The 277,687-nt window shown below is 50.4% G+C and overlaps 11 protein-coding genes across 25 annotated transcripts; 6 read left to right on the top strand and 5 right to left on the bottom strand.

Moving 5' to 3' along the window:
- Positions 1-40,042: 40,042 nt before the first annotated feature.
- On the bottom strand, positions 40,043-62,739 carry SUDS3 (SDS3 homolog, SIN3A corepressor complex component). Its single transcript, XM_035556797.2, has 12 exons — positions 62,469-62,739; positions 60,878-60,947; positions 59,842-59,897; positions 59,352-59,423; positions 57,811-57,830; positions 57,096-57,252; positions 52,305-52,400; positions 50,705-50,766; positions 49,788-49,809; positions 48,913-49,018; positions 44,798-44,882; positions 40,043-41,534 (listed from the first exon to the last, which is right to left on the bottom strand). The coding sequence occupies exons 1-12, from the start codon at positions 62,635-62,637 to the stop codon at positions 41,436-41,438; spliced, it is 1,014 nt and encodes a 337-aa protein (XP_035412690.1). The 5' UTR covers positions 62,638-62,739; the 3' UTR covers positions 40,043-41,435.
- A 3,358-nt stretch (positions 62,740-66,097) lies between these two features.
- Positions 66,098-150,785, top strand: TAOK3 (TAO kinase 3). 11 transcript variants are annotated; one of them, XM_035556942.2, is made up of 23 exons: positions 66,098-66,217; positions 66,420-66,489; positions 80,978-81,151; positions 81,942-82,053; positions 100,213-100,311; positions 101,533-101,743; positions 106,741-106,812; positions 107,826-107,927; positions 108,390-108,435; positions 109,309-109,405; positions 112,977-113,090; positions 114,169-114,260; positions 116,279-116,372; positions 117,825-117,906; positions 124,027-124,194; positions 133,700-133,834; positions 140,877-141,113; positions 141,755-141,883; positions 143,232-143,435; positions 146,065-146,304; positions 147,278-147,490; positions 147,589-147,771; positions 147,920-150,785. In XM_035556942.2, the coding sequence occupies exons 6-23, from the start codon at positions 101,624-101,626 to the stop codon at positions 148,079-148,081; spliced, it is 2,490 nt and encodes an 829-aa protein (XP_035412835.1). In that variant the 5' UTR covers positions 66,098-66,217; positions 66,420-66,489; positions 80,978-81,151; positions 81,942-82,053; positions 100,213-100,311; positions 101,533-101,623; the 3' UTR covers positions 148,082-150,785. The 11 variants fall into 11 exon arrangements, with proteins under 11 accessions (XP_035412835.1, XP_035412825.1, XP_035412824.1 ...); XM_035556937.2 differs by lacking the exons at positions 66,098-66,217; positions 66,420-66,489 and adding exons at positions 72,060-72,122; positions 127,112-127,318 and having other exon boundaries at positions 80,978-81,098; XM_035556932.2 differs by lacking the exons at positions 80,978-81,151; positions 81,942-82,053 and adding an exon at positions 127,112-127,318 and having other exon boundaries at positions 66,420-66,482.
- PEBP1 (phosphatidylethanolamine binding protein 1) lies at positions 150,570-153,225 on the bottom strand. The gene is made up of 4 exons (XM_035556948.2): positions 152,994-153,225; positions 152,616-152,725; positions 151,913-152,013; positions 150,570-151,465 (listed from the first exon to the last, which is right to left on the bottom strand). Exons 1-4 carry the CDS (start codon positions 153,126-153,128, stop codon positions 151,248-151,250), a joined length of 564 nt encoding a protein of 187 aa, XP_035412841.1. The 5' UTR covers positions 153,129-153,225; the 3' UTR covers positions 150,570-151,247.
- A 2,843-nt stretch (positions 153,226-156,068) lies between these two features.
- Positions 156,069-165,080, top strand: VSIG10 (V-set and immunoglobulin domain containing 10). Its single transcript, XM_035556947.2, is given in 10 exon segments — positions 156,069-156,080; positions 156,202-156,231; positions 156,233-156,371; positions 157,667-157,951; positions 160,951-161,232; positions 162,035-162,322; positions 162,869-162,979; positions 163,362-163,374; positions 164,225-164,376; positions 164,517-165,080. Coding segments are annotated over 10 exon segments (1,383 nt in total). The 3' UTR covers positions 164,588-165,080.
- Positions 165,081-165,468: 388 nt separating this feature from the next.
- CFAP73 (cilia and flagella associated protein 73) lies at positions 165,469-168,781 on the top strand. The gene is given in 9 exon segments (XM_050714272.1): positions 165,469-165,504; positions 165,960-166,147; positions 166,581-166,689; positions 166,907-167,011; positions 167,088-167,288; positions 167,491-167,712; positions 167,909-168,121; positions 168,153-168,343; positions 168,754-168,781. Coding segments are annotated over 9 exon segments (1,293 nt in total).
- On the bottom strand, positions 168,713-174,752 carry DDX54 (DEAD-box helicase 54). Its single transcript, XM_035556946.2, has 20 exons — positions 174,638-174,752; positions 173,981-174,107; positions 173,808-173,878; positions 173,543-173,728; positions 173,399-173,448; positions 173,245-173,286; positions 172,998-173,093; positions 172,775-172,896; positions 172,459-172,520; positions 172,189-172,320; positions 171,663-171,873; positions 171,057-171,191; positions 170,634-170,855; positions 170,474-170,547; positions 170,194-170,391; positions 169,922-170,067; positions 169,723-169,836; positions 169,419-169,523; positions 169,134-169,237; positions 168,713-169,042 (listed from the first exon to the last, which is right to left on the bottom strand). Exons 1-20 carry the CDS (start codon positions 174,707-174,709, stop codon positions 168,819-168,821), a joined length of 2,493 nt encoding a protein of 830 aa, XP_035412839.1. The 5' UTR covers positions 174,710-174,752; the 3' UTR covers positions 168,713-168,818.
- A 2,924-nt stretch (positions 174,753-177,676) lies between these two features.
- Positions 177,677-220,360, top strand: TPCN1 (two pore segment channel 1). 4 transcript variants are annotated; one of them, XM_050714201.1, is made up of 28 exons: positions 177,677-177,717; positions 178,802-179,042; positions 196,020-196,144; positions 198,168-198,344; positions 199,731-199,844; positions 200,091-200,221; positions 200,364-200,452; positions 200,876-200,910; positions 201,553-201,611; positions 202,388-202,487; positions 203,494-203,610; positions 204,507-204,631; positions 205,606-205,654; positions 205,852-205,915; positions 206,910-206,954; positions 208,034-208,090; positions 208,181-208,234; positions 208,920-208,992; positions 209,201-209,308; positions 210,543-210,614; positions 211,426-211,515; positions 212,271-212,386; positions 213,104-213,150; positions 213,699-213,767; positions 214,193-214,277; positions 215,651-215,787; positions 216,641-216,721; positions 217,894-220,360. In XM_050714201.1, exons 2-28 carry the CDS (start codon positions 178,931-178,933, stop codon positions 218,014-218,016), a joined length of 2,454 nt encoding a protein of 817 aa, XP_050570158.1. In that variant the 5' UTR covers positions 177,677-177,717; positions 178,802-178,930; the 3' UTR covers positions 218,017-220,360. The 4 variants fall into 4 exon arrangements, with proteins under 4 accessions (XP_050570158.1, XP_050570157.1, XP_050570159.1 ...); XM_050714200.1 differs by having other exon boundaries at positions 177,709-177,766; positions 217,894-220,349; XM_035556814.2 differs by lacking the exons at positions 177,677-177,717; positions 178,802-179,042 and adding an exon at positions 192,714-193,287 and having other exon boundaries at positions 217,894-220,349.
- An 835-nt stretch (positions 220,361-221,195) lies between these two features.
- Positions 221,196-225,632, bottom strand: SLC8B1 (solute carrier family 8 member B1). The gene is made up of 15 exons (XM_035556815.2): positions 225,471-225,632; positions 225,081-225,233; positions 224,947-224,999; positions 224,779-224,835; positions 224,571-224,677; positions 224,320-224,487; positions 224,137-224,244; positions 223,994-224,050; positions 223,758-223,888; positions 223,504-223,645; positions 223,038-223,159; positions 222,727-222,880; positions 222,531-222,611; positions 222,117-222,181; positions 221,196-222,043 (listed from the first exon to the last, which is right to left on the bottom strand). The coding sequence occupies exons 1-15, from the start codon at positions 225,630-225,632 to the stop codon at positions 221,846-221,848; spliced, it is 1,758 nt and encodes a 585-aa protein (XP_035412708.1). The 3' UTR covers positions 221,196-221,845.
- Positions 225,633-227,887: 2,255 nt separating this feature from the next.
- Positions 227,888-232,009, top strand: PLBD2 (phospholipase B domain containing 2; the record flags this gene model as incomplete). The annotated part of the gene is made up of 12 exons (XM_035556737.2): positions 227,888-228,012; positions 228,846-228,939; positions 229,014-229,172; positions 229,268-229,368; positions 229,506-229,720; positions 229,808-229,902; positions 229,987-230,147; positions 230,248-230,343; positions 230,654-230,725; positions 230,868-231,020; positions 231,142-231,304; positions 231,386-232,009. Coding segments are annotated over 12 exons (1,602 nt in total), but the record flags the coding sequence as incomplete, so codon positions are not given.
- A 1,336-nt stretch (positions 232,010-233,345) lies between these two features.
- On the top strand, positions 233,346-235,764 carry SDSL (serine dehydratase like). Of its 2 annotated transcripts, XM_035556774.2 has the most exons (8): positions 233,346-233,429; positions 233,538-233,699; positions 233,841-233,880; positions 234,134-234,273; positions 234,467-234,555; positions 234,649-234,876; positions 235,099-235,223; positions 235,303-235,764. In XM_035556774.2, the coding sequence occupies exons 2-8, from the start codon at positions 233,547-233,549 to the stop codon at positions 235,494-235,496; spliced, it is 969 nt and encodes a 322-aa protein (XP_035412667.1). In that variant the 5' UTR covers positions 233,346-233,429; positions 233,538-233,546; the 3' UTR covers positions 235,497-235,764. The 2 variants fall into 2 exon arrangements, with proteins under 2 accessions (XP_035412667.1, XP_050570127.1); XM_050714170.1 differs by lacking the exons at positions 233,841-233,880; positions 234,134-234,273.
- A 2,458-nt stretch (positions 235,765-238,222) lies between these two features.
- LHX5 (LIM homeobox 5) lies at positions 238,223-244,304 on the bottom strand. The gene is given in 6 exon segments (XM_035556853.1): positions 238,223-238,529; positions 238,531-238,591; positions 240,015-240,180; positions 240,909-241,186; positions 242,212-242,435; positions 244,132-244,304. Coding segments are annotated over 6 exon segments (1,209 nt in total).
- Positions 244,305-277,687: the final 33,383 nt, after the last annotated feature.

The following is a 277,687-nucleotide window of genomic DNA, read 5'->3' as shown; positions in this document are numbered from 1 at the left end:
GGCACTCGAGGAGCGCTGTCGTCCTTTATCAGGCTGAAAGATTTAAGCCACGAGATGATGATGCTAACTGTAATAAAAAAGGAGCGTGAGAGGAGCGGGGACAGCGTTGGCACAGCAGGAATGGGGCCGGGACCCTGACCCAAGGACACCGGGTGCAGATGCGAGCCTAGCCCTTGCTTTTGGGGAGCAGCTCCCCATTTCCAGCAGCGATGGGGCAGAGGCACCTGCAGTCCCAGGCCTTGAGATCAAACCCATGGGACGTATCTGGCTGCAGTTTCCCATGTGCACCAGGTTTTCCCTGAGCAAAGAAAACTTTGAAAGAGAAAGAAATGAAGCTGCACAGGGCGAGGAAGGTTTAAAAACCAAAAAAGCAGCCCCAGCCCTGGCCAAGCAGCAAGGGAAACCATAAATAGGAAGGAGGACGGGGTGGGGGCGGTGGGAGAGGAGAGGAGCCTGACAGACCTCGGTGAGTACTAATTATTTCTGGCATTATCTGCACAGACAGATAAGGTTTTCATTAATAAATGTGAAGAGGAACTGAGCGGGGGGGGGAGGTGGAGAGGAGTGGAGGGGGGACAACACAGAGAGAAGCAGCAACAGCTGAGTGCCAGACGAGATCTGCAAATTAGCCACAACCACCAGCAAAATGCAATCAGGTACAGGGAGCAATTAGGGGCCCAGCCAGCAGCGGTGACAGCACAGGGGGACGTGGGGGACAGTAATTAGCTGCCAAGCCTGTCCCCACTCACCTTTGCTTTGCAGGCTACCTCATAATTCCCGACACGTTGGAAATAGAATCGTTAGTAATCTTTCATACGCAGGGCCTTATTAAACCCGCTATCTGTGCTTATTTAATTGGAAGGAGATAAAGCCAGGCCAGCCCGGGAAGCAGGGCTGGGGTGATGCATCATCTCGCTGCAGCCTTGCTTTTAAACCCAAATGTGCAGGCACACGTGCGTGCACGGGGTGACAGGGGCTGCAAGGATGCCAAAGCCATGAATTCGGACTTTTATCTCTGGGCAGGCTGTGACAGTGCTGAGAGGCAGGAGGAAAAGGAAAGCCCAGCTCCCCCGTGCTCCCTCGGTTTGCAGGCAGAGCATACCTGGGCTGAGGAGCAGGATGGGGCCAGAGCACCATGGGGCTGGCTTCGTGCAGCGGGGTTTGCAGCCAGGTGAAGGAGCTGCAGCAATTAGCAGAAGCACGCCGGTCCTCTCTTGGCCTTGGTTCTCATGGCAACGGGGCGTTTCGGCACATTTCTCCATGCACAACCTCACCGCAAAGGTCAGCATGGGAGAGGAAGATGTTTGGTCCAGCTGAAACAGAGTATCGGGTAATTCATTAAAACCCGGACAAACCAGAACACCTCCCCCCAAAGCCCACCTCTGAGCCATCCCCAAACCAACCTCCCCGGGGTGTGTGCGCCAGGGCCACGGCTCAGCAGCCACCCCCAGCTCACGAGTGACGTTTCCATCAGCCCCGCTGCTCTCCCATGGGAGCTGCTCCCTTTGATTGAGAGGAGACATCGTCCTCCCTGCTGGGCAGACCTGCGGCTCTCCTGCCACAGTCCCTTCTTTCCAAGAAGGCAGGGCTCCAGGGCCTCTAGAAAACTTTATTCACAGAGTGGGGAAATGGAGAGAGAATTGCTTTTCTCTGTTTTATTAGAAGCAAGTCTTCATACGGCTCTCCTTAAACCGTGGCATTACAAAGGAAGTGAGAGCCATGCGTAGGTGAAAGGACAATTTTTCTGGAGGCAGGGCAAGGTGCCGTCACTGTAAGCACTTAATTAGGAGTCGAAGTGCTAGACCAAGGAGTTTTGCCTGCAGAGATTTACCAGACACAACCACAAGCTGCTTACTTCTTCAAACAGCTGAGCAGGAATTGTTTCTTTCTGCTTGAAACTAGGAGCCTGTGTCCAGGTCCAGCCGCTGAAAGGCAGCAGAGCCACTGCATCTCTTTGTGCCACTCCAAGCAGAGATGATACAGGCTCAAGGATGGGGGCGTTTTCTGCCCTGGGAAGAGAAGATGTTCTTAACCAGCAGATTTAGATCCCCTCCCAACAGACAGCACTTCCTTCCCTCCGAAACAGGGCTCCAAAGACCGCTGAGCAGCACGTGGGTGAGCAGACCCCATGAGGCAGTGCAGGAGAAAGTCAAGGAGAACAGAACAAACACAAACCCCGCTTCAGCAGGCAGAACTTGCACTACAGCCAACCCAAATCAGGCTTTGGCCACAGCAATGGTGCTGGTGGATACGGGGCTCATCCCCAGCCAGGGACCAGCGGTCGTCTCCTAACCAGTCAGGCCCGCAGGAGTCTTCCAGATGTCCACCAGCTCTTGGGAGCCAGAAGAATAGCGAGGATTTCAGCCAAAGACCTCCATTTAATGGGCAAGAAGGCTGAGACCAAGTTTCACCTCTTTGAAATTTAAGATGAAAACTCCCCGTGTTAACAGCAGCTTTTCTGGGGAAAGTTAGCAAAGTCTACCTGCAGGCAGAAATCTCCTAAAAGGAGCAATTATGACCAGGACCAGAAGAGAGGCTTTGATCAGTTAAAGAGACATTTTTCCTGAGACAACAGTTCAGGATGGAGAAGCATGAGCTGCCTCACAAAAGGCACCCCGACCAGCACAGTTCCCCTCCCCGGTGCTCTGCAATACAAAACCCAGTGCCACGGAAGAGGCAGAGGCACCAAGGAGGCGAAGCACGCGCTGTGCTGGGACGAGCGCTGCGCACAGGACCCACCAGGAAGGAAGACAGCACCCACAGCACCTACCTGGCCAGAGGTGGGCACACGGACCTGCCATTCGACCCACTGCTAGATGGGAGGGTTGAAAATACTCTTTGCTTCCTCCAATAAACAGACAGCACGACATGGGGGTTTGGTTGGGAATCTCCCCTCGCTGGCACGGGGACAGCAGCAGGTGTCACGGGGTGAGCTGGGCGCAAAGGAGGCATCAGTAGTTCAGGATCCGAGGAAACAGCCCAAGATCCTGCCAGGAGAAGGACACATTGATTGCTTTAATACACCTGCAAACATTAAGCTTGCAAGCCAAGCCTGCATTCAAGAAGTCTCTAACATTTAAGGAGCTAAAAACCCAGCGTATGACTGATGGAAAATTGAGAGCTTCTCTACATCAAGCTGTCTGAGCTGGGATGTGTTCCCCAGTGCCCCCAAAGCATTTGCAATGCAGCTCAACCGGTGTCCTAGGTGGGAAGGGCTGCAAAGATTTATCTCATACCTCTCCTCTGCCCCAAAGCCCATTCCTCCTTTGTCCTGACCGTGCTGGCAGCAGTCAGGGTCAGCTCTGCAATCCCCATTTAATGCTGCGGGGAGTTACTGGTATCTCCTTTTGTGAGTCTTCTCCCCTCTCGGTCACTGAAGCAGAGGGAAGGTTTCTTCGTTTCCTTCCAGGTGACAAAGCACTGCTTCTGCAGCACTTCTTCCTGAGAGCAAACCCTGTGCCCCAAGCCCAGGGAGACCTAATGAGAAAGCAGACAGCCAGAACAGCCTTGCTTCTCCGTTTCCCCTCCCCGCCTGCTCCCTGAAAGCGTTGGCACCCAAGGTACCACCTGCAGCAGTCAGACAGTACTGCCCCCAGCATGAAGCAGAAGGGACAGCTCTGGCCTCCCATCCAAGCCTCGTCACTCCAGCCCAGAAGTGGCCCTTGAGTCAAGTCAAGTTCGGCCCCAAGTTAAGACTAAAAACCTCTCCAATTTCACCTCATTGGGAAAAAAGGGTTGGGAGGCCAAGTTCCACACCAGCTCCTCTGACCTCAGACGAGGGCAAGTGAACTCCAGGCTAATTAATAAAGAATTGCAGCGCTCGAAGGCTTTAGCGCTGTCATCTGTTGCTGCAGTTCAAGTCCATTAAGCACGGCCTCGCTCCGCTAACGCCGCCAGCCACCCATCACTTCCCTGCAGCTGGCACGAACCGAGCCCGAGCGCTGGGCACTGACGGGAGCTGAGCACCCAGCTGCACAGGAGGGGACCCGAGGGTGCTGAGCTGCTCCACCAGGCAGAGCTACAGTGCCCCTGGGTTCGTGCTCCGAATGGAGCAGGTGTGGGGGGGATCCCATCCCCTCTCCTTTTAGGATCTTTCTCCTACCTATCACTCAGCTTTTCAGTGACATAAAACCTCCTTTCTCCAGGTACTGGTGGTAACAGTAGAGCCAAGCAGGGCACATCGCTGATCAGCTGCAAAATCACCAAATTTTCTTCAGCTGTGCGTTTCTTTTTTTAAATATCAAAATCTGGAACTGAGCTGGAAGAAAGTAAGCAAAATCCACCATGGCTAATTATTTGATCTTAATTGTCAAAAAAAAATAGTCGGATTGATGAAAGGAGTCGGTAAGCAGAACGACAGCATGAGTGTCCTCAAAGGCAAGCACTGTAACAGGATCCAAAAGCAAGACTTTTCATAATCCTTGGGCTGTTAATTATCTAAACACTGGTCCCTTGGAGCTGCCTGAGTGAGGATTAATTAGTTTGTGAAATAATAGCTAAATTGATACTGGGAACGAGTTTGGGTTCCAAACTAATGGCTGAAGATTAGCCAGCCGGTTTCCCCATTTCTCTTTGTGATGTTCAGAAGGACATTTGTCTCTGCTGCTTTTTCAGAAAGGGGCCATTAATCAAACCAGCAGACGGCCCTTCCCAGACCTGTGATGTTGCGAAAAGACAAAAGGAAGGAGGAGGAGGAAACAGATCACCTACAAGTGTTAGGAAAAAGAAGTCCTGAAACCCAGTGATTAGCAGCTACAGAGACCGTCTCCCCAAGGGGGCTAGATCCGTTCAACCAGAGCAATTCTCCTGGATGAAGAATATCTTCCGTGAAAGGCAGGTACCTACAGGAAAGGGATTTGACTGTCTCTAAAACAAATTACTTGCACTAATCCCAGCCACCAGGATTTGTGTCTCCTGATTCAGCCAAGTTTGATGTCTACATTGTCACCACCTGCCAAAGCTTTCCCCATGAGCAGGCCACACAAGCATAAGGATTTGTAGGATCAACCCCTCTCACCTGGCTGCACACCTCACAGGACGTGGAGGAACGTCTCACATCAGTGTCTTTGACACTGCCACACGTGGCTGAAGCCACCTGGCAGGCTTAGGAGGTGCCAGAAGCAAAGTGCACAGAGGTACCCACACATCCTACTTCCTCGCCTCCTCCAAACAGCCCCACGACGCTCCCCCCACCTCCCCAGGGGATGGCATTTGCAGTCACAGGACGGTGAGCTCAGGGCACGCAGCCTGCTGAGCACAGCACCACCTACCTGGAGCAGGTATCTGCACAGCACCAGGGACCCCGCTGCCTTCCCGAACTGCTCAGCCTCCTGCCAAAGAGGAGGCACGGAGCCTCTTCTCCTGGCCCCTTCCCCTCTCCCAAGCTCCCTGCCACCACACACACATTTATGGAGCACTCTGGGAAATCAACTTTGCGTTGCAGCAAAGTGAAAGAGCAGCCAGCTGAAGGCTGCAGCATTAATCACACCAGCCTCTCACTCACGGAGCCTGTTGTCTTGAAAGTGTGTCTGCTCCATAAAATATGCACAGCTGACACGCATGAAGCCCTTCGCAGCATTTATTGATGTACATTACCTTGGCTTTTACAGCATAATAAATAACGGGAGAGGCAGACACCCGTCCCCTAATCAGTCTGCACTGCACTGCCCACCCTCCGCGGCGTCTCAAGCTGAGGTCTGCAGAGAACATCTCCCCTGGCATAGCATTGCTCAGAAACCCCGCCAGCAACACATGTCCAAGCCCCGGAAAGGTCGTGCTCCCAGGCAGGGAGGCCAAGATCGTGTTTCCTTTCCTGTGCAGGGGCCTTTAATAAGCAGGCACCACCAGCTAGCGAGAAAAGCGTCCTTCCAAGCTGTTTGTTACCTTTGGCATCAGCTATGGGCAGAGGAGGGGCAGTGATGGTTCTGCGCAGGGGGTTCTCAGCCCTTGGGCAGCGAGGAGGGGAATCACGTTTGTCTGTAGGAAAGTCCCTCCAGCACCTGCCAGAGCCACACTGCAAAGTGCAGACGCTCTCCATGAATGTCCAGCAGCCCTACTGCAGGCCCCGGTGCCGCTCTGCCCCTGAAGCAGACTGCTGGCAGGCAGATCTGCTCTCAGTTTACACCGCTTCTCAGCAGGATCAGACCTCAGTGGCTCGATACGCTACAGAGGAGGCTTAAGCAGAGCTCGGAGGAGAGATCCTATTGGATAAGAGTGAGCGGACAACAGTCCCGTATCACTGGGAAGCCACTCCATCTCCGGGAGGCTTGGTTTATCATCACAGGTCTCAGACAGCACAGGGTACCTACCGCAGTGTCAGACAGCGAGCAGCAAACATCCCATTAGTTACAGCAGGGCTCCTGCTGCTCCGCCAGCCTGGGTTTAAGCAGCTCGGAACGGGGAACAAAATTCCCCTCCTGGAAGCAGATCAAAGGCAGAGCAGCGCGAGGGGAGGAGGAACGCACCTTGCGGCTGCCGGTCTAGCAGCATCCTCCAGCTCCTGGAGCACGTAGGCTTCGGGCTGCGTAACCTTGTGGTCTCACTCCGCTGCAGCGCCTTCGCTAGATTAATCACTCACGCCATGGGCAAGAAAAGTCAAGTGGATACCGTCTCCTCGGCCATTACTCTGATTTTTCATCCTCCGCTTGCTGTGAACAAAACAAAAATGACAGCGAGAGTGGCAGCTCACCAGCCTCGCGCGGGCTACAGCACACAGCCCAGCACCCAGCGTCCCCGCGCCGTCATCCAAAGCAGGGCATGGAGCACCCACCGCTCGCTTCGCCCTTCACTGTCCAGCAAGCCACTGATTTATCTCCAGGCGCAAGTTATTTATCTCCACCCCGAATTGGGGAAGAGAAGGTACTTCTATTGTCAAGTTTTGGGGGCCTCCACCAGAAACAGAAGTGAGGGGAGCACCAGAGCCCAAGGGAAGAGCTATTTTTTGGGGACAGTTACAGAGCTTTGAAGCTTTGATCTCACAGCACCCACGCTACCTCCTCCCTGCAAGGTATCGCAGCCCCCGAGAGGGAACTCTGCATGCTGAAGTGGTGGGAGCAGCTCCAGCTCTCATGCAAGAAGCTGGGGGCAGCTCCACTTGGATCACACTCTGTTTTCAACACGGGCTCTTCTCTTTGACCCTCTGAATTCCCCCTGGCCAACCTCTTGCTGTCTGCAGGCACCAATACCAGCCAGCCTGGGCTTTGCAGCCCAGCTAGCGCCGTGGGGAGAACACACGGTTCTCTCTTCCAGATTCCCTTTTAGCTGTTTGCTAGCCCCAGGGGGAGGAGGTAGTTTTTTCATCCCTTTTTACAAGGTGATTAAATGCTGCATTTGTAAAACACTTCATTCTGGGAAACAAATTATGTAAAATGCACTCAGTGGGACCTAATAGGAACTGATACCATCAGCTAGCAACAGGGGCTCCACTTCCAGGATTTGCTTTCCAGGGGCACCGACGAGCACTGTGGATAACCTGCTGTCCTGCTCCAGCCCAGGACAGAGTCCCACCAGGCACAGAGCTCTGATCTTGCCCTGTCACAGTCTCCTGATGACCTCGAAGCCTGCAGCTCCTGTGGAAAGAGCCAGCTGGCTGCAGGCACCTACCTTCCAGGTCACGTCCATGCTGGGTGAGCCCTGGTCAGCTCGCATGCCGAGCAGCGCAGTGCAGGGACAGGCCAGCCTGGACGAGGCTTGGGCATCGCACAGGGCGGCTGTGGAAAGTCCGGATCTCCTGCTGCTGCTTATTTTAGCACTCACAAGGGGTTTTCAGAGCTCTCCTGTTGCTGCTAGCTCTGCTGTGGCACTCCAGGCACGGAGAGTTGGAAGAAGAGCAGCTGGATGGGGTTTCACTCATCTCCAAGCAGCTCCAGGGGATGCACTACCTGCCCCCAGCCCAGACCAGTGACTACCCAACAAGAGACAAAGCCAACTGGACCCAGCTTTCCACGTCTCAGATCACTAACGACAGGAAACGACGCTGCTTCCCTGAGGACAGGCCACTTGTCAGGGCAGGTGGCTGCAGCAGAGGAGAAAGGAGCTCTTCTTCCGGACAGGCTTCCAGGGGATAGCACCGCGGGCAGGTAACGTGCTGGATTAGAAGAGAAACCAGTCTTAGAGCCTGCCTCGGGTATATTGCTGATGAAAAAGGAGGAAGAGCGAAATCAAGATTTCCTGCCCCCAATTTGCTGACTCAGTAATGACTCAAGTGACTAAATTTAGCTATTGAAGTGCTCAGCAGCAGGGTGAGCGCCTGCTGGCCTTTCCTTAACCTTATTATGAGACCTTTCAAGTAAACCCTTCCCTGGCTCAGAAGGGATTCTGCTCATGCTCCAAGGGGATTATAAGCCACCTTTGAAAGCTGGAAAAGAAACGTGTGTATGTACATAGGTACACGCACGGCTTTCTGGTGGCGATGCAAGACCTGGGAGCGGAGAGACAGCACTTGAGTGCATCTCGCTTGTGGAGTCGTCATAGCAACAGGAAATTTTTAAAAGCAATTAGGTGTGGGTTCATCTGCATCACTCAGAGGATCGCAGAGAGCCCTGCCTTTCCTCTCTGCAGCTGCTGCGCGCAGGCGGCGGGTCCTTGGGGCTCGGGGCTCCTCCGGTTCAGGCGGATGCGGTGGTTCTGGCCAAACACCTGCGGGCAGACCCACGAGGGCTTTGGGAGCCAGCCCCGTGCTGGTACGAGCTCAAGCTGGCCGATGGAGAGGGAGATGCCCCACAGGAAAACAGCCAAGATCCAGGTCTACGTCTGTAGCCGGGGCATAACAAGGCAGAGCCGAAGACTTTCCGACCGGAGGAAAGTATAAATTCCTGACAGCAGCGGTACCATCTCCTGCAACACAGACTGACCTGGCTGCAAGCTAAGCTGCCCCCGTGTTTTAATAAGGCCCATTCCTGCGAGGTCAATCATTACCTAACCTCCCATGAAACCTTCATCGACCGTTCTCCAAAAAGACAGGAGAGCAGCTCACTGCCTGCGCTGCCCGGCAGCTCCGGATTCAGCATGTGAGACCCACAGAGCTCCTCTCCTCCACAGCCCCAGGGCAGGAGCCGAGGGAACCTGCTGTTGTGGTTTAACCCATTTTTAGGAGGAAAATTAACTCTATTCCAGCTGAAGCCACGCCACCTGCCTGCCCCGAGCCGCCCACGCCTCCCAAAGGCTGCTGACTCGACCCTCGGCTGCTGCAGGAGTGGGAACAGATTGGTGCACGTTCACCTTCACGTGGGCACGGCGTCAGCCCTTCTCCAGATAACACCACGTGCTCTACTTCTCCAATTCCAATCGCATTGCAAGGGCTTTTTTCTCTTTTCTAAAACTCAGTCCCTCCTCCTCACTGCTAGAAATCCCTCTGAAGTTTCTCTTCACATCTTTTCGTTTCCCTTTGCGATTTCCACATTTCCCAGGCTCTGTATTGGATGAACTGCTATTCCAGCTCCCCACCCCACTTCCATTTTCCTCTTATTTTTCTACATTGTCTGCTCCCGGTGGCCACTCTGGCCACCAGCAGCTTTTTGGCCGTTTGATGAAACAACCCTCACTCCAGCGTGTGTGTGAGTGTTTGCTCGTGGCTGATCCAGCCCCTGCCTGAGCCCAGCCACCAGCACTCGTGCATCTTAGCACCGAAGAGCTTCCAGGAGGCCCTGAGAGCTGCAGAAGCACAGGTTTTATGAGCTAGAAATGGAGTTTTAGCTTCTACCAGAGCAAAGCCAGAGAGCAAAGAGGTGCCGCAGGGAGCCCACGCGTGGGGCTCTCATCACGCCAGCAGCATGAGTCAGCCGTGCCACAGCCCCCCCCCTGCAGCAAGGAGCTGCAAGGATGAGCACCAGCGTGAGGAGAGGGGAGAGGAAACAGGAAGCTTGTGCAGAAATGGCTCACAGCATCCGCTCCACGCGGGCAGCTGGGTGGGAAGCCGGCTTCCCTCTCTGTTCTTTCTGCCTTACAACTTGCCTGCAGGGCTGGAGAAGGCGGAGTTGCTGCTGCTTTCTCCCAGGCTGGCTTGCTTTCAGGGTGAGAGGGGTGGGTAGCGTACATCTGCAGAGGGGAGATAAGGTAATCAGGCACCTTGAATGCCTGGGATCTTATTAAAGAAGGGCTGGCTGGCAAGATCTTATCTCTGCACAGAAATATCTGCAACTTTATCCGCAACTGTAATGTGAACCAAAACAAATTGGATGACCAGCACGGCCAGTTTGGGCTCTCTTGCATGGCAAGGTGGGCAGGGAGCAGAGGGGAGGCCACCCCCGCACAGCCTGGGCCCTGGCAGAGGGGCAGAGCAGGCAGACAGGAGGCAGCAACACGGCAGGATGCTGCTGCAGCAGGAAGCAGCAAGGGTGTAAATGCAGGAAAGAGGGAGACCTTGTGAAGGACAAGGGAAGGGCCCGGATTCAGGCTTGTATGCCCAAGGGTACCACAAAGGGTGTGCAGCCCAAGGGAGCACTTGATAAAGCAGCTGGCTTTAACGTGTCTCTTGGGAGCGCCTCTCTCCTAGGGACCCCAAATCACAGCGTGTCCCCAGGGCTGCCCAGCGAGCCCACGTGCTGACGGAGAAACATGCAGCAGCAATCTGATTGCTAACAGAAGCAGCAGAGCCCATTCCTGCTGTTCATAACACCAGGAGTGCTGCGAGGAGCCAGAGCAGGGCTCAAAGCTACAGAGCTGGGTTTCAAACCCACTGGTCCCAAATTCATTCAGGGACACGGGAACAGGGACTCTTGGAAAGCCATCACGTCCCCACTTCTCCCCAGCTGCAGCCCCACCTCCTCCCAAGCAGGTATGAGCCCAGCAGGTACAGCTGGGGAACCCTGCCCAATTATTTTTCCACCCTAGGCTGACCCCTGGGGACAGCACAGTTGGTTTGCCAGGTTTGTCACTCACCTCCCACCTCTCAGCTGCAGCAGAGGGAACCAAGCACCACACGCGGGCTGGCCACCAGCCTGCTCTGCAGGAGCAGATGAAGGGCTCCTTTGTTCCTCCACCTGGAGCACGCAGCCAGCCTGGTTCTTGTGCGTCTGCAGGAGCCAAGGACATCAGGAGCAGGGTCTCTTGGTGCAGCTGGGCTACAGTTGATAGGGGGACCTTTGAACGCTCTTTACAGTGTTTGCAGGTGACTGCGTGCAGCTTCCCTCCTTGCTCTCCAGCAGAGCTCTTCACCCCTGCTGGCAACCTGGGAAGTGAACACAAAGATTGATGCTCATGGGAAGTGTGAGCCTACCCGTGCTGACGGTTTTGGCTTTAAAAAACACTGAATGTCCTCCAGGGAGGAGGGACCTGGTGCCGTGCCCACTAAACCAGGCAGAGCAGCTGCATGGAGCCAGCTCGTGCCCCCACCAAAGCCGGGGACAACATGCGTGCAGACGAAGCTCAGATCTCCATCTCCTTTCGTTGTGCCCAGGAAATGTGTCCTAACTGCTCCTGCTACCAACACCTTGCCACAGTAACCCAATAAAGTGTGTCAAAGCAGAAGGTACAAGAAAGCTTCTGTCAGCTCCTCTCCACCCTCAAAACACCACAGTCAGCTGTGCACTATGCTGGAGGGATCACAGCCTGCCAAGAGGGGCACGAAACCATCCACGGGACATAGAGAGATCTAGGAAAATGTTGTGCAGCAAAGCAGGCAGCAAAGTGCACTGTCAGCTGGCATTTAGCAGGGGCTGATGTCTCTGCTCCCCACAGAGGATAACGGCCCGTACACTGCCAGGGCGACTCCCAGATACCAAAGATAAGGTGACCAACATATCTGGGGAAGAAGTCCCGCAGCCTGAGACAATAATTCGTGCTTTTCGAGATGGGATTAGCCAGGGCAAGAGCCTCACTTAAAGCAGCCCTGCTGTTCTGGACTCCACGCTTCAGATTTAGTTGAGGCATTTCTGCATCCTACTGTGGTGGAGACAAGGAAGCCCCTTTGGGGGCAACAGAGACTGGAAAATCTTCCAAGAAGATGCAGAGAGGACGTTACTGCCTATTACCTGCAACTGGAGATATGCTACCTGACTTATCCAGGGCAAATAAAGCTTGTCAAGAGCAATATACTCACTGGACTGCCAGATGGGTCAGTCTGTGTCGACAGTGGTAGTGTATGAGAGGTAATCAAAATGCTGCTGCAGACCCAACATGTAGCAGCTCTACCCAAGCTCTCCGAAGCCGATGGGAAAAGGAAGGAGGCAAAAAGTGCTGACAAGCCAGCTTCGTCTGTAGTAAGCAAGAACAAGGACTGACATACAGCTTAAACGATGTATTAGTTAACGCAATGAAGGAACAAAAAAAGTTAAAGGGTGAAGGAAGAAAGCTGCTTTCCCTATAAACATCCAGAATGTGATGCTCCTGGACTTAATATCACCAGATTTGTGACGGGGGGTGCACCCTGTGCACTCAGATCCTTAGCACTACACTGGTTTTGATTAAGGAGAGAGAGCAGCATTCAGATGAAGTCATGAGAAGGGGCGTGCCAAAGGGCCAGGGCTACTTCCTGGTGGGCCAGGTCAGGCTGTCACCATAACACTGGGCAGGCCAGCAAGCTGCAGGTACTTCTCAGCTCTGAGCAGTTCTGGGATTCCCTGGACAGATCCCAAGGCAAGCACCAGTGACCCAGCTAATTACTTGTATGGAATTACTCCGCAAATGCTGGCTCATAGTAAACGATTGTGCTCTGTAAAACCCTTTCTGAACCAGCTGTGTCACACGGATGTCCTCAGGAGTAAAAGTGCTTAGCAAAAGCAGCGTGAACTTGGCACTAGAGGTGAAAGCAAGACCCTAGGTGGCAACGCCGACTTTAAGACGATGAGGAAACATCCCAAAAGGAGCCGCACAGGACCATCACCCCATTGAGAGTCTCTTCAGCAGCTCTGAAAAGGGTCTGTCAGGAGATTTGGTACTGTGTGGGTTGGTTTCCCTCTGGTCAATGGGAAAGGAACACACAGGAAATTCCTATTTCAGCAAATTCGGAGAAGGAGGATCTCACATCCCATGTCACTCCGGCTGCCTTCCTGTAGTGGTGTTCTCTCTTCTTGGGTTAGCAAATACCACAGAACCCAACCTCTGCGGGCAGATGGCTCTGTGCCTTCATAGCAGCACGCTAATAGGAAAGCAGGAGGGGACAGATGCTCCTGCTCTCCCACGTTAAGTGAGAGCAGCAGCGGCATTTGCTCACATCGGCACCAAGAGCCACCGAAGGCAGCAGGAAGCAACGGTGCCAGCGCTGACGTTCAGCCAGCGATGCTCAGAGCCCTCTGAAGCACTCTTGGAGGGGATGTTATCCACTGACCTGCTGGACCAGACAGCCCCTGTCCCTCTGGGGCTGCTTGCAGAAAGCTGGAGGCCTCCCGAGCACCAGCTACACCTCGCGCCTGGCTGCTGCGGCTTCCTAACGCAGTCAGACTGTGGAAAGCGCCCAGGCAGGGCAGCCTGGGGCTCACCCCGGCGGGCAGCAGGAGCTGTCCTCTTAGATTTCAGCAGCCCCACAGCTCGCTCCGCTCCAGCAGCGGGCACGGGGAAAGGAGCTTCACGTTCATTCCCACACAGCGACAGCTCTAAACTCATTGAAAGCCGCTGTCAGACGTTGTTTAAGGCCCACAGCTGCCCCCACGCCCCAGTTTGTGCCCCGGGAGCAGAGCAGGGACATTCAGCACACTGAGGGATTACAGCAGGCAAGGGGGTAGCAGGAGAACGTGGCTCTGGCTCGGTAATGAATTTTGCATTGTGCTGCATTAACCCAGACTAAATTATCTTTTATGCTGCGATGCTTTGGCTAATAGAATAATACAAACCAGCAAGCAGCAAAAGATAACTTCGTCCTTCTGACAGCTGTCAAGGGAAAACAGACCCTTTGTTTTCAGCCCCCGTGCTGCTAACGCGAGGGCAGGTTTCTAGATACTCCAGGTGCCCCTGGAAGGAAGCTAAGAGTTAAAGCTGGCAGCATTGCACTCCCTGTGTCACGAGGACCACGACAGCCGTCCTCGCTAGGTGGAAAGGAACAGCAAGCGCTCCTAATTGAGCTCCTAGCTGGTTAAGGAAACACAAGTCTATTTAAAGGAGTCAGAGCCTTTTTAATCTTCCTTCTCTGAAAGGAAGAAAAGCCTACATAAATATATCTAACCAGAATTAGAGCTTTTAACCCCTGGAGAAAGCCCTGTTTGTCTCCTTCAGCCCACTGTCCAGCACAGCAAGGGCTGTTTCTCTGGAAAAGGCAACATCAGCCAATTGCTATTTGAAGTCTTCCCTCCCACAGAGCGGAGCAGCAGCAGCCTAGAAGCCACAGCAGGACCTGCCCGTGGGGCCAGGGTTGTGCCAGCGCCCCCCACGGCACCGCTATCAGCGGGGCAGGGAGCGAGCCCCATCTCACGGGAAACGCTGCAGGAGCATTTCTCCGCAGAAACAGCTCGAGAGCGGGTGCAAAGGGAAAGCTACTGGAGACAGAAAGGGGGACCAACACATCTCCCGCGGAGCTGGAAGGGGCGGGGTGGAAAATATCTCCCCGCAGAGAGAAAAGCCTGCGGCCATCGTTACAGACGATGAGTCAAGGCAGCAAGGCAAGAGAAATGTAAATAGGAGCACATCCGACTTAAAGTTGGGCAGCGTTAGGGATGTGTGCTTTTGCCTGAGCTGGTGAGAAAAGCAGTTTGTCAGAAGACAGACCAGGCATTTTAGTGATGCTTACTTGCAAGATGGTTTGTTTGTTTTTTTAAAGTAATTACTACACAGAAAAAAATAAAACAAAATTGCCTCACCATGAGCCACGACGATTTTCCCTTAAGAAATCTTTGATACTCACTGTTTCCATCGAGCTCTGCAGAGAAGAGAGCCCTTCTCTGGAAGAGCAGAGCACAGCCAGGGCTGGGGGAGCCACTTCCTAGGAAGAGAGAAAGGCTGGGGAGGAACATGGCACGGCACTGCCCTCTTTGGGCAAAACCACCCGCTGATTGCAGGCTCGCCACTGTCTTTGCTTCAGATGCTGTGCAGAACTAATTCTTTTATTTGCATCCTGGTGAACACGAGTGACGTTGTTCCCCCACTACAATAAGTGTGGGGTAGGAGGCGTACATGGAGAGCTACTGCACGGCAAATAACAGGCAGCTGTTTGCTCAGGCAGCCTCGCCCTTACTAAGGGATGGTCAGGAGATGCTCTCCTCTTCCAAAACTCACCCAACCCCGCTCTCTACCCAAGCCACCAGCTCGCCGAGCCTTGCCACCACTGCTGGGGGGTTCTGCTCCTCAGCGGGAGAGCGCCAGCGCCGACTCGTGCTCCCGGTCTGCACCTCCAGCCCTGGCTGGGAAACGAAACCCAAGCAGAGCAGGGTGGGTGACTGCACGGGTCCTTTTGCCCAGCCCAGCACCGAGATCCCTGCTGAGGACTGGGGCTGATGGCAGACAGTTCAGGACAAAAGGCTCAGAAAATCCCGGCACTGCAAAGGGCAGCTAACTGAGTTATTGGTAATGCAAGAATTGGGAAGAGTCTCCTTCCGTTTCATACCTCTTCACAGCTCCCCTGAGAAGCAGTTCTGTCTTCCCAGACGGGACAGTCAGCGGTGAGGACAGGCACCTGCCTCCTCTCTGCTAGGTTATTTGCTAAAGGGGCCACGGAACCAGAGGTTTGAGCTCTGCTGCCTGCTGTTTGTATGCACGATAAATTGTGGAGCTTTCTTTTTCCTTTTTCCCCTTCATAGGAAAAAGGCTTAGTAAACTGACTGCAAAAATATACGGTAGAAAGAACATCCTGGAGCATGGTGGAAACAAAGAGTGGAGGATGGAAGAGAACAGCAGGTGATTTGGTTGCTGCAGATCTTACCTTCATGTGACCATGCAGAAGAGGATGTGTTAAAGGTGTTAGGCAACTGTAAATGTGGCGTGTCCTTATCTGGAAGCACAGGATTTCTCCAGATACCTGTGAAGAAAGAGAAAGCAGATGAATTCATTGAAAGAATTCCCTTAGGACCTGAAGGAAATAGCTGGGGAGGAAGAAATCCATCCGCCTCCCCCACACTAGCGTGCAACGCAGCAGGGTGCAGCTCAGGAGGCAGGCACGCTGCCAGGGCACTGCCACTCACAAAGAAAACCCTTCAGCCTTTGCTACGGCGCTCGGGGATCCCACCAGGAGACACTTCCCTGCTGGAGCAGAGGATGCAGCCCCGCAGCCCCCTCGGGTGAGGCAGCAGCTCCTGCAGCATCCGCCAGCTGGCTCTGGAGCTAGCGGACAGCTCTGATGCACCATTCCCAAACCACCACGGGTGTCATCAGGGACTGGGAGCTGCTGGTTTGTTAAAAGCAGCCCTTTGGCAGCGCCTGCTCTGGGTAAAGGGCAGAGGCTAGCAGTTCTCTCCAAACTGGGAGCCCGTGGGTGCAATTCAAAACCTCTTTTCCAGCGCTCTGTGTACCCGTGGTACAAACACATGCATCCATGCCCATATGGGACCCAGAACAATGTTCCAGCAGTTTCAGTCACGCTTCTGTGCAGTTAATAATAGTTCAAACGTGCTCTGTTCTAGCCCCTCTCAGCAGCAGGCCTTGCCAGGCTTTACAAAGAGGGGGAGCCACATGGCTTCTTGCTGCATTTGGATGGAGACTATTTTTGGGCTCTTTGCTGGCACGCAACACTGCTGTAAGCGATCACCTCCGAGGTTAATTAGATGAGATGCTTCAGCAAGGTCTCTGGAGGTGCAGGATTTCCTTTTCTCCACAGTAAGCCCTTTTATTAACACTTCAATAGATCTTGACATCGCGGTGCCCCTGCTACGTTACCTATCACACTGCTGGCAATAATGGCAGGACTTTTGCTGGGGATTAGGGATAAGCTACAGAGAACAGCAAACATCAGAGAAAGCAATAAGAGCAGAACAAGTTTAGAAATTGGTGGCTATTGCAGCAGCCCCAGAAGTCACAACTGTGCTTGTCCCCACTGCAATCAACCCAGTACTGTGAGAACATCACACAATATTAGAGTCACCACAGTGCCCAGCGTTCTCTCTGGCTCGTAGCCCTACAAGTGTCACGGGAACTAGAGATGTCTGGAAGCTCCGAGAGCCCTGCAAGAAAAGGACAGCGCTCTCAGTTCAATACGTGCCTAGCTGCTTACAAAAATGACTTGGCTTCTCTGCCCCCGAAGCTTGCAGGTGTTTGTTTAACAGCCTGCATAAATTGAGGCTAATCACAGCTCCGGCAGCTGCTGAGGAGTCCGACAGCCGGGAGGACATGGCCCCGTTATCTCGAGTGCAAGCTGAGCAAGCTGCTCCCGAGGGGAGAGCTAATCTGTGCAGCCCCGAACAAAGCAGCCGGCCTCTCACACCCGCAGCCTTGCCGGGGAGAAGTGGAGGATGGGGGCTGAATTGGATTAGGACTGAGCAGAGAGGGGATGTTCGGGGCCATGCGCTGCCTGCTGCCAGGGAAAACGCCTTCGCCGTCCCCTCTGTGACGAGGGCAGGCTGGGGGCCAGGGCTGGTCTCCCTGAGGTGGAGCAGACTCATTGCCCAGCCTCGTATCCCTTGGGACCTCGGAGCAGGATGCTGAGGGACGTGGGCTCCAGAGCTCACCAGGCAGCAAAGCGAACATGCAGCCCCCCTAACATATCTAGCATTATGCACCCCCCTCCCTCCCGACGTACGTAAAGACACAAATAATATCAAACAAGCCAACAAAAGCAATTCATCTAAAGCATGCTTCTGTCAGGAGCCCAGACTTCTCCAGAAAGTGGGACAGTTTCCAGAGTGTGCTATTTCCTAAAAGCACGGCGGGTTTCCTGGCTTCGCTACACCCCCCTGGCTTCATTCACACGCCTTAGCGGGCTGGGGACAAGAGCAGGGCAGGGACTTGGCAGCAGCAGGTCCTGCTGAACGCTTGCTTTTGTCTCACCTTGGGGACCCAACAGGATGGGGCAGCATCTCCCAGCCAGCGCCGATCCCTTCTAGGGGGGCAAAAAGGGCTCCCTCCTTCCATCAGGACACAGCACTGCACCCAAGGGCAGGAACGCAGCAAGGGGGGGGCGCTCCCAGGGCTCAGTTCAGCCACGCTCCCAGCGGCCTGACGCAGGCTAGTGGCCACAGCAGTTTGTTCCCTTTCCCTTCCAGCCGGTCCCCATGGCACATCCCAGCTCCATTCCTTACCTGGGCAACCAGTGGCTCCGTGGCTTCCCCCAGGCTAGCACGCCCCAGCAGCTCTGCTCAGTATCCTGCGACGAAATGAGGCCGTTAGCCAAGCACAGGACAGGCTTGGGCATAAAACCCCGGACTGCACATCCTGGAGAGCTCTGCAGGGACAACAGTATATGTGAAATCACATAAAGCACACATGAAATCCGCTTCCCCACGCGCCCATACGTCCATCAGCAGGAAAGCAGAAGCGACGGACTTGTGCTCCTGGCATGGCAAGGGCTAATGATTTCCAGGCACTCGTAATCGTTTCAGATCAGACCGACATTCACAATGCCTAACCCCGTAACGAGGCCACGGGGAGGCTGCTGTAAAACACTAATCACACGCTCAGCCCTCGCTCGTTAGCTAAGCCCAGAGCCTGGACTTCCCAGCAGCCGGGACAGCCTGGTTCCCGGGGGAAGGAGGCCCGCCGTGAGGTGGGGAACAGCTCAGCACCGTTAGGGACCAGCCCAGTTGCTCCCCGTGTTTCAGTTTATTCCAGTCTTGTGCTCCCTTGTTATCCTAAGTGCCTGCCTCAATTACAGGCTTTATTATGCACATAGCTTAAGCTGCTGAAGAACACAGTGCTTAGAGATTGAAAAACCAACCCTAACAGTGGAGGTACTTATTCCTGCAAAGTACAATGGTCTTCAGAGGAGGATTTTCATTAGCCACCCATCTTTAAAGCTAGGCTCCCTATCACGGTGTTAAGAAGCAGCAGCACTGTGACCACTGATCCGCCTTTTGCTAGGGAAACCTCCCGGCACTCGAGCAGGCTGCATGCCCCTTGATGGCGGCCAGAAGGCCAGCTCTTGACTGTGATTTCGTGCAGTTCACCCCGGGTGATTTCAGAGGATCCTGCAGCCTGAAATCAGCTCTCAGACCTCAGAGAAGCAACGGGGACTGGGCTCAGGACACAGCTTGGCTGCAAGCTGTGGGATCAGGTGAGGCTGGGACTGTGCAACCCTCCAGAAAGGGGCTGGAGAAGAAGAAACAGTGAGAAGGGAGTGATGGTAGGTCCCTACCTAAGAAACAATAAAGACCTGGTCTGTAAACAACCCGGGAGCTTGGGAGCACCCAGCTGCACCCATTACCCCCCTACCCATAGGGCCAGCCACATTCACCATCACCAGCTGGTGCGGGCATTGCTCAGCTCCACTGCCCCCATTTGCACAGGAGAGCAGGCACAGTGCCTGCAGTGCCTCAGCTCCAAAATGCTTGGGATGTTCCCTCCCCCTTTCACTTTACGGAAATGCATAATAAGATCTTGACGCAAGCTGTGGAAATTGCATTCCTTTATCCTGCCAGTGCCTTGCCCGTGCTAAGCCAGGAAGAACACGAGCAACAGCCAGAACACTATTCTCCTCCTGACAGCGGAGGTCGGCAGCAAAGAAGTCAGCACCTCCCTCGCCCCTCAGCTCTCCACTGCAGCTGAATTTCCATTTCTGGAGCTGCCCGGCCTGATCTCTGAGCACAAGCCCTGCAAAGGCCAGGCAGTGCTCCAGGGCTCGATTCCTGCTACACAGGACAGCCACAGAGAGAAAAGCCAGCAGTGCCCTGCATCACGAGGCATCGCCAAATGGAGGAGGAGGAGGTCAGGCTTAAGGAAGGAAACCAGAAGCCCCTCGGGGAGCATCCTGGCACACTCAGCCTGGGCAGAAGCAGGTCGTGTTTCTCCGTGGATACCTGGACCAGAGCAACGGCTCTCCTCTCCCATTCCAGAGGAACCACACAACAGGCAGGCAGCGGTCCAAGCTCTCTGCTTTCAGGCACTCGAAAAGCCAGGACTCCCACCCACACAAACGCACCTGGCTCCCTACTCAGCGGTCTGTGAGCTCCCAGAAATTAGCCTGAATTCCCTACGGCATGGAGGACACTACGGCCTCAGAGGCTCTTCCTACAGGAGCCTCAGTAACAAATGGCCCAGCAGAATGCCAGCTGGCTAATAAATCCAGCCTGAACACACCACCAGCTCATGGGAGCACTGAATACTTCCAGTGCCTACAAACAGGCATTATAGATCAGGCTCAACTGGAGACGCCGGCTAAATCCATCGTTTTGAACAACTGCTGTATTAGCAGGCTGGGCTAGGTATGTGGTCAGGGAGCCAGGGCCTGCCAGAAGATAAGGCTATTTTGCTATTAATATATTATATATTTTATATTATCCAGCTCTGCATGCAATGTCAGGGTTACAGCAGTGCCTCTGGAGGCCAACCAAGACAAGGATCTCGTCGCAGGTCCTCACTCACCCTGAGGTCACGCTGCCACAAGAGCTCGTGAGCAGTCTTCTGAGCCCCGCGCAAGGGCAACGGGGGCAGCTCCACTTTGCCCTTTTCAAGTTGTCCTTGGGAGGCACAACAAGGTGAAGCCGGTGTTTTGCCACCGGAGGAGATACTTTTTTCAGATGTTGATCTGTCTCTAACTTTTCTCCCCGAAGAGCCATCCGGAGACTCTCCTAAAGGTGCAGCTGATCTAGATGACAAGAGACAGTCCGTCAGCATTGCATGACTGCAGGAAACGGGCAAAAGCAAGGGGGCTGACAGAAGGAGAGCTCCTCCATCCCCAAAACACAGGAGCCTTCTCTCCTCTCCTTGCCACTATCCAGCCCCAGCAGTCACAGGTTGTCATAAATGGAGATAAAATAGGACAGAGGACTGCAGCAGTTAAAGCCTCTCCTGTCTTTGTCTAGACACTCTCTAAGCATGCATACAAGCCCCTGACAGCTGAGAACTGATGATTACAGAGTGAGCGGGGACAGCTCTGCTCCGATGCCCACCTCACCCTGGAGGAGCTGTCTCCAAGTTGACGGTGCAGCCTGCTTCAGAGGAATCGGTCGCAGGGATCAGCACGTCAGCAAAGCTTCAGTACAGCACCTCCAGAGCTCTCAGCAACAGCTCATGCTGGAAGAACAAAAAAATAGCCTTGAGCCATCACACTGCAAAGATGCCATCCCTTGTGCTGGCTGCTCGAAGGACAAGCATATAGTACCCAATTTTCTTTTGGCCCCGTTGATTTTCTACAGCCCTGCCTCCAGACGCACACACACAGGCCTCGTTCAGCCTTGCAGGAACACCGGAGGAGGATGAGGATGCCTCTGTCCCACTGGGGGCAAATGAGCTGGTCTAAGAACAGACAGCAAAAGGCATTGCAGGACCGTTGGGTTACTACAGAAGAGGGAACGGGCACAGCCAGGCATTCCCACTCCTCGGCCCGCTCCCACCCCCCAAGACAAGGACTGCTTTAGGCAAGAGCTTCGGTGCCTGGGTCAGAGTCAGCTCCTGGGTGAGCTCCTTGGATTCCCAGGTGACAAAATCCACCCTGCAGACAGCACTGCCCGCCTGGCAGCCACGTTCACGGGCTCTCAAGCCTCTCAGTCCTAGGCTGGAAAGCAAACCATGGCAATTACCAGCACTCACTGCTGGGAATAGGAACACTCTGGAAATAAATTGCACCTTGGAAATTAATCTGTGTTGCCTAACTGAGGGTTAGCACCTCAAATTTGTAAAAAAAAAAAAAAAATCTCTTATGAGTCAACAGAAAAGGAGGGAAGGAAGACATTACTTGGCTGTAGAGCCCTAATACAGAGCTAGCAGCAGGCGAGAAACCTGAGGAGACTCACTCTTGCTGGATCAGGTTGCCCTGCTCCAAAAACCAGGATTTTTACATCCTGGGGTCAGACTAATTTCTACTGCCATCACAGCAGCAGTATTGTAAATGGCTTTTAAATGTCAAACTAGCACTTGAGTGCTTCTAGGGCAATGCACAACACGCATCAGGGATTATGAAAAAATCAGACAGCATTAGTCAAGGCTGGGCCTTAGCACTTTAGCCAGAGATGACTTTGGCATTCAGCATTTACAGCGCACGAAGCTCAGTGTTCCTCTCCTCCTGCGGGCTGCCAGCTCTTTGGAGAGCCTCACAACTCTGGTGAGAAGCAGGCACGAGCATGCTTCGGTCACCTGGGAATTTGCAGAGCCTCTGGTGCGACGCTTTGGGAAATCGTTCTGCAGCTGAAGTCCTGCAGCACGCCGTGGATCGCACGTTCCCAGCAGACTCCTCTGCCACTGTGCTGGCGACTTCGTTCTAGCTCCAGGCTCTCTCGTGCCAAGTCTGCACTCCATCCAGCCCCCAGACAATCTGTCCCCGTGGAGGGAGCAATGTGTTGTCCAGATCTCTCTTTTTTTTTTTTTTTCTCCTGGAGCAAGAGTGGACTCATGCCCGCTACAAAGCAAATCCGGACCCGTACCGCTGTGTGGTACTGGTATTTCCATCTCTTCCAGGTTACTCCCAGACACCCCAGGGTACCCAAAGTGACTTCACCTTCCAGCCTGTTAACGGGAGTCCAAGAGGCAGGTAACTGGGAACAGGAGCATCTTCCAACACCTCCAGCTTGCTGGGGCTTTCACCCCCAGCCCTCACCGAGCATCCCTCAGGGCAGGTGGCTGGACACGTACCCCAGCTCGCTGTCTGTGCACACAGAACAAGCATTGTTGTGGAGTCGGTGTCCTCATTCCCCCTCCACACACGTGTATCTCGAGGGTTAAAATCAATAACCCTCTCTTCCTCTACCCATATCATTAACACATCCAGGTAAGCAGGAAAACACAGCCCCCTGACAGAGCATTGTTTTTTCTCTTCACTAACTCCTGGGGCGCTGGTAGGGAGAAACCTTTAATGAATCTGACAGAACTCGTAGCACAGAACAGCTCTACTATTTGATGCAAAGTTTAATTTGATTTCTCACTTGAATAACTGAGACATCCTTGACATGCTTCCTTCGGCTTCTCCCCAGATAGATGCGCTGCATGCAATTAGCACCAGGAGTCACCTGCATTTCACCCTCTGCCTTTGCTCCACTCTGCTCCTAACGCTGACATCCCTCAGTACCTCCCAGGGCTGCAGAGCTCCTGCTCCCAGCCAGGCCCTGCTCCCATCCAGGCGAGCAACACCAGTTCTTGTCTTTGGAAAGGGTTTTCCATTCATCCACCCTCCTTTAAGCCAGGGGAAACCTGAGGTTGAACGGTGGCAGCAGTTTGACCCCAGACGATGTTGCAGGCAGGGGCCGAGGTAGGAACTGCAGCAAAGTCTCCCAGCTGAGGTCAGGACCAGCGATCTCTGCAGAGCAGCAGCCGTGGGAAGCAGTAATTCCTTCCAGCTTAAGCTGCTGTGTTCCTCCACGGAAGCAGCTCCATTCCAGCAGCAAGGCTTGCATCTATCTGTACAGCACTTCAGGAACAGCTCAGGTACAGTGCTTTGAAAACAGAGTGAACATTGTGATTGCTATCACAGTATGAGAAGTACGGATGGGAACATGGTGGTGGTGTGGGTTTTTTCTGCTATCTGTTGATGGGACATGCTGCAATGTCAGCCAGGTGCCCAGGGACCACCGACCTGCTGAACCAGACTCACTCTTGACACAGGAAGACCCCCAGCTTCCCAAAGCCCAGCAGAGCAATGCAGCCTCACACCATGGCCGGACACAGACAAAGGTCTTCCTGAGACCTGAGAGCCACCATGACCTAGGCTTCTGTCTGGTTCAGAACTCACTTGTAAGCCAGCACAAACAATATTGGTTTAACTGAATCCGTTCACTTCCAAAACCTCTGAAGCACTACAGTCAATTTCGAAATCTTAAAGCAAACCGTTAGGGAGTGAAAGATGTATTTGCAGGCATTAAAGCCACAGACGAAGGAGCAAACAGCCACTTTTGATTGAGAAATCAATGCCTGGGGTTTACAACATTTCACACTAAGGAGCAGCAGAGACACCTCATCCCTCCAGGGCAAGGGAGGAGACACTAGCACAGAGCAGAGAAGTGAGACAACCTCATGTTTCCAATAGCTAAAACAGGCTTTGCGTACCTTGAGTCCATGGGGTATGACATGTTTTCAAAAGAGACTCCTCTGATCAAACTGATCAGGAGAGAGTTCATTCCATACCTCTTTTAGACAGCTCATGCCCTGGGTACAGCTCAGGCACAACAAGTGACCTCCAGGACAGCTTTGCTGAGGTCAGGGAGCATCCGAGTGAAGCACCGACTCACAGGGAGCACCAGATGCCAAGCTGCTGCTAGTCTGCCAAGCAGCCCTTGATGCAAAAAGGTTGTCCTAGAAAGGAAAAAAGAAGTCCAGACTTGATTGATCAAGGTGCCAGAGGGAAGGAGCAAGTCACGAAGGAAAAAGGAGGAACAATCCCTGCACCCGACAGGGGCTTTTACAAGCAAGAGAGACATGCTGACAAATTGCAACAGACCGCTGGAACCCCTGATACTTTTAAAAGCACTGTTTTCCTCTCAGCTTTCTTCTCCTTTGTATACTGAAACCCCATCCTCAAAAGCAATCACAGTGCCTCCAGAGGGAAAAATACCCCAGCACAAGGCAGACTTCCCTTTAGGCAAAGTGAATCTGCGTTAGCTGAGCAGAAAGGCTTTCATCTCAAAACCATTCATTTCCAGAGCACTTGACCCAAAAGGAAGTCTCCTTTATTCCTTTAAAAGTCACTTTCTTTACCCAGGTCCTGTGGCCTCAAAAGGGAGCTATTATGCAGCTTTCTGCTCTCACCACTGCCTGTTCGGGGCCCTTCTCTCCTCCAGCCTGCAGCAGCGGCGGTCCCTGTGCCACGCTCCTCAGCCGCCTGACTGCTCTGCCCCCAGGAGGGCAGGCAGCACTAACGCCCTGCTGCTGCAGGAGCTGAGAGCTCAGGGTCCCCTCTGCTCCCCAGAGGCCTCCTGCACCCCTGACAGGCTCCACAGACCCCCTTTGCCTCGAGGTGGTGCCAAAGGGAGGGGGTTCTCCATTGGAACAGCCAGATCCGACTGTTTCTGTCCTTCAGCAAGAGCTAACACAGCAGTTACAGCCGTTAGTATCTGACTTGCTTCCATCAGATGCTGTAAGCAAAAAGTTCTTTTGCACAAGGCATGGACAAGGCTGTAGCTACAGGGCCTGGGTGACTGTGAACAGCTCAGCAATGCCACCAGACATGCTAGACAGAAATCAGCTTGTGCAAATCGTGGAGACGGGGCTCGAGGAGATTATTCCTCCTCAGAGAGCTGTGGGAGATTGTCAGAGCTCCCCGAGAAGCTGGCTGTGATCTGCACCTCCAGGAGCTTGCAAACCGCACGGCTGACCGCAGGGGTGTCCCCTTGTGGCTTGGGACATGCACCCACCTCCAGCACGAGCAGCTCCAAACACCAGAAGATCTTGCCTGGAGGGGACACAGCTGAGGAAAGCAATTTTGTGCTCAGTCAAGTTCTAGTCCATCAAGTCGCTGTTAATTTTGCAATAGTTGATATCCAGCTTGAAGGCCCAGCCTCAGGCCAGGGAAAGACCAACAAGACTCTCGGCTCAAAATTAAAATGAATTTCTACCCCCTTCAAAATGGGGAGAAGAACTTGGACCCCATTCCCCAAAGCAGTGAAAAAGCTCAAGTACTCCAACACTGCTTGCATGAGATCTCTTAATTCCATGTGTTGGTTTTTTTCGTTTGTTTGTTTGCTTTTAAACCAGCCACGTGTAGTTTGAGCGCGTGCCGTTGTGAACCTGGCAAGCGGCTCCTGAGCACGAGCTCTGCTCTCTCCAGAAGAGCAGCACTCTGTACACGTGTGGAGGGATCTGAGGGATCTGGCTTACTCACCGCGCTTGGCCATCCTGGAGGGAACAGCTGCATCAGGCAGGACTGGCAGCAAAGAAAACTGCACTGGTGATGATTCCTTAGGCTGCACTGCTCACCGTGCACGGAGAGGTGACAGCCAGCATAAGCTACCTACAAGGCTTTATGGAATAAATCCAACGTGCTTCAATTCATCCAAACCATCTCTGCAGAAGCACTAAAACCTAACAGGAGGGCATAAAGGGGCAGGAAACAGGAGGCAGGCTCTCTGAATTGCCTTTCCAGTGAGGATGTGATCTGCTGGAGGCACTGTACGTGGAGCCTGTGAGGGCAGCACAGACAGCGCGGCACGTCAGCAGTACATCACCCAGGAGATGCAGCAGCTCCAGCACCAGAAGGGGATGGTGGTGTCTGCGTAGGCGAAGCGCCCTGCTGACACAGTCCTGCAGCATCCCAGAGCAAGTCGCTGAATCCAGCCCCACCTTACACGTGGGGGTAGCGCACACAACACTGCACGGAGCAAAACAAATCCATCCTTTTGCTGGCACAGCCACGCAGAAACGCGGCTCCCACTCCCCTTCCATGTGGAAAGTTGCCCGCTTCACACCACTTTCCTCCACCAGGCCCCCAGCACCTCATTTCCACTGCACAGGAATCAGCAGGAGTTAGAAACAAGCCTGCCTCCCTCCAGGCAAGACCCGCTGCGAGATGCGGGGCTCACACCTGCCTCTGCCATAGCCCCTGCCTTATTTTCTTCTTCTGAGCAGGTAAAACACCCTCGTACCTGCTGTTCAAGCCATGCTATCTCCAATCCTTTGACAGCAGCACCGAGAAGCAAGATGCTCAAAGGCAGAGGTGATTTCTGAATCTGCTTGGGTGACTGCTAGCTATTTCAAGTTGGGCTGGCTTTTGCTTGCCTTTAGCAACACTTTCAGGGGGCTTTTTTGTTGCTCTTCATTTCCCTCAACTGACCATCTCTCCAGCCCCCCTTTTCCGCACAACCCCCCCCCCCCCCCAAAAAAAAGCCAATGAAAGTCATTAAGGAAAATACTTTCCAAAGCTTGCAGAGATGAACAGGTTCTATTAGACTAATTTTTAGGACAGCAGTGGAGGCAGGGAGAGGAAAGCTTAAGACTTCCTACAGCGGAAAAATTGATCTATTAAAGCAGTGGGTGCTATCAGGGAAGTGACCAATTTCTTGCAAACCAGCGTAGCCAGACATTTCTTCTAAAACAGATCTGTCTTGGCTTCTCCGTAGCATGATAGCTTTCCCCTCTACCTGCCTGAATTGCAGCAGCCTAGTTTGACAGCTCTAATAGTGCAATTCAGTTTATTGACCTATTAGCTGCCACCTGCTTGGTACACAGCCACGGCAGATTTGCCATTGTGTAAGCAGCAGAAGCAGCAAACATAAAACCCTAAATAAATTTTCAGAGGCTGTGAGCAGTATAATTAATCATATGGTCTTTCACGAGGCAGCAGCAGCAGGGAAGCAGACAGGGGAGCACAGAAGGCAAAGCTGCAGAAGGGGGACATCAGGGCACCCTTCTGCTGCCTCCCCCCTGCTGCCAAACATGAGGCACGAGCCAAGAGTTAAGAGGCAAGGCTGGAGCCTAGGTCAAACCCCATTTCACTGTTCACCCGTTTCTTGAACCTGAGCAAGCGACTGTCTCCCACAGCACGCTTTATTCATGCACATCCTTGATCAGCAGATAAGCAGCATTCACAGCGTTTGCTGTTTTTAAGAGAAGAATGCTCCAAGTCCACTTCCCGTTATGCTGAACTTGCATCTTCTCCTTTCCCCCGTGACCTCTGAATCTGGCACAGAGCAGCTAGCACAGAGTGAGAGCAGAAAACAGACATCAGAGAAAGAAACAGAAGGGAAAGCTTTCAGCACCCTGAACTTGGTTCCTTCCAGCTCTTCAGTTGGCAAAAGCACAGAGCTTGTCTTCCTCACTGCCTGCATCTCACTGCAATCTCTCCTTTTCTACTCCCCTGCCAGCGCACCTTTTCGGGATGCTGCTTTCTGCTGCCTACCCCATGGCTAAATTGCTCCACGAAGGCGCACACACAGGCAACTGGTTGGGAAAAAAACAGGACGCCCTAAATTATCCTGAGTTTAGGACATGGCACATCTCTGCCCCAGGACCTCCTGCCATGCTACCTGACAGCAAGGCCCTCCCTAGACAACCTGCCCTTAAATTCATCAGCAGAAGCAAATGGAATAGCTTGGCCCTGAGAGAAACTTCCTATGATATCCACTTTCAAAAGCCTTCAGGGACTCTTGGTGACACTTGCACTCCTCAGGATCCCAGAAGCAACAAGTTAGGAGCCAGCAGTACCTTTCTGAAGGGAGATGACAGACATCTTGGCTAAGCCCTCTGCTCCTCCTGCCTTGCATCCTCCTTAATCCAAGCAGGGTGGTCAACACGAAGTCCTTGTACTGCAGACAGAGAGCATGGTTCTGATCTGTAAAGACAGAGGCGAGAAGATAAGTTTTTATTTCTTGCCACTGAAGTGGAGCCAGGCCCCGAGCTCCAAGATCAGCCCATCTCAGACACGTCTCTTCTTCCGCCCTTATTTCAACCCACTGCCTGCTCACTCTGGGTGGCTGGCATCCCTCCCGCTCTGAGCGGCTGCTGTTTCTCTAAGCAACATTGATGCACCGCTGAGCAAAAGCTCTCCTCAAAGTGAGGGTAAAAAAAAAATAATAATAAAATAAAATAAAGATATTCCAACCTTTGAGCCACACTTTTAATGTCTTTTTTTTTTTTCCTGCCAGAAGAAAGTAAATTCTTTATGCCAGCTGGGCTGCAATCTCACCACCACATATCTCTGCTTCAGCCCTGGCTGCCAGCCTCTCTGCACAGATGGCAAATGCAAGGCTCGTATTCCCTCCACACCACCCCTTCTGCTTCTGCAGCCCTCGGTGGTGGCCAGGCAGCACGGTGGGCACCAGGCACTGAAGGGCAGACAGAGCTGGGCCGACCACCCAGGAAAGAGCAAAATTCAAAACAGATCCAAGTGTTGTGCATGAGCACTTCACAGATCCACCTGGATGCCTTGGTAGAGCTGCTCTGGTGGCTGGCACCACAAGGAGGAATTGCAGGTTCAACGTGGCAAGGCCCTGAGCATCTCTGCTCGTGGTGAGAACCAGGGGAAAGGGACCTGGAAGCCCAGGACTGCCTCCGTTCTTGTGTTTTGGTACGAGGCAGGTCATACTCCTACACTTCTCCTTGCCTCTGCGGATTTCCAAGCAGTTTTGCTCCAGAAACGGAGAACACCTTTTATCTGCCTGGCAGAGGAAGGGCCTGGGACAAGTAAGGGCCACAACCAAGACCCCAGAGCAGACCTAGCACAGCTCAGAAGGCAGCGCACGCGCCCACGCTGCCCGATTCAGAGGCACAGAGCAACCAGCCCTGGCCAAAACACCCTTGCTTGGCCTTACCAAACTGAGCTGGAGTGGAGAGTGTCAGACGCTGCCATGGTGTGGCAGGGAAGGTGACAGTTCAGCAGCCACCAGGTCACACTGCCTGTCTCTGGCTGTTGCACACAGGCAGCTGAATGACATCTGTCAGTCGCCGCCCTCAAGCTGTGTCTCAAAGCCAGCTGCCATCCCACTCCCACCCAAACCATCCATCAAGCATCGTCTGTGTCAAGCTAGTTTTTATTTTAAACTTAACGTCTGTAAAGTGTTTTGCCTTTAAATTATTCTGCAGACTCACTCAGTTAAACAGCATTTCCCAGTCTAGACAGAACAATCTTGTTGTCAGTGAAACAGATTCACCCTGACATCCCCACGGTGCGTGGTGATGCGGTTGCTATTTTGGAAAAACAGAGAGGGCTAAAAGCTTTTTCTCTTACGGTTTTGAAATGATTCCTGTCCACTCAACTTCAAACAAACACCTCAATAAATGATCCAGCCGTGTTTGATCTCTGTTAGGAAGCCACATGGATGGAGAAAGGGGAAACGGTTTGGCATCTCTGTGATCCGACATCTAATTGCTTCCTGCAAGATGCCTGCCCTCCTGAAAGGGAGGGATTCCCTCTCCTGCTCTGGCTTTCAAAACTGGCTGCTTTGGCTCTTGTCTCCAGATTGCGGGCCAAGGACTGCAGTTTGGAGATCTCAGGTCCCCCCAGTGTGATACCGAGGACTCTGCTCCCAAGCAGGGACTTGCCTGATTCTCCGTGGCCGTGGGGTGAGCCGCAGGTGATCGGCATGAAGATGCAACCGAGGCATCAGCAGCCTGAAAGAGACATTAAACCAAGTCAAAATACATCCTGCATATCAGCTTTGCCCCCATGCCTCTTGTCAGTGCATGAGAGACGACAAACAGTTCCTTTACGTTATAATTAAAAAAGCACTTCTCCCCCTCATGAAAAATCTGCACAAAGGAAAAGGTAAAGCAGGCAGAGCGTTTGACAGCACTTCACGTCTAGTCAGCTCTGCTGTAGCCTGCGGAGCTATGAGAGCGAAAACAGCCTGATCAAACCAAAAATAATATTTTCCCCTTTTGCTCTGTCAGTGACAAATCCTTGATGTCTGCAGTGAGAAGTAACGTATTCCAGCTGGGGATCTTTTCATCTTCTCCTGCAGTAATACAGCTACCTGCCCAACCTGGCACAGTGGTGATATTGAGATATTACACAGTATCAGATTCACTGCAAGCACCAATACTGATGTCTTCAGCTGGCTTGAGAGCATCCCAAAGCAACAAGGTCCACCTTCAAACCTGATGCTACATTAAACAGTCCTTCTGCTCTTGGCCTTCAACTGATCCGATCGCTGCAGAAGCCATCAGCACGTGAGAGGTAACTGTTCTGTAATTGCCTGCTCTGCGCAACTTGAGGAACTCAGACATAGCCACTGCAAGCTCCGGGACACTTGGACTGACCCTTCCACTGCTGAACGGAGCAGCGAGAGCCCCAAAAACAACAACCAAGCAAATGCCTCAGGAGACATGAGGCATTTAGCAGGTCCTGGGTCAGCAGAGCGCACCTCACCAACAGGAGCTAGTGGTTGCACATTAAAGCACTGTACCTGCTCCATCTCGTGACACTTGTGTTGAAAGGGTTTGATGACTCCCAAGAAATGCCAAGCCAAGAAGCTTTTAAGAACTACTGAACTGCCTTTTGAGGAGGCAGGAGATACGTGTACTTAATCCAGTCTTAAAACTAATGATTTAATTTACCTTATGTGTACCAAGCCAGCATTAATGAGCATCTCCCAGTAGTATAACATATGAATGTTTTATCTGGAGATTATGCTGATTAAATCATCAAGTGCCTTAATCTTCCCTTCCCATCTCAATAACAGGAGTAAAAAAACCCTAAAAATATAGACATAGCCCTCTAAGCCACAGCAGGGAACTGCACATTCGAGCGCTCTCCTCGCTCAGCAGAGCGTGCCCGTGAGGCTCCCCACCCTGGAAGAAGCTGTTCTAGCTGGTACGGCGCTCGGAGGGAAAACGAAGTCACTTGTTCAGAACGGAGGAGATGCCAGGAGACACAGGAGGAGCTTTGAGGTAGTACAGGTGTTACACTGGATGCACAGCTGCTGCTTGAAGCCACCGGGTCACTTGCTGACGGGATAGGAGATGAGGATGGCCTTTCAGGTCACAGCTCAAGGTTCCTTTGGTTGGCTGCACAAGGTAGCCAAGCTTCCCAGAGCTCCTTCAGATCTCTGCATCCCTCAGCCCTCCTTGCCCCACTCCTCGAGCACTCTCTCCTTCATCCCTTCCCTTCTCAGGGAAGCGTTCTCCCTCCCTAACTCCTGTTCTCCAGGTGGAATCCCAGGACCCATCTCACATCCAAACGCCAGCCTCCCCTGCCACAGCCCACCAGCACGCTGGGCCCGAGCTCCGTGAAACACTGCACACTGCACCTCGTCCTTCCATGCAGGGCTGCACTGCTCTGAATGCAAGACTGGTGGGCACCGTCCGCAGAGCAGACACCTCCCTCCACCTGCCCCAGAAACCTGCCTTTTTACCGAGGTTTCGCCCTGCAAGCATCACTGGGGAAATGCGATGGGAGCTCCTGAGGCTACAGATCTGTTTGCAGGATACCAGACACCGCGGCCGCTGGTCATGCAAGCTGCAAAGTCAAGTGGCTTAGATCCCTCGTGCAGGGAGACAACGCCTTAGCAGAGTGGGAAAAAAAGAGAAGCCTGCTGAAAACATCTCCATTCCACCTCTCTCATTCCCATTTCTGCCTGCACCCACCTCTTGCTCTACACCGAAGTGAAGGAACAAACCACCTACCCTGACAAGTCAACGAGACCTACCTTGACTTCTTCAGTTATCGCCTGCTGACGGTGGTTTTTCAGACCCAGCTTATTCCTTTGGGACTCGATTGCAAACACTTTCCGGCAGCTTTCTGCCATGTAATCATGCTTGGGTACTTCACGTCTAACGGCTTTGTCTGCTGCCTGTTTGGATTGCACAGAGTGCTCCAGAGCCCTTGGGCAGGGCACTTCAGAAACAGAACACCTTTTATTTAAAGCCAATTTAAAACCGCAGTGGTGAGTTTGAAAGCTTCCCTGGAGAATGACAAAGGATCTTGTTAAGTTTATAGCAGAAGAGGAGGGGTCCAAGGCCAAAACGAGACCCTACAACAGAAAGCTCCCTCTGCAAAAGCAAAATCCCAGCGTTGTTTATACCGACCTCTGGCACAAACAACAGGTCTCGAGTAGGCGATCTGTATCTACAAGGCCAAACCTCAATTTGATCAGTATTGACTCACCCTTCCTGCCAGTCGTTACGCAAGTCAGCGTTAGTGTTTATGAAGTGAGTGGATTTTGTGAAAGAAGGGTGCTTAGCAGATGTCGTTAGATTTGCTTATTTGGAAGTTGGGTCAAATAGCAAGCTTTTGCCAGCAGTTCTGAACGTGGGCTGCGGCAACCACATACCCCGTCTCACTTTCCTCATAAATGTAATAATTATTCCACTACTGTAAAAGCTTTGAAGCCTTCAGAACAGAGAAGCATTATCTGTAAGTTTGATACCAAAATGAAGTTTTCAAGAGGAACTCCATCCCACTAACAGTGGCCCAGTGGCTTGTGCAGAAAACACAGCTCCATTCAAATGCCCTGTCCAGACAAGGAAAAAACTGGTCTGGTGCAAAGGATCCACACTTACAGGCTCTGTAACGAGGCATTTTCTCAGCAAGAACTCTTCTGACAGACGAGAGAAGGAATGCTCTGACTTGCAACTCCACAGATCTGCAAGCTGTAAGAATTCCCCCTTTTTAAAAATTATTATTATTCATTCCCATGGTCCTGTGAGCCTGCATGACGATTCACAAAGCAGAGGATGGATGCGTTTCCTTCCCTGAATACCTTTCAAATCACAACTCGGACACAGGCCCTTTCTCACCTAGAAGCAAGTCATCTAGTCTTACCATATAAACCTGGACTTCCCCCAAACGATTCAAGTGGAAAGATGTCAACTCAGAACAATTCTTCACACCCTTCTGATGTCTTTTTACAGTAGAAATAACCTATTCTGGCCCTCTCTCTCTCTCTTTGCAAGTGTCTCTGCCTTTCTGGTGTGAACAGCATTTCCCTTCTGGGCTTTGCATTACTTTTAGTTCAATTAACGTGGCCCCCAAAAGGCTGAGGACTTCATCTCTTCTAAATGAAACGCCTTCAAACTCTACTGCCACTTGTCTTTGGCAGGACCCTTGTTCCAAACTTGACATTTTGACAGCATCTTTACATTCACTTTCCCTGAGCAAATGCACGCTACACAAAGTTGAATTTTTGGAGTGGGGAGAAAATCTCTTCCTCTGAGTAAGCATCAGACAAACATCTACACACAGCATGGAACTGCATGTCAAGCCACTCAATAAAACCACCTGGTCTACCAGGAAGAAGCTTGATAAATCTTTGGTACAGATGCCTTCTCCTCCCTCCTTTAAATTGCATACAGAGTCCTCAAAATCTAGAGGAAGGTTTCCAAAGTCACTGATCATCCTGCCAGCACCACATTCACTTGTGCTTCACCCTCACGGCTGAGACAGCTGTCTTTGGAAACAAGGATCTGGAGAACATACAGAGAGAAAAGCATTACAAAAAGCCACAGAGGTTGCTTTCCCTCTACCCTCACTACCAGAGCTTGAAGTATGTCATGGTAGAGAGAGCGAACGCTGTCTGCAAGCACTACCACTTTCACGTCTTCACCTCTTAAAACAGCAGGCAGCCCTGCAGGTATGACAGACCCGGGGACGACGTTTGCCACCTTGGTGACAGAGGCCACCAGAGCCCTGTCATTCTGCTACTGCTCACTCACAGCCGCTCATTCTCTCCTAAGGAGAAAAGTCAGCTGAGGGACTTACTCCTTACTTCAACACTCCTGACAGAGCAGACTTCCAAGTGTCTGGTTATTATTTTTTTTTAATATATTCCTCCTCTCCACAAGCTGGAGGCAGAAAACCTTCACAGCAAATCAAAGCCCACAGATGTCAGGCTGCTTTTCTTCTCCTTTACCTACGTAATGCCACGGAAAGCCAGAGGCAGAAAGCTGCTGGTCCTCAGCAAGATGGATTTCCTTGTCTCTAACCAGTTAGTTCCAGCTTGGAGGGAGAGATCCTCCTTTTAGCATCACATTACGTGGGGCTCACGCTCAGGTCCCTTCTGCGTCACATGAAATCCTCCTCTTCTGCTAGCATCTTTGCAGATCCTGTTGTTACATACTCAACATCCTGCACTAGCGAGAGATTAATTAGCCTCTGTGAGTTACCATCTGTCAGCTGATCCCATTAACAAACCATTCCCATGTTTTCCACCTACTGCAAAGGAAAAAAAAACACTCACAGTTCATGCTTTTTTACTTAGGAATCACAACCAGCTTCTTATAGTCAACCGCCAAAGGGCAGCTGATTAATGGTAAGTAACTACACAGAAATCTGGTCCCCTGCTCCGGACTGAGCCTTAGCCCATCCAGCTGGACAGAGACAAGAGGGTAATACTGGAGATTACATGCCAAGAGGTGCAGATGAAGTTCTGACATAGCTGAAACCCTACAACAAAACCCTACGGAAGATTAAGTTGCCCTAAGACCCGGAGCAGAAGCTAAGCTAAGGAAGGAGAAGGTGACCCCCAGCTGGGTCCCGGACACAGCTCAGTCTGCAGCAGATCGCTGTGCTCCTGCACCTCTGCTTCGCCACCCGAGTAATCACACATCCTCTTCTACTGCTTTCTGTAGTATTTTTGATACACAAATCTCAAAGATTTCTATATGGGGAAAATCACTGCCAGGACAGATAGCAGCATGCGCTGGATACTCTTCACAGCACTGACCATGCAGGAAAGCAGGATGCTCTGGCACTGATGCTAGATTCTCCCACCTGTTTTGGTCAGTAGCAGTCAAGATTGCCACAGCAACAGGAGACAGAGTAGAAAACTATTTCACTGGAATGTATTTGGTTGCTTTTTAGCGGATTGACATAAGAGTTCGTTTATAAATACATCAAGAGCATGTCAGTGTGAAATTGGAAATGAGAGTGGATGGCAGCACTGTGAGCAAAGTACACGGGGTGAGAAGATTAAACACGCAGGTTAACCCGAACGAGTTACAGACTGAGAGACCTGTGGGAGAATGCAGAAGCTCAGCTCTTATCAACTCCACTGATTGAGCAACAGAAACCCTTCTCACTAATGCAAACTGCTTCGTGATTGCTTGCCTCCGTGCTGTCACAACCCTGACGAGCTTCTGCCTCCAGAAGGCCCGCCGTCAGCGAGCAGGGGCACTGCACGGCTGGGCTGCAAACGTCTGCTTTTCCCCTTGGGAAGGGAGAGCCCACAGTGCTGGCGCTTGCAGCAGGCTGCTCCGCTGCCAGCATCACCGCTGCTGTCAGCCAAGCCACGTAACAAAACAGGAAACAAAGAGGGCCAGGGAGGTTGTGCTAGAGGCTGAGGTCTTCCCCAAAACAATTTAGGGGGCTCATTAAACCAGTTAACAGCACAAGAGCAGCTCTGACATGAGAAGCAAGCCATGGCATTTCCAGTTTCCTTTGCAACGGCTTCCCAAAAGGCTTCAGCATTTAGCTCAAGAGGTATGCAGTAGCTCAAAGGGTACGTTCAACTATTTGTTTCAGCAGAAATCAATCATTATACATCTACTTTCCTGAAAAAAAAATATACAAACTAGAAACTCCACCTACCTTTCCATTTTATGGTGCAAGCAGAAATGGAGCTGCATCCATGTGTCCTGATCCAATTACTCTCCAAACCCGTGGTGAGTCAGTGCAATAAATCTGTTCGCTTGGACACACTTCAGTCACCAATTCCAAACAGGACTTAAATCAGCACGTAAAAACCTTAAGACATCATTTTTAACCTTGATTTGCATTTGTAGCCATTTTAATTAAAGATCACTAGCTTTCATTAACTGGTATAGCCATTAAATAAATAGGAAAGACCCAAAGGCAATCACTGTCAAAAGAATTCTAACTTGATAAAAATAAGGAACATCAATCAAGTGAAAGGAAAAACGCATGCCTCATCACTTACTGTTCAGATATTTTTTCCTCTCAGGATTTGGGACAGAATATGTGGATGAAAATTAGAATTAATGGAAAAATGATGAAGCTACCTCAGGCACAGGGGGCAAATTCAAGATTAAATAAATCAGTAGCTGTTTCTAGGGGGATTAAGTCCATCGGTTCTCAAGCCCTAAAAATGACTGGCTTTGCTTAAAGCCTTGCTATTTACTGTTCAGTCTTGTTTACACGATCGGCGTTCGGACACCTATCCTGCTTTGTGGTGGTGAACGGAGTAAAATCCAGCTGGTGACCGGTCACCAGTGGTGTTCCCCAGGGGTCGGTGTTGGGGCCCATCCTCTTTAATATCTTTATTGATGACTTGGATGAGGGAATTGAGTGCAACCTCAGCAAATTTGCAGATGACACCAAGCTGGGGGAAATGTCGATCTGCTGGAGGGTAGGAAGGCCCTGCAGAAGGACCTGGACAGGTTGGATCGACGGGCAGAGGTCAATGGGATGAGGTTCAACATGGCCAAGTGCCGGGTCCTGCACTTTGGTCACAACAACCCCATGCAGCGCTACAGGGTTGGGGCAGAGTGGCTGGAAAGCTGTGCAGAGGAAAAGGATCTGGGGGTGCTGGTCGATGCTCGCCTGAACATGAGCCAGCAGTGTGCCCAGGGGGCCAAGGCGGCCAACGGCATCCTGGCTTGCGTCAGGAGTAGCGTAGCCAGCAGGTCCAGGGAGGTGATCGTCCCCCTGTATTCAGCTCTGGTGAAGCCACACCTCGAGTGCTGGGTTCAGCTTTGGGCCCCTCACTACAAGGACATCAAAGCCCTGCAGCGTGTCCAGAGAAGGGTATGAAGCTGGTGAAGGGCCTGGAGCACAAGTCCTGTGAGGAGCGGCTGAGGGAACTGGGGGTGTTTGGTCTGGAGAAGAGGAGGCTCAGGAGAGACCTCACTGCTCTCTGCAACTGCCTGAGAGGAAGGTGTGGGGAGCTGGGGGTCGGCCTCTTCTCGCAGGTAACCAGTGATAGGACTGGAGGGAGTGGCCTCAAGTTGTGCCAGGAGAGGTTCAGGCTGGAAATGAGGAGACATTTCTTCTCAGAAAGAGCAGTCAGACGTTGGGACGGGATGCCCAGGGAGGTGATGGAGTCACCGTCCCTGGGGGTGTTCAAGGCGAGGTTGGACGTGGTGCTCAGGGACATGGCTTAGTGGGTGACATTGGTGGTAGGGGGTGGTTGGACCAGATGATCCTGAAGGTCTCTTCCAACCTTAATGATTCTATGATTATATGATTCTAAAGTGTTCTTTACGCACATTTATTAACTAAACTGAAATCAAGAATATTTAAAAGTACTCCTGAATAGAGAGGAAGAATCAAAATACCAGCCTTGACTCCACTGCAAAGAAATAGGTCATGTATAACACAATATTTCAACATTTCAAAAGTTTAAACTGATGTTAAACATTAAGGGTTCTCAAACTCAGTAGAACACTGGAAGAGTGGAATTATTTGACTGCATGAAATGCAATGTTTCGGTGACGTTAAATTTCATTAAATTCATACATGACACCTGCTTTTGCTTTCTAAATACTTACAAGTACACTAAATTTTGAGTCTTAGAAGTGGACAAACTAAAACTAGGAACAGCAAACCTTAAACACTGCTTCAGATTTTCTTAATCATTTCATGTTTGCTATTTGCTTCTGTGGAACAAGAACCCAAAACATGTTTTAATCTTTCTTCTTCTGAAAGAAGAAGAACCAGTTATTCAAAGGTCACAACAATTTCTTGCTCTTTTGGGTTTCATTTTTCTAAGTACCCCAGTAGCATAAGAAAAATTGCAAACAAACAGGGCTTTTGTTGCTAAACCACTTTGTCTCTTTACAGACTTCCAGATAAAGCACACGAGCTGAAAAAGAATTTATTTTATTAGCATTCTTCCTAGTAAAAAGACTCTTCTGAAACGTTTCAGTGAGCATGATGTCAAAAAGCCACTGGAAGTTAGTTCACTGATCAGGCTTTCTGTACATTTGAATATCTAATGGCTGATCGAGTGCAAAATAGTATTTTTTTTCCCCAGCAGATACACAGTCCATTTCCCAGGGTAATGAAAAAAGTACCTAACATGAGCTAACAGCCAATTACAATTTAACCCTCAATAAGTCTGGTTTTGGCAGAAGGTTCACCTTTCTTTAAAAATATACTATAACCAGCAGTTAAAACATGTTAAATTTACTTTAAACGCTGTTCATAATGAAAATTAAATATTTTCATACCTGTAGCAAAGCCATTTCTGTTCGCCGAGGGTTTGAGTTCTTCACAAGACTGTTGTTATGCAAACAGCAGACAGAAAAGACAATTTTCTCCTAGAAGTTTAGCAAGACCTTGTCCATCTCCTTGAGTAACTGGTCTTTTTTTTCCCAACCAGTGGCAGGAAATCCTCATTTCTACAGCTGTCTATACACTTGATGACCAAATGGCTCATCCTCACAACACACTTTGAGCACCCTTCTAGGATTAAAAAGCGTACTGCTTCCCTGCGTTCACAATCAGACACCGCATTTTTATCATCTCCAGCTTTGTAAATGGCACAGGCCATTACAGAACAGCCTGCTTGAAAAAAAGAAATGATACAATATTCATTTGCTTTGTTAAAGGAGAAGAATTTACTTTTTTTTTTTTTTAAAGGAGAAGAATTTACTTTTTACAATGATCAGCTATGGTAAGAAAGACTTTCATTTCATTAAAATTAGAAACTAAGCATTAAGCAGCTTTAAAACAAAATACCTTCAATGTAGTAGTTAAACATTAGCAAAAAGAGGGCTATAAGACCACACTCTGGGCTGTCAAAAGCAGATATAAGCCTTTCAAAGGCTGATTCAGGGGCACTGGGGAAATTGACAATGGACAGGGAACAGAAGGGAGTTACCAAGAACATCATACCTCCTTTCTGAACATCCAAGATCAGTGCCAGAACAGAGTAAGAGGTTTGGTAGGGTGCAATCTCAAGAACTCCTCCCTCCACCCCAAGTCCTGCAATTTAAGGCCACAGCTATTGGAAAGACGAGTTTTGGGCTGTGAGAGCAGCTGTTGTTTCCCCCTCCCCTGCTTAGGGATAGAAATGGTGAGCTGATGGTGATTCAGATTGAGCTGCGGTGTCGAAGCTGTGTAATTAAGCTTATATGATGTGCACCTATATCACACCTGGCTCTAAGAGGAACTGCTACATGTCTATGCCTCTACCAATACCTTTAAAGTTACCCTAAAACAGGTAACAAATTACAGCAGTAGAGAGATTGCCTGCTGTTAGCAGGTTGGCGAGACATCTTCCCAAAACTGCTCCAAAGTTTCCAGCTATTTCCCAAAACATATGAATTAATAAAATGATATAAGCAGGAAATAAATCCTGCTATTTACCTAACGCTTTTTATTATAAGAACTACGATGATCATCTCAAGGCTCAGTGACAAATCCTGTTTGGTACATCATCATCTTATAAAAACCTGCCACACACAGAGAATGTTAAGTTATATTAAGTATGCTTTTAACCTGACACAATACAGCCTGCTGCTTTCCACCTGGCTAACTGCAGCAAAGATGGCACGTTTTCCAGGGGTGGGAGGCAGCCATCGCCTCCTTTCCCCACTGCAGCTCCACATCTAGTTCAAACTCTAAACACAGTAAGAGTACATAAGGTGTTTCAGCCAAACAGGCAACGCATCAGAAGCTCAGCCGTAACACTCGGCTCCAGATCCACGTATGTGCATTAGTTACTGGGATGTGACTGCCACCCAACTGCAGCAAGTAAAAGAAATGGAAACAGACGTTTAAAACAGTCATTTATCCAGATACGAGAAAGGCTAGACTGATGCTGAACGAGAATGCAGTTGAAAAACAAAACCAAAAAGATGCCTCACAAAGTAACAGATAGAGAAAGGCAGAAATCACAACTTTTTGTCCAGTAATCGAAAGAAGGAACACAAAATTGATTTGCACAGAAGGGAGAGATCTGACAGTGCTGCCAGGGTGCTGTGGAGTTCATGCCAATACGGTCACACACGGTACTGGTAGTTTCAGCCATCAGAGGCAGATCTTTAAACACCTTGGAAGGGAGTACATTCATCATATAAACACTTGAACATTTTAACTCTTGTGTTTTTGGAGGGTAAGTGTAGAAATCCAGTGTTATCTCCAGTAATTAAAACACCCTTCAAAGGGAAACCTTTGTAAGATGTTTTAGGGAATGAAGGTTTCAGGTGTACACTAAGAGCATGTCAATACAGCTATCCACTCCGTACCAGACTTCTTTGGAGGACACCACAGATCCAGTATCTTCTGTCAGCATCATTTCAGCACAACCCACTACTCTCAAGGCATCAGTGAAGAAACTGGTATTTATCCTTCATTTCTCTACATGTACAAATGGCTATCCTCACATATTGTTTCTATAGTCTTGCTACGTGCAAAGCCCAGTTAATCAATCCTTTGTTTTATGCTCATCTGCCTATTTCAGGAAATCTACTATAGCAGTATAGACATACTCTCTGCAGGTTCATTGAAGGGTGTTTTAATGTGAAGAGAAACGGAAGCTTCAGATTAGCCACATGTGACTGCTTAACTACATTAAAACCAACTGGATTTTCAGCCGTTTCTAAACTGATCAAACTTTCCCAAAAAAGCCTCAGCACTCGAGTCTTTAACCAGTTCATCCCATAAAGCTGATGTTATTTACCAGATACTACAGATGCATCTCAGCTGCAACTGAACCTGACAGGATTAGTCTCCTTTTGCTCAACATCCTGAGCCTTGCAGGAAAACAATAAAAAAAAAAGCCACCTCAGGTCTTGACAAGCAAAGTTTCTTCCATTGGTCTGATTCAAAACAGAAATGTTACACTGTCTTCAACATACAAGTCCAATCTATGCACCATAAAACAATGGTGAAAAAAGTATGATGCAAAGTCTTCTTAAATAGTCACCCAGAATATAAAGAAAACATACAGAAGCCTGATGCAAAGTCCAGAAATAGTCCAGGGCAGTGCTTGGGTATCACTCAAGATTTTAGGACTACTATGGATAACGTGGCCAGCCACAAAGTGTCTCATAAGAGGTCATGACAGTGTTCTCTGTTGCTAAGATGAGAGTGAACAGACCGCCATTCCCCATTAGATGTTTGTCTATTGGTTTTAATTAAAAAAAAAAGAGCAAGGAAGAGCATACAGTCATGCAGCTGATCGTCGACGAATCACAAAAACACCTCGCTGCAGCTGTCCCAAATAGATTCGCATCTTTGTGCTGTCACTGGTTTTCCTCACCCAGATCTGCATAAAGGAGAGAGAGAGGGGCAAGGGGGAAAACATTGGGGAGAAAAAGGGAAAAATCCCACAGTAAGTAATATGCAGCCAAATAACTCCAGGTGTTCAGATCTAACAATAAGGATCTCTGTTACTCAGAGTGCACAGATGATTCAACTTAATTCGTTTTCCCTCCCCACATCAGGCATCTGCAACCTCAGTAGAAAACCAAGTAACACTTCTAACTTTACCAATTTAACTTTCCACTCAAAACAGTCATCAAGAGTAATTACTTTCCCCAAGCATCACCATGAAAGCAAAGTTTGCTTCTGCTACAGCTCTTACCAGAACTCCAGCATTAAGCTTTACCTAATCAAGAATAAGTCTCTCTAGATCCACAGATCATAAAAATGACCTATCCTGGGATTTGTTCAGACACAAGTAACTATTAGTCAAATGAAAAGCTTACTCTTAATTTTGTTCAGTGAAGCATTTCTCACAATGTATTAAATAATCTGTATCTGAAGATAAAAGGGTCTCTTTTTTAACTACCTGCCTGGAAGAATTCACAGAACTTGCAGATATATAGTATGTTTCAAAGGACAAATTGCTTCCATGGAAGCAGCCATTCAGAGAATTTAAAAAAATAAAGTAACTTTCAAGAAGTTTAGACCCAAATACTTGTACTTTTAAAAAAATCAAATCTGAACAAGACTCCTCTGCATTTTATTATTCTAATGCATTTACACGTTTAAATAAAGGCATGGAAAATATGAGTTTTCCAGCTCTTAATACTAGAATATTTTAGGACAAAAGCCCGGTATTTCCCACTGAAAAGGCTTATAAAGTTAGTGCCCGAATGCTATTTATCCCAAACGGTTTTTTGTAGATATCGTATTAGCTACAAGCCTGGCATAGTAGATTTATACAGTTATTATTTTAATTACAATTTGACCTTACTAGGAGAAGCCCTGAATATAAATTTAATATTTGCCTGCATTTGTGCTTCAGTTATTTCCCCAGAGAAATTAAAATCTACCTTTACTGATAATCATCTCTATTGCAACATTTTCAAGTGTTTGGTAAGATTTGCTAACCAAGAGGATTCGTACATCTAGAAGCTGAGTGCCTGCATAGAACAGTAAACACGGACAGTTTGCATTCTATCACAGCATGACGGAATGGCACGCTACTTTTGCTAAAGTTACAGTTTTTGTTAAGCTTCATTTGGAGGAAAATGAAAATTCCGTTTTCAGTGAACACAGTGAAATTACTATTAACCCTAAAACGTGCCACACCGTTAAGAAAACTAAAAGAATCAAGACATATTCTGAACTTAAAACCAGTGTTTTAGACATACAATGTATTCTGCCATCAGAAGATAACATCTATTAATTTAAAGAACTGAAAGGACATAGCAAACAGAAACAACCAAACCCATCCCATAATTTCTTTTATTCCTAAACTGTAAAGAAAAACAAGTTTACTCCTTTTTCCAACTTCCAATAAACTGATATTGCTGAATATACTCATGGGAAGAAACCTCTTTTCTGTACCTACTGAAGAGGTCATTGTAAAAATTCAAACGTTGAATCGGTTCCATGTGCTCGGCCAATGATTTCCCACCAATGCAGTAATTTGACTCAGTTTCCAAAGAAACCACATGGGATTATTTTTATTTATTTATTTATTTAAGTTGGATTGTCATAGCTCAGACTGTTGGAGAGGCCCACAGCCAATTCCAAAATTCAAACCCAGTTTAAGAGAAGTAATTTAGACCTTCATATGAATAAAGATGCCTGATACACTGTTAACTACTTCCTTCTTTTTTTCAGCCACAAGACAACAATTTTATGTCAATATTACGTTCCTTAGTTAGGACTTTTTTTTTCCCACTTTGAACTTTAATGGAAGTGCTGTTGGGGAGACAGTCCGTGCCTTTACCTTCAGTAAAGTTCCTTTGAATTGACTTGACTTCCTTTAGAAATGCTCTCAAGTTATAACTCTGGTCTACAACTGGAGATCTCAAATCCAGATTTGCCTTCTAGCTTCTAAATTTATACAGAGCCCAGAAAGATTCAAAAAACAATTGCAAAACGAAAATGAGTGATGTAATCAGGGCTGCATAGTGCACTCTTAAGAACACTCCCTCATTTCAGTATTTTTTTCCTCATCTCCCCTGCCTTTACATTGTTGCAGAGACCCATCACAGGGAAATTAACTGCCATGCCTTCTCCCAAACCTTCCTCAGAAAAAGGAAACGAAAGAAATTTCACTTTTTAAGTGACTAACTAAAAAATTGCATTTTCCTCAGGTTTCAGGTAAGCTGTTTCCAAAAGATTAAGAGTTTTATTTTTATAAGTTAATAGCAATAACTCCAATCAAATTAGCAGCACTATCTTCGTACCACATCTGTTAGCACACTACTACATCTAAATAAACAACCATTGAGCATAACAGAGCAAGGAAAACAGTTGTGATACAAAGCACATCCCATATGCAACTCATTTTGTTGAAACCAAAGTGTTTTCCCTTAAAACTGCCAAAGCAAATTAAAGCTACTTTATTGTCTGATTGAAGAGAAGTGCATTCAAGTCTACTATTTCTTTCCTTGAAGTGTTTGGAATCTGCAAAGAATAAAGTGCTCCCGATGCCCAACTAATGGACTGCTCAAACAGTAAGATTATATTGCAACGAGATTCACATCAATCTTCAGCACACAACTCTCTCTTGACCTGCTTCTCTAAGTCTTAATCATTTGGCAACAGGAAATTGTCTCTGACAAATGATTCACCCCCTCCATCTCCCGTGTAGGTGATGAACGATGCCAGCTTACTTCACAGCATAAATACTCATGTTAGCAGGAAGAATTTTCTCCCCTTATAGGAAGTCAATTTGGTGACAAAGTTTTTCCTTATCCTGTCCTGGTTTCCAAATGGGGTTTATTTTTATTTTGCATTAATAGGAGCTGTAAATATGTGCTTTAAGTAACAGAAATGGAATTTGTCAGTGCAGCACCAAGGAGATGCAACATCTCAGTTCTGCCCATTTTCCTGCCTGCCAAACTACTATTTGCAAAATGTAGGATCACTTTTCAGAGAGCAACAGCAAGGCTCTTCCCATCTCAGATCTACCCCAGGATGAGATCTTAATTCAGTTTCATCTTATATTCAGCTTCTTTAGACACCAAACGACTACATCTTCTCTGAAAGTAGTACTTGCTCTTAGGCCCTAGTAAACTGCTGTCTACCTGCCTGAACCGACCCATGAATCCCGGAGTAGCCACCTACCTCGTTGGCGCCCACAGAACTGATGACACAGCTGATCTTAGTGTTCTCTTTAGACTCCAGGTAAATGGCCTGGCTCTTGTGATACCTGCAAAAATAAAACAACAGACAATACATTGAACCCTTAACTGTCCGGAGACTGAGAAGGTAAACAACAGTAAGATGGATAAAGACAGGATTCTAAAAGTATTTGAAGATAATAAATACAAAGTTTTTTTTTCTTTCCACACCACTTTCCCTATCTTTGGGGCATAGCTGTGATCTGATCCTCCACACACACTTGCATTTAAATGCAGCTTCAGAATGCACGAAGCACTCTCCATTTGAATTCAATTCTCAAAGCAGATTACTAAAAACAGATTTAATATCTGAAAGAGGCAGAGCACCAAGACACGAGATGGGACACTGATTCACAATAAGCCCATGCTTAGAGTTAATCAAACTAGCTTTTCACACTTCAGACACAGGATGGATTTTAGACAGCAACTCCATATTATGCCTGATAAAATCTGACAAACCAAATCAGCTGCTAAAGGTTTATTTACATGCCCCAATAAAAAATTACTAGAACACTAGCGCAACAACAAATTTGAAGTGTATTCAATCCAACTGTGCAGTCTATTGTTTAAACAGAGACCTCAAATTTCTAATAGTCTTACTTTGTGAACACATTGAAGACTATATCGAAGTGATAGGTGTGACTCTGTGAGAAGCTATATTTGCCCACAATAAGCACGAAGTATCTAAGCATATTTTTAACTTTTACATCACATTTTAATCGTACTGTATGTGTTTTATACAAAATGCCCTAAGAAAAAGTAAAAAGCCTTCAAAATTCATAGCCAAATTACTTGGTTTCATGGTCTTGCCTTCTTCACCCACACCACGTTTCTGGTAAGGGCTGCAAAGTATGCTAGACAAAATTCTGCTTCTGTTTATTTTGCTTACAAGAGTTCTGTAGGTAAAACCAGTTACACTGAAACATTATTTGCAAGTAAATTATCTTAGTCAAGAGAGCACCAAAATGTTTTAGTTATGAAAGCATATCTGTATTTCAGCCTTCAACCTAATCATGATGTGCTTCATATTTATCAGGGAAATCCAAGCTGCAGACTCACCAGCATGCAACTCCCCACAGCCTGATGGGCTGACAGCCACTTGTCAAAATACATGCATTTGCATAATCTTTGCAGTTATTTCTACAATAACCATACTGTAAATATGGAAGTCTTCCAATAGTCTATTCCATAATCTCTTCCTACTGGCTCATGTACTCAGAATTTTCAAACTGCTTGCCAGGAACAAAATGATAGCGGTGGCTTTCGGCATCCCAAAAGTACTAACTATCAAAGGGCTGGGTGAGAGAATTAAAAAAAAAAAGAAAAAACAACCAAAAAACATAAGAAAAACATTTCTCCAACGTTTAGACACTTGCGCCCAACCATTCTTCTTTTTCCCTCATTTTAACAGAAAGGGTATCAGCAGGTTCCAAGGCAATGCAATAGCAGCAATGATACAAGCCAAAAATCCCAGTTAATCTAATTTATTGATTATCATTAATCGATGTAAGGGAAACCATATAAGGTACTACAAACTAGACCTTGCTCTGATAATGTATAGGACACTGATGGACTGGTATTTCTACTATGACATGTTGTGAGTGCTTAAGCAAGGAGAATTGATCATCTTGATACTAGCAGTGCACGAGCTTCAGAGTGCAGAAGACACCGCCACAAAAGAGAACTCTTGAGTGAGATCAGCGCAGGCACAGATGATGAAATCGGTTTCACTCAAAGCTGTTTGTTTCAAATTTTTAATTATCAATGAATTGCAAAGCTAATGACACACATGAAATTGGCTCCAGGCTCTGGATTTTACTTCACAAGTTGCCGTCCATCAGGAAATTTATGTTAATTATGCACAGAAAAGGTAAGATAAGGTAAATCCAACACTTTTTCATTGAGTAGGTCTCAAACAGCCTCAAGCCCCACACATACAGAGAGGCAGGTCAACCAAAGTAACCTTGTGTACCTCAGCAACACATTCACATCTCAGCCTTTTGCAGCGCTTATGCACCCACAGGGGAACAGAGGGGTAGAACTTAACAGGAAAATAGATGAGACTAAAAATACAGTGGAATTTAAGTTGTCTTTCAAGAGAGAATGAGGACTGCCAGACACCCCTTACTTTTGCAGTAAGTAAACCACACCACTATGACAAGCGAGGCAAGCAGAAATAATTCCGCTTTCTGCTACAAAATATTTTGCTGAAAGGCTGAGATTTTCAGCTGCATGTCCATTAGAAGATTGAAAAAAAAATCACTGTACTATTGTATGCAGGCAAAGCTAAAAGCAAAAAGAAGATGGCTGTTTTATAGAGAACTGCATTTTAGGGTCTGGTGGGGGTGCGGAACAAACAGACTGAGAATAAAAAAAAAACTGAAGTCTAATTTCACATTCCGAAATTCCCCACACTAAGCCTCCGCTTTGGAGATATGTTTTTGAAATACCTCTACAAGACCTTAGGGAGGCCACTACTTTAGGTAATGGTCCTTCATAGCTACTGTCAGGAAACAGAGAAAGTCACTCCCAAGCTGTCAGATTTATTATTTCTGCACATGCCAGCAGCTACAGCCTTAATACACCTTAGAAACAATTACCCTCCCACTTATCAAAAGTTTCTTCATTACTTTAAAATACCAGCTGCTTTGCAGAAGTACTATTACTATCAATCAAAATCTAAAAGCAGGATCATTACAGTCAGAAACCATAAAACACTTATCTTAAACCTGCATATAAGAATAAAGAAGAGGGGACAGCAACAACTAGGATTCCTGACGGTGAGGCCTCTGTGACTTTCATCTTGCTGAATCCAATTGTATCTGTTAACGTTTTTCATCCCAACTGGACACCTTTCAGAGAGACTGTGCCTCTGAGATTCATCTGGGCTCCCAAGTTTAAACTTGGTAAGAGTTTTACTGACTGATTATACCAAACTCCATCTTATTTTTCTTGTTATACAACACTACAGTCATCTGCATGGTTGAAAATCCTAAGGAACAGTTTATTCTTCCAAATATATCCTAGAGGACAGTAGCTTTACACAAGAAAAAAAAGGAACTTAATACATTCGTGAAGGAACAAGTAGCCCGTTCATGTCTGGTTTATGCTTCAAGGAAGTTTAAGCTGCAGGCAGCTGTTTTTATCAGAGCTGTATGCATTGAACCCTTGATGAAACTTCACTACCCGAAGACTACCAAAAGGAAAAGCTGTAGAAGAGAACTGCCGTGTAGAGAACAAATTCCATGCTTATTATTGACAGTGAGAAGATTACAACCCCAACACTAGTTATTTTGAGCCACCAGAACACCAAAGTAGGCACACTACTTGGAAATTGCTTTCTGGTTAAGGAATACCAGGCTGTTCCCTTGATTATCTAGTTTTGCATGTCTCCGATTAAGAGCTACTAAGATTCCTGTGAAAATTTTAATATTTTCTTCACATTTTGTAAGGCTTCTGCAGCTAGATGACCATAAAACTTACAGTGATAAATCCAATCAGCAATTCCGAAGCTGCCTCTCTTGTGTGGATTTGATCTTTAAAGGTTATTTGGATTTGTTTTTAGAAACATTTTTCATTGTGAAACAACATTTCTTCTGCCACCTTGTGGAATGATGGGCTAGTGTGCTACAAACCAGAGCACAAGGACGGTGAACACAGCGGGCAGCTGCTGTACCTGAGATCCCAGCGCTTCTGTATCCTAGCTGACAAGCTGCACCGCTACATCAAACTGCATCCATTGGTGGCTCTCTTACATAAGATTAGGTTTGACAAAAATGTTTCCCAAGTGTCACAGTGCACAAAATTGAACAGAAGGACAGCTAAATCATGGAGTCAAGCCAGTAGTTACTCCAGAAACTCTGTGTGGCCTGAACACTCCGTTATCACTTATCATTTACCAAAGTCATGTTGCTTAGCCCTTGGAGGAAGATGGCTAATACCTGCCCAAAGGTGTTTTGTCCCCGAATTCTTTCAAAGAAGCAATTCCTCTTTGAAGTCTTTGTGTCTACAGAAAACAAGGCTAAGACTGCTTAAAAACAGAAATTTACTGTGACTCACCATCTTTTATCATAGTAGAGTTTTCCATCTTCTATCCGGGCTTCAAACCGCTGTGCTGGAGACTCTGCTGGTGTCGCTGGGAGGTGTTCAGGGGAGGAGGGAGAGGCTGAGAACAAAAGAGACCAGTTAAAGAGTAGCTTGTGTCCACCATGCAGCAGCACTTCTGACTCAATATAGCAATTAATAAGGTCATGTTAAGCAGAAAAAAAAAAACACAGAAAAGCTACAAACTCAAATTTCCATCACAAAAATACACTCTATGGGGATGAATAATTCAACCTCTACCTTGTTTATATAAATCATAACATTTACTGAAATAGATCAAACATCTGAAGAAGTTTTGATAGGTAGGGGAAAGGCAATACGTCCTCAATTTGTTTTAAATTCTAATTTATAATGAAGTAGTAAAATAGGGTCAGGATTACTTACGCAAGTTAGTACTGCTCTTTCTTGAAATAATGTGTACAGACCCATCTAGAAAGGCTGAAACCCTAAGTTTTCAAACCTTTATTTACCATACAAACAGCTAAGCTGTCCAGGTGCATCTGAATATTATGAAAAGATCTTTTAACACAGCTAAATTGTCTGACAATTCAAATTGTCCCAAGTTGTTCAAATTGTCCCATGTCACCCAAATGCTTCAGGCACCTCTAAAGCTGCATATTGCTGCTTTCCCATCCCCAACAAGAGATGAAGGGACTCCGCACAGCACCCCAGTTTGCCACAGTAACTACCCAAAGAACAGCAATTACAGTCAAAACATTTATACAGTCAAATTGTGGAGTCAGAAATTACACAATGAAGAAGTCTACAATATAAATCTCTGTTCAAAACAACATGGTTGTGAACAAGTTCCAATGCAACCGTTAACTCACCTGGTCTCTTGGGTGATTTAAGCTACATGGAAAGAGAATAAAGAAGTGTTACAGATCTGACACGAGCCAAGAACAGCTATAGTAATAACTTAAGATGGTCTTCCTTTCCATATGGTTCTTATTTTTAAACGTACAGTTAAGCGGCATAACAAAACCAGAATAGTATGCCCTAGACACTTAAAGGTGTAGATAAAGAGTTTCATGATACTAAAGGTGTGGAAATGGAGCTTTCTCAGAGCATTCAGATAGTCCACCAAAACCAGCCAAAACCAAATCCATCTCACACACTTCATTCTTTGAACACGATCCAACTTTTTTTCGGGCACACCAAATACAATATGTAAATTATTAGAGAGACCTCTACAGCTGCCACAATAGGCATGCTCCATTACCATCTTCAAAAACCTCAGTGAATAGCCATCTAGTATGAGAAACCATAAAAGCCTCCAACCATTTAGCAGGAAAGCAGTAGGAAAATGAAATCTAGAAAAAATTCAAGTATAAACATACACACTGCACCCCAACCAGTCTGGGGAAGTATTGCGAGACTGGGGAGGGGGAAAAAAAAAAGGAAAGCCCACAAAGGCACCCTGTGATCTCACAGAAAACAGCGTTAACATCTGTTCAGTCATGAGGAAGAAGAGAGAAGCACTCCTTAAGATAGCTTATCACTTGGTTCTGACAAAAGGTAACATTTTTACATGACAGTCATTTTAATTAGGTTAATTAAGCTTATTACAATAGAAGGGAAGAGATATCATCTTGCTGAATCTTTTATTGTGTTATTTTAGAAAGTCTGTTGGGGCGAAACAGTCCCACGAGTCAGACAGTAACATCAGACAGACAGCTCTGTGCTCTTCAGGGAAGAACGTTAGCTTTCTTTACAAAATAAATACAAATCAAGCCATAATCCCTACCTTATTCAGGGTTCTCAGGTCCTCCATTATTTGCTCATCAGTCAACAGGTAATTTAGCTGAGGTATCCAGAATTAAGGTTCCCATAAGCTCTTGACAAGCAAAGCTACAAACTACAGGTCAATGACATTTCACTTCACTGAACACAAGCCAGAAGGTTTCTGTAAAACTTCATCAGATTTTAATACGGGCGTTACACTAAGCTTTCCTTTGTCATATGAATTAATACAAGTCAATCTCCACAGTCTCATCGTTAGCAACAAACAGTGCCAAATCATTTTAATTTATTCACATATAACCATCAATGAAAAACCTTTAGTGCACTGACATTTACTTCATATAGGCAATCAGTAGCATTTTCAATGTTGTTCTCTACAGCAATGCAAGAGGAAAAATCTGGAAGCTGAAACACAACAGACTCGCTCCAAGCTTTGTAAAATTAAGCTGAATCTCACCTAAATCTAGGAAAAGAAAGTCAGCGGTTTGCAACTCTGTAGGAGGAACAGAGAGAGAGAGGGATGGATCTTTACTCCAGTGCCAAAAGGCAGAGAGTTTCATACTGTGGCTGCTCTATCATGCTCAATTAATAGGTCACGTTTGCTATGAAACTCATTTATTTCAGGTGAGATATGAGTGCTAATAGATTTTATTTTTATTTTTTATTTTTTTAGAAAAAGTGAACAGAATCTCCAACTAAAAAGAGGTTAATTAAAAGTGGAGATGCTCACGACTATCCTTCATGAACCCTAGAATTTTAAGTTTTGATATTGCCTTCAGAAAATGTGAGTCACTCAGGAGTCACAAGATAAGTTTCTTTAATCTAAGCCAAACAAGTCTGGAATCTAATAATAAACCTCTGCAAAGCAAATATCATTGCCTCCCTTTCCAGGTGAATTTAATATACAAACAGAGAAAGTGCCCGCTGTCATATATTTCCAAAAGCCAAAGAACATTTTAATTATAAAAAACATGCAACGAGGCAGAAGAGAAGGATTACATATACATGTTTTACTGTTTCTTGTGATATATGAAGACAAGATGGATTTTCATCTTTTTATTATTCAAAGAACAAATCTAGCACTCCTTGCTTTTGCTATGCATCTTTCTGTATCAGATATCTGAAGCCTTTATCAGAAATGGAAAAACTAGTTTGATACGACAAATATGATCTTTCTGGCAAATGTCTTGTCACATCTTGAAATGAGAAAAGCTTTGGCTCATGGAAAAAGCCATTTCCTATCTATGGAATCAATTGCTTCAACATTTAGGTAAAATGTTCAAGCTTTTCCTTTCTGAAAAAATTACCAGAGGAATTCAAACTGATCTTGCTGACAAAAAAAATCACCTATGTCATCTCATGGCACTGAAGTTTAAGTGATTACATTGTCTTAGCAAGGGATATCCAGGGACTAGCTGTACTATATTAGTTTATCACACAATATACCGGAGAAGTTGTGTTTCAGTATTTCCTAGATGAAAATCAGATTCTAGCACCTCACCTCATTTTCTTTCCTATACATAACAACACTGATGCATTTTGCCTCGCAGGCAGAATTCTGGCTTCAAATAGAAAAGCCATCCAACGACTGTGTAAAAGGATATCAGGGGCAGGTTTCCTCCTCTTGTCTGGGATGGGAACTGGATCATTTGGTCGTCGCCTCAGTTTCCTCGTCATGATAGGCTTCACTTCCATAGAATCTGTAGGGTAATGAAGTTGGAGAGCAGATAAGACCACAGGGAGAGACATAAGAATCAGAAACTTTCTACACAGAGCACACGGAAAACAACGTCTCCTCTCCTGCACAGAGAATTGGATTTTTTTCATGATAGCTTCCAGCATTCAAGCTGGAAGTGCTGACAGTGAATACAAAGTCTCTTTTATACGAGGTCACTGTTCAATATCAGTGCTGTGATGCCATGGTTACAGCTTTCGCTGTCTGGAAGTTGCACAGTTATTTCAGGGGCATTCAATAGCTCCTTCAGGTGCAGGTAACTGAAGTACAATGACGAAGCACAAGGGTTCAGGGATATTTTTTCATGCTAATGCCAAATATATGCTTGTAAATAGACCACTTAAAAGGCAGGGTTCATGGAGGTCTTTGCTAGCAGAACTTGAATAGGTAATAGCACACAAAACATCACCTACATATCAACTGTTCTTTTTTGTGCCTTCAAGCTGGAAAAATAGGTTTGTCCAAGCAATACAGATGGTAAATGCATTCAAGACTGAGACTGATACAAGTCTGGTGGAACAATTTTGAACACAAACAGGATTTAAATCCAGATGATCGAAAAAAGTTTCAAATTATGTTTTATAAAATGAACTTAATTAATAACTCCCAAAGCAACAGTTGTTAGGAAATAAGTTGTAGCTTCTGCACCGGGGAAAAAGCCAGAATCTGTCTAAAATTGAAACATCTCATCATTATCTGCATTGCAGTTTGTCCAAATATCTACAGGTCATCTTAACTGCCCTGCTTTACTCTGAAACTCACACAAAATATTCCTCAATTTATGAGGATACCTTGAACTGGCAAGGAAGAGACCACATCTTAAATGCTAAACCATCATTTCACCTCTTCTACGTGCTATGAATTATTTGCTTATCTTTAAGTACACATGAATCACATCCCAGATAGCACTTACGTATATGAAGCTTCTGTGGCTCCCTCTAGGTGCTACATCCTTGAGCAACAATACATCAACGTTCTGATGTGTTCAAAACACATCAAATTACCTTTCTCCTTATCTCAAGGGTGAACAAGGATGGCCATTCCGCACATCAAAGGAAAAGATATTATGATAAAAGATTAAAAAAATGAAAAAATGAAGTGCCACCCACCAAGAGCATGCCAAAGGAAACCTCTCTGCAACTCAAAGCCGACTGAAAAACACTGAACCCTAATAGCTCTGCAGACACTAAAAACAGAAGTTACTGTGCTGAATGGAAGCCATCCTTCACATTTGTTATGATTGATTTACAAGAGCCTCAAAAGAGGAGTTTGAAGCACTTGCTCAAGGTGATATGCAGCCAAGCCGAGAAGGCTTTTTCACCTTTTTTAAAGAAAAATTTGAAATGAGTCGTCACAGAGTTGGGATTTGTATTGCTTAAAATGTGAATAAGGCAGAAACATCATTTTTGTTCTCTCTTTATCTTAGCACCCTGTATATTAAATTGTGACAAGTCAGCTGAAAGTTAGCACCAAAGAAAGTTTTCAGGAAAAAATAGTTTGAAAGTATTCCATTTACCACGAAACACGTGAAGAGCTTCGACATTCTTGAGAGATTCATGAAAACTTTCTAAAGAAAGCTGCTAAAGTACCAACAGATTTAACCTGAAATACAGGCTTGCGTGAGGCTGAACAGCTGAGCCCCACACCATGCAACGCTCCAGGAGACAACAGCTGGAACCTAGAGAAACTGCAGGTGAGTCCTAGCACTCAAACCAGACCATCATCAGGTTGCCAACTTGCATTCTTGCATGCACTGAGCTTCCATAGGTTTTAAAATTCACCAAGTCCACACAGGCTCTAGGGATCTCATTTCTTGGCCTCCTGCATGCATTCAGAACAAAATCTGCTAGTTCTAAAGGAATCAGATTGCATTCCTGCTAGTCTGGGAGGAAGGAGGTGAGGGAGGTCTAGCACATGCACCGCAGAAGGGATTGATTCTCCAGTTATTTATGTGCCTTCTCCCAGAGTTGTAGCTGATGAAATATCTCACCTCTTTGGGACATACAATGGTGGGGCTTTCCTGAGGATAATTAATCCGGTCTCCAAACTGGACACATTACTTCTAAATACCTCTTTTTACTCCTGCTCAGTCTCCCTTCAACTCTGCAAATCTCCTTCTTGATGTTAACAGCAGTCCCACCGACAGAGAAATTGGATTCCTTCGGATTCTTAGGACATTGGTACCCAGATTTTCCAGAGCTAAGACCTAGTCAGATCCTGATTCCCTAAGGAAAATCTGCTTGCAACATTAGCACTGTATGCCAACTTAGTAGTTGGCGAACATAGGCAAGGGATAACAGTAAGATAAGACTAAGACACAGACAGCTTGTAAGATCAGACTAGACTTCATTACCGAACAAACTAACAAACCAAAACACCACTATCGGGGAAGCAGCACAGCACAAGGTGTTTTCCAGACCAGATTAGCACTAACAGTTTGTACAAAGCCAAAAGCACTCCAGTACGTCCAAATAGGTTTTATTTCTCCCTTCTGAACACTAATTAAATTATCAGCTTACATAACTTGTGTAGCTACTAGGAAAGGACAAAAAAAGGTCTAATTCATGGACAGGCCTCAGCAACACAACCAACGTTATTGGTCCATAAAGTGAAGGAGTTGTTTTTTGTAAGGAAATCAAATCAGACCTTGGGTTCAGCACCACAGCAGCACAACCTGTGAAAAAGGCTAATTACCACTATAACTCCACCACGACCATTATTGACAAGAGCATGGCCGAGGCATCAAGTGGCTTTGTAAAAGAAGTGTGTCCATTTAGTGTCCATTTTCCAGAGTCTGGGCAGAAATGCAGCTAACGGACATCTATTTTACCAGCTTTAAGTAGCACACTTCAACCCTTATTGTTTGCCTGCCTTTAGCTTCTTAAACATCTGTTACTGGAGGGAAAAGGACAGTTTAAAACCTGGTACCACTGATTAGGTCATTATTGCATTATTTCTCAGTAGTTTTATTGCCAGATCACAGGGACTAAAGAATCCCTTCTCCCTGCATATGGAGTAAGGTATCACGAAAATACATTTCACACCAGCCTAATGAAAAAACATGAACATCTGGTAGGTGTTCACTGGAAGAATTCAGTTACAAAAGTAGTTAAATTGCATTGACTCCAACTGCCATCACAATTTAGGGAAATGATGTTACTGCTAACATTAACACTGCATTCTTCCTATAGTCTGAAATACACGACACTAGCTGGGCAAAGTAAATTCCTGCCTTGAACCAGCTGTAGGGAGGATACCAACCCCAGCCTGGCTATGGTTCTGCTACACAACTGAAGGACTGACACAGTCCTTTCAAAGCCAACTACCTGCGGCTTTCCAGAATCAGTAAAGACCTCTAAGCTACTAGTTACTGAAGTGATAAGGACCCTTAAGGATTTGGGCCACACACACGCAAAATCCACTCATTCAAACAGTAAAGGTCATTAATTATAGGAAATCAATTTGTATACAATGTTTTGAGCTAACTTACAGTTACATACCCTTCTATTTTGGAAGAGTTACAGCTCCCTTCTGGTAAAGGCACATAATTAAGCAATGTGTCCTGGTTTCAGGTAGGACAGAGTTAATTTTCCTCCTAGTAGCTGGCAGGGTGCTATGTTTTGGATTAGGATGAGAAGAGCGCTGATAACATGCTGATGTTTTAATTGTTGTAGAGCAATGCTTACACCAAGCCAAGGACTTTTCAGCTTCTCGCTCTGTCCTGCTAGCGAGCAGGCTGGGGGTGCAGCAGGAGCTGGGAGGGGACAGACCCAGGACAGCTGACCCAAACTGGCCAAAGGGGTATTCCATACCATCTGACGTCATGCTGAACAATATATAGGGGTGGCTAGCCGGGGTGGGGGGGCCGGCTGCTCGGGGATAGGCTGGGCATCGGTCAGCGGGTGGTGAGCAATTGCATTGTGCATCACTTTGTACACATTATTACTATTATTATTATTATTATTATTATTATTGTTATTATTTTCTCTGTCTTAATAAACTGTCCTTATCTCAACTCACAGGCTTCACTTTCCCGTTTCTCTCCCCCATCCCGGAGAGGGAGGGGGGAGGGTGAGCGAACGGCTGTGTGGTGTTTGGCTGCCAGCCGGGCTAAACCACAACACAATGAAAGTGTATTAAACTGACAGTAGTAAAAAAGACATCACAGGCTTTACAACACGCACCATGAAGGGAAAACCCCATGACCAGGTACCACCAGAGGAATTCCCAAATATTCCAAAAAGAAACCTACAGAATAGAGACAACCACTCAGATACAGACGCACCATGCTGCTAGCCTAGCATAACGTTCCAAACCCAAGTGACTGACTGCAGCTGTGCAACAAAGTCCAAAGTTTCTCAACAGTTTCTTCAATTTTGAAAGGAGAAAAAGTAAATAAGAAAGCTTGTCCACTCTGTTCCTTCGCTGACACTATGTTGATTTATCTGTTAGTAATTCAGGTCACTGAATTTTATTATGAACTGCACTCCCCACTAAAAGACTACCAATTCGTGTTCTACATCTGTTGACATTTGGAAAGTTTTAAAGCCAGACTAGCTGTCTGTATAAATCAGCACTGCTATTTTTTTTAATCTTTTTTTTTTTCTAAGCAGTACTGAAGCAGGGAAGACAAGCGACAAATGCCTATCTTGTTTCTTACCTCCTGTTAATTCCATGGTTAGCTTCTCATTCTCAATCATCTTCTTTTTCTCTTCCAACTCTGCAATCAAGTTTTCTTTAAGTTCAATTTTCTTATCTTCAAATTCCTTTGCTGCTGCCTTCTTTTCCTTGACATAATTTTTTTCCACCTGATCTGTCTAATGCAAACCAAAAGATAAAACAGTTAGCTGAGGAGCCAATGTCCCAAACCAATGATTTAGAAACACCTTCTTTCAACCGCTGTGCTTTGATTAGCTTTCCGGTTCAAAGCTATAGCTAGTTCTACAGCTTATCAATATTTAAATAAAACAAACAGAAAACCATCTAAATATGACTAAGCAAGCAGAGCTATTATCAGCAAAAGAATTAACTTTTTTAAACCAATTTTACTGGTGCATACCTATCAAGTCTCTAGCAGAAAGCTCTTCAGATTTTAAAGAATCACTATCATTTATCACCTCAAGCAAGCTTAAACAACCATTTTAAACCATCAAATACAAAACCAGCGTATAGCAGTACAAGAAAAGATTATTTTTTTTTAATTCTATTTTAATGGCGATCTGGAAATTACTTGAGGTAATACCATCAGTATTCTATATTCAACTGTAACAACACTACAGGAAAAAAACTGCGAAAACAAGTACTAGTTGATGAAACTGCAGGTTTAAGTCCTTGTGTACAGTTAGCATGTATTTTGACAAATCAAGAGTACTTACTTCCAGCTGGAGAAACAATTCTGAAAGACAAGACAGACTCAATTTATTATCTTGAAAGATGCACAAAATTATTTAACATTTTAAGTCATTTGATACTGCAACAAAAGCGTATGTGCTCATCCCACCTCTACCCTCACTTTGCAGTTATATGCTGAAAATAATGTAGCCATGGAAAAGCGACAAAAATATATTGTTAGTTGAAGTTTTCTACAGATAGTCAAGCAGATTTGCAAAGCTTACACAGCAGTAAGCCATTCTTTTCAGATCAGCTACTAATTCCATCAGTAAATTAGTAAATGGGTCAGTGGGTAAATCGTAACCATTACTTTGTTATCTGCATTCTCAAAAAAAAAGAACAAAAAACAACCCTCAGCATGGGAAGGATAAACACAAGACCATCCTGTCATACTAGGCAGTCGGATTTTTATCATAAAGTTCAAAGTTATCACAATCTGCCCTCCTGTGGAAGAAATATGATGCTGCAGCACGGCTCCTTGCATTTCTGGCTGGCAAGTTTGCATTTAGTCTTAATTTTATCAAAACATCCCAATATTATTGGAATGCCACTGTAACAAACATGAAATTCATCTCAGAAGACAGATTCCCGTCAGCAAGTAGTAGTTCAACTAGCTTAAATTCTTCAAGCAAATCCTTTACCATCCCAAGCACTTTTAGAAGGAGATAGCTTGCCCTATTGAAGAGTTGGAATATATTAGGCATCATACAACTGCCACTGCCTGTCTTATTTCCCAGTATAATGGCCCAGGCGTTACAGAATTCACCCAACTTTTCTAAAAGAAAATTACATTTCCTATTTCCATATAACAGATTCTGTAAGAGGCCCTGCTTCAGTATCCAAGATTACAAACTACTGGAAAGAGAACAAGAAGGAAGGCAAGCAAATCAATCTGGTTCCCAAGCCATTTCTCTGCAGTAACACAATAAAGGCTACCCAGAAGGGCTGAGAGCTAAGCTCTTCAAAAATTAACTTGGGCCTGCGCTCCTGAAATAGAGAGCCAGAAGAGCAAGTACAGGCAGCCCGCTCAGTGTCATGGCTGCGCTGAGTAACACCTTCAGCAGCAACCCCTCTGCATTCGCTGTTCTAGGGCACAACAAGATCTTTGAGAAAACAGGCAGTCCTAACTTTCTATTCCTGCAAGTACAAAGAAGTACACCTGGAGGTTTCACGCAAGCTACACGAAAGAACAAACCAAAGTGGAAGACTGTGGGTTAGTCACGATGCCAGATATATGAAACATTTTTACTTGCTCTATTTCACACAAATGAAGAAATGAAGACTAGAACTGTTCATTGGCACTTAGTAAACAACGCTGATCAAGGAAAAAAAAAAAATCAAGAAAAAATCCATCACACTTCACGTACCCAGAAAAACCTACACACTACCCTTAGAGAGGGAACAACCCTTCATCGCAGCAAGTTCCCATTCTTTAAAGGGCAGAATTACCATTATTTTGCTTCAGGTGTTACAAAAATTGTGCATTTATGGTGCATGCATCATCTTTGAAAGAAATCCAGCTTACCTGCATTTCGTATCCTTTCTTTATACTGCTGGTCCAACTTTTTCATTCTTTTCTGATATTCCTGAAGAGTACCTAGTTGAAATAAATTGGGGATTTCAACTGCAATTTTAATTATTCCTTGTATTCAGTGCTCCTCAAAGGGCAATACGCTACCTGACATACAAGTAGTAACATCTGAAATCAGGAAACTACAGTTCTGGCTTATTTTGATAACCATTTTCCCTGTTTTCTCAGAAAGCAAAAAGACTGCTTTTAAGAAATGCTCTCCGTACTGCACAGAGGCTCAACTATAAGCACGTGGAGGGAAGAAGGATGGAAAGCAGCTGATATTTCTCCATAAGCAGCAAAACAGGGAACCAATATTCCACCAGTGAAGAATCTAAAAATCCCCATCCTTCTATGACCTGTGCAATTGTTCTCCAACCAAATAGTACTTTTAAAGAGTGCTGAAAATTGTTTAGAAAAAAAAGCTACCCCCTTTGAAGCTTACCTTCCTGCAATTGTTGCAATTGCCTCTTAAGAGATGCCAGTTTGTCCTGATACATCCTGCAAAGTTCGAGCACACACAACTTTATGTTACAAAGCAAACAGGCATGGTTTAATTCACCCTCTCCTTTGGTTACAATGTGTTTACGCTGAACTAAAACCTTTTCAGAAGAACTTCAGGAAACAAGAAAGTAGAAGAGTATTTGTCAATAGAATGAAAGATCATCATTCATTCATTCCGCCTAAAAAGTCTCCAACCCCATCAGTCTTACAAAGCAAACAATTGTTTCCGTAACAGGTCAGCAAAAATAGGACTTATTTTTAAAGTGAAAACCTGTCTTGACATTTAGATCTACAGACACCAGAAACTTTACAACAGAATCATTCTGCTCCTTTGTCAAATCTTGAGGTGTGTAAGTTTCCTACAGATAAAAGAGAAGGCATTTCCAGACCTTGACGTCATCTATTTAAAAAAAAAAAAAATCTCCACCACACACACCAAAAGAAAAAAAACAAGAACAAAACTAAAAGCAAAGTCTATTCCTGGTTCTGTTGCAGACTCTCATTTCCTTTCTCATGTACCTGTGGTTTAACACAGGCCAAGTCTTCCTCAACTGTATAAAAAAAACCATCTCCACCAGTAAGAAAGAACACTAAATGCTCCAAAACATTAAGAGAAACTATTTCAAGTCTCCCAAAAGCCACCCTTCCTGGACAAGACCGGCATTCTGTTGCTTAAGGGATGTGAACAGACACCTTGCTTTTTGCATGGCTTGTATCAAGTAGATGCTTTGTTTTCTTTAAAGGATCTGCCTGCAGAGGGATTCAATTGCAGGAAAACTGAGCTGCTCCCAGGAACCTGTACCTTTGTTCCTTGAACTGAGAAAGTAATTGAGAAGAAATATGTACCCATTAGCTATTACATTGGTGTAGAAACTTAAAAACACAAATCTTAGCCCAAAACATTGCATAGCTTATGCAAAAGACACGCACCTGCCCCGCTCCCCAACAACAGAACTACTTTTTATTAGGTTACTTACTGTTCTTTCATTTCTACATAGTCCTCTTCCTCATGTTTTGCCAGGTCAGTCTCGCTGGCATCCTCAGTATCTAAGTGATGTAAAGAACAATATGTTAAAACTAAAGCAGCATTAAAAAAAAACATAGTAAACAACTAAAAAAACCCACACTCGGGCAATTTAACCTCAAATACATAACCAAGTAAGCAACTGCAGAGATAAGTTCAGAATTGAATCATCTTTTATGCAACCACAAGTTATCCCAGATAAATCCTCCAGTAGATTTGCAACAAAGCTCACATCACGTTCAAGCAGCAATGACTTAAGACACTCTAGTAATTTCTTCCTAACTTAAGATTCAACATTAGTGCTTACAAATACTAAAGTGAGACGGTAACACAACCCTAGGACCCCAAAGAACGTTTTCCAGCGTCCTTCCTATTGTTTCACCCAGGAAATAATCTCCTCTGTGGAAGGCTATGACTGAAACAGCTCTAACTGATTCACAATGCCCCTGCACCTCGACCTGAAACACTCCAAGCAGAAGATACTACGACTAGATGCTGTTATGATTTACTACAAAGGCCTCACTAAAGATAAGTTACTTGCTACGATCTGAAGTCGACTTCTCAGCTACACATTGCACAGAAGTATTCTGACATTCATGCACAGCAAACACCAGCACTACTAAAGACAGCCCTGACCTTATAGAGAGATAATATAAACTACAAAATAAACCAGTGCAGAGCTGCTAGTTGTTGGCTACTTCTTTACACATTTATTAGCCGTAAGACTCGGGTAGCCAAGAATGAATAAATACCCTTTCCTCTCTAAGGAGAAGTCAGTTTCTCTGGGCTGGGGTTGTGATAGAAAGGGTACAGCTGCATAGCCTAAACTGCAGTGATATTCCCTAGGTATGGGCAGGGCTGTCAGTCTCTAAAAGGAAAAAAAAAAAAAGGAAACAAGAAAGATTTGATTTAAGCTACAGAGAAACACCTTCAGCTTTTTTTTTTCTTTTTGAGGCTCTCCAGGCTTGGCTCCAGCTCCTCATTCACAAAGACACAGACCTGATGGAGGAGTTTTGCTGACAGAGCACTTGGGACTGTCACAGGGCTGTTCTTCACCCCCCCTACTTATTACTTTATGCACCCTGGACCCCAGGACACTCTGGGTTTCACTTTGGCTTCCCTTCTGCGTTGCTTTCCCAATCCCCCCACAAACCCTCTAACCCCTCCTTGCACCCCCTGCCTTCATTCCCCACATTCTCCTCCCTCACCTCCACCCTCCCCCGAGTCCCCGCAACCCACAAGCTCTCAGCAATCCCCCCACCAGGCTCCAGCACATTCCCCCTGCCCCAGCCGTGACCCCAAACCCCCCAATCCCCCTCCCGGCGCTCCCCTCCTCTGCCCCCTCACACCCGCACAGCAGCCCCAGTTCTCCTCACGTTTCCATCCTCCCGCGGGAAACTTCACGCACTCACAGACCCCTCATTTCCACAGCGTTTTCCTGCAGTTTCAGAGCCCTTCTCTCCCCCCAACCCACTCGCCCCTTCCCCCTCCCCCTGGCCCCCCGCTGCCCACCACAGTCCCGGCCCGGCCGGGCCGCCCCCAACCTTCGTCCGAGTCGCGGGCCCGAGCGCTCCGCTCGCCGTCCTCCTCCTCGGCGCTCTCCAGCTCCTCCTCCTCGTAGTACTCAGGCCCGGGGGGCATGGCGGGGGCCGGAGCCCCGGGCGGGGTGGCGGACACCGGCGGCGTGGCGGACACCAGCCCGGCCGCGCTCATGGCGCCGGGACGCAGCGGGAACCGTGCCCGCACCTCCGCCCGCCCTGCCGCCTCTGCCGGGCTGCTCGGCAACCGCGCCAGGACCCCGCCGCCACTTCCGCTTCCTCCCGGCCTGCCCTCGCCGCTGCCTGAGCGCCCAGCGCCGCGGTGCAGGCGAATGCGGAGGGCACCTAAGGGAGGGGGCTCGGTGGCCAAGGTCGCGGGTTCGAATCCCCGGCACGGCGGCAGCCGCCCGCCGCGGGGGTTTGGCCTCGCCGGAGCCGTGTGGTTGGGTTTTGCCACAGAGATCCCCTGTCCTGCCGGAGAGGGCCTGCCCAAGGACCTGCACGGCTTTCCCACTCTGTTTTTTCCATGGACAAACAGTTTCCTTGTTCTCCATGCTCTAGTCCAAAGGCCAGCACAGCACTGCAAGCACACACGCACCCAGGTGAAGCAGCTCCTCCATGCCAGCTTTCATAAAACTAACATCCAAACCCACCATGAATATCTTACGTTGGTCAGAGATGTTATTCTCCTGACTGGACATTGCTATGAAATTAAGGACCCAGAAGCGAGACTCATATGCAGGAACCGCATCAAATACATGGCCAGTTGGAAAAAGCCTGGCGTTGGTATTTCAGGGAAAATGTGCCATTTGGCTCCTTCCTGAAACTGCATGCCACCTGGGAAGCACGGACCGGTTACTCTCACTGCCTCTAGCAGATCTGTACTAAAAACTTACCTGAACAGTTGTGAGGAATGTTTTGAGGAACAGTTGTTCCTCAAACGCACAGCGTGTTGGCTCACTGAGACACTACAAACATCTAACAAGGGAAAAGGAAATACAACAGAATAGGTTTTATTTAAAGGCCTGCACTCCCAAACACTGCAGTGCTTTTTAGAACCAGCTAAACCAGGCCACCGGCTGCCAAGAGGGGCACCAGGTCATACTCTTTGTTCTGGGACGAACGGCAGGAACGCAGCACGTGCACTTTGCTTTTCTGTAGCTCATCCCGAAGAGCTGTTTGCACTGACTGACAATTTTTAACTTGGAACACCCATGCAAAGCATGCGTTATACCTTTTTACATAAGTAAATATTGCCTTTTATAAGAGATGAGGCTGAGACCTGGCTAAAAGTCAATGCCAGTGAGAGCAGCTCCCAGATCTGTGTCCCATTTGAGGGCACCTGATGCAGAACATCAAGCCGCTCTCCATCCCCCTGCTGCCAGGGGCTACCAGCAGTGTCAAGAGCAAGAGCAAAGCTCCCACAGTCTCCTTGATGGACGTAGCAGTAGCTGGGACTGTGAGTGGCCACAGGGCAAACAGGAACAGGGCTGTGTGCGGCCACAGGGCGAACAGGAACGGGTGCGGCAGCTGCTGCCACATCCTAGGGGCTGCATGGCTGGTTCTGTGCTTGGGCTGCTCAAATCGCTTTCCCAACATCACACAGTTGCAGATAGATCAGACCGGCTAAAAACCTTTCTTAGGACTAACCAACACTTCCCCAATTTCCTTTCTCTCTTCCATATGTCCACACAGTTCACCCATCAGCTCCCCAGCAAGCTTGGCTCACGCTGCTGCGGACAGCGGATGAGTAAATACGTTGCAAGTGTGGCTGAGCCAAGGCCGCCCTTCCAAGGTTAATTCATCCCGTGTTACACTGCCTCAGCACTTTCTGTTTGTCTGAAGCGGATCTACCCTTTAAGAGAAGCCTGCCTTTCACACACCACACAAAGGGCAGGTGCATTTACTAATGCTAGGACACACAAGAATCCTTTGAACAGAAGGAGCTGTGTATAGTGAATGAGTAAGAAACTGGACAGAGTTGCTGATGCAAAATTTTTTTAGCTTATTCTGTGGTCAAAACTGGAATCTCGCTGCTTGCTCCCTCCGTACCAATTCCTCATGTTTAATATTAGCCTTCTGGAGACACCCTATACTGTCATCTCTCAGGCATTTAGTGGGAACCCAAGGGAGGAGGTTCAGCTTTAAGGAATGCCCTGTTTCCCTTACAAACACAGAAACTTAACTGTCTACGCCCCAAAGAGCTATCAGGGAAAGTTTAAACTTCTTTGTCAAGCTGTTGTTCTTGGCTCACGTTTCCATCAAAGCTGTTTTCCTCATCACAACTCACTTATTGTTTCACATACATTCACTCAGTTTGAAGGCAGATTTCTGCATCCTGCTTTGTCAGCATCAGCTATTCATAGAGGAGCTGACGCAGAAGTCACGCTCAGTGTGTTTTTCTTTCCGTTTGTAAGAAATGGAGAAAAAAGTCACAAAGCTGTAAACAGAGGGCATGGCAACCCATTTCTTGGGTGAGTTAGAGGAATGCAGCTACAAAACCTGTAATGTAGTGCCCTGGTCTGTGAGGAGCAGGACGTAGAATCATTAAGGTTGGAAAAGACCTCCAAGACCATCTGGTCCAACCATCTGGCTACTACAAACGTCACCCACCGAACCATGTCCCTAAGCACCACGTCCAACCTTTCCTTGAATGCCCCCAGGGACGGTGACTCCACCACCTCCCCGGGCAACCCATCCCAACGCCTGACTGCTCTTTCTGAGGAGAAATGTCTCCTCATTTCCAACCTGAACCTCCCCTGGTGCAACTTGAGGCCATTCTTGAGGCCAGTAGTTACCTGTGAGAGGAGGCCGACCCCCAGTTCCCCACAGCTTCCTTTCAGGTAGTTATAGAGAGCAATGAAGGCTCCCGAGCCTCCTCTTCTCCGGTCTAAACAATTCCTTTTCCCTCAGCTGCTCCTCATAGGACTTGTGCTCCATTATGGGGGGTTGGGGCCTTATAGGGCCGTGAGAGGTCGTGAAACTAAAGGTGCAGAAACTTGAAAGCCGGGTGTTTCCAGCCAAGGTTGTTGGTACAAAGCTGGTGAAGGGCCTGGAGCACAAGTCCTGTGAGGAGCGGCTGAGGGAACTGGGGGTGTTTGGTCTGGAGAAGAGGAGGCTCAGGAGAGACCTCACTGCTCTCTGCAACTGCCTGAGAGGAAGGTGTGGGGAGCTCGGGGTCGGCCTCTTCTCGCAGGTAACCAGTGATAGGACTGGAGGGAGTGGCCTCAAGTTGTGCCAGGAGAGGTTCAGGCTGGAAATGAGGAGACATTTCTTCTCAGAAAGAGCAGCCAGGCGTTGGGACGGGATGCCCAGGGAGGTGGTGGCGTCACCGTCCCTGGGGGTGTTCAGGGAAAGGTGGGACGTGGTGCTTAGGGACACGGTTTAGCAGGTGACATTGGTGGTAGAGGGATGGTTGGACCAGTTGAACCCAAAAGTGTTTTCCAGCTTTAGCAACTCTCTGACTCTCTCACCGGGGGTCGGGCTTTCGTAGCGCGAGGGCAGACCCCGGCCCTCTCAGCCCGCCCAGTCGCCCACCGATCCCCCCCCCAGCCCATCGCAGCCCGCCCCAATCGAGCCCCGACCCCTCCTCATCGCTGCCCCGGCTCCACCTCCTCCCCGTACCCCCCCACCCCGAGCCGCCAGGCCGCGCAGCCGAGCGCCGAGCGAGCGGAGGCAGCCGCGCCCCGGGCGGCGGCGGGGCCGTGGCAGGAAGCGGCGGGGCCGGGCCGCCCCCCCCCGCAGGCCGGCACCGGGTGAGCGGCGGCGGGGCCCGGCCGCCGGGAGCCGCAGGGACCCGGGGAGGGGGGTTCGGGGCGCCCCGGGTCCCCCGGGAGGGAGAGGGGGGCGCCGGTTCCCTCCTCCCCCCTCCCCGTGAGGGTGGTCCCGGGGAGTTTTTTGGGGCGCGGGGGGGTGTTGTCGTGGTCGCGACATGGTCGTGACAGGGGTGTCTTGTAGGTGCCGGATGTCCTCGAGCAGCCCGTGGGCCCGCCTGGGAAGGAGGAAGGAGGAGGCCGGCAGGCAAGTGGTGAGCCCCCCAGTTTCATTCCGTGTCCCCCGTCCCTGTGTCGCCTGTCCCCACGTCCCGTGTGTGTCCGCATCTCCCCCCGTCCCCATCTCCTGTACCACTTTTTCCCCCTCTCCCCCGTCCCCATCTCCCCCGCCCCTCTCTCCTGTCACTTTTCCATGTCCCCATCTCCTCCACCACTTCATTTCCCCCTCTCCTTGTCACTTTTTTGCATCCCCATTTCCTCCACCACTTCTTTTTCTCCGCAGACCCAGAGCTCGTTCCCGTCCCGTGCCGCCCGGCAGCGTGCAGGTGCGCCTGGCCCAGCGCTGGCCGTGCTCCCCGCAGCCACGCCGTTGGGCTCCGCGGGCGAGCGTGGTGCTGTAGGTGCGCCGAGCGCCGGGGCAGCTGCCATGTTTGTTTGGAAACAGCCAGACAGGTGGTGCTGGTCGGGCTTCCTGCGGTGCACAGGCAGCAGGACTTACCCCAGCGGTGCCACGGACCCATGTCCAAACCCAAGAGGGTTTCGGGTCGCGTTGCCCACCTTGCGGGGTAGCGAGCTGGGCAGCAAGACGTCGGGGCGCAGTGTGTGCCATGGTGGGGCACACACTCCCTATATCATCCGCAGGAGCTGTTAGGTAGCACGGTGTGATTAGGAGTTAACTGGATGAGAGCTCAGCAGGGGTATGACACCCCACTGTCATTTACAGTACTCATATATGGGGGCTCCAATCTGTTCCCAAGGTCTGCTTACGTATTTTAAGCAAAGTGTTGATGCCTGTGAATTCTACAGTGCTTACAATCACATAGTTTATTTCACTACTGGTTGTTAGTTTAATGAATCGGGTAGAAGATACACTAGAGTACGTGGGTTGCTTTTCTGTCGTGTAAGGGATTGTCAATATAGAGAAATAATACCGTGCTCGCTCTTCTCTTTTTTTTTGTCTTCAAAACTATAATTTCTGGTAGCTGCCTAATTCAAAGTTCTCAAGGAGTATTGAAACAGTACAGGGAGTGTTTTAAATGTAAATACCTCTTCACAAACTTTAACGTTAACGCGTACCTGACAACTTAATGCTTTCTGGACCTTCAGTGAGGCTGCAACCTGTTCATAACTATTAATGTATGTTTTCTCGGGTTTTGTCAAATCAACATTTCTTATTTACCCAATAACGAATCGTACATCTTATCATAGAGCTCATCAGATAACTTCCTCTAGCATCTGATTTGAGGGAGAACTTCAGCTAGGCCGTTTCCATCTTTCCTACCCAATATGAGGGTTTGCAGATGGTAAACTCATTCTTTTGTGTGTGTGTTAGAGTGATTCCCTGTAGGTACTTCCCTCTCAATTTGTTACCTTTTGTTAATTAAGTTTTGAAAGAAACCTTGCTAGTCAAAACTTTTTATGATGAGATATTTCTGCTTATGTGTGTTCTAAATATCGACCTTTTCTCAGCAGGCTTTTGTTGCTAAATTTATTTTTCATAGTGTGTTGCATGGTGAAGTGGTCTCTTAACAGAACTGGGCTCTGTCTCTTCTGATTAATCAGCTGCCTTCCCTGGGAGAGAAAACCCTGTCAATTTGCAGCTAGTTTGGAGCTTGCTGGGCTAACATGGGCTCTTCAGGAACCCCCTGTGGCAGGGGAGGAGAAGGGTAGCGATGCCTGGGAAATTCCCTGCACAAAGCAGGGGGATTGGGGGGGGGGGGGGGCTTGGAGCAGAAACAGAATCCGGCACTTGCTCAGCTTTTTTAATAGCTGTGCTTTTACACAACAGGAAGAAAAAAGTAGTAAGCCAAAAAAGAGTGTTTTATTTTATGCTTATTATTTTCAAACTACTTCCTTATTTGAAGACCATTGATTCAACCAGAATGATTTGATTGCCTTTGGCTTGGTGCTGTGTAATAAACATTATGCAATTGCGTTGTGCCTGCTTGTTCGTTAGCTCTTCCAAGGGTAGCTCAGTGAGTTTTCCTGACGCTGTCTCGTTATCGTTCTCTGGAATCACTGTGGTAGGTTTGTTTTAATTTATCGGGTGAAGCTTTCTTTAGAAAGTACTGATCTGATTAATCTACAGCTCCGTAGGTATTTTGAGTGAATAAAAGGGAAATCTGTTGCACTGTGTAACCTCTTTACCTAGTTCACAGGTAGCAGGCACTCGGACTTGCTCATTTTGATCTGCTGTGGCTGCGGTACAGCACATGAAACTCGACTGTATGGTGTGCGCTGCTTAAAATCATCATCGGTATTGCGTGGCAGGAGCTGTAATCTCCGTGAACCTCAGCTCCTAATTAATGAGGAGGAAAGTTGAAATAGAAATTAAAGTAAATTAATTGGGTGTGGTCGTCCATCTCCTGAGTTACTGAAGGATGTTGGAAATCCGAGCGCTCTCCTTGTTATTTGCAATACCATGGCAGCTTCTGTTGAATTTTTGTGAAGCCCCAATTCCCAGCATTAAGGAATAATGCGTCTGACGTGGTGTGTACTTATAGTGTCAAACTATACGAGGATCTTTATTTTTTACTACATGTTTGTAAAGATCAGTAGCTTCTGCTCTCAGATTTAAAAAAAGATTACTGCTAGTATTTAAAAGAAATTGATTGAATTCAAAGAGATTTTTGAATTATTTTGTCTTGGCTAAGCCTGTTCATGCTGAGGATGGCAAAAGAATGCGTTTGATTTGAGCAGTTTGGAAGTTTTCATGTTTGTATACAGTCATCCTTGTGTTTGTGTTGCCTTACTAGACTTTCCCCTTGTGTAAGAAATTGTTAGTTTGATTTGTAGAGACGGGGAAATTTCAAATTTAATATAGGGAGCTTACAAAACAAGTTTGTCGGAGTTGTTAATGAAGTAAGCACTTATTCCCTTGAACAGGTAATAGCTTGATGTTGATGTAATTACTATTTTTTTTTCCCCACCCTGAATATTAGGTCAAAATGGACTCTGGTTTATTTCAAATTTAATGAAACCAATAGTTATGTGGGAACGCGCAGTTGCATGCCTCACTACTTAGCTACAGGAGGCTTTCAAATAAGGACATTCTCACAGTTTGTCTGGTGTATTAATTTCAATCAGTCTTTCTGAACGGTCATATAATTAGGCACAGCTGGATCATGGCGTTAATTGGGCAAAGTTAGAGAGCCCATCTGAATCAGACGAACTAATCTCCAGCAGCAGCACTTCCTCATGAGTAGTGAACTCGCCTGGAGTTGCACCCCCTTCTGCTGTTACTTGTTAATTGTGATACTGAGGGGAGACAGAGTAATTCCTCAAAGAAGGGCAAAGGGTGACCTTGATGTGCTATAGTTTCAGACCTTCGTGGCTCTGCTTCAGTACAAGCAGCTTTTGTGCTGCTGGTTGTACTGTCTTTGGGAAGGGAGAGCAAGCTGTTTGTATTTAGTCTAAGAAATTGTCCCTGTAAGAGTAGAGACGTTAACCCCATGATCCTGGATAAATTCCAGTCTAGGAAACTCTGTGCTGCCTACCTACATTGGTTTGGTTTTTACTTTTCTTGCAAACTGCTCTCCAGCATTACTGTGTGTGGCAGATGCTATGGCCCAGAGTAACTGTTTTTTAGCGCTGGGGGGAATGAATCTCATGTGTAGTGTGCGTGTTTTCGTGTATGTTAAACAGTTTGGGATGAAAGGTGTTATGACTACCAGATACTATCACCATTTTATGAGCAGGATGTCCTTATTAGATTGGAATTGATGAACGCTTGCCAAATTTTGTGCATGGTGAGTCTGCCTCTGTAGAGATGCAAATATTGTGCTCAGTTTCCACGTTAAACCTCTTTTTCCCTTCATTTCAAGTTAGTGATCTGAGATTTTGTTGCAGAGATGCTGGCATAAAACTGAGCAGATTTATTTAGGGTGGCCCTTGCACATTTTAAGTGTTTAAGCCAGATTTACAAGAATATAGTCACTGATGATTCATGTTGAGATGATGTTTTTCTTCCTTGTAATGGAACATATGGGAGTACGTAGCATATGGTACTGCTGAAAAATGTTAGACGCAGAGCACTGATTTGATTTATTACACAGCAAAAAGTTTGGATTTTTAGTCTAACGCTGGGCAGAATGCTTTGTAAACAAGTCAGGCTGCCGGTTTGTATTGGATGCACTGTGTTGTAGTGGTAAATTTTCAAATAATGCCTTTAAATGAAAACAGCGTTCTTACAAAACTTGGGTTTGTTGCTGTTGCACTGCAGCAAATGTATGAATTCAATGGGTGTCTCATTAAGAGAAGCAATTGTTTTTTTGAGACTAAACCAGCCTTGAATTGTATTGCCTTGACAGTTCACCCAGCCTTCTAGCTGTCCAGGGGGTGTTTATCTTCTTACAGTTCAGTCTTGTTCTTTTGGACCTTAAAAACTGAAATCTGGTGTGTCTTATGTGGGGAGTAGAGGTGTTAAGAACGTGTAAAGATATGGTTTTCTTCCTGTCGCAGTAGCCAAAGCATCTTCCTTCTGGTGTTCTTGGTTTTTGTTTGGTCTTCTCATGACTTAGGGAGGTTTGTTTTTTTTCAGCACGGTGGGTGGTGGGAGTAAATGCACACCTTGATTCTTCCAGTGCACAAGGGAAAGTGAACGAAAGTGCAGATGGAGAGATCGTAAATTCCAGTCGTGTGTTTCCTGGTGCTCTCCTGCGTTTCTTAACTATTCATTTTTCAGGTGATTATAATCTCTTCAGAGCAGGCAGCACTTCTGCTGTGGCTTTGTAGCTCTTACTACAGTGTTACTGGAGCTCACAGGTGCTGTAGTAATATGGATGATAATAAATAGTCGGTCCTAAGTGTACATTAAGCTTTTTCAAAAATGATTTGAGCAATAAACAGGAACTTTAGAATGTTGTTTGTGTTTATTTTTTTTTCCCAAAAGAAAAACTTAACTCTAACTTGTAAACATTGAAGTACTGGTTAAAACAGACATTATGGCAAATTTGTACTGCTTTTATTTCTTGTGCATTTACTTATTTTGACTCGTTCAGAAGAAGTTTCAGTATGCTGTAACCATGAGGGGGGGAAGGTTTGACATCATTTAAAAACTGATCTTATTTAGTAAAAGGAAGTATTATCTATAGTTGAGGGAATTAACTAATGACCTCTTGTTACCATCGCCTTCAGGATCTTAGATCCTCCCTTTGCTTGCCTCATTCTTAGTCATAGATTGGAAAAGGAAAACAGGCTTTTTTCCCCTCCCAACTCTTAAGTAGTTTCTCAACTTCAGATGAACTGATCGGTGACCTAAACCATGTGCATAAACTCAAATCAAGAAAATATTCCCTCTTCGCTTGCAGAACATACTGCTTTTATTAAAACTTGCATAGCACATCGACTAACTCTGGTTCCCAGTTTTAACCTGTACGTAGAGTATTTTTAAAAAGTATTGCCTCAAATTTTAATTTGTAACGTTTTTGATCTTAATGTTAGTTGGGGTTTCAATTTGAACTCTAAGCTTCTTTCAAAAGAGGGGGGGGAAACATTTCTTATCTGGAAAGTATGCGAGTGGCAGAGCAGATAAGATAATTGAGACCTAAATGTGAGCTGGGATGGAAACAGTCTCTGTTAAGAGTCAGGTCTCATCCACTTTGCCACACTCAGGCAATGCTTTAATGCATACTAATGCAATGAGTTTTGTCATCCTGTGGAGAACTCAGTGAGTTTGGACTCTTCTGCTTTTGCATTAAGAGAGTTGAGCCTGTAGCTGAAGTGTTAGAGGCGTGTGTTTTCATTTTCTCAGAAATTTTGTGTTCACCTGCGTTGCAGACAGCCAAATAGGAGGGTTTTATGTTTCTCCTGCTTGTAACCACATTTTCCTCCTAAAGTGAGGAATAGAAACAAAAAACGTTCCAGCTTGTTGTTCTGCTTGGGCAGTTTTTTCTCATAATTGCTTGTGTGAATTTGTGTGCGGCTTTCTCGGTGACAGGATCCCCACAGGAGATGCCAAGCTTTTTATTTTTGTTTTTTTCCCATAGAGCAAGAGCTCCTGTTCTCGTGTGTTCAGGGCTTGATGGTGGCCCAGGTGGGTAGGAGGTCGTAGTTACCTAAATTCAGGAAAAATGAGTAACTACTGGAATGATTTTGTTTGTTTTACAACACAATGTCTTATTTTTATTTTAATTTAACTCTGCTTTTGCAATTTTCAACTTGGTATTTCAGGGTTGTTTTCCCCAAAAGTAATTCCAAATTCCAAATCAGGATTCCAAATCAGGTTAGACTTGTATGGAAGCAGTGTTTAGAGGCTTTTTTTGTTGCAGAATCATGATTGGGCTTAGTATCGTGCGTGAGAAATACAGTCTAGGAATCAGACCTGCTGCGGGTGATAGAAGCTGTAGTCCAGAAAAGGCCCTTATTCTTTGTAGTGTTGTATTAATACAAGAAGTGAATGTGTGATATACAGTAGGAGCAGTTCAAATCCTAAAGGATGACCAAATATTACCTCAGATGGGTGCTCCAAATTTCAGGTGTTGTCGTCCATTTCCCGTTCAGGGTTCGCAGGTGTGCGCTGAGGTGAGGTTTCTGTCAGGCATCGATTCCTTGGCACCTCAGAGCACAGCAGGAAGAAAGTCGCTGGCTAAAGCTTGTTTGTTGTCCCTTTTTCCTGTCCACAGGGTGATTTTGGAAGAACACATTATATTTTTCAGCAGTTTTATTGCTTGTTGATGTGCTGAGCCCAAGCCAGGTGGAGGTGGCCGTATGAGAGCGATGTCCAACATGCCGGGAGTTGGAGGGACCGGGCCCAGGTCTGCACCAGCCGGTCAGTGCCTGTGCAGCTCTGCTGGTGTTTAAGGTCAACTGCCTGCAAATCTTTTAGGAAGGCTTGTATTCAAATGCTATTTATAAGACCAGACTAATTTCTTTCTTCTTAATGATGGCCTTTTCGCTGATGACAGGGCTGGAATCCGGAAGGTCTGGATTCTGAATGCCACTAGTCAGCTGCGTATCCACAGGGAAGTCATTTGCTAGATTTCTGCCTCTGTTTTTTTTATCTGTATTTAAATGGAGGGGGAAAAAAAAAAAAAGATTGACTAATACTTGCCTCACAAGGCTGTGAGAGCGCAGTCAGTAGCCTCATACTGTGAGATCTCTGGAAAACGCTGCAGGAATGTGCAAGGGGCTTATTATGGCTAAAGCCCTCGCGAGGAGAGAACTGGTTCCACCTGGGTTATTGTCAGACCATTCATTAAGGAGTCTTAATAGCCGAAGTGATGATAGTAGCTGCTCCTGGCTTCACCCTCAATTACCCTGGGTAGGTGCAGGCTGCTGCAACACCAGAGTGCTGCGGTGGTTTGGAGCAGGACCGAAGCACACGCGTTTATGTTCGAGTCTGCCCTGAGCTCTTCATTTCTGTTTCACGGCTGGATTTGCATGCAGGTCAGGCCGTAGCCTAAGTGAATTTTGGCAGCCTGACATAGCAATGATTGCTTATTCTGCCACTAGTGAGCCCTTAGTGCCTTCTTGCCAAAAGAAGTCCTATATATTCAGCTGAAACTTAGCTTAGTATCTGCCTAACTCTTAATTTGCAGCATTTTCACTTTGTAAATTGAACAAAACATAGAAATATCAGGAAACAGAACTCTTAGTAATCAATATTAAAAGTTGTAAAGCAAATATAAAAACCTCTTAAGATTTGGCAACCTTCAGGCTCAGGTTGTATTCTGACAACCTGTGACACTTTTGTATGGATGATCCCGTTGTAGTTTTTAATTTATTTGATAGACTGTTTATAAAATATCTGCCAGGATCTTACCCCTTCTGGCAAGCATTGTAATAAGCAACTATGCAGGAGAAGGAGAAAACCTATTTTAGGAAAGACCAGATACCCTTTTTTTTTTTTCCCCAAAATGAAATCATCGTGTCAGCTATTAACAATTGTATCTTATTAAAATTTAATAACTTTCTAAAAATTCACTAGCGCCATAGTCTTGAAGGCAAGAAAGTTGAGGCCTAAATCCAACCTTATTTGTGTTTGTCTTTGGGGCTTCATCTCTTCACGATTATGTGTGTAAACTGTTTTCTGTGACTTGACAGACTTGAAATGTATTGATTAAAATATGAAGTCAGGTTCCTACTGAAACACAAGGCTCCAGGAGCTAAGGATCCAGATTTGGGGAGCATCAAACTGCGAATTTTAAACAGTAGGACTACAAGTTAATATGAATTTCAAGCCACTCTCGGTGCTGATGAAAAACCAGCTGTTGCTGCAGCCTCTCCTTTCTCCCACTGAGTCGTGTTGGCACAAACGTGGTGTTAGGAGCTTGATGTGGATCAAGAAGCTGCTGCCACCGTGGGATGACCGTGCTGTGCAGCAGGTCCTCGTCTGGGCATGGAGAGAGGACAGGGCTGGAAGGCTGAAACTTGCCCTGCTGCAGGGGCAGTGCTGCAGAATTAGGCTGGCAGTGATCTCTTGAAAAGCAAACAAACAGAAAAAGCCCCATGCCACTGTTCAGTTTGACTTGCTGAGTAAATTGGGCAGTTTCGCTTTCCGTTTCTTGTGCTGCAAACTGCACTGGAAGACTTGAGTCAGAAATCGCTCGCCTTCCTTTTGCTCGTGCTTTACCTCGTTTTCTGGAGCTTTTTCTACGGAAGACCAAGTTTGGAGGTTTACATATTACTTGAATCTGCATTTTTAGAAAGGATTTTATGCTCGGATTTGGAATATAAACAAGGAAAGGCTCTCTTGAGAGTCTGATGTGTTATGTTGTGTGTTAGTTGTTTATTGCTTTATAGCCTACATAGAAAAATATCCCTGCTGTAAAAAGTAGGGAAAGACCACAGCAGAATGCTTGTCTCATGAGCACTGGCAATGCTGACTGGAAGGTGATGACAAGAAAGCAAATGGGTGTTGCCAAACACAGTTTTATTTCATGCTTCAGGTATACGATGGCTTTCTAAAATGTTGGGGCCTGGCACGATGTGATGGAAATTGTGTGACAGGTGAAGTTATTTCTAAATATTCAGCCCTACATGTTCTTGAAGGGTGAGAATTACTTGGAGTGCACAACCAACAGCCTAAAATTAGGAAAGGAAGCACCAATACATATTAATTTTCAAATAGACTGTTTGTTTTATTTGTACAAATGAGGACAGTTTCCTTGCTGTTTTTCCTTTATTTTAGGTAGATGCTTAGTAAGCAGTACAGCACAACAGAAACCTTTCTGAGCACTGCTCAGCCCACCTGGCTCTCGGAGCCTTCCAGGGAACTTGCGGCGGCTGCGTGCAGCGTGAAACCTCTCCTCTGAAGGCTGCTGGGCTCCTGGAGGCAGGGCCTCCCCTTCCACAGGGCGTTTGCAGCTGTTGTCAGTGAAGCTGTGGGTGAGTCTCGAGGGTGCATAGAGAGGAAGTGGAAGAACTTTCGTATTTATGATCTCTGTCTTCCCAGTTGCCTTAAACAAAAAGGACGGCTTAATTCATGTCGCCGTTTGTAAATTAAGGACTCCTGCAAAATTGGGTTGAAGGCCAAGCATCTGGATGAATCTCCCTTGAGGTTTTTGTGTTCCTGCACCTGAAAAGCCATGTAGGAGCTGGTGGGATGGTAAGCATGTAGTTATTGTTCTTGACTTGTCTGCCTGGCAGAAGGAACTTCCTAGTGCTGACTGCTAACGTCACCCAGCCGCAAGTGTTCGCTGGTGCTGTTAGTCCACAGGGGGGATGCGGGGCTGAATCTACCCCCCACCCAGGATAATTTAAGAAAACTGTTGCAAAGCTCACACCGAGTTGGTTTAAAATAAAACAAAATAGGTATTTAAACCCAGGCTTTGCCCTTGGGTGGTTATTTCGAGGCTGATGAATGGCGTTCAGCCACGTGTGGGTGCTGAGCTCTGTCACACAGAGCCACCCCTGGACCGAGGTGGGCTGTAGGGTCTGCTTGTCGGTGTCAGGGTACCGGGTCAGTAGCTGTTACAGGTGAGTTCTTCTGTCTCCTCTTCTCAGGGGGTAAGCTGCACAACGTGGAGGGATTTTTCTGTTCATAAAGGTGGATGCGCTGCATCTTTGTTGAGAGGGCAGAGGAGCGTGTTGCCTTTTTGCCAGAAGTTGGCAAAGATTTTGGAGAGCTTTTACTTGTTTTATACTTCTACTGTGCTATCTAAGACCTCCTTTTGAGAGTGGCGTGTCTCCTGCACAACTGAATTTTACTTTTGCATTATCCTAGGTTTATTCTGGTTTTTCACTACCTCACTTGCTATCCTCCCTCTTCATGTTTTATGAACAAAATGCGAAGACAAAATACATGTAAAACATTATGTGCTCTTGAAAAGATTGCACGTTCAGGAGAGTTTGATCCCTGTATTGGCAGAGCAGCAAGCTAAATGAATGTGCTTTGGTTATTTTCTGTTTTGTTGTTTTCTTAATGAGACATCCAAGGGGAGGGAGCAAGCCTCAGAAATTAAAACTGCTTTTCTGTTCTGTGACCAGTCAAAATATTCTGGAATTAAAAGCAATACTGGAGTAAATTGATTTTTGAGCCATTTGTACGAAGAGCTTATTTTATGTAATTACTGGGGCGTAACTTTAAATTCTGGGCAGGACTTTGTGGCTTGGTAGCATCCAGTTCAGCTTCTGGTGTTGCAATGAAGAAGGAAGTGAGCGTGTGTGTGCCAGGGGAGGGGGAGAACGAAGCACTTCTGCCTAGCCACATAAGGTGGGAATTGCAGCTGGCTGGTTATTTTTAGCTGCTGGCTATCTCATTGTGAATGTGAATCTCTTTATCAGACTGTTTGGTAAATGAAGCTCTCAGTTTGTTGTTTTGGAGATTTTTTTTTTTATAGCAAAATGCACTAAGCCAATGACTTCTTCACCCCAGTTTTATTCATTAGACCTTTAAGTCTTTATAAACCTCCAGTGCTGCAGGACTGGGTGCGATGCATTTTGCAAATATTTCTATCTGTTGGTGATTTTTTGCAGTTGTACATCTGTAGCTAGAGGACACGAGCACAGTAGGGGCTGCGAGGAAATATGAGACCTTACAGATCAGCCTCTAGTTGGAAAAACACAGAAGCTTCATTGAAGGAAAAAAGTAAAAATAGTGGATCTGATTTTGCTTCCTTCTTGCAAAAACATGCAACAGTGTGGTTGCAAGGACTTTTTCATGGGGAGGAAGGAAAGCAGAAGATACCATCAGTTTCCATCAGTGTATTTTCCAGTCACTCGCTGTGGTAGTGATTCTTTTTGGTTGCTCATCCTGGCCTGAAAAAAGACACATGGGATGTTTCCATTTCAGGCTGTTCAGCATACTGTATGAATAAATTCACCCTTCCTATGTTGCTTTTGCCACAGTGGGTGAGCTTTCCTGCCCGGGATCAGTCTGTTTGACTGTACTGGCCTAAAATATCCGCCCTCTGAAAACTCTGTGTGCTGTCAGAACACAGGTGGAAGATGATGTTCTAACCACTTTGTTTCAGGGTTGCTGGTCTTAAAATGCCTTGGTAATAACACCAAGTTCTCTGAACAAGGGGGATGCTAGGATCCTGGCTGGCCCTTGGTCTGCAGCTAGGCTGCTACCAGCGGGGATCGTGCTGCTGCCCTCCGTGAGGAATAGCTGTGAGACCATCAGCTCTCATCACAAAGGCTAATAAGCATCATTTACACTGCCTCTGTCTGCTGCCCTGTCACAACAGCTACAAAACAGCCATAGTCAGAATAGATGAGAAGCTTTCTGCATGCAGGGAGGGTATCCTGCAATAATTTTGGAAGCCGAGGAGCAGAGGTAGTGAGGGCTCCCGCTAACCTTTGGTACACAGCGTGGTGCTGACATGACGGGAGAATGCTGCCCTGCTGGGGCACCAAGTAGTTTCTGTTGCCATTTACTTTCAAACCAAGTGTTCTGAAATGATTTTTATACAGCTTTAAACTGTCTCATGCTGACTCAGATTGGCTGGGAATGTCTGAAGGCTTCTAATCAGAGCATGGTTTCCTCTGTCAACAGAATGGGTGTATCCTGGGTATGAGTTTTGCCCTCTGTTACGACAACATCTCCTTTCATGTTGATCTTGAAGGATCTGCTGCTCTTGCTATCTTTTTCTTTTCCGTCAAGACCAGCTCATTCACTGAGCTCGTGGTAGTGCCCTGGCTACCTGTTTGTGATGGTTCTTTCACTTCTTTTTTGCTTAAGAAGCAGCGTTGAGATCTCTGGTGTCTGAGTAAGAAAGGCAAATGGTAAATGCTTTTAGTTTTTGGTTGCATAAGTCAACTCTGAATGGAAGTACAGGAGGTAAATGACATTTCTGGGAAGTAAAGGCAGAGGTGTATGTATAATGGTGGCTAAACTCCTTGTAGCTTTTCTGGAACCTTTGTATAGTAATCAGGGCACCGTTTTCAGCTTTAATGTTTTATCCTCCCTCCTAAATTACGTACCAAATAATGCATTTACGGAATTGAATCAAGAAACTGGTGATTCAAATGGAAATCTTGAATCCGTGTTTGCTGGGGTGTGTAGCTATAGCAGGTAATCAGAAGCTCTGCTGTTTTTGTTGGGACTGACTTAAGCACGCATCCCAAACCCCCAAAACTTCCAAGGACAACTGCATGCCAGAAAACAGATAGGATTTTGCTGTGGATTATATTTTAATGGTTTCTGAGCATCAGAACGCTGCTGGCTTGCAATTAATTTTAGTCGTTATGTTTCGATTGGCTGTCAAAAATGTGCTTGGATTGAATTTGGTGCAGCGCTCTGTGCTGGTTGTCCTGTTCCTTGCCCTTACAGCACGTGTGCTCCCTGTCCCCGTTGGGGAAGGTAGGACAGCCCTGTGAAGGACGCTGGTTTCTGCGTAGCCTTTAACATCCGTCAGGTTTGCTTAGCAGCGGACCTGTTGCTCTTTGAGATCCACAGGGCGTTTTGTGTTTGTTTTGGCTGTTGGCTTATCGCGTGCTCTCAGTGAGGCCGGCCTCTTCTGGCGGTGGCTGATAGAGGCGTTGGGATGCTCTCAGCGCGGGTGCTCGGAGGGCTGCACTTGGGTCCTTTTGCCTTTGGGTCGAACTCGTGACTGAAAGGGCTGCAGACTTGCTGCAGTGATAGAAATGAAATAAATAGTTAAATATCTGAATGGCTCGGACATGGAACAGGCTTACTGCTTGTACTTCCCTTAGTGCTTTGAGGGTATTGGCCCATCGCTGATGACAAAATGCTCCAGGGGTTCTGCTCTCGTGTAGAGGTGGGGCTTCCTCTGCTCGGCTCGTGCATTAACTTTAAGCTTGATCTTGCCTATTTCACGCTCTGCTGGCATAAAAACTTCACTGGTTGTATTTACAGTGTAGTAGCTGGTTAGCAGGTGTGCACGTGGCAGGCTGTGGGATAATTGCCTGCAGGGCTGTTCTTTATGTGCCGTGGAAGTGGTCTGGTCTCCCTGAGTGGCACTGAGATACCAGAAATGCACGTGGGATGGTTTTGAAACAATGGTTTAAAAAGTCAGCGCTTGTTCTCAGCTGTTGAGCAGAGGAGTGGATGATGCACAGTGCTGAGAGCTGGTGGGATTTAAAGCCAAAGATTTATGCAAGTTGCTTTTTTAAGAATCACTTTGTTTGTGTTCTGCATGTGTATAGCAGCATTGTTAAATCACACTCTGTGCAAAAGACCAGTGTAAATCTGCGTATTGATCTAACACCAGCACAGGTGTCTTTGGATCCTCCTTTCATCCACAGTAGGTAAATGCAGAGCTCCAATATGAGATTCCTAATGCCCGTTAGAAATTCAGCAATTTAGCCTGGACTTACGGGTGCTCTGTGCCGTATGGAAAACAGCCGAGCTCTTACTGCATCCTGTAAGGGCACCTCAGGGATGCTGTGCCTTGAGAACACTGCCGACTGAAAATTGAGGCTACCAGGGCATTGCACGTATCCCGCAGATGTTCTCCAGGTGGAACTCGTGGTGGTGCCTGGCATCACGTGCCCAGCAGTCCTTGACGCTTGGAGATGCTTCTGAGTCCTAAACCTTGTCAGTTGTGGAAAATCAGTTCTCTTCTCCTAAGTGAGGGGAACACGGGTGGTGTACTCCTCTCTGTAAAAGGAGCTAAGCTACTTACAAGACCAGCTTTATTCTTTCTAAAGAGGAAACTAAGGTATTGTTGCAGGCAGACTTCACATAATACATATATATAATTGCGTTTCCATGATGCACACTTCTTGTGTTAGCACAGTTTTTATGCACAGTTGTCACTTCACTAGAAAGGTGGAACACAGACACGTGATGGCCTTCTTGCTGAGTGTGTTTCCTGTAACAGCTACCTGTTAGCTTTTCTTCAGGCTGCCAGAAATCTGTTTAACAAGTCCGTGTTTTTTCTTCCTTTTTTTTTTTTTTTTTTTCCCTCTAGTGTAACTTAAACTGTGCTGGGGTGGGCTTTTGCCTTTGCATGCCCAGGCTGCTACCCCCTTCCCCATCCAATGCACTGTCCTGTTGCTTCAGAGAATTTGGATTTGGGTTTTTGGAAAGCAGGGGGGACCTGGGATTTGAGTGGATTTACAGAGGTAGCAGTGTTATAATATTCAGATTTTGTATCTTCATCTCACCTATGGTAGTACTGACTGCAGCCAGAAAGAAGACATTGGGTATATTGATGTCCTGTGTTGACACTTCTTTGATCTGCTTCGGGATTGAGTGAATGCTGCTCTGCATGCGACACCTGGAAGAAGCGCTGCTGTAATTGATGTCTCTGTCAGAACTGAAACCAGCCGTGGGTCGCTGCGGTGCAGGTCTGTGCCTTTGCTGCGAGCAGTTGTAGTGGTCTGGCACAAACCCCTCATTTACTGAAAAGGTTTGGACAGGACTGCAGCTGCTTTAAATCAAGTGATTTCTGAAAATCCCCTGATCAGAGATCTTTTAAGGAAAATGCAACAGCTAAAGAAAGTCCTGTTAGGCTGCATCTGATGCTGGCAAGGGGGTTCTGTGGGTACGGAGGGAAGGCACGTGTGTTGCAGGCAGCTCTGTCACCATAGATAACGTTTACTTGTTGTGTTGATTTCAGAATAAGCAGCTTTTATAATAGAGTGCAAGTTTCTAGTTACTTTTTTGAACTTGCTCGTATACTTAGCATTGCTGTGCTGCTGCTGGCCTAATTAAGCACTCGTCAACAGCCAAGCACTGTTAGTACTTATCTTTGTCCTTGTTGATGTGCTACTGCTAATTTATGACATCAGCATTAAAAACTATCCGGCTGTAGGGCTGCATTTAGCTAAGCTATTTAGAAATGTGCATTTTTAGCTCCTGCTCAGAAAGGTTCATAGATAATACAAGTACTGCAGGTAATGAGGGAGGGGAAATATGTTCCCGTCTTACAGGGAGCATCCTGGCTTGGGAGAGCTAACTGCTGTGCCGTGGTCGTACAGGGTGCACGTGTGAGCCCAGAAATTAATTCTGGGTAAACCCATCTTGTCTTCTGTAAGCAGCCGTCCTTCCGTGTAGTTCAGCTGGATGGGTTGGGGCGTTGCTGGATTTCCTTGGGGGTGGTGGATGTAAATAAACACAAGTTCCCTCCGTTGACAGGTGAGGATGTAACTTTGAGGTGTTCAAAAGTGAGGTGGAATTTCTCCTTTGTCCTGCTGGATTTTTATCGGAGTCCTGGTAACTCAAGAAGGCTATCTTGTACTCTCTGAAGGTGAGACTACTACAGCTCGGTAATTAGAGCAGCCCAAGGGCTTACCTGGAAGCGTTATTAGTTTGCTCCTTGCACACAAATGTTTGAGTTCTCATTATCAGATTAGAAGACAACCAAAAATGTATCTTAGCTTGACGAACACAACCAGTGCTCCGAGAGCGCATGAATCCTCGTGGAAGTCTGATGGCCTCCCTGCTTCCTCGCAGCTGTACAACTGCTTTGTTCCTTGCAGCTGTAGAATTGACCACAGAGCAAAAATGTTGTAATGGTCACAACCATACAAAATAACTTCACAGAAGTTTGACTTGGTCTTGAATTCATGGCTAGCAAAGGACTTGTCTGCTTAGTATCTGTGAGTCGAAATTAATTCTCCATAGATGGTGAAGTTGCATTCCTTCATTAGAAGGTCATCCAGTAATTTGAGCTTCTAAAACCTGCACGGTTCTGACTGACCGGTCTCAGACCTAGAACCCAGGTGAACTTAGGTTTTGTGCATCGCAACCCTCGTTCCGTAGAAACGTGTGAGGTGGTGACAGTCTGTTAGGGAAGTAAGGGAGGTGAGCGTACCCGGGGCGCTTTTAAGCTGAGAGCAGATGGGGGCTTGTTCCTGAGGCCAGCGTGGAGGCGGCTGCTGCTCTAAATTTGTCCTTGGAGAGGTTTTTGGGGTCCTGTTGGGCATCGGAGGGGAGGAAAAGGCTGGTGCCTGCGGTGTGAGGGATCTCGCTGTCAGATGTGAAGTGCCACCAGGATGCTCTGCAGGCTGGGGAGGGCAAGGAGGGCGTATGGAAAATGAGGCGTTTCCAGTGTAGTACTTGGGAGAAATCGGAAGGTGAAAGGGCGTTTGGTCTGTCCTAGCTTCATGTAAGCGTGGAGCTGGGGGCGGTGAGCTGAGATTATTCAAAGTTTGGGGAGGGACAGGCTTGGCAGGAGATTATATAATCAATAATGCAACACTTGACACAAGCAAGTGCTGTGGGGCATTGAAGTTCTCCTGGACATTTACTTTCCTCCCTCAGAATGTCCGCAAATTAATTTATTTAAATGAGTTTCTTTCTTGCAGTCTCTTCTGTCCTTAATGTATTGTGCCAAAATTTATGCTGCACGCAAACTAAACTCGACAAATATTTTCCCAAAGTAATTCTTCTAATTGTAATCTCCTATTAAATCTGCAGCGTGTCAAATATAACGTGCATTTATTGATAGAAGATACTTCTGGTGATTGGCGTGGGTGTGTGCGCGCTGGGATCGCTGCTCCGGTCCTTGGCTGCCTAACTGGTTCCTAGAAAATAGGGGGGAATTTCTGACCGTGACTCGTCGTGGAAGCAGCAGATGCTACCTGCTCTCGGACTGATTCTGGCAGTTCCCGGAGCCTCCGTAAATTGAGTGGTGGGGACTCAAAGGTATCTTGGGGGTGATGTTAATGATTACACACCGTTACTGTTTGTCTCTTTTAAACGAGGATCCTTACGTGAAACCTCTGTGAAAGTTGCTTTGTCCCGTTTCTGATCAGTAGCACTACCCTGGAAGTGTGTTTCTGCTCTGAGGTTTCATTTTCACCCTGCTGTCAGCACGGAGTGGCTCCAGTTTTAGTCCTCACTAGGTCTGAGAAACCTTCCCTGTCTTTTTTTCCTAATTTTCAATTTTGAAACTGTATTCAGCTTTTGGTTTTTTCCCAAATACATATAAAAACTTGCCTGAAGAAGTATAATCTCTTGGCTAAGGTATGGAATTGGATTCTTCCGTAGTTTTGCTGCTGGTATCCCCTTAGGTTCACAATGCCTTGGATACTGAATCCACAACATAGGGCTATTAATATGTAGATGAGGCACCAAGAGCTAAAACAGTGCTGGAGACTTTCAGAAACCGATAATTCCTTCATTTATTCATAAAGCAGGCAGCGTAACTCTTAAAAATTTGATCAGATGCCAGTTCCTTCCGTAGCCACTCCATTCAGGAACCTTTTTATAGCTGTGCTAACATCTCTGAAGACTGTTGGGCTTAATTAATGTGTAAGGCTCTCAAACAGAACGTGTCGTAAAGAGGGAAGCTTTCTGAAGCTGGCAGAGGGAGGCAGGCAGGAGTTTTGCTTCAGGGAGCAGGGAGGAAAAAGGCACACAAGTGGTTGAGTTGGGTAATTTTGTGTCTGTTCTCTCTCTTTAAAAATATCCCGTTGATTGGGCTTTTTAGAGATGGACTGTGCTCAGCACGCTGAATTGGCAGGCGTGTGTGTAGAGCCCTTCACGTGAACTTCCTTGTCAATGCTTAAAAACAGTTCCAGTACAAAAAAGAAAGGAACGGCATTGTTAAGTGTAAACCCCTCCAAAAAAAGTGCATTTCTGTGGTGTGAGTCTGGGTAAGCTTGGTAAAGTCATCGTGAAAATGTTCCCCATCAGGCATAACAGTTCCATTTCTCACCTGCAAAACCAAATAGGATTTGTATTCTCTCAAAGGTGAAGCCCAGAGAACCTTTCTCTGGGAAAACGAGCATCTTTCTTGTGTATAAGCCTGTTATGCAGCCTAAAATGAGCGTTTTCTCATCAACACTGACCTCTGCCTGCACAAATTAGTGCCTTCAGCGCAACTCAGACCACCGTCAGGCAGCACAAACCTGTGCCTGGTGGGCACATTCAGTGCTTCTGCTGCTGTGGTAAGGTTGTGTGATATTCTTCGTCAGTAGGTGGCTTTCATGTATTGAAAACATGCTTAACAGATGTATGTTAAAACCAAAAAAGCCATAAACCCCTCCTGTCCCTGTTGATCCTCCCCAGCATGGACTTTCTTCCCCAAAGTCTGAATTATTAATGGTAAAATGTTAAGCGGAAGGGACCCTGTAATAACAAGGTAGGAAAGGTTGCCTAAGTGATTGCAAAAATCTCCCAGGGTGGAAAAGATTGGATTGTTTCTGAAGATTTATCTTAATCTTGTGAAGGATGTGCTTTGGTGGACGTCTTAGAAGATCCCTGCATCTCAAATAGCTGAAATCAGACTAAGTTATCCATAACTTAGGTTAAGGTCTGGCTTGGTGGGTCATTATTAGGTTATGTGAACAGAGAGCCAAATGAAAAGTGGTAAAATAGCAGCTTTTAATCAGCGCTCATGATAGGAAAATGACTTTGTTCTGTCTTCGTAGAAAGCAGAACTGGAACAGACTGACAGAAGTGAATGACTTTTCCTGATTTAAGTCCAACAATGTTGCCTGCAGGGGAAAATACTTCTGGCAGAGGAGATGCTAGTGATGAAAGCTTTACTTGGAGCAGTTAAGCTTTAGATAAAAACCTCATGTATTATTTAATCTCCATTTAGGCTTTTTTTTGCCTGGTTAAAAAGGTAACAAGTAGGGTATGAAGATCGTATCGATGAATGAGCTTTAGATGCTTTATTCAGCGGAAAAGACCATCTTGGTTTCCTAGAGAAGTTTAATGCCTTAATGGCAGGAGATTTAAGATTGCTCCGATACTGAAGATACACTGCAGCCTTCACAAATCGCTTTGTGTGCTGCTGCTGCCAAGCCAGGGTTTGCAGAAAAGCGTAGTGGAGGATTTCTGAGTAGAAAATGGGGGGGGTTCTGTCGAAATCAAGCTCTTTAGAGATATGTAACAATGCCCAGCCGTATGTGGTGCTCTTGGTCTCTTTTAGTTCCCCTCACAGAGAAAGCCTTGTCACAGCAGAGGATATGAACAAGTGTGTAACTGAGGCCCTGCGCACACAGTAATGCTAACTTGCAGCAAGTCCTTCTAAATATCCAAATCATCCAAATAAACAAAGCCTTAAGTGGTCAAGCGATGCCTGGACGTGCCTCTTGAAATCCCTAAGCCGCAGCTACTCCCCCTGCTGCCCTTTAACACACGAGGACGGCAGGGCTCGATGTGGTCTGCGGGCTTGGGGACCTTGCCGTGTGCCCTCATCGAGGGAGGAGGAACCTGGCATGCTGCAGCGAGGCTCTGGGATGCAAGTGGTAAGATTTCAAGCATTCAAGGTTTCGATTTCGAGGTTTTAGCATTGACGATGGTCACGGGCAACTGTTTGCTGGGGGGGGGGACCAGTAAGGACCAGTACTGAGCTGCAGCATCCCAGGGTTGCTGGGTCACACGCCATGCCCTTGTTCCATATTTTGAGGTACTTTGGTGTATTATCCACAGTGACCAAACTTCAGGGAATAACTGTTACTCCCGGAGTATCCTGGCAATAAGCTGGACAATTCCAAGGAGCTTCAGAAGGAACTTGTGTGCTAGATGAAAACAAAACTGTGGAAGGAAAAAGTAGTTTTTCCTTTTCTTGAGTTAGTAAAAGGTGTCACCCCAGGAATTTATCACAGAAATGAGGAAAAAGACTCTGGACCTATTTCCTGTCTTCATCTATTGGTCACTGTGGGTGTTGTTGGAGTGCACTGAAGTAAGGTGAAACAGAGCTGCAGTATGTGGCAAGGATCGCTTCTTATCAGGAGCAATAAATACCTCGGGCAGTCCCAGGTTGCTTGAGGACTGAGGTGGAAGTGTTCTCTGTCTTCCACTGTAATTGTCTGAGCTTTTAATTCGGGTCAGCCTTGCATTCGATATTAACAAATTACCGAGTTTGTTAATTGAGAAGGTTTTGTTCCTGTATTCAGTATTAAAAAAAACCACCACATTTTTCTGTCCATCTATCTAGTTTTGCAGCTGCAGTTTTGAGCTGAAGCTTGTTACCTTTTGGTTATGTTCCACTGCTCCAGCTCTTCTCAGAGGGCAGAAGGAAGAACAGCTCTCCTGTTTTCCTATTTTGTTTAATGCATCATTGTCCCATATTTATCTCCTGTGTAAGCTGGCTTTATTTTCAGCATACCTTCATGTCGATGCCTTCCTCTGCGTCTGATACTGTCTTTTCCTGCTTTATTTCTGCTGCTTTCTTCCTGTAGCTGATGTGGGTACTGTATTTGGGTGATGCCATATCTTTGTTCCTTATTTTCTGCTGTGACATTAGTCCTTCTGGCATGGCTCTGTCGTTGTATTCATGCGTCCTGATGCTCCATTTGCCTTTTCGACTGCCTCTGTGCACTGAGCAGATGTTTTCGTAGAGCGCTCTGCGCCAACCCCCAGGTCTTTTTCCTCTGTGGTTACACGTAATTTAAAATTCAGCAGTGTGTGCGAGGAGCTGAAAATATTACTACTACTGTAACGACCCTGCTTTTAGAACGTGCATTTCATCAGTCGCTGTTCTGCTTCTGTTCTGCTCAGACTTCTCAAGTCTGAGCCAGTCGAGATGGTCCTGGCTGTGGTTTTGATGTAATTTCATCACCTCTGCCATGAGGGAGCGTTATCTGTAAGTGACCGAAACCTATGCATTGTTGTTAAATTTAATAATCCCACGTCTGTCATTGCTGTAGATGTCTTCTGAAAAATACCAGCCAACTAAATGGCTATTTTGGTGACAATTCACAGTGGTAAATTATCGTTAGAGCAAAAATAACTATATTTTACAACAGTCTCTAAATGGTCCCTGCGCAGTGCTCACCATGAAGCCTGGATTTTGTGGCTGCTCAGGCACTGGGACGCGCGCCTGCCAGCATGGGCTGCAGTTCCTTGCTTACTGCTTACACTGAAACACAGAGATTTCCAGATTCATTTTCTTTGATGTCCTTTGTGTAATATTTTCTCATTTATTCATGTCTCTGACCTGAACTCGTCTGTTCCCTCCTGCAGCAGGACGTCCCATTGCTGCCACGCTGTTACCAGCGTGCCTTTGTCCCTGCGGATGCCTTCCCAAATCCTGACACCTTTCGCTTCTGTGCAGGCAGGAAATAATCTGAGATTTAGGCACTTCCTGTACAAGTTGCGCCGGCACTTAATAACTTTCGACTCTCCCCTCACAATGCCTTTCTGCTGTAGGTTGTGGAGGTTTTCAGATGTTTCTGCCAGGCCACTCAGCGACCAGAGAATTCAGCTGAAGATTTGCTGATAATTTATCGGTATCCTTGGTGTCTCTGGGACGTGGGTTTGCTGTTACTGGGAATTGCAGCGCGCAAATGCACTCCTTGTTCTTGCTAAAAGCCTACCGACGTGATCAGCAGGGCAGCTTAATGTTCTGAAACATTAAGGCTTGGTGGTTTGAAACCCAGCTGGGGAGATGTGTGCCCGTAAGGATGCGCTACGGAAACTTGCATTTTGAATTTCAAGGGGAGAAAAAATGTAAGCATAGGTCATTTAAAATGAGAAGTAATGTCAGTTGAACTTGACTTCGTGGCTGCAGTGCTTAAAATAAAAACAAAAGGAGGGTATGTTGAGGCAAAGTGCTTGGCTCCCTGCGTGCACCGGTCTGGGTGACAGCTCCTCTTCCCTGCCTGCTGCTGCTGGGCTCCTTTGGCTGGAGCCAAGCCCGCGCTGGCCTGGGGAAGGTTGTGAGCTGACCTGCGGCACATTCAGCTTCAACATCAGACTCCAGTGCCTGCTGATGCAGATGGTTTTCCCCTCCAGTTCTCATTTAGATTTTTTTTTGTTTCAGTTAAAGCTGCTAAAGGTCAAAAATCTGCATTAAACCAGCACTAAGGGCCAGCTTTGACCTGATTAATCCCAAGAAAATAGGAGTTAAGGCTAAAATCACAAACCTGGCTCTACCCGTTATCTAGGTATCGAAATTTAAGCCTTAAGGTGCTGTATGTTCTTATATAATAGGCATGACGGCATGATGTGGTAAGACGTAATTTCAGCGTTAACTCAGAATTTTTGTTTGCTAAAGCAAAACACTTGTTTCAGTGCAGCAGTCTTCTAGATGTTGAGCTTTTTTCAGTTTTATTCTGGAACTTGTAATTGATATGGTTGACAATATATTGAGGTTTTTTTCTTGTTTTTTTGGTGGCACGTGTAATCTGCACCGTGCTCTCCTGCCTGGTTAGGAGCCATTCATCGTTCCTGGTTGTACCACAGGCTGAAAGCCGATGCCATTCACTGTGGGCTTTGCTCACTCTCTTTCTCAAGTCTGAGTGTGAGAACGCAGGATTTCTGTCTTCCGTGGCTTTGAAAGAATTAATATATCCTTAAGCCTTATATTCTAACATATTAACACAATTATTTTCTTAGCTTACTAGTTAAGTACATTGAATTAGCAAAAAGGTGGTAACTGCATACTAATTATAGGAAAACAAGGTGCAGCTGTAACACTACTGGGGAGCTGCCAGAGCATTCAATAACCAGGCTGGAACCTGCTCATGGAGAGAAAACTGTGCATAGGCTTCAGGATGAGGTACACAACTCACTGTATTTGGATAAACAGGTTGCCTAAATTTGACACTTCTCGATGGATGCAGTGGTATGGAGTAGTATGAGCGGCTGTGCTGGCATATTGGGGGGGGAGGGAGGGAGGCCGCTCGGAGCGATTCACAAAACGCAGATAAATTTCTGTCCGAAAGTCCTAGGTGCTTCTCATGCCTTGCTGAATTAAGCTGGAGGTATCCAAAGCAACATTAGGCAGGGATGGACATATAATTCAGTTAGGTTACAAGGTAAGTTTTTATCTGAATTAGTCAAAACTGCTTAACTTGCTGCAGAGCTGTGCTCCACAAGCCTAAACTTCAGCCTGGGGAGTGTGAACTCCCGGGGCCGTACCACAGTGTTTCTGTAAAGCGCTGGGTTGTGATCGGATGCAGGGCTTGGCAGGAGGTCTGGAGCAGTTTCAGGAAGGGTGGGGGTGTCAGAAACTTGCATTAGTGATGCAAGATGCCTCCGATCTGGATGAATGTGCACATTAGCATGCCCGTTGCATAATGAAGTCGCAGTGGAAACAGCTACTGTAGTGTCTTGAAGTCCCAAAGAAGAAACAAGTTGATGGAAGAAGCCTCCTGCACCTATTCCAATGCCTGCGCTCGTCCTCCATTCACCCAGGCAGTGTGGCGTTTTTGTCCTGCCCCTTCTGGAAATAGTCTGCGTATGATGCATGAGTTTGTGTAGCAAGAGAGGTGAACCGTGCTGTGTGTGTATTTCTCTTAACTTGTAAGTCTCAGACCGTCGGACATGTCCTCAGTTTCTTCTCCGAGCTGATCTCCAGATGGTTGCTTTCTGAAGAATATAAAACAAATGCAGAGCCTTCCTGGAGCCTCTTCTAGTGCTGTTTATTCAGAGAAAAGCATGAATTTTATCCTGCACCTGAAGTGGAGCAACATTCCCTGCCTTCTGTATATCCCGATGTGAAAGCACCTGTATGCCTTGGTATTTTAGTGGAGTTATTGAGGGAGGGGCTGGATCAAAGCAAGCCCTTTTCAACCTTTCCTCAAATGCTTTTTTCGACAAGTACATTTGCGCATGTGTTAGTGAAAGGTATTTTTCGTGTTGAATTACCTTCAGGAAAGAGCTGATGGAAGTGCCAGGAGAGATGTGAATTTGGATTGGTGACCCCAGCAATATAAAAGTTCCTCCTGGGGTGCTAGTTCTGTGGCACAGCTCTCCCTCAAAAGTTATTGCCACAACCGAGCTGTGTTTGTGTTTGTGCTTTTCCTTACGTGAACTTCTGAGAAGACGGAGGAAACTTGTCTGTATATTTGTTCCAGAAATAGACAAAGCCATGAAGAATCCCTGGAGACTCCGGAGCAGCCATGGCACAAACTCGCCGAGTAAGAAGTGGAGCAGCAGTGCTGAAGAGAAACACCCGGCGTTTTTGCTGATAGTGCTGTGGTTCAGGCACCACGCCCTCGGGCACAGACGGAGAACGCAGCCTTGGGACAGGAAGCAGAGAAACATGCCTGTTAAAATCATTTATTTTTTGTTGGTATGGCCAAGCGTTGTCACTCGCATTGCTTAGTGATTAGTTCCTAACCCTGTGAGATAGGAGAGGGCTTTGGCAAGCGACGAGGCTTTTTCTTTCACGTGTCATCCCATCCCAAGGGCTTAGTGAACCCAATTCATGTTTAGGGTGATGTTGGGATGAAGGAGGCAGTGCAGCAGCATTCGTCTGGCTCTGAGGGCACTCAGCGATGGCTAAATCCCCTCCTGCTCGTAGTGGTGAGGTACTGCAGAAAGGAATACCTTGGAACACCTACATTTGTAAATTTGATACCTGTTTGCTTTTATTCAGATCTTAGGGGTCTCAAGTGACTTATTTTTTGGATGGTATCCCTGTAGGTATTCAGAAGCCGTGTAGCTGTGGCGCTTGGGGACGTGGTTTGGTGGTACATTCGGCAGCGCTAGGTTAATGGTTGGACTCTGATCTTAGAGGTCTTTTCCAACCTGAGTGGTTCTGTGTTTCTGTGATCGGTGCTGTGTGCTGGATGGAGCAGCGGAAGGGAACAGATCACCTGCTGCGTTTTCTTATTTCTATGCAGAGAGTTCCCCCCCCCATTTGCTTCCTGATCTGGAAACCTAGATTTTATTCTGGGTCACTGTTCTCTGGGTGACCTTGAATGGGTTATTTTGTTTCTCACTTTATCAGCTTCTGTGTTTTGTAAAGCCTGGATGGCATTGCCCTCAAAAGCTCCGAGGGGCAAAGTACGTGGACACTCTGGCAGGTTCCAGGTGACAGCAAAGCCACTCAGTGGTGCTGGTGCTGGACGTGCCACGTCTCAGTCCACAGCTGTGCGACCTGGCTCTGCAGTGTGGTGCGGGTACTGCCTTGGGTATGCTGCTTTCTGCTGAGATTTGGGGTTTGCAGCCCCCTCCAGCCAGGTGGGCGATGCCTCCTGAAGAACCTCACCTGCCTCCTGTGGCCACATAGCCACTGGTATGATGCAGTATCCCCAAAACGTTCGTTTTATAAGCACACACAATGTCCGCTGTGGCAAAGCATCGCTTCTTTCTGCTGGACAAAGGCAGCACAATGTCATCTGTTTCTTTCCAGATTTCCAGCCAGCGCTCTTTTCAGAGGTTAACTGCTCCCTCCCGCTATACAATTATTAGGTAATGATGACATTTTGGCCGTTAGACATCCATATTTTTCCTTCTGTGTGTGTCTTTTTATTACTAGCCATAAAAAATGTATGTGCTAGAAAAGAATAAACTTGGAAAGCCAGTGGGTAAGTCATGTAATATTAATGACTGATTCTGTCTTGGCTGATAGATGCTAGATTAAATTTGTCTTCCTTTAATAATAGCTTTCTCACGTGTAATTGAATTTTTGTGGACTTTTTCTAAATAAGCTTTTTCATGTTCAATTCCACTTGCGAAGCAGACGTGGAGCACCTGGATGAAACAGATGTAGGCATTTTTTTAATGATGCAAGTGTGGAAAAATTGCCTCTTATATATGGTAATGGTTGCAGCCGTGCCTGTAAATAGGTCAGGAAGGGAGCGGGATGTGCTCGAGTAGAACGGAGTCGCTGAGGGCAGACCGAACTAAAATGATAAAACTGAAGTAGCCAAAAAGGCTGTTTCCTAAAGCGTTATCTCTGGCTGGCACGGAGGGGAGGGAGGCAGGAAGGAAGGAGAGCTGTAAAAGGAGAAGTGCACGCAGGGAGGGATTCGCAGGGCTGGTGTGTGCCGGGCAGCGGGACTGGGAGCCCTGGGGAAATGGGCTGGGGGCTGCGGGTGGGATGGGGTGGGGTGGCAGCAGAGCAGGGCTGGGGTCCCGCAGCCTCCCTCGCCAAGCCTCCTCGCTGGGGAGGACGAACAGCACACACCGTGCCACGCAGCGCTCTCCCGTGGTCTGGAGTGGAGAGGTTTGGTGTTTTAATAGTAAGCTCGTAATAAAAACTCACAGAGCTTTAGGATTATGGGCGATTCACTGTTCTAAATAGAGCGCTTCACAGTTACCTTTCTCTGCACCATCAAACAAGAAAAAAATCATTACTGGGTTTGCGGTGGGTTCCTGCACGCTGTGAGAGGTACTGCGACCCTTGGAGTGGCTGCTCGCCTCCTGGTGAGCGTGTGCTGCGGCTGGTTTTACTGTGGCAAGGACCCTACTGCCTGACTCCTTTTGCTTCCAGAAAAATCAGTATCTGAGTTATTGAAATGTACACACGTCCCGCTGCTACAACGCTGCCTCTCCTTGGGTAGAGCGTAATTATATGTTGACCTCAATTAGTAAACCTCGCTGCTTTCCCGTTTCTGGCTGGCCTCCGAGGGACAGCTCAGAGCCACGCCTCCTAGGCCAACACCACGACAACTAGTTTTGAAATAAAGGTGTTTTTTTGGTGATCCAAACTCTTAACAGCCACTTGGGAGTGCGGATGGCGAGCTGCTTGGGGACACAGCACTGCAGTCACAGCTTGAGAGGGGTTGCGGCTGTGGTTTTATCCACCTTCTGGGCTTGTTTGGGTTGGTTATGTGATGGTCAACTCATCAACTCCTTGAAAATACCTAAAAGGAGCTCAAAACCACAAAATGGGTAGAGCTTTGGAAGCCATTCCATTAATAGGTAGGAAACTCTGAGTGTGCTGGTGTCTCCTCCAACCTGGGTAAACAAATTTGATGACTTATTTTTGCCTCTGAGTAACACACAGCATAATAGTCATGAATTTATAATTGTCTGGAGTTTGCTGGCTTGTAAGCAACGTGATGAAGGGCTTGATAAAAACACTACAGAAAGCCTGTTGAAAATGGGAAGGCAGGCAGTTTCCACAATTTCATGATCCATATCTGAAGTTTTAGAGGTGCTTTCATGAGAAGACCTGATGAAATTTATATTTGTATGATGCCTACGTATGCTAAGATTTAAAACATTCCTGTATCCTTCCTCCCTTTCAGATGTACCCTTATTTCAAGGGTGCCGTGATTAAATACTGATGAAATTTTCTTGCTCGGAGCACGAAGCCTTTTTCTAGTCTGCAGTAGGATAGTCAGAAGCAGATGTCTTATAAAGTCATTGCTGGATTTTGAGCCGTGCAGGTATTGGGGAAGGGCTGCCTGGAATTAACTTCTATTGGTGCAGATGTGCTTTGAGGAGGAAAACAAAGAGGAAAAGCAAAAAAAAAAAAAAAACAACCCCCCAACCCCTCCAAAAATTGGTTTGCTATGCACACCCACAAAACAGTGCTGCTTCCAGGCTGCGTTGGAAAACCTGTTTAAAAAGAAGCACCTCAGTGTTGAGCTTGAGCCCTACCTGATGCCACGTTTCCTTCTGCTTGTGCTGTTCCCGTACCGTGCATGTGGCAGGTCGCGTTGTAAATGTTTCTGCTTCATGTGTGATCAGAGCAATATGGCTGTATCAAGTCCTTAAAGTGTTCTCTATTATGTGTCTAATAGAGGGGAGAAGGCTCCATCGGCACAAAATGGTATCTAGGGATGTTTTATGGGAAAGACCATCTTGGTGGTTAGATTTCTTTACCTGCTTTTGTAGAATACATGGGTACTACAAAGGGGTTATTATAGAGAAAGATTACCTACCCCTTCCTGAACTGGGTTCGGAAGGGCCGTGCAGTGCTCACAGCTAGGTGTGAGGTTAAGGCCTGGTTTGGTGTGACCTAAAGGAGAGCATCAGAAGCATGAGATACGTGCTGCCGCCTCCTGTTCCTGCTTTTTGATGCAACCAATGGATGAACATGCAAAAAACAAAACTAAAACTGAGCATGTTATTCCACAGGACTTAAAATTTGATAGGGTTTCATGAAGCAAATTGCAGGAGGACTTAATAGTGCTGGTCTTTATGGAAATGTTCATCGAGTTGTGAGCTTTGGACCAGGTGCAGAGAAAAAAGGTGACACTTTTCCAAACACGCTGTTCAAAGGCAGAAGGTGTTGCCTTTACCTCCGCCACCCTGTTCAGAGCAATGTTGTTACTCTGAGGAAAATTAGAAGATCGATGTAACTTTTAGCATGTATATTGTGCTTTTCCATAGGGTATTCATAAAAAGGAAATTACTTTTCTTTTGAGGATAGTGACCACAATTGGTGCAGCTTCCTCAGAAAAGCTGGTGGCTGCTCGACGTCGGACTTGTCGGAGCTTTCCCTGCTGCTAAAGCTAATTGTTCCTTGACTGTAAACCCACTGCTTTTCTCTTTTTATTGATTTACTTTAAATAACAGGGACAGTTGTCTTGTTCTTAGTATGTAAATACTACTAATAAAGATACTACAAATGGAACAAGGTGTCCTTTAAAAATGCTGCCCTTAACCGGGGGAAAATAAAACTTCACTGAAGGTACATATCTACAACAAGAAAGTTATTAGTTTAATTTCATATCCCAGGGCTACTGTGCACAGTGCTCACCTTTGTCAGTAAAGTACTGATTCATTTGTTTTATTAGCATGAGTAATCTTTACTAGCACAAGCTGACTCGGAGCGATCCAACGCACACGTAAGCAGCGGGGAGCCCTGAACCCACGTCTGTGCTTGCCAGGCTGGTGCTGGAGGTGGATGGCCGAGCTGAAGGCTTGGCACAGAAAAACCCTTCGATTTCTTTCTAGGAGAGCTGGGGTTTCTTCCAAACACCATGTAAATGTGGATAGAAATGGGATGTGTAACAGACTCGAACATTTTGGGCAGTTGCTTCCTGCAAAGGCTGAGCAGTTCGAGGGGCAGGCTCCTCCCAGCAGGCCGTGGCCTAGTGCTGTCCTCGTCCCCCTCATACCCCTGGGGAGCTGCAGGACACTTCCAAATGCTCACAACCTTCCATTCTGGTTGCTCAAGGTCCCTGCGTGTTTTCCATCTTCATTACATACAAATTTGATCACTTTGCTCCTTAGAAATTTTGGGACTGGACGCACGAGAGGGTTGGCTGCTCCTCACCACAGTAAAATCTTCTCCACATAGCTTGGAATCGGTGATGAATTTCAGCAAACAAAGGCTGTAGTACAGCTGCTTGTTGTGTACGCTGTCAGAAAACTTTAAATAACCAGCTTGCATACCAGATATGTGTCGTAGTGTTTTACGCATTAAAATAAGCGCTAATATGCTAAGACGAACACGTGTTGCTTTCAGTTGCGTAGTATTAGTTGTACAAGTGAAGTATTCTTAGCTATCAAAGAAATGACATTGAAAAGCTTAAAATAGGGCTTTCAAGAGGTTTCTTTTCTTCTCAAAATGATCAGGCTGGACTTGAAATAACTTAATTCTTTGCTAGAGTAAAAAAAAAAAGTAACACGGCTAGGCCAGCACATGCAATGTGATTGACTCACTTTCTCTAAGCTGAATCAGAAAACCTTTTTTTTTTTCCTCCTTGTACAGCTATTATGACAGCTGGGACTCTTAGCGTAATTAAAGCCTCAGGACCTGGATATGTTAGGAGTTGGAGTACCTGCTGCTGCAAAGTGAAGGCTCCTCATCCCCATGGGCAGGGAATTGGTGAGGGAAAGTCGGCGTAACTTGTTGCTAAAGCACCAAATGAGGCTTTTAGGCATAAGGCTTAAGTAGAAAATAAAGGAAAAAATGGCTCACACTTTAAACACAAACAGAAAAAAAGTTTTTTTGTTTGTGTTCTTGTGCGTGTGTGCGAGCGCTGCAGTGGAACTGGAGCGTGTGCCTGCTTTGGGCCAGATTTCTGATTTAGGACAGGTTTCACCAGCTGCCCTTGCACTTGAGAATTTCTTTAATGCGGTCTTCCAGATTTTGGGAGAGACTGAACTGAAGGAAGGGGGCTGTGTGTGTTTATCGTTCTTGGAACAAGTATTGTGGTGTAAAATTATCCCCCCAAAATACTCACCTAAAAATGGATGGGCGAGCCGTGTCGCACTGCTCTTCCTGCTGCCGCTCCAGCCTGCTTCCTGCAGGTTGTTTTTCTGCTTGCAGTGGAAAACTTCATCCTTGTTTTGGGAAGTACCTTGGTGGTGTTGGGAACTAAACCTAATTTTATGTGTTTCTGTACACACGTGTCACACAGCATGAGTCGCTTTCACGATTCAGGCTGTGCTTTATGAGCCGTACGCTTGCGCCTGAATACAGACTGGAGTTTTTAAAGTATTGAAATTGAGATTCTTGGGGGGCCTGGAAGCCATGCTGCAAATATTAAATGTACTGGGGAGCTAAGGATGCTGGGCGTGTTACAAGTTGCTTAGTAAATGAATAATTTCATAAAGAAATGTCTTCAAGAGCGTGGCAGCAGTTACAGACTCTGGCATGCAGGTAAGGTGACATCTTGTACGTGGCTGTAGCTTTACATACAGCACAGCTGGAAATAAGGGCAGTTTAGGTCTTCTTAAAAACACTTCTGTTTGTATTTTGTTGCTCTATTTATCTTCAGGTCAGGAACTGTTCTGTTACTAATAGAGCCCTTGGAGGTCATAACTAGTAGCAGGAGAATCTCGGTGCAAATGTACGTGAAAATCAGAAGCGGTGCTGCCTGCTGGTTAAGTGGGAGGGTGGCTTGTGCTTGGGGACACCTTGCTTTTTTAAACCATTGGAAAAAAAAAAAAGCGTTGTAGCAGCACAGTACATGCAGGGTCTGGGCAGAGATGTCTGTGGGATGAGCTGCTGCTGCTTCGTGGCACCTTGCCCTAGGTTATAGACCTTTAAAAATCAGTTTGCCTTTTAGAACAGCTTTCAGATACGAAACAACTACAATAAAACCTAATTTGTAAATTTCCTGTTGCTACAGCTAATCTTCCCTCTGTTACCCTGCCTGCATGTCATCTCCCTGTTACCCCACCAGGAAATTCTGAAGGAGACACACTTGGTATCAAATACTTTACCTTAGGTATTACATTGGCTACTTTAATGAACACAAAGACTAGTTTTCTCCCTGGGAGCCATCGCAAAGCAGATGCCTAGCTCCTGAAGATGCTCACAGCACGTGCATCTGGAAGCTTTGCTTTACTCGAGCAGAGCTTTCCTGTAAGCACACCAGCTATTTACAGGCAATCTTGAGCAATCACATCATTGGTGTGTATAAAAGGGTGCTGAAAAACCATTGTAAGTTAGCCTGTATTGCTAGATAATTAAAAAATATTCTTTTTGGAGACTATTTAAATTCTTAAACTCCCGCATCTTGATAATATTTCCCCTTCTTCTCTTCTGATTTAACTGGGCACTGCAAGTTGCTCAGGTTTGGGGCCTTTGTGGTACTCTGTAAAACGTCCACGCCAACTGAATGGTGTGATTATTTCTATGACTGACTTTGTCTAGATTTAATTAAACTGGTATTCTAAAGCTGAATGCCTCGATGTCGAAGAAGCATTGCACAATGACAAATTATGCTGCTGTAGGATGTTTCCTGATTTTTTTCTTCTGATCCTCAATGAAAAATTTAACCCGGGTGCCGTCAGCAGAGCAATTGTAATGTGTTCAATAACTTTCTTTACAGAGTTTTTTCATAGAGGATCTTTCACTTATTTTTCTTAGTATGATTCCTTATGCTAAATTTACTCTAAAGAATTCATCTCTTTCTAGCTGCTTAGAGTATTTCAGAAATGGAGCGTGAGCAGTTTGTCCTCCAAGGCTGAGATTCTCACCCGTAACTGTTGATTGAGAGCTTTAATTTCTAGGTAGGCAGTTCGAGGCATTTCCAAATGGCCTTATCTGAACCAAATGCTGTTCTCACACACTCTGAAAATCTTGAGTCACTTGTCACATCCATAAGTCATTGCCCATATGATTAATGCTATTTTCAGTTGAGGGCTTTGGAACATGCAGTCTCAAATGCAGATTCTGGTGCACTTTTTGAAGGATGAAGAGCAGATACCAGGCTTACGCTAGAAGTTGTTTCTTGATTAATTAAGTACATCAGTAACTGAAACGGCCTGCTTCAGCTGATGATACCTTGAACTTGAGTAATTTCTGCTGATGGCATTCAACTGCCATAGCGCTCTGAAGAATTGAGCCAGCCAGTTCAAACTATCTTTATTTTAATCTTTCCGTTTCTAGAAGGGAGTTTTAATATTAAAAATGTGACTTTGCTAGCTTACCATGAAGCCATGTGGTTTGTATCTTTCCTGACGTAGGCAATTGGGGCATGAGACAGGACATCCAGCGCCGCCAAGCAGCCGTGCAAAGGGCTACCAGCACCTGCTCCAAGAGGCACTGCAGGGGCTGTAGGACAGCATGGAGTGCCAATGATCCATGCACATCAACAGGGCTTGGATTGCTCTGGATATGCTTCCCATCCCAGGCTTTTCTGATATCATTACTGGAAAACAATAGTCCTGCTGAGAACGCTTGCGTATCGTACAGCATCGATACGTATGTCAGTCCTGAATAGAGAATGACATTGTTACTTAGAGCTTAACTTTAAATATTGACATTTAATTTCCCATTTTAAATACCAATTTATCCTTGAATATTAGAGCTGCACTGATTTTGTGTTTTGCATAGTTCATTTGACTAGAGATGGATAAATGTCTTCTTCCTCCGTTTGTTCTTATTGTTCTAAAGCCAAATGGGTTTTTCACTTGCCTGAAGAATGCCCGACCTGAAATGCTGCATTCTTTGCCCGTGTCTGCAGGCATGTAGTAAATACAGGACCTTTGGGTGAGGCCAGTCAGCTGGGAATGAATACTCATTTCATTCATCTGGCTTCTGTCATCATCTTGTTCCTTAGATACGTATTTTAACTAAAATATCACAGACTGGCTAAGACATTGGCGATCCTCTTTCTGAAGCTCCTCAGCAGGAAGACTTCTGTGCAGATGGCTTTTCCCTAATAAATGAGAAGATGAGTTAGCTTATTTAGCATTAATTCAGATGGATGTTAATTCAGATTTTGGCAATACAGCTGTACATATATGAGGGCAGGTAGATTTCAAGCCCTCGCTGTGTTTGACACCCCAAGAGGACAGGTGTTGTGGCACCGGTAGGAAGGGGTGGCTGCACTCAGTGCGTGCTCGGTGACCTGATTTACACTGATGGTTCTAACTGCTTGCCCTCCTTTTTTTGTCTTTTAATTGCTCGTTTTCTTCTCAGCAGAATGTGACAATGTTTGACTTATTAATGTTGAGGACCTTCTTTTGAGGTTTTGTAAGTCAGGTGCAATGAGCTGAGCTAAATACTAGCCTTAGCTTTGTGAGCTGTGTCCTTTTTGTAGGTGATCTAAAAAGCGTGGTGTGAGAGCAAGCTTCTGAACAAGCTTAAGAGCCTTTATAAAAGTCAAAGAATTTGGTGTTAACATCTTTTCCCGGTGTCCTGTTCTATGGTGTGGAACAAGCCCAATGGTTATAGAACACAGAAAGAGAGCATCTTCACCCAAAGAGAGATCACTAACGTTTATAGCCAGTACCCTCTTTAACTGCTCTTTCAAGTGATCCTGTGACAGGTGGTGGATTTCTTGAGGTGTAATATTTTCATGTACTAGAAGATATCAGAATATTTTTTCTAAATAATAAAACTTGTTTTCCTTTGTAGGGTATCAGAGTGCGTAGAATTTGGGGAGACAAGAGCACACAACGATGCTGCTGAAAGGAATCTGAGCCACAGAGCATGCTTTGTGCCACAGTTACCCAGGTATGCTTCACCTCAGCGCTCCCCTAATGAGCTACAATTTATTGTGCTTGTTGCTCCATTACTTGTCATCCCAAGCCAAGGAGACTGTCTCAGCCTCAGACCAAAATTATGCTCTGCTTTCATCATTGCTCTATCTGGATGCTGCTTGCAGTCTGAAATCTTCTGAAGCCTTTAATGTGCGTTTTAATTTTATCTGGTTGCTATATTTCAGCCAGTCTCTCTTCAAATGCTGCACTGATTTATAACATAAGGTAGGCTGAACGTTTTGGTGTTTATTTTCAGAAGCCTTTTTGTTTTAGGCTTAGAGATGTGGTATCAATAAACTAGGTGCTGAGCTACATATGTGGAATTAGAGTTTTGAGGCTTGCTCCAGACTTGTCAGAAGCTGCTCCAGTTGACTCATCTGCAGATAATCTGCTGGGCTTCAGAATTTAAAAGCACGTGGGTAGAGACATCCGTCATTCCTTTGTACGCCAGCGTCTGTGAACCAATGCAAACTTTTCAGGATGTTTAGATGAGAAACGCAAAACTTTGTAGTGTTTTGTTTAAATAAAAGGTTTGGGATGGATATTTAAAATCTTCATTGAAGTGCACCTCCGTTCCATGCTATCTGCTTGTTCTACAGAAAGATGGTAAGAAAGCAAATACCTGCCTTACCTGATGGACTCTAGGTTTTTTCAAAAGCAGTTTTGTGATGGGAGTTATCAAAACCCAATAGCCCTAGCTTTCCTAGGGCACTAGAAAATAAAATAAAAACAACAAACCCTGCACTCATATGATTGTGAAGTGTTTCTGTGGCATGGAAGAGAACTTTTCTATTAGCACCAGCTGGCAAGTGGGAGTAGAGAAACAAAGCAAACAAACAGCAGGGAAAAGTAGGAGGAATAATGGTAATAGACTAAAAAGTGACACATTCGGAGACCAGCATGGAGAATAACAAACTCGTATCACAGGATGTTTTGCGTAGCAACAGGACTTTTGTCTTCAAGTGGACCTTAGCGTAGCTGCAGCACTTGCTTCCTGTGTGAGATAAAGGGCTCTTGTACTCTGAATGCGTTTTAATCTCTATATCTAAATTGGACTAATAATTAAAAAGAATTTGCTGAAGGAAATAATAGTGAAGTCTATTGCTCCTGAAAGTGTTTCCTCTTATTTTGCTGTCAGAGAAGTGAGGACAGAAATGTGTAAGGGAAGCAGATAAAAGATGAACTTTCTCACCAGGTGCTGAATGCTGTCTACAAACTACTTTGTCGATGAAGGAAGAAATTGATTGGGAATTGAAAGCGCGAGCTAGTTCATAATACTGGTCAACATGCGCAAAGGGGTGCCAAAGGACCCAGAAATAGCTGACCTGTTCTACAAAGATGATCCTGAAGAAATATTTGTGGGTTTACATGAAATCGGACATGGAAGTTTCGGAGCAGTTTACTTTGTAAGTACAGTTCTTTACCTTCTTTTTGGGAAATGAAACCTATTTGTCTGGTATTTTGTAGATTCTCGGCATTTGTAAAAGAGGGCATCCTTTCAGCTCGTAGTGTTTTGTGTTTGTTAGCTTTAGCATAGCACATCTTGGAAATAAATGTCTCCAGAGCACTCCTGAGCTCTTTGCTGTTCCAGCTGTATTTAGAGAAGCAGTCGATTATAGGCTTAATAACATACCCAATCACACAGGTTAAGTATATGGTATCTGGTGCTGTTAGATGCTGAAAGTTGAATTGAAGCAGTTGGAAATTAATTTGCCAAACTGGAATTTCAAGATAATCTACTTGGTGCTCATAAGCTTGTAAATTATTGCAAATTAATAGATCTAGTGAATTAATTATTCAACATGCTTTTGGAGTTAAAAGCTATTTTTGTTAATGAATTGGCTTTGTGGCGGTTTGAATAAAGATACTGTGGAAGTCGCATCAAATTGCTTTCAGGCTTTTGAATGATTTCTATGCTGTTCTGATAATTTAGGAGTTAGAGATACCTTTGAAATATCATTTTGCTTTGTCATCTTCATTTTACTCTCGTTTATCACATAACATACTATCTCCAATAGCAAATGCTTTCATGGCAAAAGCAAAGGGAAAGTCTTAGGGGGGATGGGAATTCGAGAGGGAAGGGAGGTAGCGTTAACTGATAGTCAAGAGAATTTAATCTGGAAAATGAGAAGAATACAGTTAGGATCAAACAAAGCCAAACTGAAAATACTGGATTTGGAAATAATTATAATGTAGTCACTATCAGTGAAGCTAAAATAGAATTCAGTATCAAAAAATCATTCCAAGATAACTTTACGTTATGTGGTAGTATGTCTTGCTACTCCAGAAGATCAAGCACACCGTAACTGAGATTTTTGAATATCAGACATTAAAGTATTTAGATAAGCTCTCTTACACCTGCAATGCTGACAGTAGCTAGCATGAGTGATCTGCAAGCACTCCAATCCGCTGTCCGTAGTTCTGTGCAGCAGTGGAGCTGTTGGTGGAACCGAAGAGGTTTTCTGCCGTGGGGATCGTCAGCAGTGGGACAGACACTTTTAGATGTTGGGTTAAGTGACAGGTAGGTGGAAGTATAATAGTAAATGTGTAAGACGATGAGTTTGTAAAATTTACAATACATGTTGATCCTCTCCATAAGAAGAGCAAGAATTTTTTAGATGGGAGTAGGGAGGTCCTGCTCAGTGTATCTCACAGACGAGGACAAGGATACGTGACATGCTTTAGGGCAGAGATGAAGTGGTAAAGGTGCTGCCTTCATCATTCAGCTCTGGTGGTCAGAAAGCCCTCGTGCTTCCAGGGAAAGAGGATGAGGAGTGTTAGAGAGCTACTAAGCAGGCTTACACCAGAGATGTCACTATGGTTAGGCGGAAGATTTTTGTGATTCCCCAGAGCTTCTCTTCCTCCTTTTCCCTGTATGCTTTGCCTGGTCTGTGCTTTGGAGAGCATAGCCAGCCTGCAGCTTCTTACAGTGACCTAGCAGCAGCTCCATCCTCCAAGCTTGACAGCAATGGAAGGCACATATGTAGTAAACGTACTATAGTAACATGGTGAACGTAGGCAGATGCATCACCTCTTTTCCATGATATATCTGCTCTTCTTGGCCGCTCTTTGAGACTTAGGCTTTCTTCCCTGTTGCACGAAGCATTGAGCATACAGAAAATCATTCCTTGGGGTCTGTGCGCTGTCCTGCTGTGTACATAAGTGAAGAGCAGGAACTCACCTGTGTGCAGTTTCAGGCAGATAGATGTCTGTCCGTTCACGTGAGGAAGGCCTCTGCTTGTACCCTGCTTTGTGTGGCTCATCCTGGAGATTTTCCCTACCATGCAGGGGTGCTGTGCATCTTTTTGTTCTTCTCCTTTTTAAAAGCTCCTTGCAGCCTAACATCTTGCTTCACCTTGGAATGAAGGGCTGGGAATAACATCTCACATCAAATAAGATCTCACATCATCATGGCGATGTTTCCAGGGGTCCTGACGTCCTTGGTATCAGAAGGGGAGAATAGGTCAAACACCTTGTGAAGGAACAGGGCTTCCTAAATCATCTAAAGAAGGGGGAAAAGTCCTAAAATACTCCAAGGGTCAGGTTCCTCCCTGACTGGTCATAATATTTCTAAAGATTGCGTTTGGTTTTTAAGCAGTTCAGTGCTGCTTCCCTAACAGAACTACATACTTAATAGCATGGACTTGTTGGGGTATTTGGCATCCTCAAGCCTACTGAAGTTCTGTGGGTGTGTATTTTAAAAAGGTGGCAAGAAACCTTTTTCCTATTTAAAAAAAAAGGAGAAGAGGAATATTCATGTCAGGCCTAATCAAAAAAAGAAGGGAGTGATGCTCGAATGTATTTGTAGTCTCAGGCTCATGTGTTTTGCCATTCAGAAAATGGCAATTGAAGAAACTTAATAAAGGATTTGGAGTTGTAACTTTCAGAGCTGGTGATTTTGATTGCCCAATATATTATTACCAGTGCTTGGCAAGTTAACTTAAAACTTCTTTTCTTGCTAGAAAGAAATGCTGCTTACAGCAGCAACTTGGTCCACAACGGAGAGAACGTGGCGACAGCTTAATGGGGCAGTTGTACCCTGCAGCACAAAGTTGTGGCTGACACAAGAGAGTGTATGCTATGTGAAGATATTTGGAGTTAGTGGCAGACACAAGTATTTGGAAATTTGTTTAGAACACCAGCATGAACTCATCTATTTGAGTAAAATACTCTTGAGATCTTTTATGTGCTGAAGCAGGACAATGAGTGCTTAGGAAGGGTTTTGCCTTTGCCAGAAGTTACTTGTTTTACGTTTTCTCTAACTCATTTGATGAAGCGTGTGTGCTGGGAAGAGTAGAGCCTAAGTGTGTCAGCTCCCTTTAGTAATTCCTGTGCTCTCGTGGTTCACCCAACATCATTTCTCTTTGAAGTCACTGTGAGCATCATGAAACGTCTTTGATTAATGCATTACTTGGGAGTATAGTACTCATCCTTGTGAGCAGTGGAAATGAGGATTTACCACACTTAGCTTTGATTGTACTCTAAGCTTTTAACTGACACTAGGTTTTTGTCCTCAAAATTGTAAGTGGTTAGAGGTGCTGGGATTTCAACAACTCTTAGGATTAAAACCTTAAGATGTTCCATCCTTAACATGCAGAAATGAGGGTAGTGCCACTCCAGGCAAGCAGAGCTCTTTCTAAAACTGAGCTCATGGCCTCTGATCATCATCCCTGTGTCATACGGGTTCCAAAAAAGCAAGATTTTGCTGACTGAATAATGCTCATTGTACAACTGGGATCTGATGGCTCTGATAATAACATCTTAAACGAGTAGCTAATCTGTAAGACAGAATCTTCCAATGTCTCATTTCTTCCTTTGACAAGACATTTTAAATTTACAATCAGATGCCACACATCCAATTCTGTTGAGTGTTTTCCTGAGCCTCCCTAGTACTGCGTTGATACGAGATTGCGACAATAACGATTACCTGCAGTTCAAGGACACTTGTTATTTATGTTCTGTTCCCCCCAAATACCGAGCATCGTCTACTAGCCTGACTTACTGTTTGCAAGGATTGGCTTTCAACTCGAAGCTAAGCTATTTAATGAAGAAAGCAAAAATAAAGAATGGGGGCTTCCATTTTAAAGATAGAAAAGAAGACTTGGTGTGGACAGAACTGGAAAACTTGTATGCGATGTTACTACCGTGACCACTTGCCCGAGGAGAAAGCTTCTTGGGATAACAATGCTTTCCATGCAGGAATCAAATGAGCAGATTGCAAGCAAATACAGCGGCTTTGTGTTTTTTCCTGCTTATACTCTGGGCAGAAAGCAAGTCCGTCAGTCTGTTTGAGAAGCATGAGTTAGATGTCAGCTCTCTGAAGATCTGCTTTTGAAGATCTGTTTGAAGAACTGCATTTTTTGCATTAAAATAGGTGAAGTTTGGGGCCTGGTAAATTTTGTTGAAAATGTAAATGTCCTGATTTTTTTTTTCTGGTCTGCTTTTAAGCTTGATTCCACGGTGGTTTTTCAGATAAGGTGGTTTGCATTTCTATGAATAGCATGGCTCCATGATTTGACATCTGCTCAACCACCAGCAGCAAAGAGAACAACTGTGTGCAGATCGCCTACATTAGGTGACCCAGTTTCATAAGTGAAGTGAATGACATTCCTTTTGTTACTACAAATTAATTCCTGAAAACTTGATCTTTTTGTAATAGCACAAGAAAACCAAAATAACTTGCTTTCTAACAACTCTAATGGTAATATCTGGGAGGAGGTCTGTGCCTCATCAACGTGTTTTGAACTGTAGGAAAGTCACACCCTCTCTGCTTTAATGGTATAAAACTAGATAAATCAGTCTTTTGAAGAACAAAGGTTTGAAAAAAAAGCCCAGTATTGAATGAAACTGGACAAAAGCAGCCTGGACCCATTATCTTTTTTGACTGATTTTCAGAACCAAAAGTAGGTGTGTTTTTTTTTTTTTCCCTAGAGCAATGCATGTAAAGCACACAGACATAGTCCTAAAATGATGTGATTAAAATCACAGTACAGCCTTTGCCTTAATATTGGAAATAACTGGACCGAAAACAGTGAATCAGAGAAAGTGCTGATTAGAGGAGCAAACTAATCGAACGCTGCTTTAACAGCAATTCCAGTGAAACTATTTTGCACATTCTCAGTGTGTGAGATGCTGAACCTTGTTCTGTGTATTAGTAGAGAGGTAGCAAGTGTAGTAAGGGCTGAGGCAGGGACAGTGATTGTGGATAGATAAATAATGCCAGAAAAGAGTGCTAAAATAGCTGTCTCATAAATTTTATCACAAGGCAGGTGTCTCTGAAGTGTAGGAGCTTTCCAGGATGTGATATAGGAGAAGAAAGTCTGTGTTTGCTAAAGGCATGGCTCACTCCACGGGGAGGATTTAAAAATGATTTTTTTTCTAATTTATTTTTTTCCTTCTCCAGGCTACAAATTCCCACACTAATGAGGTGGTGGCAGTCAAGAAAATGTCCTACAGTGGGAAGCAAACGAACGAGGTAAGGTGGTGAAGCCAATTCTGATGCAAAAGCTGGTACAACTATAATGTAAATCTGGTCAGGGGAATTAGCTGAGTATTTCATTTGACGCCAGCAGAGCAGCTTTCTAATGCTGTAGCTGTTGCTCAGTTCCATAGGAAGTATGGAGATTTATAGAGGAAAAATGTGTTTATGCAAATTTTGACAAATAGTTCAGTTTAAGGAAGTGAATGGGAATTCAGAAATAACCAGCCTACAAGCATTCTGTAATAAGGGCATTAAGAGCACCTGGGCTACTGAAACCATAAACCGCAACTCTTTGAGGTGTCAAGTGAAATGTATAGCTGACCTGAAACACTTCTCAGGATCTACAGAATAGAATGGCATAGACATCACATTCAGAGTATCAGTCTCACTTCAATGGTTGCTTGTTAATTGCTCTTATTTGTTCCTGTTGTGGCGTCTTGATCCAAACAGACAACCCAAGCATATCAGGTTGACATGCAGTAGAGAACGTGGTTTTTCGGGCCAAAGGGGATGTTCGTAATTCATTTTTCCTTACTTACCTGTTGGTCTCCTGCATGTGCTGTCTATAAATGTTCCAGAGGTCTTGCAAACGTCAGTGGCCTTGTGCTGCCTTAAAGAAGGAAGCAAACAGCTCCTCTCTCTGTACCACGTGCTGTAGCTGTTGTCTGTTTGGGGGCAGGTGGGTTTGTTACTGAGTTTCAGACCACAGGCCAATTCGTTGCCCTTAGCAGTAGCAATGCTCTAAGTAAAATGTATTGCAGATAAAACGAGAAAATACATTTTTTGCTGTCCTCAAGCTAAATGTGTCTTAGAGTGATCTTACTGCAACAGGGACCCCCACAACTTCAGTACAGCTGTGCTTTTGCAACTACAGCTCTTGTCATCTTCACGTAGTAAAATTGCATTATGGCTGCTTTTCAGACTGCACTACAGTGTGTGGTGTATGAGTGTGTGTAGGGGGTGAAGCGGGGAAATGTACTCATGTCTTTTTGCTTTGTTTTTATTAGAAATGGCAGGATATCATTAAAGAAGTCAAGTTTCTACAACAGCTGAAGCACCCCAACACCATAGAGTATAAGGGCTGTTACCTGAAAGAGCATACTGCATGGGTGAGTGGCACGGTATTGGGGGTCTTTGTGTGCAGAAAACTTGTGGTATGGCAACCAGGCATCCAGTACATGCAGCAGTATTCATCCCATGCTTCCTGTAGTCCCTTTCTTCTTAAAAAAAAAAAAAAAAAAAATCCAGGTAATTTAAAAGAAATGGATATTTAAGATATTGGAACAGATCCCCACCTCTCTGTGGCAGGCCTCTGTATTCAAGCAGGTTAAACAATAATTATGGAACATCCTCTAGAGAATCTCCTCACAGCTTTCCAGTGCCTGAACATTCTTTGCAACAAATTAGGATGTCATTGCTGGAATTTTCTTGGAGCATTTTATTTTGTTGATTGCTGATTGCATTTCTTAAAACTTCAGGTTTTACTTCTGCTGTTTCTCAGCCATCCAAGTAGTAACTGTTTATGGAGGAGCATGTATCACATTATTTAAAAGCATGCTTTTTTCTTGCAGTTGGTTATGGAGTACTGTTTAGGATCAGCTTCTGATTTGCTAGAAGGTGAGTTCTATATAGTCTTTGATTTTCTTCTCTTCTGGTGTCCCTTCTGAGTACAGTGGGAGGCTGTTTTCTCACAAACGGGTATTTTACAGATGGTAGAGGCAGTCTGTCTACACTACTTCATTCTGTAGCTAGAATCCCAGTGTTCGTGATGCTAAGGGTAAGCTGAGATTTTCCCAGAAAGCCAGTGCTACATACAGTTGGCATGTCTGTTGTAAAAGGAGGGTACCTTTTACAACACATTCCTGTGGTTTCTGCTTTGATAGAAGCAGGCTGCCTGTTATCTGAGTATCCATAACAAAAACCTGTAGAGATCACCTTTGTCCCTGCCTTGCAGTTCATAGGAATAGTCACAGATAGCTTTATAAAACAAGAGTCTAATATCACCTGAAAACTAAAGCTGCATCACCTACAGAGGAATGGGGAATCTAAGCTATAATTTGCAAAAACTATTACTCCTTGCGGGCTGTATATTTTTGATCTAAGAGACTCAGACAGGTGCATGCTGGTCAGATCCAGGGATCTAGGGAAGGTGCTTTGGGGAATCACTTTGTACTTAGTATTCCCCATTTTCCTGTGGTTTTGCTATGGGGAAAAAAGTGGGAAGTTTTCCTTGTTAAGGACTGAAGTTGTATTTCACATACATTTGGCAAGCTGTACTGTTGGCCCTAGCAGAACAGCGAAAAAACATGCTTAACGTGTGAAATATACACAAAGGCTGTGTGCAGACTCAAAGCTGCTACAGAAAATCAGTATGATGAAGATGGTGCTCACCTCATGGCTTGCAAAACTGGAGAGGTTCCTCCTGTTTAGAAACATTCTCAGGAAAAGATTGCACTTTTCTGACGTTTTTTCTTGATTTTTTTCCCTTAGTTCACAAGAAGCCACTTCAGGAAGTGGAGATTGCTGCCATCACCCACGGTGCCTTGCAGGGGCTGGCCTACCTGCACTCTCACTGTAAGATTCATAGGTAAGGCAGAGCTCCAGGCAGCTGTATGTCCTTCCATCTTCCCCTGGCTGGAATCTGAAAATCACTTCGCTGTGTTAAGCAACTTTGGTAAAGGTTCTCCTGCCAAAGTTCCCTCTAATGGACTTGTCAGTACACCCATGCCAGAGTAGATTTATAAATAAAAGCCATTGGCTGTTAAGGAACACATTCCTGCTGAAATACTTCAATGCAGCTATATTCCAGAGCCGAATTCTCTTCTGTGTTAGCAACTGTTCTCTGCAGACCCTGGTAACAGAATACACCTGAACGTTGGCAGAAAGCATGGACAGGAAAATACACACCCTAAATTCGTCTAGTAAAGCAGCGTGATAGACATAGACTATTTTTAAGACATTTTATTTTTTTCACATGTGAGTAAGTAAAATCAGATCAAATTTATGCATCCAGAAATCAGCTGGTGGAAGCACGACTCAAGGCTAAAACTACCTTAAGAGAAATAAGAGCACACAGAGGAGGATGTTATAACAGGCTGCTCATGGGTGCCAGCTCCTGGGTCTATCTTTTGTAATGTGTTCCTTTCCAGGAGTTCTGATTTTTTTTTCACTTATTTGTCAACAATGTTGCATGTTCTCATTTTGTGTTTTTGTCATATTTTGGGAACTGCTGGTACTCTATGTCAGGGAGTTGCTGTGAAAAGGGTGAGAAATAGATTCGGATAATGTGAGCGAGCAGTCATCAGGATGAAGCAGCTTGGGATTAATTCATGGGGTTAAAAGCCTTTCTATAGTCTACTGGCAAGCTATGGGCAGAAAAATTGTGTACTTGAGGCTCAGACAATAAGGAATTTAATTATTTGTCATTTGTTAGAATAGAATAACTATTTGGGGTGTATCTGCGCAAGGTTATTTTATTAGGCTTAAGGAAAATATTAAGTTAGAATGTCAACTTACGAAATTAAAATGATTTCTGGTCAACCCTTTACACATATGCACTTATTTGTGCATAACAATACCTATTCTGAACTAACTTTACACATGTTCAGAGTGCATTAAATTCTTGTTTATAGTAAATGACTGCCTCTGTGGGCTCTACTGAGAATTAGTTTCTTCTTGGTAGTCACAAGGACTCCTTAACACGACACAACTAGTGTGCTGTACAGTCAGCAATTTCACGTGCTGAATCCCAGCTACTCCGTGTGAACTGCCCATTAATGTGCTTTCTGCATATCACGAACAGAGCTGGCTATTTCTCTTTGAAACTGGGAAAAGTTTCACTCTTGCAGTGTGCTGGGCAACCACGAGGAATGTTAAGATAAGTACCATGCAGGTCTTTCCTATCTGACTGGTTTTCTACCGAGGAATATTTTGCCTTTTAATTCCTGAGAGGAGAAGGCAAGGCCTCTCTCGGAACCATCAGGAGAATTCGACTTTTCTGATAGATGCTGTTTCTTATACAGGAGAGCTGAAAGATTGCCTTTTGCTAGCTACGTTGTCTAGCAGGGAGGAGAGCCGATGCGCCCGGCCGCAGGGGAGCTGTGTGTAAAATCCCTGGAGTAAAATCCCCTGCTGTGGCAAGTGACAGGAGCACTGGGGCAGGTGGAGCAATGACGGTGAGGAGGGACCAAAGCTGGCAGCTGGGACAACTTTGGTTTCCCTGCCCAAAAGCCAGGAAGGCAAAACGAGTGTGACCTGGAATGGGGGGACACCTTGTGGAGATGCGGGAAAAAGCAAGGCCCTGGTCTCATCCTGAGCTCCCTGGGCCTCCCCCTTACCACTTAGTCCCAGTGGCACTGTGTGGGATGGCAGAGGGTGAGATTATCCCATTAGACTGCAGACACGAGGTGAACTGAAGTTAGTGCAGATACCTAAGCTGATGCCTGAGGTGCCTGCTGAGCCGTGAGGGTAACAGTGGAGACAAAGCAGAGAGGACAGGACTTTTGCTGTCTGTGAAGTACTTCTGAGGATTTGTTCTTGTGTACACAAGGCACCGTTTGGTACTTGTCCTCATGCAGAAGTGACAGATGCTTAGACCCAAAACATGAAGGCTTATCTGAGTAGCACGTGTGCACCAAAAATGCTGTAATGTTGGGTTTGAAGCAGTGTTGTCCCAGGAGTGGGGAAGCAGAGGTTCTGAGAGTCCAGCTCTGCTACTGAAGCATTGTAGGTCTGTGCCTGTTGCTGCAGCTCTTGTTATCCCAGCACTGCCTGTCCTGTGTGCTGCCCTTTGGAGATAAAAGCATCATGCTGAGCTTCAGCGGTCTTTCAGCTGGCCTGTTCCTCTGGGCCTGCAGTGATACTCACTTTGTGCTTGGTGCACAAGTTGTTATGCTTCAGCTGTTGTATGATAATTCAGCGTATGCAGCAAATACAAGGTGGCTTTGTTGCCCCTCCCATTTATCTAATTAGCTTGCTTTTTCACAAGGTCACGGTATGTGCGTGTTTGGCAATACCCAGTAACTTGGAATCACAGAATCATTTAGGTTAGAAAAGACCTCGATGATCATCAAGTCCAGCTTGTCTGTGTTGGACGTCTGCTACTACTGATAAGTGGTTTTGATGTTTAAGGACCTACAGCTGAACACCAGTTATGAAAAGCTTTTTTTCTTGATGTGTTTTTTATTTATAGATTTTTTTTTTTATTTGAGAGGGTAGCAAAGAGATATTCCAGACTGTATGGTATACCCAGCCTGGCTGATGGATCACTTACGTGTATTCAATATATATATTGAGGGTCTGCTTTTGTGAAATTAAATAGCTAAGCTGCTGCTGTGTAAAGGCAAACCTGGCACGCCTAGTGTACAGCTTTCCCTTTGTTATTGAGGTGCTGTCTTAGGGTTTCGAGGAACTTCATTATGTTGTGATTTTTCAGCTGCAATGTATAAGGAGACCTAAATTTCTAAAAGCAATTCTCCTTTTTTAATCTGATGTGTGCAGGAAAAAAATATTTCAGGTATAACAGGCCAGAAATCCTAGGGATTAGAAGTAAATGGGACTCAGACAAATTCTTCTCTAACTTTGAATAGGCCCATTGCCAGGTTTCTTAGAAGGCATGCAAATGGAGTTAACCTTTCTCAGCATTTTATGGGCAATTAATTTGTAATTAACCCACCTACTGCTGGAATTGAGAAATGTATGGTGCCAAAGGTGTTGAAAGTGTCTTGTGCCATATGTATTGCAGTAGTTTCATTATTGTTAATTTCTGAAAGGTATGAATTATCTGAGACTTGCAGGAAGTTAAGGGACCCTAGGTCACTTGAAAGATTAAAATAACATTTTTGGTATCTGTCGCATCTTGGGTATTAGGGGGAATCTCTCCTTGATCTCAGTTCGGGACCTCAGCCTTGCAACCGTGGCCCATCTCCTTGTCCTTCATTTCCCAGCACTTTTTTTGGGTGCAGTCAGATTTCTGTTCCAAATAAAGTCAGGTATTTGATCTCTCTAGTTTTCTATAATACCAGGCTTCTAAACAACTCTCATTTTTTTAATGAATATTTAATTTGAGAACAGGTTAGCAGAGTTCTGTGTATGTGTAATTTTTTCAAAGTTGTTCTACTGTAACCAGAAGTGTACTTTTTTTTTTTTTTCTTTTAAAGGGATATTAAAGCTGGAAATATTCTTCTAACAGAACCAGGTCAAGTGAAACTAGCTGATTTTGGGTCTGCATCTATAGTCTCCCCTGCCAATTCTTTTGTGGGAACGCCTTACTGGTGAGTAAAGCATGGAGTACTTCATGGAGTACTTCAGTCTTTTTAAGACTGCTGTCTTACATTTCCAGCATTCCACAATCTAAAAACAGTATCTGGCATAAAAACTACATTAACCAACTATATTAACAAAGCAGTGTTTTTACAGTTCCCCTGTCCAGCTCTTCAGGAGACAGGTTCTTTCTCAGTGCCCATGAGTAGAGGTAGATTGTGCAGCACTTTGAAAGTTAATGTTTTGACTGCTATAATACCATTGGCTTAAAAATTATTGACATTTGCTATAGGTAGTGGAACTCAGGCAAATGCATGGAGAAAGGGAAGTTTCTTAATCCGGCTCCACAGACTGGAAGCCACACAGCTACTTAGATTCTGTTTTGAAGAGGCTTGCTTAGGGGTCACTTGAGTTGCTTAGCATTCCTAATGTAGTGGGCCAGCATAGCTTTACACTCCACTTAGTTTGTGGCACACCTCCCAGGCATTTATGGGAGGTCACCTATCGCCCAACCTCTGAACAAGCCCATTTGGCAGGAAGCCTGCTTCATCTTTGAAGAACAAAACCAAATAGGCTGCATTTTTCCAGGCTGGCCCTGCTGCTCTTTCCCCCCTGCATTCATCCCTTTATCCTGGACCATCATATTTCCCTGTTCTTCCAGATTTCTCTGTTCCTTTCATAGCTACGCTCACGGGCTGCATGTATCTACTGGAAAATTCTCCTGGTGTGCCCATGGAAAAACCACCATCTCTGGTGAGAGATGGTGTCTTTAGGACTCTCCCAGTCCCTGCTGTCTGCCTGCAGGGACAATGCCTTTGAGATTAGTGTGGGTCTCCCACGTGCCAGCAAGTTTTGCTAACAGCAAAGTTGGCCTCTTATTTACTTCCCTTTCTTAATCTACCTCTTGTATAAGTTTCTAGTGCAGGCAAGCTCTGTTTTGTTTCAGCATGGCTTTACTCGGCTCCATGCTGGCCCTTGAAGTTGTGGCCCGCTGTGCTGCTGAGGATGATGAAGCCATCTCATTGTAAGCTATGTGCTGGGAGTCACCGTTTGTCCTCTGACCTGCGTGTTTTGTCCTGTGGTTGGTAGGATGGCACCAGAGGTGATCCTTGCTATGGACGAAGGGCAGTATGATGGAAAGGTGGACGTCTGGTCCCTTGGGATCACGTGTATTGAGTTAGGTGAGTAAATACTTTGCAGCTGATGTGAATAATGAACCCTCCCCAATAATTGCTGGGAGGTTCTAGAAAAAAAATGGAAGATTCTTATTCCTTAAAGTTTATTCTTTAAAAAGCCTGACTTGGAAAGCAGTGACAGTTGAGTTAAACCTTTAAGTGGCAAATCAAGGGCAAAGCACTAATAATGCTGCTGCACTTCTATGTTCACCTGGTGTGCAAGTTCAAGAGAGACCACATTTTGCAGGCCTGTTTTGCAAATAGTGAGCCCCCTTTATTGGCTCTTCTGAACTGTCTTTTAGTTTCCAAACCAATGCTTATCCTAGAGGTTGCCAGGCTTTATTCACTGAGAAGTAGGATTTTGGTGCCTATGGAGACTGGGCTCCCTATATGACAAGCACTTTTATTCCTTGGGGACTGTGTAGAACTAAACACTTTCTGTGTCTATGTAACTGTTCAAATGTGATGCTTTAATCTGTTATGGATATCTGTGCCATGTTCTGAACATATCCTCAAAGACATGGCCAGTCTTAAGGACTGTTGTGATCTGTGCTTGGCAAACACCTACTCCATTTCCCCGTGCTCATTCAGTGTGTTAGGAAAAGCTTCAAGTTGAAAATGCCAGCTGTTTTCACAGGTAATACCCAACTTGTGAACTCAAAACAGTGTCAGAATTGTGTAAGTAATGTTCTATGTTCAAGTTGCTGCATCTTAATCAAAAGATAGTGTATATAAAAGAATTCTAAATACTTAAATTTACAGACTGATTAAATGCTGATTTTGGAAGATGTGTAATGGCCACAATGAGGTCTTTCATATGAGGAGGTGTAGTGCACCTCACCTGAATGCATGGCCAAGCATGAACAAAACTGCAGAAATGCTTCATGAAGTGGAGTGAGACATGAGCAAGTCTCCAGTATTTCCGCTGGGGTCTAAGAAACATCTTACCTCTTCATACTTTATATGACTTGTCCCCTGCTGTTCTGCTATAGAACAAAGTGCTGCTATTTTTGTTTGCTCCCAGAGAAGAGGAAAGTATGGTTTGCAGTCTGTGTTTTTACAAGCTGGGTTTTGAGAAGGTTGGAGCAACTGTTATGCCAAGATGTCCTAAGAAGTTGTGTTAGAAAGGACCTGCCTTTAATTTTCAATTCTTCTTTTCAATTTGAGCAGTATTAAACTTAAAGCTTTGCCTTTGCGTGATTCTATATCTGAGCATGGGGTCAGGAGTGAAGGGGCAGATCTCTTGATGAGCACCACTTGGCTTTCGGTGAATGCTGGTGTCTTAATTTCTTGTCCAGCCAAAAGTAAGCAGTGTTTAAAGAGAAGAAAACGCAGTGGTTTGTGCATGTGTGCTGCATGTCTAGGACAAGTGATTGCTCTGATCTGACCTGACATGAACTTAAAATAAATGAATAAAGATTAAAAATAAAAAAATAAAAATCCTGGCATCGCTGTCTGCTTGGCACAACTCACATGGCAGTGAAAGCTATCATTGCTCAATTTCTGTGTAAAATCTGTTTGGGGGCTGTCAGGCAGGTGTCCTCTCAGAAGTGCAAGGACGAGGAAGAGCTTTGATAAAGAGGAGTTAAATGCACACCTGGCAAGTGAATTTGGCAACCTGTCCGACTTCCACAGGTGACTGCCAATGATAAATGAAATGGGCAGCAGCTCTTCCCTAGGTATGGATGCCATGCTGTATGTCTGAGCTCTGTTTTAGTCGGCTGCTGATGATTTTTACCATGGAGGATTAGCTGTGTAAAGTTGCAGTTGAGGTAAAATGTACTGGAAGCTTTTCCTTATAATTTGCATCCAGTTCTTTGGATTTCTTCATCCACTCTTTGAGTGAATAACAGCTTTCCTTGAGTGGTTGTCCTGGAATAACCTAGAAGATTACAATAATTGGCTTAAATGTGATGACAGCAGTAACGAGCTATTGATTTAGCAGCGATACCTTGCTCATGCTTCCATATCTTTCGCCTTTTCTTTCCAGACTGCCTTATCACACCTTTCTCTTTTCTTTCTAGCTGAAAGGAAGCCTCCACTTTTCAACATGAATGCAATGAGTGCCTTATATCACATAGCCCAGAATGATTCCCCTACGTTACAGTCAAATGAATGGTAAGAGAGCTTATTACCAGGTTTTGTGCTTTGTTTCCCCAAAAACGCTCTACAATGCTCTCTGCATGGCTAAAATCTGACAAGAAAAGTGTTTGTTGCAGTGGAGTGATTTGACTGCATTCTTGAATAATGCTCCTGTGTAGGCAGGCTCCGTTTTGACCTTCTGTCACTTTGGCTGTGCTACAATCTAAATGTGTGGAGGTGATAATTATGGGGCTGTAGATGCCGCAGGAATTAAAATATTCTTGGATACATTAAGCCAGCCTTAGCTCGGCATCAGTGAGGTTTCCAGCTGCAAAAGATCTCTGACAGAATTGTTAGCGTTATGCTACAGCTGAAATGTGAAGGGAAGGGAGAGGAGAGGCTACAGAGGTAATTAGATTATTTTTTTTCAGTGAGGGACTTCAAAAGTCATCAGAGCTCTGTGGCCAGTAAATACTCCCCATGCTACAAGCTCTTGTTCCAGAATCTAAGCTTTGATACAAGAATGTTTTGTTATTCTCTGGGAGCAAAGGCATTACTCCATGTCCTGCTCTTTTTACTCAAGAGTGGAACGTAGCCATCGAGTGTTGCTTAGTAGAGTCTGCAGATGGCTTGAAACAATAGCTCCTGGAGAGGTGGGAAATTCCCCCATTAGGCATTTAAGTAGCATGATTATTTCATTGCTAATCATTTTATCAAAACCACTCCACATCAATTTCCTTATTTCATCATCTTTCTTTTGTCCATTTTTCAAGATTCAAAGAAATTGCTTTCATATCTCCACGCCTATACTCAGATCATTTTGTGCAGAATTTGCAATGCAGAGTAGAAGCAGCTTGGGAATATAGTACAAGAATCAGTATTGTTGATTGCAGGCAGTTTGTTTATAGTCACCTGTTTGCTGTCTGTGACTTTGAGAGCACAAGGAGCAAGCAAGGTGCCTTTTATGCTGCTTTTGAGATGATGAGCATCTGGAAGATTAGTTTTCTTTCAGGTTGTGATGCAAGCTCACATGAAGCCTAAAGTTTCTTTGAACCTAACCATGTACCAAGATGTGTTCCTGAGTCAGCGTTGCAAATGGTGGGAAGCATCTAGAGAGCAGGGAGTCATTTCATCAGCTAACTTAGCAAGCACATTTCTAGAGTTGCTGTGAATTTCATTGTCATCTAATTTTAAGTAGCTGAAGTAAAATTGAAAACACTGGCTGGTACACAGAGTTCTTGTTCGGCTTTCATTTTGTGGCTGGGGATAACTGCCGTGTCTTTATCCACAGCCTTTAACTGCTGAAGGAACTGGTGGGATCAGCTTACTCAGAATTTAGAAAAGTCAGTTAACTGTTGTGCCCTAGTACTTGAGAACAAATTAGTCAGGGTTTTTCTTTTGCTCTTTGCTAGTACGTTTGTGTATATTTCAGATACTAAGCTTATTTTTAATTTAAACCTCTTTTTTTTTTTTTTTTTTAATCTACAGGTCAGACTCCTTTAGGGGATTTGTTGATTACTGCTTACAGAAAATACCTCAGGAAAGGCCATCATCAACAGATCTATTACGGGTAAATTTTCAAATCTCTTTCAGAAATTTGGGAAAAATGTGTTTGCCTACCCCAAAGTAATTCTAGTGGTGGTGAATGAATATTTTCCCTTTTTCAAAACACTGTTGCTTTTTCTCTTGTCTGTACCAGTAGTTTTGGGGGTCTTTTTTAAAGTACCTTTGAAATTTTGAAGGAACTAATAACTGCATGTGTTCGGATGCATGTTGTTTTTGGCCACCACAGTACTGCTTCCCATGATCTGAATTTGGAATTCTCTTTATACCTGCTGGAATAGGACTGCATTCTACACAGTTTATTGGACAAGTTTCTTCTCTTGCTTGCAAGCTGAAAAATTTGCAGAAGCCTTATGCTTTTTGGTAGTGCAAGGCGGGATTCCTGTATGTCTCTAAGGTTGGGAATTGGTTGCCTTTTCTCTGCATGCACCTTTCTAAGATATCCCATCAAACATCTTCTAAGGCTGCTAAGGCAGAATAGTCACACTCTTTGTTTCCTGAAGAACTTTGTGGCCTTTAGGCTCAAGTTTGAAAGCGTGGTGGCCTTGCTAGAAGTGCTGGAGTATTTTAGGCTATTTAAGGTTACAGGTAAAATCAGGAAATGGTTACAATTCCCTTTATAACATGATGCTCAAGAGTCAAACTGCTGGAGAAAAGTAGAGGCAGGCTGTGTAGTAAAATGCTTATACTGCTGAGTGAGGAGTTATTTAAGGGAGCAGCCCGGCACCCTGCTCCTCGTACACCCCAGAGCTTGGCAGAGGTTACTTTTGTGCTAGAGAACTTGCAAGCCCCGTGAGCCAGCAGAGAGAGTGACAGGTCCTTCAGCTGAAGGAAGGGGCTGCCAGCAGGTGGGTAGAAAGGTGTCATATTGATATATTTAATTATTTTAATTTTTCTTCCTTCAAGACAAAGCTGCACATCCCTTAACTGAAAGTTTTATCAAAGACAGACAGGTCCAAAGCTGGATCAGTTAAATCTGTGCTGCAGATGTGAATACCAAGCAGTAATTTTCTGTGTAGGGAGGCCTTAGGAGCATGCTTCTGAGCGCTTTGCAGAAGAAGGAACTTTGACCAGCCTCTCTGCTACGCTGCAGTGTCAGTAGGATGCCCTGAGTTGTGACCACGCCGCACTGTGTGGCCTCTGAAAGAGCAGAGAAGAGATGAGGGAAGAAACCGGAGGCTACCCTAAAAATGACCTCTTTCAGGCATTTGCATGATTTTGTGTAAAGTACTGTAACTGCTAACTTCCCAATTGTGCCTTAATTTTTCTGTTTATCTTCTCGAGTAGAGAAAAATGATATTTTTCTGTTGTGCAACAGGCAATATTTGCTACCAAGCTTATATACAATTTCGGTGAAGATTTAAGGCTTGTATTTAGCTACAGATCTTCTCTGTGGAAGCAATAGAAAATCTGAAAAGCCATTTTAATTGCTACTCAAACTCAAGACTTAACCAGTCTTCATAAGATGCACAGGCAATAGCAAATCTGTTGCAGAGCTGGAAGTACTTTGAGAATTATACTCCACGTGATGAGAGGATTAGGCTCTTAATGAAGTTTTACAGATAGTCACCGATTAGTTAAAGAAACGGGTATTAGGGATGGAAAGAGCCTGAGTGACCTAGGTTATGCCCTGGCCAGGCTGGGATTGCTGTGGGTTGCTCTGAGCTGTCCTGTCTCGTTTTTTTTCAGCGCGATGCAGATGGAGTTCAGGAAGGTTATCACAAACTTTTTTTTTCCCGGTAATGTCAGCGTGATTAATTCCGATCTGTTCATACCTTTCAAATCTGTTCACAATCGTAGAACAGTTTGAGTTGGAAGGAACCTGAAAGACCATTAAATCCACCCCCCTGCCATGTCAGGGATACCTCCCACCAGACCAGGATGCCCCAAGCCCCTTCCAGCCTGGCCTTGAGCACCTCCAGGGATGGGGATCTTTCTGCCTGCTCTCAGTTCAGCTCTTTCCTTTTTGCTCTAGTCTTGTAAGTCATTCCTTTGTGCCTGTCTGATCCTGGTTTGGGGTTAATTTCTGTCCAAAGTTCTGCTGGCTGGACAGGCATTTTTGGCTAATGTGCTATCTCAGTGTGTTACGCCAGGAGTGGTTACATAGGCTGTGCTTGGCACTGCTACGGCAGTGGGGTTTGGGCTGCTTCATTCTTCTGGCTGCTGTCTTGTTCAGAGGTCTTGAGAAATTTACTGGTTAGTGCCACCTGTAGATTATTACTTAGTGAGCGAACTCTGCATCTATTTTCATTGTGTATTTTCAGCCATTACATTTTTCAGCTTCTCTAGTCATGCAATGTTGTATTTCTATCTGTTTCTGATCCCATTTTCCAATCATTTTTTTGTCCTACGTGGGCTTTGAGGAATTGCTCTCGATTAATTAATGCCTTCTAATGTTTGCTCCTTTTCTATATTCGTGCATCATGCCTAGAAGTTAAAAGTAGCACTAACAGAATAGGCCTGGGTTAACTTATCAACTACCAGAAAGTTGTTTATATCCCTTCAGTAGTTTCCATACTGAACCCAATTAATTAGAGCTAGTTTTGGAAATAACTATCATTTTGGAAAGTGCCTCGTGCAGCTTCATAATAGCCATGAGCATGTAGGAGGGGGACCCGTGCTGGGGCTGATGTGTCCTGAGTTTGACAGAGCCTTGTCAGCGAACCCTAAATCAGTTCCGTTTTCAAGTCATCAGCGTTCAGTTTACCTGAGAAGTACAGGAACTGTTTATAATTCCCAGGGCTTTGTCTTTGGAAAATTCAAGAGCAGCTTTTCTTTAGAAAGTAGGGATGTGTGAAATCCTGTCCAGCCCCTTCTCCATCAGGCTTTTTTTTATTTTATTTTTCGTTTTTAAGTATCTCCTTTCTATAAAATTGATTAGTGGCCCTGCTATTCCTCTGGTTGCCGTACATAGCTGCTGGTGAGAATTGCATGGCATGCTGCTGTTTCACACCAGGTAAACAGGACTCGGTTTTTCCTTAAATATTTGAGCAGAGGAATTGTTAGCTCCGTAGGGTGTTTTGCTTAATTTCCACAGTAGGTTAGATTGCTGCTCTGTGTCTACCTGCCAGCCTTTTCATGCTGATTTCTGTTCTAAGGCTACCATTCAGCCTTTGTTTTATGGCTTCTCTTGTTGCTTTTTCAGCTCCGTAAAATGCGTTCTCATGGATGTTTCTGAATCTCTTGGTTCTTGAAGTGAGAAATCGAAATCATGCACTCTTTACTGAATAGCTGGCTTTGCACTTGCTTCTGTCTTTGCTTTAAGCCTGGACCATATAGAATATTTAACCCTCATGCCTTCACTTTCCAGGTAAAGGCTGACAAACGAGCTTGTTTTTACTTTCTCTTCAGCGCCTGGTATATTTTTCCTGTGATCCATTTGTGCCGTGGCACATAACCAGCGTTTTGTTCTCCGGTTCTGCTTGCAGCACCCCGACAATCCTTTGACCAGCTAATAGGTTTATGTTGTGGGTTTCAGAATGATTCATTCATGTGGATTGGCAGTCTTTCTGCTCTCTAGGAATAGTGTAAGTTCATTGAAGGATATGATTTCAGGAGTACCTTAGGTTGGAGTCTGCACAAACAATTGGAGCTGAGATGTCATTCTTAAATTATGTATATTCAGTCTTTTTGTTTGGTTTTAGACTTTCAGAGCAGTACCCCAGATGTTCCCTCCTGCAGGAAACATCTCCTCCCTAAAGCTTGTCAGACTATAAGATTCAAGATCTTTTTTCTTTTAGGGTTTTTTTATACTTGCGTGTAGTAAACAGGAATAGAGAGAAATTTTTGTGGCCACATTTTCTTAAAGGGAACTGAATTTTAGGAGGTGTTTTAGAATGTATTCAATTTCAGTTTACTGTCTTGGATGAAAACATACCAAACCTATCTCAATAATATTTTCACTTTCAAAATTAAATTACAAAATTCTCTTTAAAGACTTTTTTCTTATTTTTCTCAGCTTGTTTGATATTCCCAGGAGACTTGGTTCTGTTGGTTACTCTTCCAGCCAACTTACTGTTTGCCTTTAGGTTAACCACTTCTTTTTGAGTCTGTTTTTTTCTTACAATCTGAAGAAAGTGTACAAATTAAGTCCTATCAGCCATCATTTCTTACCAGTTTTTGCAGTACCTAGCAGAGCAGTGACTACATCTTATAAATGTAGTTCAGTTATTTCATGCAGATAAGCATTTAGAATCGTGTTCTTGTTATACAAGACTTTTGTTTATGTTCTTATGCATCTGCCTTACAGTTTCCATGTGCTCCCATTCTAATATTTGAGGAGCTTAAATATGAAGCACATAGCTTGTCACTTAATGAAAGGAGTATTTGCAGTGTTAAAGAATATGCATAAACAAGTATACACTGGATAGGTAGGATGGAGTTAAGTTCAGGATCATTGTTCCAAGTGCGTTACTGCTTTCTAAAAATTACCTATTATCTACAATGAGATAAAAATTGTTACCTTTTTTCTAATCATAAATAAGCTGCAGGTTGTTTGCCACTGTTTACAGAGAAATAAATGGTGGAGATCTGAAAGGAGCAGAAATGAATCATTTTGCTTCTGCGTGAAATAACATGTAGTATTTTTAGTTATAATTCAAAAGTAAACACCATCGCTGCTAGCAGAGAAATGGATACCGAAGTGACTAGCTTTCTCCCTTAACAAAACTGAAATGCACAATAGTTTGAATTCAATTAAAAACAAGAAATAAGCCTGTGGCATGATTCTTCCTGTGCTTATTTAGAAATCATTAAAAGATGATCTTGTCAACTTTCTTGCGCACAAGACTTGTGTTTTAAGAAGGGCTGGGTCTGTTGTGTCTGTTACTACAGCTGCAGGTGGCTGTATTAGTGCTTGAGTTTGAGGGGTGCCACCAGATCCAGGGGAGAGATGCGTTTCCCCGAGTTCACCAGCTGTGGCCAGAAAGACCAGGCAGGCAGATGTGATCCTCCTGAGACCTTTGCAGCTGGGGTCCAACCGTTGAGCTCCCTAACAAAAGGCCATCCTGGCATTTGCAGTGCAGGGTAGAAAACTTTATTTCCTATTCCTATCTTTCATTGTTCACATTTCTAGAAACACACAGATGATTGTGCTTTAAAGCTATCTCCTATGGTGTATATTAAGCAGCGTACCCGAACGCAGTGATCCCATAATTGGCAAGTGTATGCTCAGACTGTTTACGTACTCAGAGGTTGAATCAGAAAGCTGCAGGGTTTTCAGACTCCATCACCAGTTGTACAGCGCAGGAGGACGTGGCTGATAAGTCAGAGCAGAGCATTTCATCACGTACTTAATTTCCCTTGAACAACTTACTGTTAAGTCTGCACTTAAAACCTGTGCTTCTTGTACATCCTTAGGGGTTGGTAAGAACTGTGTGGTTTTTTTTCTTAAACTCTTTTCTTAAACTCTTTGATAATAAACAAGCCTTCAGTCTTCTTACTGGTTTGCAGTTGGAATAGGTCAGATGCAGGGTAAATCTTTGCATGAAGCTTAGGCAGGTAATCTTCCATAATCAGGATTGATTAATCTTCATCCTTTATGCATTTTGTTCATTTTTAAGTCCTGTGCATTTGCAGGGTTTAAAGTGGCAGTGTCTTGTTCCTTGTACACTTAAAGTGAAGGGGCTTGGGAAGGAACAAATCAGCTCTGATGCTCGGAGAGCCCAGAAAACCTGACCTCGGTCCAAAAAGTGGATCAGGGAGACGGGGTAGAGAGCTTTCAAAGGACCTCTCTGCCCACCACCCTGCTTCCCCTGCCACTGCTGTGTACGTGCACATGAGTTTCAAGTTGCAGAGTGATTTTTGCTCCTTTCTCTGTACTCTGCGTTTGATTGTGTTCTGTGCTGAAGCAGTTCCTCTGACTTCCCAACAAAGCGCTTTGCAGCCTACGCTTCAAAACTCAAAGGGCATAGCATGATCCGTTTGGTTGTTTGATACGGTGATGAGTACGGTACGGGTAATCAGTGCTGAGCGTGCTGGAGTCTTTCATAACAGGTATTACTAACTGCTGAATGTGAACTGGTGTCTCATGCCCCTCTTGGGAGGGAGAAGTCCCTGTGCCCCTGTTTTCACATCAAACATACTAGTGTCATGTCTGAGACGGTGTGTTTTATTTCCTTGATTATAGCATGATTTTGTTCGCCGAGACCGACCACCAAGGGTACTAATAGACCTCATACAAAGGACAAAAGATGCAGTACGTGAACTGGATAACCTTCAGTACCGGAAAATGAAGAAAATCCTTTTCCAAGAGACACGGAATGGCCCACTAACCGAGTCTCAAGAGGAGGAGGAGGTACTTCTATTTTGTTACCCCATTTGCACTGTTCTAAATCATCTTAGGCCAAGTGAGATGTTCCTGTCCTTAAGAGGCAGAACAAGCACAGCCAGATATGGATGCAGTCCATGTTGTTGGAATATCATCTGAACCAGCAGAGACAGGTGGGATAATGAGCATTAGCAGCCATTACTCAGTGTTAGATGTGCATTTATTGGCAACTTTAAAACTTTGTTTTTTCAAATGGTTGCCTTTCTTCTGAAAGCTTTAGGGAAGAAACTCATTTGAAGGGAGATTCTCTATGACGAAAAATAACTCGGATCCTGTATAAAGGAGGGCCTATTGATGGTCCAAGGTTTCCAGTCCTACGAGCACAACCAAGACCAGTTGATTAATGCTAATATTTTTTTGAAATTAACATAGGCCCATTACTTTATAGTATAGTTACCGTGAGCTGAAAAGCAAATCACCAAATTAGTAAGACTTGTTTTTTTAATTTTTAATCTTTTTTGCTTTTATATTAAAGATATAAAACTCAGCTGCAATTTAAATCTTGTAATAAACAACCCACTTAATCAGGGTATGATAATTGACACTAACTGTGGCTCAGAGAAGAAAAACAGTCATTTTTCAATTGATGAGATTAGATGGAAATTTATGTCGTTTGGTGCGGGCACATTAGATAAATAAATCGATGCCTGGTTCTCAACCACAAAAAATCACAGACAAGTTGATGTTTTTATTCCTTTTTGCTGCACTACAGCAAGATCACATGCAGTGAGATGCCCAAGTTTAGTCTATGTTTGGGGACTTGGCTTTGAGGCTTGTGTATGTCAGATACTCTGTTAAGGCTAGGCTAGAGCATTGGTTTAAGAGATGGGCAAGTTTGGATGTCAGGAGAGCACACAGCAAGAACAGACTGGTGCTTAATACTGCCCTTCACTGTGGGGAAGATGCACAAAAGCAGCAAGAACAGCAACCACTGTGGTTTAAGCTACGAAGCGCTGCTGTTCTGACCCTCCAGCTAGGCAACTTTAAATCTTTAGGTTATTTATCTGGGGGAGGGAGAGCGGGGGCGTCAGATTTTTGCACTGAAAACTTCAAGCTATGTCCACCTATGTATGACAAACTGCCGGGAGAGTGACAGAACCGGAAGCACAAGGAAGTGAGCTTCCCACTTGACAATTCAGCAGATCCAAGCTCAACAGCCAAGGTGTGGTAGCAGTTGACTCTGAGATGCATCTTCCTCTGTTCTTCCTGTCCCCACCCCTAAAAAGGGGGAAAAAGTGTCTCCAGGAATTAACACTAATGAAGCTCACACTCTGCACGTGCACAGCATGCCCTGCACTGGGATTTACCCCTGAGCTTGCGTACTACAAAAAGAGGTTGTATTGCTCGTGTGTACATTGCTTACTTGATGGTGAAAGTTAAACACAGCACTCGCTTCAGTCACTAATGGTTAACAGAAGCTGTAAATGCCACAAGCCAGTTTCTCTTTCTACCCTAGTGTAAGGGACGTTACAAATCCTTATTTTTAACACTAAAAATAATACTAATGCTTTCCTCAGAGCTCTTGAAAGGAACTAAAGGTCATTTGGAAAGTATTTAAGCCAGGAAGTCAACATTGAGGTTGCATATGCAATCTCTTCTCTGCCCTTTTGTGCATATGTATTTATTAGTTACATAGTCACATTCTCATCTCAGATGCCTGATTACATTATTTCTTCTGCAACTTTATATAAGCATCCTGGAAATGTTTTCATTCTCCTGTGTATACGTTCTCTGTAAAATAGTATTCTTTTGTATTTTGGAATTTAAGTGCTTTTACACAGGCTCTGAATGATCTGCTAATTGCTTAAAAAATAATCAGACAATCAAATACGTATCTGTCAAGTCTGTCAAGTTTATCTTTCTTTCAGTTTCCAACCAAATGAGTATCCTGTTAATTGATTTGAAATGTAATTCTCCCCAAGCTCACTTCGGAGGCCAGGAGGAACTGGGTGCAGTAGCAACCATTCATTTTGGTGAACCAAGGCTATTTTGGAGCAGGAGCTGAAGGCTGTTCAGAGCTCTCAGTCCTCACTGAACTCACTGCAAGCATCTTCAGTCCCGTTAGTTTATTACTGGGGACTCCGTACGTTCTCAAGTCAGTCCAGATTAAGCTCATCCTCAGGGATTACTGAGCTGATATGAGTATACAAGCAAAAGAAAAAAAAGACGCTAACTTCTGGTATTTGTCTGTAGAAGAAAAACATGTCCTATGTGAGGAACAATTATTTAGGTATGTCTAAGCAGATTACAATAACTTTAATCGCTGTAATAATGCAGGCTCTTCTGAGTCAGCTGTTTAAAGGTGAATGAAGATTACATAAGAATTTATCTTGGCTGAAAACACAAAGATAGTATGTTGTTTTTAGCTTGAAAGAATGTCACTGCTGACTGCTTGGGACATGGAGGTTAAAACCTCTGCACCCATGATGTACCTGAGATAACAGAATCATGAACGAACGGGTTCATCATTTTGCATTTCTTCTGACCCACAAAACGTGTTGCAGCATATACAAACTTGGAACATCACTTTAATACAAACTTCAGCGATTGTTCCTATCTTATTTATGAGACTCCTTTCACCACCAATCCAGTATTCCTGGATGCCTCCTATTCAATCCAGAGTCGTGCCCAGACTTACTGCTATGTGCAAAAAACTGCCCTGACGTCTGATTTATGAGGATTGCAGGGGAGGAGGCAAAAGCTCACTGCCCCCTATAGAGTGCTGCATAATCTAGGCAGCCTTGAGAAACGTAGTTGCCGAAATACTGAGCAAAACCCCTTTAACTCTGCAAAGTTGCCTTTAAAGCAAACCTCGGGCACCGCAGTCACCTGTTGGGTAGGTGACCTCCTGCGGTACCTGTAACCCATGCCCCTTGTTTTATAGGACAGTGAGCATGGATCAAACCTGAGTAGGAAGATGGACAGTCTGGGCAGCAACCACTCCATCCCGAGCATGTCCGTGAGCACAGGCAGTCAGAGCAGCAGTGTGAGCAGCATGCAGGAGGTCCTGGATGAGAGCAGCCCTGAACTGGTCATGATGCATAGTGACGAGAGCACAATTAATTCCACTTCCTCCGTTGTTCATAAGAAGGTATGTCCTCTGGTGCTCTCCAAAGCTTCCTGCCCTCCCTGCTGTCGCTCGTGCTGTGTAGGGCCCAGCGAGCAGTGTGCTGTGGTCTTGTGCTGGGCCGTTTGCTGAGAGCAGGAGCTGGTGATGGGCTTGCCAGAGTCAAGTTCTGTGTTTTTTAAATTTTAACAGCTGAGCTGCGTTCAGATAATCTCTGAAAATACAAAGAGATGGCTAAGGAAGGGTAGCACTGTCCGTGTGTAGGCAGGGCCCACGCAGACTTACTGCATGCCTCCTTACCTGCCCCGCATGTGCACTCCTTCACCTCTGCTCGTATCTTCAGTCCTTGTTTCCTTGTGAATGAGTGTGCTGTACTGTGTAGCACGGTGACAAGTGGTCACAGCAAAGCTAACTGTTTACCAGTCACAGTGTATGATTAAAATCTGCTTGCACTTGGATTTCCCTCATGAGAAGTGGAAGTGTGCAGAACTTTGGACCCTTCCCACGAGGTACGTTTCCAGTTAAATACTACTCACTGCTGCTCTGCTCTTTCGCTGCATGCTGTGATCTGTTGCCTTTTTGTTTTCTTGGTGTTAGATAGCAAACTGAAGTTGCCTACCTCTAAGTCAGCATCTAATCTGTAGGATTGTTTGAGTGAAATAGTTTTGGCTTGGCCTTAGCAGTGTCATTTACTAGTGGGCAGTAAAGCGTAGGCTTTGTGTGATTGCATTTGCAAAGAGCTTCAATGTGTACATGTGCTTTTTGCCAGAAGAGCTAAAACATTACAGCAGCAATAAAAGTATGAGTTTCACATTTGTGGGTTGCAACAAAGCCTGTTTTTAACTAACTAAACATTTGTAAGCATTTTTTTTCTCCTGAAATACACTATTTATGCAACTGAATATTGAAGCGTTTATAAAAGGGACCTCTCAAGTAATTTCGTCTCCAACAAAAGATTGTCTTACATATTTAAAGATATGGGAAGATAAGATGCATATGTTTCAGTGGGTTACATTTTTGTCAAATATGTTTTCAATAACACCTTTAGAGAGAGACCTTTTTGGAAAAAAATAGGTACAAAAGGCCAGTCCAAGGAACCATCGGAACGAAGAGCAGCGTAACTGATCTTACATTCTGGGTGATTATAGTTGGAGCTTGTTTCTCATGTTGTGTAGGTTTCAAGAATGTGTATTTTGATTTCACATTGCCAGGTAGTTATATTTATGTATGCATTAAAATAGAAGTTGGAGAGATTGATTTACGCAATAGTACATTATAATATTACTGATGGATCGGTGTCATTACAGTCGATGAAGACAAAATGTGAGCCAATCCTGCCAGACCTAAATTGCATTTGTGAAAGAAGTAGAGTTCCTGCTTGCATTAAGAATACTATTTCACTTTGTACTGATTGTATGGCACTTGCAAAGTACAAATACAGGAAGACTTCTGAGGTTATGAATTCAATCCTCTTAGAATGGTAATAACTGCTATGTTCTGTAAGATGAAGACATTCAGCTGAGAACAATGCTCAATTCAGTTAGGCTCCTTTTAAAAACTTCCTAACTCACGGTTTATGTATGGTGTCATATTTAAGTTATGGACAGAAGGAAGTGTTAGCTGCCTCTGCTTACAGGTACCTGTGGGCAGGGAGCATATACTCTCATAGTCCTGTGGTTGCACACTATACATGAGACAACACTTGTACTGTGAAAAAGCATAATTATGACACCACATGAATGTTATTACTTCTTTGGAAGAACAGATCTTACACACTTTTAACGGAAGTGGTGTAAAAGAACTCACATAGAGGTCACTTAAAGCAGATGTTTTAAAGTAATTTTGGAAGTACACGAGCCAGATTTGCACTGATGGTCTTTATGAAGTAGTTAACAATGGGCCGTGATTACTGCTCCTTGGACTGGAGTAGGTGTCATTGCAATTGGCAAATGTTACCTTCTGCTGTATGTATGCATTTAGAGTATGCATAGCAGGATATATACTACCCTGAAAATATAGTTTTAATTTAATATATGTCTTTTTTAAATTGTCTGTTACTTGGGGCAATGCAATTTTAAACAAAAAATATAAAAAATATATATTAATATATACATGAAAAAAATAAAACTGGAACAGGACATTTCAGGGGGTTTATGTACGCATACATTCATTCTATTTTCAAGTTAAAGTTCTTTATTCTGAAAAAAAAAAAGAAAAAAGTTCAAATTGTGCTTGCTTTAACTGTTTCTGTAAACTGATTAAGTTAATCCACACAACCTGTTTTTGTACTACCAGGTGAGAAGTAGGGAGCTCTGTAATGCTCCGGAGCCTAATCACAAACAAAATTAAAAGAACCTGGGGGTGCATGTTTAAAGTTAGCTGTTGTTTTGCATTTCATCAGCCTTTAAAGGCTAAAAAGAAAATACAGATGAACATAATTAGCCAGCTGTCTGCATTATGTGGACACAGGGTCATCTACTAGATTGTTTTGACACAGGTCAAATCAGAGTGTTGTGTAAAATTATGGTATTCCACAAATGTGTTAATTAACAACCTCCAGATGTACCAGACTCTGCAAATGACCAGGATGGCTAAATTGCCCGAACCCTTCACGTTTTTTAAGACTCAGAGCTCCAAGTGTCAGAGACCTTTCGATTTCTTTGCACCACGGCCCCAGAGTGTTGTGTGCAATTTTAAAATTTAGGATGAACTAGTCTGTGGGGATGTGCAAAACACAATTCCCCACCTCCAGTGCTTCAGACCGATCCAGCCCAAGTGGCTTCCAGGAACGCTGTTCTGCTGTCCGAAACAAGTATGGCAAGCGGTAGGACTCGGAATGCTCCTGTGCAGCATTCCTCCTCGGAATGCTGCTTACTTTATTTCCATAAGACTTTATAGTAGTAAGGGGAAAAAAATAAGTCTCATTTAATCTAAGCAACAAGCCAGTACGGTATTGTTTTGTTCAGCTCTGCTGTACAGAGTTGTTGCTGGTCCTTACCTCTTAAAGATGAAACTTTGACAATAAAAACGTTGCCAGGGGAATCCTCTGATTAAAATCTAGTTTATAACAAAAGGCATGAAAAGAGGATGCTCACAAACTGCCCAATGCCCGTAATAAACATGGACTTCTCTAAGAACTGTTGGAACTTGAGCAACTTCACAAGTCCACTGAACTACCCTGTGCATGCCGATGCCTACCGCTGCCGCAGTCGGCATGCAGCCTTCCTGCTGCCTCTGCCCTGCTCTTCTGTGGGAGCTCTCCTGCATGACAGGAGTTGTGATTCACACTTGGAAAAGGTGGTGGTTGTATGAGATGTAAAGGATATTTGGGTGTAATGACTTGCAGGCTTGAGTTTTGGCTTGCATGCGAAGGCAGCGATGAAACCTGTGTGCTATCTGGAGCTGTCAAGGAGGTCAGTGCTTGAAGCCTTTTCTAGAAAGACTCCTGATACATCAACCTCTCTGTGGATTATTGAGTTTTAGTCCGGTGTTTTAACATGAACGATGGCACCCTGCTTCCTTTAAATTCTTAGAAGCTGGGGATTTGCTGCAGTTCTGTGCACTGCTCTGCTCTTCATGAAGGTATTTGGTGTGTGCCATCAGAGGTGCAGCACGCGGGTGAATATTCCTGTCAAGGTGAAACTGGATGTTTCTGCCTCAGGCTGATCCAGTTGGTTGGTTTGCTGTTGGGGAGGTTGTTTGTGAATCGGTTGCAGAAGACGATGGGACTCCTTCCTCTGTGTTTTGTTAGATCTTTCCACTTAATGTGGGATACTTTGCCAGTGTGAGAGGTTCAACGCTGCTATGTGCTGAACAAATGTTCAGTGCTGAACTATGAAATACAATTTATAGATCTGTCTGCCCGGTTTTGCTGTGATTAAAATTTGAGGCAAAATTCTCATCGATTTATCATTAGGAAAAAAATCAACTCCCATCCACCTACTGAGCTGTTTTTTGTTTGCTTCTGTGGCTTGCTCATTCAGTTGCCTTCTGAGCAGGTATTTTATTCACATAGGAAGTTTTGTTGCAGAAATGTCTTTTTTCCCCCTAGCATTTCATGGAACAAGCTACATCTTTCTTTATAAACAAACAAACAAAAAATTACCAGTACAATTACTGCTATCTGGAAGGAGTCAGCTCAGAATGTCCGTAGCATAACACGAAATCACCATTAACAACTGGCGGTGAGTGTTGCTCTTAAAAATGCATGGCTGCTGCATTAGGTCGATGTTCCTGAGATAGTTGGCCTGGCGCTAGGGGCTGTAAAACCTGCTGTTCGGTGAGGAGGATGAAAAGATGGTGTGTGGTGGAACCGAGGTGAGGCTCTGGAGAGCAAAATTCGGGTTGTCATCCATGGGCTGACCTTGGGCAAGCCGTGCCATTTTGAGCAGTGGTTTGCTTCTTGCCTGGTTTTAATATTTTACATTCATCCTAGCATGGTAATGGAGAGAAGGAAGGTGACTGAAGGACAGGGGTGTTTCTAGAAGACCTTAGGAACCTTGTTTGTTCACGTGTGCTGCAGCAGACCATGTATATTTGGCCTGATACGTGAGGGTGCTGCGGAGCTACAGAAGGCATGGGAGCGGTGCTCCTCCCATGGACCCATGTGTGTCATCTGAGTTATGCTGCTGAAATTTACCTGTTTAATCAGGATTTTTGGTGCGACTGTTAGAGTCTAAGCCTTTTTTCGGGAAAGCGTGCAAGTCTGGGAGCACCCTGTCTGCCACGTGAATGTACACAGATGGAAAATGGAAGATCGGCCCTGTTGCTGGTAATTGCCCTTCTGTAACACTGCCTCCCCCTGCTAGGGCAACAAAAAGCCCACCATGGGGATGACAGAAGTAAAAAGAAACGTCAACTTGTTATTGCACTTTGTGTAGGCCCACTACTTGTCTGGCAGATTGTCCTTTTTAATCGTTTGGGCACACTGGGGCTTTGGTAGCTGGGGGGGTGCCAGGACAGTCTCAGCCATCGCGCTCGCCCTGCAAAGGCAAGGGGGAGCCTGGGGCACAGGGGCTCGAAACAAAGGGTGGGAGAAGAGAAAATCATACTGCAAGTGGTTGAATTTGCATGGGTCCAAACCAGGAAAAGCTAAACGCTGAGGACAGCAGAGGGGGAAATGAGCAGCTGGAGTGGGAGAGGAGCATTGGTGCGACAGTGGTGTGGTGGTGGAAGCGTTGGTGCGCGTTGGCTGGTTTCTTGTCCTGGGTCTTTCTGACCTGGCTGATGTCTGGAATGGTGACAGGATGGCGAAGGTGCTCGTGCTCACCCACAGACACCCACTGCATAAGCCCAAAAGTCGCTACTGCCATAGCCAGTCCTTGGTGTAAAGGTTAGTGTCTCCTGCTCACCTTCAGTGTACTCATTCCTCACTTCCACAGCCTTTGGTTTGTGTCCATGACAGCCACAGACCTGATGAAACTCAGGAAGAATTGGTGGTGTTTAGCAGAAGGAGCTCGAGGAGGGCAGCCACGAAGCTGTGCCGGGAGCCATGCGGTGGGTGCGTGGCCGTCAGCTCCTGTCACGGGACATGACAGGATTCCAGCAGTGGTAGGAGCTGTCTGCAGGTGTGCTGACTTCTGGAGGCCACCTCTTCAATTAGCAGATTCACAATGTTGCTTCTGATGAGCGTGGCTGGTTGGGGTCTCCGTGGGCTCGCCAGGAGCTCTGCTGTCCTCACACCCAGCCTGCGGCGCTTTGGCAGAAGCATGGCCGCTGCTCGCGGCGCCTTTGCCAGCGAGCGAGAAGGGGAAGGCTGCACGAGAAAACATTTGTGCTAAAACCCGTGAGCTGTTGCTTTAAAGGGAAAAAAAAATCCTTTGTGGGCTGTGGAGAGAAAGTGCTAGAAGCGTGCGGGATCATGACTGGAAAGCAGGATCCCTGAGTGGCGGCGGAGGCGATCCTGCGCGGCGGCAGGGAGCGAGCCGGGACGCCGGTCCCGCCGCCAGGACAGAGGAGCTGAGCTGCCAAGGGAATGAGGCAAAATGTTGCTCTGGTGTTAAAAGGCAGCGGCGGCGGCTTTGCTAGACATGGAAGTCACGTTTTTCAAGGGATTACTCGGTTGCAGTGCTTTAAGCCAACCTTTCTGAGGAGCCCGGTCGCTCTGCATTGCTTTGTGCTTCTGAGTCTTTTTTTTTTCCGCACGTATGTAATACTGGAGGTTTAAAAAAAAAAAAATCTGCCAGGGATTCAGAAGGCATCCCGCTAGCGATCAGCTGACACGCCGAACCGAAGCTGCAATGTGTTGCTTATTCATTTTGTACCGTGGGAGCTGCAGGGGCTAGCAGAGAGCTAAACTATGCATTTCAAACAGCCGTGCTTGTGCAGAAAGAGGGCTGAGAGACAGGCAGCCGCCGAGGAAAGAGCACAGCTGGACTTTCTCCTTGTTTTTATCCATTTCTGCAGGATCATGTATTTATAAGGGATGAGGTGGGCCACAGGGATCGCAGGCCTGAGGTGCGGCCTACCCAGTCAGTGCAGAATCAGGCCCTCCACTACCGGAACCGAGAGCGCTTTGCCACAATCAAATCAGCGTCTTTGGTAAGCAGCCCCCACCCCTGCTCTCTCTCTGTCTCTCTCTCTCTCTCTCTGGGAAGGGGTCAAGAATTTTTTTTTTTCTCTCTTAATTTTTTTAATCTGTTGGCATAGCAACTAGATATTGCACCGAATGATGTTTTAGCTGTGTGTGTGAAATGTAAGGTGTAGGATATCTGTAATATCTGGGCTTTCACACTGCATATCTTTCCAGTCTATGTGGAATAAGCCACATTTGTGAGTGAAGCTAATATCGTTTTAGATTTTTTTTCCTCTTCCACTTATCTCCTTTGTTAGGGCTGCTAATATTAACAAATGTGCTTATTTGCATGTGCATAAAGAGTGTCTATGTGCTTGTGTGAAATACGGTTAAATGCTATGGAAATGCAGATGCATATGGGTTTTGAAACAATAAGATTGCTGTTTCCAGGATGAGCTGCTGCCGATTTTTTTTTATTTTTTTTCCCCATTCATTCATTCATTTATTTCAAGCAACTGTGCTGTGACTGCGCTTTGCAGGCTGATCCCCGGGTGGGATCGTGGGGTTGCAAGAGCTGAGGGCTCACGGCGGGGCTGTGGGCTTACAAAGAGGAGGGGGATGGGCTGAATCCATCCAGATTTGTACTATTGCAAATGTGATTGCTGTAAGATGCCTTTGTAGTAGCGAGAGGGGTGTGTGCTGCCAGAGTTGGCGGCCGCGCCGCCTCCCCGGCACCCGTGCGGCTGCGGCCAGCGGCAGCCTTCAGAGGGGCCCGCTCTTGGGAGCAGGGCGAGAAGCGGGCTATGGGGTGGGTGGATGGATGGATGGATGGATGGATAGACAGACATGTCACCGAAAGATTCGGGCCCCCCGGCGTTGGAGGTCACATGGACGGGAGCATTAGGAAGCACCGTGCCGCTTGCCCGCTGCCATGACATCATCCTGGACCAGCCCCGAAATTACAACAGCAGCCCTCCCCTTCTTGCTCTGCCCTGGCTGAGTGATTTTTTTATTTTTTAATTTTTTGCCTTCACCACCACCATTTCTTGATCCCCCTGCACAGATCCTCCTGATCTCTATGCGTGTAAGAGGCAGCGGCGTGTGTGACCACAGCTAAAGGTTGCCAGCCGAGCAGAAAAGCAGCAGCAGTGCCAGCAGCCAAATATCTTCCCGTATGGTAGTTGCTGCTGCTGTTAAATCCTAAAATGACGCTGAGGCGTTCAGACCTGTCACCAGACACTTTGCAGGCTGAGATTTGGGGCAGGGCATCCGAGTTCCACCTTCTGCAGGGGTGTTTCTGTGTAACACTGCCTGACTGCTCCCTGGGGCCGAGTCCCCTGCTCCCCATCCTCCTCTCCCCGGTTTCAGGATCCTCCATTCCCTGATTTCAGGATTGACCTAGAAATGGGCACGTTAGAGGTCTTCTGGTCTCCTGGAGACCCTCTGCCTTGCACATTTTTTCTCTTTTGTGTGTGTGCATACAGCACAGCACCAGCTCTGTTACCTGCATTCAACAAATAAAAGTAGGATCCGGTTAAGTTGGCTGGAAGGAAGAAATGATAAATGGCTCAAGTACCATCATCCAAGCATGTATGGAAATTGAGTCCTAGATTGATGGGTGTGTGAAATGTACTCATGATCTCTTACTCCCCCTGGAAAACTGCACCTCCTGTCCTTCCCTCAGCAGCAGAGTCCATCGCTCTTCTCTTCCTCGGACGTGTCATCCCTGAGCTTCTTTGGTGGGTGAAGTTATTGCGTGGTGAGGCCCCCTTGGGAGCTGGTGAAAGAGGGTGGCACGAGGATAAGGACAGTGAGGTCTTCCCAGTCCTCTGAGCTCTGGGGAAGGCAGCAGATGTCCCAAGGTCACTCTTCAGTCCCATGGCAGTCCCCTGTGGGGCTGGGACTGTGTCTGCCTTACATAGTCACTTGGATTTCCTGAATTGCTCTGCTTCAGTCACCAAGTGATTAAAAAGATACTGGGCCAGGAAGATGCTGGGCTTTTTGGAGAACTTTTCTGTCTCTGATTTTCTGTGGAACATGCTCTGATAAGGCTTAGAGTTCACACCAGCACAGCAGTACATGCACAGCATCTTCTGGGACAGGGGGAAATCCCAACCCTTGTCTCACTGTGTTAGCCACTGGGCCTGTGGAAAAGCACACAACATGTCATGTACAAACGTCGTTGTTTCCCATCACATGCATACGTATCCCCTTCCCCAACGAGAGAGAAGTTCCCCAAAACACCCCCTAGGTGTTACAGGAGGCGTTGCTGTGTCCTTAGGTTCTGAGATTGCATGGTAGGGAAGTAATTTCATTATGTTTACAACAAAAATAATTTCAGTTAATTTTGTGATGGGCTTTCCCTTTAATAATCTTTCACCTCTGAATTTTCCAAAATGGAAATCTAGAAAATAGTCTAAATTTCAACCATTTCCCCAGAACACAAAGAATGCCACTATATTTTCTTGGGTTTGAAGTGCTGCCGTGGCTGTCACACACTTCTTCTTTTAATCCCTGTGCATTCAGTGCACCCATTCTGGGTGACTGGAGGGTGTTGGTGGCACGGTGCTGGTACTGGTACGGCCAAGGGAAAACTGTCACACCTGCCCCCTTGTCTCCTGTTCCAGTATCTTGGTGGAAGACAAGGTCTGGTGTGTAGCTGATACGGGAAGAATGACCTAAACACGTTCGAAAGTTAGTGCGAAACCAGAAATTCAGACTATTCATCTGTGTTAATTTACTCTTTTAAATGTTATCTTAAAAAATAAATAAATAAAAATCCTGTGTGATAGCTCCTACATCACTGCTGCTGACCGTCAGTCGACTTCTCAGCACCTGGGCACTGCTTTTGGGCACAGAAAGGTTACACAGCCGAGAGCCATGTAGCCTGCATTGCAGGGCATCCTGAATTATCAGAAAATGGGAGTTTTGACACCAAATTTAACGATATGGGTGATATTTGGGTGTCAAAACATCTGCTGTGGGACATGCTGAACACCACCCTTGACAAGAGAAGAGGGCAGCACTAGAGGAAAGGTGCCCAGTGCGGGGCCGGTGGGCTGCGCACGTTGCTTCCCCCAGGCCAGATCCAGAGTCTTGGGCACTCACATCCCTGTTGTTCACCCCTACATCAGGATACTGCAGGATGAGGAAAGGCTTTCTGAAGGGCTCTGTCAACTTGGAAGTCTCATCTCCTTCCAAAAACAAGCTCAAATAGCTTTAGCGAGTGAAGGGGACCACAAACTGGAGGGCTGCACTAGACAGCTCTATGCTCCCAATGACCCAGAGATTTTAAGTGCGGTTCCCCTGCCCTGTTTTTCTGCAAAAGCATCACGTGAATACTAAGGAAACCAGGCAGGCTTTCAGATAACATAGTGAAATGGGCTATCCACAAAGGAACGGGCTGTGAACATCTCTCTCCAGTCTTTCAGTGATGCTTTGATATTATTTATAACAGGCTTAAAAAAAAAAAGAGGGCAAATGGGGTTAAGAAAACTGAAGGAGTGATCTTGCTTTTTGAAACAAGTGCTTACCTTTGGTCTTATTTTAAGCAAAAATTTTCATAGTCACTCATTCCTGGAACACCACCTTCTTTGGCCATTGTGTGTACCACCTTCTCCCCCTCTTTTTTTCCTTATGGCACTCTTGTGGCAGCATGGAACAGTGCTACAGGGAAAATACTCTGCGTATTTCTGCTGTTGTATTCAAAATCAGTATCTGGAAAGGAGATCAGGTGCCAGCCACATCTCCATACATCTCCATCTTACTTCGCGGATTATCAGTGATCCATAAATTAAAAGTTACAACTAGGAACCTAAGCCTTGAAGCTGAGAAAGCTGCTGTGAAAAGGAAGGCTGGAGGTTCTGCGTGTTGATAAGACTGCACCTATCAACATTTTCCAGTGGAAGGTGTTCTTTTAAATATGTGCAGAGAGGCACTGGTTTGCATTTCTGGTTGTCTTTCATGCTTGACCCCTTAACTCTCCACCACCTCATGCGTTTCCTTGATACCTACTTTTGCAGTTTTCAAATGAAATGATCTAAGGGGTAAAACTTCATAGCAAGATCAGGCAGTAGGGACCCTACTGAAGGCCTTGGCATTCTCTTTGAAATCCAAATTCTAGCAAAAATATTACATGATCTCATCCTGGGTGTGCAAAGCCAAATGTCTGGGTACATATGCGCACTCTTCTCTGGCTGTGGCCATTAAAATGGCATCGGGACAGTGTGACACCAAAACCTGGTACGTTTACATGGCGGCTGTTCCCCTGCACCCTCTTCTGCTGAAGCAATATTTTTTTCCAGATGCTTGTGCTCTTCAGCAACTCATCTGGCTGCTGCCAAACAGATCTTTGCCCTAAAATACTGACTTGTTCTTTCTTATCTCAAGGAGGTTCTCTCATTGTGAGAGGCTGCTGGTGTCTTGCTCAGTTCTCTGCCACCACCCAGCAAAGAGGACTTGGTATTTTGGTTAGTTATCAAGAGGTGAGAATAACCCTCGCTTAGGAGAACATTCAGTGTCTTGGTAGAGCAACATATATATTTAAAAAAATTTTTTTTAAAAAAAAGGAACTCTAAGAACTGCCAGTTTAGAGAAGTTGTGAGCCCAGCTTCCTTACGTCAAGCCAAAATCTTGGAGAGTGAAAAAGAGGAAGTTTGGATTTTGTGACAAGTGAAGTGCCTGTGAGAGTAGGTTGGGAAAGGCAGCTGCCTGTCTCAACGCTGTGTATGCCAAAGATGCAGAGGGATAAGAAACTGAGAAAATGTCATGCCTTAATAAAAGCTGCTCTGTTTTATACCGAGTTTTGGTTCTGCTGATGACTGATTCAACATGCTTCAAGTAGAGCCTCAGGAAACCACAGTTTTCTGCTTAAAAGGATCCTGACATTTTCTGGTTACGTGGAGGAGAAATTTTGCAGTGAGCAGTTCAGTTTTCATCTTTTCCCATCGTAATCTGTGGGATTAGATTTGCAAAATGCTTTTTAAAGTTCAAAGTGCCTTTGTCTAAGAACGCTAGATAGGTGATTACTGAAACTTGCCCAGATATTGTTTTTCAGATGGTCACTGAGGCCGTGCACCCATTACAGGCTTCATCTTTAAAACCATAATCATCCAGGTATTGACGTATTTAGTCTGAAGTGCTTCTCTGGTACCGAGCTGGTCACATCCAGCAGCTAATTCCAATTTCTTCCAACTTCATCCATGCTGTCTCTGAGATCACCATTTGTGGACCTCATCTTCGAGGCCGGAGTTCTGAAGAGTGTTGGTCTTAATTCGAGCTTATGGTGATAAATTAACTCTTCAGCATGAGCATGCTGAATGCAGACATCAGATTCATAAAATGTCCAAAGTCTACTGCTCTTCTTCTCCCTACTGCTCTTCTTCTCCCTGGTCTTCAGGAATGAAATGCTGCTTCTGTTTTTTAGAGATTAGGGCAAAGGGAAAACTGGCAAGGTTGGTAGTGGATTTCTAGATCTGTGTTTCTTATGTTCTTGCTGTTTGCCTTGTTCTGCCAACTTCTTGGTGCTGAGCGTGCCCTGTAGAGTGCTCTGCTCTTTGCAACCAGGCGGGGCCTGAAACACGGCGCATTCGGTCAGATCCCGTGCTGCTTCCTGGTGTTACCAGATCTCCCCAAACTTTTCCTAAGCTATAGCAAAACACCCCGCTAGTACATGGCTTTGTGTTTCAGCAGTCATTCCTACACTCCCACGTGTTCTGATGCCTGGTTGAGGTGGGTTTCAGTACCCAGCCTCAAGCATAGGAAGGAAGGCTTCCACGTTACACCAGTGGCTGAAGTGTAAGCATGTATTCAATCCAGACGATTTCAAAATAACATCCCAAAATTCCTTGTGCAAGGAGGACATGATTTGTGCATCATCACAATGAATGTCTTCAGGTGCATCCCATCCTAAGCCTGAACTTTCCTTAAAGATCTCCAAAACGTGACCTCCGAGTGGCAGCAGTGCTGGAGCAGGTGCCAGTTCTTTCTCCTGGCTGCATCTGGAGAAATTCATCAGCGAGGCTGGGCTCTTGCAGGCTGCAGGAAGGGAAGGGCTGTTGGTTCATAAAGCTTCCGTAATCCCCTGCAAAGGGCTCAGCTCTGCTGCTCATTGTTAGTGTGAAGGAAGATGTCCCCTCTTCTGGAATCAGACTGCAGCTCTACGTGTATGCAAAAGGCTTTTGGCTCCCAGGGCTATCATATAAAGATCTGCCGATCTTCTATATGTGACGTTCCTGGGGCTGTATTCTTAATTAAAAAAAAATAATAAAAAAAACCAAATCAGTCTTGGACACTTTTCATCTTTTGAAATGGAAGCATTACCGTTCAAGTTTTCTTCTGAAAAATTTTGGCACAACTTACTGGGTGTTTTTTTCCTGCTTTCACATGGCTGTACTTAGGCATGGAAATTATGTGGAACCTGTGAGTTTGTTTCAGCTGAGCAGGGTTTAAAATCTGCTTAGACCATCTGATCAGTCTCGTTAAGAGCACACAGTTCCAGAACAGTGTTCCCTTGTTAGAAAACTTTCAGTTCTGGTAGGGAATGAGCTCAGTCTGCTATCTTCCTGCATTTCAAGAAGAAATTTTGAAGGAGGTTCAGGAAATAGGTATTGAGGGACTGAACTGGAACGGTGGTAACTTGGGGCTTCCAGGAACGGTGAGTTTCTCAAAGTGGGTACTACCTTGTAAGCCCATGTAACCTTCAGGATTTGAGCCCTGTGTCTGAAGAAGGTTGTACAACAGCCACCTGCATTTCCAGATCTCCTCCAGTGTTTCCTGTATTGATGAGTGGTAACCCGCTGGTTCCTCTGTTCATAACGTGACATTTCTGCTGTGTTACTGAAAATGCATGTGGAGTTGTCAGGAAAATACCGGGGGGAGAATGAGGAGGGAGAAACCTTTTGGCCTGGTTTGTGATATTGAACAGTAGCACCCTGTGAAACCTCAAACAGCATTCCCTGAAAGTTGACTTCTACGAGCACAGCAGATCATGGCCTGCTTTACAGGTAAGCAGTTAACGGGGCAGCGAAGGCGGCCACGTAGCAGTTCTTTCCCTTTCCCTGCCATCAGGTTACAAGGCAGATCCATGAGCATGAGCAGGAGAACGAGTTGCGGGAACAGATGTCAGGATATAAGCGGATGCGGCGCCAGCACCAGAAGCAGCTGATCGCCCTGGAAAACAAGTTGAAGGCCGAGATGGATGAGCACCGCCTCAAGCTGCAGAAGGAGGTGGAGACGCATGCCAACAACTCGTCCATTGAGCTGGAGAAGCTGGCCAAGAAGCAAGTGGCTGTGATGGAGAAAGAGGTGAGTACGGATGTAGGCTCCCTCAATGTACGAGAAGATTGAGAGGGAGAGGTGTGTACCAGGTCTCAGGGAAAGGGCGGAGGAAGTACTGCTTAAAACCCATGTTCTTGAGCACACGGAGTGGTCACTGCGTGGAGCTGCAGTTTTGTGAAATAATTTCACAGCTACAAGCTGACCCTCTGGGTGACGGGCGCTCCAGTGGCACCCACCAATGCTGTAGGTAGCGACAGCCACCTGAAAGAGACTGACAAACTTTGGGGGCACCTGGGGGGGCTTCTGCCTCATGGCTGAGGCGTGTTAATGAGGCTGTGACAAAGCTTGGGGTGCTGTAACCTGTCCTTCTGCTGTCACTCAGCCTGTTTAGAAATTGGTACATTAATTATATGGTAATTAGTGGGCTTCTGCCCTCTGGGGTGGTTTCGGTGAAGAGACAGGAAGGGGAAGCTCTTAAATGTATGTGGGCATTATGGTTTCTTCTTGTGCAAGCAGCTTTCATTTGGCCAAATGCTCATGACTGTGTCTAGCATAGGATGGGAGAATGACAGACAAAAAAAATACCCAAAAGAAGACCAATTTATGCTGGATTCAGTACCTGCTCCTTCACCCCTGTTCTTTTTTTTTCCTTTCTCTGTGACTTGCAGGCAAAGACAGCTGCAGCAGATGAAAAGAAATTCCAGCAACAGATTTTGGCTCAGCAGAAGAAAGACCTGGCGACCTTTTTAGAAAGTCAGAAGAAACAATACAAGCTTTGCAAGGAAAAGATTAAAGAGGCAAGAAGCCATCGTTTTCGGGGCTGAAGGGGTGTGACGTGAACATGAACTAGACTTTCTTTTTGATTAACCTGAGCCAGCCCAGGGGTTTAAGGGATGCTGTCATACTTGGAAGCAAATTTAGATTCCCAGCTAGTAAAGTTTCAAGAACTGGGATCATCTGGCAACATTTCTAGAATTAGGGGTGCTAGAGGAGCCTTTGTGGTTTGCTGTAGAGCAGAATCCTTGAAAGCAAGGGTGATGAGGGGGAATGGGAGTTCATAGAGAACTCTTCTTCCCCCTTTCCCTCATTTGTTTTTCCCCTCAAGCCATAAGCAATCAGAGCAGTGGTACACGTCACTTGAATAAAAACCCTGGGATCACTTATATGAATTAGAAAAAAGGCAGGCTGAGGGATTTGGGGTTGTTCAGCCTGGAGAAGAGAAGGCTCCGGGGAGAGACCTTACAGTGATGTGCCTGTACCTAAAGGGGGCTACAGGAAAGCTGGGGAGAGACTCTTTGTCAGGGAGTGCAGTGATAGGACAAGGGGTGATGGTTTTAAACTTAAAGAGGGTAGATTTAGATAAGTTATAAGGAAAAAAATCTTTCGTATGAGGGAGGTAAGGCCCTGGCACAGGCTGCCCAGAGAAGCTGTGGATGCCCCACCCCTGGAAATGCTCAAGGCCAGGCTGGATGGGGCTGGGGACAGCCTGGTGTGGTGGGAGGTGTCCTTGCCTATGGCAGGGGCGTGAAATTAGGTGAGCTCTAAGGTCCCTTCCAACCCAAACCATTCTGTGAAATAAGTAACTTCGGTATATAGCCTATATCTAGCCCAAACTGTGTTACTTAAGTACATCATCCCCACCAGGTAGCAAAATCCTTTGCTGTTATAAATGTAGAGAGGACAGAATGGATAGTACGTAAAGAGCCCCACTGGGTACCTGATTCAACAGACTTGAGCATGAGTCCTGTTGAAATAAAGGAAACTTAAGCCCAAGCTGGACTCCTTTGTAAAACAGGTGCAGAGCTAGGAAGGGAGCCAAGGATTTTGACCCGTTCTCTTTTCTGGATGGCCAGAGCCTCCCCTGCAGCAGTGTTTTCTGTCTCTTCCTTGCTGCAGTGTTCAGCCTTGAGGCATTTGTGCTTAATCGCCATTTCTTCCTGCTCCTCTTGGCGTGTTAATGCAGCCCTGAAAGCAGTAGGGCTGGGTATGGCAGGGGAACAAGTCTGGTTCCCCTGGTACCTGCTGATTTTGGTGTCCTTCTGTGAACTGAATGGCAGAGGAGTAGCCAGCAACAGAAGGTCTTCCAAGTCCTGTGTCGCAGTGATCCTAAGGAGAGTCTTGTTTTTTGACTCTGTATGCATGCAGGAAATGAATGAGGACCACAGCACACCGAAGAAAGAGAAGCAGGAAAGAATATCCAAACACAAAGAGAACCTGCAGCACACACAGGCTGAAGAGGAGGCCCATCTTCTCAGCCAGCAGAGACTCTACTACGACAAAAACTGCCGTTTCTTCAAGAGAAAAACGATGATCAAGAGGCACGAGATGGAACAGCAGAACATTCGGGAAGTATGGCACTCTTCAGTTCTTTTTCCAGACATTTTTTTAATTGTTCTAGCTTCATGTCTGTAAAAGTTTGCTAGCTGCATGATACTAGATCTTCATATTTTAAGTTGTCAAACAGAACTGAGAAAAATGTAGGAAAAGTGTTTTGGGAACCCGTTTTCCGTACAGAAATGTAGTTGGCACATGGCTGCTTTTATTTATTGAAGGAGGAGGGTGGCATAACAGGCTTGCAGAAAGAAACATTACATGGGCCTTTAGTTTTTTTGGGGGGAGCCTGCTGGGCTGCTTTCACATCACGGGGCAGTTTATGCCGTGTTGAGTGTCAGGGCCGCCTGTAGGATGGGGTGGCTGAAAGAACATCTTGTGAGGAGTTCTGCTTGTTGGCTGAAGGAAGCTCAGGCAGTTAAAATTTGTGTAGTGAAACAGTAATAACCTTAAAAGATCAATACTAAGTTGCAGACCAAAATGCTACAAATGTAAGAAATACCAAAATTCAGTCCTGTTGTGTCTGTGTTCTGAGCATCTGCAAATAATCAGAAGTTGCTTTTGCTATTGGGCTCCACTCAAACCAGCGCTCAGCACACCCAGAATGGGTGGTAGTTTAAGGAGAAGCTGTTCAACATCTTGCTTTTCCTCATTTCTTATTAGCCCTCGCTTTATGGGCTGCATATAGTCAAATACCACTTTGGAAAAAGAATTATTACTTCTAGGTATTTTTCTGTGGTCATCGCTATAGGATCTGAATTCTTTATGGAATGTTTATTTTGGACAAGGACTATGAGAAGGGGAAGGTATTTTAGTAAAGGCTGAGAGTGAAAGAGTGGTCAAAAAATTCTAATAATCATTTATTTAGTCTGCTACCATCAAATTTTTCATGATACTTAATGGTGCCCAGTATTTTACTTAGTCAGAGCTTTGCTGCCCTTGACTTTGGATGTGCCTGGGGCTGCTCAGCTGCTTTGCAACTCACATCCAGAAGTCTCAACTGAAGAGTTGAGACACCCCAAAAATGAATGACTGTGTGAAAAATCAGATTTGGGCACACTTAACACTGTGTGTAAGCTCTGTGGCAAGGGTGAGAACAGAATTCAGTTACCTAGTATGCTATTTGAGTGTATTTTAACCAGGAAACACTCCTCTGAGTTCTTGCATTTAAGCTCTAAAAAGACCTTTTTCTCTGAATGATGTAAGTGTTGTTTATTTCCTGAAAATCATGCCCCTACTAATTAGTTCATATTCACTGGATCAGGCACCTGAAGTAAATAACACTTTTAAAACGTTTTTTCTTGATGTTTCAAGTATCCAAGAGGTTTTCTTGTGCAAATGGGAAAGTGTTTGTGAGAAGTGGAGTGCCTCTGTTTGTTCTACCTGAACTGAAATCAGGCGTGGAATGGGCCCCAGAGCAGCTGGTTGGCCTGTCCTAAGTGTAAGGCACAAGTGTCACAGCTAAACGCCCAGACTGCCTCCTCAGTGTGCTAGCTGCCTTTGCACAGACAGGAAAAGATTTCAGCGTATCAGTAGATCTCGTTTTTTATTTTGGCTGTCAAGGGTGCAACTTTGGCTCAAACATGAACACGTGCAATGCCTTCACAGTGGTTACAGCAGATTTGGAGGACCTGCTTGCAGGTGCTGACGTTGAGAAGTACAACAGGATTACAGCATGAAGCAACAACTCAGAATTTCTAATTAGATTTCTTGCTTTGACTGCAAAAATTTGTTAGACTGAGCCAACATGGGGCACTCCCCGTGCTGGGCACTGGATGTGTACGTAGTGCGAAGCAGCCCCTGCTGTGCCGGAGCCTAGCATGAAGCGTAGCGATGGGTTTGTAAGCTGAGAGCTGAAGCAGAGGCATACCAGCAGACCATCTGTGAAGGTCACCAAATCACCAGGGAGAGGTACAGCTGTAATCACTGCTCAGCTGAGCTGGATTCAGCTCCAGGCTCTACAGGTTGTTGGCAATACCCAGAGACAGAAATAAAAGCAGCAATCAGGGAGAGAGTCAGTTATCATCCTCTTCCTTGGTCTGCAACGTGGTGAAGGTTTTCCTAGACTGTAGGGCTCTGTGTGGAGGAACAATTATGTACACGTTGCAAAGTAGCATGAAACTTGGAATATATTTTCATTTTACAAAAAGATACTGCACCTGGGTCCAGAAATCACCTGTGTGTGGCGGTGGACTAGGTAAGAAAAACCTAATCCATGTTGGATCTGATCTCCCCCGCTTTGGCCATTCTAGTATTAGTGATGAATAAGAAGCCTCCTATCGTGGTGCGTCTAGCAGGGGCTAAGGCAATTTAAAACAGAAAATACCCAATTCTGCACAGTGCTGTCAGTCACCCCAGCTTGGAGCACCCGAGGATGTATTAAATACCTCAGGGCTCTCAGCAGCTGCAGACGGCTCTCGTGTGGCCCCAGTGCCACCTGCTGGAGACTCACCAGGGGACCTGGGAGCTGGCAGAGGAGCGGTAACAGGGATGCTAGGTGGCTGCTTTATTACCATTCTCATCGTGCTGCTGGTTTCGGGTTTTTCTGTGGCATGTGAAAGTCATAGAAGCTGTCTAAAGGAGTGACTAGGGCACCCGGCCTTGTAAATTCAACTTTTGTCTTGTGCTCTGCTGTGCTCTTGTGCAGGAGTTAAACAAGAAGCGGACCCAGAAAGAAATGGAGCACGCCATGCTGATCCGGCACGACGAGTCGACGCGCGAGCTGGAGTACAGGCAGCTACACACGCTGCAGAAGCTGCGAATGGACCTGATCCGGCTGCAGCACCAGACTGAGCTCGAGAACCAGCTGGAATACAACAAGCGGCGAGAGCGGGAGCTGCACAGGAAGCATTTCATGGAGCTCCGGCAGCAACCAAAGAACCTGAAGGTGCTGGAAGCTTTCCTTCCTCCTCTTCCACCCTCTGTCCCGCCGTGCTTGCTGGGCAGGCAGGCTGTGCGCCTGCCACTCCTCGCACAGCACCCACACCGCAGAGCCAGCGTTCTCCACCAGCACTCTGTGCTCTCCTCTGCGTCCCTTGCCTTTGCTCAGAGCTGTTTGGTGTAAGGAAGTTGCAAGTTACCATAGCAAGGAGCTCAACAAGGATTATTTTTAAGTGCTGTGCTAATTGAGGCTGCTGGGTAAAACTAGGCTGGTCCTTAACCAAGTGTGACAGAACTTGCTGCTGACGGATGATGACCTGTGCTGTCTGCATGCCCTTGCTCGTGTCAGCCTACAGACCTCGATGTGGGAAGGGGCTGGCTGATGCCTCCTTGCTTTCAAAGGCAACAAAGGGAGAGAACCTGGGTGTGCTGAGCAGTGCTCTGCCCTAGACCAGCTGCGGGTTGGTTAGAAACCTCTGAGCTGCCCTGGGAGATTACTGCTCCTCCTCAGAATGCCTTAAAAAAAAAAAAAAAAAGCAGCAGAGTGCTTTTATTCATCCTGTCCCACTCTCGCTAGCTGTCAGATCTGCTGTCTCCACGTAGTGTGGTTGTGGTGAGGGAGGCAGCTGGTGGAGGCGTTTGTGGGTATCAGAACGGGAGGCCTGTAAGAGCCAGGCCGCCCTGCATTTTGGGAGGCAGGTGGCAAGGCGATGGGCCGGGCGAGCCGCAGGAAGCAGTGGCAGAAGGTGGAAATAGCTAAAGGGGGTTTCGTTGGTCCTGATGCTGGCCCAGGCCCGCGGTCAGCAGCACCCCAGCAGGGGCTGGAGCTGGCACTGCAGGCACGGAGCAGCTCCTCGCCCAGGTACAGGGGCAGGAGGTGGCACAGAGCACGGGGCACCTGTGGCTCTCCTTTTGGGTGCGCTATAACCTCTCCATTCCCAAAGCTCTTCGTGCTCTTCACATGGTTCCTTCCTTGGCAGGCTATGGAAATGCAGATCAAAAAGCAGTTCCAGGACACGTGCAAAGTGCAAACTAAGCAGTACAAAGCACTGAAGAATCACCAGCTGGAAGTAACTCCAAAGAGTGAGCACAAGACAATTTTGAAGAGCCTGAAGGACGAGCAGACGAGGAAGCTCGCCATCCTGGCAGAGCAGTACGAGCAGAGCATCAACGAGATGATGGCCTCGCAGGCGGTAGGTGCAGCGTGAGGCTCCTCCTGCCCCTGGGCCTGCGGCGTGGGGACAGTCGGGCCGTCAGTCCGTGCAGCACGCGGTGTTCTTCCCCCTTACAGCTCCGGCTGGACGAGGCTCAAGAAGCGGAATGCCAAGCCCTGAGACTGCAACTCCAGCAGGAGATGGAGCTCCTCAACGCGTACCAGAGCAAAATTAAGATGCAGACAGAAGCACAGCATGAAAGAGAACTCCAGAAGCTGGAGCAACGGGTGTCGCTGCGCAGAGCACATCTGGAACAAAAGGTAGGCGTTGGGTGGGCTGCTAGGAGGTACCCGTTGGCACGCACCCATCTCGCCTCGCGCACGGCCAGGGCTGGGCTCGGTGGGGTCGGCACCCGGCTGGGAGCTGCCGCACCGTGCCCTGAGGGGCTGCTGACTGTGCTTCTTTCAGATCGAAGAGGAGCTAGCTGCCCTCCAGAAGGAACGCAGCGAGAGGATAAAGTTTCTGTTGGAAAGGCAGGAGCGAGAGATTGAAACGTTTGACATGGAGAGCTTGCGGATGGGCTTTGGGAATTTGGTCACATTAGAATATCCCAAGGAGGACTATAGATGAGATTAAATTTCTTTGCCATTTAACAAAAAAAAAGGATAAAAAGCAAACAAAATAATTATGAAACTTGCAAAACCAACATTCCCCATGTTAACGGGCGTGCTCTCTCTCTTTCTGTCTCTCTTACTGACATCGTGTCGGACTAGTGCCTGTATATTCTTACTCCATCAGGGGCCCCCTTTCCCCCTGTGTCAAGTCCCGGTGCAGGACAGCTCCTGGCGGTCTTTTCCATAGTATGTCACAGTATTGATGTCTCTGTGCAATGATTAAAAATGTTTCAGTGAAAACTTTGGAGACAATTTTAATGGAAAAAAAAAAAGTGGATGTCTGTTGCTTTTGAGCAATCACTCATTTTTACCACCAATCTACGAAAGTACAAAGCAAAAAAAAATACTCAAATGATATATACAAACCCAGGGGGAGAGAGACTAAATCCGCAGCCTTACCTTAACTAGCTGCTGCATTATTTTATTTTATTTTTATTTTTTTGGTATTTATTCATCAGGAATAATTAAATAATAAAAAATTTTATTAAAGATTGAGAAATTTGATACATTTTACAGAAAAAAACTTAATCGTGATGTACATATCAGTGGTGACATATTATTACTTTTTTGGGGGTGGGGAGGGGCGGGGCAAAGATCTGGTGATTTTTAGAAGAACCATGCCAGGCGAGGCGGGGATTAGACCTCGGTCCTCGGCATATTCTTGATTGTATCATAATCATTTTCTGCTGTCGCAGAGAATGTGAATACACTTAAATGAGCCCACAGGATCCCAGTAGCACAAATTGGGCTTTGTCAAATCGTGTATTTTGTGTATAGAAGGAATTTAAGGAGAGCTTTTACTTATTTTCATATTGTATTTTAACTGTTTCTCTGATCAAAAATTTTTTTACTTCTTTCCCCCCTTCCCTCCTGCTCCCTGCCACCCCGCCCACTTTCCGGTTCAGTACTTGGAGTTCAACACTGTCTGTCAGATCATCCTGAGCCCTTTCTTTTCTTTTTTTTCGTTTTTTTTTTTTTTGTTCCTCCCCCGAGTCCACCCCCAAACCCATGATCTCGGTCATAAATATTGCATTATTCACACTTTCAAACTGTGTATTTTCTTACAATAAAAAGATTAAAAAAAAAAGGCTTTACTTCTTTTGCATGCACTTTAAAAAAAAAAAGAAAAAAAAACAACAAAAGAACAAAAAAACATTTTTCAGGTTCAAAGGAAGAGCATGAATAACTGTCAGAGCTTTTAATTATATTTGTAAATAAAAGTGTTCATCACAACGCCTCGCTGTCTCATTGTGGGAAGGGCTCCGGGGCTGCCCCTGCCCGTTCCCCGCAGGTGGGAGCTGGGCTCGCCGTGGGCCCTTGGGGGGGAGTGGGGGTCCCACCGCAGCGCGGCTCTCGGTGGTGCACGGAGGGCGGTGACGTCCCTCCGGCCCCGTCCTTCAGCCTGCTGCTGCAGGAACCGCTGGTGGAGGAGCTCCTGGGCTGCTCCAAAGCCCTTTTTCTGGGCACGGGAGGTTTTCACGCTAACTAACGGCTTGTTGCTCTCAGCTTTTTTGCCTTTCTTCCAGCCTGAGAAGTCCCAGGCTATGAACCAGCCCTTGCGAAGCACCGTGTAACGTAGGTGTTCCAGCACCTCCTCTCCACCTGTGTGTTTTGTCTTATGGATCTTAGTCTTTATTTGGGGTGTTTCCTTGAAAAACTGTCAGTCCTGACTTTTTTTCTTTGCTGGTCCTGTGTATAGGAGCTATTCCAGTGGTTGTGGTGGTGGCATAGCACAGCTGCGTGCTTACCTGCAGCCTCCACTCACAGGGTGTGCTCAGGTCTTAATTGCAAGTACGAGGTAACCGGTTTTTACGGGGCATCGCTGCAGCATTTTGAGGCTTAGAACGTGTGTTTTACACACTCCTCAATAAACAGTACCTTTGAGAAAAGAATTTAAAAAAAGGGGGAAAGGCTTCTGTTTCTGTGAAGCAGAATCACATTAGCTTCATTTTTTTTTAATTAAGACAGCCATGAGTTGTGGTTCATTTTCTGTCGAGTGCTGAGGAACCACCACCAGGCCTCGCCACCTGCAGGCTGGTGGAGGAGCAAAGCACAACTGCAGCCCTGCAGCCCGGCTGGGAAGCACCTTCAGGTGAGTAACTGGTGGTCCTTAGCACAGGAGGCGACATCTGCAACTAAGAGTGGAACCTGTGAGCAAATGCTGCCCCACGAGCAGCAAGTAATGCAAATGTTCGTAGTGGTGGAGGTTTTTGGGGGGTAAGCGACGCTGTCCTGGCTATAAGGACGTGCCTGCCTTGAGCTCCATTCCTAAAGCATCAGCACTTATCTTCTAGGCTCAACGCGTGTTTCGGGCAGCACTGCCCATGTGGAGCTCCCCTCGCAGGGCTCCAGCCTCGTCTCCTCCACGCCGGGAGGGGAAGGAACGGCGCCGCGCCGAGCTGCCAGCACTCCCCTCCTCCCCAAGGACACAACCACACCGCCCGCCTTGGTAAGTTTTTAATTGCACTGCGAGCACACATTGGGTCACAACAGAACATGAACAAAACAAAGCCGCTCTGCTTCGAGTGGCAACAGAGATCAGAAGAGAATAGAGAATCAGAAGATAACCAGCTTCCCTGCCTCCTCCTTCTCGTTATCTTTAACGTAATGACTTTAGTGGTTCACCTCATTGGCCCAGTGCTTGAGGGAGAAAACAAAAAGCAGCTTCCCTCTGACTGCTGCCTTCTCCCCTCCTGGAAAGAGAAGGCTCCGCAGCCAGCACCAACCAGAAGTGGTTCTGCACCCGCACCAGTGCCGCGTAACACTGCTTCAGTACAGCAGGGACACTCCTGAGGTGGCAGCGATTCACAGAGGGTCTGACTTCCCCTGAGCAGGTCGGCCCGGAGGGGCTGCCCCTCGCAGCGACGCCTTTCAGAAGCTTTTTGAGCTAGCTACAGGCTGTACGTACAGGAACAGAAGCACAGCACGAGTCCAGACTGCACCAACACCAAGGCAGATTCAGCGTGTGGACGGCAACAAGGTTATGGTTCAGCTCAAGAGGTCAGTGCGGGAGCAGCCGGGTTCAACTCACAGGCAAAGAGAACTACAGAAAGGTGCTTCGAGCAGGCTGGTCTCTGGGGGATCGGGGGGTGCCACGCAGTGCTCGTGCAGGTGCCTCCTCCCTACTTCCCAGACAGCTGCTCGTAGAGTTTCGGCACGTAGTCATCCCACTCCGCCTGGTAGCAGGTGCCAGCCACCGGCACCCCCAGGTCGTACTTGCTGCGGAAGGCTGCCACCTTGAACTTCCCTCGCTTGTCGCCGGAGCGATTAGACAGGATGGGCTCGTTGCACTTCAGCTGCTTCGGCTGCTCGTACACCAGCCACACGTACCGGTGCAGTCCTGTGGGGAGGAGACAGCACAACAAGTGCACCTTACTTGCAGTTCTGGGGTTTAAGGGTGGCTTTGAAGCAACCCCAGCTGCTCAGGGAACAAGCCTGTGTCCACCTGGGGCACACTGGCAGCTGCTGCTATCGTTCTCAGGATAAGTGTGAGCTAAAGGAGCTTAAAGGAGATGTACAAGAGGTGCATGAATGACTCACGTTGTCCCTAAACTGCGCTCCCCCTGCCCCAGCTACTGAATTCAGGCAGAAGGGCACGGATCCGTCATCCGATGTCCAAGGGGCACCGTGATCAGTGACCAGGGCTGGCTACAGACAGGCCCCCCAGGGTCGCTCCTGTGGCACAGCATGCGGTTTGCATAGACGCACACCGTGCCGTTGAGTGCTGCGTCTGCTCGCTCGCAGCACAGCCAGGCTCAGCTCCTCCTAACTGCAGCCGGGTACTGACCTGTTCCTTTGGGGGGTCCCGACCCGACGTAATCTGACAGCACGGTCCCACTCCCCACATCGTTGCCTTTCATGTTGGTCACCAGGAAGTGATGCCATTCCCTGAAAGGAGACGGCAAGAACCAGTCAGGCTGCGTCACAGCCCTCGGGTAAGACCCTTCCTTACTCTGAGCAGTAGTTTTCCCCCAAAGTTGTCAGAGTAGGGTGACTGAAGCTAACCACTGTCATTCCTGGTTGGTCAGACCCAAAGGTGTCAGGCCCACAGCACGTACTGCCTCCTTCAGGATGCAGAGCCCATCAGTCAGCTGTCATCCTGCCCTGCGGCTCCACCACGCCCACAGTCTGACCCTCTAAGAGCGAGCATTACAAGTGATTCCAAGTGGCCTGATGTAGCAAAAGTGAGCTGGTCCCTGGTTTAATATTTTACTGCTAGCACGAAGAGACCTAGTTCCAACTCATGCACGGCTCATATTAGTGAGCTGCAAATGCTATGCTTCTCCAAGGCGCAGGAGACCTCCAAATAACCCTGGCAAAAGCAGCTCCTCTTCCCCACGCTGTCCTTGTCTCAAGGACAGATACAAGGGCTCTGATCCTATCCAGGGCTCTGTTCCTATCCCCAGCCACAGCCCCACTGCCGCAACCTAGATCACGCTCCCCACCTCCTTCTGAGCCTCAGCTCAGTCCATGCGGGCCACCCCCATTACCTGAACTTCGGGTCCTTCCTACTGGGAGCATCAGGGTCCGTGAGAACCAGCGTGTACAGCTTCTGGGGGTCGCAGCCATCCCACTCGATGCTGGTGGGGCGGTGCTGCACCTGGAGCGACGACAGCGTCAGCAGGAGCTGCCGGCAGCGCCGCGCACGGAGGCCAGGCGTGACCAGCCACGCTCGATATTGAACGTTCAAGGCCGCTCGGCACCTATGGCCAAGGCTTCAAAGCCAGACGTCCCGAACCGCCAGCCAGGGCGGGCCGCGGCCGCAGCTCCCCCCGGAATGACCGCGCCGCCATTTTGTGGCTCCCTCAGGGGGGCAGGCGCACACCCCCCCCCCTCACACACACCCCCTGGGGGCCGCCCCCGCTCACCTGGGTGGGCGTCAGCACCTTGCCCAGCTCGTCGATCTCCACCGAGCCGTACTTGACCCTCAGGGGCTGCGCGGGTCTCTGCTCCACCTCGGTGAGGCTCAGCGGCCCGCTCCACAGCCCCAGGTCCACCGCCATGGCCTCCCCCTCCTCGGCGCTGCGCTGCGCTCCTGACTGACTGACTGACAGCCGCTCCGCGCAATCAGCGCCGCCCCTCGGCCCGCCCCCCGCTCCCATTGGCGGAGGTTTGCGCCGTGGTCCCGCCCCCCTCTGGCTGGGCCCTCCCCCCCCCTCCGAGGACCGTGGGCCGCGGGTTCGAGGCCGGCGGCAGCCGCAGCGCCCGGCGGGGGCTGTCCCTGTGGGGCAGGGCCCGGGGCTCGTCCCCTGCCCTGTTCCCTTTATAAACCACGAACCAGGGACACGGTCCCTGCATGCACAAGGTGCCCCAGGCTGGGCTGTGAGCGTGAGCTGGGGCTGAGACCTGGCAGCGCAGCTGAGTGTTTGGCAGAGTGCTTTATGGCCTCTGCCCTGCAATGCGTTAGTGTGTTTTTGGGACTGGTGAGCATCCACCAGGCTGAACACACCTCAGAGGCACCTCTTCCTCCACTCCCTCCCAGGAGGGATGGCTTCACTGTTTCTGCTGTTGTATTTCACATTTTGGAGTGGGCAACAGGGTCAGAGGAGGAGGCTTTGGGTATAAAGCAGCAGCTGGGGCTGAGCTGCAGGGCATGTCCTCTCAGCCTGGCTCACATCAGTTGCCAAAGGAGACCAGAGCACACCACAGGACTGCATGGAGCAGACTGGTTTCAGCTGGAGACAACATGGGTTGAGTTGGGACAGGAGCATCAGACACATCAAACCCCAAAGCATCACTGTTCCCAGCCCACTGTGGCCCTGGCCTGCCCTGGAGCACTTCAGGGCTCAATCTTTGCATGCTGCTGCCTGCTGAGGTCTCTGTCCTGGCACAGGAAGGTTTGTCCCCCACTGGCAGCAGGAGGCTCCTTCTTTGCATGTGGGCACTGACTGCATGCTTCCCTATAGAAACACGCATGCCTCTGGCCATCCTCTTCTTTGGTGTCAGCCCCTGTGTTCAAGGTGTAGGTTTTCAATTGCCATACGTGCTGGAAATCCTCCCTGGCCCAACAAGAAGGAGTCTTTTTCAATGACACCTGCTCCCAGCTCCTCTGCAGGCACAGAGCAGCAGGGTCAGTCTAATCCATGTACACACTCACGGGATCAGTCTCCTGTGTGAGGATGTACACCACCTGCCTTGATCTGCTGAGCACAATAGAGCTATCTGAGCCTCATTCCTCTCCCCTCATTTGCTTTGTTAATTAAGTGACCTAATAAGAATCCCCATATCTTTTCCTGCCTGTCAGGATGAGATGATAAAGAGAAGGTGGTTGCTAGGATCATTCTTGGTGTGCCCCAGATACTCGCTGTTTTGGGTCAGCAGGTGCCCTGTTCTGAAGGGCGGTGGGCAAGGAGCTATTCCCACTCCTGCCCTGACAGGGGAGGCAGCTGAGCAGAGCCTCCAGGGCCCGCCCAAAACATCCGTGCTGCAAGAAGGACAAAGGTGGTGCTGACAGATTCTCCCAGGCAGCTCTCAGATCCTGCGGTGGCATTTTAGCTTTTATTTTATTATTTAAACCTTCAAAATCTGCAGCCACAGGGTGAAGAAACAGGCAGGTGCTTCCTCCTGTTCCTAGGGACTATTTCTTCTAACACATCTGCTGCTGGAATTTAGCAGCATGTTCGCTGTGCATTGTTGCACTCAACTATAGGAATCCAAGGGTCAACTTAAAAAAAAATGAAAACATTCATACCTTTCTCTTTCCTTGTTCCCTGCGGCTTCTGTTTCCACTGGATCTCTCCAGCTGTGAACTTCATCTTTTACCTGTTCCATCCGCTGCCTCCATCCAGTCTGTACTGCTGTCTGCTATACTTCTTTCCTGCACAACTCTCGTTTGACCTTTTTTCTTTTCCCCAAATCATATTTTTTTACCCTAAAATCATTTAATTTTTGGTATACTTCATAGTCATTTATCACTGGTTTTCCCAGCCTCACTTCTTTTGGGATGTTTCTTAAGTGGTTGCATTACAGAAGGTGCTAGAGCACACTCTAGGTGGCGGTTCTCACTTTCAGGCATCACTTAGGTGCCCTGTTTTGCCTTCTGGAAACACTGTTCTCATAGCACTGAATGCTCTTGGTGTTGATCCCTGGACTGCACCTGAGCTCATTATGTGACACCCCCCAAAAAACACTGGTGAAATACTGGCTCCTTCAGTACCTCACTTTGACTTCACACAGGCTGTTTCACCTGCTGATCATGACGAAGGCTTTCAATTTCAGATGAAGTCCTGCCTGTACAGGAACCACAGCAAATACAAGACAACAGTCAGCCTTGGAATACATTGGTGCAAGTCCAGTGGAGTGCTCCACAGCTGCACGTGCCTTCACCACATCTGAATTTGCCAGTGTTTTGCTGCGCTAGGCATTGGTTTAATTTCTACTGCCTCTGTTCCCTTTCTTCCAAGGATACCTTGACAAGAGGTCTTGATTTACTCATACAACCCTCACATTTCTTCCTTTACCACATATGAATTTGGGGCATTGCCTGCTGCCGCCAAAGCACCGCACAGCCCGTGCCCAAGCTGATGTCGTCTCACAGCAGATGCTCACCGCTGCTCCTGCCCAGACCCCCGGTGGAACCTAGCCCCTTTTTTCTGCTGGGGAAGCCACCTGTTCCTGCAAAGTGCTCTTACAAAAAAAGCGGATAAATAATTAAGAGAAATAATCTAGACATTTATTCTCAGAAAGAGCGGTCACGCATTGGAACAGGTTGCCCAAGGAAGTGGTGGTGTCACCATCCCTTGGGGTGTTTAAGGAGAGGTTGGACGTGGCGCTTAGGGACACAGTTTACTGGGTGATACCGGTGATAGGGCAATGGTTGGACCAGATGATCTTAGAGGTCTTTTACAACATTTATGATTCTGTGATTCTATGAGAAAAAAGCCCAGCAGCTCCTTTCACTGTGGGACGGGGAAACGGGCTAAAGGGGCCGGGGGGCGCCCAAGATGGCAGTAGAGGTCGGGGAGGGGGGGCTCAAAATGGCGGGAGGGGCCAGACGGCCGGCCAAGATGGCGGCCGGCCCCCCGGGCCGGCTCCCCTTAGTGGGCTCCGGGCGACCGGGCAGGCCCCTGAGCGGAGCCTTGGGGCGGAGGCCGGGTGGCGCCGCCTCCCGGGCGGGCCGAGAGGCAGCGGGAGGCGGTGGCGGCGGCGGCGGCTGAGGGCGATGGGGCTCCCCGGCGGGACGCCGCCGGCCCGGCTCTTCCTCGCCCTCTGCGTCTGGAGGCTGGCGCTGCGCCGGGGCGCCGCAGGTACCGGGGGCGGGCGGGTGGGCGAGCGCTGGCGCGGCTCGCCGTGCCCTCCGTCGGAGTCGTGGGGAGGGCTCCAGAGGGTCGTATGGGTTGATTTATTTATTTATTTATTTATTAAAAAGTCACTTTTTGGTAAAAGTAAGGAGCACCCCAGTCGTGGTGGGGCTGTGGAGCTGGGGGATTTAGGGGTTTTTAGCCCATTTTAGAGCCAGCCTTGTATGGAGAGCAGTGACAACGGGGCCAGGGCTCAGCTCGCCTTGGCCTCGCCAGAATGTGTGGTCGAGGCTTCTGGTGCAGCAGAAATACGATTTATCTGTATTAGTTTTTGCCAAATCACCTGTTAGCCCCTTCGCTTTCAAATTCCCACCCACCTTCAGATGCCTGAGCAGGGATCACCGCGCTGCCAGCTCTCTGGGTGTAGGCTGTGTGCCTGATCGCTGCCCTTTGCCTTGGAAAAGGCTGTGTCTGCTGTAGGGTTCAGGTCCCCTGTGGCAGGGGATGTGGCTGGTAGGGCTTGAAGCCTGGGAGAGGTAAAAGGAGGCCACCAAGAGTTCAGTTATCTCTGTGGCTACCGATGTTAGAGTCTCATTGGTGCATTCTTTGGCTCTTCTTCTGTTACTGTTCCTTTCCCTGGGCAGTGTAGGGACGAGGTTGCTTGGGCAGTAAGAGCCAGAGGTTCAGGAAAATCCTGGGTGAGCACCAGCATTGCCACGACCATGAATCTGGGCTCTCATTGCTACCGATTCGGTGTCACCGATGCTCTGACGCAGCTCCTGTCCGGTTCCTTCAGGTCGCTTTGTTGGTTGCCCCGTTCCCCAGGCAAATGTAAGCTGGCATTGCTTTCCCATTGAAACTTCTAAGCTGTGTTTCTCTTCCTGATCATATCTGCACTGAACGTTTCTAGTTGCCAAATGCATCTTGGAGATCCTTTGCAGAGGTGACAAGAGGCCCCGTAACGTGTGCTTCGTAGGTTTTTTGGAGCCAAGGGCAGGCTGCCAACCTCAGGGCTGCCAGAACAAAAATTGGGCAGGCAAATCAAGGGAAGGGAGATGGGTAAACAGAAGGATGGCAGGCAGGGAGGAGTGGCTTTGGTGTGGTAATGAAGCACCTCAGCAGGTTCCCCAAATGGCTTTTTTATTCATAACAGCATAGAAGAGCTCTGTTGACGAAGACCTTTGGCCTGGTGTTGCTGAAAACCATATATTCATTTGTCCAGGTCTTTGTTGTAAAGCTTGCTATGGAAGGGGATTTTGCAGGTTCGCTAGATCCCTAACACCATCCCTTCTGTTTTCCAGGAACAGAAGAAGTGGTCTTTGGGAAGGTTGGAGGAAGCATCCTCCTTTTATGCCGAAATGTGTCCAAAGAAGCAACAGAGGTGGTCTGGTTCCAAGGGGATCCGCACTCTTTCCCCCCACTCTTCTCCTCGCGGGTCACCTTCCCCCCAGATGTCCGTTTCTCCCTGGTTGACAACAGCTCGCTGCGCATCACAGAGCTGCGTCTGCAGGACGAAGGCAACTACACCTGCAAGGAAGTGCTAAACAAGACAGACCATGAGCACAGAGTCCAGCTCCTGGTAGCCAGTAAGTCTGTCCCGTGCCTGTGGATTTCCCCCAGCCTGGGGCTCAGGTTCCCAGATTCGTAGCAAACCTGGCACCGGTGGAAAACTAATGTGGAAAGGGGGAAGGTGGCTTTATCATATAAAACTGTGAGCAGGCTGATATTGCTCAGTTAAACATTTACTCACAAGCAGCGAACGTTAACATGCCAGCTGTGAAGTCCTCGTTATGCCTCTTCAGTTTCTTCTTCCTTGGTAGTTTTTGGACAGATCTTTCACGTCCTATAGCTGTGGCCCTTTGCCTCAGAATCGGGGTGACTTCTGCCCAATAAACATGTTGCTTTTTTGAAATACACGTTTGAAATAGATGCATAGTGCCAACCTTGCTGCCATCCTTTTGATGTGAGGATGGAGGGGCCTCCAGCTGAAGTTTCCTGTTTTAGATCATTTAGTGCATTCTTCTGACTTTGACAGAAATATTACGTTCTTCAAATGTGTGGCCAAGTGTGAAGGGATGTGCCTGTTGTTACGAGCACGGGCTGTTCTTTCAGCTTTTTTTCCCTGTCATGTCTTTTGGTGCTTTCTCCCATTTTCCATTCGTATTCATTCCCTTAGAAATCTTCGTAGGCCCCTCAGTGACCTGCTGTCCTTTATGCCACCCTAGCCCATATTCCAGGGTTTAGAGGAGGGAAAGGCTGCTGCCACTTTTCCTGTTGCGGTGACACTCTGTGCTTTACTGGCCCTTTCCTTGCTTGTCTTTTTGTCAACGTTTACAGTGTGGTGCTTGTTTTCTGTTTGCATTCAGGGTGTTTCTCCTTTGCCAGCCTTTGGTGAAGGGTGTGTGTTGTAAAAGTTGTCCCTGTTTTGTACAGATTAAATCTCTGAATGTTAGCACAGGTAAAAATTCCCTTCCTGGGGCAAGGAACCTGCGGATGGGGTTGGAGGGTCACAGAGGACTGGAGCAAAGGAATCCAGAAACCCCAGGCTGCTACAGAGAATGTGTAGGCATGGGGCTCAGGAAGGGGGAGCCCTAAATCTTAAGGTGGCTTCCTTATGATACTACTTTTTTTTTTCTGAACCTCTGTGGGCATGCCAAGTGTCAATACCACTCTCTGAAATTCTCTTGTTAATGCAGAACTTGTCAGTTAACTTCCAAAGGTTACACAGGGGGTATGTGCCACTGGGGTGTCCTTAAATAGGTGGCAGAGAGACTTCTGGTGATGCTTTAGGTCAGCAGAAGCAGCATCAGCAAAGGCCAGAAGTTGAAGTTTATCAACTTAACATTAGAAGCACGTGCCTTTTATTTTTCGCACTTGGTGTTGTTGGCCCTTGAAGCAACTTGGCCTGGGCTGGAGTGAACCTCCCCGTCCCAGGCAGCACCACCCAGGATCTGTGGGCTTTGTGTGGAAGTTCCCAGTTGATAGTCTTCAACTCATCCCATGCTGGATGTACCAAAAAGTTTTCTTTGTGTTTGAAACCGTATTTAAAATAAAATACGCAACGAGTAGAGGAAGCAATGTGACAGAGGTGCAGCCATGGCCTTGGGCTGCTGTTCTGTGTTTGTGTTGGGATAGGAAGCACATGGTGTGAAGGAAACGTGTAATTGCACACCTCCAAGGGATTTCCTGGTCTGTTTGTGTGCGATTTGATATAGGTCTCTCTTGGCTCTTCTGTGAGCGTGGAGCCCGTTTTTGCTGGTGTTTTATGATTTAGTAGTCTGGGGGAGTGGGAGGTTGTTAGTTTTGGGGTAAATTGTTTGTTTTACGTTTTGAGGAACAGATCTGCTGTTAGCATTTAGGCAGAAGAGTAGAGTTGTGCTGGGAGAGCCTGGGAGTTAGGATACAAAGCCGACAGCATTAGGAGGCAGGTGCCAGGAGCTGGCACAAGAAGTGCAGTGCCCTGCCTGGGTCTGCCCCTCGATGTGGGGCAGTTCCCCATGACTCAGGCTAACAGGTTGCTCTTGTCAGCCACAGCCAGGGTTCAGGAGCAGTTGAGACCACCCCAGGGCTGGAACAGAGGAAGTGACAGAGAAATTTCTTGCCACAGCTGGGTGGTTTCAAAGATCATAAAAAAATGCATGTATATAGTTCCAGGAAAGCCGAGCCCCAAGAAGGTATGTTGTTGGAGCTCACGTGGGTTTTGTGCTATGATTTTTTTCCCCTTACTCTAAATTATGTCATCTCTCTGGTTACTTGAATAAATGCTCTGCAAAATACATGTCAGACATCCCTCTGACATCTCTTGTTTGGGGCTTTGCTTGGCAGCGTCTGGTCTCTCAGTGGGGTCCTGTTCAGCTCTGGGAGTAGGCAAGCCAGCCACAGGGGCAATTCTGCCAGGATCAGAGTCCAGAATCCCTCCCTATGGCTGTTGAACAGGCACGTGCGTATATATGGGCGTGTGTACGTTCCAGTTTCTGCACTAAAATCATGCTCTTGGCCAGCATCAGGAGTGTAAAGAAGCCAGCTGACGGGAGAGCGGCAGGAACTCGGGCTGCTCGAAGGGACTGCCCTGGGGGTTCTGTTGGTTCCTGCCCCATCCCGCCATCATTAGCTGTGTCTGCATTTAGATACCGAACGTGCTCCTGGCTGTTACCCAGCGAGTGGTGCTGGCACGAGGCCACGGTGACTTACCTTGCCTCCCTTCTTTGCTGGAGTTTGTCCCCACCACTGCAAGCGGGACGTGGGTGATGCAAAGCGCGGCGCAGGGTGCGAGAGCCAGTCTGGGCCCTCTTGGCAGTGACAGCAGTCTCCATTAGACAAAGCTGTGACAATAATTTGTCCCTCCCCTGTGTGTTAGTGGTTGCTGGGCTATCTTTTGCAGAACAGCCTGGTGGCTCTCGTTCAGAGCTGTGGTCCCCTGGGGCTCAGGGACGGGGTCGGGGAGCCAGACTGGCAGGGAAACCGTGAAAACTTTGAAGGAGAATGACTGGAAAACCAAGCTCTTGCTGGGCTTCCAGCCCCGGGGTGCTAAGAGCCGTGACTTGGATGTGTTTCTAACTGCAACTGCCTGCCGTTCTCATGACAGATCCACCGCATTCCACCCTGAAGTGCTGGGCTGAGACCTCGTCCTCGGGGCTGATGCTGCAGCTGTTCTGCAGCTGGCCCGGGGGGTACCCCTACCCCACGCTGCACTGGAGAGAAGAGGGGCATGATCTGGAGAACTCCAGCTGGGTCATCAGCTCCACGAGATCCTCGGACACCCATGTGGAAACCCTGAACAGCTCCCACCTCGCCCACCGCAAAGTCTTCAAGTGTGTTGGGAGCCACGTAGTTGAGCAGGAGGAGCCTGCCTGCTCTGTGGAGATAAGTGAGTTGACTGGCTCAGCACAGTAATTATTAATGAGCCTGCTAACGGTGGCACAGACAGTTACCCCGGTCGTTCTTTGCCCTCCAGAACACAAAGGCAGTGGTCAGGCAAGGCAGGCTTGCTGGCTCTTGCAGTGAGACAGGAGGGGGATGATAATGAGGCAGCCTGGCAGGGTCTGATGTGTGCAGAGGTGACCGCACAAGGCACAGAAGTCCTGCAGGTGAGATCCAACATGGGAGAGTTGTTGATTTGTGTTTTAGGTACAACCTCAGGGCTGGCAAGTCTCTGAGCACCACGCTTTTCACCTCTGCAAACACTTGTAGTAGTGGCCGCAACACAGAAGGTGACCGGAGGTTTTAGTGCCTTGCTCGGCTTGAGATTAAGTTTGTTGGGGCTGGTTTATGGCAAAATGGTTGTGCGTGCCCCAGTCCCCCATGAGCCTCTAACAAGGGCTAATGAAAGTGGCTTTGGAAAACCTGAGCTGTGTTTGTCCTCTAAGGGTTGTTGGGGCTGCAGGAGAATTCTGCGCCTCCCAAGGGAAATGCCTGGGCTGCCTTTCTCCTCTCTGCCATCTTTCCACAGGCTGCCCCCTGAGCATTCGCCTCTGTGGATGTAAAGGCAGGTGTCAAAAATAGGATTGAACAATATAAAAGTTGCTCATAGAAAGTCCTTGAAAGGCTGCTCAAGTCCCATGAACAACCTAAATGCTTCTTTTAATGCTTATTAATTTGTCAGATAGCTGATTGCTTGCTGTATTAAACTCCTCCTTCCCCTCCTTGACTTCTTCTTTTTCCCCGTTCAGAACTCCCCTCCCTGGAATCGGACCCCCCGCAGACCTGCTTTGTGGGTGACAACGTGACCCTGACGTGCCGGGTGACCGAGGGCGTGCCAGCGGCGAGGCTGAGCTGGCTGCGGGGCATCACACAGCCGGAGATCCAGCCCGGCGGGAGGTACCTCATCGCCCAGGAGGGCAATGTGTCCCGGCTCACCATCCGGAACTGCTCCCAGGGCACCGACGGGGGCTGCTACGTCTGCAAGGCGCAGAATCCCGTGGGGCTGCGGGAGATGTTCGTCTGCCTGACGGTGAAGCGTGAGTGGGGCTGCCTGGGGTCGCTGTGGGAGGCAGGGACACAGCTTGCTGCAGCTGTAGGAGAGCCCCTGGGGGCTTCGTTTGCCCCTGACAGCCCGGTGACTGTCGATACTCTCACAGCAAGTGAGGTGCAGGACTGGGTTCCTTCATGCCAGGGTGAAAAGGCCCGATTCCCCTCACCTCAGTGTTAATAAAGGCCCGATTCCCCTCACCTCAGTGTTAAAGGGCCTCAGAGAGGAGCGCAGCTGCCTCCCTGGTCCCTCCGTGTCAGTTTTGGGGTTAGAGGAGCGCTCAGGATGCTGCTCGAGCTGCAACAGGGATTGATTTGCATCCACTAAATGCACAGGGACACAAAAATAGGGGCCTTGCGGTGGTGTTTTCCATTCAGTGAAGCACAGGGGCCTGAGACTTGCACCCTACATGGTGTTGGGACTGAAGTGATGGGAAATAGAGCTGAGGCAGCGCTGAGACCTCTGTCACTTGCAGCGAGAGCATCCGTCCGTGTCCCACTGATGAGATGGCCGCCCGTGTCTCCTCTCTCTGCAGAGCCAACAAACATCGTTGGAGTTGTGGGCGCAGTGGCGATCCTGTCCCTGATAGGTGTTCTCACCATCTCTGGTCTCATCTTGTACTACAACCCCCTCCTGTGCCTCAGAGGTAGGAGCTCTCCTCCATGCCAGCCAGGGAAGGGGTTCCGTCCCTGACCTGCACGTCCTTCCTGGAGTGCTGGAGCTGGCTGCTGATTTACCCCAGCCCTTTGGCCTCATCCTGCTCCCGATCAAAATCCCCGTCAGCCCTGGAGGAGCTGGGTTGGAAACGCAGGGAGCTGAGCTGTGCAAAGCCATCCCTGCTCTCCCTTTTCCTTCCAAGCTCTCTCACTGTACGTGGGCAAGCTGACTGCTTTTCCCCTCTGGCAGAAAACCTTCACATCTGCACCTCCTCTGACTGCCAGAGAGCATCCTGCAGGCGGGGGCTGCACAGCAAAACCAGCAGCGGGCTGCTTCTAACGTGCTTTTCCCTTCCCTTCTCTCCTGTTTAGGTGCTGCGTTCAGGTGAGTTGATTTTCCTCGTCCTGTCCTGCACAGACTCGCTAGTTTGCCTCCTGACATCCATGGTCTCCCGTAGGGCAGGGGACAGGCGGGCTGACCAGAGCCAAGTTGGGCTTGGGTGGGAGCGGGAGGGCTCAGCCCAGGGGTGAGGCTCGGCGTGGCTCGGGGAGCGGGAGGACGAGGAGAGCACTTGGCCTTGCCTCTGGACACCCAGAGGCAGCTGGTAGCGTGGGGGAAGGCTGTGCAGGAGAGCTTCTCCTTGGTGCTGGTGAGCCCTAAAACGTGGTGAGTAAATAGAAACGGCAACCTCCTGCTTCTCTGCACTGATGTTTGCACTGTGTCCTTCGCTCCCTTGGGATCTCTGAGAGCTGCACGTACCTCTGCGGGGTTCTGGTGCGCTGGGTTTCTCCTCTGCTTCCCGCTCCCGCTGCTCCTGGCCCTGCTCCCTCTCCTTGCCATTGTTGGTTGTGTTCCCACAGCTGTGGTGCTGCGGCATGGGAAGACTCTGGTCTGAGTGCCTCCAGTTCCCCCTCTGTGCAGGAGGGGAGGATAACCCCGCTCGGGAGGGGCTCTGGCAGTGTAGTACATGAATGGTCATGAGATGGTTGGAGGACTTTGGAAGACGAATGGGAAGCAGTGCAGAATGCTGTTGGTGGTGTTGCTGCCAACAGGGTGTGAAACCAGCTGTTCTTCGAACACGGTTAGTGCAGGCTTGGGAGAGTCCTTCAAAAATCGGTCGTTTTGGTGCGTTACAGAGTTGTCTGAGCCAGGGGAGAGGCAGCCTGGAGGGACAGGGTCAGGACAAGCTGTCCTCAGCCTCTCAGCCCACCTCTGCTTGCTCTGCTGTCCGCAGGAGCCAGGGCTCGGGCGACATCTTAGTGCTGGTGGACTCGGAAGATGACGATGAGGGGAAGGGGGAAGAGGACACGGTGAGCGGCTCCAGCAAGTACGAGCTGGTCAACGGGAGCAGCGCCCCGGCTGCCTACTTGAGCTGCCTTGCAGGAGGTGAGCCCTGCTGCCTGCCCCGTGGCCGGGCTTTGGGGCCGGAGCTGCGAAGCTGTGGGTCTTCTGGAAGCAGCTGCTGGGAGGGAGGAACCCCTGTTGTCCGCCTCCTTGGCGCTTGCTGAGGTGCTGCTGCTCTGTAGGTGACGACGGCGAGCAGCACGGCGAGGTCCCTCTGCAGAAAACGAGAGGAGAAGAGACACGAGGCACATAATCTCCGTTCCTTCTCGCGGAAGCACGCAGCTCCAGCTCGAAGCCCTGCCTCAGACATCCCCACCGCCATGTGGCTGCGCGTGGGCTGTCAGCGCCCTGCAGCTGCTTCTCAGCGCCCTGCTCCCCTCTGCGCTCCCCTTGCCCAGCTCTCTGTCCTCCCCCAGCCTTGTTCCTCCACTTCTCCCCTCTTCTCGTGTTCCTCTCTGTCTCAGGTATCCTTTTAACAGGGTGGCACCTGGCGCAGGCGCAGAGCTCAGGCACTGGGTCCAGCAGCCCACATTCACCTCGGTGCCTGCCACAGACTCGAGTACCTGCTCGGGGCTCTGGCTCAGTCCCCGTGAGCGGTGTCAGGGCTGCAGGGGACACAGTGGGGCTGCAGCCAAGGGGCAGGGCCCTGGGATAACAGAAGAAATAAGTGGTGCAGGGGCAGGGCGTGGGTGATGCTGACTTTTGGGGGGGCTTGACTGTTTTTGTTATAAATAATTTTTCCCCAATTTCTTCTGAAATGTTACTGTGTATCTAAGGTGGAAGAGTTGAGCTGGACCTTGTGGTGTGGCCACAAGGGAAAGCACAGAGGGGACAGGCCGGGGTAATGGGGATCAGGGCAGACCTGGAGGGGTCTGTAGGGTGGGTCACTGAGGGGGCCAGGGCGTGTGGGAGGGGATCAAGGCACAGATCAAACCTGATCCCTCTGTGGGTAAGCAGAGGGGCTGAATGGGGGGATGTGAGCGCACACATGGGGCGTGGAGGGGATCAGAGTGTGCGCAGAGGGGAACAAGGGGACCTGAAGGATGGGGGGGGGGGGGAGAGGACCCCTGGGCACATGGGGAGGGGCTGTGCACACCGTGGGCAAGGCAGCAGGGGCTGAGCCCCCGCAGGGACATGGAGAATGGCATGAGATGGAGGAGAGCTGAAGAGGTAAGGAGGGACCAGAGGACTTGGGGGGGCAGCGGTTGGGGTCTGCTTGTGCACAGTGATCTCCAGAGGGGGGCTGAGGTTTGTGGGGAGGGCTGGGGGGGAATGGGGTGCGGGGGGAGGCTCTGGGGAGCATGGAGGGGGCGAGATGGGGAGCATGGTCAGAGGGTTGTGAGTGGGACCCACCTCCAAACGTACCCCCACAGAGCCCCCAAAATGGCTCTGGGGAGCAGAGCGTGGGGCTGGGGGCCCCGGGAGCACACCTGGGGCTTTGGGGCCAAAAAGAAAGGCTGGGATGGTGCACAGGGAGGAGGAGGGGGGCAGAGCACCCCAAATCGCCCTCCCAGTGGGGCTGAGGTTGAGCAGGGCCCCCGTGGCAGGAGGACGGAGGGGGACACGTCCCAGGGACACGGGGGGTGTCCCCAGGCTGTGCCCCTGCCCTTTGAGGCCACGCTCAGGGCTGCAGCAGGGAAACCCCCGCAGGAGGCAGCGGGTGCCTCCGGCTGCCCCTGGCAACTGCGCTGTGCTGCCTGCTGCCGCCATCTCGGCTGCCCGGCGTCCCGCTCCTCCGCACCCCCGCCCCAAAAATGTCCCCAGGTCTGGAGGAGAGCTTGCGTAGGGTTTTCCAAGAGAAGCTGCAGCTCCGGTAGGTGATGTGCCCCCCCCCCGGCCGTCCCGTGTCTCCCCGTCACCTGGGATTAGCCGGGGGGGGGGTTGGGGGCCTGATTTAGGGGCGTGCAGGGGGGCAGGAGAGAGGTTTGGGGGTGTCTCCCACCAGCTGGGTAGCACCGGGGGGGTGCCAGGGCCCAGGGGGCTGTGGCGTGTCCCCAGCTGGGACACTGAGGGAGGAGACCCTGCCCTGGGGAGCAGCAGGACCCCGTCTCCGTGTGCACCCCACAGTGTCGGGGCTGGGGGCTGCGAGCAGGGGGAGGCTGAAGCAGGAGGGGAGGTGGGGTCAGGGTGGCCCTGGGTGGTCACTGGGACCCCCCCTCTAAGCTCAGGCGGGGCTGGGGGGTGGGTCCCTCAGGGCCAGGGGGGTCCCGAGCTGGCCGTGATGGGCTCCGTGCGGCTCTGGGCAGGACGGTGCCGGCGTGGGACTCGGCGTCGCTGCTGCCTTCCTCCACGCGCCTGCTGCTGAAGAGGAGGGAGGTGGCGGAGGTGGAGCGGGCTCTGCAGGCCCAGCGGGAGGTACAGGTGGCCCCCAGCCCCTCCACGCGCCCCCTGCCCAGGGAGAGGGGTGGCCGGTGGGTGCAGATGGGTCGGAGTCCACCAGCAACCCCTCCAAACCGGCACCAAAACCACGGTTTCCTTCGGGACCGCGGTGGGTGCCCCCCTCACCGTGGTCCCTGCCACCCCTGGGTGCCCCGGCACAGGGCGACGCCCTCAGCACCACTGGGTCCCTCAGGAATTTTGGCAGAGGATGGAGGGCTTGGATCAACGCCGGCAGCAGCTGGGCCAGCGGGAAGAGCAGCTCCGTGACGTCGCCCTCAGATTCGACGCCTTCCTCAAGGTGCGGGCGCCGCCGGGCTCAGCGCCCTGCCCCTACGTGGCCACGTCCCCGCTGACCGCGTCCCCGCCGACCGCAGGTTTCCGCAGCGAGGCGGGAGCGGGCGCTGGGCCGGGCAGGCGAGGAGCGGGCACAGGCGGCACGGCGGGGAGCCGAGGCCGACGGCCTGCAGCAGGAGCTGGCGGGGCTGCTGCGGCGCAGGGAGCGGCTGCGACGGCGTCTGCGGGGCCTCCACATCTTCGGGGACTACCTGCAGGGCGTGGTGGCCACCACAGGGCAGGTGAGGGTCCCATGTCCCATGTCCCCAGGGGGTTGTGTTCCTCCAGGACCACCAGCGCCCCTAGCACCCCAAGCTCCACGTTGGAGCATCTGTGGGGGGATCTGGAGGGGTTGGAACACGCAATCACCTCAGGGATGAGGGTGAGCAGCACCCTGGTGGGGTAGGTGCCCTGGCAACCGCTCAGCCCCTTCCCACCACCCAGTTCCAGGACGTCCCGTCCATGCTGGCACATTTCGGGGCGCTGGCGGGGGTGCGGGCAGCCCTGCTGCACCAGCTGGAGGCTGGGAAGCAGAGGCTGGCCCAGGGCCGGGCTCGGCTCCAGCGGTACCACGAGGAGGCCGGCAGCGAGCTCCTGCGCGGGAGGGACGAGGTGCTCCAGCTCCGCGCACGCCTGGAGGCTGCCCGCCATGACGTGCTCCGGGGGGTAAGGGCAGCTGTGGGACCCCTGGGACCCCCTCCTGGGGGCGAGGGGCTGGAGTACAGGCCCCTGATACCATGAGCCCACTCCTGTGGTGGGCAGATGCCCTATGGGGTGGTGATGGGGAGGGAGCACAAGGCCAGGAGTGCTGGGAGGTGCAGGGGACATGGGGCCCGGGGCTGTCTGTCTGTCTGCCCCCCAGGAGTCCTGCTGGACCCAGATCCAGAGCGCGGCCACCCACAAGACCCTGCTGCTGGCGCAAATCAGGATGGCAGTGCTGAGCCTCTTCCAGCTCGCCACCAAGCACCTGAAAGTCCCCAGGGATGTGGCCCTGGACGACACAGAGACCCAGCTGGATGTGGTGAGTGCAGCCCCCCCCTACCCTGTGCAGCGGGGCTGGGAGGGACACGGGGACATCCCTCTCCCTTAGCAGCTGTGGCATCAACGTCCCCATCTCCCCAGGTGCTGCTCTGCATGCAGGACCTGGCTGCCATCTGTGCTGAGCTGCGCCCCAAGGAGCCAGGGCTGGGCCCCCCACGTGTGCCTGCCACCATCACCACTCGCCCACAGCACCACAGGGGTGTCACGGTGCCTCTGAGCCACCAGTAGTCCCAGCTTGGGGACAAATTCCCCTGGGGTACGGCTACCAAGGCCAGCATGGAGCTGTAGGACACCAGCACCTACTTGGGGATGGAGGTGGCGCCCCAACAAGCCCAGGAACCCCGAGAGGCAATGCAGCTCCAGCGCAGCAGAGCACCAAGTGCCTTGGGACAGAGCCTGCCCCCCTAGTGCCCTCTTGCAGGGGCATGCAGGCAGTGGGACCAGCTGCCTGGGAGGAATGGGGAGCAGCTGCTCATGTTCAGGCTGTTGGTACTGATAAAGCTGTTTGCCATCAAAATACAACCCAGCTGTGGAGCTGCAGCACCTGCTTCTTTTAGGGCCGCAGCTTGGGGAGGAATTACCCCAGTCACAAGCTGCCCGCAGCAAGCACCAAGAGGAGGCAGGATACAAAACCAGCCGGCTATTTAATGTCTCTCTCCCTGGCAGCAAATCCAGGCGGGGGGAAGCCCCTTAGCCACTCAGTGTTGCAGCACCTGCCCCGCTCCCCTCTCCTACATCCTCTTTCGGAGCTTGCCCTTCTTGGTGGCACCCACGCGGCGCCCGAAGGCCATCTGCCGCAGCTCCTGCACCCGCTGCCGGTTCCTGGCCTTGAGGCGCTTGAGGCCCCCGCGCTGCAGGAAGCGCTGCTTGGCTGCCGCCTTGCGCTGCTTCAGGATCTGCTGCTTGTTCTTCAGCTCCGAGCGCACCTTGCCCTGGGCGGCAGGCTGCCGGGGTCCTGCGGGACAAGGGTGGAGGTAAACCCACGCTCGGAGGCCAGAGAGAGAGCGGGGGGCTATGTGGGGTCTGGTGCTTGCTTGGGTACTCACCATGCCCACCCTTGTGCTTCCCTTTGAACTGCTCCCTGCCTCGTTCGTATTCCTCGTCGTCATCCCGGTCGTCGACTTTGTGTTTCTGCTTCCACTTCTCATAGCTGGGGTGGGTTAAGGGAACACGCAGCGACTCCCCAGCACCTGACCAGCCTCCCTCCCCGGCCCCAGCGCCTGGCAGCTCCCTCGCTGCAGGACGTGGTGCTGAGCGGCAGCGGGCACGCTCAGCCTCCCCCTTCCCCTTGCTGTGGCACAGGCAGGTGGCAGTGCCCGCGGTCAGGATACAGGTTGTTCTTGTAGGAGCCGCTGATGTAGCGCCCGCTCTCTGTTCGCACCTTCTTCTTGTCCTCCTGGCCCGTTTGCCCCACAAACCGCTTCTTCTTACGGTCCCTGGGAAGGACAGACGGGGAGGAAGTGGGGGAACCTCCTGAATCAGAGGCTGCCAGCCCTCACCCTCCTCTTTGCTGGGCATCCCATCCCTAACTGACCCTGCATGGCCCAGACAGCAAGAAAAACTGTCTTCAGGGGGAGAGAAATACCTGCTGGGGGTACACCCCTCTCTCCCCCGGCCGTGCAGACCCCCGCTCACCACTTCAGCAGCTGCTTGCTCCTGTTGAGGTTGTGATTCTCATCGCCCATGAGATCCAGGACGGCTCCAGCCGCCTGCTGCTCAAAGGGGCTGCCCTCGCCGCCCACGCTCAGCCTGTGGGGAGGACAAAAGAAGCGATGAGAGCAGCCCCCCGCTGCAGGATGACACAGGAGGGCAGCGGGATTGCTCCCCGACTCACCCCCTCTCGCTCTCAAAGTCCTTGGGTCGGTAGGGGACGTAGAACTCCTCATCCCGCTGCACCGGCTGCTGCGGCTTCTTCCTGGCACCGTCTTCTCCACCCTGGCCCCGTTTCCGTTTCCGTCCCACCACGGTGGAGAACACATCCTGGGAAGGGGATGGGGGGGATGGGGGAGCCGTGTCCCCCTGCCAGCCCAACCCAGGGGCCCAGGCTCCTGCAGGACATCGTGCTGGCCCCAAAACCATAGCCCAGCCCTGTCCCTGCCCCGCTACCTGGAGGTTTTCCTCCTCTCCTTCCTTCTCCTCAGGCTCGGGGGGGGCCTGGCACAGCCCCTGCCCTTGGAGAGCCGCGGCCCGCTTCTCCTGCTGCCCACGCTGGTACTTCTCGATGAGGGCATGGTCGTGGCGCCGCTTCGACCGCATGATGGTGCTGGCCAGGGTGCGGGCTGTGGCATTGATCTCGAAGATGGTCTGCACCCGGGGGGGAGAGAGCAAGTCCTGCAGGCTGCAGGCACAGGGACCTTCCCTCCCGTCCCGTCGGGCCTCAACTCACCGCCTTGGACTTGTAGCTTTTAATGCTGTCCACGAACTTCAGCCTCTCCAGTTCTGTGTCTTCGAAGCAAGAACCTGGGGATTACAGGTGTGGAGGGGACACCGATCAGCCCAGCAGTGAGGGGACAGGTCCCCTCTCTCGGCATCCCCGCGGCACTCACTGAAGAGCGGGTGGATGCCCAGCTGGGACGTGTCCAGGTCCTTGACCCTCTTGATGGACTCGGGCGAGGGGCCGGGTCGGGAGCGCAGGTACTGCTTGTGCGCGTTGTCGGCCACCCGGCGCAGGCTCCTCAGCTCCAGCGAGCCCTCGTGGTCCGTGAGCAGCAGGCACTCCTCATCGTCCACCAGGCTCTGGGGGACACGGCCCAGGACCCCGTCGGCATCTGGAGCACGGGGGGGACACAGTGTCGTCTCTTGCCCACCCTCCCTTCCCCAGCTGCAGCCCTGTAACAGGAACATATCGCCCCTCTGCCCAAAAGGCTGCCACAAGACCACAGACTCCAAAAATAAACCCCACGTGCGGCCAGGACACAAGCCTGGAGGGACGTGCAGTCACCCCAGTGCCTGCGACGGGTCCGCCTTACCTGCAGGCAGCTCCTGGGTACCGGCGAGGACGAGCGGACGCCCCAGGAAGAGGTGGAGGTCGAAGACGTAGGGCATCTCGTCGGGAGCCACCAGCGAGTAGGCAGTGCCGCTCCGGCCAGCTCGGGCCACGCGACCTGGCAGGGCAAGGAGGAGAAAAGTGGGAAACCAGAGCCAGAACCAGCCCAGCATGTCCCTGACTCATGACAGGGACCCACTGGTGGCCCAGGACCCCAGGCACATGCCATGCCCAGGCTGGCAAGGGGCTGTGGGTCACTGGGGAAGGGAGCAAAAGGGACCCGGCCACTGCCCCAAGCCTGTCTCTAGGGGCAGGGGACCCTGTGGTGCACGTGTCACCAGAAGGAAGGCACCAGCCCTGCCCCCAAGAGGGCCCACAGTCCAGCTAGGAAAACAGAGACATCGCTGCCCCCACTGTCACGCCACAGCTACGTCCCACCCCAAACATATCGCTAACAAGTCAAGGGGAGCAGCACCTTCTCTGCAGTCTTCCCAGCCTGGTGAGGTGCAGGGATCAGACCCTTAAGAACAGGGGACGAGGGACAGCCCACCCTGAGGGACCCCGGGTCGCACAGGGCACGGGCACCCACCGACACGGTGCAGGAACAGCTTGGACTTGGCGGGGAAGCTGTAGTTGATGACGTTGTCCAGCATGGGGATGTCAAGCCCGCGGGCGGCCACGTCCGTGACCAGCAGCACCGGGCACTTGCCCTGGGCGAACTTGGCGATGTTGATCTTGCGGGCGGTCTGGTCCAGCGAGCTGTAGATGTGCGTGCAGCAGATGCCCTGGGCTGTCAGCAGCTGGAGACAGGGGAAGAGCGATCAGATCCCGCTTGGAAATGCACCCTCAGCTGAGGGATGGGGTCCCCCAGGGTCCCGAGACCCCAGGGTGCCCACACAGACCCCAAACCCACTGCAATCTGCCCTTTTTTTTTAAGGAGTTGGTGAATGCAGCAACTCCACAATCACATGTGCTGGGGATTTCTCCCTCGACCAGGAGAAATGGGCTGGACTCCAGCAGGAACCCACCCATGGACACAGACCCCACGTGGGTCTGTGAAGGGGCCCCCCCCTGCAGCCTGCCCACACCCGTCGTGTGCCCCGGATGCCACTTGCCTCCTTGAGATACTCCGTGTGGTGCTTGGTGGCCACGAAGACGACCGTCTGGTCCTGGGGCTTCACCACGCTGCGCAGCAGGTGGAGCAGCACGGCTGGTTTGTCGTCCCCGCGGACGTGGAAGAAAGCCAGCTGCAGGGGAAGGGCAGAGCTCAGCCCTTCTGGGTCCCCACGCTCTTGGGGACACCCCGCAATAACCGCTGCCGCCGCCCTGGCTGGCTCCTAACCCCAGCCAGCTCCCCTCGAGCACAAAGCCCGGCTCAAGCTCACCTTGAGCTGCTCGCTGAGCTTGGACTCCACATCCAGACGGATCAGCGTCGGCTCGGTGAGACCTGCGGCACATGGTCACGCAGGGGATGTGGGTGGCGTGTGGGACACGCTGCTAGGACAGCCCCTAGCACCCAGCCTGGGGCACCCGCTTGGCCCAGCCTCAGCCCAGCTTGGTTTTTCCAGTCCCGGGCTTGTGGCCAGCACAGCTGAAGGACTGGGTCACGTCCCCATCCAAAGGGGCCCTGATAGCTCACAGGGCCTTAGAGGCGGCTCCAACCCCCAGCCCTCCGGCCGCCACCTGCCCCACGCTTCTCACCAGCCCGGGCGAACTCGACGAGCAGCTTGGGCAGCGTGGCGGAGAAGAGGACGGTCTGGTGGCTGCCTGGGAGCCGTGCGAGGATCTCCTGGAGCTGCTCCGCAAAGCCCATCTCAAAGAGCCTGCGGGGAAGGGATGCGGGACGTCGCAGAGCCTGCTGCACCTCTTTGTGGCCAGCCAAGGGCACCTTGTTGCCACCCTTGCCCGCTCCGAGCGCACTGACCTGTCAGCCTCGTCAAACACCACGTACTCCACGCTCTGCAGCTTCAGGTTCATCTCCACCGCCACATGCACCAGGCGCCCGGGGGTGGCAATGATGCTGGGTGGGACAGAGATGGTTACGCCGAGCTGGTTCTGGTGATGGGGCCACGCGAGGGACAACAGGGGCTCACTGCACCACCCCAAATCCATCCCTGGTGGCTCTCGGTGGCAATTTCCCCACCAGGTCCCCTCCCTGTGCCCACACTCACATGTCGGGGTTCTCGTGCAATGCAGCGAACTGGTCCTCCATCCTGGGAGAAGGGAGAGGGCACAGGGCAGCTCAGCTCACCGCCCCGAGGTTTGGCACATTTGGGGGTGTTTTAGGGAAGCTGGGGTGACAAGGAGAGCGGGGACACGGCTTACTTGTCTCCTCCCAGGATGAGAGCTGTCCTCAAGCCTGTGAACTTGCCCAGCTGCAGGGTGAGAAAGAAACATGAAGGGGGTGAATAGCGGGTTCAGCACCCAACCAAACCCCAAGCCCACCGCAGTCCCCGCTCATCCCCGTACCTCCTTGGTGAATTTCAGGGTCTGTAGGGCCAGCTCACGCGTGGGGGAGAGGATGAGAGCACGCGCCCCAGCCGGGCTGGGCGCCTTCAGCCGCTCGAACATGGGGATGAGGAAGCAGGCCGTCTTCCCGCTGCCCGTCCGCGCCATCGCCACCACATCGCGGCCGCGCAGGATCACCGGGATGGTCTGCGGGACACGGCCCTGCCGTCAGCACCCCGTGGAGGGGGAGGGGTCCTGAAGACGCCCCCGCACCCCTAGGTCTCACCTTCCTCTGGATGGGCGTGGGGACCTTGTAGCCCTTCTTCATGATGCCCTTGAAGACGGGGTAGCTGAGGCCTGCGGGGACATGGGGACAGGTGAGGGGACGCAAGCAGGAGGGACACGGCCACGGGGCTGGGGGGAGACACTGTCGGGGACCCCCCAGCCCCACGCACGCACCCATGGACTGGAAGCCTCCGGATTTCTTCTTCTTGTTCTGTGCCCGCACCATGGCCTGCGTGTCCTCGGCGGTGGCATCGTCCTCGTCCTTGGCGGTGGGGAAGGCGGGCAACGGGGTCTCGGGGACCTGGGGACAGGCGGTGAGAGGGGATGGGCATCCGGGTGGCACGGGGCAGGGACGGTGGCACTGGGGACAGCGGGACATGGGAACTGGGGATAGTGGGACATGGGGGACAGCAGGACATGGGAACAGTGGGACATGGGGCCACTGGCACATGGGGCCACCAGGACGTGGGGACACCAGGATATGGGGACTGGGGATACTGGGACAGGGGGACACTGGGACATGGGGTCACCAGCACATGGGGACACCGGGACGTGGGGACAGGGGACACCAGGGATACCGGTGCCACGTGGGGACGAGGGAAACTGGGAACAACTGGTACGGGCGGACAGGGATCATCACTACGGGCTCTGCGGCCACCGGTGCCGGCAGGACACGGGGACAGGCGACACCGGTGACACCGGCAGACCAGCACCGCGTGTCCCGCTGCGGCGGCCACACGCGGACCGCCGGCACGGGGCCGGGGCACGCCGCCACCCCCCGGTACCCCCGGTACCTCCATACCCCCCCGTAGCCCCGGTACCCCCCGGTACCTGCGGCCCCCGCCGCCGCTCCCCGGCCCCGCCGGGGCCCCGCTGGCGGCGGCTGCGAGGCGGCGGCGCCATCCCGGCCGTGTCGGACGGAAGCGGGCGGCGGCTCCGGGAGGGACGGGGCGGAAAGGGCGGGCGCTGCCCGGCACCGGGCCCGCTGCGGGGAGCCGGGACCGGCCCGGCACCGGTGGCACCGGGGCGAGGGCGGCTGGGGACCCCCGGAGACCCCCGGAGAGCCCCGGAGGTGCGGGCTCCTCGCAGCCGACGGCCCCCGCGGGAGGTGGTGCCCCCCCGGCTCCCCGCCTGAACGCCCCCTTAACCTCTTTGGAACCCCCTCTCCCCCTTTTCTTTCCTCCTTTGCTTCCCCCTCTCCCCCTTTGTAGCCCCCTTCCCCCTTTCTCTCCCCCGCTCCCCCTCGTTTCCCCTTTTCCCCCTTGTTATCCCCCCTCCCCCTATATTATCCCATCTCCCCCCTTGTTACCCCCTTTCCCCCTGTATTTCCCCCCCTATATTACCCCCTCTCCCCCTATATTACCTCCTCTCCCTCTCTATTATCCACTCTCCCCCTATATTACCCCCTCTCCCCCATATTACTCCCTTTCCTCCTTTTTTTCCCCTTCTTGTTACCTCCTCTCCCCCATATCACCCCCTCTTCCCCTTTCTTTCCCCCTCTTGTTACCCCTTCTCTCCCTACGTTACACCTTCTTCCCCTATATTACCCCCTCTCCCCCTTTGTTACCCCTTCTTGTTACCTCCTCTCCCCCATATCACCCCCTCTTCCCCTTGCTTTCCTCCTTTTGTTACCCCCTCTCCCCACTTGTTACCCCTTTTTGTTACCCCCTCTCCCCCTTTCTTTCCCCCTCTTGTTACCCCTTTTCTCCCTATATTACCCCCTCTCCCCCTTTGTTACCCCCTCTTGTTACCCTGTCTCACCCATATTACCCTCTCTTCCCCTTTCTCTCCTCCTATATTACCTCCTCTCCCCCTTTGTTACCCCTTCTTGTTACCTCTTCTCCCCCATATTACCCCCTCTTCCCCTTTCTTTTCCCCTCTTGTCGCCCCTTCTCCCCCTTTGTTACCCCCTCTCCCCTATATTACCCCTATATAGGGTGGCTGCAGCAAGGAGCTGCCAAGGTCAGGGAATGTGGGGAATCTGGTAGCTCCCTTCCATGTGACAGAAACCTTCTCTCAAACCCACCCGAGGACAAACTGAGCCAGGTTAAGGGCATCATTCTGCCCTCAGAAATGGTTTTATTGAAATATTCTTTTATATTTATTCTGCTTCTAGAGCAGCAGAACTGGGCCCTGACTCACACAAGTACACAAAAGGCACTGAAGCTAGAAAGGCCAGCCAGGGATCTGCGCTCCTGGTCCTGTCCCGTTGGCAAGAGACAAGCTTTGGAAAGGCAGCAGAGCTCAGCCCGAAGTGGCCATGTCCTCTGCCTCAGCACGTGCTGCCTCAGCCACTGCTTGTAATATGTGGGAGCTGAGCCCCTGGGAAGCCAGCAGCTTTGCTAGGAGGAACGAGTGGAGGACACAGGATGGATTTTGTGCTCATTTCTTGGCCTTCTTGCTGTCTACCTTCTTCTTTTTGATTTGAGGAGTGTCTGGAGCAAGCAGCTTCTCTGGGCGCAGGTGGCAGCGCGGCTGATCGCGGCCATCCCCTCGCACCCCACTGCCTTCTTGGTGCAGCCGGCATGGCGTGCCTCTCGCTCAGCCCAGCAGGTACTGCAGGCTCGAGGGCCAAATACCTTCGTGCTCCTTTGAAACCCCCCGCTCCCTTCTCAGGGGAGGCAGTACGGGTGCTGACATGAATCTAAGCCTGTTGAGTTTTGTCTGGACATCAGGACTGTGACACACAGGCTGCTATGTCTGCAGGTCTTTCAAGGGGAGAGAAACAGAAATACAATACAATACAATACAATGTACAAACTGTACAATACAATGTACAAAACAAATGTACAAACAGAAAGGCGAGAGAGAAACAGAAATACAATTCAGACGCTAGATGGAGACAGCAGGGTTAAGGATTGAGAGAGAGCCCTGCTCCCTGCAGCAGGTGGATGGGTCAGGCCCCATCAGCAGCTGGGGGAACTGCCCCAAAATCAGAGAGCTGGACCGCACACCTCCCGAGCGGGAGCCAAAGGGGATCCCAGGCACAGGGCAGGGCTCAGCAGCTTTATGGGGCTCGGGGACGGGAGAATGACTTGGCACAGGTGGAACAGATTTATTTGTTCATTACACACTGAGCGTGCTGCCATGTTGCACATAAATGTTTGTAGTGCTTCGATCCGCAGACCTATGAGCCGTGCTGGGGGTGGGGGAAGCTGGCCCTGCTCCCTGTCAGCACCCCCTGCCTCGCGGGATTAGCGGGGGAGGAGGGTGAGGGATTAGTGCAGGAGGAAGGGAAATGACACTTGTAAAAGGTGGGACTGATGGCGGGGGGTCAGGGCTTCGACTCTCCCCAGGCACTAGTAAGACCTGAGGCACGTCCATTTGTTTATTAGTGCCCCGTGTGCTTTCGTGGTTGACGTGAAGACATCACGCTGCGTCTGTGCGGGATGGCGATGCCTTAATGGGGGCTTCTCTGAGGCACCACAGCGCTGCTGCGAGGCGCGGCACCGAATGGGGCCCGGGCCTGGGCCTGGTGCTAGGCCTGGCCCAGGCCCTAGGCCTAGGCCCGGCGCCCCGTTGCTAGGCAACCGCCGCGCGCACCCCTGACCCCGCGCAGCCTCCTCACGCAGCCAATAGCAGCCCGCGCTGCTCCTCCCCCTCACCCCCCAAAGCCCGCCCTTTCCTTCCCCTCCGTAGGCGTGCGGCTTGCCTCGTGATGCCGTTCCCCCCTCCACGCCCCCACGAGCCAATCAACGCCCTCTCCTCTCCGGATGGGCAGCGCCGCTACCCAATGAGAAAGCGAAGCGGCGGAGGGAGGCGGGAACAATCCGTAGCAGCGGAGCGGTGAGCAGGAGGTGGGCGGGGCGAAGCGACCTCCGAGCGCTGATTGGCGGGCTGCGGGGAGGCGCACCGCGGCTGGACCAATGAGGAGCGGGAGGGGCGGGGCGCAGCGGTGCGAGGGCGCTGAGGTGCGGCGGGTTCGGCTCGGTTCGGCTGCGTTCGGCTCCGCTCGGCTCGGTTCGGCTCCGTCCGGCCCCGGGGCGGCTGGGCGGGAGGGGGGGCGGTGGAGGCTGGGAGGAGGGGAGCTCGCTGTGAGGGGCTCGGCCGTGGGGCGCCTCTGCCTGCCCCTGCAGGAGGGATTTGCCCCCTTCAGGAGGGATTTTGCCACCTCTAGGGGAAGTTCTGCCCCCTCCAGGAGGGATTTTGCATCATTTAAGAGGATTTTTGCCCTCTGCAGGGGGAATTTTGCACCTTCCAGGAGGGATTTTGCCTCTTCCAGGGGGAATTTTCCCCCCTCTAGGAAGAATTTTGCCTCCCCCAGGAGGAATTTTGCACCCTCCGGAAGGGAGTTTTCATCGTTCAGAAGGGATTTTGCCCCCTCCAGGAGGAGTTTTCCCTTTCCAGAAGGAAATTTTCACCTTTCAGAAGCGATTTTGCCCCCTCCAGGAAGAATTTTGCCCCTTCTAGGGGGAACATTGCCTCCTCCAAGAGGAATTTTGCACCCTCCAGAAGGGATTTTTCACCCTCCAGGACTTTTGCCCCCTTGAGAACTGATTTTGCATCATTCAGGAGGGATTTTGCCCCCTCTAAGGGAAATTTTTCACCATTCAGGAGGGATTTTGCCTCCTCTAGGACGAATTTTACCCCCTCTGAAAGGAATTTTTTCACTGTTCAGGAGGATTTTTGCGCCTTCCAGGGGGATTTTTTCCCCCTCCAGAGGTATTTTTGCCTCCTCCAGGGGGATTTTTGCCCCAGCACCAGCCCTGTGAGCGCAGCCCCTCCAGTGGAGGCGTCGAGGCCGAGCCATGCGCTTTGGGGGCTCCTAGCGCCATGCTGGCCTCCCGCCTCCGCTCTGCCTCCCGCAGCCTCCCCCTGCCGCCCGGGGCCGTCCCGCGAGCCGCAGGCCCCGCGGGGTAGGTGGGCACCCGCTGCCTCCCCCTGGGCGAGATTTGGGACCGATAACGCCCCCGAGCCGAGTGCCCCGCGCCGATATTTGGAGGCGAGCAGTGCGTAGGGATGGGCGAGCCTCTCTCCGTGTCCACACACCCACAGGACGCTCCCGATGGAAGGCTTTGCGGGGAGAGCTTCTGACGGAGCCCTTTCACGCGTAGAACCGCAGCAGGCGTTATCGGGACTCGTCGGGGGTGGACTTCTTGCAGCAGGAGCCTCGCGAGGGCCAGCATGGCCGTGAGCATGGACGATGACGTGCCCCTCATCCTCACCCTGGACGACAGCGGGAGCAACGCCTCGGCCCCGCTCGACGACCTGGATCGGGAGGAGCTGCCCAATGAAAGTAAGAACCCTGTAGTTCTTTCTGCCTGCCGAAAAATGGCCTTGCTCGCTTTCCTTTGCAGCGCTGCTCTTCCCTGTGCCTGCCAGAACCTGGAATTCCTGGAGGTGTCCCTCGACGTCCCGGCGGCTGCCCGAGGAAACCAGACCAGGGTGGTGGTTGTGTTGCTTGCTGGTAGCCCCCAGGTGGGGTGGAGCACACCAGAGGCACTGCTCCGTGCCTTTTTTAACTCTTCTCTCTGATTTCTGCATAATGACCTGTGGCATTGCTGTCCCTACACCCAGCTCTCCCTTCCTGTGCATTGCCCCAGGGCTTCTCCTTTCCTTGGCCCCACTGTGCTGGCTTTCACAACTGTTGCTTTGCCTATTTGTAGCCCGCAATCTGATATTTTTGCCTTAACAAAAGGTGTATGTGCTGATAAATCCCTTTAAAATCCTCACTGTAACCTTACCAAAGAATCAGGAGTACTTCAGGCAATGTATCCATGCTCCTGTTAACCCCAGGCACTCGGTGAGACAGAGCGAGCCCTGGGAGAGGGTGAACTTCTCAGCAGCGCAGCTTCACCTGTGCTTAAGCATGCAGTGAGGTTTTGTTGTTGTTACACCTCACCAAATGTATTTTAGCAATTTTGTTTGATGCACCTCTCTGACTTCCACCTGACATTGCAGGTGTGCGTACCTACACCTGTCTGGTCGTCCTGTTCAAGCTCTGTTCAAGCCTAAAACTTCCAACATATTACTACGTTCCTGGCCCCTCTTTGCTGCATTATACCTCCGATCCATACCTCCTCTGCGATTCTGTCACTTGGTATCTCTCTTGCAATCATACAGGTTCCCTTAATTTTCTCCTCCTCTGACTTCCTGAGCTAGTGGCTCGTTTCTGGCAGTCACAACTTCTCCTCTCCTGCCCCTGCCACACAAATCCCTGGCTAAATTGCCCAGATGACTTTCCCTAAGCTCAGCTGCATTGCTGCTCTATTGCATCTGTTTTTCTTAAAGTTTAGCTCGCGGTTTGTAACTTAAATAGAAGAGAGACTGCTTCCTTCGTCCTGTTATAGGCTTTTTTGTGACTAATTTTAATCTTTCCTCTGTTGCCTTTTGGTCCACCCACCTCCTGTGCCTGTAAAGAAGAAATATATGGGTTTATCATCTGGTTAAAGCCAACGTGATGGTGTTTAAGCATGAGTTTGAGAATGAACGTATTAAAAATATTCCGAAATTTGCTTCCCTTGAAATACAGGGAGATTGTGGAGGGACTGATTTTGTGCTTCTTAGAAGATTGGTGTGTAGTTTTTGAGAATCCATTTGCTGATGTTCTTTGAAGAGAGTGTCTCTGTGTTGCAGAGCTGTTCTTTTGCTATGTTTAAATCCCTGTTAAAGTTGAATTTGCTGGGAAAAATATAAAGCCTATTCTGTGCAAGCGACACTGAATCGTGGGGAGCCTTCTGAAGCCGGTGGTACTGCAAGAGGGGATGAGAGATTAAAGAGGAAGGGTAGCATGAGCAACTTGAAAGGCACGTTTATCGCCGGGAAGCGGGAAGCTTAAATTAGGCAGTGAGCAGATTTAGGCCATCACTGGCAAAATTAAGCTTGTTTAAAAAAACAGGACGTGTGCTCTAGCTTTATTCCTTGCCTGCAAAGATAATCTACTGTGAAATGCAGAGAAGTGACATTAAAAAAGCGTACAGTTTCGCATTCTTATTCAAAGGCCTGTCTTTGCCAGGGAGAAGTGTGCGAGAAGCCTTATTTTCAGGAGAGGGAGAGCCTGGTAGGGTGATGAGGGCATGGCGACAGGGAAGGTCAGGGGGCTGTGTGCTTCTTGTTTTGTTTTCCTTATTCCTGAGCTCTAATAACAGATTATTCAAGCAGAATTTGGAGGAATGGCGTGCCTGTGCCTGGCCATAGGCTCCTGGGGACTCGGTGGCAGGTTGAACACCATGCGTTTATTCAGGTTTGTCCCCAGATACCGGCTGTCGAAATACCCTTAGTGCCACCTGGGAAGCAGATGATAGGTAAGACGAAGTGGGTGTAGCCACCCTTGGGCTAAATGACGTGTCAGAGGTTGATAATCAAGTCGCAGTCCTGTTCTGTGCTGCTGTGTCATTTACCTCTCCGAATTTTACTCCATGTTCCAGGCTGTCTCAGCCATCTCTTAGTAAGCTCTGTGTGTAGTTCCAGTATATTGGCTGTCACCCCGTGTTGGTTTTTTTTTTTTTTTTTTTTTAAAAGGAACTTCTTGTACCTTTTCTTTCTTCTTTTTCCTTTTTTTAACTTGATCCGTGACGCAGGTTTTGCAACCGGTCCTTGGACGAATGAATTTGTACTTGGGGACTCTTGGTGTTGGTTGTCTGGAAATGCAGGCAGATTGGAGTAAGCGGTGCCCGGGTTTCTGAAAACAAGCCTGTTGCTGATGTAAAAAGAACAGATTAAATTGCAAGAGTGTGTTCCTTTTAGAATCTCGCCGAAAAGTTCCCTTTTGGGTAAGTGATCGCTTTGGGATTAGAGTAAAAGGGAGCTAAATGAGAAAACCGTGTGGAAAATTACGTTCTTAAAGAAAATGTCCAGTTGCAAAAATTAATCTCCCTAATCATGCACCTCTTAAGCCCTTAATGGAAGCAAATACTTGCATGGGGAGGAATATTAAAGCTCTGCCTTCCTTGTCCTGTGCTGGGGTGCACGTCTCTTCAGCCGCCCCGAAAGGTCGGAATCCTGCAAAGTTGGCTGGAATTCAGCTCACGTCCAGAAAAACGTGGTCCCTGTGGTGCAGGCGGTTCTCTGAATGCAGCGTGAAGGATTGCGGTGCTGGGTCATTCTTCCACAAGCTCCAGCAGCTGGAGGAGACGGAGAGGAGCGCTTTCATCACTCGAATCCGTGGCTCACGCTAATTAACACGACGCTGCCCTTCCCTGCTACGTCTTATCAGGGAATCTGGACGCGCTCTCGTTAAGCTTCCCAACACTTATCCGAGGCGAGTGACTAACTCTGGATTTTATAGGAGGCAAAACCAGGGCTGCAGTCGTTGCGTGACCTTGCCCAAAGTCGTGTACTGAAAAGGGTGAGAGGCAGCCCGGGCTGAGCGATCCCTGACCTCGCTGAGCTCCTAGGGTGTATTCAAACGGGGATCTCAAAATACCTCCACGAGCGAGGCGTGTTTTCCTGCACAATGACAGCGGGGATAGCCTTGAAGCTCTAGGACAGTGCCTCTCCTCGAGCTGATGGGAATTATAAGCAATAAATGAGAGCACATTGATTTACCCTGTATTAGATCAGGTAGAAGATCCCCCTCTGCCCCCTGCGTGGAAATTGCTGTAGCCTCAAGTGGAGTTTCAGTGTGCTCAGAGCAGAAAGTACAGCTCCAGGCGTTGTGCGGGGAACAATGTGATATTGTCTGTCTGTTTCTCCCACACAATGGATTATGGCAAGTGGAAGAAGTCATCTTTAAACTCTGGGTTCTTACAGGAAAGCAACCGCATCTGCTATTGAGGTAAAAAAAAAAAGGAATTACTGTGTGTGCCTGGGGAGGTGTGGGGGGGCGGCTGCGACAGCCAGGGGCGATGTTTTCTGGAAGGGTTGTTGGAAAACAGGAAGGTGTAACTCTGAGCGGTGAGGTGAGCCTCTGCCACCTCGGTGCCTGCTGCCCGAAGAGCCAATTTTCAGGAGGACTAGAGCCAGCCTGCCCTCTTGGGTGGCAAGCAGGGAGCTGTCGATGAACGTGCCTCTGTGCCCGTGCGCTGCTGCTGCTGCTGCGGAGGTGGCCCAGAGCACGTAAAGGAACTGGCACTTCGCTGCAGGTGAGGCTGGAGGACCTGAATGTGGCCAAGGCAAGCGTGCTGCTGGCCGGTGAGCACCGCTCTGCAGCGGAGCGTGGTGCCTTCGGGGCACTGCGAAGGACGGTCTTGGTTCTGCACCTTGGCCCTGCTCCTGGATGGAGTGAGGGAGGAGGCTTTTGGCAACGCTGCTCTTCTCGTAATCGGCCGATGGGAGCCCTTGTGGTGTTCTGGAACACGGAGTCTGACCATGGCGTTAGTTGGGTGTCTCTTTCTTTTCGGTATACCGCTTACTGATCCACAGGTAGGCACAGGCCTGCAGGAGTGGCGCAGGATCGGGGACAGCTAGCCTTCTTTTGAGCCCCGTGAGCAGCCTGGATTTTGATTTCTCCAGTAATCGATGCAACCTGAAGTGACGCAGTTCTCTTCCGTGCTGGATCTGGTTCCAGAACGTGTCTGTAGCAGCAGCGAAAGGAAACCAAGTCTGTCCCCGTAGCCCACAGCTTCAGCTCTTCTGCTCAGTGAGTCCCTCCTCAAACACGCCCGCTGCCTTCCTCCTCCTGTTGCTTTAGGTGCAGCGAGAGGAGGGGAGAGATTTCAGGTGTAAACCAACTGCACGTTGTCTGGTGGGCTGAGGGAATGGGCAGAGAGTAAATCCTTGGCTTTGGGGGCAATGCGGTGACCGCACAGACCCTCAGCAGCTCTGCTTCTCGAGGAGCCACTGTAATCGTGAAAGCCTTCTGACTTTGCCACCTTTTGAAGTGTTTTACATGTCAGATATCTAGTGGATTTAATAAATCCTCCGGGATCTGTAACCTCCGTGTATGAAAGTGAGTACCCAGAAGCTGGTTGTGTGGGCTGAGCACTAATAACGCTGGGGAAGCGCTGTAGCTAATTGGTGCGAAGAAATAGGGGACGACAAAACAAACGAGTGCCTGCGGTGGACCTGGCAAATCCCGAGATCTTTGACAGCCAGGCTCTCAGACAGCCTTTGGGTTATCTGGTCGCCTTCTTGGATGTTACGCAGGATATCTTCCTCTCATTGTGGCTCCTGGTTCTACTGATTGGCCTTTAATTAGTTCCAGCAGCAGCACTTCAGCTGCTGCGTTAGAGGTGAAGCGTGGCCAGGGCACGGGACTGGGAACTCATGTTTGGAAGCGACCTGGTTCTGCTGCCGAATCTGCTCCTAGGGTAAGTCAGTTAACGTCGCCGTGGTCAGTGCGTCTCGTCTGGAAAGTGTAGGTTATGCCTTTTGTGGAAATCTACAGGTAGGCTACGTGGTAAGAGCTCCTGGCTTACATTTCTGTGCATGCTTTGTTTTTCATAGCGTGTGCCTGCTTTAAAATTTACGTACGGGGGAATTATTTTCTTCTGAAGCACAAGTTCGGTGCTGAGCTGTTGTTTATGCCCCTGAAAGTCTCTGCTCCAACCTAACAACCTTGCGTTTTTGCAACTTCTGCCAGTGCTCCTCTAATCCTTTCCTGGCCTAGATGACTTGTAATGAATGTTTTAAGCAAGCAAAGCGAAGCAAAACTGCCTCCGAGATGAGTGAGGGGTGAAAATATTGGAAAGAGAAATGAACACCCGAAACATAAGGAGATTATTGTTTTCTCCTTCGGTACAATCCATTTCCCTGGGTGATGAGCTCTGTGAACTCAGAGGAAGGAGGCAAGTGTTCGAGAGATGCTGAGTATCTTGCGATATCATGCTGGAAACAGTGGGAAAATGTGTATATGCTGGGAAGTTCCAAATACACATCCCCTGGAATCTCATTTACACCGAGAATTTAGGATTTAAGGCAGGATGCCTTGGCTCTGCTTAAAATACTGTAACGAGAGGGCAGAGCTGGTATCTCTGATTGAAGAGAAACAGCACTCGGCGTTGTCCAGGCCTCACAAAGGAGTTTTTATCAAGAGATTCTCAGCGTGACTCTGGAAATGTGGTACCTCCAGAAGAGAAGCCACCAGCGGAGGAGGGTACCAGGAGGTATTGTGAGCCGCAGTTAGCGCGTGTATGTTTTTTTTTTTTTTGAGCCTGCCTTGTTTTCTTAGCCCTGCAGGAGATCAGTTTGCACAATGCACACATTGTGTGCTTCACATTAGGATGCTTTGTCAAACAGAATCCCTGCACTGTTGACTCTTTCGCGCAGTAAAAAAAAAAAAAAAAATTAATGATTTCGTCCTGAATGCCCCACGCTGTTCAAATCTGAGCAAGCAAAAGCGTCTACAAGGTAAAGGAGACTTGGGTTAGCGTTCCATTATCCCAGAGTCAAACGGTTCCCTCTCCTTTGTCATATCCCAGAGCACGAGCGACGGATCCCATCTTTCGTGCAGGTTTGCTGTAAGTTAGGGAGGATGCCGCAGAGCGGGGCGAGGCGCCTGGAAGCTTCTTCGCGCTCCTTTTGTGAAGACCGAGCTAACGACCTTGAGGCTTAGAGGGAGGCAGCCCTTCGTGCGTATCTTCCCTACGTGCAGCTCTCCTCTTTTGGGTGGGAGAGCAGAAGAGCAGGCCAGGCTGCGTGTTGTCCCCCCAGGCTGATCCCTTTAGGTGGGGGACGCGTGCCGCGGCCTCGCAGGGCTCCGCTTCTCGAGCAGGTGGTCCCGGAGCTATAAAAGCTGTTAAGGAGCCCGGGAGCGTTCAGGCTGCGGTTTGAGATCGGCCACTTTCCAGCTCTAGCCGGTCACTCCTCAGCTGACTTGGGAACATTTGGCTCAGGAAGCGGAACAACAGTTGGAAGCAAACGGCGATTAGTTTTTTCATGGCTTCCCAGGGAACGCATCAGTTTGCTCGTGTTTTTGTGTTTTTTGTGTTTTTCTCCCCCCCCCCTCATTTTTACGATTCCTGTGGATTTTTAAGGCACTGTAGATGCAGGATGTTCGGTTCAGCCAAGCTCGCTTACTGGCAGATTGAAATGAGCAGAGGCTGAGCACGCTGAGTTCACTCATCATAACCGATGTGATGCTGCTCAGAACTTCCTTTGCCCTTGGTATCTTCACCGAGGAATCCTGCCTGCTGCCGTCAGCCCCCCTGCGTTGAAATCCCATTTTACCCATTTGAATGCTGTAAGAAGTGCTGTATAAACTAAACAGGAGCATCTGTGAAGTGGTTAGAGTTGTTGTTGATTGCCTCTTCCTTATTGCCTTCAGGGGATTTAAGCTCGAATTTGCTGGAAGTAGAATTTATGAGGCAGAACGCTCCATTTCTGATCCTGAAGCTGGGAAAAGTGCGCTGAATTTGATGGGCCTTTCTCGTCTCCAACGTCCCTGGCTTTTGATCTGGACCTTGCAGGGCTCTCCCCGTGTCTTTAGCATAATTGCTTTTTGCATGTCGAGGCGCTGCCTGACTTCTGCGTGGCTGCTTTCTTTACAGGGAGCTGCCGGAGCAGCTTTAGGCTTGCAGCCATCTGCTTCTCGCGAGCCGTTCAGCAGGAAGCTCGTGCACCTGTGCTGCTGCTGCTGGCCTCAGCTGGGAGAGAGGGAGGCAGAAAAGGTGTGTGTGTGTGTGTGTGTGCGCGCGTGTGTGTGTCAGCAACGATGGAGGATCCGGAGGACGACGAGGAGAGACTGCTGTGCTTTGAATCGTAGTGTAGGGGTTTGGAGCTCCTACCCAGCGCTGGTTTTCTTTTCATCGTGATCTGGCTTTCCGCTTGGGACAAAAAGCTTTTCTTTTCGTGCTTACATAGGGGATGAAAATTTAGGATGCATCCCCATGCGCTGCCATGTTAAACCTTCTGATATTCCCGGGCTGGACACACGAGCTGCTTACATACGTGTGTGGCAGGCAGTCGTGTAGCAGATATTGTCATCTGGGCACGTCTCATCTGTCTTTTATTCCAGCTGTAGCCATATTTTTTGGAACACTTCCGCCATCCTCAGCAGGTTTGGAAGTTTGTCGTACAGAAGCAACGTAGCCCGCTGAAGGATTTCACTAGCATACACAGACACGTTCCTGCTCTTGGTTAACTAAGTGGAGAGATGTAGGGCTAAGCGAGCAATCCTGCACTGAAATCCCTGGGTCAAACCTTACCGGTGAGGTGTTTGTGTCATTAACAGTCCTGTGTCATTAGCAGTGGGATCAGATACAGGTAGAAGAGGAAGGGGATGCCATCCTCTACAGCTGGTGCTCTCAGGCCACTCGCTGCAGCGATGGGGCTCTGAAGGAGGTGTGTAGGGCAGAAGTCTCAGCCGTGGTGCAGCCCTTCTGCAGCCTGTCCCCTTTTCCTGCGGCATGGCCGCCCTGCACGGAGGGATCGGCGCCTGCTCGGAGGCACGAGGGCTGTGGGTAACCTCTCTTCAACGTGGTGGTCCTACAACACAACCCGGCTGTGCCCAGCTGGTTATGTAGCTAGCTCGCTAGCTGTGAGCCCCTGCGGAAATGGGAAGACGCTGCTCTTCCTTGCACAGCTGCTTGATTTTCCCCGTGCAAGGGGGATCGCTGTTCAGCCAGGCTGCTGGGCAGGCTGGGGTACTGGGAATGTGGTGGAACAGCGTGACGCTTGCTGGAACTCCTCTCTCTGCCTTGCTGCCCTCAGGTAGTATGAAGTGCTCTGCTTTTCCTGAGCTGCTGGAGGTGCAAGTGAGTGACCCCGTGGGTCCTGCTGGGCGAAGTAAATGCCCGCAGGCATCTTACTGCAGAGACAGCGGGGTGAGGGGTGGGGGAAAGAAGTGACCAAGGCTGGTGGAAGGGCCTCATCTCTGCTGGCTGCGAAGGGGGAGGCTTCAGAGCACTGAGCTGGTTCCTAAGTGGGGCATTTAAAAGTCAGCAGATGTCTTTTCCCCTTAAGGCTACAGGTGTAGCAGTCTGCATGTTGCCGGGACAGGGACTTTGTTGCAGCCCCGAAAGGTGACCAGCGGGATGGCGATGGCAGGTCAGTCAGCCACAGGTTTCCAGGCAAAATAATGGGAGACCGGCAGCAGCTCTCCGGAAATCTGTAATTTAAGGGCGGGTTTTTTAATGTCAGGCTTATGGACAAGAGCATCATACGAACCCAGAGTCATGCATTTATTTATCTTGTGAGATTACAAGGTAGGCTGATAGTGTTCTGAAAAGACATGTCCTGGCAGTGGTGTGCCAGATGTGTTTAGATGGAGGATGTGAGCAATACGAATCGAGGCTGTGCAGCTAACTGCTCTGTGAGCTGCCTGACGGGCAGCCCTCGTGTATACTCCTTCGTCCTTCAAACAAGAGTAAGATCGGGGTGGGGAGGTGATGTTTGTGTCCGTGCTGGCTAGAATAACCAACACATCCACGTGTGGTGGGCTTCCAGTGCTCTTCCCTTCCTCCCCAGCTATTACACGTGCCCTATCCAGTTCCTGCCAGCAGCGCTTTCCATAAAATGTGCTGGAATCTTCTCTTTCTTAATCTTTCCTTTTAAGACAGCACTAGGGTTGGGGTTTCCCCCATTCCTTTACAGCATCTTCCTCTGCTGCCGGCAGCTGCCGTTCCCTGGCTGAGACACCCTGACAGACAGCAGAGATGTGGCAGTGTTGTATTTCAGAAGTGCTGTGGAGCCTTACGCTAACACCACAAAACATAACTACGTAACTACATACCTCTCCCTGCTGCACCGTACAAATAGCTCCCTCTGATCGCAGCCCGCAGCGGTGAGGCGTCAAGAGTTTTGCCATGAAACCTTATTTTTCACTCGTTTTCTTGCTACCCCTCTCTCCTCGGGGTGGAAAGGTCAGGTAATTAGGTGCCTCATTAACAGTTTTGGCTGACTCCATCCTAGCTCCGCTCCAGCGCTGGCTGCGGGAGGCAACGTGTGGCAGGGCTGCGAGGAGCGGCGGAGGTGGTGGGTCAGCAGCAGGTGGGTCTTTACCTAGGTAAATACTGTGGTTTCAGTACCTGTTTCATCCAGGGTCTCATCCTCCTCTGTAAAGGAGCTGGCTAGAGTTTAACAAGGCTTTGCTCTACATCATGGTACTGTAGGTGGATGTGTTTGTTGGTGAGTCGTGCGGAGGCTGGCTGATTTTGGAGGAAATATGAGAGCTGCCGCTACGGGAGCGAACCGTGGCCATGCAGGTTGGTTGCTCGGAGTAGTGCCGGTCTCATGTAAGCAAGGAGCTTCTCTGCTTCTCACTGCTGATATCGTGGCTGCCTCAGAGAGCCGCTGGTGGAAAAAACTGGAAGCTGGACCTGGCGGAGTGCTGCTTCCCTTAAAAAGGCCAGGTTGCAGCTTCATCAAACGTCTTTGCAAACTGCATCGGGAGAACGCAAAAGCTCCGCTTTGGAGAATTGGAAGGAGGAACGCGCCCTGGAAATGCTGACGTGGTGCTGGTGCTGGAGCGGATCTCTGGCATGTTAAAGCCATGAGGCATGCGTTTCCCTTTCTGGAACAAAAAGAGGAAATTCCTTCGTGTAACAGGATGTGTTAAAGAAATGCCCTATCTGAGGGATTCCGATGTTGTCTCTTTCCCTTTCGGTTACTTCCCTAAAAGCTATGGATCATAACCGGGTGCGTACATCTCATGTCTGGCCTTTCTCATGAGTCACAGGCAGAGCTTGCCTCTTTTTTTGCTGGGGTCGACAAAAAGCGTAGTGTTCCCAGTTGTTTTTCCATTCGAAGTGAGTTGTTTCAATGCTCAGATGTTTAACTCCAGTTACAGAACAGTCTCTCTGTATCTGTAGAGCCCTCGTCGCTGTGATACGATGGGACCGACAGGATTACAGAGCGTGTTAGTTGCTAAAAGGATGGATACTACGAGGCTGTAGGTGATCCTTCTGTTGTGGCTCTGACTTCTCTTTTTTGTGGTAGAGAGGTTCAGTTGTTAAGTTCATAAATAGAGGATATGAAACCAGCAGCAACTGGGCTGAACACAAAAGCGAGGTTCTTAATTCTTAACTATGTCTTCCTAATGCAACCTTTCCTTTTATGTGAGTTTTGCTGATTAAAAATGCTTTGGACCTGCGTTAAAAGAAGCAGAAGCTCCTTTGTTTTACGTTCTCAGATCGTGCAGGTGCCTGGTTCTGCTCTCTCCTTATAGCCCATGGACTTTCTCATGAAGCCCATGAATTATTCTCATCCCTGTTTTCTCTGAAGCCTCCCACTATTTTATTTTATTTTTTGCTCTTCCTTACGGCTGTCTCTCTGTCCCCAGCAGGGTGGCGCAGGAAGCGAATGCCGGTGTGAATCATCGCGTCGCGTAGCGAGCGGCAGAACAAGCAGCTAGCTAAATTCGGGCTCTGACCCGCTCGGAGCAAGAGCTGACTGGAGGCACTGCTTCTGCTGAGACAAAACAGTTTCCGACAATGCTTTAGCTCTTCAGTCATTGTGCGTAGCTGGTGCCTCGGTGCTTTTAAGTGTGCGCGGTGCAGACGTTAGCAAGGATGCAGCAGTCCCCTAAACAATGCAGGGTTTAAGTTGTATTCAGTATAAGGAGATAGGCAGCACAATCGATAAGAGGCAATAATGTATAAAAAGTGGCTTACCATGCTGGGGGACATCTGCTCATCCTTCCTGCGGATCCAGCTCCCTGCAGCGCGCTGGATGACAGCGGGATGCGAGCTCGTGTGCGTGCTGCAGGAACTAACGGGAGTCTCAAATAAAAGTGAAGACGGGAGGCTCGAATCGTCTCGTACCGCTAAGAGGAAGTGGCAACATCCATATTTTGGAAAAACTTTCCTGTGCTAAATGGGAAGCCGACGTGGCTTTGTTTGTTGAGGTTCGCAGCTGGTGAAGGCTGCAAGAGTGCAGCAAGACAAAGAGCCCCGATGCCGTTGCCTCTGCAAGTGTCGTCCCTATCCCGTGGCATCGTCCCTGTCCCTTGGCATCGTCCCCATCCCATCCCCTGGATGGGTGCTGGGATATTTCAGACCTAAAGGCTGGGTCCTGCATCACTTCCCTTGGCAGTGGCACACGGAGGGCGCTGAGCTTGCTGCCTGTCTCTCACCTCCGAGCTGCGTGGCTCGGTGCCAAACCAGCTGTGCTTTCCAGGCGGCTTCCAGCTTTTTTTTTTTTTTCCCCTCCTGGGTAGGTGAGCCTGGCCTTGACGAGACAAATGCGTGCGCGCTCACGCCTCGGCACTTGAGAATAAAAGGAGCAGTTTCTTATCCATGGCACCGGAGGGAAGCGGAGCGATAAATCCGCCGGAGGTGAAGCTCCGTGGCACGTCAACGCGTGGAGAGGGAAACGCCGTCATCGGTGCCGATGCGATGCCAATGTGCTCGGTGTCTCTTCAGGGTCTGGCTGCTTCCAGGCCACAGCTGCTGTGGGGATTTGTCTGGCCTGCGTGCTGTCAAAATCTTGACTTTGGGGCTGAAGGAGCTTGTGCAGGGAAGGGCAGCCCTCTCCCTTCTTTCCATGGTTTTTCACAGCTGCATCTTCTGCAGTGGCACCCACTGCACGGCTCAGCTGCTGGGGGGTTCCCAGGAGAGGAGCACTTCTGGGAGCCTTTGGAGGCACCAGATGCCGTCCTCCATCCTCCACGGGCACGTGCCCCATGCTGCTGGGTGCCTGCTTACACTCCTCCGCAGCTGAAAGCCTGCGACCAGCTGAGTTTGGGTACCCGGACATGAATGCAGTTGAGGTGGGTGGCGTAAGAAACAGAGGTGGTGTGGCAGAGCCTGGAAAGAAAGGGCACCGGTCAAATGGCCGAGTGCCGCAGTGAGAAAATGCGACGTCGACTGCTTCGTGCTCTCCCTGCTGGGGTTAGACCCACGATGCTCGTGCCATTAAGGCCAGGTTGCACATCTGGAGGTGTGAAGTATTTGCTCAGCTCGGGGAAGTCTGACTTGCCTCGAGCAGCAGGCGCTGCTGGAACTGCACCCAGCCCTGACGGGGAGACGCTGCTCCCCTGAGACAAGGTGGCTGGCAAGTGCTTCTCGACAGAGGTCGTGCCCCTTTCCAAGGAAGGAATAATAACCCCAGGGCTTGTTTCTTCCTGGAGAGGGGTAAATGCAGGACAGCACTTCTCACAAACATGGTTGCAAGAAGGAAGCAAAAGGCCAAGCTGGTGCCAGGTTACACTTAACGAAGAAGGAATGACCTCGTAAGGCGGCGTGAGCGAAGTTGTGTCCTCGCACCTAAGTCCTGTGTCCTCTGCCTGCCTTTATTTGCCTCTAAGGGAGATATTACTCGTGTCTGCAACCCCTAACGCCGGCACCGTTCGTTTTGCTGGCTTACGTGGAGCATGCACGTGATGCGTGAGCTGTACGAGCGGCGTATTGAGCTATGAGAACGTTTCTGTTCAGGTCTGTCCCTTGGGCTGCCTTCCCTGCAGCCTGTGGTGTCCTGCCATCACGGGTAGGCTTCCGTAGCCTTCTAGGAGAACCCCCCCCCCCCCCCCCCTTAATCTGGTACAGACACGTGGCTTTGGAGTCTAATTAGCAACATCTAGGCCTGTTTCAGGGTAACGCCATAAAAAGTCTGTGCTCGCTAGAAAGCAGAACAGCTGTGGCACAGGGTGATGAGAGCCAGCCTGGGGGAGCTCCGAGGCATGCGTGGGGCTGTCCTGTGGAGTTGGTTTGTAACTCCCTGAACTCCTAGCAGGCTTCCAGGTGGATTTTAAAATTATTAAACACAGGTAACAAAGATCAATGAATACCCAAATAGGCTTGAGTTTCTCCCTGGTTCCTTGCTTCCCTCCCTCTCAGCCCTCGGAGTTTTTCCTTCCCCGAAGCAGGGAATTTGTTTTGCAAAGGGAGAGGTTTGGGCTCTGGAGAGTTTATGCTCCTTCTCTTTCTTCCTTTTTGTTTTTTATTGTAATGATGACATATGGAAACTATTTACACAGGAGCATGCTCTGCTGCACTGAATGGAAACGTTGCAGTCCCGGCAGTATCGTTCCGGATGCCTTGTGTAAGCAGCCAGCTGGTTTTGCTTTTTCCTTTTTTTTTTTTTTTTCCTCCTTTTTTTTTCCCCTCCCTCTTTCCCTTCTCGGGGAACGTCTGGGATCAGTTACACAAGTGTGGAAGGAAGCTCTGCCATCTGTGAGCAGCCCCGTCCGCTTGCTCCGTCACGCCCTTTGTACCGTGAACTTGGCAAATGTTTTATTTTCTTCTTTTCTTTTTTTTTTTTTTTTTTTTTTGCTGAGGGAGGTGGGGGGAGATGTGCTGACTAGTCACAGCGGGACTCCGACTCCTCTCCCTTCAGTTCCTCGCGTTCCCTGGGGAGCAAACCCTGCTCCACGCCAGGACAGGAGAGCGTGGCGCACCGAGCCTTGCTCTCCAACCACACTCATTCTTAAAAGCAATTTTGCCCGCCGGCAAAACCTTCCAACATCCTGCCTGCAGGACGGCGAGAGGGAAGCGATTCAGCCGAGCTCCGAGCCACCTTCCTCAGCGGGAAGGGGAAGATGCGTGCGGCTCCGCGGAGCTCGGAGGAAACCCTCCTGCTCGTGGCTCTGCCCTGAGTAATTGGGGAGCGACTCGGGGAGGCAGCGCCGGCTGCCATGCGGTGGAGAGAGCCTCCTGCCATCTACTTGGAGGACTGCGGGAGTCCCGTGGAGAGATCCTCCTACCTCATCGGGCTCCCCACCGACGGTAACCGCCGCCGGGGACGTGCTGCGGCACGAGCCGAAGCGGAGCGGGGCTGGCATTACTCTGTGTCATTGTTAGCGTGGGAGCAGCTGAGGAAATTAGCCGGCTGGAGGGCTGCCAAGCGAGCAGGCAGAGAGACGCTGCTCAAGTCGGTTGTTGTTGTTTTTTTTTTTTATTATTATTTATTACCCAGATGATGCCGTTGCCTCGGGGATGCTAGATCAGCCTTCTGGTACCTGGTGGGGAAGGAGCCCAGCCACGAAACGCAGCTCTGCACTGCAACGTTTCTGTTGTCTGTGCCTAGAAAGATGACGCCTGGGGCAGGCAGGAGGCAAATAGCAGGGTGTCTGGAGTTACTTCTTGTGTCTCTGAGAGCTGTTCACAGGCTTGGTCTCCCTGGGACATCCTTTCTGCTTCAGCTGTGAGCTGGCTGTGAAAGGCAGGGAGATGTTCTCTCTTTTTTACTGCGGCGTAGCTTTTCCCTGAGTTGGTCCTTTACAGAGAGAGGTTTGTCTGTGGGAAAGAAGTCAAGTTTAAAGGTAGTTCGGTGTCTTTGGGTAGGAGCAGCGTTCTGGTGTCTTCTTTAGCCCTGCAAAACTTTGCTGGTTTGTGCTCGGCGTGTTTTGACATCCTGAAACATTTCAGTGTGCTCCAGTAACCAGGGTAGCAACCTCCTGCACGTGTCCCCTTTCCCCAGAAGAGCTGGGGTAGCCAAGGTGTTGGCTCTCTGCTTTTTCACCATCTCCTGAATTGTGAGGGACGACCGACTCTGGGATTTTCTCTCCGCTCTCTCTGTGCTTCGAGTTGAGCTGAGTCCCGTAGGGACCTGCAGCAGCCGGTGCAGTTCGGAGCAAGGAACCCTGCGGCCGTGCCCCAGCCACCGAATGCTGAAGGAGCAGCTGGAGGGGTGCCTGGAGCCTCGTGGAGCCTGTACGTGGTCCTCCCAGCGCCCTGTTAAGCATCCCTCCCACAAAGGGGTTTGCAGTCAGGCTGCAGTCCAAGGGTGTCTCTCTTTGGAACGTGCACGCAGTAAAAGCTTTGCAAAGAATCGCTTTTGAAGAACTTCGTAGAGCTCCCAGTGTAAAGCTTCTGCCTTCTTTGCTGGTATCTTTTAGTTAAAAAGCAAATCCACGACGAAGACTGGCGTTCCAGTTCTGTGGATAAAGAAAAAGCTCCATCATCTGTGTTTATTCCTACCCCCACAACCCCCCCCCAAGACCTGTGCTCATTTAGGGTTTCAAAATAGGGTCTGGGGGAGCAATCGGCCCCGCCGAAACATTCAGCCGAACGTGGAGAGGTGTTTTAAAGGTATGGGGGAAGCGAAGAGAAGCAGGCTGAATGCTGCAGGGTTCCAGCAATCTGCCTGCAGTCTGGAAGGCTTTCACAAACCTCCGATAAGTGCTGTCTGAGTTTGATTAGGGGGTGGGAAAGGCAGCGGGGGCTCTGCCTCGGTGCTGGGGCTGCTGAGCTTGCAGGAGCCGCTACGAGGGTTGCAGAGGTCTGGCGTGGCCTCTTCGCTCTGAGGTTTTCCAGAAAAACATGACCGCTTGTTTAATGAGGGCTGCTTTCTTATAGAGAAGAGGTGCAGCAAATCCTCAGCATCCTGTCGTGGGAGAGGAAAAGAAGCTCGCTGCCGTTTTTCCCCACCTCGTAGCACAGAGAGAGCCAACTGCTCCATCACAGCGTCTGTGCTCGTAGAAAGGGGGAATTCAGCACTTTTGACCTTGCCAGTGCAATCTGAGAGGTACCCTCCTGGGGAAAACGGGGCCGTGGAGGAGGGAAGTCCTGCTGAGAGTGAGAACCCCGGCATGGTTTGGGTACCGAGGGGAGCTCCGGGGAGCTCCAGCACCGGCCTCACCTCTGCGGGGTCTGTGTAGTGCTCGTCGTCGAAGCTGCAAAATACAAATTCCCATCCCAGAAGAAGAAATGGCATCTCTTTGTGAACAGTGATGGTCTTCATGTGTGTTTCATGTGTCTTAATAGCACCGAGGCTGTAGAACATGCACATGAGCGAGTGCTGGAGCTTATTTACATGTCCTGCTCAGCTTTCCCATGACAAGGGTGTTGTGTGCGTGCAGCTATGCTTGGGAGCTGCTTTTTGCAACTGAATTGTATTTCTAAATGGAATTTTTAGTTATGAAACCTCGTACAAATGTTCAGTAAAGCATTGCTTTGTAATGCTTTACTGATGGCGGAGACATCTCAAAGTAAATCTGTGGGATACGGACTGAAAATTAATTTTGCTGTTCCTTCTCATCAGAAGGAGATTGGTGCTTATTTGCACCAAAAAGTGCTGCAAAGGTGCGTTGTTTAATGGCTGAAGAGCTCTGAAAAATGAGGTTTTTCTCCTGGAAATACTGTACTACTGCTGCTAGTACGCCCTGCAGCCTCAGTGCTTACTGCCTCTTTGCAGTTTGACTGGTGATGGTGTTTTAGGGACGTGACAGCACGGCTCTCCCAAGGCAAGAGATCTGCTTGTTGCATTAAATGGGATCCTGTCTCTTTGATGGTCTTCTGGGAGCATTCCCATGTTGAGGTGTTGAGTCTGAGTGTGCCTCTTAAAAGCCCCGATGTGGGAAGGGCCAACCACTGCGTGCACACTGCCAGTTCCTTGGGCACTCCGTTGCCTCTTGATGCCTGTTCCTGCTCCCGCTGCCTGGCGTGTTTGCCTGCTCCCTGACCCATCTCAGCTCGCTTGGTTGTAAATCATTTTCTCTCCTGTTGTCCCGGTGCAGATGGAGGTAGCTATGACGTTAACCACGATGCCTCCAGCCCTGCTGCCGGGGACTGCTGTGCACAGCAAAGCTCTGCCCGCCACAACTGGGAAATGAACTACCAAGAGGCAGCAATCTACCTCCAGGTGAGCCCTGGTCTTAAGTCCATTGTGTGAAAAATGGGGACATATGAAGCTATGATAGCTTTTGGTTATGGGAAGCAAAGAGCTTCAGTCCTGGAGTTAAAAAATAAAAATAAAAAATCAGCCCTTTGCATAGGGATCTACTCAAAGAATAGGAAGATGCAAGTGCCTTCAGATGGGCTCTGGTAAGTAGTTTGGGAAGCACTGAGCAAGCTGGGGCTACCCATCTTCTCCCCATGCTGAGGACTTTGTAGTGGAGAGGTTCAGTGCATCTTTGAGTTATAGGAACACCCCTATTAGAACAAGAAAATGATAATATTTATAATATTGCTGCCTGGTGTAATGCATTAGCTACCAGAGCTACCCTGCTCCTGCCCCACGGGACTGCCAGTCGTGGCTCCTCTGCCATTTTAAAACCTGGGAGGCTTGGACCTTGCTGATACTTCAGCTTATGCTAGAGCAGCATGGACAAGATAATGGTAACCCCAGCCCCTCCTGGGCTTTTGTTTAAACTCACGATTATGGGAGATGTTCTGCAAAGGTTCATTGAGCTGCTGCAGTGTCTGATGGTAATGCACACAGCAGGCTTGGCCCTTCACATGCAGATTAGTCTTGCTGCTGCCTTGACCAATGGCCATAATGACAATGTCCTTGAAACGAAGTAGACATAACTTAAAGAGCGTGCAGATTGTTTATGTGAAGCAGTAGCTGGAGGCAAGAGTGTCTTATCTGAATGCGAGGACTTTGCTGTCCAGCCACGTTTCGAATTGCTTGGCTACCAAGAGGCAGAATTGAGACTATTTTTCATTCTGCAAATGTGTTTTGTCAGGCGTGAATAAGAATGCCCTGCTGATCTAAGCTAGCTCTCCCTTTGAGTGGGGGGGCTTGCGTTTTATGGAGCTTGCTGCTGGGTTTTGTCCTGCCTGCAATCTGGCTCCCTGACCTGGCAGTGTTTGTTTGTTCTTACTCAGAGTGTGAGCTTGCCTGTGAGGCGCCTAAATGAGACACGTTTGAAACCCTCTTTTGAATTAGTCTTGAGAACGCTTCACCTCTTAAAGGAGGTCCTGTTTGTGGATCTTGTTATCCTTTCTGCAATTACAGCGATTCTTCTTTGATGGAAAGATATTCATTCAAAAAGAAAAGTGCGTGTGTGTGTGTGTGTGTGTGTGTGCCTGAGTGTCCCAGCTGGGGAAAAATGTTCTCATTCGACGTTTTCCAAGAGCCAACAAGTTTCCTGTGAGTGGCTTCCCTTGCTTAAACCATCGGCTCAAGACAGAGGAAGCTGCTGGATGGTTCTTCACGAAAAACCTTTTCCGAATTCTCCTCGAGCTAAGCTTTGTCCTAGAATTAAAAATAGCAACGGTGCAGCTGTTTAAAATCAGTTGAAGGCAAACTGTTAAGATGGAGTATCTGACCTTTTAACATTAATTAAGCTCTCTCTCTAAGAGGAAATGATAAATCAGCATAGAGACTTGTTAATTTTTCATGGAGTCTGTCTCTCTGCTCCATGCCTTCGCTGCCAGGGCTCCCAAGCATGTTTTCTCGCAGGCATTCTTCGAGGCCAAGATAAGGAGGAGAGACTGTCGGCCAGGTGCCCCAGAGCTTATCTGTGTGTTTTTCTGCTCTGTCCTGGAGAAGTTTAATCAGAGAGAGCTGCAAACGTATGGAAGCGGTTGCAAATAGATGAGGTGAAGTGTTTGTGCTGGGATGTCGACTGAAGATTCCTCCTGCCTTTGTAAACTCCTTCAAGGCTCTTCCTCGTTCTGGAAAACCTCAAGGGTTTCTGAAGCAGGGGCTGGTGGATATTAACGAGTTCATTACTGAAATGTGCTGATGAACAGAAGGGGATGCCCCACGTGTGTGGAGTTCATTCCTCAATAACCAGATGAATGTCAGGCTGTGAGGTGGGAACAGCCCATTGGGAATTGTATCCAGTCCTTATAGAAGTCTGTTCGTTGGGTGGAAAACTCAAGTGCAGAACTGACAGTCACTAATGCTGTTCTCTTTATTATTCCTCCTGCTCTAGGAAGGAGAAAACAACGACAAGTTCTTCACTCACCCCAAAAATGCCAAAGCACTTGCTGCCTACCTCTTTGCACACAATCACCTTTTCTACCTGATGGAGCTGAGCACGGCACTGCTGCTCCTGTTGCTGTCTCTGTGCGAGGCGCCAGCTGTTCCTATGCTCCGCCTTGGCATCTTCGTAAGTACTTTGGGGCGTAATGAAGAAGTTTGCTTGTTTTGCAGGGGTGGGTAAGAGGAAAAAGGTTAGACATAAAGGAAGGAGGTAGCAGTAGCAGGAAAAAACCCATCTGGCTTGTTCTCTAAATGGGTTGACAGCAGATATGCCAGCCAGCAAAACATCCTTTTTGTTGTTTTTTTTTTTTACCTGATGTGCATAGACCAACTGTGAAAGTGACACAGTTACATTATCTAGTCTGTGCAGATCTTAAATTTTGTAACTGTGGAGAAAAGTGTGGCTTTTGCTTTTTCTTGAGATAGCTCCGAAATCTGTGTGCTTTCACAGGGTGGTTTTACAGTCCTTGTCGTGTTGGTGCTGTTTGTTATCCCAGTGGTGCCACTGCTTCCTAGAACACACCTGGCCCAAGCTGAGAACCGGTTTGCTAAACCTTGTATCCCGTCCTCTTGCTGTCTTGAGGACTTTTCTTTTAACGTGTTTGAGTGAGGTGAAGTTTTGTCTAACCCTCACAAAATGTGGGTTTAGATAAGGGATGCACAAACAGTCGTGTGTCCTGTTGTTGGTCCCCAGCCAGCAGGTGCCACTGTCAGGCACAGCGCTAGGAGCTGTTGCTGCTGGTGAGAGAACCTCCACCTGCTTTTGGAGCTGGGAGTGGCACCCTAAGAGCGTGCCAGGGTGCGGAAGAGTTTGTGACAGTCTTTGGGTTAAAGCGTTCCTCAAAATGAGTCAGGGCTCCTTAAACGCATTTGGATTTTGAGCTATGACTAATACTGAGATCGTAAAAAAAAAAAAAAAAAAAAAAAAAAATAGCATCTTCGTAGTCCAGTTTTGCATCTTTCAACAGAGAAGAGGTCCATCAGCACTGCCAGAAGTTGCTGTTCTGTTCCTGAGCTTGATCAGGACACTCTCTGTGGTTCTCCAGAACTCCTGTTTCAAGAGAAAACTCTTCTCCGTGTAAATTCAGTCTGCCCAGCAGCTCTCCTTCCTGCATTTCACTTAAAAATAAAAAAAATAAAAAATTGCAGTTCCAAACTTTTAAAAAGCATTTCTCCTTGAGTTGCTGGTGTCTTGCCCTTTTGTTTCAAATGTATGAATACATTTTTTATGTCTTTAAGTCCAAAAGCTGTGTGGCTTTCTAGGAAATGCTGGGCTGATGCTGACTAGAGGAATATTCTACAGACTTTAACAAGTACAAAGCAATAAATAAATAAATATACAGACTTTGAAAGCAGAGCACCATGCTAGCTTTAAGAGGGGCCTTGGGTTTCCCCATGTACCACAGAGCTGTGCTCTGAGTTTGACAAGTCCAGTGCTAGAAAAAGGAGGGGTGGAAGCGTGGCCTCTGTGCTTGTAGCCAGAAGCCCAGGTTTAAGCTCTGTGCCCTAACAGGTCCACGCAACCCTGGAGCTGTTTGCGTTAATGGTGGTGGTCTTTGAGCTCTCCATGAAGATGAGGTGGCTGGGCTTCCACACCTTCATTAGGCACAAGAGGACGATGGTGAAGGTAAGCTGTCCCTCTGGTCGTCTTTGTTTTCTCCCTCAGCACCTCTGAGAACCAAAGAACCGCAGTAACTGCTGGCCTTTCTGTAGCAGCATCCCTTAGCCACGTGTCCCAAAGCCAAATGGTTTGTGTGAGGTTTCTAAGCTCTGGGAGATGCAAATAAATGGGTGGTCGGTGAGAGCTTTGCCTTTCCCGAAGGAGACCGCAGCTGTGCCTCTCATTAACCCCCCCCCCCTTTTTTTTTTTCAGACTTGTGTGCTGTTTGTGCAGTTCATCGAGGCCATCGTGGTGCTGGTGCGCCAAACCTCGCATGTCCGCATAACGAGAGCTCTGCGCTGCATCTTCCTGGTGGACTGCCGCTACTGCGGCGCCGTCAGAAGGTGAGCGGTCAGCTGGCTGGGTCTTCTGCTGTCACACCTAGGAATAGGTGGAGGAAAAGCACGCTTTTGGTTTTTTTTCCCCTTCCCACCTGGAGGAGAAAATACGCAAGTTGTGGTTTATCCATGTTTTCTCCTTTTTCAGAAACCTGCGACAGATCTTCCAGTCCCTCCCACCGTTTATTGACATTCTTCTCCTCCTGCTTTTCTTCATGGTGATCTTTGCCATCCTGGGTGAGTTGTGTCTACGGAAATATGGATTTATGATGCTCTCAACCAGTTGTCCAAAAGCAGCACAGACATGAACAATGAATATAAATCTGATCAGATTCAGGGTCCTGCCAGGATCTTCCACCTATCCCACTTCACCCGCAGTCACCAGGAAGGCAGAATGAAATAGAGATAAAACATCTAGGAGATGGGTATTTGATTTTGTAGCAAAGATCCTTTTGACCTCTTCCAGTTTGATAGTTTGATGAGACGTATTAGCAATCACGTATGGAGAAGGCCTTACAGATCCTCTCCTCATGGTGCTTTCTGGTTGCTGTGTGACTTTGCTCTTTGAGAACAGACACTAGTCACCACTGCTTGAAATTGAAACAGACTCGTTGTTCTTTTCCACGTGTCTTCTCACCTCTCCTCTCCGTTTTCTTCTAGGTTTTTACTTGTTTTCTCCTAACCACTCAGATCCGGTGAGTATCACTTCACCTTGAACTGAAGCTTGAGTCCCAGTTTGACCAGTTAAGAACCAAGTATTGCTGTGCAGACGTGGCTTATTTCTACATGGTCGTTAGCTGGTGCTGGCAATGGAAAAAGTGCAGGGGCCGTGGCTGACGAGGCTGTTGGCAGTGTTACTCTGGGTCAACACCTGCTGGCAGGGAAGGCAGCGCATGGGACTTCTTCAAAGAGAGGAAGTCCCACAGGGAACATTCAGGTAGTTGTTCCGTGTTCTTGGTGTCTTAATTCAGGCGGACGGGCCACCTGCTGCTGTCCCCAGAGGAGGGAGTTACTTGGGTGGAAGCTTGGCTGTTTCACACAGTGGCTGTCGAAGTCCAGCAGCCAGTAGTTCCTTTTGTGATGAATCTATAACTTCCTGGGAATGTTACTGCAAAAATGCTTAGGTTAGCTTTCAGCTGTTTTAACCCTTCACATGCCATCTCAGACCTTTAAAAAGGACCAGTGCTGAAGTACCCTTTTCCTAGGAGGCGTCAGGGAACTGTGGAAGTGCCTGTATTCAAGTGTTGTTTTATCAAAAGTAATGTTCATTTTTTTAACAAAATGTAACTGTGAAATTCTGCTTGCATTTTTATCATGCGTGTTTTTTTTAATTTCAGTACTTCAGTACTTTAGAGAACAGCCTCGTGAATCTCTTTGTACTTCTGACCACTTCAAAGTAAGTTCTGAGCTAGAAAAGGATGTCTCTCCCTCTGTCCCAGAAGAAATCTAGCAGAGTCCAGACTTTTTCTGCAGAAATGGTCTGTCTCCAAGTGTGACTCCTTTCCCCTGCATGAGAGAGATTTCCTGGGTTAGCCTGCCTGGGAACAGCTGGTACTTCGTTTTGTTTTAGGACGCTGTGACCTCAGATGCAGAGTTATCTCTAAGCCACTCGAACACTTCATCACTGCGAGGGCAATAAGGGGGAGACAGCTTTATTAGGCCTGGGTCCAAGAAGGGAAAGTTTCTGTTTGTGCTTCTTTGTCAGCCGACAGTTTGCTGTCGTGAAGTAACTTCCTATTCCTCTGCTTCACTTCCACTATCTAGGAGAGGGGGGATAACGACAGTGGGTAAATATTGATCTGCTGTCTGGGAGAGCTCTGGGGATTAGGAAATTAGCAAAGGATGGAATAAATCTTAGGGTGTCATGCTGTAGTACTTCTACACCGGGGCTATACTGCTGTCATTGTTACAAGCACAACCCGTAGCCATGTTACAAATCCCCTTGGCCCATTTGATTTTCGGGATGTGCAGGAAATGTTCTTTCTTTTCCTTTTATCACGCCTCAGTGTTCTTGCTGCTCGTTGCTAGTGTCATGAGAAGCCACGGGTCTTGCAGAAATGTGTAGGTCCATGGATCTGGGTGCACACATCCGTGTCTTGTGCTTTTGCCTACATGGTGGGGAAGCGTAGCATGACCTATTGGGGCACTTAAACTTGTGTCTTTTGGATGCAGTTTCCCTGACGTGATGATGCCATCTTATGCCCGGAACCCTTGGTCCTGTGTCTTCTTCATAGTGTACCTCTCCATTGAGCTGTACTTCATCATGAACTTGGTGAGTGCCCCGCTGAAGCACTTGACTTCCCTCTGCCTGAATTTGGAGTTCATTGCTCAAGTCTCCCCCGTTCCCAAGGGTGCTCTATAATAACCTGAGACCCTTTGGCGGAACAATTCTAGAAATGCCAGCTTTGCTGCAGATAGGAGTCTTCTAACGTTTGACCACAAGGAAGTGAACTAAATCACAGAGAACAGAATGATATTATTATCCTTCAGCCTTTCTCACATTAATATCATGCTTAGAGAGACATACTTGGTTGCACAAAATTTACTGTCCTTTCCTGTCTTAATTATTTATCATAAAATGGCATTTTATTATCTGGGCTTGCCTGAAATGCTTTAAATCAGTTTGAAAGGGAATGGAATTGCTAAGGACGGCAGGACTTGAAGAGCGCTGATACCTGCGGTGTGAGCGTGGCTGCTGTGCTCGCTCTGCTTCGTTCAGCATCTAGAGCAGGGCTGAGACCAGCTCAGGTGAGGATGTGGGCTGTGAAAAATGGGTTGTTGAGGGATTCCGCATCCCAAGGCGAGTGATTTGTAATGGGCTGGGATTTCACTGCTGCTGTGCTAGATGGAGGGTTAGTTTTGATATGTTTGCCAAAGCTCTCGTGGAAGGATGAGTCCAAACAGCAGCCTTCAAAACCTGCTTCCCAAAGAGACTGGGGCATTTTTAGCAAATCTTTTGATACTATTTTCTGTTAGCATATGTGGGATTTAGCCTTACTCTGAAAACCACTAGTGAGTGTTAGGAGACCAGAAATATCTGGGCCTCTTCCAAACAAAGAAGTGGATCAGTGTGTGTGCTTCCTGATCTTTTTTTCATCCTTATGGTCGGTGAGCCCTCACTACCTCTGTTCTGCTTCAGCAGGAAGATTCCTCTTGCAGCAACGCCTCTCCCTGCCTCTCTGGACTGGATGTTCCTGCCTCTTTGAGAAGCTTTTGCTCAGGTAGCTGCACAGAATATGGATCAAAACTTGACTTTCTCTCATCTCTTCTTTCCGCAGCTTCTTGCTGTGGTGTTCGACACGTTCAATGACATTGAGAAGAGGAAGTTTAAGTCTTTGCTGCTGCACAAGCGCACGGCCATACAGCACGCCTACCGCTTGCTCATCACCAAACAGGTACCGCGCCCTGCGGGGACTCTCAGAACAGCCTGGGGTGTGCTGGGATGGGAGCTCAGATCATAATCACCGAGGGCTACCGTTTTTTTATTTGTCCAACTAGTTTTTAATCTCTTTCTGGAGGAAAAAGTAGCCTGAATTTCAGCCCCAATGTGAGACCATGGAAGTGCCTTGATAAATGAGGGAAGCTTGTCCTGGAGTGCACGTGGTCGTTGATTTCTCCTTAATTTCCCCCCTCAAGCGTGGGTCACTCGAATACTTGCTTCTTGAGCACCAGTACTTAGAGGAGGGGTGGGTTATGCATGTGAAGGGACGGTTGAGTTGCTAGATACTGCAGGAATAAATGGTGGAGACAGAATTAATTCATCTACAAACAATGCTTTAAGGGACAAAGCATTGGGGGACAGGGTTGATTTCTTGGTTAACTTACGGAGCAAGAAGAGAAATAAGGCCCAAAAATAACTAACTTTCCTCTAGTAAATTGGTTCATGGTTAGGGCACATTTGTTATATTAGCACTTTCTGAGGAAGAGCTTATAGTCTGAAAATCATGCCAGTGATAGAGCCAGTTAAATATCTACTGTCCTCTCAAAGACAGTAGTTGAACTCTGCTTGGGATGTCTGGCTGGACAGTTTTCACAGGGTGGGGCAGCACAGAACAGCTCTGCATTTGTTTGAGGGTCTGATTTGCCAGGAGAGCTTTCTGATCTCTGTGTTCTGGGATAAAGGCAGTATTTTAAAGTAATGGTTTAGGGTACTTTTCAGGCATAGTTATAATGGCATCTTAAGGTAACGTAAAAATCCTGCTTAAAACAAATTCAGAGTGAGAGTTAAATATTTGAGTGTGTACATGTTTCTGTCTGATGTCCCTGCTCATGACATTTCCTTTTTTTCTAGAGGCCGTCTGGAATTTCCTTCAAGCATTTTGAAGGGCTGTTGCGGTTTTACAAGCCTCGGATGTGCACCCGAGAGCGGTATCTCACGTTCAAAGCACTGAATCAAAGTAATACTCCATTACTCAGGTAGGATGGTCTCACTGCTGCGCCCTGAGCAGGGATGTTGCTTCACACTCTGAAGCTATCCCTCAGAGAGGATGGCTGAGTTTATGGAAGGAAACTGGTCTGGAGTGTGGGAATAGAGTTATGTGCCTGAAAAGATTTCTGTTGGGGAATTAGGAAGCTTGGAGGGGTGGGTGCCCTGAGAATTGAGGGTTTTTCTGCAGGGGTGATGGAGTTCCTGCATGCCCTCTAGTGGATACAGCGCTCTGCTGGCAGGTGCCAGGCATCCTCTGTTTCCCACTTTCCCTGCCAGAACTGAGGAGTGGGAAATTGAGGAGCAGCATTAGAGCCTGCAAGGAGCATTTCTTCACACAGTGCAGCCTCGCAGCTTAACAAGTTTTTGTTATTCCAGCAGCTGGCTGTGTCCCCTAGGGTTTTGTTAATTAAAATCTGGTTCTGCTGGTGCTTTCAGGACTGTCATCCTCTGCGTTATGAGGCAGAGAATTACCATTCTGGTGGGTGGGTGCAGCTAACTCGAGCCAGCATGGAAGTAGAGGGAATTAGAGCAGGAGACCTGCTCGTTCTTTTAATTTGTTCTGGCCACAGACAGGCTCAGATTTCCCATGGAACTCATTCTCAGTTTCCCATGGAACTGGTGCTGATGCTTCTCCTTCAAGTCAAGTGCCATGGAGACATTGAAAATGGCACGAGGAGAAGGACTGAATTCTTAAATTTAGGCACCTAACGACACTGGTAAGAGCCTGAGAATTCCAGCATCCGTGCTTTCAGACACCTAAAAGCATGCAGTTCTGGCTACTGCCAGTCAGCAACCTCTGGCCACACCAAGAAGAGGTCAGTGTTGACTTACCAGCAGTGGCTGCAGCTCTAATAAGGAGTTAATAATTTCCAGGGACTTTCTGCTGATGGTGCCTGGCAAGGATGCTTAAGGATGTAATCAGCTCCAAGGCTCTGATCAGATGCTTCTTTCTGTTTTGCAGTCTAAAGGATTTTTACAATTTCTATGAAGTTGTTGGCTTAAAATGGAAGGTGAGTATTAATTGGGTGGAGAACAGGGGAAGTGTGTCGGGGAGGGAGAGCAAAGGAGGGCACTGGTCAAAGGGAAGGTGGGTGAGAAACAAAGGCAGTCTAAAAGCAGGTGATGGGAATAAGGTGGGTCTCAATCGCTGTATTTTTTGGATGAATATAGCTTTGACTTCTTTTGATTGTGGCTGTTCTGCTTCCAGGCAAAACGAAATCGCGAGCACTGGTTTGATGACCTTCCCCGGACAGCTTTCCTTATTTTTAAAGGTACAGGTTGGGGCTTAATGACAGCATGTATTCAACTAAAGAAAAGCTTTTCTCTGTAAAGACAAGGCTGTCTGAAGGGACTTTTGATGTACCTGTGCTGAAATGTCCAAGGCAAACAGCTTGAGTGGAGGCCTACTAACCAACTCTGTATTCAGAGCCTCCAAGGGAGATTTCTGTACACCCTCCCTGTGCTCTGAGCCAAACCCCAGCTTCCTCAGAGTAAGACACCTCTTAGCAGAAGCTCTGTGGTGAACCAGACCCTGAGGTCAGCGAGGGCTGTATTCCTTTTTCAGCCCCGAGGCTAGCTGTGATGTATGCGTGCTAAATCCAGCAGGGTTTGTATGGGTTTGTTTCTGCATGTTCCGGGCAGTGACTGTGGAGCGGGATTTGTTTGCAAAGAAGCCACTGGGTCCCAGCATGAAATTGCAGCGCTCGTACAGATCAAGTGCAGCTGCTAAGGAGGGGGAAGGAGATGCGAAATAGCCATCGGTGCAGTCTGCCTTGCAAATGTGACGTCTCCCATGTCCCAAGTTTCCTGATTGAATGTAGCCACTCAGAAATAAGAACACCAAAACCAAAGTCACAGGTATGCTGGTGGGAAGCAGTTAGCAGCGTCCTGATCCAAACACACAGCTGCTGTAGGAGCCCTGTGGATTTCTTCTAACGCACTCAGCCCTCCCTGACAGTGTGTGTCGTTTCAAACACGGGCAGTGCTTCGTCAGCTGTTTTTACCTCTGTCCACATCACAAAACTAGTGCATAGAGGCAGGGGGAGACATCTAGATGGTTAAGGATAGTGAGGTCATTGCCACTAAAATTCTAAACCAAATTCCACCTTGGTCCCAAGAAGTAAAAGTTTCCGATCTACTGATCTGCTTAGCTTCTGTGCTGAGGACTGATGTGAAAAACATCTCCAAGGGGAGGATAGAGGAAGCTGTGTGTGAGGTACGGAGGACCGCTTTAACATTCGTTTTGTCGTACTTCCCTTCATGCAGGCATCAACATCCTCGTGAATTCCCGCGTGTTCCAGTACACCATGTGTAAGTAGCAGCAACAAACTCTCTCTCTGCCACGCTCCCTCGACCTCATGGGTCAGGGGCACTGTCTGTGCTCAGCCCTCCAAGGATATAGCACGGTGGGGTCTGGTCTTTGGTCTGAGCTATGGTTCCTCTACAAAATTTGGAATTTGGGTGGAGAGGTAGGAAAAGCGTGCTCACACTGACAGCTGCTGCAGCTCTTGCCGTGTTGAGTCTCCTGCAGAGGCTCGTTGGTTCACTTCTTCATAACTTACTTGTGGGCTGACTGTGTAGGGATCGACTCACTGCGTTGGGATACGTTGGCGGTTAGCTTTCACAAGCCTTGAGGTTTTTATCTTGCAGCCGAAGGATGCTGGATAAGGAACTGCCTTGCCAGGCAGCCTTCTTGTTCTGCGTGCACTTGAGAAGGTGTGAGCATTGTTGCTGCTGGAGGGATTGCTTGGCAACTGCTCTGCCTGGGAGAAGGATGCTGTGCCCTGCTTCTCTTGAGGAAGAAGGGTGCTTACTCGTGGTGCTCCTCGTTATGTTCTACACGGTCTCTTCCTACTCAGTAATTTGGAGCTTTTTGAACATCGGAGGAGACAGATTTCTATAAATTAGGGTGCTAAGCTAGAGAGAAGAGAGGAGACGAGGACATCTGAATGGAAAGGGTAAATCCTGCACCTTCAGCTCTTGAGGTTTGAACACTGGGGAGCAGCAATAGATCCAAGCTGATGGGGGCTTTGCATTGTTGAGGGCCTACTGGTTCTCAAGATCTTGTTCCAGAACTAGGATGAAGCTGAAATATTTTGCCATGTTATTACTTGTGTATAAAATAATTCTTGGTGAACAAATGATTGAGCATGATTCTGGTCATTGTTTTAGTTCTGTTTGCTTTAGAAGACAGCAGTAGTGCATCCGTTTAACAGCCTGGGAAAAGCCTGAGTAGAAAGTTGTGACTCTTCCAAGTTATAGGTTCAATTTGGTAGCTGAATTGGAAACACTGCTGCTCGTCCTACATTGTACTTTTTTTGTTAGCCTAGGAAGTAGTAGTCCTCTGATCCAGGAGTGGTTTTGCAGTGGATTTTTACTTTGTTTTCCAGATACTGTGGTGGCTGTGAATGGAATTTGGATTCTTGTTGAAACCTTCATGCTGCAAGGTAGGAAACATTGCAGCTTGCTGTCTTGACTATGATGCTGGGTGACTGAATGAAGGGGAGGCTAGAAGAAGTTCTTCTTGTGTCTTGCAGGAGGGAATTTCTTCTCCAGAAACGTCCCGTGGAGCTACATAGTCTTCCTCACAAGTAAGCAGGTGCCACCCAACAGAGCAGTCTCATTTCGTAATGAGTTGGGAAGGGAATAGGCAGCTCTGTTCCCAGAAGATTGTTCAGTTTGAAGTAAAAACAGGTGTACGGACTCCATCTAGAACAGTCCTGTGTCTGGCAGGGATTGTCAGCATACACGCAGACCCACGTGAGCGCTGCTGCACTGCTCTACAGCTCCCTGAGCTGCTGCAGCCAGGGGTGCCTTTGTGGTATTGTTTATTTTGTTCAGGTTTTTAACATGCACGCTTACAGAGCACTGCCAGGACAGAGAGGGCAGTAGATGGCTCCTCTTTGAAAGGATCTGTCCCTGCAGGTCAGGCCTAGGCTGTGGGATGGATGCTGGATTTGTTCCCCTGAGATAAAGGAAATACCCAGGCAGGCCTGAATTTACTGCACAGCTCTCTGGCCTTTTGTGTGGGAGCTTGTGCCTGAACATTTACAGCTTGTTAGCCAAGTAACTGCTTTGTAGAGTGCCCTGAAGAGAAATCACCTTGAATACAGGAAAATGTGTTGGTTTCGAGGGAAAATGTTGCCTTTGGCATCTCACCAAGATTAAGGTCCTGTACTCAAAGGACCGTGCGTCTTATGCAGAGGGCGAGCCTTTGCACAAGCCCTCCTTGTGATGCTGCTTATTTCCGTTCATGGCTCTCATCTCGTTTTACAGTCTATGGCGTGGAGCTGCTCCTGAAAACCACTGGGCTGGGGCCTGTTGAGTACCTGTCTTCAGGCTGGAATCTGTAAGTGTGCGCTGACACTCCGAGAGGTGATGAAAACTGAAATGTTAGAAAGGCTGGCTGCTGAGATGAGTTCTTAGGCCTGTGGGTGAGGCTTCTGGGCTTGGCCTTGTGCGTCCTGTCAGGCTGGAGTGGCACCGAGTACCTCTTCTCTGCTGAAATATTAGTGATATATCACTGATTCCTTTTTTTTCCCTCTTTTTATTTCCAGCTTTGACTTCTCAGTCACCCTGTTTGCATTCCTGGGGCTGATGGCGCTGGCGTTTAACATGGAGCCGTTCTACTTCATCGTGGTCCTGCGACCTCTCCAGCTGCTGAGGTGAGACGGGGAGGCTGTGCGGGGAGCGCGGAGAGCAGGTGGGGAAGAAAACAACCAGGTTTGTTTGCCATCGGTCCAGCTGGGCACTGAGCTCCTTACCAGGAGGGGGCAAGGATTGCTCTGTGGGTACATGACCATGGCACGACCAGGAATTGTAGGGTAATGAGATTAGCCAGCACTATCAAAACCCAAGATAAAATCTTGGGATGGGATATGAAACCCCGTGCTTTGGAGCTTAAGCTGATCTCTAATAGAGATCAAGGGATTTACCAGGGACAGATTATCCTGTGTCTGCCTTCGTGGGGTTCTTACACCTCCTCTAAATTGTCTGATGCTGTTCAGAGAAAAGCTCTTCTGTGAGGTGAGGCGGTCCCAGCCAGTTTAATAATTTCTACTGAATTACCAGAAATTACAGTTTTCAAAGGATACTGTTTTCTGGGGTGAAGTACAACCTTGCTCAGCTGTATCTCACCCTTTAAGCAAGGCTGGGGCCTGTAACCTCTCTGCAGCTCAGTGAGATGGGTCTGATTAACCCGCTCTTTTTGAGCTGTTACGGAGATCCATGGCTCTCAGATCCATCTGTCAAGGAGAACGTAAAGCATTTGAGAAGCGAAATATTGTTTTATTAAAGGCAAGCTAATGTAGTTTAGCTCTTCAGTGAGGATTTAAACAACAGTTCATGACACTCGAAGGTGGGGGGGTGGGAGGGTGGAAATGCTTTGGCAGGGGAGCAACAGAAAACCTACGTTTGGCAACTGTGCTGCTCTGTGAAGGCCGAGGGATTTGCCAAATCTGAAATTAGCAGGCACAATGTGTTTTTTCTTTCATCAATTTTTACTGGGTCGTGGGGTAAACACAGAAAAGCTTGTGTCTAGGGAAAAGAGTGATGAATCCTAACCCTGTGCATAGGACTAGTTTGGGCTCTTACCACTTTTTTATATAAAAAAAAAAAAAACTATTTATGCTTCACGCTGCGTAAGCAGATGTGGGCCTTTCCTTAAGATTTCTTAATCCTGTAAACCCTTACTTGGATGTGCCATAAACATCCAGATGAAGCAACAGGACATTGTCAGATGAACAGAGACCACTTGAACTAGTGTAGATTGTGTGGATTTAGTGTCAGGAAACCTTACCTGATCATTAACCTGGGAGATACAGAGAACTGTGATACTCTTTTTAACTATTCCCAACAGCTTTCAGTGCATAGGTTAACTTTTCTGGCTTCTCCTTTCAGGCTCTTTAAATTGAAGAAACGCTACAGGAATGTCCTGGACACCATGTTTGAGTTGTTCCCCAGGATGGCCAGGTACTGACTTACTCTCTTTGCCCCCTCTCTGCCTGCTGCTGTCCAAAGATTAGTGTCTAGGGCTGGAATCGGGACGAGGACCTGCCAAACCTTCTAAGGGTGTTTGTGCTCAGACCTGTCGATTGATTGTTGCTTGATGTGCTGCTGAGGCCGCAGTGTGCTGGTAACCTTCCCATTTTTTGGAGCAGCAAGAAACCCTCCTGGGATGCCTCCTTTTTTTTTTTTTTTTTAATGTTAGGAGGATGACTAAGAGTTGATGTTGTCTAGTTTTTCTCCCCCAGCTTTTAGTGAGAGGGGAGACCTGGGTGGGAGGAACATTGGCACAAATATGCTCAGCCCCAGCTGTCTCACTGTCTTTGGTACAGCCACTCTAGAGCATTATTGTTAAATGGTAGGGCATTGGAAGGAGCTTGGTGGTCGAGTGTTAGCTAGAGAGCCTTGTTCTTGGTGCTGTCCCTGCATCCAAGGATGTGGAGAGGGCAGAACCAGGGTGTTGTGGTTTGTTTTTTGTTAGAAAAACTGTGGAGAGAAGTTTGCGTAGCTGAATACAAACTGGGAGAAAAACCGAGCTGTTCTCTAGTTTCTTAGAACATCTCTCTCTCTTCAGTGAGTGGCAAGCTCCTTGTCCAAGGACTTCATGAATGAAAGCACAAAGAACTGCCGGGCAGTGCTGGCAGAGGGTTGTGTGGGGGTTTCAGTGCTGCTTCCCATCTCTTAGAAATTCCCTCCAGAGTAACTAGCCTGTGACTGTGTTTTCCCTCCCTTACTACTGTGTTACTGAAGAGTTGCTCTTTGTGGTTTTTGCCTCCAGCCTAGGTTTAACCCTGCTGATCTTCTACTACTGCTTTGCCATCGTCGGCATGGAATTCTTTGCTGGTGTGGTCTACCCGAACTGCTGCAAGTGAGTACCGCAAATCCGTCCCCCCTGCAGTGGGTTTGGTGCAAAGCCAGTAGTAGTGCAGTTATATCCCCAGCTGAAGAAGGGGCTAGAGAATGGGTCTGAAGGGAGCTCTGAAGCCAAAGCAACACACTGGGAAAATTTAGGGGAGATGCTTCGCTTCTCTAGGTAAGACTGGATGAAATTACTTTCACGCTGCACTTGGAAAGGGAGAGATTTCTGTGGAAGATTTGGCTGCTTTCTGTGAGATCTGTAGTTCACCTCAGGTGGTTGCACTGGTAGAATTTTTTCCAGGTATTGTAGCTGGGAACTCTTGGAAACATCTGCTCTAGAGTAAAATTGAGATTTTCATCTACGTGACACCAGAGTTGCTGTGCCAGATGTGTTACATATTTAGACCTCACTTTCTACAAGATAAATTCACCTGGTCTTGGAAGCTGAGCTGTTCTGTGCCCTTTGCATCTTAAATGATGGCAGACCACTTGGAAATACCAGGCTTTAAGGCTGTGAGCCAAGGAGTCTGACTAAGACGTTCAGTTTCTCTGGTCTAACGTTTCCTGAATGATTACCAAGACACCCTGGGCTTGTGCTGAGCTGTGAAGGAGAGAGGCTGTCTCTCAAAGAAAGAGGCAAGTGTTGGCCAAGAGGTGGAAACTACCACCCAATTCAACACCTTCTAAGTGTTTTGGTATTTATTATCCTGAGATTTTTTTTTTCCATCTTCTCTTCTCATTCTTTGTCCTGCTTTCTCCAACCAGCACAAGCACTGTTGCAGATTCCTACCGCTGGGTGAACCACACGGTTGGCAACAAGACGGTTGTGGAAGAAGGCTATTACTATCTCAACAACTTCGACAACATTCTGAACAGCTTTGGTAAGGGCAGCTTTGTCCATAGCAAAGACTCTTCCTTAGTGCATCTGTGTCCCTGCAGAGCTGGGTGGCAGGACTGCAGTGCCTGGGACTCTTACGGAGAGATGTCCTAGTGCATTTTGGGCACTCAATATTCTTCTCTTCCTTTTTTGGACAATGTCAGCTGAGTCATTGTGTCTTGTCTGCTTGCTTTGCAATAAAGTCGTCTCTTAAAAGACAGTGTGAAGCAAGCAAATCTGTTTTGACTGGTAATCAGACCAGGCTTCCAGAGATGTTTAAGGAGGTCTTTAGGTTACTACTCATCCAAAGAGCCAGCAGTAATGCTAATACATTTCTTTAAGTCCAGTGGTGGAGATTGATTTGAATATGGTTACTCTTCATTACTTTTCTTAACGCGTGAGCAGAGGTGCTTATCTCCTGGGGATTTCAGAGGTCTCCGTGCTCTGTTGTGGAAAGGGTTAGGTCTGTTTCTGATTCTTAAGAAATAAAGATTAAGCCATGCTCCTGGTTCTGTGGGTCTAATCCCCTTTGTCGTAAGTGGGAAGATGCCAAAGTGCTTGCAGTGATGAGGGCCTGCATTCTGCATCTGGATTTGGTGCCTGTATTGGAACTTGCCGTCTTGCCTCTGTTTTTTCTGTCAAATACCTTGTCTAAGATTCATTCTAAAACAAGCGAGGTTGGGTAAAGCAATTGTCTTTATTTTTTCTCCATTGTCTGCAGTCACCCTGTTTGAGTTGACGGTTGTCAATGACTGGTACATCATCATGGTAAGTAAACCTCAGCTACCTCGCCTGCCCAAGCAGCACAGGCTCTTGCCAGATGAGCTAGATCTTTTCATATTATCACTGCTCTCTTCTCCTGGCGTTTGGAGAGGGCAGGATTAGTCACCTGCTGTTGTTAGGTGTTTGTTGCTCTTGATCACGGGGTGATATTTGACCTCTGTGACATGCTACCAGGCATGTTTTCTTGTCGAACTTGACCAGCCTTCAGGCTGGGTTTCACAATCCGGACAAATGAAGTCACGCTGTATTCCAGCTTATCACCCTGCTGTCCAGGCTGTGTTCTCTTAGCAGCAATGGTTCATACAGCCAGAGGCCTTAAATGCTCCGTGTGCTTGCACGTAGGAACATAGCTTTTTACCTTCAGAGGCAGGTTAGCTGCAAGAACCAGCTGGAGCACTGAGTGTTGTGCAGGCAGTCCCTGGGGCTAGCTGTGGAGCCATGAATTTGAGATGGATAGTTCTGATGCTGCTTTGTGTCTGTTGGCAAGCGTTCTTGTTGTGTGCACTAGTGACTTTTTCCCCTGTCTCCTCTAGGAAGGGGTGACATCTCAAACCACTCACTGGAGCCGCCTGTACTTCATGATCTTCTATATTGTGACCATGGTAGGTGTTTGGAGATGCTACGTATGTGAAACTGGGGGGATGAGGACGGGAGACAGCTTTTACTGTGTTCCAGAGGGAACTTCTTTCCCTAAATGAGGACAGCTTTGCTCCTCTACGTAACGTCTTCCGGAAACATTTGAGTCTACGTCACTTGCAGAAAGTTGAATTTGTGGGCATTGACACAGCTGGTGCTACACAAATCTGGGCCTCAGGGTGAGGACTGGGGCAACAGAGTCTTTTTCTGTCCCCTTTGTGGTTCACTGCCACCAGCTGACATGCAGGTAGATGTGCGAACTGGGACAGAGGAGCTTGGAGCACCAAGAGCTGAAGCACGGCCCACATGCTCAGCTTCCTGTTGAACTGGGGGGGCAGAACGCCACAGCAGCAGCCTCCTGATCTTTTTCTTCTGTTGTGTTCTCTCCCAGGTGGTGATGACTATCATCGTGGCATTTATTCTGGAGGCTTTCGTCTTCCGCATGAACTACACACGGAAGAACCAAGACTCAGAAGGTCAGAACCGAGGGCTGGCCGACCCACAACATCGTGTTTCCTCTCTGACTTCTTAGGAGAGAATGGGATAGGATTGCATTTTTTTTTTCTTTTTTTAGCCTGACTTCCTAAAATCATTCTTATGCTTTTGTGTGATATCTCTGTCTGGCCTTCCAGTTCTGCCCTCATTTCCCCCACCCTGCCCTAGCATGTATTTATACATACTTACATATATATATATATATATATATATATATATATAGCGTGTGTGTTTGTGTGAACTTCAGCTACTTGAGCTGTTTCAAACAGTAAGTCTATGCACATTTTGTGGGAGAAATGTAGGAAACCTTACAGCAATAATGTAGCAAAGCTCAATCTTCAGACCTTACGGAACGAAAGGTGATTTTTTTTTTTCTTCCTCCTTTTAAAATCAATTTCTCTCCCTTGCGCTCATACACACCCGCACCAGGATGTGTCTCTCCAAGTGGTTCATCCAGCTTTTGGGCACCAAGAAAAAGGTGATTTAACAGCATTCCTTGCCGTGACACGGAGAAAAAGGATGCTGCCTATCCAGTCCTTTCCACATCTCCCAGTGGTGACCATGTGCTGGTTTTGGACGTGCATTTTTGTGCCCTTTAAGAGCTGACTGTGACTGGGCTCTCCATCCCATCATACCTCTCTGAGTCACCGTGTTTCCTCACTGTCCTTTGTCTCCTGAGCTGGGCGGCTGAAGCTGCATGTAACTTAGTGACCTGCTAATCTAGGTGCCATAAACACATTAATCTCTTACAGTCCTTCTCCTGCTGTTCCTTTAGGTGATCTACACCCAGACTTTTCTATTCAGTCTTTATGCAGACTAGTCTTAATAATTCTTTACAGTTTTCTGCAGGGAGAAGCTACAGCTACTGCACTTTCATACGTTTAATGCCAGGGAATCTTCCCTGTAGAAAGACGTGGTGGTGGCCCCAGCCACAGGAGGGGCTTTGATTCGCCCCTCATCTTCCTTAGGTGCCAGAAGATCCAAATGTGTGGCACAGGCCAGTGTGAGCCAGGCATTGTTAGCTGCAGAACACTTTTCACTGCAATCCCTCCTGCTCCCATTCTGCATGGTGCAGTGAAAGGTGTTTGTTAGCACTTATCTCGAGCTGCACTGGGCAGCTGAAGGCCGAAAGGCAGCAATTAGTGTGTGATTATTTGTTCTGCTAGTTAACTTGCAGGTGAGCAAAGAGTGACAAGACTTTAAGGTACTGAGGAACTTGATGTTTTAAAAGCTGAGAGATGCCTGCTGGCCCTACACGCCAGTTTTTTTTCTTCCCTGCCCTGTTGGGGGACAAGGACATACGTATTCCAGTGAAGATAACTTTTCTTCCTGTTTCTTTTTCTTGCCTGTGCAGAAGACAATGGCATTGTGCTGGAGAAGGAGATCTCCAAGGAGGAAGTGGTCGGGATAATTGAGCTGTACAAGCGGAGTTCAGCTGCCCCTGAAACTGCTCAGCTGCAGAAAATCGTTTTGCAGATGGACAAGTATGGGGTAAGAGGAAACTCACTGCAGGTTCTCTGCTTCAGGGGAGGGAGGTGCACCAGGGCCACAAATACGTTGTTGCTATCTTCTAGAGGGAAACTGACTGGATAAAGCACATCTACTTTTCTCCAGGGAAGCCAGTGCCTTGTAATTCTCCTGCCCCTCTCTCTGTGCCATCACGCACTTAGGCACAGGCAGTCCTGAAGCATTATGCAGCAATACGTTCGTATTGATTCCAGAGAGCAGCTGTCCTTTTCTCTGCGGCACTGCTTACGTTTTCATCCCAGAACAGGAAAAATGAGCTGACCTGGCTATTTGCTCTTGTCTCGGAGATCTGTTAGCTTGTGCATCTAGGAGGAGCTTAAACGATTGTTTTAATAATAGCCATTGTGTTCCTGCATCTGCACTGCCAAGTGCAAGTGCTCCAGTCCCTTAGCGGACCTTGATTTGCTTTGGTTGGCTTGGTGGTTAAAAGTTGAGCTCTTGTTTACACGGGTGAAGTTCAGGATAGTAGTGGTGGTGATGGTGATGACAATACTGATCAGAAACAGTTTTCAAGACAATCAACCACAGGGGGATGTTGCCCTCAGCCTTGCAATAGAGTACAGCATAATGTCAGACCTGGGGTTATTTTGTTTCTCACGGCTGTTCAGGTGACTCCTGTGGGCAGAGAGTTAAGTCAGAATTCAGCTCTCTGGTCGTCTGCAGCTCTTTTCCTCTGCTGACAGTGGGAAGAGCCCCGAATAGCCCAGGCTCACCAGTAGATGATAGGTGTCTGCACGAGGGGTGCCTGAAGCTCCGGGGCTGCGCCCGTGAGCTGTCCGGTGACTGAATGTTGTTTTGGTTTTCACCTCTTCCTCAGCAAATGTCAGCCACGTTTCTGGGACGCAGATCAAGGACCAAGAGTGATTTGAGTATGAAGATGTATGAGGAGGAGATACAGGTATGTGGGTCTGACTCGGACACAGCAGCAAGGCTCGTGGTTAGCAGAACACTTCACACTGCCTAGAAGGACAAATCCTCCTTCGAAACACAGGAGGCCTTCTCCCTCCGATACCCAGGCACCTCTGTGAAAAGAGTGGTAGCAGCAGATGAATTTTGCTTTAGATTCATCAGATCTGGTGTTTGGAGGCTTTCTTAAAACCAGGGAGTGTGTCAGAGCCTCCCTGGCTGGTTCAGGAGCCCGGCCGTGCTGGTGTGCATCAGCAGAGTGGCAGCAACTGAGCGAGTGTGTGTGTGTGCAGGTGCTCCAGCTTGGCCAGGATAACCCACAGTCACTAAGGCAGGCGTGACTGCTGGGCCAGGAGCACATGCGTGGTGTTCCTGGGACTTGGCCACGTTACACTCAGTTGTTAAGCCCCTGGAATGTGATTGTGTTTGAGCTTGGGTGTGTCTGTCAGACCGAGTGCTCTGCAAGTGCCTGTTTTTCAATAGCAGGCAAACAAAGATGGGAAACGCTTGGATCAACTGATTCTCTGCATTGTTTGAGGCGTTCCTGCCGGTGTTCTTTGAGGTTGGGAGCTTTGTGCCTTGAATTTGGCCGCTGCAGTGCGTGCAAGGCCTTGTGGTTTGGGGTCATGGACTAACACAGTGATTAGTACTGAAAGAATTAATCTCGTAACCACTCGAATCTGCCCTTTTATCCTTTGGGCAGCTAGGTTGTGGGTGAGTCTTCAGTCCCACTAACAAAAATAAACAAGTTACTTGCCATGGAGCTGGGTGGAAATCTACATTGAAGCTCCCTGCCTGTCCTGCTTGGCCTCTAGTACGGGGATGTAACGTCCTGTAGTGCTCTGGGCACAACTCCAAGCCCCAGACATCCCTGTGGTGTCAACACAGGAGTCCTGGATATTAAGGAGGGTCGTCCTGAGCACGATGCTTCCTTGCTTGGCTTTGTCAGGCCTGGCAGCTCAGCTTGGCTGCTGCTGAGCCTTGGCTGGTGCTTCTTGCTTGGACCATTGGTGTATCTGTCACAGCTGGGCCCCTCTGCTGGAGAAAATGCTGGGGAAAAAAAAGCTGGGAGGAGCCCCTCTGCCTGAGCAAACGCTGTGTCCCTGCAGATCGGGGGTGCTGTGGGGCAGAGACTGATCTCTGCGTCTTGATCTTGTCTTGCAGGAGTGGTATGAGGAGCACTCCAGGAAAGAGGAATCTCAGGCACCGTTGCAGGAGTCTGCGTCTGCTTCCAACAGCTCTCTGAAGCCCCTGAGCCTCCGACAACGCTCCCAGACTGTCATTTAGGCCTAGCTACCGCGAGCTGCCTTCTATGCAATAACCTAGAGTATTCACAGCGTATATATCGGGATGGTGTACATAGACCTGTTCCACATGCTGGTTGGCTTTAGGGTTAAAAGCTCTTCCCCTAAGCAGTGAATCCCTGAAAAAACAGGGGGACTCTGTGTAAGACTGCTGCAACCAGAGTGAGCGTGATGCCCACACTTGGCACAGAGCATCCCAGACAGAACAGAGACTTCTCCCTCCGAGCTGCTTCCCAGGCTCAAGCCTGCTGTTTGTCTTGCCACTAACAGACCTGAGGGAAAGGTCCGTGTAATCCATTAACAGGAGGAAATGCGCTTAAGCCACCTGCTTACTATTTAAAAGAGGGAAAAACAAATTGCCCTTTTTGAAGGTCTGCTTCGCTTAAAGGGTACCGTTAACCTAGGAATAAAAGAAGGGGAGTGGGTTTTTTCTTCTCCCCCATGTGTTATGCAAAACAAGGGAGGGTGGTATGAAATTTCAGCACTTTTGGAGATCAGGCTGCCTCTCCTCTACCTTTTAGCACCGCTAGGTGCACTCCCAGTAGCAGATCCAGCTCTGCACGTCGAACCGAGGGTCTGTAGCTCGCTGCATCGTGACCCTAGGTGGGACGGGAACTTGGGGAGACAAACTTTGCTGTAGCTCTCCAACGCCTGCACCTCTCCTGGCTGGTTCTGCCCGTGGTGCTGCCCAGGATCAGGATCACCTCCGTAGAGCCCAGAGCTCTCCTCTGCGGCAGGAAGGGTGATGCTGCAGGGTGATGGTGGCTCTTGACCCCTGTCCCTTGGCCACCTGCTTTGTCGATGGAAAATCTGCGCTCCTTAGCTCAGACAGATGACTAGGAGGAAAGGGAGGGTTTCGCAGCTCCCAGTCCGTGACTTATTTCTGCTTGGGTCTGGATTAAGGAGAGCCAGGTCAGGTTAAGGAGAGGAGCGTCAGATTTTAGGAAGCTCTGTGAAGAGCTTTACTGCTCCCTTGGATTCTGGATGCAGGAGAAACGTGAAAGATGTTTCTTCTCACCTGCCTGCTTTTCAGTGTGAGCTGCCAGACCTGGTAGCTGAGGGAGGGGGAAGAAAAGGGCTTGCTTCCCAGCTCTGCCACATTTATGCTGGGATTGTGGCAGGTAGCTTCATCCCTCACGTTTCGTTACCTGTACAGTGGTGAGAACCTGTCTCTAAGTCCCTTTTTTATTTTTTAATCCCCTAACCACAGAAAGTGCTGAGGGTTAGAAGCTAGGAGGTTCCCTTAACCCTTGCTTTTTGATCTGTTCTCAGCTTTGGGTGATGAGTAGACGGAGCTGGGGAGGCTTTCTCAAGACTTCGATGAACGTGGTGGTGTGGGATGTGTCCCCAGTCCCTGTGTGCCACGTACCTGGTGTTTCCTTGCAGTCTCACCACGTAGCGCAGGACAGAGGGAGAGGACTGATCCTGCCGGGGCAGCTAGGGAGCGTTTCCTGGGGAAGGACGAGACTGAATAGCAGGCAAAGCGCTGTGTGCTCCTCGCTTCTGCCTGGATAAATGCCCTGGGTGCCTCGGGGCAGCTCCGTTTCCTTTCTGGGTACTGCAGGTGCTTTGCTATGAAACCACTTCTGAGCTGAACCGTGAAGGACCTTAAAGGGCTGTTTTCCAAACCGTAAATGTGACCACGAGTTAACGAGCAGCACAGCGTTGTGGTTGCTCTGCACGGAGTCGCAGCCTGGGAGATTTATCCAGATTAGTCCTGGGGCTGGAAGAGATGTTTCTAGGTGTGGGGCAGGATGAATGAGCAGTGTGAAGGTCACAAAACCAACTGGGGCTGTGTTTAAGTTCCACATTACCCCTGCAGTGCTGTCAGTGACGGGTTTGGGGCATTTTCTGGGTTTAGGACAGACACTTTCTGGGTGTGAAAGGAGCCGCACCTTTAGGCTCTGCTGCAGGGGCACCGACCTGCCTGACCTACAGTAATGGGTCTCACGTCCCGGGGTTTGGGGCTCGGATGCTGCTTCCCTGGTCTCGTGCTGAGATGTTGATCCGCCCCCATGTACACTGTATTATTATTTTTTCTTAAACTAAGGAGGGCCACAGAAGTTTACTTCTTCCGCAGGACCTTGTCTGGAAGGAAAAGAAGTTTGAGTACGGGGCATCCCCTTCTATTTATCCTCCTCTTCCCCCCTTCCCCACAGACTAACGACGGAGACAATCATTGGGTAGGGAACGAGGGAGGAAGCACGGCAGGATTTTTGTACGCTGGCGTTTTGTTTATAAAGATGATTTTATGGACAATGTCTGTAAATGTTCTCTAGATTTTTCAAGCACACTAATAAAGAGCATCCTCAGCTTTGTAAAGGCAGCACCTTCCTTTCCTCCTTCCCCTTGTTTCAGGAGAGGGGCTCGGCTGCAGCTGATGAATTTCCACATCATTCGAAGAGGAGCTGTGCCTGCTCTCCCTCTCCAGTGGCAGCTGCTTGCATGAGCATATTTTATATCTGTGCCCTGCAGGTCTGCCATGAATTCTTGTTCTTGGACACTGCTCTCAGAGCTCTCTGCCCTCCCACTGCCAGTTTTTCCCTTCTCTGTTACAATAATGCTTTCATGCTCTTGTTTTGCTTTGTTTTCAATGCAAAATCTGAGGCCAGAAGGAGCTGCAGGCTCCTGAAACCATCGCTCCTCTCCCTCCGTGTCTGCTGGCTCCCGTCTCAGTTGTTTGGGCCGGAAAGCGGGGGCGGCTGCTGCAAGACTCAGGGCAGAGCCGAGAGCTGCAGGCACAGGGAGCCGTAACTTTTGTGAAAGCACTTATCCAGCCAGAAAAAGGAGAAACGAGCCTGAAAGCTGCCTGAACCCCGGGCTGCTGCTCGTGCTGCTTGCACAACAGCCCCTGCCTCCCCGCAGAGCAGAAGTGGGGTTATCCCTAACGGCCGGGGACACGGAACCGCTGTCCCACGTGCTGCCTTTCGCTGCCTCCCCGGGGCTGCGTAAGAGCCAGCGGCGGCTGCCCCGTGCCTGCAGCTCTGTCACGAGCAGGCACTCGCAGCACAAGCAGCTGCATGTGACCGCCGTTGGGAAATCCACCGCGGGTGCACTGGAGGAAGCTGCACCCCGAGCTGTGCTCAGGGCCCCCTGCTTGCCCCGAGCAGCCCAGCCCCGAAGGAAGCGCACCCAGCACCCTCGCAGCAAGCACCACGATTTGAGGTTGTGTGGTTTTTAATTGCAATTAATTTTTTTTTTCCTCTTACAGTGTCTAAACCTAGCTTTGCCAGAGGCTAACAGTGTGCGTGGAAACCTCTGCACCAAGTCCTTTGCTACAGCTCTGTCTGCGCTCTCAGGAGCAGAAGTATTCCTAAAGGCAGGTTGAAAAACATTGCTTTAAAAAAAAAAAAAAAAAAGAGGAGAAACCAGCCTCCTGTGGGCTGTTTTCCAGCTTTGCTTGCACTCTGCCCTGCTGCCTCGCCTCACCTCAACCCCTCTTCTGTTCTCCCCCCCCCACGTTACGAATACTCACTGCCCTCTGCAACGACAGTCCCAAAATTGTACTCAAGCCTTTACTTTGCAGTTTCCCCACGTAGCGTGTCCTCCAGCCCCAGGAGGGGGACGGGGACGGGGTAGGGAAGCGGGTGCCCAGGAGCAACCTCTCTTGCGGCTGCTCCGGTCCCTTGCGCCCGGGGGTGGCTGAGCCTTTCACCTCGTCCCTGTTCAGAGTTAACCGAGGTTAACCAGAGCGGGGCGAGGACACGGCTACTGCCTAACGCCTCCTTTTCCCTTCTCAAAACATACAAGTAAGCCGAGGCTGAAGTGGGCGCGTGATGCCGAGGGCAGGGACAGCGGCACTGCGGGGCCGGTCAGGCGGCGGCCAGGCGGATCACCCTGAACTCGGTCAGCAGGGCCACGCAGAGGAAGGCCAGGTAGTAGAGGATGAGGCAGATGCCGTACGCCTTGCCCAGCTGGAAGCACTGTGCGGGCACCGCCACGAAGGAGAAGACCAGGCTCAGCCCCAGGGCTCCGGCCAGGATCCAGACCAGGAGGCTGTCGGGCTCCAGCTGCCGGAGAGATGCCAGGTGACAGTGGGGTCCTGGTGGGGCCAGTCCCCTCCCCATGCTGTGTCAGCCTTACCTTCACCACCAGCTGGCTGCTCGTCATCTGCAGCAGGCAGCCCAGTCCTACGCCCACCAGGATGTCTGGGGCCAGTTCAGGATGGAGAAGCTGCACAATGTCCCCTCCAGCCCCAGGGATGGGGACAGCACCGCCCCTCTTCCTCCCAGCCCCTCCGAGGCTACCAAAGCCTCAAGCACAAGAGGCTTCAGCATGGTCCGAGGCTGCCCAGAGCTTCCCCAGGGAGGCACAGCCTCTTCCCATCCTTCCCTTGGGCAGACCCCAAGGGACCAGCCCTGACCCCCGTCCCAGGATGGATCCTGCCCAGCTCCAGGTCCCCCAGGAGCAGGGACTGGCCCCAGGCTGTGGGCAGGGAAACCGAGACCCCAGAACAGCCCCAATCTGTCCCCCCAGCACCGCGTGCCCGAAGGATACTGAAGATGATTCCCCCAAAGCAGGCGGAGAAAGCCATGCGGGGATAGCCCTGCCGTGCCATGGTGAGGTCGGAGAAGGTGTCTGGTGGGAGAAGGGGGAGACACTGGAGGACACCTGCACCCCACTGGGGTTCAGCGGGCGATGTCTCGCTGCCGGCAGCTCCAGCCACGCGGCCGGGGCACCGCAGAGCCCTTACCCCCGATGCTGTTGCCCCAGGCCAGCAGCGTCAGGCCCAGCACCGTGTTGCTCAGCTGGAAGACGATGCCCAGGGTCCGCAGGATGTTCACCAGCTCCGTGGCTGCGGCGTTGATCCACATGGCGCTGGCCAAGAAGCCGAGGAAGGCAAATACCTGGCAGGAGGAGGGTAAGCTGGCTCCTGGATGTGTCCCCTCCAGCCAGCTGTGTCCCTCCTGGGGACATCGGGGACTGGGAAGGTGCTCAGGTCCCTCAGCCCCCAGCAGGGCTGCTCCGGTCCCTGGTGTGCGTTCAGGGCTGGGGGCGTCTTACACAGTGGTACTTGGGCGGCTCCTCGTTGGTCGTGGTGAGGAAGATGATGATGGCCAGGACGGAGCCAACCAGCATGACCACTCCCCAGACTGGGAAGATGCCCTGGATCTGGTACAGCCCATCTGCACGCAGCGGGGAGAGAGAGTGCATCAGTGCGGCCCCACAGGCTGGGCAGGATCCCACCAGGCTGGTGGTGTGAGGTTGAGCCTTGTCCCTAAAGCCACCTCTACCCCGCCCCGTTAGAGACCTGGATGGTGGGGACCCCACCGAGGGGCTTGGAGCTGGATCCCAACAAAAGAAACACAACAGGAGCCCCCACCCTGCTGGGGGAGACCCCAAGGGGGACAGGGAGCATGAAGCTACCCGGCTGCAAACCAGGCCGCCGGCCTGGGGCTTTGTGGCCAGCTCGGTCACGTCCCCTCCTCAGGGGACAAGAGGGGAGTCCAGGGCCGCCGCGGGCTCTTACAGGCACCCGACTTGAGGGTGAGGATGCAGAGCAGGGGGCTGGTGACAACGTGCAGGCAGTTGAGGGGTCTCTTCCAGTTCAGGTCGTCCTTGTCGGGGTCCACCACGGGAACGGTGAGCAGCAGCACCAGCTCCACAGGGACCTGGGGGGCATCCCATGGGTGTGATACGTCCCCAAACACACTGTCCTCACCTCACAGTCCCCCCCTGGCCCGGCCCAGGGGTGACACACATCATGTCCCCCCCCCATCTCACCTTGAAGACCTTGAAGAGCCGCCAGTACCAGGGCTTCCTCCTCCACTTGCGGTGGTCCAAGGGGCTGAGGGCGGTGGCGAGGATGCGCAGGGAAGTCTCGCGGTAGGGGAGCAGGGGCCGGTACTCCTCGCCTAGGGGGGCCGTGGGGCTGAGCGGGCCGGGGGGGCTCCCCACACCACAGAACCCCCCCAAGACTTAGCAGAGATGGCTCCAAAACCCCCCAAAGCCTGACCTACCGTAGTCTCCACTGTTGGTGCCTGAGGACTCCCGCTCCTCACCATCCGTTGGCATCTCTGGGGGGGGGGGGAGGGGAGGAAGAGCAGGGGGGCAGTGAGAGGGGGACACGGGGGTCCCAATGGCACTGTGAGGCGGCCCTTACCTGGCTCCCATGGTCCGGGGGGGGCCAGCCCGTCCCCACGCTGCCTGCGGTGAATCCAGGTGCAGAGCACCACGGTGAAGACATAGAAGACGTAGAGCCCCAGGTAACCTGGTGGGGGGCAAGGGGAGGGGGTTACAGACCCCCCCAGGGGACGCTCACGCCGCCCCGGCAGCCGTCACTCACCCAGCGCCTCTCCCAGCGTGATGTGGCCCAGGTAGAGGACGAGGAAGGTGAGGAAGACGGCTACCATGTAGAAAATGGCGTCCCTGAGGAAGGGCCTGGAGGCGGCTGTGAAGGGCTTGACCAGGGCGATGCCACCGGCCACCACCGTGGTCACAAAGACGCCGGCGCCTGCCAACACAACGGGGTGAGGGGAGCGCAGGGGGGGTCCCGCAGGGCCCCCCCACAACCCTCACCGTCACGGGGATCCTTACCAAAGACGGCCCCGATGGCCAGCCCCGCCGTCCGCGGGTCAGAGAAGGCCACCACGGCGCTGAAGACGTCGGGCGCCCCGTTGCCGAAGGCCAGAAAGGTGACACCATGGAGGGGAGCCGTCAAGGAGCAGACCCCAGCTCACGGCCTGGACCCCCCCCAACGCCTGTGTGTCCCCCCCGGTCCCTGTCCCCGCGCCCCAAGGATACTGCCACGTTGTGAGACAGCTTCAGGTTGGTGGAGATGGCCGACAGGTTGGGGCAGAAGCTGCGAGGGCACAAAGGAAGCGGCGGTGGTGGTCTCGGGGGCGGTGTGACGGGGCCACCCGTGGCCACCACACCTCGGGGGGGCGTCCCCTCGTCCCCTCGGGGTACTCACAACTTCTCGGCCGTCACGCCGAGGATGACGAAGAGGTAGAGGAGCCACAGGGCCTGTGACAAGGACAGGGCTCAGCCTCAAGGCGGGGGGGCACATCCCATGGCCTGACGCCCCCCCCCGGTCCCCGTCCTTACGTAGAGGGCGATGGCCAGCGGCAGCAGCCCCGCGGGGAAGACGCAGAAGACGCCGCCGAGGTAGTCGAGGAAGCCGCCGTCCAGCTGGCAGTCGGGGTTGCTCCGCACAAAGCGGCACCACTCGGAGCTGTTGCGCTTCCTCACCTCCCTGCACTGTGGGGCACGGCCGGGGGGGCTCACACAGGGGTCCCCAGCTGTGTGTGTCCCCCCCCGAGGCTGCACCCACCCTGTGGGTGACACTGCGCTGCTCTGCCACATCCCCTCCCTGCCTCAGTTTCCCCATCTGTGCCATATACACGGCGGCCAGCACGGGGATGAGGGGTGTAAGGACAGGACCCCCCCCTCAGCACCCAAATCCCCCTCCTCACCCCCCCTCATGCCCCCACTCACATCCAGACCCCGGCCGTGTCCCAAGGGGTCCCCCCCGCTGCTGCCGGTGCTCCCCATGTCCAGCGCCGCCGGTGTCACCGCTCGCGGCGCCCCACTGTCACCCGCCAGCGCCCCAGCAAGGCTCAGCACCCCAGCCAGGCTCAGCACCCACGCCGGCCCCATGGCGCCCTATGGGGCTGGGGGAGAGCGAGTGGGGGTGCCTAGGGCTTGGGGAGGGGGGGCATGGGCTGAGCAGGGTAGGGGGGGGCCATGGGGGTGTGGGGATGGGAGAGGGGTGGGGATGGGAGAAGTGGATATAGGGGTTAGAATAGGGGTATACGGGTAAAAGTAGGGGTAAAAAATAGGAATATAGGGAAAAAAGTAGGGGTATAGCGATAAGAATTGGGGTATAGGGATAAAAAGGACAAAAAAATAGGAATATAGGGATAAAAGTAGGGTTATAGGGGTAAAAGCAGGGTTATAGGGATAAAAGGGACAAAAAATAGGAATATAGGGATAAAAACAGGGGTGCAGGGATAAAAGTAAGGGTGCAGGGATAAGAGATTGGGATAAAAAATAGGGGTATTGATTTAAAAGTAGGGGTATAGGGATAAGACTAGGGGTATAGGGATAAAAGTAAGGGTATGGGGGTAAGAATAGGGGTACAGGGATAAAAGTAGGGGTACCGGGATAAAAAATAGGGATAGAAGTAGGGGTATAGGGGTAAAAAACAGGGAAATTGGGATAAGAAACAGGGATATAGGGGTAAAAAATAGGGATATAGGGGTAAAACCAGAATAAAAACAGGCACAGGACCCAAAACAGGGCTAGGACCGAGGAGAGGCCGCCAGCGGCCGGGCTGGAGGCGCTGCCCGGCTCAGCACCGCTCCGCTCCGCTCCGCACCGCGCCGGTCCCTGCGGGGGGAGCCGGGGGTAAGGGGGGGGCACGGGGGTGACCCCCCCCACACCTCCCCCCCCCTGCACCGCGCCCGGGGACCCCAACCCCGGTGTGTGGGGGGGGTCCCAATGGGGTCGGGGCTGGGGACACGGGGACACGGGGACACGGGGACACGGGGACACGGGGACACGGGGACCCCCCCGCCCCCCCCCCGAACCCACCGTGCCGGCGCGGCCCCGCCGCTGTGCGCGGGCGGCTGCTGCCGCCCCCCCCCCGCCCTAAAGGGGCCGCCCCCGTCCGCTCTTAAAGGGACAGCGCCGCTTTGTGCGCGGGGGGACACGGGGGGGGGGAAGGGGGGACAGAGGGGGGGCAGGGGCTGGGGGCTCCGTGCCCCACATGGGGGGGGGGCCAGGCTTGTGTTTCAGCCCCCCCCCGGGTAGGAGCCTCCCGGGGACTTTGCCCGCTGGGTGCAGCGGTAAACAGGCGGCGATTGCACAAGGCCGGGGTCCTGCGCCCCGGTCACCCGGGGTGGCCATGGGGGTTAGGGGTGCCCATGGGGTGCCTATGGGGTGCCAATGGGGTAGGGGTGCCCATGGGGTGCCCATGGGGTGCCAATGGGGTAGGGGTGCCTAAGGGGCTGGGGTTTCCACAGGGCAGGGGTGCCACATGGGGTGCCTATGGGGTAGGGGTGTCTGTGGGGTGCCCACGGGGTGCCTACGGGGCTGGGGTGCCTATGGGGTAAGGGTGCCACAGAGGGCAGGGCTGCCCATGGGGCAGGGGTGCCATAGGGGTGAGGGTGCTGTGGGGGAGGGGGTGTTCATGGGGTAAGGATGCCTATGGGGTAGGGGTGCCATGGGGTGCCTATGGGGCTGGGGTGCCTGTGGGGTAGGGGTGTCCATGGGGTAGGGATGCCTATAGTGTAGGGGTGCCTATGGAGTGCCTATGGGGTAGGGGTGCCCATGGAGTGCATATAGGACAGGGGTGCCTATGCGATAGGAGTGCCATGGGGTGCCTATGGGGTAGGGATGCCATGAGGTAGGGGTGCCTGTGGGGTGTCCATGGGGCAGGAGTGCCTGTGGGGTGCCCACGGCGTGTCTATAGGGCAGGGGTGTTCATGGGGTAGGGGTGCCTATGGGATAGGGGTACCATGGGGTAGAGGAGCCCATGGAGTGCCTATGGGGCCAGGGTGCCTAAGGGGTAAGGGTGCCTGCGGGGTGCCTATGGGGGTTCCTGTGGGGCTGGGGTGCCCATGCCGCGTCTATAGGGCAGGGTACCCACGGGGTGCCTATAGGACAGGGGTGCCCGTGGGTTTCCCATAGGGCGCAGCACCCCCCCGGCACCCACCGAGGGGGCGTGTCCTTCCCCAAACCACGCCCCCTTTCCCAAATAACCCCGCCCACCCCGACCACGCCCCTATTACCCCCGCCCCAATCGCACCCCCCAAGCCATGGCGGCCCCGCGGGCGGTGCTGGCCGCGCTGCTCCTGGCCGTGACCGGGGCCGTGCCGGGGCCCGGGGCCGCCGCCGCCGCCGCCGTCCCCCCCGGCCCGGCCCGCGGCGCCTCCGTGCTGCTGGAGCCCGGCTCCGGGCGGCTGCGGGTCCTGCCCGGCCGCCACCCCGCCGCCGTCGCCTGGGCCGGCCTCACCGACCACAGCCGGGCCGTCGGGTGGGGAACCTGGGGGGGGGGACCGGGGGGGGCCGGGGGGAGAACCGGGGGGAGAATTGGGGGCACCGGGGGGAACGGGGGGAGGAAGCGGGGGTGGAAACCGAGGAGAAACGGAGGGATACGGGGGGGGGGGGGGGGAGACTGGGGGGAGCCGGGGGGGCCCGGCAGGACTCGGGGAGGGACCTGGGGGAGAGCTGGGGAGACCCAGGGGGAACCAGGGGAGAACCAAGGGGACCAGTGGGGGAACTGGGGGGAGAATCAGGGGGACCTGGGGGAGGACTGGGGGGAACTGGGGGGAGAATCAGGCGGAGAACCAGGGAGACCCAGGGTAGAACTGGGGGGGACCGAGGGGAACCGGGGGGACCCATTAGGACCTGGGGGTGGACCTGGGGGGGGACCCAGGGGGAGAATCAGAGCAACGTGGGGCAGAACTGGGGGGGACCCAGGTCAGAACAGGGGGGAGAATGGGGGGACCCAGGGGGAGAGCCAGCAGGTACCTGGGTCAGAACATGGGGAGAGAACTGGGGAGGACTCAGAGGAGAATTGGGGGGAACTGGGGGAACCAGGGGGAGAACTGGGGGAAGAACCAGGGGGACCTTGGGGGAGAACTGGGGGGGAAACTGGGGGACAACTGGGGGGACCCAGGGCAGAACCAGGGAGAGAACTGGGAGGACCAAGAGGGAGACCCAGGGGCAGAACCAGGGGGACGTGGGTCAGAACAGGGGGGAGAACTGGGGAGGACACAGAGGAGAACTGGGGGGGGGGACCCGGGGAGAACTGGGGGGACCTGGGGAGAACCAGTCCTGGACGTAACCACCCCACCATGCCCACAGCTGGGCCTTCCTGGAGGTGGCCACCAACGCCTCGTTCAACGACAGCCTGCAGGCCTACGCCGCGGGGCTGGCCGAGGCTGCCGTCACCGAGCAGGTACCGGGGGTGGCAGGGGGCCGGCGGGCAGGACCCCCCTGTCCCCGTCCCGCTGCCAGCGCTGTGCCCCGCAGCTCATCTACATGCACTGGATGAACACGGTGGTGGGCTACTGCGGGCCCTTCGGCTACCAGACCCCCTACTGCGAGAAGCTCCGCGCCTACCTGCAGGCCAACCTGGCCTGGATGGAGGAGCAGATGGCGTCCGGCCAGCACCCCGAGTACTGGCACCAGGTGAGGCCGTGCCCCTTGGTGTCAACTCGGGGCGTCCCCACGCCAGTTTGGGTCCAGAATGTTGGTTTTTGGTTTATTTGTCCTTGCCCCCGCAGGTGCGCCTGACGCTGCTGCAGCTGAAGGGCCTGGAGGACAGCTACAACGGGCGCGTGGCCTTCCCCACCGGCAGCCTCTCCCTGTCGCCTTTTGGCTTCCTGTGAGCTGCGTCCCCCAAAAATTGGGGCCGGGGGCTGCTGGGGGATGGGTGGACCCCTGGGTGCCCCCCCCCCCGCCCGTCTTGGGTTGGGGTTCTGCACGTGGGGTGCCCCACGCCACCTCCTCGTCTCCCCGCAGCCTCCTGCAGCTGGGGGGGGACTTGGAGGACCTGGAGCAGGCCCTGAACAGATCGTCCCCACGGCGCCCGCTCGGCTCCGGCTCCTGCTCTGCCCTGCTCAAGCTGCTGCCGGGCCGTCGAGACCTGCTGGTGGCCCATGACACCTGGGCCCCCTACCAGACCATGCTGCGCATCGTCAAGAAGTACACGCTGCCCTTCCGTGTGGCGCCTGGCGGTGCGTGGGCAGGATGGGGGTGTCTCACCTTTCCCCCCCCCCCCCATACTGACACTCCCCCCACCCCATTCTCTCATCCCTCCCCAGGCTCTGCTCAGATCCCGGGGAGTGTCCAAGTGTTTTCCTCCTACCCCGGCACCATCTTCTCCGGAGATGACTTCTACATCCTGAGTAGCGGGTTGGTGAGTGGCACCTGGCTCCCACGGGACCCCCAGGTGGCACCCCCCCAACCCGGCTCACCGCTTCCCCCCTTCCACTCCCCGCAGGTGTCTCTGGAGACCACCATCGGCAACAGCAACGCGGCGCTCTGGAAGTACCTGCGGCCGCAGGGCAGCGTCCTGGAGTGGCTGAGGAACATCGTGGCCAACCGGCTGGCCCGCAGCGGCGCCGAGTGGGCCACCATCTTCAGCCAGTTCAACAGCGGCACGTGAGCACGGGGGCCTGCTGGGGGGGGGACACCCCCACGGGGACACCCCCGGGGCGCGCTCTGGGTGGCCCCCAAGGGACGTCGTCCCCTCCCCGTGCAGGTACAACAACCAGTGGATGGTGGTGGATTACAAAGCCTTCTCGCCAGGGAAGGCTGGCCTCCAGCAAGGCGTGCTGACGGTGCTGGAGCAGATCCCGTGAGTGCCCCTCGCCCTCCCCAAAAGCCAGCTCGACCCTCGGAGCCCCAGAGTCCCGCCTGCCCAGCCCGTGGGCTGCCCCAGCGTGGCCGAGGTGGGATTTGTTTGGTGGCCTGAGTGTGAAACACGGGCTTGGTGGCACACTGCCTCCTGCTGTGGTGGCCCTTCTGGCACGGGTGTGACAGCGCTGCTGCAGCTGCATGCAGGTGATGCCCCCCAGATGGGGTGGGATCCCACAGGTGGGTCTGTCCCTCCTGTCCCTGCTTTATTTCGCTTTCTGCTCTGACCGGTGCCCTTCCTCCCGCCGCAGGGGCTTGGTGATGGTGGCTGATAAGACAGAGGTGCTGTACCAGCAGGGATACTGGGCCAGCTACAACGTGCCGTAAGCTCCCTCCTGCCTCATCTCTGCTCATCTCCACCCCGACCTCCCCGGCACGGGGGGCAGCAGGCGGCATCCCACCGATGCCATTTAACAACGGGGGGCGGTTGGTGCTGCCCTCACTCGCTGGTTCTCTGACCCCCAGGTACTTTGAGGAGATCTTCAACACCAGCGGGAACCTGGAGCTGGTGAAGAAGTACGGCGACTGGTTCACCTACGACAAGAACCCGCGCGCCCAGATCTTCCGGAGGAACCACTCACTGGTCCATGACGTGGACTCTATGGTCCGCCTGATGAGGTGGGTGCTGCCCCCCGCCCCAAAAACCCCTCCTGGGTGTCGCCTCAACCTCCCTGCAGACCTCCAGCCTTTGCGGTCATTGTCTCACCGAGCTAATTATATTATTTTTCCCCCTTCCCAGGTCCAACAACTACCTGCAGGACCCGCTGTCGCGGTGCCGGGGCTGCGACCCCCCCCAGAACGCCGAGAACGCCATCTCTGCCCGCTCCGACCTCAACCCCTCCAACGGCACCTACCCCTTCGCCGCCCTGCGCCAGCGCTGCCACGGCGGCACTGACATGAAGGTGGGGACGCCCCTGTCCCCCTTCACCCCCCCGGGACACCATACAACTCTCTAATTTGTCCCTTTTCCCTCCTGGCACCAGGTCACCTCCTTCGGTATGGCCTCCACCTACGGGCTGGTGGCCGCCAGTGGCCCGGCGTGGGACGACGTGCCCCCCTTCCGCTGGAGCACGTCCCCCTGCAGCCACCTGCTGCACATGGGGCACCCCGACCTCTGGAGGTTCCCCCCCGTCAAGGTCCGCTGGGACTGAGCCCGGGATGACCCTGGCACGCGGTGGCCGCTCATCCATCCGCGTCCGTCTGTCCAGAACCTTTTTTTGGGGGGCAAACTCCACAGCGCATCAGCTGCTGGCTCTCCCTTCTCACTAGGGCTGGTTTGGGGGGACAGCATGGGGGGGGACCGGCTCTGACCCGTCCCCTGTCCCCTATGTTTTTCTCCCCCTGCTTCTCTCGCCGCTCATTGCTGCGCCGTGGGGTGTCCCACGCTGTGTAAGGGGCTGTGCCCCCGCTGTGCCGCCGTGCCCAGGATCGGGGGGCTCTGTCCCCAGCCCCAAAAATGAGCAATTTGCCCCGTGGGATGCTTCCCTGGGGCGACTCCCAAAAAGGGGGTGCTGGGAGGCTGGGGCAGGCACCAGGACAGCCCCATGGCAGAGAGAAGGTGAGTGACCGGGTTTGGGTTTGACAAATAAAGCGCTCTGCGTGCGGTGGAGGCTGTGCTTTGTGCTGCGCCGAGACTCTCTGGTGCCTCATATCGGGGTTGGGTGCACACTGCGGTCTTCTCCTGCAAAAGGGGGTGGTTAATGGGGTGCTCCTGTCTCCGGGGTGCTGGCTGGCTGGGTTTCCTTGCCTCTGCTTCATACTCTGCTCTGGTGCTGACCCCTTGGGGTTATTTTGAGGGTCTGAAGTTATTTCTCAGCAGCTGAAAGGGGAGAGCAGTGACGGAGCCGGGGGCACCGCTCGCCCCCAGGATGGGGTGACCGTCCTTTTCCCCTTTGTTCCCCCTCCTCTGCCACCTGTGTCTGCCCCCCCAGCCCCAAAACCCACGGTGCGAAATCCTCTTACTGCAGCTCCCTTGATCCTCTCTGCCGCAGCACGGCTCGTTAGGAATAACGAGGTCATTACTGGGGGATTAATGAGCTGGTGTTCGGTAGCGCTTTGAAGGAGTGAGATTCCCACAGAGGCCACCCTGGACCCTGTCCCAAGGCCTCCCCGGACCAGGCTGGGCCCCCCCTGTTGCCCCCAGAGAGCTCAGCACCTTGTCCCCTGTGGGGACGTTGTGGCCCTGCCACCCTGGGGGCCCTCACTGAGGGGCGTGAAGGCGATGGGGTCCCCGGGCAGGAGGGTGTGGGCGGGACAGGGTTGGGGTGCAATTGGGCTGGGGGTGCCAGGGCTGAGCACAGAACGTCACTGTCACCACCACTTTTCCTGTCCCCAGTGTCCCAGCTCAGTGCTGAGGTGCCCGCTCCGTGGGCTGTTAACTCTGAAGCCTACTGAAGGCGTGAGCCTTCACTGCCACCAGCAGCCAGCGCCATCGGGGACGTGGCTGTCCCTGCGCAGTGTCCCCAGCGGCACCTCCAAGCCCTCCAGCTGGTGGGGTGGAGAAGCGGAGGGGTGGGAGCCCCGCTGACCTTCCTCCAACCCTCACCCTCCTCCTCCTCTTCCTCCAGGACAGAGCCGGCTCAGGTGCACGGCGGGGGGACCCCTTCTCCTGGGGGTGTCACCGGTGCTGGGGTGCCAAGAGGGGGCTGCCCCCAAGGAGAGGGGGGGGGGGCACCAGCAGCACTGTGCTCCCCCAGCATGGGGGGGGTGCCTGGGGCTCTCACCAAAATTTTGGGTGTTTGTGCCAATTGCTAAGGGAGAGGGGCCCCGGTGCCAACAGATCCTGGCGCAGCCACTTGGGTTTTTTTTTGGGGGGGGGCTGGCCACAGTCAGCCGAAGGAAGCAGAGTCCTGAAATCTGCTGGAAAAGCACATTTCTGGCCAGGCCTGCGCTCGGCGTGCTGGAACGGGGCCCGAGGCCACCGGCACGGCCCCTCCGACGTCACCTCACCGCCTTCTGTCCCCAGACGTCACTCGGGGAGCGGGGCAGGAGGCACGGGGACGCGCGGCGAGGCCCCGCGGGCACCAGGTACCCCTGGGGACCGAGCCCACCTGCGGCTCTCCCGGTCCCCAGGCTGCTTTCCGTGGGCTTTGGGGGGGGTTTGGGGACACTGCCAGTGACCCCAACGCCTGGCAGAGCACGGCCATGGAGGCCGAGAGGCCCTTCCACCTCGTGTCCCCCCTCCTGGAGAGCCTGCCCCTGTCCCGCGCGGCGGGGACCAAGGTCTACATGAAGCTGGAGAACGTGCAGCCCACCGGCTCCTTCAAGATCCGGGGCATCGGGCACTTCTGCCAGGAGGTGAGCATGGCAGGGGGGGGTCCGTGGGGGTGTGCCAGGCGGGCGGGTGTGCAATGGGGGCACCCCATGCTGCCCTCGGTTTTGGGGCCACGGTGGGGCCACGTGGCTGTGCCCTTCCTTCCTCTCCCTCCTGCTTTCCAGGCTGCCAGGAAGGGCTGCCGGCACTTCGTGTGCTCCTCAGGTAATTGGGGGGGGGGGGGGGGGCGTGGGATGGGGGACACCCCCCTGCTTCCCAGCCCCTCGTCCTCGTGCCCCCCACAGTTTTGGGGTTGCTCCCAGTGGGGTGCTGCATGGGGGAGAAACCGTGCGCCCCACTATATGGATTGCCCTGGGGGAGATCTGGCCCTGGAGGAGGGGAGTGGGGCGCACGGGGGGGGGGGGTCAGACCCCTCATGTGAACCCCCCCCCCCCCCCCCCCCCCGTTTTTTTGTCAGGGGGGAATGCAGGCATGGCCGCTGCATACGCGGCCAGGAAGCTGGGGCTGCCGGCCACCGTGGTGGTGCCCAGCAGCACCGGCCCCGGCACCGTGCGCAGGCTGCAGGAGCTGGGGGCGACGGTGGAGGTCTGCGGCAAGGTAGGGCGCCCACCCCCCAAATTGGGGCCTGGGGGGGGGAGGGAACCTCAATGCACGCGGACCCAGCGTCCCCCCAAAAAAGCTCCCTCCTGCATCGGGTTTTGGGTATGCCCGCGGTGACAAGGGACACATCTCTGGGGCCGGTGCCCCAGGGCTGGATGCGGCTCCGCTGAGCACCCCTCGCGCCCCCCAGGTGTGGGATGAAGCCAGCCGCAGAGCCCTGGAGCTGGCCGATACCCCCGGCTGGGTCAGCGTCCACCCCTTCGACCACCCCTTGGTGTGGTGAGTGCCTCCGGGGCTCAGCTCCGTGCCCCGCGTCCCCATCCCCGAGGGTCGGGCGGGTTTGGGGTGCCCATCACCACCAAAATCCCACAGGCAGGGCCACGCCAGCCTGGTCCGGGAGCTGAAGGACTCGCTGGAAGCCAAGCCCGATGCCATCGTGCTGGCGGTGGGCGGCGGGGGGCTGCTGGCCGGCGTGGTGGCCGGGCTGCAGCAGGTGGGGTGGCCCGACGTCCCCATCATCGCCGCCGAGACCTGGGGGGCGCACAGCTTCCACGCGGCGCTGGAGGCCGGCCGCCTCGTCACCCTGCCCGACATCACCAGGTGAGCGCTGGGGGGTGGCGTGGGGACACGTCTCCATCAGCAGGATGTCCCCAGTGTCACCAGGGACCCCCCTCGGATCTTGCCGGGGGCTCTGCGTCCTCGGCACATGGTGCTGGGCCATGGGTGTCACGAGCTGGCCGGTCCCAGCCAGCTCTGCCAGCCCCACGGTGGATCCCCGAGGGGACAGCGTGTCCTGGGGCCACCCTGACCCCGTTCCCCCAGCGTGGCCAAGTGCCTGGGGGCGCAGACGGTGTCGGCGCGGGCGCTGGAGTGCGCGCAGGAGAGCCGGGTCATCTCCCAGGTGGTGGAGGACATCGAGGCCGTGCGTGCCGTGGAGCAGTTCCTGGGTGAGTGGGGGAGACGGGGACACCAAGGGGGTGTCCACCAACGGGGACAGGCTCTCAGGACGTCCCTGCCCCCCCGCAGATGACGAGAGGATGCTGGTGCAGCCGGCGTGCGGGGCGGCGCTGGCCCTGCTCTACTTGGGGCGGCTGCAGCGGCTGCAGCGCGAGGGGCGCCTGGGGACCCCCCTGGGCAGCGTGGTGCTGGTGGTCTGCGGCGGCAGCAGCATCACGGCGGCGCAGCTGCGGGGCCTGAAGAGTCAGCTGGGGCTGGAGTGACCCCCCCGGGTGTCCCCCGCCTTCCCCACGTCGCCCCAAAGGAGCTGTGCGGGGTGGGGAAACTGAGGCACGGCCCCAGGGACACCCGCGTCCCCCGAGCCCCTGCGGCTGGAGCTGGCCGAGGCTCCCCTGCCTCAATTAGCGAGCACTCCCGCTCTAATTACTTTGCTACTGTCTCGATGCGTTATTATTCTAATGATTATTAATTATTACAACCCTTGCCTGTCTCTGCCGCGCTGTCTGCGGTCAGAAGAGAATGGCGTGCGTGGACCTGCCTCTTACGGGGATTTACTGGGGGGGGGGCCCCAGCCGGGTGTCCGTCTGTCCGTCCCCAAGCACACGTCCCCCCCCATCCCCTGATTTGGGGTCTCTCTCCCACCAGGGCCCCCAACCCCGACTACCCCCCAGCTTACCACCTTTGCCCCAGCTCACACCAGTTGATCCATTTAGCCCCAGCGCCTGTTTTGCCCCTTTCTGCCCCAAAACCTTTCTCAGCCCCCCCTGGAGCAGCCACCTAAGCCCCTTCCCCTCGCCCTCCTGCCTGCCCTGAGCCCTCTCCTCCCTTCTTTCCGTTTTCCCTTTTCCCCAATAAATCCCCCCGGCCAGGCCAGCCCCCGCAATGCCTCCTGGAGGACCGAACCCCATAAATCAAAGCTCTGCTGCTCCGTCGTGGGCAGTAGCTTATGTAAAAAGGTGTTTCCAGGGAGCACCGAAGGCTGGAGAATCCTATTACGAGGCGCACTATTAATTATCGGGAGTCAGCCTGCCATCCCCCTGCCATTTTTTATCCCAGGTCCCGGCCCCGATTACTTTCCACCTTTCCCACCTTGACCTCCTCGCATGGAGCCCCCGTGCCCACCGCCAGCATCCCAAATCCCCCCTGCACCCCAGGATCGCTGCTGGGGTGCCCCAGCACCCCACAAACCGCCCTCGGCCACGCGGCTGGGGCATGATAATTAGCGTAACGCTAATGACAGCAGCACGGTAGTAATAACGAGCAGGCGGCACGCGACCTTGTGCTTTAATCCCCGTAACGAGGCCGGGCAGAGGTCACCGGGACGTGGTGGCACCCGGAGGGGCAGCACCTCTCCTGTCCCCCCGGCTGCGCTCGTGCCTCAGTTTCCCCATGCGCCACACGCTTTTCTCCGGCGACCCCTTGGCGTGCCCTCCCGTGCTGGCACAGGAAGGAAAAATTCCTCCACTTGGCTGAACAGGGGGGAAAAAAAAAAAAATAAAAAAAAACAGGCAGCGGAGCGGCTGGCTGGCCATAAATCAGCAGCGGGACTTAAAATTCAGGTCAGCGAGAGGGGCTCTGGGAAGCCGGCGCGGGAAGGTAATTTATTCGGTTTACATCTTTTTACTGCAAGATGAGGGGGGGGGAGGCCGGACCTCGGCCACGAGTTTGCATTTTAAATATTAGTCCGGGGCCGCTTCATGCCCCCAGTCCCCATGGGGATATACTGGGGGGCACGGGGGTGTCCGCTTCTCCTCAAAGCTCCTCGATGAAAGGGGCCGGGGGCCGGAGCAGGTAGCTCAGGGTTTTTTTATCCACACCAAACAACGCGAGGCGCTCACGCCACCGGCCTCTGCGAGAGGCAGCAGGGACAGGAAACCCATGGTGCCTTCAGAAAACAACTTTTTTCATCTTTCTTTCCCATTCTCGTTTCTTTTTCCTTTTTTTTTTTTTTCCCCCACCTTCATCCTCTCTTCTCCCCCCCCGCCCAGCACCACCCCTTCCCAGCCTCCAAAACAGAAAAAAACGCGGAGCCTCCGGTGACTGCGAGTACAATAAATAATCAGTAAACACAAAAACATACTTTATTTGTTTCTCCTTTATACAAAATAAAGAAACTAGAAGCAAAAACTATAATACATCCTCGGACCCGCGGGGCCGCCGGGACGCGCAGGGCTCGGCCTCAGCCTCAGGCTCGGCCTTCGTTTGCGCCGTGCGCCGGTTTTGTGCCGCGTTTCTTTGTTTGTCTCCTTTTTTTATTTTTATTATTTATTTTTCTGCCTCTTTCTGGTCCCAGGCGCTTCTTCACCTCCCCCCCCAACCCCCTCTTCCCCTAAAATTTAGGAGGCCGAGCTCAGCGGGATGCTCGGGGAGCCCCCCGCCCGGCCTCCCCCCCCCCCCTCGGCCTCCCCCTCTCTGTCACCAAAAAAAAAAACACCCAGCGGGTCCCAACCCACCTCCTCCTGGGGAACAAAACGGGGAACAATGAAAGCGAGGGGCTGGGGGGGGTCCTGCTATTCCCCGTGTCCCCCCCCCGGCCCCGTTATATCGGGACGAAGGATGGGGATAATTAAAAAGAGGCTAATTAGCACTGGGGGGGGGGTGGAGCCCCACAGCAGCCCCCTGGCACCGGTGGGACCCGTGTCCAGGCGAGTTCAGCTTTGGTCCGAGAGGTGGTGGTCCCGACACCGGCAGGGGGCACGAGGGGGGGTCTCGGGGCCGGGCACGTTGTGTTGCCCCCCCCTAATAAAAAGGGGGGCACAGTGTGGGGAGGGGGAGGTAGCGGGGTGCCCCCAGCATCGGGGGGGGGGGGGCTGTGGTGCCGGGGAGGATGCGTTTTGGCATCGGAGGGTGGCCGTGGCATCGGGTTGGGCTTTTTTTGGGGGGGAGAGGAGGGGTGTCCGTGATCCGGTGTGCCCCGGGGGGCTGGAGGGAGGTGTGAGGTGGGGGTTTGGGGGGGGGGGGGGGGGGGGGGCGCGTCCCCCCCCCGGCTCTACCACACCGCCGCCTCGCTCAGCTCCGGGTTGGGGTGCGCGAGCGCCCCGCTGTAGCCGCTATTGCTGGACATGGAGAAGGGGGGGCTCGGCCCCCCGCTGAAGACCTCCCCCGGGATGGGGTGCAGCGAGCCCGTCATCCCCGGCTCGGGGCTGGGGGTGTCGGGGTGCGAGATCATATCCGTGTACCTTTGGTTTTCTGAGGAGTGGTGTCCGCTTAGGGGGGGCTCCAAGGGTCCCAGGGGCGTGGAGCCGGGTCCTGAGTTCTGAAGGTAGCTGGGGTCGGCCGGGGACTGGGCCTGGGAGGGGGGGCCCGTGGGGGAAAAAGTCATAGTTGCCTCCCGGCCCGTAGTAGTCACCTTGGTAATCTGCAAGGGCGGGGGGGGAAAGGTTGGAGCCGGCCCCCGGTGCCGTCACACCGAGCCCCCGCGGGACGCAAGGCTCCCGACCCCCCCGCACCATGATGGGCATGACCCCATCACGACCCCCACCCCAAAACAGCACTTTTGGGGTGCTCAGCATCACTGGGGCTGAGCAGGGAGGCAAACGGACACCCCCCCCCCCCCCCCCCCCCCCCGAAAAAAAAAAACATCCTAATGCTGCGGCGTTTGTGGGGTGGGAAATGCGGGAAGGGGAGCGCGAGGGGCTGGGGCAGCTGGGGTGAGGTGGGCGTGATCCCGTTATTTAATGGGGAAAAGTATATACAGATGTAGAAATATTTCTATTTTTATGAATATTTAAATATATACACACGTGTATATATACAAATAAAAGGAGTGGGGGAAATGTGTGTATATATAATGGGGAGATAGGGGAAATATATAAATGGGGAATATATAGTACACATGGGGGAATATATATATAAATAAAATATATTTAATGCGTATATAAAAAATACATATAAATATATATATAACACATATGTATATATAAATACATATAAATATATTATTCATATATACATACTGAGGAGCATATTCATATTTATCAGCCTGGAAGGGATCAAGACCCTAACCTCAAGGGGTGCCCCCAAAGCCCCTTGTCTCAGGGGAGCTTTGGAGACGCAGCACCAGGGCCCTTGGGCAGCAGTAGGGGTGTAGGGGAGGTGGTGAGGGTGTTTTGTCCAAAACTAGGAGATGTTGCCCCAAATGCCGTGGGGGCTCCCCACTGCCCGTCCCGTCCCGGTGGGGCGTCGGGGGGCGGCGGGGGGCGGCGGTGACCTTCCATATGCTGCGGGCCCGGGAGGTAATGGGAACAAATGCGTCCTGAAAGGGGCACAAAAGCCCGCAGCTGGGGCTTTGTTCGCGGGAGAGGGGCTGCGCCGCCACCGCTGCCACCGCTGCCACCGCCACCGCCACCGTCACCACGAGCCTGGCAGCAGCACGGGGATCGGGGAGGGGAGGGAAGGGGAGAAGTGGGATGGGGAGGAACAAAGGGGGAAAGGGGATGGAGAAGGGGAAGGAAAAGGGGAAAAGGAAAAAAGTGGAAGGAAAAAGGGGAAAAGGAAAAAGAGAAAGGAAAAAGAGAAAGGAAAAGGGAATGGAAAAGGGGAAGGAAAAAGGGGAAAGGAAAAAGGGGAAAGGAAAAAGGGGAAAGGAAAAAGGGGAAAGGAAAAAGGGGAAAGGAAAAAGGGGAAAGGAAAAAGGGGAAAGGAAAAAGGGGAAAGGAAAAGGGGACAGAAAAAGGGGACAGAAAAAGGGATGGAAAAGGGGGAAGGAAAAGGGAAAAGGAAAAAGGGATGGAAAAAGGGGAAAGGAAAAGGGGAAGGGGCTCCCGCAGCCGGTCCCTCACCTCCGTAGTACGTGTAGGGCGTCGAGCCGAGCATCTCGGACTCGTCGAGGCGGCCGCCCAGGGGCCGCATCCTGCGGGGGCTGCGGAAGAAGGCGTGCCGGCGGGCGCCCAGCGCGCTCAGCTGCTTCATCCGGCGCTCCTTGGACCGGCGGTTCTGGAACCAGACCTGCGGCGGGGGGGGGCCGGCGTCAGCCCCTAAGGACCCCCCACACACACCTCCCCAAATCCTCTGGGCCAACCCCCCCCAAAATAAATCAGCCAGGGCTTTGGGGAAAGGGCTAAAAATGTTGTAACCGCCTGGGAAGGGCTTTCCCGGGTACGGATGGGGATAAAAGGGACGACCTGGCTGCCTTCTTTTGGGGCATTCCCTCACCCGAACCAAAGCTACTCCCGGCTGGAGGAGGGGGGGCTGAATTGTTGCCCCCCTCCTGCACCCAGGGACTGGCACACGAGGGGGCACACACGTCCCTGCTGCCCCTGCTGCCCTCTGAGCAGAGCGGGGACGGCACCAGTGCGGCGGGAGCGCCCTCCCCTATTAGCCCTATTAAACTCGTTAATCCCTCTATTTCCACTGGGACTTTTATGTTTTTTTTTTTTGTTTGTTTTTTTGTTTGTTTGTTTTGGGGTGGGGAACAACAGCAGGACAGCGCCGGGCAGGAACCATCGGCCTCTCCTCGCCCCCCTGTGGGCAGCGCCTCCTGCCCTCACCAGTGGCCAACGCTCGGCACCGGGGGTCCCGCCAGCCCTCCTTCCCCATCCCACCCCGCCTCGACCCCCGGGGGAGGACGTCACCACCCCAACCCTGATGTCACCGTCGAGGTAATGACGTCACCGTCGGACCCGTGATGTCACATGGGGGGGGGGGGCTGGGGGGGGGGGGGGGGACACACACACCTGGATGACTCTCATGTTGAGGCCGGTCTCCTGCGCCAGCTGCTCGCGGATGTGCCGGGTGGGCTTGGGGGTGGCGGCGAAGGCGGCTTTGAGGGTCTCCAGCTGCTTGGCCTTAATGGTGGTGCGGGGCCCCCGGCGCTTGGTGCCCGAGTTCTGCTCCTCGTTCTCGTTGTTGGTGGTCTCCTTGTCCGACGAGGTGGAGTTGTCCGTCTCCTTGGGGTCGTCCTGCATGGGGTCCTGGAGATCCGGGGACAAACTCCTGTCTGTACATGAGGACACTGTAAAGGAGACCCAGAGAGGAAAGGGGGGGGGGGGCGGATGGCTTAGGAGAGAGATCGACCCCCCTCTCCTCTGCCCTCCCCTTCCCACCGAGCCCGGATGCTTGCAGGAAATGGGGAGGGGGGTTTTGGGGGTGCTGGGTGCGGATCGCCTTTGCCCTCCCACCCTAAACAACGCACAGAGCTCGTGGCAAGCATCGCCCGGTCCGGCCCCGCACGCCGACATCTGAGCTGGCAACCCTATGAAGCCCCCCCCCCGAAAGCTGCATGGGGGCTCGGAAACCGGGGAGGGCTTTTTGGGGAGGGGGCAGCCTCCCCCCAGCACACCGCAGCCCCCGGCGCTGCCCCTCTCCCCCCCACTGTGCCTCTCGCACCGGGGATGCGCCGCTGGGAGAAATGCGAGGGTCAGGGGGGATTTGGGGGGGGGTCCAGTCACTGCCTTGAGCCTGGCTCTCCCCCCCCCCCCAGCCGCCCCCTCACTGCCCCCCCCGGGACCCTGATGCCAGCACCCCCCCCAGGCCAAGCTCTACTCGCCTCGCTCGCAGCAGCGGCCCCACTGACTGGCGTGGCAGGATCCGGCCCCGGGTGCTGGACGGAGAGAGAGCCCACGGAAGGGGGTGAGCACGGGCGGCTGGCATTGCTGGGACAGCACGAGCGGGCCTGATCCTGCCGTCCTGCCGCAGAGACAGCTTCCAAGGAAGTCAAATGGGAGCTTTGCCTCTGGGTGAAAGGAGGCGAAGGATCAGGCCCGCGGCGCGGGGGGCACCGGGCACACTCGGGGGGGGGGGGGGGGGGGGGGGGGGGGGGGGCTCGGTGTAAGGGGGGAGGTGGGTGTGCATGGGGGGCACCACGAGCATCCGCGGGGAGCAACGGGGAGCTTAGAAGGCGTCTGGCCCCGATCCCAACCCTGCTCCACGGGGGGAACGTGGGGCCAGAAAGAAAAAGCCCGGCACCAGGGTGGGCGCCGGTGGGCACCGGCGCAGGATGCGTCCCCCTCGGTGTCCCCGAGGCCACGCGGCGCGTACCTGAGTTGAGGCTGCCTTCCTTCAGGGTGGGGGAGTTCAAATAATCCTCTTTGCAAACAAATTTGTTCTCGTCTATGATATAGAGTTCCTCGCCCGTGGAGAGCTGCTTGTTGCAAACCATGCAGGTGAAACAGTTCAGGTGGAACACTTTGTTCCGCGCTTTCCGGACCAGGTCACTGGGGGAGATGCCTTGGGAGCAGCCGGCGCATTTGGTACCAAACCTCCTGGGGGGGGGGGGGAGGGGAGGAAAAAAAAAAAGGGAGAGGTGAGAGGCACGATTTTTGGGACCCCGCACGGGAAAACTGCGCACCCCACAACCCCATTTCCCCGGAGCTCGGGTTTGGGGTCCTCTCCTAGGGGCCATGGGGGTCGCACCCTCTCCAAAAGGACGGAGGGGTGAAAGGGGGGCTCCTCCCCTCCGTACCCAGCGGGGGGAGATTTCGTGCCCCCACCGCCCCCCCATCCCCGCACATCGCGGCCGGAGGGCACCGGGCCGGATGCTCTGGGTAGCGGGGAGCACGGGGAGCAAAGCGGGGGGGGGGGCGGCGGGGCCCGAAAGCACCCCGGGGCCGGGGGCTCGGGACCATCCTGCACCCCCCCTTCCACCCCCCCGTTGTATTTTATTTTCATTTTTCCAGCTCGGAGCCGCCGCTTCGCGCAGCTCCGGCTTCCCTCCCCCCTTCGCGCAGCGCTTTTCCCCGGCCGATGTTTTATTTTATTTCAATTTTTCCCTTTTTATTCTTTTCACTAATTTTTATTTATTTATTTATTTTTAATTATTTTTCCTAGGGGAAACGAAAAAATGCAGAAAACGATTTCCTCGAGAAAAAAAAAAAAAATTAAAAAACAAAAAAGGAGAAAACCAAAAACCCCGCGGGGTGGCTGCGGCTGCCAGGCCCGGGGGGAATGGGGTCGGGGGGGGTCCGGGGGGGTCCGGGGTGGGGGGTCTCTGGGGATCCCCCCTTTTTTCCTCCTGGCCTCGGCACAACTTCTGCCGCCCGCGCTGCCGCCCGTGACGTTGATGTAGTGAAAGCATTAGGGGTCGTAAGTCATTCTCCCCTTCCCATCCCGGCCCCTAATTTCCTCCCCGGCACCTTATCGGAGTCATTAGGGGCATTTAAAGAGCGGCGGAGCGGGGGGGGGGGAGGGGGGGGGGGCCGGGGCCGGGAAGGGGGGGGGGGTTGGGGGGGCCAAGGAGCGGCCCGGCGGGGAAGCGCCGCCCGCAGCGTTTTGGTGGCAAAAGGCGAGATTTTGGCACCGGCTTCGGCGGGGCCCCGGGGTGGGTTTTTTTTGTGCTTTTTTTTTTTTTTTTTTTTTTTTTTTTGGGGGGGGGGGGCGGGGAGGGGGGCACGGCGGAGAGGGCCGCGGGCCCGGCTGCTTTTGGAGGCAAGGTCACACAAGGAGCGGGGGGCGGGGGGGGGGGGAGATAAAGCACAGCCCCCCCTCGGGCTGCAGCGCAGCCCCCGGCCTCCCCTTCGCCGCGCCCTGCCCGGGCACCGCGGGCTGGAGCCCCGGGAGGGACGGATGGGGATGGGGGGAGCACCCAAGATCCCGGGCGGGGAGCCCCAGAACCCAGGAGGAGCCCCCCAGCTGTCGAGGGGAGACCCCCAGCTCTCGGGAGGGACGGATGGGGATGGGGGGAGACCCCCAGATCTCGAGGGGAGACTCCCCAGATCCCGGGGGGGGAGCCCCAGCTCTCAGGGGGAGCCCCCCATCTCTCGTGAGGAGCCCCCCCCATCCCTTGGGGAGTCCCCCATCCCTTGGGGAGCCCCCCCATCTCTCGGGGAGCCCTCCCCATCCGTTGGGGAGCCCCCTCAGCCCCTCTCCTCTTCCCCGGCGGGCTGGGAGCGGCAGCCGCACCGCATCCCCTCAGTGTGGGGGTATGTTTTTTTTTTTTTTTTTTGGGGGGGTGCCACTCACCTGAAAAAGTCATTTTTGCAGTAGAGTTTGCCTTCCCTGGAGAAGCATTTCTCGGTCAGGTTGCACTTGCACTCGCAGCACTGGACGCATTTGATGTGCCATGCCCTGTCCAAGACGTTGAGCAGAAAGCGGTCCAGGATCGGCCTCTCGCAGCCCGCACAATGCACCATCATCACCTCCGCCGGGGGAAAGGAGCCTCGCCACCGAGAAGTCAGAGCCCCGAGCGAGGTCTCACAAAAATTCACCCGTCGGGAAAAAAAAAAAAAAAAAAAAAAAAAAAAGAACACACCAGGAAAAAAAAAAAAATCTCAAAAATTAAAGGAGAGGAGCGGAGCTGTCAAGTTCTTCCCCCTCTTCTCTCCGGCGGGGATGGAAAAAAAACACAAAACCCAAAAGCCAAAAAAAAAAAAAAAAAAAAAAAAAAAAGACCCCCCCAAAAAATCCAAAAGGACCCCGAAAAAGCCCGAAGGGACCCCCCCGGCCCCTCCGTCGTGCTGGGGGGCTGTGCGGCAGCGGGCAGGGCAGGAGGGGTGCATGAACGCCCCCCCTGCAGCCGGCAGCCCCGGTGCCTCGCTGTGCTCCGCCGCCGCCGCGCCGCCACTCTCATGCTGTCCCCATGGCCAGCTTTGTCCCCCGCCTTAGTTAATTCGCGCATCCTTATTCAGATTTGGTGACGTGGTGGCCCGCGTCGGCCGCCCGGTGGCCAATGGCATCCCGGTGGCCATGGCAACCTCTTAATTTATAGCATATCTAAATTGGCTCCAGCCCTGCGCTTGGCACAGAGGGAAAAAAACAACGCGCCTCTATTGTTGAGGGTGGCTTGTACCTGCGCCGCCAAGTGAGTACGCACCTGGCTTGGGGGGGCCGCCCGGGGGGCTCCGCTCAGGCTTTTAATTGTTTTTTTTTTGTTGTTTTTTTGTTTTTTGTTTTTTTTAATTTCCCTCCTTCTATAATTTAATTTATCCCAGAGGGATGCTCGGGGAGGGCTCCCCATCCCAGCTCGGGATGGGGAAGGCAGCACCTGTTTTCTGGATGGGATCGCTTTTAGTGTTGTTATTATTAATTATTATTATTATTATTATTATTTTAATTTATTTTTTTTTGGCCGGGCTGGGAGGTAAAAGAAACGAGGGAGGGGGGGGGAGAATTGGGGGGGAGGATTTTGGGGAGGGGGGGAAGAAAAAGGGAGGGGGCGCAAAGTTGAGCTGCGGGCCCCCCGCGGGGCTTTGTGGAGATGCCGTGGGGGCCCCGCGATGCGGGGATGAACGGGGAGGAAGGCGAGGAAGAGGAGGAAGAGGAGGAAGGGGAGGAAAGAGAGGAAGGCGAGGAAGGGGACGAAGGGGAGGAAGGGGAGGAAGAGGAGGAGGAGGCCGGGACGGGGCCGCCGCACTTCTCCGCTGTTTTTTTCCTCCCCAGCTGCAGGTGCGGCGGGGCTGTGCCGAACCGGCTGCCCCCGGTGATCCGGCCCCTGGGGACCCCCCCGAGCCCCCCGAGCCACCCCGCAGCCGGGCAGAGGAGAGCGGCGGCGGAACGCCAGAAAAAAAAAAAAAAAACCAAATCCGCAGAGTTAAGGGCATCGCCGGGAAAGGGAAAGGGAGGCGGATTTGTGTGGTTCGGGGCAAGAGGATGGAGGAGAGAAAATACGGAGAGAGGAGGCCACCGAGAAGATGAAATAAAATAAAAGGTAAAGAAAAAGAGAACGGAGAAAGAAACGAAAAAAGAAAAAAGCCAAAAAAAAAAAGGAAAAAGAAAAACCTGCAGGCGAAAACAGAGAAAAAGGAACAAGAAAAAAAGAGAGAAGAGAAAGAAAAACGGGAGAGGAACGGGGAGAGTGAGGAAAAAATAAAGAACAAAAATAAACGAAAACGGAAGGAAGGAATGAAGGAAAAACGAAAAATACTAAAAAAGAAAATAAGAAAGAAAAAAGGTAAAGGAAGGAAGGAAAAGATGAACGAAAAAAAATGAAGAAATAAAATAAAATAAGGGAAGAAAACAGGCAGGAAAACCATCGGGAGGATGGGAACGAAAGAAGAAATAAACGGGAAGGAATGAAAGAAAGGATGGAAAATCGCGGGAACGAAAAGGAAAGCTGGAGAAAGCGCGAGTGAGGAAGGAAGGAAACGAAGGAAAACAAAGAGAGGAGGTGAGAAGGAAGGAGAGAGAAGGAAATAAATGAAGAAGGGACCGGTTAAGGAGGGAAGGAGCAGGACGGGAGGAAGCGAGGGGAGCGCCCGCTGCGCCCTTCCCCAGCGCGCTGCGCCCGAAGTTGGCCCTCGGGGGGGTTTCGCCGCTGAATTTCCACGCCGGGGAGAGACCTCGGGGAGGGTCGGGGCCGGGGGTCACGGCTCCGGTACCGGCCCCAATACCTGCCCCGGGGTGGGGGGGGCCCGGCAATTCCCCCCCGCGCTGCGCCCCGAAGCCGCGCAGCAGAGCCGCGTTCCCACGGACTTGTTCCCGAGGTAGGTGCGGGTGCCCAAAGGCGTGTGCCCGCGGGGAGGTGCGCGCACACGCGTGGACACGCACCCCCACGCGTGCACACCGCCAGGCCGGGGCAGCGTGCCCGCGCTGCTGCGCGCACCCGCGCCCTTCCCACGGGCACAGCCCGGCCGCGGGGGGCTCCCGGTGCGCCCCGTCGGGGGCCGCGGCCCGCGGTGGGCTCGGGCCCGGTTCCACGGGGGTGGGGTGGGGGGAACGGTTTTGGGGTGGGGGGACACACCGGGAGGGCGTGGGGAGGCGCCGGGCACACGCTGCCACGGGAACGCGCGGGGGTGCCGGATAGGGGGTGCGGAGCTTGTGCGCCCCGCGCACCCCCGTTCCCACGGCTTGGCGGAGCTCCCGTGTCCCTCCCCTCCCTGGGGCTGGCCGATTCTTCCCGAGAAACCCCCCCGGACACCCCCGGGACCCTCCTCGGGACCACCCCAGGACACCCCGGGTACCCCGGGGGTCCCCTCGGAACCTTCCCGGGCACCCCCCGGGGACCCCCGGGGACCCTCCGGGACCTCTCCAGACCCAAGAACGGGGCGAGAGGGGGTCGGAGGGGGGGCGAGGCGCTGCCGGGCGCTGCCTCTCCCCCCCCTCCCGCTCCCCGTTTCGTTTGAAAGTCAAGGAACAAATAAAGGCAACGGGGACAGGAGAAGAAAAACGCACCCCAGGAGCCCCCCAGCCCACCCCCGCTGGCCACATTCCCCCGGGGTAGTTGAGGCAGCGGCACACTGATGCACCTGATGAACCCGTTGTGTTTTAACAGGGAACGCACGGAGAAGCGGCGTCGCTTGTAGAAGACGTCGATGGAATTTACACCCTAAAAATAATAATAAAAAAAATCCCCTTCCAAGAATAAAGTGTATCAACTTACAACACAACAGACGGCAGAGGGATAAGTGAAACAGACAAAAGACAAACAAGATAATAATCTGTTTCCAATCAGTTAAGCCCTGTAGAATTTGTAATACGCGGTTTGCATATTCCCCCGGTGTTTTGTAATTAATTATCTAGCTGCTAGGATGCTCCGCCGCCGACCTGGTGGAGGTTTTCCCCGATTTCCCCTATTTTCGGGTGCAGCGTGGAGCGGGGCCGGAGGATGCCGCAGCCGCCCCCTCCTCTCCCCGGTAAAAGGGGGCCGGGGCCGTTTTAACATTAAACAAACCCAGCAAGCATCTCGTCGCCGGGCCATAGGCGTTTCTGAGTGACTGCGTTACAAATTGTAAATTTAAATAGCTCACAGGATTCATTACCTCCCGCGTCTGATTTCACCCAGCCGTGAAAAATTGTCCTGGTGTACCACTGAGAAGGGGTTTGCTGCAAAGAGCCACAGCCTAATCACCAGCTTTCTCTCTCCAACAAAAGTGTAATTATTTTGTTTTGGGTGTAAATATAACCCACGGTACAAAAAAAAAAAAAAAAAAAAAAAAAAAAAGAATGAAGAAAAAAAAGATAAACCTCCAGCAGCGCCTGAATGCATTGCGGGGCCGTTTAGAAAGATCCGTCCTAAATTAATACCAAGGTTAAAAGGGGACGTGGAAATTTCCGAGAGGTGCGGGGTGCTGGGGGGGGTGCGGAGCCGCGGAGCCCCGAGAACCGCCGCAGCCCCCCCGGAGCCCCCCAGCCCCCAGGTGGGGGGGGACCCCAACACGGGAGGGACCCCAACCCCAACCCCAAGCCCCCAGGATGGGCTCCGGCGCCCCCTCGGTTTCTCCGTGCCCCCCCACATCCCCTCCTCTTTTCCCCTTTTCGGTGCCGGGGAGCCCGGCCCGGGGGGGTTTGTTCGCCGCGGGTGTTTTTGTGCACAGCGGGGGAGGGAACACACAAATAAACAAGCAAACCAACCCAAAACCAACAAGAAAAAAACGAAATCCAAACGAAGAACGAGGGGATTTTTTTTTTTTTCACCTTTTTTTCGTGGTTTTAACGGGTTTATCGGTGCCTTCCCTCCCAGCTCCATCCTCGGGTTTCGGAGGGGGGAACGGCACCAAACGAAAAGGGGCAGCAGGAGAGGAGGGGGGGCTCCAGGATCAGGCTCCTGGGGACCGTTTATAGGGAAAATAAAAGGGAAAATTAAAAAAAGGAAAATAATTAAAAAAAGAAAATAAAATAAAGGAAAATTTAAAAAGAAAAATTAAAAAAAGGAAAATCAAAAAAAAGGAAAATTAAAGAAAAAGGAGAAAGGAAAAAAAAAAGGAGAAATGGGAAAAAAAAAAAAAACACCCAGAAGCGGGAAGGATGCGGGATGGAGACCGCAGCCCCCGGTGCCCCGGGGCTCTCCGGCTTTTGGGGCGGCCGGCCCCAACCCCCCCGGCCGCCCGACGCCCACCCCCTGTCCCCCCACCCCCGTCCCCAGCCCCCAGCCCTTTCCCGGTGCGGCAGCGGGGCCGGCGGTCGGGATTTCTCCGACCGCTTTCCCCTCTCCCTTCCCACATCTACTTGAATCGCTTGATTTTTAATTCTTTTATATATATATTTCTTTAATTTCCGCCTGTGGCGGTAATTGGAGAGGCTTTAATTACCCCCACACCCACCCTCCCCGACCTCCAGCCCCATCCCGGGGCCCCGTCCCCATCCCCGGCTCTCCATCCCCGCGATTTGGGACCCCCCCCCCAAAAAAAAAAAACCAACCCCCCCCCCCCCCGGATCCTCGCTTGTGCCGCTCCCCCTTGCACCTTGCAATAAACCGAACCTGAGCTTGGGCAACTTAATTTATTTGGGGTGGCGTGGAGGGGTTTTTTTTGGGGGGGGGGGGGGGAGCGCAAAACCCTCTCCAAATTTCCTCGGCTTGCCGCACCCTCCCGTCGGTGCGACCTCCCCCCCCCCCCCCCCCCCCGGCTCGGGGCCGTCCCCCCCCCGCCCCAGCGGCGCTAATGAGGGTGTGTGTTGACACGGCGAGGCGATGCCCCCGCTTTGCCTTTGTTTGGGAGGTGTGAAAGGAGGGGGATCTGCATGAGAAAAGGCGGCGGCGAGCGCGGAGCTGCGGCGGGACGGAGCGAGCCGGTGCGTGGGGGGGGCCCCGTCGGGGCAGGAGCCCCCCCGGAGAGACGGGGGGAGGGGGGGGGCTGGGGGATAAGGGGGGGGGGGGGGGGGACAAGGGACACTTGGGGGTTTGGTGGTGGTCAGCCCGAGGAGGGAAAAGCCCGAGGTTAGGGGGTTATCGCCCCCCCCCCCCCCCCCGCCCCCCGTGCTGCCGTCGGGGGGCGGTGGTTGGGGTAAATGGGAACCCTAAATGGGAACCCCAAATGGGAACCCTAAATGGGAGCCTAAAGGGGGTGGGGAAGGGCTGGCGGAGATGGGGGTGTCCCCGTCGGGCTGTGCCCCCGACCCCCCCCCCCCCCCCCCCCCAGCGTTTCCATTCCCCAGCCTTGATTTTTTCGTGGGAAATAGGGAAAAGGGGGGGGGCGCACGGCCCGCACCCGCGGGCAGGGTGCTGGGGCCGGGTGGTGCCGCTGGGAGCTGCGGGGCCTTCCCGGGAGGGGCACGGGGGGGGGGGGGGCACGGGGGGGTGCGGGCACCCCGACCCCCCCCCCCCATCGGTATATAACGGGGCCGAAGCGAGGGGTCCCGTGGCGGGGGGGGGGACACACACGAAGCCCCCTCCGAAGCGCGTCCGCCACCGGCTGCAGAACCCCCCGGGGGGGTCCCACGGTGTCCCCCAGCCCCCCCGGTGTCCCCAACCCCCACCATGTCCCCAACCCGCCCCCCCCACCCCGCCCCCGGCCCTCTCCAGGGTCCTGAACGGCCCCGGCCCCCCCCCGGCCCCCCCGGCCCCGTTCCCTCTCTCGCTCTTTCGCTCCCCCCCGTTTGTTTCCTTCCTTTTATTTTTTTCTCTCTCGATTTCTCTTTTTCTCTCTTTTTTTTTCCACCCTCTCTTTTCCGTTCCTTGTCTCTCTCTTTTCCCTCTTTTCTTTCTTCGTTCCTCTTTTTCCTCTTTTCTTTTTTCTGTTCCCTCGTTTTTCTCTTCTCTCTTTTCTTTTTTCTTTTTTTTTTCTTTTTTCCTCTTTTCTCGTTTTTCCTTTCCTTGCTCTTTTTTCCCCTTTTCCTAGTTCTCTTTATTTTCCCTTTTTCTTTATTTTTCCACTTTCTCATTCTTTTTGTTCCTCTTTTTCTCTCTCTCTTTCCTCTTTTCCTCTTTCTTTCTTTACCTCTTTTTTTGCTTTTTCTTTTTCCTCTTTTCTATCTTTGTTTTCCACTTTTTCTCTTTCTTTCTTTACCTCTTTTTCTCTTTCTTTCGTTTGCCTATTTTTCCTTTCTTTTTCCTCTTTTTCTCTTTTCCCTCTTTCCCCTTTTCCTCTTTTTCTCTTCCTTTCTTTCCCTCTTTTTATTTCTTTCTTTCCTTTTCATTTTTTTCCTTTTTCTTTTTCCTCTTTCTTTGTCTTTTTTCTTTTTTTTCTCCTAATTTTCTTTGTTTCCTCCTTTTGATTTTTATTTTCCCACTCCTGTTCTCTCTCTCTCTCTCTCTCTCTCTCTTTCTCTCTCTCTCTCTCTCTCTCTCTCTCTCTCTCTCTTTCTCTCTTTCTCTCTTTCTCTCTTTCTCTCTTTCTCTCTTTCTCTCTTTCTCTCTTTCTCTCTTTCTCTCTCTTTCTCTCTCTTTCTCTCTCTTTCTCTCTCTTTCTCTCTCTTTCTCTCTCTTTCTCTCTCTTTCTCTCTCTTTCTCTCTCTTTCTCTCTCTTTCTTTCTTTCTTTCTTTCTTTCTTTCTCTATTTCCTTTTCTTTCTTTCCTCCTCCCTCACATCCCCTTTATTTCCCCCCCTTCCCCTCATTTTCTCTCCCATTTCACACACACACCTCCAGCACCGATCTCTCCATCTCTCCCCCCCTCTCCCCCTTCTCCCTCCTCCCACAGAGAGGTCCATTTGCCAAAAGAGCGGAAATTTTGCAGACGTGACGATCTGAGGGGAAGACCCTCGGAGCCCCCACGTCCACCACCCGGCTCCGCCGCGAGCCGTGCTGTGCCCCCAGCACCCCGCCGGCCCCAGCCCCGGGGGGGTCCCAGCACGATGCTCTTCTTCTGCTGGGACTGAAGCAGAAAACCACACTGCCAGCGGCGGGGCGGGCACGCGCAGCCCCTGCTCCCCCCCCAAAATGTGGCAGCCCCAGGTCCGCGGGGGGACCCAGGCAGCCAACAAAAAGAAGCGCAAACACTGGGTGCTGCAGAAAGGTGATGCTGGGATGCGTCCTGCTTCTCCTCCGGCACAATCCCCCTGTGGAGCCCCCCAGGACAGCGAGAAGTCGGGCTGCCAGCTGCCCCCCCGGCCTCCCCTGGCTGGAGGGGGGTACCGCCAGCTGCCCCCTGCCCCTTCTTCCTGCTCCTGGGCACGCACACGTGCACTCAGATCCCCTTCCCCACACAGACCTGGTTCTTAACGCAGCCCTCCATCATGTCACACACACCCCAACCACCCTATAACATGCCCCCCCTGCAACACCCAGCTTGGTGCCCCCACATCCTCTGCCATGGGTTCAATAAAGGGGCTCAGGGCTCGGTACCCCCCTGGGCTGTCACCGTCACCTGGACACGTGGTGACCTTGCTTTCTTCTCCCTTCCCCTCTCCTCCTGCTGTCCCCACTCCCTTCTTCACCATGCCTGGGGCACAAAAGGGGCTCTGCTCCAGGTGGGTCCCCGTCACCTGGGGCAGGGTCCCCGTGGGGCTGGGGGGCGAGCTGGAGGCTTGGAAGGAGAGCAGAGTCCCCATGGGCAGGGGAGGCAGCTGGAGTTGGCTTCTTCATGTTTTTTCTTTAAATGCTTCTCATCCTTTTTTATTTTTTTTATTATTTTTTTTAAAATTCTGGAGCAGGACGAAAAGCAGCGCGGGGGCAGACAGGTTTCCCATCTCCCTCTTCCAGCTGGAGGCGGGGAGGGCGCCTCACCTGGGCCAGCTGGTGGCGGGGTCGAGCCCCGGGGATGCTCTGCAGGGCAGAGACCCCCCAAGGAGCCCCCCAAGGAGCCTCCGGTGCCCCCCAGCCTTGCTTCAGGTGAGTCCCAAAGCTCCTGTGCGGATGGATTTAACCCTTGCAGTGCCTGGGCGGTGACAAAGCCCCCTGGTCGCCGGCACTGGGGCGGTTGGGTGGCTCAGCGAGGGGAACAACGAGCCCTCAGAGAAGGGAGCTGCTGGGCGGCGCTCTGCTTTATTACCTTCCTGCGAACAAATGATGTTTTGGGCAGCCTCCTGTATGGGCTCGTGCAGATTTGGGTAGGGAACGGAGGCCAGGCTGATGCAGGCATGCTTATTACGGAAAGACGGAGTGTCTGTATGGGTAAATACAAACGTGAAGGCGTTGCATGCAGATGCACGTGTGCCATCCCCCAAACCACGCAGGTGCACCCCCCCAGCTCTGCTCACGCTGCTCTGGGTGCAGAGGGAGCTTGACTGAGGTGGGGGCTTGCTCCTCCTTGCCCCAGCATCCTGAATACACAGCGGCAGCCCCAGAGGCTGTGTTCTCTCCGCAGAACCCCAACCTGATCCTGCGCTTGAGCGCTGGCGGGGATGAGACCCAGCAGGGGCAGGCGCAGGTCCTGGGCTCGCGGAGGCTTTGTGCAACTTCTGGGGGCTCGAGCAGGGGCTGCGACGGAGCTGGCAGCAGCCCCTGGCCCTGGATCTTAATTTCCTTGCACTGGTGCATGAGAGGAGATCAGCAGGGTGCAGGAGGCTGCACCTCGGAGCTCTCCGGTCACCCCTCGCACAGCATCCCTCTTTGTTTCCCCCCCACACCCGCACCTCGAACCCTTTGGAAAGCAGACAAGCTGCCGACGCCGGTCCTGTGGTGGGCCTGGGACGATTTATTTATTTATTTTTTTCACACAAGGGGTAAACACAATCATTTCAAAGGAGCGATGGCTTCCCAGTGGAGAAGCCAGGAGGGACCTGCCGCGAGGTCCTGGCGCGCTGTGTCGCTGACGCTGATTCGATCTGACACCCGGGTGTCTCCGAAGCCACCACATTGTGTGCCGCAAATGTATATTAACATTAGTATGCATTGGCACAATATGGATCCATTATTCCAGGCGCTTCTGAGAACTAGGTGCTGCGCAGGAGCAGCTGCTGCTTTTGAAGCCTCAGAGCGTCAATAGATTCAGAGGTTTTAGGGCCAGAAGGGACCCCGGCGACCACGCAGCCCGACCTCCTGCGGAGCGCTGGTGGTTTCGGCATCCTGCCCCGCGACGCTGGGCTTGGCAGCACCTCCCCTCCCGCAGCTCATGCTGGAGAAGTTGCCATCGCCCTCGGTCCTATCACTCTCCTCGTTAATCATAAAAGGGCTTTTTTTTTGTTATTTTGCCTTGCGGAGATCCGGCTTGCCACCACTTGGTCTTCTTGGGTGTCCCCCCTTCTCCCATGCCACCGGGTGTGGGCAAGGGAAATGCTTTTCCCCTTTTGTTGAAGTTGTGACTGCACAGGAGGAAGGAAAATAAAAATATCTGTCCTGGAATGCCCGTCTTAAAAAGGATTCTCATGGTGGGGGGGTGGTATCTGGGAGATGTTCAGGTTTGGGGTTATTCCCTGGCTGTGACCATGCACCAAACCTTCAGGCTTTGTTCCAAAATATCTGTGTGCATGCATTTAGCAGCGAAGGGTGCTCTAGGAGGGCTTTGGTTTATATTACTTCTCCCAGTTTATATTACTTTCTCCCAGAAAATGAATGAAAACAATTAAAAGAGAATAAAAATAAATAAAAAGAGCTGAAAGTCTTATGTTATGGTCACAAAAACTCATCAAATAACCACCTCTGGTGTGACAGCTGAAGACAGGTGACTATAATTCGCGCCACCTCTGATCCCCGAATCACTGCTGGGAACTGGCTGGTAAAGGGTCTGGGATCGAGTCCAGGGTTTGCCTTCGCACAGGGGTTTGTCCCTTTGGTTCCCCCATGTTCCTACTTGGTTCTGGGGACAGCAGCTGTGCGATGGAGGAGGTGAGGCCATCCTGCCCTGTATTTGTGAGACAACCTCGACGCTGAGGTTTTAGGGACCCTGCAAGTGGGGGGACATGGTGCCCACAGGGGCTGGGGGGGGGCTCCTGGGGTCCCAGTCCTGCCCCAGCCAAAGCAGATATGGGGGGCTGAGGGATGTGCTGGTGCCTGCGAGCCCAGGAGGCTCTCCCGTCCCATGCCCAGGTTTGGGGCCCCGTCTCATCCCTCCCCACATGGGGCTGCTTCAGGACCAGATGCTGCTCACCCATGTGCTTTGCGGCAGCTTGGCTGACCTGCTGAGCTCCTGCTCTCCTTTTTGTGCTGCCCTTGAAGGCTTTCCCTACATGCTACAGCTGGCGGGAGAAAGCACAAGGTTAAATACCCTTTCCCATCCTGAGCTGGAGATGGTGGAAGCAAAATTTAAGACAAGCCACAGGGGTTGTCCCTCCTGGCACGGAGCTGCCCATGGGACTCCTCGCTGCAGGAGCTTAAGTGATTAATAGGAAAGCAGACAAGCTTGTAGTGGGGAAATTCCTTGCAGGATGGTGAAACCATCGAAACCAGAGCTGGCTCCGGTGGTCCTGTGCTGGTAGACAGGAGAGGGTCCTGGGGAACTGCCGTTTCTGGCACGGCATTGCTGTATGTGTGTGTCTCCAGCTCAGGATTTTGGCGGGGTCCGGGGAAATAAGGCAGTGTTCCTGGAAAGGATGTCTCCAGCACATCTCCTCCTACCCTGCCTTGCGTGAATTGCCTCGTTCCTGGCTGCCAAGCCGGATCCTCCTTTGCCTTTTCTGTTCCGCTCCTCGGCTCGTGTCACAGCCGGCTGTCCCTCACCTCTCATCAGCCCTGACAACGACGAGGGGAAATGAAAAAAGATTATTTGGTATCATTTTTCCCTTCTACCAGGCGTTTCGTGTAGGAAACACTTTCAAAGACGAGGGATGAATCACACAGCCACAGAAATTAGAGATGGAAAGGACCTTTTAGGTCAGCCAGTCCATTTCCCTGGCAATGCAGAAAGGCTCAGGGGTGCAGCTAGGTTTTTAAGGACTTCGCCCCGTTTAAAACAACTTCGGCAACTTAAATCCATCCAGCTACAGCTGGAAGAGGGCTGGGTTTTGGCCAAGTGGTGCGAAGACCCCAAAGCTTTCTCCTCAGCAAGGTGCAGATTTTTGCCCTGGGATCTGCTGGGGAGAGGCTGCGGAGTGGGGCATGGAGCAGCCGGACCCCTGGATGGCCACGGGCTCTCAGCTCCTGGGTCCCTGTGCATCGATTTTTTGTGATATGGATGCCAAATCAACTGTTCCCATCCTAGCTACAGGCTATCCAGCTCCTGTAGAAATTCCTTCCCATGGGGAGGGAGAGAACCAAAAAAGCCGGGAGCCGAGGGGGGGATAAACCCATAATTACATTAATTTTCCAAGAACCCTCCAGTTCAGGGGCTTGTGGTTGAATACAGACTTTTGGCCACCTGAACTTTCTCCCAGTGGCTCTGCAAATCCTTGTATTTATTTTTCTGGTCATTATCAAGAGGCAGAGAGAACCGCCGAGCACAGGATGCGGCCCAGAAGGACCTCTCTAATTAACCCAGGAGGGAGAGCATCCCTCCTGCCTGCCCTGACCCTGTACCGACAGGGATGGAGCAGGCTTGCCAGCACTCACCTGGGCACCGAGCCTTAATCCCCGTCCCCAAAATACCCAGCCTCTGATCCGCCTTACGGGGACAGCGCCGCGACGCTGCCACCTCCTCCTCATAAGTGGTCACCTGCCAGCTTCAGCCGGAGGCGTAATTGCCATCCTCGAGGCCTGAGCCGTCTTATTTCCCTTGAAGCCGATGAGGAAACCTCCCAGACTCCGCAGGAGGCTGTGCTGCGATCCCCCCATCTCTTTTCCCAGGATTTATCTCCTCGCGGGGCCGGGAAGGGAAGGGTCTGGAGGGAGCGGGTGCCTCGGGGAGCCGGGGCGAGAGAAAGAAGAGCAAACACAGGTCCATTAATCCGCAGTTAGTCTGCCTTTTTTGTTAGGAAGATGAACTTGATGAGTTAATTAAGCCACAGCCTGTAAAACCAGTTTATTTGCATAGCAAACTCCTGGGCCAGTGCCGCTGTGAGCGGGCATAGCCGCGCAGACAATTCCGGGGAAATTACAGCCTCATTAATATGCTAATCTGGTTGCAGGCCTGGAACGAGTTTTGGGTTTGCGATGCTTGGGGGGGGGTCGGGGGGTGGGTTGCTTAGCAACCCTTCCCTCCAGGTAACCCTTCTCTTGCTTGCCCTTGATATCCCCCAAGGATGGAGAGGGACGGGGGGGCTCCGGTGATGCCACGCGCGAGCGAGCGTGGCGCGAGGAGGGGGGTTTGGAGACCCGCTGCAGCCCCCGGCCCCAAATCAGGCTGTGTGGGGTGTGTATGGGGTGGGAGGGGATGAGGGGGAGAGCTGTGGGTCCTGCATCCTGCCCCTGCCTCCATGTCATGGTCCCTGTATGCCACTGGGTGCCTGTCACCGGATTGTCCCCACGCGGGGTGGCACGGGGCGTTGTGGCAGGTCCTGGGCTGGTTCTGGGGCAGGAGGGCTCTGGGCAAGGCTCTCCTTTAGCCATGCCGCCACCACCCACCCTATAACCAGCTGCCAGGGTGAGGGACGTGCCCCAGATGTCCCCGTGTCCTACTGCATTGATGTCCACCAGATGTGGGCCACCGAAAGTCCTCCTGGTCTGACCCAGGCTCTGCAAAGCCAGGTAGGGTAAGAGGTCTGGGAGATCTGGGTGGGAGATCTGGGAGATACGGGTCGGAGATTTGTGAGATCCGGGTTGGAGATTTGGGATTTCTGGGTCAGTGATCCAGGAGATCCAGGTCAGAGATCCGGGAGATCTGGGTCGTTCCCCCAGCACGAGGGGGTCAGCCGGGGATTACACACCCCGAGAGTTCAGCTCCCCTGCTCCGCCACCACCACCTCCACGGGAATTAGATGCCCTGACAAAGCTGGCTTTTTTCGGATGGAAACAGCAAGCTCATGTCCTGGCTGGAGGTGCCTCTCCTCCCCCCAGAGCTTTGCCCAGGGCAGTTTAGGGACGTCCATCTCCACTCATCCACCAGCCCAAATGCTCTTCTTTGAAGTGTTAACAAGTGACAACCCCCCCCAGAAGTTTTTGCCCTGGATAATTCCCTGATGACGAGCCCCCCCAACCTCTCCGTAGGAGACTGCTGGAGCCTCCTGGATCACCTGGGAAGAAGGGAGCTGCTGCCTTCCCCTGGGAGCGCCAGTCGCTGGGGCTACCCATCCATTAACCTTCATCAACTCAAATATTTATTATTCATATTACCCCAAAATGTGCTAAAAAGATGAAAAAAGAAAGGAATTAATGCACCAGATCTTGCATCCACCTTTTAGCTTATTACGGTGCTAAAGCAGTATTAACATTTACAGTCTATGAGCTCTGCTTTGCTTGTGCCTGAGGCCAGGGGGTTTAAGCCAGTGCCGAAGTTAATAGCCAGGCTGGTTAAAAAAACTCATAATGTCATAAACTGGGAATTTTATTCGGGCTGTGGCCACCAGCTCTTTCCTACTGAGAGGTGAAGCAGCTCTCTCCGTGCGCTTCGGCCCCGTTGCCTGCTCCAGCACCCTCCCGCTCCCTCAAACACAACCAAAAAGGGTTGAAATTGTGTTTTATTCCTCGGTACTGATGAGCCAAAGAGCACCACATGTGCCACAAGACAACGGGTTCGGATGCTGGCCGAGAAGCCCCATCCCCTCCCGGGATGAGGAGCTGCCATGGATGAGTTTTCCAGCCTGCATCTGTATTCATACCAAAGGACACCTCTTAATTTCATGTGGATGCTGAGCTAGCACCCTGCCCAGGGCATCACCTTGGTGAAACAAGGCACTAACGGCCCCGAGCAGCCTCACCTGGGGCCTCCACCCCCGGCTGGGGTCTATTTAAGCCCAGACCTGAGCCTTCATTCACTTTTCAAGCTTTGCTGGTGGTGCGTCTACTTCAGCCTTGCCTGCGTGTGGCCACGAACCTTCTCGCTGAGGACCTCAGCCTGTGGGGCGACCTGTTTTGGACCTATTTTGTTGCTGCGGACCTACCTGATGGTCACTGGGCTGTGCTGCTGGGCACGACCCTGCCTGATATATTGCTGGGAGGGTGAATTGTAGCAGAGCTCACGCTAACCCCAGCTGCTCTGTGTCCTAGTCTGATGGTTTTTCTTTCCACAGTTCCACTTGTGGTGACACCAAGTCTGTTGGAGCTAGGATTCACCTCCTGTCATCACTGGAGACCTGAGGTAGGCGAATGGGTGGGCTGTGAATGCCCTTGTGGGATCTCCCTGAGCCCAGCCTCCATCCCCTGGGACAACCACAGGCACTTTCTGGCTGTTCTCACTTATACCCATCCCTTAAGTCCCTGTGCATGGTACCAGCACATCACTGAGCCTGCTCACAGGACTCCAGGAGAGAGCCCTTGAAGCTGAGGAGCAATGTTCCCTTCCCAGAGGAAGAAATTAAGTCTCAGCTTTTTGGGCTTATTTCTTCTGTGGCTATTTTTTTTTTTTAGCAGAGCCACACAGGCTGTGAAAACAGAGCGGAGTTCTATTTGAAATTCAGAGGGCACCGTCAGCCCATGTCATTGGCAGAGAATAAATAAATACCTCCTCTGAGCAAGTCAGGAGTGATGTGTCGCTGGGCTCATTCAAGGTCGCACCCGTAAATATGCAGTGGAGGCAGGAAGCAGACCCCAAGGGGGCTGGATCTGCAGACCCCAAGGGTGATGGATCTGCGATCCAGCCGTCGCTCTCCTGCCGGACAGAAATCTGTAGGATTTCTGCAGGATACCGCAGGATAATCTGCAGGAATACCAGGCACACATGGCCCTCAGTCTGGGGGGTCACTGGAGATGCCTGTGTGCCTCTGCTCGTGTCCTCCCCAAGTGATGGGGGGCTGAATGGGGACATGCGGGAATATCCATGGGTTTTTGGGGGACCTGGTTTTGCAGCGTGCTGTGTGCCACCCAGCGTGTTGTCCAGGTGAGGTTTGTCAGCAAGGTGCTGCTGGATCCCAGTCCTGAGGATGCCCCACTCCCCATCAGGTCCTGGTGTGACTGGGTGGTTTCTGAGGGTCTGTGTTTGGGGTCTTCCTCCATCCCCAGTGCTTAACCTGGGGGAAAAGCGACCAGAGGGGGAGACCCCGCCAAAAAAACCCTCCCTGCTCCTCCTGCGCTAGGGCTCAGACCCCAGGTCCGAGGCTGCTCGGCTCTGAGTCTCCGTGGCGCTCCTCACCCTTTGACGAATCCTGGCATTTGCGAAGTTATTATACCTCATTATGGATTGGATTTTAATCTACTGTAAATAGTCCTACCATTATAGTGTCATAAGAAGCAATTAGCCCCCCTGCTTGCTTCTATGCATGAGGGGAAAGCTTTAATATCACGGAACTGCGAGGGCTTGATGGGGCTGAAGCCTACGTTCGTGCAGGCGGAGGCTTGGCTCCGTGGTGTTAACCTGCTCCATGCCTGCCCAGAGATGTCCCCTCCGTGTCCTCAGGTGTCTGACGGGAACATCTCCAGAGCTCCTGGATTGATTTCCACCCGGGACCTGTCCCTCCTCGGGTGCGCCTAGCGGCACGGATGGAGATCTCCTTTCAGCGGGCGAACACAGTTTGGGCAGGTGATAAATTGTGGTTTCCTCACCTTGCCCCTAGCCCAATCCCAAAGGGGATTATCGTCTGCAGGGCTGAGAGGCATCCGGAGTCCAGTCCCTGCCTTGCCTTGCCTCGGGGTGATTATTTCCAGTCTCGGCGAAGCTCTCCTCCTTCGTGGTGTGGGAGAAATTCATTATCTGGAGCTGGCGTGCTTGCAGGGTTAGAAATGAGCCCTACCTGTTTGGTGCCCATGTCACCTGGAGCTGGAGGAAGCCTGGGTGCTTGGATGTCATGGCTGTCCCCACTGGGTGACGTTGTGTGATTAATAACAGCCCTGGGTTAATGGGGTTTTAATGGTCCTCCAGCAGCAGGGAGGGGGGAGGCGTGCTCAGCCCCGAGGCAGCAGGGTTGGGGGCTTGGCCCTTGTTTTGAGGGGAATCCGAGGTGGTTTTGTGCTTGGTGCTGTGCATGCAGATGGCCGTGGTGTGTGTGTGTGTTGGGCACCACGGGCAGAGCTAGAGGTGCGTGGGGCTGGGGAGCCGTGATGGAGACACCCACCCGTGACCGTAGCACAGTGTATGACGGATGCAAGCATTTGATACCATCCCCAGGCCTCCGTGCCCACCCTTACTCCGTTTCCAGCAGCAGAGGATCCCTGCAGCGGGGATTTAGCTGCAAAAAGCCTTTCCTTGCCTTCTCCAAGGGTGGCCCATGGAGGGGCCAATGCTCTGTCCTCACCTCCAGGGTCCTCGTGGGCCCCCGCTGCAGTGAGCACTCCTGCAGAAACCTGCTCTCAGGGGTTTGCCCCAGAAAAATGCCCCCCAAGTCCTTTCTTTGCAGAAGAAGCTGGCTGCCTGTTAATTACATGAGCCTTCTCATGGGCAATTGAGCTGGCTGTGTGTGTGTGTTCACGCTGCCTGCAAGCCCTTGCCTGATTCATGCTCACAGGTGACTGAAACGAAGCCAAATTTCTGCAACAAAGCAGAGCAGTGCTGGCTGTGCCCACCTGCATCCGGGCAGCATCTTTCCTCCCGGTGGCCACCTGGGCCCCAAACCCAATTTCTGAGCCCTGTGATGACTTGTCCTGTGGCTGAGATGCTGCAGAGCCCCCGAGGGCTGTGCCTGTTACTTCCCCTCTCTCTGCCTTGCTGTTATCCATCTGAATATTTTAATCCTTGGGGGGCGAGCAGCATGCTCCCCCCTTTCCAAACAACCTTCCCTCTCTTATCTGCCAAAAGCAGGGCTGAGCTGTCCCAGGCTTTGGGTGAGCCCCGTCGTGGAAGGAACTTAAAGCAGGAACAGCATCCCCACCCTGTGCACGGAGGGGGCCGGGGAAGGGGGGAAGCATCTCGTAATTACAGGGTACAAGGCGGTGATAAAATGATAATGGGCGAGTTCTGACCCGGCCAGGCCAGGTCGGTGAAGCTGTGAAATAAATTTAGCAAAAGAGCGAGGGCACGGGGGGGCTCCCAGGCTGGTTTGTGAAATGCTGGTTTCACAAACACAACGTAAATTGGATTGCAAACATCTAATTAACCTTTCTGCTTATTTTTTTGTTGGGAAAGGTGACGGAGCCCAGCCGAAGCTGGCACCGCAGCGTGGTCTCCCCTTGTGCTGGAGGACCTGGAGGAGAGGGGAGGGAGATGCTGACGGGCTCCTTGCCCAGGGACAAAAATCCTCCAGGCTTCCCCGTCCTGGGGTGGAAGTGGAGTGTGATCCCTGCCCTTGCTATGGAAGGAGAAGGTGCTGGTGTTGTCCCCCCTGTATTTCTTTGTTCTTTGTCGTGGGGACCTCCCCGATCCCAGCAGGTGAGGATGTCCTGTAGTGTCCCTGTGCCACGGGGCCAGCCCCTTCGTAGAGCAGGGCAAGGGCAGGAGCACGTCCCTCCATGCTTTTCCATGGGATCCAAGGGCTGCTGCTTATCTTGCTCGAGGGCAATGCTCCACATGGCTTTCAGAAGGATGTGACACTACCCCCCCCCCCCCCAATCCACTCACTGCCTCCTGTCTCCCCCTTGCCCCAGCCCCTTCTCTTTTTCACCCCACCTTCCCCCAGGGGCATCCAGCCAGTGCAAGCGGTCCCCTGGCAGCAATGATGAAGATGGATGTCTGATTGATTCTCTCTCCTCTGTGCAACCCCCCTCTGCAGCCCCCCCTTTTTTTTCCCCTCATCCCCCCCCTTTTCCATGCCCTTCTGGCAGAAAATTAAAAGGCTATTTGTTAAAGGGTGAAAGCCCTCAGGTGCAGCCCCCGGCTGGACAATTTGTCTCCATGAAAAGGATGCTATTATGAGAGCGGCTGGATCCAGGAGGAGGGGAGGGGGGGAGAATTTGCCAGGAGAGACAGGGGGTGTTGGGGAGGGGGAAGGAGGCATCTCGGAGGGACAATATGGCTGGGCTGGAGGGGCTGTGAGATTGCCAGGGCTGGCTGTCCCCCCCAGGCTGGGCTGTGGTTCGGGGGGGGGGTAGGAAGGGAGGCTGATCCTCCTGGGGTGAGGATGGTGGTGGGCAGAAGTGTCTCCTGCCAGTGGTCCTCTGTGTTTCCTTGTCAAAGGGAATGGAGAATGGGCCAGGGTGGGTTTTGGGATAGCTGCTGGGGAGCTGTGCCAAACCCTGTCAGTTCCTGGGGTTGGCCATCCCTTCCTCTGCTCCAGGGATGATGATGATGAGGAAGAAACGTACCCATGGGTCTCTTGTGCAGTGAATTTATCAGCTGAATGTCTGTCTGCAGATCTGCCCCAAGGTGCCATCCCTCCCTCCATCCCAGCATGTATTTTTTGTCCACGACTCCAACCGCCCAGCTCTTCATCATCCTTCCTCTCCGTCACCGAGCTCTTGTTTGTCTGCCGGCTCGCCCGCTCCTCTCTGATTTTAGGCTTTAACACGAGGACCCCTCCGAGGATCTGTGCTACTAATCCAACAAGGAAGACCACCACAGAGCGGGGGGAGCCCCCAGCCCTTTCCCTCTCCAAAATATTGTTAGGCTCTGAACTGGGAGAGGCTGAACCACCTCTGAGCTCCTCCAGGAGAGACCAGGGCAGGAGTGAGACCTGCATCCACCAACAGCTTCCTGTAGCTGCTGAGAGCTTGATGCGGCTCCTGGAGGTGGTGGCAGGGGAAATATTGCTGGGCAGAGGGGCTGGTGGCATGGGGTTTTGTGCAGAGGAGATGATGTGCGCTGGTTGTGCCCAGCTCCTGCTGCAGAAAAGCACCTGGAACGCAAAGGAGCAGCCCAGTATGGAGCAAAAGGGGCTCGGCTGGACCCTTAGGTGTGGCCAGGGCTCAACACGCAGTTCCCAGCTCTCTGCCTTGACCTGGGGGTGCCCAGCCCTGGGTTCTGCTCCCTCGGGACACAAATGCAACCCACGCTGCAGGTGGGAGCGTGTCTGTGGGCAGGATGAGGAGAGAATGGGGTGGCCAGGTGCTGACCTCCATCTGCAGGAGATCATGAGCTGATGAGATGTTTTCCCTATTTTGTGATGCTCCTCCAAGCGGGGATGCTGCCTCCTCCCATGGGCATTGGTGCTCCAGTGTGTGCTCTCCTCTCCTGGCATCTCCTGAACCCAGCTGAAATAGATTACAGCCTAAGATTTAATGATTCAGCGTTTCTGTTGCTGCTGATTTACTGAGTGATGCTCAACTTTTTATCAGCTGAAGAACTGCTTGGCCATCAGGAGCTGCAGGCGGCTGCACAGGGAATTAAATAATAATATCTTTGGGATGTAAAGATGGATGGGTCGGATGCAGCAGCACAACCATCTCAGCAGCGAAGTAAAGGTCAGGATGGGAGCTAAAAGAGGAAGGAGGGAGTCTCCGCTTGCTTCTGCAGCCTGCCAACACTAATGCAGGCTTAACCCATATGCATGCCAATGTCTTTGTGCACTTATTTTAAATTTCTCCTTGCCAGAATGGCCTGTGGTTTGATCCAGGGGTACAAGTGATGTGTTGGCCAAGTGTGAGGTTTGTGTGATGGGCAGCAGCGTCCAAACCTGTGATGCAGAGCAAAGGCAGGGGCTTTCCAGAGGGATACGTGGTGCCTGTCCCCGTGCACAGGTGCTGGGGCAGGTGGAGAAAAGCAGGCTGAGGGCTGGATGACTCCAGGGCAGCAGGAAATGTTGTTGGGGACACACAGGTTTGCAGGGAGGTTGTGAGCAAAGGGGACAACTGGCAGGAGCCTGAGCACAGCCGGTGCCACATCTCCCCTCTGAGCTGGCCCAGGTGAGGTGAGCACGGCGCTGCTCTGGAAAAATGGGAAAAGAAAAATAAAAAGAATAAAATGGCCCAAATCCAAAGGCGAGGGCTCTCGGGAGGTGGCACAGAGCTGCTCAGTGCCGGTGCCTGAGAACTGTGAGGAACGTGAAGTGGAAACCAATGAAGCGTGGGGAGCGCGGCACGGCGCAGCCTAATTGAGGGACAAAACCCGAGCAGATGGGCGGCCCTGCCCACTGCCCCCAGACCCCCGGGGGGGCCGGGACCACCCCGTGCCCACAGTCTTCTCCTGTCCTCATCTTCCTCATCATCCCTGCTGGCTTGTCTCCAGGTCTTGGAGGTCTGGTTTAGCTCGTGGTGTGGCTGTGAAACTATGGGGAAGCGAGGAGGGTGGGCTCGGGGGTCCCATTGCCCATGTGGGGCTGCTCTGCATGTGGGCACTGCCCCCCCCCCCCCCCCGTTCCTCTAGCACTGGCCGTGGGGAAGCCTAATGAATCAGTGCTGATTAAACACTTTCAGGTAATCAGATAAAGGTGCCATAAAAGCATGTTGCGGTGGTGGTGATGCGCTTTATGGTGAGGAGAAAGCAGTGATTCCAAATAAAAGCCCAAATTAATGCAGGGGGAGGTCTCCAAAGGTGGCTCCAGATCTGGGGCAAGCTCCATGTTAAGGGTACAAAAGCATTCAGGCCTCTGCCAGGCTCCCACCTCTCCTCAACCCGCGTCTCCTCTTGACCTCCCCGCTCCTCTCTGGGAGCTTTCCTGCTGGAGACCGAGATTGATCACCTCCCACGTGGCCCTGTGGGCTTCCCCCATCTGATAACGTGTGAATGAGGCTGACAGGGCCTGCTGAGGCTCCGGCAGCTTTCTCTTCTCCCTGCCTTCCCTCCCAAGCCCTGGCAGCACATCCATGAGGCCACCACATCCCCAGCTTCCCTGCTGGCCTCGTACCTTGACGCACAGCACCCAGCCTTTAACCTTGCCCTGCCAAGTCCACTGCTAACCCGTGTCACTAAGCTCTGCATCTCCACGTTTCTTGAAGATTTCCAGGTTTGTTGGCACAACCACATCCCTGGGCAGCCTGTTCCTAGGCTGCACAATCCCTTCAGTAAAGAAATTTCTCCTGATATCCAACCTAAACCTCTTCTGGTGCAACCTGAGGCCCTTTCCCCTCATCTTATTGCTTGAGAAGAGCCTGAGCCCTACCTTGCTACAACCTCCTTTAAGGCAATTTAAAGTACAACAAGGTCTGAGCCTTTTCTGCAGGCTGAACAACCCCAGCTGCTCCTCACAAGACTTGTTTTCTAGACCATTCCCCAGCTTTTTTGCCCTTCTTTGGACACCTTTAGACACATCCACTCGCTCATGGCTGGCAGTGCCCCAGGCTGCATGGACAGGGCTCTCATCCTGTGCCTCCTCCCCGGTTCTGGTCCCTTTGGGGTTGCTAACTAGGGAGATGATTTCCATTTATTATTTTACTCAGGTGACTAAAACAATTTTCTCCCCACACCAACAAGGGTTTTCTTTTACTCCTTTCCCATCAATGCAGATGAAGCCTCCAAACTTGTTTCACCTCAAAGTTGAAAGCACGGAGATGAAATGATCCAATTCCTCCAGCGTGCTACCTGTTAGAAACTTTCATTTAGGTAAGCTGGTTTGCCAGATTTGGCAAGAATTTGTACCTTTCACTTGAATTCCCTATTCATCCTGAGACAACATTTTAAAGAATAATGGAGGATTTGTCCCAAAAAATAATAACCTTCCAGGCTGGAATCCACTGGATCTTCCACCCTGGCACAACACCCGGAAGAATGGGTTTTCATCCTGCTAACAAAGTGAGCCCCGAGGTCCTTCCGAACCCCATAAAACTTGGGATTTCTTTAGCTTTGAGTCACTGGAGCAGGAAAACTTGTGTTCCCCATCAGTGTGCGTCCGTCCTGATTAGGACGGGGGGGTTGTGGGGCTGCTCCTTTGTCCCGGCCCCTCGTTTCATCCCCCGCCGGCCTACGTGGGCTGGGGGAGCGCCGCGCGGGGTCATGTTTGTTGTGTTTCCAGGAAGCCCCTCCAGAAAAAACATCCTTGGAGCACAGAGGTTTCCCTTCTGCCAGCATACAAATGAACCCCAAACAGAGCCCGCTTCAAAGCCGCCGCCTAATGAGCTGCTCCCCACCCCGGTGCGACGAGGGCCCTAACGAAGCCTCGGCAGGACAAAGGCACCAGCTTTGCTTTTTGAGCTTGCTCAGCGGAATAAAAAAAAAAAAAAAAGGAGGTAGAAGAGGGGGCAGGGAGCGGGGATGCCAGCACAGGAGGGGCTGATCCTTTTCCTCGGTGCCCCCTGGCACGTCTCCTCCCCTGGGGCCCACATCCTGAGTCAACCTGAGCACGCTGAAGCCCCCCCCCGAGCATCTCGTGGAGATTGGGGTTTGTGGGACCAGCCCCGGTGTGCTGGGGGCTGCCAATACCGTCTGTAATCCCCCTTCTGCATCAGCCAGCTGAAGCCTCCTGGCCCCAAAAGCCTGCGGCAGGTGTAGGAACCAGCTAAGGGAAAACAAGGACAGCAGCAAATGCTGGCTGCAGAGCCCCGATGAAGATCCTAGACAGGGAACAGACTCACAGGTTTTTCCTCCCGAAGTATTTTAGGAGGGAAAGCATCCAGAAATGTTCATTCTGCAAAAGTTTTCTTTTGATGATGCCTTTTTCTTTTTTTTTTTTTTTTTTTTGGATGGCAGAAAATGCTTCTTCCCATGTTTTTTCTGGTTTTGCTCGCAAAAAAATGTTGTTTTCCTACTTTCTTTTATTCACAGTGTTATTTTTGTCTGGCTGAGGAAGCATTTTCTGCCACAGAAATGTGAAACAAACTTAAAAATAATGCAACTCTTGGCCGCGCTCTGCAGTTCCTGGTGCCACGTGGAAATTTTCCCGTCCAGCGAGCAGCGAGGGAATTTCCCCTGGGACCAGATCCCCCTGGCGCACCCAGAACTGCCATCGCTGGCTCGGTCGAAGGGGATCCCTGTGCCTGAGGTAGGTCCCTGCCCGGGTGCAGAGCTGCCCAGGGATGCTTTTTTGGGGCTGCCCTGCTCCCTGCAGCCCTTCCCAGCTCTTCCCATCCATCTTCCCAGGCTCTGGGCGATGGATGGAGCCACCAGCCCCGCAGCAGAGGTGTTGATGCCATTGATCAGCTCCAGCACTGATTTCCCCCTCTTCTCCCTGATGTATTTTCCTCTTGGCTGGAGAATAAATAAATATAAGTGGCCGGCACTGTGCGTCTGGAGGTGGTCGGACTGTGGGGTTTCCCTGGGGAGCGCATTGACCAAAAGCATCCCCTCATCCTTCCATCCGTGGTGGAGAGCTGAGCATCACGCCCTGTGTCTCTGGGGATGGAGTGGCTGCGCGGCCATGGGCTGAACAATGCTGGGGTGGGGATTTAGGTCGCAGTTTTAAGTGGTTTGCAAAGCCCTGGGTTGAGGTGGGGATTCGGGTTGCAGTTTTAAGCAGTTTGCGAAGCCTGCTGTGAGTTGGAGCAGGCAGCAGTGGCTTCCTCAGGACTCATCCCATGCTCAGCCCATATGGGGCTGATCCTAAAGCACATCCCAGCCTGGCGAGCCACGGGAAGGCAGTCTGGTGGTGCTGGGGCTGCTGTCTGCATCTCTTCCCAAGAAATGAACCACGGCTGGAGGTGAGCACACGTCCCCATTCCACCCCATCCCTGGCATCCCCTTGTCCCCACCAGACTGGGACGGACTCAGCCGCTAGGATGGGTTAAAAACAAGCATGCGAGCAGTGCCCCCCCCCCCCCCCCCCCCCCATCCTCAGTGCCAAGGGAGGAACAAAACCCTGCAGCAAAGGGCCCTCGAGCGAGTAATCTCTCCTTCAGATGTGTCCCAGCATCCCTCCGCCATGCGCGGCCCCGGCAGCCACCACTTGAATTAGCACCCAAGGATTATGGGAGCCACAGTCATTAATCTAGGTGACAAACAGGACTCTGAAGGAATATTTGCACCCCGAAATTGAAAAGATTAGGCCATATTTGTCAAGGATTGGTAGGCTTTATCGCCTCCAGAGCAGATGCTGTTAAATATTCATGAGCTGCATAAGTGGGAGAAGACCTCGCTAGGCCTGATGACTTTCAGAGAGAGGAGGGAAGGGGGGGACAGGGACGGGGGGGGACACGGTGGCATCGGCACGCTGAGGTGGCAGGGGGCTGCTCTGCACCACCAGGGGCATTGTGGCAGCAGGGGGTGGCTGCAAACCCGGCCTGGGGTCCCTGCTGTCCCCAGAGCCAGCCTGGAGCTGGGTCCCCTGAAAGGTACTGAGGTGCTGGTGGGCCACCAGGCTGGATGTCCCCACATGTGTCCCCTTGGTTCTGGGGATGGCCTCTGGTTTGGAGGTGGCCCCCCAAATTGTCAGTCACCCTCAGGGGCATCACAGCCCTGCTTGGTGGTGTTGATTGATTTTGGGAGCCCAGCTCCATCCCATCCAGGTTCCTTTTTCTCTTAGGATTTGCAGTCCCCATCGGCTCCCGCTTGGGCACAGCCCCGCAGCCACCTCCTCTGCCCCACCATGAAGACTTGCAGAACCAAAATCCTTGCCTTCTGCCTCCAAAACACACTGCATCCCACGGTGCAGAGGCAGGCTGGAGGTGGAGAGAGGTGAGGATGGTGGGGAGGAAGAACTGCAAGAGCAGTGGGAGGATGGAGAGGTGGGAGAGGAGCTGGAGGAGGAAATGGGTTCGAGAACCTGGAGGTGATGGAGGAAAGCAGCTGGGGAGGGGAAATATGGGAACAAGATGGGGAAGGGATGGACGGATGCTCAGGACTAGACAAAAAATGAAGAATGAAGAAAAAGTAAGTAGCAAAAACGTGCACAGTCATCTCCTTCACCTCCTGACTCAGTCTCCCCCAAATTTAAGAGCAGCTTTCCCCCCCGAGCTGGTGAGCCCCCTGCAGACCCCAGACCTGCTCACCCCAGACCCAAGCTGGCACAAAGGACCTGGCACAATGTCATCCCGGAGACTCAGCTCTCTGCAGCCCCAAATTCCCCCTTTAGCTGGGGTTTTCCAGCACCCATTTCTGGAAATGCTGAGTTGCTGGCTCTCCCAAAGGAGCAGCAGAGGTGGGAAGCCCCCCAGGAAGGCATCTCCAGCCCTTCCATCCCCGATTTTTTTTGGCAAGGAGGCAGGCAGGACCGGTGGTGCCACGCGGGGGGCCGAGGCCCCCCTGCCCTCCCCAGGTTTCTCTCTGTATCTCCCACGCACACACGCTTGGTCCGGGGCCAGTTTGAACCCAAACTCCAAATCGCAAAGAGCCAGGGAGAATTTTCAGCACACCAGAAGCCTTGATTTTCAGCCAGCTGTTTCCCCCAGTGTCATTCAACTGATAAAGGGAAAAGCCAGGGCTGGCATTAGGAAAAGCATCTCGTAAGCTGCAAAACCAGCAGAAAAAGACTCCATTGCCAGGCTTGTGGGGCGACAGACACTTAATTTAGTGCAGTCCAGGGATTTTTTATTTTTTTTCCTTCAATGTTAGTGGAAAACCCTGATTCATCAAAACCACAATTCTTTGAAAGAAGGGGTCAGTCCCACCGACGTTTTCACTCAATTTAAAGAAAACCCAAACCAATAAATCCGAATCAGATGACATTTTGTACCCAATCTCTTCCGAAAGGGAAGAAATTGTTCACTGCTCATCCCAAATGCCTTTTACACACGAAGTGCGCAGCTGCCTATGGTAAAAAGAGACGGCAGCTCCAAATTTGCAGAACTGTCAGAAGCTGTTTTCATGACCCCACAAGGAGGTTTAGGTTGGTCTGAAGGGCACCCAGAGTTCCTCTCCTGCAGACACCTCTGTTTGTCACTACTTTGGGTGTGCTGCATGCTGTGAACCCACCCAGCAGTGCTGTGCCCAGGTGCTGCTCCTGGCATAACTTCCACTATGCAGGGGGAAAAAAAAATGATAAAAGCACTGGAAATGCTGCATCACCTGCTGCCCAATCCTTGTCTCCACCTCAGCCTCCGGGAGATGTCCAGGTTTGGGTTCAGACTGGGGTTCGCACGGCCCCACTCCATCCCACCTCCACTCCCCAGACCCCCGCCAGCCTCGGCGCGATTTAATGTCTCGCAGATCTGTCCCTATTTGACAAACAGGTGATTTTGCTAATGAGGAATAAATGAGATTCACAGGATGAGAGAAAGGGAACAGCAGCTGTCGTGAGTGCAGGATGTGCTGGCTTTATTAAAATAATATATGGCCACATGCTTGGTATTAGGGCTCGCAGTTTGAGAACTCCCATCTCATCCCTCCCCACTCCCCCCGCCCCAGGTCTCCCCTCCCCTCTCTCATCCTCGTCCCTTTTCCTGGAACATTTTCCAATCAGCAAATTACTGGCTGGAGAGCCCAGGCCCTCCCAGGCCATGCATATGAAATATGGCCTCACGTGGCCGCAGCTGGGCTGGGGAGGCAGGGAAGATGTGTGCAGACGTGTGTGTGTGCACACGGATGTCTGTGCACATGCGTGTGGAGGAGGCGAGGGGAGGGGAAGGATGGATTTTGGTGCTCTGGAGGATTTGGGTGCTCGGTGATGGACGCTGGTGGAAGAGCAGGTGATGCACGGAGAGTTTTGGGCAGCAGGAGGAGGCTCCTTTGGGCACGGGGACACGGCTGGTGGCTCTGGAAGGAGATCCAAGGATTGGTGGCACAAAATCTGATCCCGGGCTCTGGGTACGGGGTCAACGAGTGCATTGGATGGCCCTGGGTGGAACAGGAGGATTTGCCATCCCATGCTCTATGTTAGTGCCCCCTCGGGACATAAACACGCTGTGAGACAAAGCTCAGAGCACTGTTCTCAGGAGTATGGTCTGCAGGCAAATATTTAGAGCCAAAGGGTTTTTCTTGTTATTCAGCTGGGAGGATGCTTTGGTGAGAGGTGATGTAGAGGGGGGAAGGAGAAGTTTGCCTTATTCCCTCTGTAAAACTCCCTGGCACTTGAAGAAGAAGGAAGAAACCTTATTTTTTCCTGAAATCCTTTCCCTATGTTTCTAACCAAAATTTCCAGTCTTACCTGTAGTGGGTTTTCTTGAGCTACCTCCCCAGTAGCTTGGGGAGTGGCAGGCTCGGAATAGCCCCAGTTACAAAAAAGACACAGAACAGGTATTATTTTTCTGCAGGTTTTCAGGGCTGGGGCTTTGTTGACCTCCTCTCCAGGTAAGCTTTGAGCAGCAGGGAGGAAGGTGCTTCCTCGGCCAAGCAGGAATACCCTGGCAGTTTTAGCTAGAAGGCAAAACGTGATCTGAAAGGGACAATTCTGATTTGGAGTAGCAGGAAATGGCACAGTTTTAAAACAATATTTCTGTGATACCAGAAGCCCAAGAATAAAGAAGAGACAGACTGGCAAAAAAAACCACACAACCAAGCAAGAAATCCTCCAACCCATTTTTAAATGGTTGCAATGAAAACAAACTCCCCCCCCCCCCGAAAATAATAGTTTTATGATTGTTCATTAAAAAAATCAATTAATGTAAATGATTCCCCCACTTTTTGTGCAGTATTTCAAGGTGACGCATACTTTCTGCTCATGACTTCTCTCCATGCAGGTGGTTCTCATCCCAGGAGGGGAAGCAGCTTGCTTGGGGCCAGTGCTCGAGTCCCTCCTGGGGTCAGCAGCTCCGAGCCCCTGCCCCAATTCAGGCAGGGGGTTCTCCCAGCACGGGGGGTGAACGCACACCCCGGTGCACCCTCCAGAATGGGCTCAGCAGGTGCCAGGCTCGGATCTGGGGGCGTGGGTCACCCCTCAGGGCAGGGACAGGCAGCGAGAGGTGGGGCGAGCAAACAAGTGCCCCGCGAATAATGGACTTGGTGAATGACAGCAGAATTGTCGTTTAACAATTTGCTGGGCAAATATTATTTGACCGTTTCTAGAGCCGCTTGAAGAGGACAAATATAACCTCCCCACGCGCTGGGAATAATTCGGTCGGCAAAAGCAGGAGGAGATTCACCAGATGAGTTATTGATGACGGGGGACAGAGGGGTGTCACCGCTGTCACCAAAGCCAACGGCGCAGGTCTGTGTGTCACTGGTGGACTACGGATGGGGCTGGGCAGCCGCCTCCCTGCCTCAGCAGCCCGAATCATGGCCCCATCTCCCCAGGTCGGCCGTAATCCCCGTGTCCCCAGTCTCTGGGGGATTAAGCTCCCATATGAATGCTTCTCCCCGCTCAGGGGGGAAGCATCTGGGTCTCTTCATCGGGGGGAGCTGGGCTGGAGGAGGGGATGGGGCTAGGAGGCATTCCTGCCCCACACGGTGCAGGGCTTGGGAACAAAAAGCCGGAGTTGCATGGAGAGCATCCCCTGCTGAGGCCCCGGGGCTGGCGCCTGCCCCCACTGAGGGGGCTGTGGCATGCATGGCTCCAGGTGCTCCTGCAGCCCAAATTCTCTGCCCGGCATCCTTCACCCGCAGTGCCTGAAGGCCGGCACAGCACCGGGGGGCTCCGTGTGGCCGTGTGTCCCCTCCAGCTGGTAGCACTGCTCATCCCTGCCTCTGGTGCCGTGGAGGTGCTCTCTGGTTTGGGCCACTCCGTGCCTCAGTTTCCCCAGGGGGTTCCCCAGCCCACCGCCCCTCACCCCGCCGGCCCCGCTCCGAAACCCCTCTGTACTGCTGCCATTGCGCCGAGCGATTAAACGTAGCATTATCTTATTTATTTTGGCTTGCCTCCTTCCCGGTCCCCTGCTGTAAATTAAATGATTGCCGAGCTAGATTAGCAGAAAGCATATGTGGAAATTACCTTTTAATTTCTTAATTACATTGCACTCACCTGCAGCTCAACCTGCCAGTGTAAGGAGAGTGTGAAGTTAATTTCCATTGATATATTATCTGCTTTCTTATGAATTAGGATCCTATTAGAGAGGAAGCACACCAAGAGCACATTGTTCCCTGTCAGGCTGTGGATGGGATCTCTTAGGGCTGGCTTACGGAGGCTGGGCTGCCTGTGGGTCAGTGGGAAGGGGGTGCCCATGGATGTTGGTGCACCCTGCAGTGGCAGTGAGTTTTTCTGTGTTCTGTAACCTTGTCAAGGCTGTAGGAATGGGAATTCCAGGGCCAATATCCTGGGTTTGACCCCGGCTTGTTGTTTCTTAGGGATGTCTTGGCAACAAGCTTTAATCGAGTTGCTTCAGTTGCAGGGTCAAGGCTGGGAAGGGAGCAGTTAGGTGGCATTTCCAATCCCTGGAGCAAACAAATGGGAAAGCCTGATTTCTCTCATTGTTTCCCTTCCTACTGGGCTGTTTATCGAGACAAGAATGGAGAAGCCTAAAACTGATGTTTTAAAGTGTCACCAAAACCTTCTGGCCCTCCCACCAGCCACTGAGGCTGGGAAGCAGAGCGAGCCCTGGCAGCATCTGTCCGTGCAGGGTGTTAGTGCAGCTCTCAAGAAGCTCATCAGCACCCAAAGCTCCTCAGCACCCATCGGTGGTCTGCTGGGGTCCCTAACTGGGCAGACCTGAGGAGCTGGGAGAGCGTTTGGCGGTGATCCGTGGTTCTGCACCACTGGTCACTGTTTCGTTTCACGACGCAGCAGACATGCTGTGTTCTCTCTTCTGGAGACTTAATTTCTTTTCTTTCTTCTTCAGTGTCTTCCCCTAGTCTGTAATGCTTTTCATATTCCCTGTGCAGCCTGTGTCAGAGGAAGGGGAGACAGCAGATTGATTTCCTATCATAAACCCCTTCCTGCTGTGAAGAGGAGAAGACCTGTTCCTATGCTGCTTGCAGACGGACCAACATTGGAACTATTTTGGGTTGACTTTGTGCCCCAACCTAAGCAGAGGCAGGGTGGCAGAGGGACAAGGTAACCTCCAGGTAACATGTGCTGACCCACTGCTGGAGGACAACGTGGTGTGGAGGATAATGAGGCAAATGCCACGGCTCTACTTCCAGAACCACCTCCTCCTACTGGGATCAAACGTCGGAGCAAGCTGAGTGCTTCATTCAAAGGGCTGGTGGGGTCAGGCCTTTTGTTGTAGGCTTGTTTTATGTTACAGGGAGATCCTAGATAGATCTGTCCTGAGAGCTCCTCTGTTCAATCGGTTTGAGGCGTGCAATGTGTGACCTGGGGGATGAACTGGGATGCTCTTCAGCAAGGTCAGGACGTGGCAACCTGTGGGATTCATCCTGCCGTGGGGCACAGCAGCCCTGCAGGGGCTAGGCCAGGCTAGGGGAATGGAAATTTTCTAGCAGGAGATGTGGGGTTTTAACAAGGACAAAAGCAAGCCCCTGCCCCTGGGATGGACTAAGGTGCTTAGAAATAAGTGTTGGGGTGGGTTCGGCAGGAGGCTGCCAGGGTGTTGGTGGGGCTGGAGGGAAGAGAGGCTGGGTGCTTGGTCGGGCTGTGCTGAGAGGAGGAGAGGAGAGGGGAATAGGCTGGAACAGGGCAGGATCCAGTGGGGTGTAAGGAAATACAGTCACTGTGGGGGTGAATGAGCAGTGCACCAGGGCCAAGAGAGCTGGAGGGATCCCTGTCCCTGGAGGTTTTTGGGAACTGACCGGGGAAATCCCTGAGCAACCCAGCCAGAGCCCTGTGCCAAGCTTACTGTGGGCAGAAGGTTGGGTTAAAGACCTCCTGGAGTCCCTTCCCACCTGAAATTCCCGCAGTTCTGTGCTGCTGCTGTGCTGCAGGGGGCTGAAACTGCCTCTCGTGCTCTGCCCGGCACGGCAAATCCTCCCAGTGCTTCTCACGCTGGACTGAGTGTGAGCGAGTTTCAGAGCCCAGTTCCCATATTTCTGCTTCAAACCCTGCCGACCACACCTGAAACTCATCAGGAGGTGGCACAGTTTGGTTGCAAAACGATACATTTACTTTACATCTGAAATATCTCGTAAAATCCAAAACAAAGACAGAAGACACCCGATTTTCCCCCTCTGCCCCGAGCCTTGCCTCACTTTACCAAGCTGCCATCGCTTAAAGCTCCTCATTCCCCACGAAGAGGTCGCGACACCTATTAATCATGCTGAAGAGCCCCTCAATTATCTGAAACCACGATTACCCCAGCCCGTTCCACGTCCCCCGTGACATTTGGATAACTGAGGTTGTTCTGTATTATTATTATTTTTCAATTGTGGTAATTATTGTACATTAAACCATTAGCATTCATTACTCCTACAGTGTGTAATTAGAACAATGGTGGATGGATTGCTACCGACTCTAATGAAGTTTTTATAATTGTAATTTATGGCCGTCAAATTACCTTTCTTAAAAATGAAGCCTAATATTAGCCTCTTAAGTTATGGGGAGGGGGTGGTAATTACTTCTAATTGATGGTTCTTGTTTGCTCTGCAGACGGAGCAACGCCGATCCAGCCCCGCTCCAGGTCTCCACCTAAGAAAGGAGAAGAATTTGTGCGATGTAACTGTACCTCCCGCACCTCGCCAGCCCTGCCCTGTGGCACGGAGCCGTGCTTGGGATGCTCCTGGGCTGGGAGAGGAGCTGGGGCAAGCGGAGGGCCAGGGCAGCAGCTCTGGGGCCGGAAAACAGGAGAGCCAGAGGATTTGGGGTGAGTGTTATAGTGGGGTGCGTGTTAGAGCAGGGTGGGTGTTGTAAGATGGGTGTGAGCATTATAGTGGGGTAGGCGTTATAGTGGGGTGGGTGTTATAAGTAGGGTGTGAGCATTATAGTGGGGTAGGTGTTATAGCAGGGGGTGAGTGTTATAGAGGGGTAAGTGTTACAGTGGGGTGGGTGTAATAAACAGAGGGTTGAGTGTTATAGAGGGGCAGGCATTTAAGTGGGGTGGGCATTATAAACAGGGGTGGGCATTATAAATAGGTGGGCATTATAGCTGGGGGGGGGGCAGCGAGCATTACAATTGGGGCTGTGAGCATTATAGCCAGGCGGGAGTTATAACGGGGAGGGTGGCGTTATAGCGGGGGGGCTGAGTGTTATAGTGCGGCAGGTGTTATAGCAAGGTGGGTACTATGGGGGGCAGGTGTTATAAGTAGGGGGGGCGGGGGGTATAAGTGGGGAGCGGGCGCTATAGCAGGGAGGGCACTATAGGGGGGCAGGTGGCCCTATGGGGGGGGGGGGGGCGCTATAGGGGGGTGGGTGGTATGGGCTGGGCTGTCCGTGGTGCTGGCTGCAATGGGGCTGGGCGCTCGGGGGGGTAATGGGATGGGTGACCGGGGGGGTCATTTTCACTCAGCCTGCCATTGGGGCTGAAGGGTGTGTGTGTAACGCTGCCCCTTAATTACGTTTCTGTGGTTGTTGTGGTGGTTATGAGTTAAAAATAAGCCGCGCCTTTGCTTTCCCAGCGGGGGGCTGAGTTTTGCTTTAATTGCCTCTGTTTGAATCAATTTAGGCTCAATTATGCTCCTCCTTTCGAGGTAATGAAGACGCCTGTGCCCGTCTGACCGAAGCCCTGCAGCAGGCTGAAGGCCGGGCCTCCATCATGGCCGGCCTCATGGCAGGCCCCAGGCCAGCTCGGGGGGGTCCCGCCATCGCTCCTTCTCCCCCCTGGGTTGTGGGGGGGGTCTGTCCCTCAGCAGGGAGGCCTTCGCGGAGGTTAGGCAGCTCCAGGTGTTGGCACCTTTCTGAGCACTAAGCGCTGCCATACGGTCGTTTTAGCGCACCCTGAGACGTGCTGGGCCCTGGAGAAGACCAAGGGAAGGGCCCTCACCACCGGGGTTGAGGCTTTGGGCTCTGCGCCATGCATACATGGTTGGGAATTGGGTTTTAAGCAGTGGTTATGGGCAGTACTTCCTGTACAAGTTCACAGTCATCCCTGAAATGATATTGTGTCTTGGAGAAAGGCCACCAGATATTAAATAAGAGCACTGTTATGCTAGGAACAAAGAGACGGGAAGCACAACCAAAGTGGAGGGACTTCTGCGGTGTCAGTGCCACACCATAATGCCCCTGTCCCATCAGGATGTCCCTGAGGTAGAGGCCCGGGCCTCCTGCTCAGCTGTGGTAGGAAATGTTTGTTGTAGCACTTGAGGAACAGGTGAATTTCGCTTCTCGAGAAAATTCCATTGACAGTTTTGAAGATGACTTTTTTTTTTTCTTTAGAACTAGCAAGAAAAGAAAAAGGATTTTTTTTTTCTCTTCTAGAGGACATCTCACTGTCGTTTTCCTGTGTTGCTGGGATCTAAGACTAGGCTCATCAGCAAGCACAAGGCTGATTCTGAGACCTCTGCTTCAGTTACTTGGATCCATGGCCACAATTAGAGAACCAGCCATCGGCTGGATTTTTCAGAGGTTTAAAATAATAAAGCACTTCTCAATTTTCAGCTGACCTCTGGGAGGTTCACTTTTTCTCCCTTGAAAATAGCACAAACCCAACACTT

This window comes from Cygnus atratus, chromosome 17, assembly GCF_013377495.2.
Source record: "Cygnus atratus isolate AKBS03 ecotype Queensland, Australia chromosome 17, CAtr_DNAZoo_HiC_assembly, whole genome shotgun sequence".
In the NCBI taxonomy this organism is placed as follows: domain Eukaryota; kingdom Metazoa; phylum Chordata; class Aves; order Anseriformes; family Anatidae; genus Cygnus; species Cygnus atratus.
This window is presented reverse-complemented; position numbering and strand designations above follow the sequence as displayed.

What these genes read in the sequence shown, in the direction of transcription:
- SUDS3 (XM_035556797.2), bottom strand. Translation starts at nt 62,637, where the DNA reads ATGAGCGCGGCCGGGCTGGTGTCCGCCACGCCGCCGGTGTCCGCCACC. An exon ending in AGAAAGGATACGAAATGCAG is followed by an intron (nt 57,831 to 59,351) that starts GTAAGCTGGATT and finishes CTTGTCTTTCAG; the next exon opens with AATTGTTTCTCCAGCTGGAA. An exon ending in ACCTGAGAACCCTGAATAAG is followed by an intron (nt 49,810 to 50,704) that starts GTAGGGATTATG and finishes CTTTCCATGTAG; the next exon opens with CTTAAATCACCCAAGAGACC.
- TAOK3 (XM_035556932.2), top strand. Translation starts at nt 101,624, where the DNA reads ATGCGCAAAGGGGTGCCAAAGGACCCAGAAATAGCTGACCTGTTCTAC. An exon ending in AGTCTCAAGAGGAGGAGGAG is followed by an intron (nt 124,195 to 127,111) that starts GTACTTCTATTT and finishes CTTGTTTTATAG; the next exon opens with GACAGTGAGCATGGATCAAA. An exon ending in CCTCCGTTGTTCATAAGAAG is followed by an intron (nt 127,319 to 133,699) that starts GTATGTCCTCTG and finishes CCATTTCTGCAG; the next exon opens with GATCATGTATTTATAAGGGA.
- PEBP1 (XM_035556948.2), bottom strand. Translation starts at nt 153,128, where the DNA reads ATGGCGGTGGACCTGGGGCTGTGGAGCGGGCCGCTGAGCCTCACCGAG. An exon ending in AGGTGCTGACGCCCACCCAG is followed by an intron (nt 152,726 to 152,993) that starts GTGAGCGGGGGC and finishes TCGTCGCTCCAG; the next exon opens with GTGCAGCACCGCCCCACCAG. An exon ending in GGGACCCCCCAAAGGAACAG is followed by an intron (nt 151,466 to 151,912) that starts GTCAGTACCCGG and finishes TCCTCCCCACAG; the next exon opens with GACTGCACCGGTACGTGTGG.
- DDX54 (XM_035556946.2), bottom strand. Translation starts at nt 174,709, where the DNA reads ATGGCGCCGCCGCCTCGCAGCCGCCGCCAGCGGGGCCCCGGCGGGGCC. An exon ending in CGGAGGCTTCCAGTCCATGG is followed by an intron (nt 173,879 to 173,980) that starts GTGCGTGCGTGG and finishes ATGTCCCCGCAG; the next exon opens with GCCTCAGCTACCCCGTCTTC. An exon ending in GTGTTTGACGAGGCTGACAG is followed by an intron (nt 172,897 to 172,997) that starts GTCAGTGCGCTC and finishes CCTTCCCCGCAG; the next exon opens with GCTCTTTGAGATGGGCTTTG.
- TPCN1 (XM_050714201.1), top strand. Translation starts at nt 178,931, where the DNA reads ATGGCCGTGAGCATGGACGATGACGTGCCCCTCATCCTCACCCTGGAC. An exon ending in AGGCAGCAATCTACCTCCAG is followed by an intron (nt 196,145 to 198,167) that starts GTGAGCCCTGGT and finishes CTCCTGCTCTAG; the next exon opens with GAAGGAGAAAACAACGACAA. An exon ending in TGTATGAGGAGGAGATACAG is followed by an intron (nt 216,722 to 217,893) that starts GTATGTGGGTCT and finishes CTTGTCTTGCAG; the next exon opens with GAGTGGTATGAGGAGCACTC.
- SLC8B1 (XM_035556815.2), bottom strand. Translation starts at nt 225,632, where the DNA reads ATGGGGCCGGCGTGGGTGCTGAGCCTGGCTGGGGTGCTGAGCCTTGCT. An exon ending in GGCGTGACGGCCGAGAAGTT is followed by an intron (nt 224,836 to 224,946) that starts GTGAGTACCCCG and finishes GTGCCCTCGCAG; the next exon opens with CTTCTGCCCCAACCTGTCGG. An exon ending in CTTTGGGGGAATCATCTTCA is followed by an intron (nt 222,182 to 222,530) that starts GTATCCTTCGGG and finishes AACTGGCCCCAG; the next exon opens with ACATCCTGGTGGGCGTAGGA.
- SDSL (XM_035556774.2), top strand. Translation starts at nt 233,547, where the DNA reads ATGGAGGCCGAGAGGCCCTTCCACCTCGTGTCCCCCCTCCTGGAGAGC. An exon ending in TCGGGCACTTCTGCCAGGAG is followed by an intron (nt 233,700 to 233,840) that starts GTGAGCATGGCA and finishes CCTGCTTTCCAG; the next exon opens with GCTGCCAGGAAGGGCTGCCG. An exon ending in ACCCTGCCCGACATCACCAG is followed by an intron (nt 234,877 to 235,098) that starts GTGAGCGCTGGG and finishes CCGTTCCCCCAG; the next exon opens with CGTGGCCAAGTGCCTGGGGG.